Source organism: Neoarius graeffei, chromosome 1 (assembly GCF_027579695.1).
Source record: "Neoarius graeffei isolate fNeoGra1 chromosome 1, fNeoGra1.pri, whole genome shotgun sequence".
In the NCBI taxonomy this organism is placed as follows: Eukaryota; Metazoa; Chordata; class Actinopteri; order Siluriformes; family Ariidae; genus Neoarius; species Neoarius graeffei.
In genome coordinates this window covers 30,485,525-30,773,882 of record NC_083569.1, presented here as the reverse complement: position 1 = coordinate 30,773,882, position 288,358 = coordinate 30,485,525, and the positions used below count along the sequence as shown (strand labels likewise).

Genomic DNA, 288,358 nt, shown 5'->3' with positions numbered 1-288,358 from the left:
CATGGAATTGGTGTGAAGGAAAAGGCCACTGCAAGATTATTTTATAATTTATCTCTTTGTGATAAACTTCCCTGTGTATTTCTGAATCTTGTCATTGCCTTTTTGTCCACTGAAATAGGTGCAACGTTATATTGTATCTAAAAGCATGATTTCTATATAAAATGAATGGACACGCCATCCTGTTATCTCTCTCAACTAACTCATCGGGGTTTTTCTGTATTTATAGACTCTGAATGAGATTCTCTCACAACATGAGCAAAATGTAGGCTGTTCAATTAATACTGTATCTTCAGCTACTATTAACACATCATATCCATCTTCCATCAAATACTGCCTGGAAACACAATAAACTCTCTCAACAACCTCTCTCTTCTCCTTTGGGTATTTCACCCAATTGTGCTATAGCCAAAGCAGCTGGAGCATCTGTGTCTACTGTTGTACAAAAAGCAGCTCCTCCTTCTTCAAATACTGCATCAGGCACAAACAGCCTTTATGCCCTCTCCTTCAACTACAGCATCGGGGTTCTAATAAAAAAATTAATAACAGTAATTGCAGTAACTGATTCTGCAGTGCCAAATACATTACTGTTTCTGAAATGTGATCAGGAAATTTTACTGGATCACAGCAGATATATATTGGGGCACGTGCCCCAGTAAAATGGGTCTGGCAATGCCAATGGACAACTTATAAATTCAAGCAACAGGCTAAACGCAAGCTTAACACTTACTGTGCGGTGAGCTCTTTGGGATGGCACTTCTGACTTTTGTTTCCAGATCGTAGGAACTGCTCCGCATACCAGACATCGCTCAAATCCTTCAATGTGACTCTACCTCACAAATTTATCTTTTACAAAATGTATGGAGCAGACACCAAACCGTCCTGTCAGCTTGAAGTTACCTCTCTTTGTTGGTACAAATCAAACCCATTCATTCTGCAAGTGTCCTGCCGACTTTGGGCTACAATGGATCAAAATTCTTCTTTTTTAATCGGCTACACCTGAACAGCCTTGAAGGACACACCCCTTAGGAGGCATGCTTTGGTTTTAGCTTTGCAGAATTTTAAAAAAAGTTTAAAATGTGCTACACTTTGTAAAGCAGATGAAGCTGGAAATGCCACGAACTTTCAAGCGTTTCGCATATGACATCACTTCTTTGAATGAACAGTAACTTACCAGGAACGCGTTCGTGTAATGGCGGATTCAAAGAGCCAAACTTTACCAACTAAACAGAACATGTTCCCGGTCTTGTATTAAGATACAACTGAGGCAGTAAACTATTTAACATGTCTAGTTTTATAAGGTATAATTTCCAGGTGTAATGTAATTTTCGTAAGACGAACACTTTAACGGAAACAAAGGGTTTGGCAGCTTGTTTGACCAAAAGGGCCCTGTATTTGAGACAATCTGTGTACACTGCAAAAAATGATCTCTTGTTGAGAGAAAATATCTTTAATATGGGTGAATTTATCTATTATTTCTTATTAGAAGTTTATTAGAACTCAAATAGAAGATTATTTAACTTAACTTAAATATAAGATTAAGTGTCGCGGTATCGAATCCCGTCCGGCGCGACAACCTGCAAACTTTCAACTCAAACACATTAATACACTTCCACACAAAAAGCCCACGGTAGAATTTCACCAAATCCCCTTCACTCCGTTGGCGTTTATTTTCGCGATGTTTCCTGCATGCGCCGAGAGCTCAAAGATTGGGCCCCTGCCTTTGCGCAGCAAGCGCTCTACCACTTGAGCTAATTCCCCTGCTGTGTTTGAGCGTTTGACCAACTAACTACCGCAAGCTCCCCAAACTGCCCTTCCTGGCCTGCTCGTTGCTCTCTGGAACCATGCCTGAGTTTCCATTGGTTGGTTGGTTGTTTATTTTCAAGTGAGCAACTGCCCAGAAGCAGACTTTTGTTCTGGGGGAGTGTATTCTGACTCCCATTTGCATGAATACCAGGTGGTAAGCTTCACGGGTTTTGCCCCTAAAACAACCCAATCTCCTCACATGGAGTCCCTGGCATGCTTCTCACACTTTTGGGGCATGCCTCAGGAAGCATTTGTTGCTTCATTGTTCAATGAGAGCAGTTGGCTGGAAGGTAGTGAAAAGTGCCTTTTCACGACAGCAGCTTGCTTTTCACCAGCAGCTTTAAGAATACAAGCAGGTAAGCATCATATTTTCAGTTTGTAAAAGCTGTCTCAGCTGACTTTGCACTCGAGCGAGAGTTAGAATTTCATAGTGGATGGTGGGACTATGACAAGCCTGCTGAAAAATGTGAGTTGGAGATTCTGAGGTCAGTGGGCAATTCAAGAAATAAAGCCAAGCAAACTGAAAGGAATCTGTGATAGCTCACCTTCGGAGCTCATCAGAGGAGCATATCAGCAGAAAAGCAGTGTGCAGTTAGTTGATTTGGTCATTGTTGCAAACAGTGCCAAGGTTGTGGGTTTAATCCAAATAGTGGCTGTTTTCACAGATGTGCTGCTTTGAATGTGGCGAAAGAAATTTGATCTTGACTTGGCTGAAAGTGCAGATGATTCGGCTGGTTTGCAAGATGACAAGAATGTTTTTCTCTGTAAAATGCAAGTAAGATGGAGGCTTTGGAGAATGTGGGCATCGATCCCACTACCTCTTACTTGCGCCTACTGTGTCTCACTGTTACCGCTAAAGTAAGCCCAAAGTAAGCCCACAGTGGCCAATCAGGTCGGACATGGGCTTACTTTTGACCAATGAGGTTGCCTCCCATGGGCTTACTTTGGGCCAGTGGGCTTACTTTTGACCAATGAGGTTGCCTCCCATGGGCTTACTTTAGGCCCTGCCCGCTCTTTCTCTTGTCATTCGTGATCGGAACATCACAGCGATTCAACGGGGTAAGTGGACTTGCATTTCTCCTAGGTAAATGTATATGTAACTTTGAGATTTTTGGTGGATGATACGGAGAAATGTAGTCGCTACTGATTCTTGATTTTACATAAAATGCTGAGCGTAAAATTCGTAAAGTTTCGTGATACACGGTGTTGTTCTTCTGCCTGTGGTAATTGACTACCATTAACGTAGGTGGCTGTAAAGGAAATCTCTTACTTATACGAAAAGATATTAAACCCAAACGGTTTAAAATTTGTTGTTGTGCTTCATTTCTGGTGAAAACGGGTTAAATGGTCAAACAAACAGCCTGCCCACCTGAAATCTGGCTTACTTGTATGAGGAAGGGGGAAATTGTTGCATTTGTTTAATCAGACTAAACCGATTAAATGTAAAAAGCAAACTGCGTACTGAAATGTATTTGTATGTACTCAAAACGGTTTATTTGTTTTAAAACCGACCATGGAGGGAGGCAAACACTTGCCTCCCTCACAGCTGGCCAAAAAACTTGTGTCACCTGTGAAACCCTGTAAGTGGTTTTCAGTATTCACCAACTGTTAATATGCATGCATGCAGTATGTTGCGTTAATCATTTTGCCTTACCTTTCCGGTCTTTTTTTTTTCAGCTCCAGCACCGCAATTGTCTGGCTCCAGCACTGCACATCGGTGCCCAGAACCCATTCCCCAACAGTTGCGCTTCCTCTGTGGTAAGCAAGCACCATCTTCCATACATTCATGTCTGTGTGTTGTCTCTGTGTACATTTGTCTGTGTGTAACTGTAGGCCTACCTAACAATTTTACTATTTGTGCTCCAGGCCCTTCTGAGGCCGACGATGAGGAACTTGTGCGTGCCACACAAGAGTGTGAGACACAGCTGCAAACAGCAGCCACCATTCCTCCTCTAGCAGCCACCATGCCTCCTCCAACAGCCGTCATGCCTCCTCCAACAGCCGCCATGCCTCCTCCAGTAGAAGTTGCTCAGCCACAGCCACCGGTGGATCTCCCCTCTCACTGGAAGGACCATCTTCCTCCCTTCCAACAGGAGTGGATTCGCCACACACTGTTCAAGGCGAACCCAAAGACTGGGTTTATCCCAGGTATTTACTTTCTCTTTTTTTTTTTTTTGGGGGGGGTACTTTATTAATAGTTTGATATGACTTCTTGTGGCGGCCCAAAGGGCGTGTCTTGGTTTTTCCGCCCTCCTGCTTTTTTTTGTGTCTTCTCAGGTGTGCAAGATGTAGCCGATTAGGCTGACGAGGGACGCGTGGGTCCACCTGATGCTCCTTCAAAATGACCTGGCTGTTTTTTCTACGTAGGAGAGAGCAGCGAGGGCAAGACGACGTCCTTCTCAGTGCCTCCCGTTCAATCTTGAGCGGCGTGCCTCTTTGAAGGACTTTAAAGTTCATATTCTGGCTTTTGTTTTGTTTCACTCTTTGGTTGAATTTGTAGCGCTGGCTTTGAAAAGTAAAATAAGTGAACTGGCTCCATGCCTCCTCTACATTATTTCTCACTTGTGATGTGAGCGTAACACTCCTTTTGTAATGTATGTCTGGTTGTAATGGAAATTGTGTTATAACAGGAGGAGCATGGCATATAATTCTGTGACCTGGGGTCCTAACTTTTTTGTGTTCATGTATTTATCCATCAGGAACCAGTGCCAGCGCCTCGCATTTCCAGTTGTATCTTCTGGAAGGACTGATGCGCTGGAACGAGGACAGAATGAAGGACTCTGTTCAAGCACCCACTTCCATGCGCACCTACGGCAGTGTTCTGCAGGAGGCCGTGGATCGGCTCAGCCAAGCCGTTCTGGGAAAACGTTGGGATGAGCAGTACCGCAGTCCTGGAGTCTACACAGGTTAGCACTGATCACTTATTCAAAAAGGACAAAATTACCTCAGGCAGTGTATCATATAGTTACATTTTAATGTATTACTTGAATATGAACAATTTTCTGTTTTTCTGTTTTACTTTTCATAGGTGAATTGTTGGCCATGGAGTACCTGTACAGCCAGACTGGCATATCACTTACTCCAACGCTCCACAACCAAGAGGAGGAGGACCAGCTGGTGGAGGACATTGATGACGAGGACATTGAGGACGAAGGCTTTGAGGAGGAGACAGAGGACATCACAGTTCCTGTGCTGACTGACGATGACCATGACATTGAAAGGAGGCCCTCAACCACAAGGCGTCGGGCACCTTCACCACCACCTCTACCAGAACTGCCGTCCACGTCCATGGGTGGAGGTCAGCGTCCAGTTGCTGCTGCCGCCGTTCCGTCCACGTCGGGTCAAGGACTGCACCCTGCTGCTACTGCTGCTGCCACCACTTCAGGGGCTCAGGTAAGACACTAACAGATATTTCAATTCCAAGTTAATGTTACTACATTTTACATTTACCACTACTAATGAATACTTTTTAATTTTTTTTTTATTTAGGGCGTCGTCGTTGGACCGGATGGCATTCCTGGGTGGGACAAAGTGCAAGAGCTGGCTGCTTACCTGGTGGACCTGCGAGATGCCGCCTACCTCACTCAGCCACAGGTGACCGAGGTCATCCAGCTGTGGGCGGCACTCCCAGACAGCGACAAGGAGAGGATCGACTACCAGCCACGTCACCAGGAGCGGCTGTCGTCTGGTCGATTCAAGGCACCGAAGCAGTCTGGAGTCACACCGGGTGTGGAGAGCGTCAAGCGCAGCTTGATAGGTCACCCTGGGGGGCCGGCTCAGTGGCCTGGTACCAGCCGCTTGGTAGACGCCATGTGCACACGCTTGTGCACTTTGCACAAGTGCACTACCAGGAAGGCCGGTGTTTCCACTCCCAGGTGGACCAGAATTCTGGATGATTACCACCACATCCATGACTTGATCATCGCCAGCCCACGGTTGATGGCAGATACAACAATTCAGTTGTTTCAAATCAACCAGCGGACACTTATTCAGTGGTAGGTCTCCCCCTTTTTTATTGATTTCCCTCAAATTTACACAATAATGGTCTCATAATTGTCCCATGAACACACAAATGACCCTCCCACAAACTCTCTCATTTCAGGTTTCAACAGCGGCTGAAAGGTCAGGAGATGAGTACACTCACTCAGGGACTGACTCCAGGACCCCAAATTCCCGTCGCCCCTGCCCAGCTTCCGCAGCCGCAGGAAAAACTGATCGTCCCTCCTGCATCATCTGGGCAACGACATGAATTTGTGTTCCCCCCGAATCTGGAGGGCCGGGCTCCTCTGCTACGCCCAGGCCGTCGCCCCAAAGACCGCCAAGACCGTCCAATTGCCCCCACCCCACCACCTGTTTTTCCTCTCCCTGCAACATTAGGCACCAGTGCACTGCCAGTGCCAACTCCCTTCACATTGGTACAGCTCCCAGCAATGACTATTCCTGCACCACCTATTCCCTTTCTCCAGCTCCCAGCCACGACTTTGGCTGCCTCAACACCTGGTGCAGCCCCATCTGTACCTGCGCCACCTCCGCCCCCTGGCCCGCCGCCTCCTCCCGCTGGCCCACCACCTCCTGTTTCACGGTACACAGAGAGGAACAGGCGTCGGCAAGCCGCTGAAGAGGCCAGTGGTAGTGCGGAGAAAAGAAAATATGTAAGGGGTGCGACATATAACATGTGTAGCCAATGTGGCAAACCCAAGACTAAAGAGTATGGGCATAGTCGCTTTGGGAGCGCGACTTTCTGTTCCCAGGCCTCAGGTGGCAAGTCTGTTGAAGAGTGGTTGGAAGAACAGAGAGCTCAAAAGTAGTTCTTCTATTGTACAATATGTATATAGTGTGTGTATAAGTTCTGCTGCTATTGCTTGTATATAGTGTGTTTGTGTGTGTGTATATACCACATATATTATGTAGTTTTTACATGTACATAGTTTTCCTGACAACCTTCCCCCTTTACTCATGCACATTTCTCCCTGTAAATTGTACATTGGTTTGTGTGAGTGATTAAATACATGCTTGGTTTTTAAACTTGATGTTTCATCTCTTGTTTTTTACTGTCCAATTTCAGATACATTAAAAGTGATTGATTGCACTCAGATGTATTTGTCTCGGCCTGTGTATCATCATAAAAAAAACCTTTATCATACAAAATACACCACATATTGTGTTACTGTCTTTGTGCACTTAACTTCACCATCAAACAACCTGAACATTAAATGGACTGACTATATGAAGATAATTATTATTGGCAAACTTTTAGTAGTAATTCTACTAATATAAGGAGAAACACCTCTCCCTATAAGGTCTACTATAAAGTTACTGTATCCTGTGTATCATCCTAAGTCAACAGTTGTAGCAGCTAAAAAAAACAGCATATTGTGTCTGTGCCACTTTATTATTACCATCAAACAATTAACATGAACATGGGAAAGCATTACTATTAATATACACAGTTCTTGTCACTGCTAATATAAGGTAAAGACATTTTCTTTTATTACCACCATTTGTCATAGCATTGCATTGCCATAAGTTAGAGTACAGTTAGCCATAGATAAACATTTCAAATAAACGAATGAATGCATCGGTGGAGGAGGCATCGAAGAATCCCGGGCTGCTCTTTTTATGGTGGAGGCATCGATGAATGGCGCGCTGCGCGGTTTTCTTTTTTCTTTTTCTTTTTTCCACGCCGAAAATTGAGACGGAGAAGATCGACAATCCCTCCCCATGCAGGAGTCTGTCGGGAGATGAGATGTGCTGCGCTGTTCTTCGTAGAGGAGGAGTCGACAAATGACGCGCTGCGCTGTTTTTTTATTTTTTTCAGAACGACAGAGAAGATCACCAGACCCCCATGTAGAAGTGTCGCGGTATCGAATCCCGTCCGGCGCGACAACCTGCAAACTTTCAACTCAAACACAACATTAATACACTTCCACACAAAAAGCCCACGGTAGAATTTCACCAAATCCCCTTCACTCCGGTGGCATTTATTTTCGCGATGTTTCCTACATGCGCCGAGAGCTCAAAGATTGGGCCCCTGCCTATGCAAAGCAAGCGCTCTACCACTTGAGCTAAATCCCCAGCAGTGAGTTAGGGTTTGTTCAACTAAATACCGGGAGTTTCCCAAACTGCCCTTCCTGACCTGCTCGTTGCTCTCTGGAACCATGCCTGAGTTTCCATTGGTTGTTTGTTTATTTTCAAGTGAGCGATTGCCCAGAAGTGGATATTATTCTGGGGGAGTGTATTCTGACTCCCATTTGCTTGAATATCAGTTGGTGAGCTTCAAGGGTTTTGCCACTAAAACAACCCAATCTCCTGACATGGAGTCCCTGGCATGCTTCTCACACTTTTGGGGCATGCCTCAGGAAGCATTTGTTGCTTCATTGTTCATTGACAGCAGTTGGGTAGAAGGTGGTGAAAAGTGCCTTTTCAGGACAGATGCAAGCTTTTCATCAGCAGGTTTAAGAATACAAGCAGGTCTCATCTCATTATCTCTAGCCGCTTTATCCTTCTACAGGGTCGCAGGCAAGCTGGAGCCTATCCCAGCTGACTACGGGCGAAAGCCGGGGTACACCCTGGACAAGTCGCCAGGTCATCACAGGGCTGACACATAGACACAGACAACCATTCACACTCACATTCACACCTACGGTCAATTTAGAGTCGCCAGTTAACCTAACCTGCATGTCTTTGGACTGTGGAGCACCCAGAGGAAACCCACGCAGACACGGGGAGAACATGCAAACTCCGCACAGAAAGGCCCTCGCCGGCCACGGGGCTCGAACCCGGACCTTCTTGCTAATACAAGCAGGTAAGCATCATATTTTCACTTTGTAAAAGCTGTCTAAGCTGACTTTGCACACAAGCAAGAGTTAGAATTTCATCGTGGATGGTGGGAATATGACAACCCTGTTGAAAAATGTGAGTTGGAGATACTGAGGTCAGTCAGCAATTCAGGAAATAAAGACAAGCAAGCTGAAAGGAATCTGTGTTAGCTAACATTCAGAGCTCATCAGAGGAGCATATCAGCAGAAAAGTAGTATGCAGCTAGTTGATTTTGGCCATTGTTGCAAACAGTGCCAAGGTTGTGGGTTTAATCCAAATACTGACTGTTTTCACAGATGTGCTGCTTTGAATGTGGCAAAAGAAATTTGATCTTGACTTGGCTGAAAGTGCAGATGAGTCAGATGGTTTGCAAGATGACAAGAAAGTTTTTCTCTGTTAAAAGCAAGCAAGATGGCAGTTACTGTTTTGGAGAATGTGGGCCTCAAGCTCACTACCGCTTACATGCTAAGCAAGCACTCTACCACTTGTGCTAATTCCCCTGCTGTGTTTGAGGGTTTGTCCAACTAACTACGGCAAGCCCCCCCTCCAAACTGCCCTTCCTGGCCTGCTCATTGCTCTCTGGAACCATGCCTGAGTTTCCACTGGTTCGTGCAAAACGTGCACACTTCGAAAACAATATTTTCATCTTTTACAAACAAACTATAACTCTAGAAAACTCTTTAATGGTCTTTCTAGTTTCATAACACAATTTCTTAATATTAGTATGCTGATAATGCCAATGCTGAGTGTTTTAAATATTTCCTCAATTGCACTTTTTTTTAAACAAAACCTCGATCATCTTTTCAAAGTCAAAGCTCGAATCCCTGGAGCGCCATGCGCTGCATTCAGACGAGGAGTCTGTTCCTGGGAGGTTCTAATCCCACTGGGGTTTTATCCCGGGGTTTCGTACCAGGCAGCGGATTCATTGTATTATATTTAGTTTTCAATATCTCATCTCATCTCTCATCTGATTATCTCTAGCCGCTTTATCCTGTTCTACAGGGTCGCAGGCAAGCTGGAGCCTATCCCAGCTGACTACGGGCGAAAGGTGGGTTACACCCTGGACAAGTCACCAGGTCATCACAGGGCTGACACATAGACACAGACAACCATTCACACTCACATTCACACCTACGGTCAATTTAGAGTCACCAGTTAACCTAACCTGCATGTCTTTGGACTGTGGGGGAAACCAGAGCACCCGGAGGAAACCCACGCGGACACGGGGAGAACATGCAAACTCCACACAGAAAGGCCCTCGCCGCCCATGGGGCTCGAACCCGGACCTTCTTGCTGTGAGGCGACAGCGCTAACCGCTACACCACCATGCCGCCCCTAGTTTTCAATATGATATTATTTTTCCAATATGTTATTTTTTTTGTATTCTTGTCTCAGCAATGGTGAAATCGAATTTGTAAATAAAATCAGTGCCCTGACTCTACTCATCAGGCCAGAGCTCTTCTCTTTCTGTGTATGTTTTGTACAACATAAGGAAACAGTATAGTAACTATAACGGTAAAGAAATAAAACAAGAGAGGCTGGCTATGATATAAGAAAATTCTACAACCCAGAAACAGATGAGCTTTTAGGCAGTGCCTCAATCTATATATAACAGATTTCCGGGGAGAGGAATGTTAATGAGTTCAGCTTATTTTTGCAGGCTTTGCTCTGGTAGAGCTGCACATTTTTGGTGGTCAAATGTTAGAAATATTGAACTTTTTGCATGGAAACCACACACACACACACCCAAAGCCCAAAGCGATGTCTCTGTTCAAAAGGATCCAGCTGTTGGGGGTGGAGTCTAGCTGTGTTTACCTTTCTGGATTTTAATATTTGGAAGTGGTATATTTAAAGCCATTGACAGTAGTAAGTTGTTGTTTCTTTGTTGTTTGTTTTAGATGAAGCATAGTGTTTGTTTTTATCACTTTAATGTCTGACATGTTATTTAACTGAAAATGTTATATTAAATAGACTTTTAGACCAAACAGCTGGAGTTGGGGTTTGCTTCTTCTGCTCCACTCATCAACCTGGTTTTATAGTATTTCCAGGAATAGTGCCTTGTCCTAAATACAAAGAAACAGCTTTCTTATTTGATATATTCTTTAAATAAAGATAAATGAGTTTTCTAAAGTAATGAGTGGGAATAGAGCTTTTTCTATTCTATCTGTTCACATGACATTGTAGTAGATCTAGAAATTGTCTTGTTAAAAAAATAAGTAAAGAAATAAGTTCTTTCTTTGCTGGGTTGACCTTTTCCCCATTTCCTGGTTTTCTCCATGTTCAACAAGCTACTGGACCGTTAGTCTGCAGTAATTCTCTCCCCTAGGTCACAACCGGCCATACGATTTTTTGGCATTTCCCAAATCACTGCGTTTTTTTTTTTTTGTTCATGGAGAAAGACATGCGTTGGCCGTAAGTTTGTTTTGCAACCTGAAAAAAACGTAAGCGCCCGTAAAGTTTGTTTGACATGACAAAGAACCTCTGCGGCCGGTCTGTGGCCAGTCTACGGCGCAAAAATCAGCACGTCACATGCGCACCCTCCGTGCGTTTCTTGCGTTTTTTGCACGTAGACCAGCCGTAGGAGCACGTATGGCTGGTTGTGACCGAGGCTACAGATCACACAACACCCCAACTCTTTCTTTCTTTCTTTCCATCAAAAATGCTCGTTGGTCAGACATTTCTCTGCCTGTGTGCAATGGCTAATAAAGCTGTAAAGGTGTAAGAGATTGGCCCAGGCCACCTTACCCTATACCAGCTTTCTGCACCTCCAATACAGTGTCACTAACCTGGTTAAGTATAACCTAGATTTTGAGTGGTGTAAGGTGCTGTGTTTAGGTTGCAGTCTTTTCTGGAGGTGTGGACTTGAATCCCACTTCTGATATTTGCTATTGTGGGTTATGAACGGGCCATGGGTTTTATGCTCATGGTTTGCGTTTAGTGAATGCTTGTCGGGAGTTTTGCCTGCATATGAGTGAAAATGGAAGCTTCAGCTAGCATGCCTTTTCAGATAAATTTGTATTTTTTTTCAGTTTGTTGTGAATATCTGCCACATGTTACAATATCAGTAGGTATTTTATGTTTTTAGATGTAAAAATATTAAGTTTTAGTTCGTGGAACGACATGTGACGTTTGACTTGGATTATCATGTGGTTACAATGTCAACTGAATGTTGACATTGACAAATTACAAAACTAGAAATTAATACAAACAACAAAGAATGATTAACCATGTAGCCAGCAGTCAGGGTTCCGAGAATTTTTTTTCCAACAAGTTGACGATTTCAGGTAAAACCTTCAATCATGTGTTCATGTGCTGCTGGAATTTCATTATATTATTCAAAGGTTTGACAGTGAAAACAACCCTTTGGCTATGTAATGGTTCGCACCCTGGACTTTGACTCTAGTGATCTGAGTTCAAATCTCAGTGGAACCTTTGAAGCCTTTGTTTGTGGCTTCTGAATGCACAGACTGTCTCCTTTTTGGTCAAGCAAGCTGTCACGTGCCAAACCCTTTGTTTCCGTTAAAGTGCCAGTCTTCTGAAAATTATATTACCCCTGGGAATTATACCTGATAAAACTAGACATGTTTAATAGTTTACTGTCTAAAATGTATTTTAATACGAGACCAGGAACATGTTCTGTTTATTTGGTAAAGTTTGGCTCTTTGAGTCCACCATTACAAGAATGCGTTCCTGGTAAGTTACTGTTTGTTCAAAGAAGTGACATCATATGCAAAATGCTTAAAAGTTAGTGGGCATTTCAGGCTTCGTCTGTTTTGCAAATTGGAGCACGTTTTTAATGATTTTTTTGATTTATTCTGCAACAAAACTAAAACCAAAGCATGCCTCCTAAGGGGTGTGTCCTTCAAGGCTGTTCAAGTGACATTTAGTGTCAATGCAAATTTGCAGCGTTCTGATGCCATGTGCAGCCCGGTTGACCTGACCTCACTCTGGAAACGAGCAACCAAGTGGTATTTGAGAACACCACCTCCCCATAACGAATTGCAATGTCCATGCTTCCACAGTCAACAGACATGTACATAATGCCTTGTTTGGAGGGGCCAAGGAGGGGACTGAGGACTGGTCTTTCCACTAGCAACGTAAGTACTTGTTTGCAGGCTTGAATGACATCAGTTTGCCCCTGCGTACGTTCGACCCATGAAGCGGTGAAGAAAGAGCACGGGCTCCTGCGTGTTTTCCTTTCGTTGGCAACAAGCGACAGGTGTATATTTGTCCACAAACAGAGAACTGTAGAGTCACTGTTTAAGATTTGTTCAGCAAATGTGTCCGTACCTTGGCTGGTCAAAAGCAAATACTTGCTTCCGTAGTTGGCACGGACAGAGCAGAGATCACAGCTCAGCAGTCACTCACTGCCGAGTTCAAAAAATAAATAAACCAACCCAGCGCTGTTTCTGCCCGGTTTCGAACCGGGGACCTTTCGTGTGTTAGACGAACATGATAACCACTACACTACAGAAACCTCAGCTCTTGGACCGATCAGCTGTTGCCTGGGCCTCAAATACAGAAGCAATGGCACTTAGGCTTGGGTCGCCAGGGTAGGCCTGCGTCGCCAGGGTAGGCCTGCAGCGTTGGTGGTATAGTGGCTAGCATAGCTGCCTTCCAAGCAGTTGACCCGGGTTCGATTCCTGGCCAACGCACACCCTTTAACGCTTCGTTGCTCTGATGAAAGGCAGAGAGCATGGCGAGGCGCTTGGGAGGAAACAGCAGGAACGGATCAGTTGCTCGTCACTGCCTTGCCAAGGAGGTGACCGAGGGCTGATCCTTCTGCTTTCCGCTCGCGTTGCATGTAGTCGAACAGCGTCGGTTTGCGCAAACCTGGGCGTGTTTGAAGGACGCGGGCACCTGCGTGTTTGTCTTTCGTTGGCGGCAAGCTACTTTGCCTGTTTTCCACAAACGGAGAACTGCAAAGTCACGGTTTGAGAGTTAATAAGCAAACGTGTCTGAATGTTGGCCGGCAAATACTCGTTGAGACAGGATGAAGCATTCCAGAGTCAATGCCAATTTGCAGCGTTCTGATGCCGTGTGCAGCCCTGTTGACCTGACCTCACTCCGTAAACGAGCAACCAAGTGGTATTTGAGAACACCACCTCCCCGTGACGAATTGCAATGTCCGTGCTTCCACAGTCAACAGACAGGCAGATAATGCCCGATTTTGTTTTTAAAGCAGCCGTCACGGACCTTGACGGAAAACCAGAGAGGCAGGGAAACCGTTCAAACGAGGTTTTGTCCCGATGGTCGTCTGCACGTATGAGAACATGACAACCACTAATCCACAGAAAGCAATCCGGTCACGTTAAGGGTCTGTCTTTCTGGCTGTTTCGAGAGTACCTGAGCTTAGCAAGGCGATAACTGGGCGTTAAGGGAAGCAGAGCTCAAAAGGCAAAGCGTGGCTCTGCCAGGTTTCTCAGGAGCGTCTATTCGCTTGTCAGGTGCAAGGGGAAACCATTGCACAGCAGAAAAGACGCAAAGCTTTTTCAGCGTCTCGGTTTGGGACTGTTCCAAAAGGCACGGACGGAGCAGAGATCGCAGCTCGACATTTGTTCGCCACCAAGTTCAAGAAAACCAGCACCGATTCCGCCTGGTTTTGAATCGGGGACCGTTCTCGTGTTAAGCGAACATGGCAGCCGCTACAGCACAGAAACCTCGCGTGTGTTAGCTCTTGCCTGGGCCTCAAGAAGAACACAGATCACGCTTAAGCGACTGTCACGAGGATAGGGGCACGGCCTTGGCGTCGTAGAGATGAGCTGGTGGTCGAGTGTGACGAGGATCAGCACTGAAAAGCGCTGCAACAACATCACGGGAAGAAATCAAATGCCTTGTTTGGACGGGCCAAGGAGATGACTGAAGACTGTTCCTTCCGCTTTCCACGAGCGACGTAAGTAGTTGTTTGCAGGGTTGAATGACATCAGTTTGCCCCTGCGTACGTTCGACCCATGAAGCGGTGAACAACACGGGCTCCTGCGTGTTTTCCTTTCGTTGGCAACAAGCGACAGGTGTATATTTGTCCACAAACAGAGAACTGGAGAGTCACTGTGTAAGATTTGTTCAGTAAATGTGTCCATACCTTGGCTGGTGAAAAGCAAACACTTCCGTAGTTGGGACAGCTCTTTTGGCTCTTCTTACTATAAGGAGCCGGCTCTTTCGGCTCCCAAACGGCTCCTGAGATTTTATTTTTGATTTAATTGCTGCAATTAACTAGTTAATTAATTACATTATTATTTATATTTTATCAATAGGATGTTTTCCATTTTTTTTTTAGTTTTTGTAGCCATTGTAAAGCTTTGTAAAGTATAGCAGTGTAACAATGGTCTAGCTATAGAAATAAAACTTACTTACCAATTAATAAATTATTTTCTCACAAACATAATGCAAAACTGTGTTATATTACCAGTATAAAATACACAGCTGATTTTCCCCTCCTCAGGTGCCTCACAGACTCCTCTCCCCTGCGCTCCACAACTTTAAGCATTACACCAATTTTCGTATTTTCGCAGCTGTGAATGACATCAACCCCCCCAACCAAAAAAAGTAGGCGTACACCATGCTACTTTTTTCCTTTGAATGGTAATAGACAACACAAAGACGCAATCGGACAGCAACTTTTGTGAAAGTCTCTCTCTCTCTGAGGCACCTAAGGACAAAAAACTAATTCGGCTCCCCAACTCGGCTCCCACCGAAGAGCCGGCTCCCGTCGTTCACTTCAAAGAGCCGGCTCTTTGAACCGGATCGTTCGCGACCGACACATCACTACTGGTTTCCTACTGACCCAGACAAGAGGGCCAAATGGATTGCAGCTGCGAAGAGACAGGATTGGGAGCCAACAGAGTACTCCAGACTTTGCAGTGATCATTTCATTTCAGGTTAGTTTATCAGTTAATGCAATTTTGATAAAATATATAGCAAAAAGTAAATGGGTCGGTGTTTGTTAACCCATCTGAGCAGTGAAACAAGGCAGTGTTAATTTGTCTAGGGTTGCATGTAGCAGACATCAGACATAAAACGCAATAACAGAGGCTAGAAAGAAACGGGACACAGAAATAAATAAACAGGGCTCCATACCAAGGCTGGGTACAGTGTTTGTGATAAAAGACAGATCCAATTTAACACGAATCACAGCTTACTTTCTTGTTAAAATGTGCAAAGGTCTCCACCATCTCATACCGGCTTGCACTGAAGGACTTAAGTGTGCCATCCAAAATGGCTGCGTCACGTGACTTGGTCACGTGGGTAAAATACCTCAATTCCCTGCTGTTGAGATGAGTGAAATCATCTGGCTGCCATCTTACCACTCACATCAATAGTGTGTGATCATTTGACTTCTGTGTTAAACTGTCATGTCCGATCAAATTTGCCCCAAGAAAAGTATCTCCTGACTTTTTTCCTTTCATTACCACTTCTAATTTTCTCAACTTTACCCACATTCCTTACATATCTTTATAGCACTCCCCTTCACTGTTGTTTTTTTTTCTTTCTTTTCCAGTTCAGTCTCTGATCATTTTTTTTGAGCAGCTCTTTCACTACTATAATTATTTTTACAGAGATTATTTCAGTTTTTCTTTGTACAGGAAATCATATATTGGACGCCATCCGGGAAATAAGCCATTGACCGGGAAATATGACCAACCCTGATTTAAGAGTACTTATCAATATACTTGGACTCAATTTAAACTAAAATCATGTTAAAACAGACAATCATGCCCATTTTGTCAATTTGTGCAAGTAGGTGTGACGTGTGTAGATGATCGACATTGTCATTTGTGCTTAGCTTGAGGTAAATGAAAATAACTGCTGACCAAACTAGAACAACAACATCTCTTTTTATTTGCATCCCTCATTGCCATTTCTGCCTAAGGCTATGGTCCTTCTTTCATTTAGGCTACTGAGGCTAATTTACTCAGTTCATTCTTCTTTTTGAGTTTGAGCCGTTGAGCTTGAGTTCTCACATTCAATATCAAACATGTCTAGACTTTGGCTTTGATCTAGTCTGGGACATTTCCATCAAAAATCTGACACAGTTACAGTGTTCATCCCAGATATCACTGTCAGATTTTCAACAAAAACAGACAAAACGATAAGACAGATTTTCTGTTATTTTGCTCTTGCAAACCATCATAAAATGCTGTAGGTGGGTCCACGCAAATGGCACTGCACACACACATAAAAATGATCACACACTATCAATACTCACAGGTGAAATGTCTGTCCACAACCAGTTTGTACAGTTCACTGCTGCACATGCAGGCATTTTTCTTGCAATTTTTCTCACCAACTACATCAATAACTTGACCAGTTTTGTGTAGCTTCCAGTAGCCTAAATAACCATTCTGCTCAACGATGTGAGTGGTAAGATGGCTGTCAGATGGTGTCACTCTGATGAGCCTCTGAGCTTTCTCATCACCTGAAAACCACTGGCTGCTACTGAGGATGGCCCCACATGAAGAGCCTGGAGATCAGTGAGGTCACTCATGGTGCTTATGGTTTGTCTCTTGAGGTCTTGGCCTGTCCAGTGTTTTTGTTCACTCAGATGAGAAAGTAGCCAGAATGCACAGCCCACTCTACGACTGACGCACTGCATTATTTAAAATGAGTGTCCATTTTTTGCGAGGCAAATAGTAAACAGAAGCTAACTGCAGCTAGGAACTAAAGCTGTGAGTGACTTTACAGCAGTTTCTGGGGGCTGTTTTGGGGATCAGCGCAGGGTCTTCAAGGTTCTGCTGTTACTCCAATCTTCAGCAACTGTGAAAGAGTTAAGGCTCCATAGCTCAGTGGTGAGAGCACTGGTTTAGTAAACCAGGGGTTGTGAGTTCAATTCTCACTGGAGCCTATAAAGAGTTAGTGAAACTGTCTCTGAGTCTTACTTTTGCTGGACGCTACCAGTTTTAGTATCGGGTGTAAACAAACCACAGCTAATGGATTCTTAATCCTCCCTGCCCTTCTCTTTCAGTAAACAATGTTTTTTTTTTTTTTTTTTAATTATTAAAACAAAGAAAATGCAGTGAGAAGGTACATTCCAACATCCATGCAGGTAAACCTAGGCCAAAAATGGACATCATCATGCCAATAATTTCAAGCAATTTTGCACACATCATAACCATAAATAAGCTAACTTCTGCCTGTATCTATCCTTTGCTTCTCTCTGACTTAGATTATCCAAGCAATCCGGTAGTAAAGCTTTTCTAGTGGTAGCTTCCCTCAAACTGCAGACATCTGACATCTTCAATATTGCTTGCCTTCAGTATGTAAACAAAGTTCGCTTGTCCCCCGGGATAATGGCAGTAACGGTTGCTAATATAAGTGTGAGATCAGTGCAAGGGGTCTGTTGCAAATTTTGACAATGTGGCACAAAGTTATAGAAGGGAACTTCTTTATAATCTCACTATCTGGTGTGACTCAGATGAGGATGGGTTCTCTTTTGAGTCTGCTTGCTCAGCTATCGGCTCCAAATCATCCTCAAACAAAAAAACAAAGATTGAGGATGAATTTGAAGAGCTTTCGTGTCTTTTTCAAAAGAATCGGTATCAAGAATTCACACCACTGAGGAGAATATTATAGAGTCTGTGTGGAAACAAAAGAAGGTCCTGATGCAAATAACGTCAAGCGTACAGCGCCACCAAGCTGTAAATCGCTGCGATCTAATAATGGCGGGCAAGCTTTTCGTGATTTTTGGAACAGGTTTCAGATGCAAAAAAGCATTTTTCGAAACAGTTTTTTATTTATTCGCCAACTTTACAGTGTAATTGAGCACAGCACACACAGAAAACTGGGGGTTTTCTGACGTAACTTTCATTAGATTAGCACTTTAAGAACGATGCAGCCGAGTGAAATCCGCCTACCCGTCAGTCGCTGCGATCTAATAATGGCGGACAGGCTTTTAGTAATTTTTGGAACAGAATTCAGATGCAAAGAAGCATTTTTTTATTTATCTGCCAACTTTACAGTGTATTTGAGCACATCACACACAGAAAACCAGGTATTTTCTGATGCACCTTTCATGAAACAAGCACTTTCAGAACGATGCAGCCAAGAGAAATCCATGTCGCCAGCAGTTCAGGTCGACCATTTAAGGCATCCATTAAATTAAATCAATTTTCTGATATTTACCTAAAAGCTAAAAACACAGAAAACAGCTACAACTTAGTAAATGAAGATAAAATATGACAGAACTACAGACAAAAAAATCTGAACTTTAGCAAATGGATGCGTGAATTTCGACTAGCATCCTGTCTGTCAGTGTTAGCTAACGCTACTTATGTCATCTGCTGCACTAGTATATTTTGCCTGAGAAAGTTTCTCAACTAAAAACAAAATAAACAAAAGAACCATGACTTACCTCTGTCTACTTTGCTAAGGCATCATGTTTAGCAGATAGTTACAACTTTGTACAACACAAATCCTCATAAAATATAAAGTATTTTATAGTAAACGTATGGGCGGCATGGTGGTGTAGTGGTTAGCGCTGTCGCCTCACAGCAAGAAGGTCCGGGTTTGAGCCCCGTGGCCGGCGAGGGCCTTTCTGTGCAGAGTTTGCATGTTTTCCCTGTGTCTGCGTGGGTTTCCTCCGGGTGCTCCGGTTTCCCCCACAGTCCAAAAACATGCAGGTTAGGTTAACTGGTGACTCTAAATTGACCGTAGGTGTGAATGTGAGTGTGAATGGTTGTCTGTGCCTATGTGTCAGCCCTGTGATGACCTGGCGACTTGTCCAGGGTGTACCCCACCTTTCGCCCGTAGTCAGCTGGGATAGGCTCCAGCTTGCCTGCGACCCTGTAGAACAGGATAAAGCGGCTAGAGATAATGAGATGAGATTAAACGTATGATGATGCTGTGTGATGTCACGCATTCTCACAGCGCATTCAATGATAATTCCAATGAAAATGTTTTTTTTTAATTGATGGGTGTAATTCACTTTAGCTTATTTTTTGTTGTCTAAATCATTATTGATGAACTCTCATATTGATGGTGTTTTTAGAATAGATGAAAATGAATTAAAGTATTATATTATAATAAACACTGAAGCAGAGGGAGCTCAGCTCCTGCTGGCTGTACTGCGGAGGCAAGGAGGCGGAAGTGAGCTCCGAGGGCTCCGCCCAATTTAATCTCTGGGTTCGGAACCTGAAAAGTCGGTCCCCTTCCGGATAGAAGTTTTGTTTTTTGTTTTTTTCCTGGTGCGAACCGTGACGACATCAGAGGGCGTGTTTTTAGTTTAGGATAAGTTTCTACATCTTCTTATGATTACTAGTTGGTCTGTCCTCGTATTTTGGAAGAAAGCAAATATCTGCTATGTCTGCAAGTCTTATGAAGACAAGGAGGCTCAGGCACCAAAGCGCAGCGTGTGGAGAAAATGTAGCTGGCTCCGCATGTTGCTGGTGTTTTCGTTCTGCTCGCACGGCTTTCTGACCACCAGGGAAGAAATAAAAGAACAAAGCTTGCGGGCAAGCAATGCGATCCACCATCTCCGGACTACTGTTTACTTCTGCTGTGCACTATGCAATGCCTTCTGTCGATGACGCATTCTTGATAACAAATTTCTGTTGAAAACTCATGGAGACCAAGGGCATCACTAGGCCTTTTTTACTGGGGCACGTGCCCCAGTAAAAATCAGCTGTGCCCCAGTAAGAAAATGTTGAACGATTTTTGTAACAAACTAGTTTCTTTGGCAGATCATTTATCTACTGTAAGCTGTAGGACAGAGTGTGTTTCAAACTTCTATCGCCTCTTCTTTCTAACTAATTTTCTGATTGGTCTGGGAGATTCTCACTGTAAACATAGCGTGCGTGTGGTGTGCCATGAGTCCATTTAGCCTACTGGAGAGATGAGTCTACTCTTTGGATGAGTCAGAGAACGGGCTCTGGATGAGTTAAGGTAGTGCGAAGTTTTTGCAACAAAACTAAGCAAACCATATTCTAACAAACCCATTAAACTACATCGAATTAAACGATATTGAATTACTTTTCCAGATGGATATCAGACAATTCTTCTCACGAAGCAGAGACGGGGCAGGGAAACAGTGACAGATGAGGAGGAGGGTGAGAGAGGTAAGATTAAGGTTGTAGGCTATGTGCTAGTCAGTCATAACTAACCAGCTAAGTTCGTGAATTGTGAGAGTGGAGGTGACATGTTTAGCATCAGCATGCATTAAAAGCCCAAATGCCAACAATAATTTTTTTGGGGACTGGGATGTGTTTTCCGTCTCGTTGACCTATTCCTTGCATAACTTCATCCACAAGAGCATGAGAATTATCCACTTTGCATAGGTTGGGGACAGGAACGTTAAGGTGCATTGTGCGGGGGGGGGCATTTTGTGTGTGTGTGTTGGGGAGGGGGGGGTGCAGTGCCCCAGTAAAGCTTAATTCCTAGTGACGCCCCTGATCAAGACCCTTGCTCGTGCCAAGGTTCCCAGAAGTCTGACCTAAACCCATTCAAGAACACGTTCCCTGGTGGTCGGAAAGCCGTGCAAGCAGAGCGAAAATAACAGCAACATGCAGAGCCAGCTACATTTTCTCCACATGTTGCACTTTGGTCCCTGAGCCCACTTGTCTTCATAAGACTTCAAACACATCGTGCAACTTGCACTCCAGCGCACAACATCAGGGGAGGGGAAAGAAGGAGATAGATAGCTAGATAGCTAGATAGATAGATAGAAAAGCCACCAGCTCTATTTTTGACTCTGTCAGGGTTATGGGAAAGAGGAGAGAGCAGGAACGCATTCCCCCACTTTCAGAAATTATGCAGTCGATATTCCCGCATTTGAGGAATTCGCAAAGGTCTGCATGACCCCGGTGAAATTCTCTCCGTCCACGGTGCATCCTCAACAACCATTTTCTGCTCAAAACTCATGGAAACCCTAGCTGGGTGCTAAGGATAAAAGAAGCCTGAACAAAACCTGTTTCTTAGTGCTCAGAAACGCAGCAATACACAGAAACAGAGATTTTTTCCACATGTTACCCTTAAGAGCATAACCCTTCTAGCTCCTCAAAGATTTAAAGCAGCTAGTAGCTCTTGATATAAAACAACTGAACACAAAGAAAAGAAAAACTTCAGAAAAACAAACAGCTCTATTTTTGACTGCAACAGAATTAGGCAAAAGGGGAGAGCACAAACGCAGTCCCCCACTATCAGAAATTATGCAGTTGAGATTCCTACATTTGAGAAATTCACAAAGGTCAGCACAACCTGAGTGTAATGGTTGGGCCTCACTTTGGACAAACCACCTTCTTGATCATGGTGTTACCCCTGCCAGGTAAGTATGAGCTTCTTTGCCTGGCTGAGATGTAACCCTGCAAGGGTGTAGGCCACTCCGTGAGGGCAGGCAAAGCGTCCGAGCAGGGTTTTGCATAATTTTTAGCCCCTCCTCTTCCAAGTCAGCACAAGACACTGGTGGTGATTTCATGTGCGCTCCCTCTACTGGTCAGACAAGATATGGACCCGACAAGACTTTGCACCGACTGACACGTAGCCCTTTTCCACCAACAGGGAACGGGTTCCATTCTGGTTCGCGCACCAAAGTTTGATCCGTTCAGAGCATTTTGGTCAAAAATCCATTGGTTCGGACAGTGGTTAAATTGGCTTTTGTAAGGAGGGGGAGCGCTTCTTCACTCACAATGGTCAATATCTCTCAAAACATTTTTATTTATCGCACCATCAGTTTAATACATATTTTATCAGCTTATGGCCTACTTATTTATATCTCACATCAATGCACATATTGGTAACTTATTAAGCCTATGTTTCACCATCAATCTACACTGTAATTTGTAAAACTTATTCACAATATACATCACCAATTCACATATTAGCAATAGTTATTTACATCTCATCAATCTGCACTATTATTTGCATTACTTGTTTACATCTCACACCATCAATTCACATATTAACAACAGTTCTTTACATTTCACACCATAAATCTACATCAGTCAAATCAATTGTTTGCTAAACTTACTTACATGTCACAACATCAAACCACATATCAGCAATAGTCAGTCATTACAATTTCATTTACAACTTTCCAAATAAGACTTAGATCAAGTTTCTCCTGCCTTTCCTGTCTCTGTCTACATGCTCCTGGGGAGACTCACAGAGCGTCTGGGAGACTAGGGATGTCTGAATCATTTAATTTTGTTATTTCGTCTAGTCTTAGTACCCCACAGCAACCTCATAACTTTGGCCAACCAAAGCAACATTGGATTGGGGGTCAAGCGCGCAAGCCAATGGAAAAATCCAGGCTGCCAGTTCTCACTATCACGAGGGAGGTTTGCTAACGCTCCATGTGCAAAGATAGGTTAGCGGGCATCCATTAAATTAGCTAACTCAATTTTCTGATATTTACCTAAAAGCTAAAAACACAGAAAACTTTTTTTTTTGTCTGACTTTTACTAGACTTAGAAATAGAATATTATTAGAAGAACATCATCAGAGGGTCTACCATTGGCAATTCATAATAGTCATAATTGACATTAACATTGACTTTAGGCATATTAAAGTATGGTCTATAGTTACTGGATTTATCTAGATCTGTTACTATTAATAAGATTTAATTGACACAAGATGTGGTTATTCATACACACACATTTTATATGCATATGCTCAAGGGCACTTCAGCCCAACACCACCCCATGTTAACCAAACTACATGTCTTTGAACTGTGGGGTTAACCAGAGCTGACACAGGGAGAACACACAAACTCCACACAGAAAGGCCCCCACCAGCCGCTGGGCTCAAACCCAGAACCTTCTTGCTGTGAGGCGACAGTGTGAACCACTCCATCCCCCTGCTGCACAAGTTAAAGGCGTCGTGCGGTAATTTCAGCAATCAGGCTATATCATGTGTCAAAATGTCGGGTTTGGTGGGTTATTCAAGCCCCTCGGTTTCCCGCGATCTCAGTGTCACGATGCGCCCGCTACAAGCATTTAAAGTTGACGCGCACAGCCAAATTTAGGCAGCCAGCCATTAACTAGGTCAACTTATGTGTGACGTCATACCAGTAACCTCCCTTGGGTGATGCTGGCCTGTCCCCATGTTTTCTCTATAGCGTGCGTTTACCAGAGTTGTTTACATTGCGGATTTTGTGGATTTATTCAGTTTGTGGATAGTTTTGAACACTCAAAACACTATGAAATGATGTACTAATATTCTGTGATACAAAATGCCTAATCGGTGTATTGTGTTTGGCTGTAACAACAAACACTGAACACTATTTGTGACTGTTGTTATCAATGGATCTGATTTCAAGGTCATGGCTAGGTATTGATAGAAAAAAATTATTTTTTTAAAAACACATTGTGGCAGCGGGGGCGTGGTCAAGCGCCGGTCTGTGACAGGAGGGCGGAGCCAGGGAAGGTGAGTGGCAGAATCATTACACCTGACGGTAATTAACCTGTGTTTTGTGTGTTTTCCCAGTAACCGCGCCCTATTTAAGGAGGCAGAGCTCATCCCGGGACAAGAACGCAGTGTGTGTGTTTCGCTATCAGATTAAAACTGGCGGTTATACTGAAAAGTCTGGCAATAAAAAGCCTATTTGCATCTGAAGCGTTGTCCTGCCGTCCTCTGTGCTCCACCCACACTTCAGAGAGCTCTACAGTGGTGCCAAAACCCGGGACAAGGTGGAGCACCAACCTCGCAGCCCCATGGAATCCTCCCCGTTCGCGGACCTGGTCCACGCCCTCGCCACGGCTCAGCAAAGCCAGCACCAGGCGCTCGTCACGCTCCGAAAGGAGCAAGAGCAGCGCTTTGAAGCCCTGGTGCTGGCCCAGCAGGAAGATCGCGAGGCGTTCCGGCATCTCCTCGCGTCGGCGGGGTCCACCAGCGCCCCGGGCCCGTCTCCCCTCACCGTGACCAAGATGGGCCCGCAGGACGACCCCGAGGCATTTCTCACATTGTTCGAGCAGGTCGCCGAAGCCTCGGGGTGGCCGATGGAGCGGCGCGCCTCCTCCCCCTCCTGATGGGAGAGGTGCAGCTGGCCGCGCTATAACTCCCCGCCGGCCTACGCGGACCTTCGCCGGGCCGTCCTCCAGCGCGTGGGGCGCACGCCAGAACAACAGCGCCAGCGCTTCCGCGCGCTGGAGGACGGCCCAGCGAAGGTCCGTGTAGGCCGGCGGGGAGTTATAGCGCGGCCAGCTGCACCTCTCCCATCAGGAGGGGGAGGAGGCGCGCCGCTCCATCGGCCACCCCGAGGCTTCGGCGACCTGCTCGAACAATGTGAGAAACACCTCGGGGTCGTCCTGCGGGCCCATCTTGGTCACGGTGAGAGGACGGGCCCGGGGCGCTGGTGGACCCTGCCGACGCGAGGAGATGCCGGAACGCCTCGCGATCTTCCTGCTGGGCCAGCACCAGGGCTTCGAAGCGCTGCTCTTGCTCCTTTCGGAGCGTGACGAGCGCCTGGTGCTGGCTTTGCTGAGCCGTGGCGAGGGCGTGGACCAGGTCCGCGAACGGGGAGGATTCCATGGGGCTGCGAGGTTGGTGCTCCACCTTGTCCCGGGTTTTGGCACCACTGTAGAGCTCTCTGAAGTGTGGGTGGAGCACAGAGGACGGCAGGACAATGCTTCAGATGCAAATAGGCTTTTTATTGCCAGACTTTTCAGTATAACCGCCAGTTTTAATCTGATAGCGAAACACACACACACTGTGTTCTTGTTCCGGGATGAGCTTTTCTCTGCTCTCCCTCTGCCTCCTTAAATAGGGCGCGGTTACTGGGAAAACACAGGTTAATTACCGTCAGGTGTAATGATTCTGCCACTCACCTTCCCTGGCTCCGCCCTCCTGTCACAGACCGGCGCTTGACCACGCCCCCGCTGCCACACACATGTTTTAAGTGTTTATGTATCAATCATTAATTGTACAAAATGATTTTCATACATTTATGTATTTGTCATATCTTTCTTTGTCACATGAAGTGTTGTCTTGATAACACATGTGGCACATAATTTTAGCAAATGGATGACAGAAGATTAATTGAAAGATTTATGCCACAGAGCTGCCTTTAACTAATAATTATCACTTATTACTGACGATTGTACGTTTACTAAACAATACAATACAAAGCTCAATACTCCCAGCCTATAACATACTGAATATCAAGTTAAAATCAACCGCAATAAAAGGAAAATGATGAAAACTGAAATATCAAGGGGTCTACTGTATCAGAAGGCCCACTGCATTTCGCGAGATCGCAAGCTGTCAAGTTGCTAGAATTCAATCTTTCTAGCTATACTTTCACCCCTACAGCTATCAGTATTACACATAATCATAGATTAATCACACAGCATTCTAATTCAAGTGAAAATGGTCTTTAAAAATACACACAAGTAGTGATTTAGTCAGAGAAACCAACCAAAACAAGTCTTCAAGTCGCCGGTCTTCATTCTCGTCTTCGTTTCTGTCGTCGTCAGAACTGTCCTCATTTTCTTCTGAAGATGAGCGCTCAGGTTCAAATCTGTAAGGCTGGATACCACCAGGACATTCAGCTGTCAAAATCTCTACTTGTGGGCCATTTTCTTCTTCTGTATCGGTAAAATCAAAGCTAATTTCCTCAGCATCGCTCCTATTTTCTGGTGTGTCCGTCATTGCAACTGCACCGAGTGGTTACTGGTATGACGTCACGCAGCTGTTCCATTGACCGAGAGGGGGCGCTGCGAACGCGGAAAATTTCAAGTGATGGGCATGATCAAATAAAGACCGATTACAACCGCGGGAAGCTTTTGAAAAATCGACGGTCAATTTATTTCGAATCTCGAAAGCATTGTGGTGCAGAATAATGCGACTTTTATCGCCACTGCATGACGCCTTTAATAAATTTTTAAAGCCTCCCCATCGGGGAATCGAACCCAAGTCTTCCACGTGACAGGCGGAGACACTGTCCACTATACTAACGAGGATGAAACAAGAGTCCTCATTTATCAATAAAAAATGTGGTATGGAAAGCACTTACTGCTGGGGTCAACAACGTTCCTGTCAATAATCAAACTCCAGCTGTTGTTTTCATATTTAATTTATAGGCCTACATCCGTGATATTGGACAGATCACACAGCACTCAACTGTTCCTTTTCAAAATTCAACACCACCCACCCCGCTTGCTTATCTATCTATCTATCTATCTATCGATCGATCTTTCTTTCAAAAAAGCTCGTTGGTCAGACATTTCTCTGCCTGCGTGCAATGGCTAATAAAGCTGTAAAGGCACCTCCAATCCAGTGTCACTAACCTGATCCAGTGTTAAGTGCAGCTCAGGTTTCTCTTCATTGACGCATAAATCTTTCGCCTTTTACTAAAGATTTCTGTGGAGAGAAATGTTAATGAGTTCAGTATATTTTTGCAGGCTTTGCTCTGGCAGAGCTGAACATTTTTAGTCAACAAATGTTAGAACTACTGATCGTTTTGCATTAAAGCATCTCCCACATGCCCCAAAAGATGATGTCTCTCTTCAAAAGGATCCAGCTGTTGGGGGCGGAGTCTAGCTGTGTTTACCTTTCTGGATTTTAATATGTGGAAGTGGTATATTTAAAGCCATTAGCTGCAGTAAATTATCATTTCTCTGCGTTTTGGCTAGGATCAAGTGTAGTATCTATTCTAATCAATTTAATATTTGATTTGTTTTTTAAACGAGAGTGTTATATCTAGCAGGGTTTTTTTTTTTTTTTTAGAGTAAGGAGCTGGGATTGGAGTTTGCTCTTTTCATATACCAATCTAATGTTATAGTATATCTGTCTTTGTTCTCGAGAAAGCTTTTTTTTCCCTTATTTAACACACTTTAAATGAAATTGATAAATGTTTTTTTTAGAGTAGAGAATAAAAAGAATTTGTTCCTTTTATTGTATACGTTCATATGGTACTATAGTAGATTTAGGAATGGTTACCTTATTTTAAAAAGGAAAAAAAAAATATTTTAACTGCCCTAACTTTTTTCCCTATTTTTTGGTTTTCTCCATGCTCAACAACACAGGTGTAGAATTGGGTGTGGGCGGTATGGGAGAGAAATGTTAACGAGTTCAACGTAAGTTATTGCTTTTCGGCCTTTTGGTTAAGGTCAAGTGTGGTATATCTATTCTTATCAATTTAATATCTGATATGTTCTGTAAATGAAAATGTTATATCAAGCAGATTATTTTTTTTTAGAACAGGGAGCTGGAATGGGGGTTTGCTCCTATCAACCTGATCTTGTAGTATTTTCAGGAATAATGCCTTTGCTCAAAAAAAGGATTTTTTAATTCTTATTTGACACTCTTTAAGTGAAGTTAATAAATGTTTTTTTTTTACAGTAGAGAATTAAAATAGGAGTTTGGTTCTTTTATTCTATACGCTCATGTGGTATTATACTAGATTTAGGAATGGTTACTGTATTTTAAAAAAGAAAGAAAAAAAATCTTTATTTTGCCTGCCCTAACTTTTTCCCTATTTTCTGGTTTTCTCCATGCTCAACAACACAGGTGTAGAATTGGGTGTGGGCGGTGTGGGCGTGTCCCTACCAATATTTCTGACTGAAGAAAAATAAATCCCGCCCCGTGCGCGGCACCCAAAGGGTTACTGTAGGTTTCCACTGGGCGAAACACCACGCCCAATTCGCTCATGAATATTCACTCTGGAGGCGTGGCGGCGAAAATAGCCCGCAGTTTTGGCTACCGTGTCAATTAGCAAGTGTGGTTGCAGTGATGATGATAACGATGGTTTATTTCAAACATGTAAACAAACAATGAATAAATAAGCAGATAACAAGGAAAACAAAACAGCATTTGCAACAAGAACACGTAAAAAGCCACTAAATTAGAAAATAAACCTTAAAAAATATAGGTAATAATAATATATCAAAACAAAAGAAAACAAGACAAAAATACAAACATAGCAGGGACGTGCACAGGATTATAGAGGGGCAGGGGCTCAAAGTCAGAAAAAGGGCAGCAAGTGCATTATTTTTTACCCCCGGTCCTTTCCAAAATATGGAAATGTAGAATTAAAATTAATGTACTAAGAGGAAGGTAAGTACTTAGCTATGTGTCCTGTGTTGGTGAAAGTGATATGCAATTGCCATTTCTTTTGTGTCAGCAAAATTGTCACTCACATTATCATAGGCTTGGAAGACATGCAAAGCAATAAAACACGGGTGCATTATTAGGCTTTTTTATTGTTAAAGATTTAACATTGAACAGTGAAACCTGAACTTTGAACAAATAAGTAAATAGCCTAATGGACAAAATGATAAAAATCAGTCCTTCTTCTCATAAGGTAGAAGCCTAACATTCCAGGGGCCTTAAAGCAGTAACCTTCTGGGGGCCATGTCCCTGTAGATATTAATGACCTCATTGTGATTTATCGGTATGTCTTTTTCAATCGAGAGGAGAAGGAGATCAGAGAGCCCCTCTTCTTTGCATAGGCTTCTGAGTACATTTTTCACAAGCTTTTGTTTTTGTTTTTTTCTGAAACATAACCCACATTTGATTTGAGCACATTGTGGAAGAGGTCGACGACTAGTTATATATACAAGAGGAGAATGTAAGCTTCCCGACGGTATATGATACTTGCATGTACACCGAAGCACGCCCGAGGCAATCGATTGTGAACAGTAACAGGTCAGGTCATGTCAGTTAACAAGCAGATTATTAAACTACAGAGACTTAAATTACTCGCACAAATGTCAGTAGCCCTGAAATGACACAGGCTCTCGGAGACTCACAAGAAACGTGTGCAACAGAAAGAAACGTCTAAATCTATGGATGCTTTCCTCCGATCTAAAAACGACTCTCTAGCTGACAAAGTGACTGCGGCAGAGGTGACGAGTGTGTATCACACTGCCCAACACGCAATATCATATCGGGCAGGAGATTGTGGCACAAAGCTAGCTGCAACGATGTATCAGGACTCCGACATTGCGAAGATGATGGCATGTGGTCGGACAAAGGCAGAAGCCATCGTCACGGACGTGCTTGCCCATGCCTCCGTCGAAGATTGCTTGAAAGTCCTCAGAAGACCACTGAATGAGCAATGAGAGACAACAACCAAAGGTAAAGTTAAAAGTTATATTAATATTAATGGATGTAAAAGTGTTGCGTTAGCTATCTAGCTAACGTCAGTGAAAAAAATTAAAAATTAATTTAATTCTGTCTCTTATCTCTCTTCCTTATTTCATTCAGATGCATACATGTCAACCTATACGGAATGTCCGTATTTTATACGGATTTGATTCAATAAACGTAGTATACGGGCGTACAAATAAAGTTATACGGATTCTTTAAAAAAACTTCAATATTTATTTAGAGCTATAATAAATTCCCACGATGATAAAAGAGCGCATAACATTTACAAACGTACTGTACGCCACAGAAAGCACAAACAGCCAGTAAAGAGTCTTATGAAATCGCGCGTTATCTTGTGGTAGCGAGACTTTGTTCCACTTTTGATCATGCGCACACCGCATTGCAAGAATCCCGCCAGCCAGGAAGTATTTTGTTTGAAATGCGTATTTCCATCTGAGCGACTTTCACTAGCGACTGAAAAGATTCTGAATGGGCACTCCGGCAAGATCAACACAGACACTTGCTGTGACATGCAGCCTAGTGAGTATTGGTGCAGAGTGCTAAAAAAGCTGTCATGGAGTACAATTCAGAACATTAGAGTGGCACTTTGTGTTTTTGTCGAACATTGGAGCTTTGTATTCATTCTGAAGGTTTATTGTTATTAATATTGAATAAAAAGTAACTGGGATATATCATTGTTAATTATCATTCAAATTTTAGGTAAATTATTTTAATTTGCATCTTATACGGATTTTATAAGGGAAATACGGATTTTGGAGGTTGGCTATACAGGTTTGATTGACCAAAGGTTGACATGTATGCAGATGCTGGTGAGTCCTAAACGTGTCCCCAAAGGCCTAAAGGTGTCCCCAAACACAGAAGAGTTTTTGCTGTGGTTGTGAGTTAAGAGACTTTTTTTCTACTGTTTCTGTGGTGCTGAGCCACTACAATTCCTGTTAATCCACTGAAAACTAAATGGAGACTTGCCACTATTCCTGCTGTACTGATGCACTGCAAAGCCTCAGACTCAATATTATATTATGATTGATTTAAAGTGAATAAATTGTAATGGAAAATAAATAAAATTGAGTAGCTTCAGTAAATCATGAGTGGAAGTGTGTCTGTCAAGTCATTGAATGGTCAAAATATTATGAATGTTTATTTAAAAAAAAAACACATTTGGTGGCCTGTTCATGACCATACATCACCAATAACAGCAGAATAGGGTATTATTGATATACCATGTAAGGTAGTATGTGCTAGAAATGGGTAAACCACTATCTGTGAGTCTTCCAGCGGCCAGCGCGGCGCCGTCCCACATTGTCCCTCAAAAACATACCCCTTTTCCCCCCTTGGGTTTATGAGCAGGTGGTCACCCTACCCTACAAATGCCCAGATGTCATGTCCATACAGTTTGAAAGGACTAACTGTTAGACCACAGCTCACATGTTCCAGCTGCCTCACTGTCCGCCTCCTCTGTTATCATTGTGGCAGCGCGCGCAGCGGCTTCTTCCCTCTCACTCAGTCCGTGCGCGCCCTCTCTCTGGCCGCACGCGAGCAGAGCAGCAATGGACAGAGAAGCGGCAGCTCAACGCACACAGCCACCCCGGATTACAGCGCACACAACCACCCCGGATTACAGCGCACACAACCACCCCGGATGACAGCGCACACAACCACCCCGGATTACAACGCACACAACCACCCCGGATTACAGCGCACACAACCACCCCGGATTACAGCGCACACAGCCACCCCGGATTACAGCGCACACAACCACCCCGGATTACAGCGCACACAACCACCCCGGATTACAGCGCACACAGCCACCCCGGATTACAGCGCACACAGCCACCCCGGATTACAGCGCACACAGCCACCCCGGATTACAGCGCACACAGCCACCCCGGATTACAGCGCACACAGCCACCCCGGATTACAGCGCACACAACCACCCCGGATTACAGCGCACACAGCCACCCCGGATTACAGCGCACACAACCACCCCGGATTACAGCGCACACAGCCACCCCGGATTACAGCGCACACAGCCACCCCGGATTACAGCGCACACAGCCACCCCGGATTACAGCGCACACAGCCACCCCGGATTACAGCGCACACAGCCACCCCGGATTACAGCGCACACAGCCACCCCAGATTACAGCGCACACAACCACCCCGGATTACAAGAACATTGGTAGATAGCCGTTTATTGTTTTTGTACCGCCGTTGTTTTAAACTTCTAACAGGACTGTATTATTTATTATTAGGATTATTATTATTATTATTATTTTAAAAGGGCAATATTTAATTCGAGGCAAAAAGGGCAGGGGCTCAAGCACCCCTAAAGCCCTATGTGTGCATGTGCCTGCAAACAAGGACGTACTAAGCAGTTTTGAGTTTACATGTCCGAAAAGGAGTGGGCTGAAGTAAAAACTTATTTAATCCCACCCCTCTACTTTAGTCAATATAAATTGATTATCGAGCTTCCTTATATATATATATGCACACACACACACATATATATATATACTGTATATTACTTATTATTTCAACTCTTCAGATATCAATTCTCTATGACTATATCCAGGGGCGGAGCTGGGGGGGGGGGGGGCAGGAGGAGCCGTGGCCACCCCAGGGCACGCCTTGGCCCCGCCCTGGCCACCCCAGGGCTGGACAATAAAATTTATAAAACCGGTATGTCCCACAAAATGTTAGTTCCGCCCGCTGGATTTTTGTTCCGCCTATTTGGTTTCTGCGGGGATGCATATTACTGTAGCACATAAACGTTTCGCGTGTTCAAGCAGCAGGTGGTATCAGATAGTCATGCTCTAGTCCTACAACACAACAACCTACGAACTACGTGAATGTGCGATTAATTTGGGAGGTAAGTTATTCATCTCTTATACTTTCTTCAAGTTCTCACTTTGTAGATATACAGTTACAATTCTGTCCTCAGACAATTCAGAGTTTCCAGAAATCTCCTGAGTTTCCAGAAATCTCCACTTTGCCTGGGGTTTTCGAAAGTATCCGTTTTCAGTGACTGAAACCTTCGTTTACATGTAAATGCAACCGTATAGATAAATATGTGTCTTTATAGATATCCGGCTACAGTGGGATTTGTGCTGTGTGCACACATAGATAGATACTAGATACACAGTAGATATAGAGAAGTTGTGTGATTGTTTATATTAATGTGTGTGAGATGTTGTGTGTTACTGGTGGGAGTACACATTGATTAATAATTGTCACACTCATACATACACAACACTCATGCATTCTCTCAACACACACTGTCCCCCTACCCCTCTCATGCGCCACATTTCTATATTTACATGTAACACACTCACTCATACACAACACTTATGCACTCTCTTAACACACTGTCTATCTCTCTCACACACACACACACAATTTGTGCACTACATTTCTATATTTACATGTAACATTCATACACTCTCAACACAGACACACAACTCATGCACTAAATTTTTATATTTAAATGTAACACTCATGCACTGTCTTAACACTCTCTCTCTCACTCATATATGAACACACACTTCACTCTCTTAACACACACTTTGTCTTTCTGTCACTCACTATAAGATACAACTCATGCACTCTCAACACACACCCTCTCTTACACACACACACTACTCATGCATGATGCACTACATTTCTATATTTACATGTAACACACTCACTGGTATACACAACACTCGTGCACTCTCAACACACACACACCACTCATGCACTACATTTCTATATTCACATATAACACACACAACACTCATGCACTCTGAACATACACTCTCTCTCATACACACACACACAACTTATGCACTTCATTTTTGTATTTACATGTAACATATCTTCACACACACAGAGCTCATCTATATCTACATGCAGTGCACATACTTTCCCCCCTGTCTCTCACACACACACACACCACTCATGCACTACACCTCATCTATGTCATGTGTTACATCAGTGTAACACTTTCACTCACTCACACACCCACACACAAACACATTTTGTAACTTAACACATTTAGTTTGTACAGTACTTACAATGGACAATATCACAACGTGTTGTAAGTGTTTACATATGTTGTATGTATGAGTTAAGTATACAAGTATTTTCCTTTTCCTGAGCAAAGCACTCTTTATTCAAGCCTGACTAATATCCTTACTACTTCCCAGGTGCCTGAGGCAGGTGATCTTTTAGTTTTTACTTCTGCATTTTAGTAGTGATCGTTAAAATCCTGATGCTTAACTAGAGTAAACAAGTTGGATGGTTTCTTTGTTTTGCAGATGCTTTATGTTACATAAATAAATGAAAACATTAATTTCTGACCTCTTGGCTCACATGGGTTTTGTTCATGAGTTAGGCACCAGATATGCCACCAGATACATCAGAATACAGGAAATCAAATCTAGCTAATTCAAAATTTCCCGGGGGAGGACCCCCGGACCCCCTCACCTCACCTTTATTTAGTCACAGCATGGCCACCCCCTGTATATCCTTGGCCCCCCTTTGGCCAGCCCATGTAAAAAATCCTGGCTACGCCACTGAATTCAACACTGGGGATTTTGCTGTTTGTGTTTGGTGATGGTTTATGCTCAAAGCCTGATGAGTCCACTTCTTACTGTGGTTATTTTCTGTGTTCTTACTCTCACTCCTGCTATAATTGACCTTAAAAGATGCTGAAAAATCAGCATTCTATTGCACTTTATACATTCGACACAGACTGTCCATTCCAGTGTGTTGAAGCTGAATGCATGTGCACTACCACAACTGGATCGGCATATTCAAAAAACAAATAAATAAACAAACCCACCGCTATTTCTGCCCAGCTTCAAACCAGGGACCTTTCGTGTGTTAGACAAACGTGACAACCACTACACTACAGAAAATGCAGCTTGTGGACCAATCAGCTGTTGCCTGGGCCTCAAATTAAGAAGCAATGGCACTGAGGCATTTGTCCACAGGCCAGGTATACAGCGTTGGTGGTATAGTGGCTAGCATAGCTGCCTTCCAAGCAGTTGACGTGGGTTTGATTCCCGGCCAACGTGCACCCTTTAACGTTTTGTTTCCCTGAAGAAAGGCAGACAGCATAGCGAGGAAAGGGCAGGAACGGATCGGTTGCTTGTCGCTGCCTTGCCAAGGAGGTGACTGAGGGCCGCTCCTTCTGCTTTCCGCTCGCGTTGCATGCAGCTGAATAGCATCGGTTTGCGCAAACCTGGGCGTGCGTGAAGGACACGGGCGCCTGCGTGCTTGTCTTTTGTTGGTGGCAAGCTGCTTCTTTGCATGCTTTCCACAAACAGAGGACTGCACAGTCACGGTTTGAGAGTCAATTAGTAAATGTGTCTGAATGTTGGTTGGCAAATACTCGTTGAGACATGATGAAGCATTCCAGAGTCAATGCCACTTTGCAGCGTTCTGATGCCGTGTGCAGCCCTGTTGACCTGACCTAACTCCGTAAACGAGCAACGAAGTGGCATTTGAGAACACCACCTCCCCGTGACGAATTGCAATGTCCATGATTCCACAGTCAACAGAAATGTAGATCGTGCCCGATTTTGTTTTTAAAGCAGCCGTCACGGACCTTGATGGAAAACCAGAGAGGCAGGGAAACCGTGCAAATGAGGTTTTGTCCCGACGGTCGTCTGCACTTAGGAGAACATGACAACCACTAAGCTACAGAAAGCAATCCGGTCACGTTAAGGGTCTGTCTTTCTGGCTGTTTCGAGGGTACCTGATTTTAGCAAGGCGATAACTGGACGTTAAGGGAAGCAGAGCTCAAAAGGCAAAGCATGGCTCTGCCAGGTTCCACAGGAGCATCTATTCGCTTGTCAGGTGAAAGGGGAAACCACTGCACAGCAGAAAACACGCGAAGCTTTTTCAGCGTCTCGGTTTGGGACTGTTCCAAAAGGCACGGATGGAGCAGAGATGGCAGCTCGACATTTGTTCGCCGCCAAGTTCAAGAAAACGAGCACCGATTCCGCCCGGTTTCGAATCGGGGACCGTTCTCGTGTTAAGCGAACGTGGCAGCCGCTACAGCACAGAAACCATGCTCTTGCCTGGGCCTCAAGAAGAACACAGATCACGCTTAAGCGACTGTCACGAGGATAGGGGCACGGCCTTGGCGTCGTAGAGATGAGCTGGTGGTCGAGTGTGACGAGGATCAGCACTGAAAAGCGCTGCAACAACATCACGGGAAGAAATCAAATGCCTTGTCTGGACTGGCCAAGGCGGTGACTGAGGACTGTTCCTTCCGCTTTCCACGAGCGATGGAAGTAGTTGTTTGCAGGGTTGAATGACATCAGTTTGCCCGTGCGTACGTTCGACCCATGAAGCGGTGAACAACACGGGCTCCTGCGTGTTTTCGTTTCGTTGGCAACAAGCGACAGGTGTATATTTGTCCACAAACAGAGAACTGGAGAGTCACTGTGTAAGATTTATTCAGCAAATGTGTCCATACCTTGGCTGGTGAAAAGCAAACACTTCCGTAGTTGGCACGGTCAGAGCAGAGATCACAGCTCAGCAGTCACTCAAAAAATAAATAAATAAATAAACCCACCCACCACTGTTTCTGCCCGGTTTCGAACCGGGGACCTTTCGTGTGTGAGACGAACGTGACAACCACTACACTACAGAAACCTCAGCGCTTGCACCGATCAGCTGTTGCCTGGGCCTCAAGTTCAGAAGCAATGGCACTTAGGCATTTGTCCCCAGGCCAGGTACGCAGCGTTGGTGGTATAGTGGCTAGCATAGCTGCCTTCCAAGCAGTTGACCCGGGTTTGATTCCCGGCCAACGCACACCCTTTAACGCTTCGTTTCCCTGATGAAAGGCAGAGAGCGTGGCCAGGCACCCGGGAGGAAACGGATCGGTTGCTCGTCACTGCCTTGCCAAGGAGGTGACTGAGGGCCGCTCCTTCTGCTTTCCGCTCGCGTTGCATGCAGTTGAATGGCATCGGTTTGCGCAAACCTGGGCGTGCTTCAAGGACACGGGCGCCTGCGTGCTTGTCTTTCGTTGGCGGCAAGCTGCTTCTTTGCATGTTTTCCACAAACAGAGGACTGCACAGTCACGGTTTGAGAGTCAATAAGCAAATGTGTCTGAATGTTGGCCGGCAAATACTCGTTGAGACATGATGAAGCATTCCAGAGTCAATGCCACTTTGCAGCGTTCTGATGCCGTGTGCAGCCCTGTTGACCTGACCTCACTCCATAAACGAGCAACGAAGTGGCATTTGAGAACACCACCTCCCCGTGACGAATTGCAATGTCCATGATTCCACAGTCAACAGAAATGTAGATCGTGCCCGATTTTGTTTTTAAAGCAGCCGTCACGGACCTTGATGGAAAACCAGAGAGGCAGGGAAACCGTGCAAACGAGGTTTTGTCCCGACGGTCGTCTGCACCTAGGAGAACATGACAACCACTAAGCTACAGAAAGCAATCCGGTCACGTTAAGGGTCTGTCTTTCTGGCTGTTTCGAGGGTACCTGATTTTAGCAAGGCGATAACTGGACGTTAAGGGAAGCAGAGCTCAAAAGGCAAAGCATGGCTCTGCCAGGTTTCTCAGGAGCGTCTATTCGCTTGTCAGGTGAAAGGGGAAATCACTGCACAGCAGAAAACACGCGAAGCTTTTTCAGCGTCTCGGTTTGGGACTGTTCCAAAAGGTACGGACGGAGCAGAGATGGCAGCTCGACATTTGTTCGCCGCCAAGTTCAAGAAAACGAGCACCGATTGTTCCCGGTTTCGAATCAGGGACCGTTCTCGTGTTAAGCGAACGTGGCAGCCACTACAGAAGAAAGCAAATATCTGCTATGTCTGCAAATCTTATGAAGACAAGGAGGCTTAGGGACCAAAGCGCAGCGTGTGAAGAAAATGTACCTGGCTCCGCATGTTGCTGGTGTTTTCATTCTGCTCGCACGGCTTTCTGACCACCAGGGAAGAAATAACAGAACAAAGCTTGCGGGCAAGCAATGTGATCCACCATCTCTGGACTACTGTTTACTTCTGCTGTGCACTGTGCAATGCCTTCTGTCGATGACGCATTCTTTATGACAAATTTCTGCTGAAAACTCATGGAGACCCTTGCTCATGCCAAGGTTCCCAGAAGCCTGACAGAAACCCATTCAAGAACACGTTCCCTGGTGGTTGGAAATCCGTGTGAGCAGAGTGAAAATAACAGCAACATGCGGAGCCAGCTACATTTTCTCCACACGCTGCGTTTTGGTGCCTGAGCCCACTTGTCTTCATTAGACTTCAAGCACATCGTGCAACCTGCACTCCAGCACACAACATCAGGGGAGGGGAAAGAAGGAAGGAAATAAATAAATAAATATGCAGCACGGTGGTGTAGTGGTTAGCACAGTCGCCTCACGGCAAGAAGTTTCTGGGTTTGAACCCGGCGGCCAGCAGGGGCCTTTCTGTGTGGAGTTTGCATGTTCTCCCTGTGTCTGCGTGGGTTTCCTCTGGGTGCTCCGGTTTCCCCCACAGTCCAAAGACATGCAGTTAGGTTGAAGTGGGGTGGCCTTGGGCTGGGGTGCCCTTGAGCAAGGTACCGAGCCCCTGACTGCTCCCCGGGCGCTCTGGGCTGCCCACTGCTCTGGGTGTGTGTGTGTGTTTGTTCACTGCTTCAGATGGGTTAAATGCAGAGGATGAATTTCACTGTGCTTGAAGTGTGCATGTGACGAATAAAGATTGATAGATAAGCCACCAGCTCTATTTTTGACTCTGTCAGGGTTATGGAAAAGAGGAGAGAGCAGGAACGCATTCCCCCACTTTCAGAAATTATACAGTTGATATTCCTGCATTTGAGAAATTCACAAAGATCTGCACAACCCCAGTGAAATTCCCTCCATCCACGGTGCATCCTCAACAACCATTTCCTGCTCAAAACTCGTGGAAACCCTAGCTGGGTACTGAGGATAAAAAAAAGCCTGAACAAAACCTGTTTCCTAGTGTTCAGAAACCCAGCAATACACAGAACCAGAGAGATTTTTTCCACACATTAACCTTAAGAGCACAGCCCTCCTTGCTTCTCAAAAACTTCAAGCAGCCAGTAGCTCTTGATATAAAACACCTGAACACTAAAAAAAAAGAAAAACTTCAAAAAGACAAACAGCTCTATCTTTGATTCCAACAGATTTATGCAAAAGAGGAGAGCACAAACACAGTCCCCCACTATCAGAAATTATGCAGTTGAGGTTTCTGCATTTGAGAAATTCATAAAGGTTAGCACAGCCTGAGTGCAATGGCTAGGCCTTACTTTGTGCAAACCACATTTTTGATCATGGTATTGTCCCTGCCAGGTAAATATAAGATTCTTTACTTGGCTGAGATGTAACCCTGCAAGGGTGTAGGCTGCTCCATGAGGGCAGGCAAAGCGTCCGAGCAGGGTTTTGCATAATTTTTGGCCCCCCCTCTTCCAAGTCATCACAAGACACTGGTGGTGATTTCATGTGCGCTCCCTCTACTGGTCAGACAAGATATGGACCCGACAAGACTTTGCACCGACCTACACGTAGCCCTTTTCCACCAACAGGGAACGGGTTCCCTTCTGGTTCGCGCACCAAAGTTTGATCCATTCGGAGCATTTTGGTCAAAAACCCATTGGTTCAGACAGTGGTTAAATTGCCTTTTGTAAGGAGGAGGAGCCCTTACACTCACAGTGGTCAATATCTCTCAAAACATTTTTATTTATCACACCATTGGTTTAATACATATTTTATCAACTTATGGCCTACTTATTTATATCTCACATCAGTGAACATATTGGTAACTTATTAAGCCTATGTTTCACCATCAATCTACACTGTAATTTGTAAAACTTATTCACAATATGCACCACCAATTCACATATTAGCAATAGTTATTTACATCTCATCAATCTACACTATTATTTGCATTACTTTTTTACATCTCACACCATCAATTCACATATTAACAATAGTTCTTTACATTTCACACCATAAATCTACATCAATCAAATCAATTGTTTGCTAAGCTTACTTACATGTCACAACATCAAACCACATATCAGCAATAGCCAGTCATTAGTCAAGTCAAGTCAACTTTATTGTCAAATATGCTATACATGCTCGACATACAGCACAGATGAAATATCAGTCCTCTCTGACCCACGGTGAAACTGGCAATGCAATAAATAAAAATAGAATAATTGAAAAAAAAACAATATAAACAGTATAAACACTCTAGATAGGAACTAGACATAGACTAAACACTCAAACAGTATAAACAGTATAAATAAACAGTATAAACACTAGATAAGAACAAGACAGACTAAACACTCAGACAATATAAACAGTATAAACACTCTAGAAATGAACTAGACTAAACACTCACACACACACACACACACACACACACACACATAAATTGGTACAAATAACCAAACAGTCAAGGGCACTTGAGGTATAGCAGGTAAACATGAAACATGAAATAAGCAGTATAAACAAACTAGCAGCTGTTAAGGTGAGGTAGTGCGGAATAGTGCAAATGAGTGAGGTAAAGTGAGATGTGCGGTCCCTGAGTTCAGTGTGTTAATGAACGATGAGATGTATGTGTGTGTGTGTGTGTGTTGGGGGGGGACTGTGAGGATGACATATCAGATGCTGAAGGGGGGTGTGCGAGCAGAATCTGTGGCAGGGGGCAGAGGGGGGAGGAGGGGCAGAACAGGGAGGGAGTTGAGCCTCCTGACTGCCTGGTGAAAGAAACTGTTCTTGAGCATGCTGGTTTTGGCCCGGAGACTCCGCAGTCTCCTCCCCGACGGCAGCAGGCTGAAGAGGCTGTGAGATGGGTGGGGTCACCTGCAATCCTGATGGCTTTGTGGGTGAGGCGGGAGTTATATATATCCATAAGAGAAGGGAGAGAGACACCAATGATCCTCTCAGCTGCTCTCACGATGCGCTGCAGAGTCTTGCAGCAGGACACAGTGCAGGCGCCATACCACACGGTGATGCAGCTGGTCAGGATGTTCTCGATGGTGCCTCTTTAGAATGTGTGCATGATGGGGGCCGGGACTCTTGCTCTCCTCAGTTTGCGGAGGAAGTCCAGATGCTGTTGGGCTTTTTTGGCCAGTGATGCGGTGTTGTTGTTCCAGGACAGGTCTTCAGAGATGTGCACACCCAGAAACTTGGTGCTGCTCACCCTCTCCACTGCAGCACCGTTGATAGATAGTGGAGCATGCTGGGTGTGCTCTCTCCTGAAGTCCATAACAATCTCCTTCGTCTTCTCCACGTTCAGACGGAGATTGTTGTCCTTGCACCACATTACAATTTAATTTACAACTTTCCAAATAAGACTTAGATCAAGTTTCTCCTGCCTTTCGTGTCTCTGTCTACATGCTCCTGGGGAGACTCCCAGAGCGTCCGGGAGACTAGGGATGTCTGAATAATTTAATTTTGTTATTTTGTCGAGTCTTAGTACCCCACAGCAACCTTATAACTTTGGCCGACCAAAGCAACATTGGATTGGGGGTCGAGCGTGCGATCCAATGGAAAAGTCCAGGCTGCCAGTTCTCACTATCACGAGGGAGGTTTGCTAATGCTCCATGCGCAAAGATATGTTAGCGGGCATCCATTAAATTAGCTAACTCAATTTTCTGATATTTACCTAAAAGCTAAAAACACAGAAAACTTTTTTTTTTGTCTGATTTTTACTAGACTTAGAAATAGAATATTATTAGAACATCATCAGAGGGTCTACCATTGGCAATTTATAATAGTCATAATTGACATTAACATTGACTTTAGGCATATTAAAGTATGGTCTATAGTCACTGGATTTATCTTGATCTGTCACTATTAATAAGATTTTATTGACACAAAATGTGATCATTCATATATACACACATGTTCAAGGACATTTCAGCCCAACACCACCCCATGTTAACCGAACTACATATCTTTGAACTGTGGGGTTAAGTAAAGCAAACTCCACCCAGAAAGGCCCCCACCAGCCACTTGGCTCAAACCCAGAACCCTCTTGCTGTGAGGCAAGAGTGCAAACCACTCCATCCCCCTGCTGCACAAGTTATTTTTAAAGTCTCCCCGCCAGGGAATCGAACCCCAGTCTTCCGCGTGACAGGCGGAGATACTGTCCACTATACTAATGAGGATGATGCAATAACCCTCATTTATCAATAAAAAATGTGGTATGGAAAGCACTTACTGCTGTGGTCAACAGCGTTCCTGTCAATAATCAAACTCCAGCTGATGTTTTCATATTTAATTTATAGGCCTACATCCGTGATATTGGACAGATCACACAGCACTCAACTGTTCCTTTTCAAAATTCAACACCCCCCACCCCGCTTGCTTATCTATCTATCGATCGATCGATCTTTCTTTCAAAAAAGCTTGTTGGTCAGACATTTCTCTGCCTGTGTGCAATGGTTAATAAAGTTGTAAAGGTATAGGCACGGTGGTGTAGTGGTTAGCGCTGTCACCTCACAGCAAGAAGGTCCGGGTTCGAGCCCCATGGCCGGCGAGGGCCTTTCTGTGCGGAGTTTGCATGTTCTCCCCGTGGGTTTCCTCCGGGTGCTCCGGTTTCCCCCACAGTCCAAAGACATGCAGGTTAGGTTAATTGGTTACTCTAAATTGACCATAGGTGTGAGTGTGAATGGTTGTCTGTGTCTATGTGTCAGCCCTGTGATGGCCTGGCGACTTGTCCAGGGTGTACCCCGCCTTTCGCCCGCAGTCAGCTGGGATAGGCTCCAGCTTGCCTGCGACCCTGTAGAACAGGATAAAGCGGCTAGAGATAATGAGATGAGGTGTAAGAGATTGGCCCAGGCCACCTTACCCTATCCCAGCTTTCTGCACCTCCAATCCAGTGTCACTAACCTGATCCAGTGTTAAGTGCAGCTCAGGTTTCTCTTCATTGACGCATAAATCTTTCGCCTTTTACTAAAGATTTCCATGGAGAGAAATGTTAATGAGTTCAGTATATTTTTGTAGGCTTTGCTCTGGCGGAGCTGAACGTTTTTAGTCAACAAATGTTAGAACTATTGATCTTTTTGCATTGAAGTATCTCCCACACGCCTCAAAAGCCGATGTCTCTCTTCAAAAGGATCCAGCTGTTGGGGGCGGAGTCTAGCTGTGTTTACTTTAATGGATTTTAATATGCGGAAGTGGTATATTTATAGCCATTCACTGAAGTAGTTTATCATTTCTCCGCATTTTAACCAGTTTCGAGTGTAATATTTATTCTAATCAATTTGATATCTGATTTGTTCTCTTAACGAGAGCGTTATATCAAGCAGATTTTTTTAGAGCAAGGAGCTGGGATAGGGGTTTGCTCTTTTGGCTCCATGTACTAATCTGATGTTGTAGTACCTCTATCTTTGTTCTAGAAAAAGTTAATTTTTTCTTATTTGATAAATGGGTTTTTTAGAGTAGAGAATAAAAATAGTAGTTTGGTCCTTTTATTCTATACTCTCATGTGGTATTATAGTAGATTTAGGAATGATTACCTTATTTTAAAAGAGAAAGAAAAAAATCTTTGTTTTGCCTGCCCTAACTTTTTCCCTATTTTCTGGTTTTCTCCATGCTCAACAACACAGGTGTAGAATTGGGTGTGGGCGGTATGGGAGAGAAATGTTAACGAGTTGAACGTATTTTTGTAGGCTTTGCTCTGGCAGAGCTGAATATTTTTGGTTGTCAAGTGTTAGAACTATTGATCTTTTTGCATGGAAGCATCCCCACATACACTCTACAAGGCGATGTCTCTCTTCAAAAGGATCCAGCTGTTGGAGGTGGAGTCTCGCTGTGTTTACCTTTCTGGATTTTAATATGTAGAAGTGGTATATTTAAAACCATTGACTACAGTAAGTTATTGTTTTTCGGCCTTTGGGTTAAACTCAAGCGTGTTATTTATTATTATAAATTTGATACCTGATATGTTCTGTAAATGAAAACAACTTTTTTTTTTTCTTCCACTGCTTTAAGGAACATTGAAAAATATTTTTTATTTATCAAATTGCTCAGATTTTCAATAGATGTTCCTGGACCCCGGATTTGTTCTACTAACCTTGGTCCTACGTTTACAAAGTAATGGTTGAAACTATTAATTACCACATCCATATTATATTCATCTTTGTCATTATTAAGAAAGTACCTTGGATAATTTAAAGATCTTGACCCATTTTTTATAATACTGTTCAAAGTGCTCCAAATTACTTTGAGATTATCTCTGTTATCGTTTAATAATTTCTTAGAATATTCTTTCTTAGCAGCCCTTATAATATTAGTTAATTTATTTTTATATTTTTTATTTCTATCCTCTGCCTGTTTAGTTTTCTGCTTTATGAACTCTCTATACAATGTATTTTTCTTTTTACAGGCATTTTGTAAACCCCTTGTAATCCATGGACATACTGTATGTTTGACTTTTTACTTTATTGAACAATTGGACAATTTTTATTATATAATGATATAAATATCCTCAAGAATTCCTCATATGCTTTATTTATGTCTTTTAGTCGATATATTTCATCCCAATTTTGTGCCAGCAAGTCATTTCTAAAAGTGTTAATTGATTCCTCTGATGTAAGTTGTCTGAAAAGTTTTGTGTTTTCTGGTTTATTATTCCCAAATTTTGTTTCATAAACTGAGAAAACTGGTAAATGATCACCGATATCATTTATCAATAGTCCACTTACTAAACTGTCATTAAAACTGTGAGTGAATATATTGTCTATGAGGGTGGCTCCGTGTGAGGTGATTCTGCTGGGTCGAGTAATTTTCGGGAATAAGGCCATACTGTACATTGTGTTGATAAAATTGTCTGTCATTTTGTGTTTATTTGGATTGAGCAGGTCAATATTGAAGTCTCCGCATATGAAAACTGTTTTGTGACTCACTTTTGAAAACATTTCCTCTATCCAGTTATTGAAGACCTCAGTACTAGAATCTGGAGCTCTATATATACAACTAACAATTACATTTTTATGTTTCTCTCTGAAAATTTCAACTGTTATGCATTTCAGTGTGTTGTCAATTACTGTTGATATACTTTCCATCACACTGAATTTCAAGCCCCTATCCACAAATATGGCCATGCCCCCTCCACTCTTGTCTTGTCTATTTATGTAGTTGAATTCATAGCCCGCCAGCTCAAAGTCCGTGCCTTTGACGTTATGTATTCAAGTTTCAGATATTGCTACGATGCTGAACAGATGCGAAAACTGATGTAGATATTCCTTGATGAGATTGAAATTTGCATACATGCTTCTGCTATTGAAGTGGATAATTGAGAGTTTGCCATCAGCTTTAATGCTCCGATTGAACTGTTCATCAGTGTAATAACAGCAGTTGTTGTTAATGGCAGAGAAGAAATTATTGTCCCGGTCTATATCATATTCCAAATCCTGTGATTTGTGATCAGTGTACACAAATGATTGTAGTTCCAGTAAATCCTGTTCCGTAAAACTCTGAGATGTGTGGCTTATGGTCCCGCTCATGATGGTCACTGATACTTTTCCAGGTCCTCAATATTTTTAACAACCAATACTTTGGCCTCCTCAGGTGTACCATTTAGCTTAATAAACACCCTGCAGTTTGTCATCCAAGTATTCTGAATTTTCCTCTGTTTCTTTAAGGCATGTGCATTCCTGGCTATATCTGCATTTTGTTTGGTCAGATGCTCGTTTATGTAGACCCTGGATCCCTTTAGCTTGTACGCTTGCTTTAATAGTGCAGTCTTATGTTTCCTGTTGACAAACCTCATGATGATGGTCTGCTTGTCGCTGGTGTTCCTCCTTGGTAGCGGGTGGTAAGCCTCAATGTTATCGCAGTCCAGGTGAATTCCCTCGGACTGCAGGAAAGCAGATACCTGTTGCTCCATGGAGCTCACATCCAGCTCTCTGGGCTCCCCCCACTGATAGCTTTAATCAGCGGGGGGGAGCCTGGGGAGCTGGATGATAGATATTTGGGCTCCGTGGAGCCCGGGGAGCTTTGATAAATATTTGGGTTTAATCCAAACAGTGGCTGTTTTCACAGATGTGCTGCTTTGAATGTGGTGAAAGAAATTTGATCTTGACCTGGCTGAAAGTGCAGATGATTCAGATGGTTTGCAAAATGACAAGAAAGTTTTTCTCTGTAAAATGCAAACAAGGCAGCAGTTGGTGTTTCGGAGAATGCAAGCAGTGGTCCCACTACCGCTTACATGCAAAGCAAGCACTCTACCACTTGAGCTAATTCCCCTGCTGTGTTTCAGGGTTTGTCCAACTAACAACCACAAGCCCCCACAACACTGCCCTTCCTGGCCTGCTCGTTGCTCTCTGGAACCATGCCTGAGTTTCCATTGGTTGTTTGTTTATTTTCACATGGGTGACTGCACAGAAGCGGACTTTTGTTCTGGAGGAGTGTATTCTGACTCCCATTTGCATGAATACCAGGTGGTAAACTTCAAGGGTTTTGACACTAAAACAACCCAATCTCCTCACATGGAGTCCATGGCATGCTTCTCACACTTTTGGGGCATGCCTCAGGAAGCATTTGTTGCTTCATTGTTCAATGAGAGCAGTTGGGTGGAAAGTGGTGAAAAGTGCCTTTTCAGGACAGCAGCTTTAAAAATACAAGCAGGTAAGCATCATATTTTCAGTTTGTAAAGGCTGTCTCAGCTGACTTTGCACTCGAGCGAGAGTGAGAATTTCATAGTGGATGGTGGGAATATGACAAGCCTGTTGAAAAATGTGAGTTGGAGATACTGAGGTCAGTCAGCAATTCAAGAAATAAAGACAAGCAAACTGAAAGGAATCTGTTAGAGCTCACCTTCGGAGCTCATCAGAGGAGCATATCAGCAGAAAAGTAATGTGCAGTTAGTTGAGTTGGTCATTGTTGCAAACAGTGCCAAGGTTGTGGGTTTAATCCAAATAGTGGCTGTTTTCACAGATGTGCTGCTTTGAATGTGATGAAAGAAATTTGATCTTGACTTGGCTGAAAGTGCAGATGATTCGGCTGGTTTGCAAGATGACAAGAAAGTTTTTCTCTGTAATATGCAAGTAAGGTGACAGGTGGTATTTTGCAGAACATGGGCATCAGTCCCACTACCTCTTACATGCTAAGCAAGTGCTCTGCCACTTGAGACAATTCCCCTGCTTTGTTTCAGGGTTTGTCCAACTAACAACTGCAAGCCCCCCCACCCTGCCGTTCCTGGCCTGCTCGTTGCTCTCTGGAACCATGCCTGAGTTTCCATTGGTTGTTTGTTTATTTTCAAGTGAGCGACTGCACAGAAGTGGACTTCTGTTCTGGGGGAGTGTATTCTGACTCCCATTTGCATGAATACCAGGTGGTAAGCGTCAAGTGTTTTGCCACTAAAACAACCCAGTCTCCTCACATGGAGTCCCTGGCATGCTTCTCACACTTTTGGGGCATGCCTCAGGAAGCATTTGTTGCTTCATTGTTCAATGAGAGCAGTTGGCTGGAAGGTGGTGAAAAGTGCCTTTTCACGACAGCAGCTTGCTTTTCACCAGCAGCTTTAAGAATACAAGCAGGTAAGCATCATATTTTCAGTTTGTAAAAGCTGTCTCAGCTGACTTTGCACTCGAGCGAGAGTTAGAATTTCATAGTGGATGGTGGGAATATGACAAGCCTGTTGAAAAATGTGAGTTGGAGATACTGAGGTCAGTGGGCAATTCAAGAAAGAAAGCCAAGCAAACTGAAAGGAATCTGTGATAGCTCACCTTCGGAGCTCATCAGAGGAGCATATCAGCAGAAAAGTAGCGTGCAGTTAGTTGATTTGGCCATTGTTGCAAACAGTGCCAAGGTTGTGGGTTTAATCCAAATAGTGGCTGTTTTCACAGATGTGCTGCTTTGAATGTGGCGAAAGAAATTTGATCTTGACTTGGCTGAAAGTGCAGATGATTCGGTTGGTTTGCAAGATGACAAGAAAGTTTTTCTCTGTAAAATGCAAGCACAGGGGCAGCAGGTGTTTTGGAGAATGTGGGCATTGATCCCACTACCTCTTACATGCAAAGCAAGCGCTCTACCACTTGAGCTAATTCCCCTGCTGTGTCTAAGGGTTTGTCCAACAACTAACAACCGCAAGCTCCCCAACCTGCCCTTCCTGGCCTGCTCATTGCTTTCTGCAACCATGCCTGAGTTTCCATTGGTTGTTTGTTTATTTTCAAGTGGGCGACTGCCCAGAAGCAGACTTTTGTTCTGGGGGAGTGTATTCTGACTCCCATTTGCATGAATACCAGGTGGTAAGCTTCAAGGGTTTTGCCACTAAAACAACCCAATCTCCTCACATGGAGTCCCTGGCATGCTTCTCACACTTTTGGGGCATGCCTCAGGAAGCATTTGTTGCTTCATTGTTCAATGAGAGCAGTTGGGTGGAAGGTGGTGAAAAGTGCCTTTTCAGGACAGCAGCTTGCTTTTCACCAGCAGCTTTAAGAATACAAGCAGGTAAGCATCATATTTTCAGTTTGTAAAAGCTGTCTCAGCTGACTTTGCACTCGAGTGAGAGTTAGAATTTCATAGTGGATGGTGGGAATATGACAAGACTGTTGAAAAATGTGAGTTGGAGATACTGAGGTCAGTGGGCAATTCAAGAAATAAAGCCAAGCAAACTGAAAGGAATCTGTAATACCTCACCTTCGGAGCTCATCAGAGGAGCATATCAGCAGAAAAGTAATGTGCAGTTAGTTGATTTGGTCATTGTTGCAAACATTGCCAAGGTTGTGGGTTTAATCCAAATAGTGGCTGTTTTCACAGATGTGCTGCTTTGAATGTGGCGAAAGAAATTTGATCTTGACTTGGCTGAAAGTGCAGATGATTCGGCTGGTTTGCAAGATGACAAGAAAGTTTTTCTCTGTAAAATGCGAGCATGGGGACAGTGGGTGTTTTGGAGAATGCGGGCATCGATCCCACTAGCTGTCTCAGCTGACTTTGCACTCGAGCGAGAGTTAGAATTTCATAGTGGATGGTGGGAATATGACAACCCTGTTGAAAAATGTGAGTTGGAGATACTGAGGTCAGTCAGCAATTCAAGAAATAAAGACAAACAAAGTGAAAGGAATCTGTGATAGCTAACCTTCGGAGCTCATCCGAGGAGCATATCAGTAAACGCTGTCTATGCTGACTTTGCACACTAGTGAGAATTAGAATTTTAGATTTGATGCTAGTATGATCTTTTATTGCCATGATGGAGTTTGTGGAGGAAATGCAGCTTTTGCTAATTAGACCTGTTGCACTGGAACAGAGTAAATATCCACCATGTTGCACTGTGTGCAGGAGGAGAACCTGAAGACGGTGCTGATGAACCTGACCAGTGCCTCGGTGCAGACTAACAATGTGGGAACCAAGCAGGCAGACACAGTCTACTTCTTGGCCATAACACCCCAATTTGTGACAGAGGTGGTCAAAGCTGAGAGTCTGTATGGCATCCTGCTCTCCATCAGCGGACAAATGGCACTCAACTGTGGTGCGACCTGTTCTGAATTATATCTCTACATGTGTAGATATAGAGTGACAGCTACAATTATCAACAGTACATAATTACCGTAGCAATCCGAGAGCTTTTTGGTAGTCCTCTACATAATCCAATGTACAAGGCCACAATGTCGATCGGAAGAGTTGAAGATATTCGGCGATTCTTGCGGTTTGACGACAAGAGGACCAGAGCCACCCGACTGGAAGCAGACCACTTGGCAGCCTTCCGCTACATATGGGACCTGTTCCTGGTCAACTGCAGGCAGAGATACAATCCCTGTGATTGCGTCACTGTGGATGAGCAGCTTGTGCCTTTCAGAGGGAGGACCAAGTTTCTGCAGTATATGAAGAGCAAGCCTGCAAAGTACGGAATAAAAATTTTCTGGGTGTGTGATGCAGACACACCCTATGCAATTGATGGGATGGCAGTTCAGAGCGTGAACCAATACGAAAGTTTTAAAAAAGAGTTTTAAATTGTTTACTGCTATGGCTGTTCACAGAAGAGAGTTAATGTTTTTGTTCTATTCATCGAAAGTTCATTTTCAGATGAAACACCGTGAAAAAACAATAAGTAAGCATGTAAATAAAGTGCATGAGAACATCATACAACATCATACTGTTGTCATTGTGTCATTACTGTTTCTCTCATCATTCTCTCCACTGGAGAATATGTTATCCTCTGAGATACCGCTATACGGATGAGCACACACACACACACACAAATTCAACTGTACATGTACAGACATACAAAAATAAACAAACAACAAACAAATTCACACAAAACAAACACAAACAAACATACAAAGTGGTGAATGAACATGTCAAATATCAAAATATGGCATTAACAATCAACTCTGAACAACATAAAATCAGTTTCCACTCAAAAATGCCCTAATTCCAATTGGGGTCATTTTTGACCCCACTCATGGAAGAGTGTAGGTCTGGTCGTCCATGCATCTAATGGTTTTCACCCACCACATTTATCAATGCCCAATCATTCTTACGCTGTGATTAGCAAGATACAAACGTTTCATGAATCACACGTGAACCCTGTCATTTCTACACTTTCGATTGATAAATGTGAGCTATTGCATCATCCTCGTTAGTATAGTGGACAGTATCTCCGTCTGTCACGCAGAAGCCCGGGGTTAGATTCCCTGACGGGGAGGCTTTAGCAATTTATTAACAGGGGAATGTAGTGGTTCGCACTGTCGCCTCACAGCAAGAAGGTTCTGGGTTTGAGCCCAGCAGCTGGTGGGGGCCTTTCTGTGTGGAGTTTGCGTGTTCTCCCTGTGTCAGCTCTGGTTAACCCCACAGTTCAAAGACATGTAGTTCAGTTAACATGAGGTGGTGTTGGGCTGAAGTGCCCTTTAGCATATATATATACAGTATGCATATATAAAATGTGTGTATATATATGAATGACTCACCACACTTCGTGTCAATTAAATCTTATTAATAGTAACAGATCTAGATAAATCCAGTGACTAAAGACCAAACTTTAATATGCCTAAAGTCAATGTTAATGTCAATTATGACTATTATAAATTGCCAATGGTAGACCCTCTGATGGTAATGTTCTTCTAATAATATTTTATTTCTAAGTTAGTAAAAGTACTCATCCTGTAAATGGATCATGATTTGCATATTGCAGATACTCCCATATCCTTAGCCATTTTGCACTGTTACCATTTACACTAATACAGTTTGCGCTATTTCTGCTTGTGTGGTATTGTATGTGTGTGCTTTTTTTTAAATTAATGCTTGTTTGGTTTGTGTATTTATGTTTACACCGAGGGTCTTGGAGAAACAATATTTCAATCTGTGAAAAAGCCCGTTTGCATGGCTCCGTCCTCCGTTGCACAGTTGCTCTGTTCACTAGATGAGCTCTAGTGCTCCCTTTTTAGTGAGCTCAGTCAGCAGGCTGGTAAAGTCCAAAAAATTAGGAAAAAACTCCTGTAATAGCCAGCCAGCCCCAGGAACCTTTTTGGTCTTGAGTCTTGGGCAGGCCACAATCACTGCATTCTTATCAATTTAGGGATGCACCTGCCCATGACCCAAGTGAAAGCCCAGATACTGTACTTCCACCCACCAAATTGCACACTTCCTTGGGTTTGCTGTGAGTTGTGCATATTTCAGTGATCTCAGGACTGCCCTGGGGTTTTGGAAATGCCACTGCCAATGTCCCTGTGTGCTCATGACAGGAATTGAACTATGATGCAACAGCTGGAGCACACCTCTGCAGAGCAGGGACCTAATCTGTGAGCAATGTCCACTGAGTAAGCCAGCTGGTTCACGATGTCCAGGGAAATGTGTTTGAAAATGTCAACGATGATATTCTTCACGTTCTCACTTGCTTGCTCTGGAATGCCAGACACTCGTAGATTCCATCTTCTTTAGGCATCCAGGTTGCTGCATTGTTTCTGAGGACACTGTTCTCTTTTTCTAAGATGTGGACTTTACTTTGTAAGGCGACGACTTTATTTTTCACGTCTTCTACCTGTTTCCCCATAGAATCAAGGACGTCGGTGACACTTTTAATGGAATTTGTATTATCTTTAACCATTGCCTCAAGTGACTGCAGCCATTTGAGAGAGTCTTCTTGCATCTTTTCAATTCTTTCCATTATTTTTAGCAAAAGCAAGATGGGCACAGCCTCTTTATGATCCTCGTCACTGGCACGTGTCTTCGACTTTTTGGCTGGTCGTGGTTTCGGAGTTTCTGGTAGTGGCACCAAACACTGTTCCAAGGGGGGGAATCATATACTCGAGGTTTTACTTCAACATGGTCCCAGCGCAAATCCTGGCGAGCTGGCTGTGAGGATGCCTCAGCAGTTTTCTGCTCCCCCTGCTTACTTTTCCACCCTGGAGGTGGCTCCACGGACAACACTGCTTGGATGGTCACTGGAGTTTCGGACTTGCATCATTTGTCGGAGAAAATAAAAAAACATGAGTCATCAAAGATTCACATGGGCAGCTGCGTGAAATGTTCGGCTTTTGGGAGAGTGAACATCGCTACACAACCGGATGAGGGCTGCAGGCTAGCAGTTCACCGCCACAACGATGAGGTGAGCAAGAACAGGCACATATTAAACCAGCTCATCCAATGCGTGAAATTTTGTGGAGTGTTCGAGTTAGCTCTACGAGGCAAAGACGAAACTGAGGACTCCAGTCACCGTGGTGTTTTTCTGGGTTTGGTTGACTTCGTGACTCACACACACACACACAGTCACAGAATCCGTTCACTTTTGATGTTTTCAATGTGCATTTTTATATTTGCCACACTTTGCTCTGAGAGTTAGCACTTTGGTAATATCCTTGGTAAATACCAGTAATTGCAAGATCTAAAGATCCACTCATCTATTTATTCAACTGCTATTGTTATGTTAGCCAACTATTTACAATGTTTTGTTACAGTAAATGCACTTTCCTGTTTGTCCTTAAGTTGCACAGTCTGTAAAATTCTTGCTGGTCATGGAGTTTGAAGTACAAAATCTATTTACAGAACATTCTGTAGAACAGTTGACTTGCTACCTAGGTCAATTTACTTCAGTCCTGTGGACATTTATGGTCCGTGTAGACATAACGGGGGAAAATTGCCCCCCCTGAAAAAAAATTCAGGAGCCGCCACTGTTACCAACTCCTGTCGGTTTAGTTTGTATAGTGTTATGTTCACTTCTCCTTTAGTTAGCAGGTTCACTGAATGGTTAGCTTGAGGCATAGTTGGATAACTGAATAAAATGAAAGAAAACAAGGATTAAAAAATTGTTTCTGAGCGAGGTCCTTGTAGTAGCTATTTAGTTTATCAATTAGGTTCATTCTAATCAGCCCTTAAGCATATTTAGCAATTCAGCACATTAGGTTTTGTTCTTCATGTTGCGGAGCTCCACAAATCACATATTACACTGATGCCATCTTGGCTGCCCCCTGTTGCTCTATGTAGTTTTCATAACAGGCTTATTAAATAAATATACAGCAATAATGTTCCAAAAAATATTTTAATGAGTCTGAGTTTTGACTTTGACAGAGTTACTAACACACCAATGATCATTGCATCATACAAAATAAATGAACACATACAGGTAAGGTGGCCGAGAGGTTAAGGCGATGGACTGCTAATCCATTGTGCTCTGCATGCGTGGGTTCGAATCCCACCCTTGTCGTGTGCCTGCTCTTTTGGATGGCATGGTGGCGTAGTGGTTAGCATGGTCGCCTCACAGCAAGAAGGTTCCGGGTTCGCGAGGGCCTTTCTGTGTGCATGTTCTCCCTGTGTCTGCGTGGGTTTCCTCTGGATGCTCTGGTTTCCCCCACAATCCAAAGAAGGTTGAAAGCTAACCTTCACAGCTCATCAGAGGAGCATATCAGCAGAAAAGTAGTGTGGAGTTAGTTGATTAGGTAATTGTTACAAACAGTGCCAAGGTTGTGGGTTTAATCCAAATAGTGGCTGTTTTCACAGATGCATGGGCGCTGCTGGGGGGGGAAAGGTTAGAACAATTCTAGGGGCCCAGCACTGCCATGGGGCCCTTTAAGGGGCTGATAATATGATTTTAATAAGACTTTTGAAATAACAACAATGCAATATTCCATCTGGTAAAATGAGCTAATTGAACAAGGTTGTCTATTTCTTGAGTTCTTCAACATATTGTCATTTAACCCTCCCCCTTTTGCGAAATGGTATGGTCCAGTTCTGGTAGAAGCGCGATGCGTTAAATCTGTGTGCTGATCAGTGCAACGCTACTTGCTGCTGTGTCGCAGTGCAGCAGCCAGCCAGCCAGCCAGCAGTGGACTGCGTACAGTCTATGATTGCTAAATATGAAGCGTGACTGTCAAAAACGTAAAGAAAGGCAGCTGAAAGCTGAGAGGGACCGGAGAGGCAGGCAACTGGTCACTCAGTTTTTTCCAAAGAAAGGTAGCTATCGCTCACGTGTTCAAAATATCAGTGAATGGTAAATGAACAGTATGAACGTGGTTGGATTAGCCTATCAAGAGAACACTTTTACAGTTTGTACAGTGACATTTTTTCCATTTTAATAACTGAACTGACTTGTGTGATAAACAAGATGAAATATTACGTTATGCTGGTGCTAATAACTAGTGCTAATAACCAGTTTCATAACTAATGGGGTGCCCTAAATAGGCACAGATTCAGCCTCAGGGGGACCTCCGCCCTACCAAACCACTGAACCCCCCTTTGGAGAAGGAGGTAAGAAGCAATACAACCCATAAATGCTTTAGGATTGAAGTTTTTAATGACCGAGCTCCATATACAGTTTGCTAGATTAAAGTGTTGCTAATAACGGACACCAGTCAAGTGTTTGACATGGTTATGTGTGTGGAATGTTCACACGTTCTAAACCATTGGTTTCAAATTGAGGAGCTGGAGAAAGCGCAGCACACATAAAAGAGGGATAGAGGTTACAACATATGAAGAAATACGTACGAAATACTCCGTGTCACTTTGAAATAAATTTATAATAAGATGTTTCCTGTCTTTTATGGGTAACATTTGTAAGGCTACTGAGTATGGTGTTCATCACAAACTCAAGGTCCATGGGCTATCAAAAGTCAAATAATGACAATAGTGCAATTGTGACAAGGGTGGGCAAAGTTGGGGGGCCCACAATTCTAATCTTTCATGGGGCCCAAAATTTCTGGGGCAAAATTTCTGGAGCAGCTTGCCTGCGACCCTGTAGAACAGGATAAAGCAGCTTGAGATGAGATGAGACAAGTCTATTTGAAAAAATTAAATAAAAACTGTTTTGCAAACTTAATTCCACATACAGTACCATTTAAAAAAATAATTCTCATCTCGATGTCAATAATTGTGGAACGGTGTCAATAACTATGGAATGGTGTCACATCATCTGACCCGCTAAGTAATCGGGAATCAACTTATTTTTTTTTCAGTGGAAGTTTGAGTGACTATTAATGCACAATTTACGTATTGAAAGTCTCTTCTACTTTTGCAATGGCCAAAAGATCATTAAGGTGTCAATGATTGTAGCTGCAGCTCTACTTCTGGATACTTAAACTTACAACCTACGATACCCTGTGGTAGGAGTGGTGCTGTTTCAGATTGGCGTGCTGCAGCAGTACGGTGTGAAGGTTTTGGGCACACCTGTAGAGTCCATCATCGCCACAGAGGACAGACAGCTGATTGCTGACAAGCTGAAGGAGACCGATGAGAGGCTCGCCCCCAGTGTGGCTGTGGAGTCGGTGAGCCCTGCTCTTCTCTCGTTACACTCCACACGTGTATATCCAATATCCAGCACACGATATTCCCAGTCACCCGCTTTTAAAGGCCTATATAGATCAAATGGGTGTGCTTTTATACGAATGTTTGCATGTGTAACATTATTTATGATAATATTTACTTGGCATGTAATGATATATTGCAATGATAAATCGTGATACATATTTATGATGATTTGAATAAATGAATTACAAAACAATATCAACTGTGAGCTACTGCTCACTTACGTATCCCCTCGCTCTCGCTTATATCAGAATACAAGCAATTGAAGGAATATGACACTTATTATGAATGTTGACTTCAACAAATAATTAACCCTGACAAGTAAGTAAAGAGCAGTGTTCTCCCCAGGTATTTCAAATAGCATCCTGGTAAACTGTCATTTTGAAATAGCATTTTGCTTCTTGAAATGGCATCTAAATCCACCGTATATATTTCATAAATACATTCAGTCGGTAAACAGATAGTCGATGTGCGACAGACCTGAAAACGGCATACACAGTATAGAACCCCAAGCTGAAGTTCGGTACCAAATATCAAGCACAGCGGTCTCAAAATTAGCCAGTCACCGGCGGCAAATCGCCGTCTGTGGCTTGTTATGCCACTGGCTATTGTCAGTCGAGTCACAAAATTTAATATTAAATATTTCTGACGGCAAAATAAGTTGTGAATATAAATTACATCCACTATGTCATGTATGTCCGTTGCCGCGTCAACTTTGTTTACATCCTCGACATGAGTGCAGCCATTACTGCCTCTTGTGCCATATGTAAGCCATACTCTGATTGGCTTAGTGTTCCATGGACTGTGAATGGTTCATACCATCATGTGACTCACAAATGGCGACGAAGAGAGTTGCAAGCGGCTCCATGCTGGATGCGTGGCTAAAAAGGTCTAGAGGGAAAGGTAAGTACGTTTTGAACGCAAATTTATTCTGTCATTGTGTTGATATAGAAAAATAAATACGTCTTAGTCCACGGTTTCTCAACCTTGCTTAAGACATTATAATCGCAGATCGTAAAGTTGACTCTGCGTTTTACAGCTGCTCGAAAAAACAAACTGCGTGCGTAACAACGCTAATCAAGCTTAAGCTAGACGACCCGCCTCAAATACCTGTCCCGGGTAAATGTTATCCCAATTTTAGATGACCTGTTCCAAACCATCCCGCCCCATGAAAAATTCGTACTTGCATCTCTCTCTCTCTCTCTCTCATATATATATATATATATATATATATATATATATATATTTCTTCATCTGTATTCAAGATTTCACCATATTCTTCAATAGTATTAGAGAATCTGGAGAAACTTGTCACCTTAGCTTAGTCAAAGTGCACATCAGACTTAAAATTATTATATCATCCATATGTGGATTTCAATCGGACTACTTTTTATGTGTTTGTTTGCAAATATTTCTGAAATTTGATAAAATGACTGAGGTATGGTTTCATATTTCAGGTTTCCAAATGGTATTGATTACCCTTTATTTTCACCGTTAAAAGTTACCAGAGGCCACCATTTCTCAGTGCATTTCATAAAATTTTCCGTGCCCAAAGGGGGGCGCACCCCCCTTTGAAACCCCCCTGCACGCTTTGTGTGCATTATGTCTGCCACTGGCAGACATTTTACGATTTTGCACCCTGCTGTAAATTATTTGTACCCTGCTATTCTCCCAAACTTTGAAGCCCCTGCAAGCAGTTGTGATTTGTAGTTGCTGAGAAAAGTGTTTCGAAAATTTTCTGAATCCACCCTATATGTTTCGTAAATACATTCAGTTGGTAAACAGGAAGTCGATGTGGGACAGACCTGAAAACGGTATACACAGTATAGAACCCCAAGCTGAAGTTTGGTACTAAGTGGCTATGATTTGTGGTTGCTGAGAAAAAGGGTGTTTTGGATGGACGGAGAGACAGACGGACGGACAGAGGTAAACCAGTATATCCCCACTTCTTTGGAGTGGGGGTATAAAAAAATGAATTGTAATTATCAGGCTGTGTAATCACTAAGATAGATAGATAGATAGCTCCCAAGCTGGGAATTTGTTTTGTTGCAGCAGCAAGTTATCAAACATATGAAAAGAAAAAGACACACTGTGCAACATAAAATAGAATTAAAAAAAAGAACAAGCTGACTTTACAGATACAGATAAAAATGTAACAATTAAAAAAACCTATATATGCGCTTTGTACATGTGACTGTGCATTAATAGTGCTAAAATCAAGAATTGTGATAAATGAAGATAAAAACTGTGCAAAAGTGTCAGTATTGAATGGAAGACAAATAAATAAAAACAAATCAACTCTAACAGTGCAAATGACTAATGACAGTAAACCCAAAATTATACCTGTTCAGGTAGCTTTTTTTTGCCATGACCCAGATTCAAACGAGGGTTGCTGCAGCCACAACGCAGAGTACTAACCACTATATAATCATGGCAAACTACTCAGGTAATCAGACACTTGCTTGCAAGACCATACCACTCATGATTTTCAAGTTCTGCTCCGGAAACAAAACCTCCCCCTCAGACTAACCTGAGAAACTAAGTCTGAAATTGTTTCCATGGAAACATGAAAAATTAAAATTTCTCAAATTTCTTAGTATGAAAAGGCACATCTACATCACCTTCTTAATATGTATACCAAGTTTCAAATCCGTATCATGAATAGTTTTGGATATATGGTCCGGAAACAAACATTGCTCTTAGAAACTAAGTCAAAATCTATTTATGTAAAAATTTGAAAAATACTTGAGAAAGTAGCCAGAATGTACAGTCCACAGCCCACTCTACGATTGACACACTGCATTATTTAAAATGTGTGTCCTTTTTTTGTGAGGCAAATCGTAAACAGAAGCTAACTGCAGTTAGGAACTAAAGTTGTGAGTGATGTTCCAGTAGGGTCTGTGGGCTGTTTTCTGTTTCCACTGACAAAGAACTGACTCTGGGGCCAGAAAAAACGGTTCCAGGCTAGCACCAACTCTCTGCTGGGCCAGAGGAAAGAACTGCTTACGTCAGCGGGGGGGCAGAGTTGTTAAGATCAACAACAATAACAAGACCGCGAAAGATCGCCATTTTTAAGCGACGAGAAGCAGCAGCTGTACAAACGCAAAGTCATCCATTATTATTATTGTTGTTGTTGCTGCTGCTGCTTCTTCCGTGTTGTTTTTGCTTCGATATTCACGCCAAGGTTTATGCAAACGTAGCAACGTAACTGACGTATACAGTGATGTAACTGACGTATACAGCGACGTAATGATGTGGCTTCCCTTAGCACCGCGAGCTATGGAAAAGCAAACTGGTTCTCAGCTGGCTCGCGAGTTGAACGAGTTGTGAACCAGCACCAGCACTGGCCCCGAACAAGCCCTGGAACTGATTTGGTGGAAAAGGGGTAACAGAAAGGCCCCCACCAGCCTCGAACCCAGAACCTTTTTGCTGTGAGGCGACAGTGCAAACCACTACATCCCCCTGCTGCTTAAGTTAATAAATTTTTAAAGCCTCCCCGTCAGGGAATCGAACCACAGTCTTCCACATGACAGGCAGAGATACTGTCCACTATACTAATGAGGATGACACAATAATCCTCATTTATCAATCTAATGTAGAAACCAGCGCAGATCAAAGTGCAGAATTCACCATATGACAGGTCTCACGTGTGATTCATGAAACGTTTGTATCTTGCCAGTCACAGTGTAAGAATGATTGGGCATTGATAAATGTAGTGGATGAAAACCATTGTCATTTAAATATCACAATCCTAAATATTATCGGTGTAGAGGCCTTGCTCCTTGACTTTACGACATGGAGAAGCGTAATATGGTCAAGAAGAGAAACTTATCTGCCCTCAGAATAGAAGCTTCAACATCACAAATCCAATGGAATAAATTATTTCTATTTGGCAGCCTGAACAGTAGCATCGCAGGAACGCAGGAAAATGTGGTATGGAAAGCACTTAGGTGGAGTAAAAATGTTGTGTGTTATTCCTCACCTCATGCTTATGGAATGGAATGTTCAACAAACTCATCAGACTGGTCAGGTCTCCTATATTACAGTGTCATATATAATCACATACAGACCCAGTCTACCATAGAAACAATATAAGCAGCCGTTCGCCAATGAAAATAAATTTCTAGAGATAACAAATAGTATTAGCTTAAAGTTTAGAGGCATCTATGATCTAATAATGATGCTCTCAATTTTATAAAATTAAACTTTGCCTTAGGATGTAGCACAAGCGAATATTTTTGCCTCGAGCCCCAGGAAAAAGTTGTCAATAATTATTTCGGTTTTCAGTCCGGTGATCAGAATATTTTTAAAGAAATATTGCTGCTGGCTCATCCAAGTGTAATACTTCATTGAAATGTGTTTTGAGTTGTTTATTTGTATGTTGGTCACATTTGGCTTGTGTTTCTAAACTTATACTTTTGTAATGTCAGGGTTCAAAGCTCACATAGCTGCAGTCACGTGACCGCGCCTTTTGATATGACTTAGCGTTCCGACTGATTCACAAATCACAACAAAGGAAGGAGGACAAGGACAGAGACTGAAGATCTTAATTCATTTACTTAAAGAAAATAGAAATATTTACTAAATGAATGTATGGTGTGAGTAAGGCAATTAATCAGTAGTGTTAGACAGTGCAAGCATGTGATGATAGTGTAGTGAAGAGCTGTAACATGAAAGAAAAAACAAATATAAAACAAAGCCACAACAAATAACCAAACCAAGACAGCAGGTGATGAGCTCCAAGCCCCCACCACTTCCCAAAGGCTCCTCCTTTTAAAGGAGATCCCAGGTGTTTCTGTAATGAGCTCCTCAGCCACAACTCCAAGCATCACAGCGGCAGCGCTGAGAGTCTCCCAGCCTCCAATCCAGTGTCACTAACCTGATCCAGTGTTCAGTGCAGCTCAGGTTTCTCTTCACTAACGTGGAAATCTTTCACCTTTTACTAAAGATTTCCGGGGAGAGGGATGTTAATGAGCTCAGCTTATTTTTGCAGGCTTTGCTCTGGTAGAGCTGGACATGTTTCATGGTCAAATGTTAGAAATATCAAGCCTTTTGCATGGAAACCACACACACACACGGTGACGTCTCTCTTCAAAAGGATCCAGCTGTTGGGGGCGGGGTCTAGCTGTGTTTACCTTTCTGTTACCTTTCTTACCTTTCTACCCAATCAGAGTTCAGTGCTATTTGGTTTGAAGAATTCTCTGCGATTCCAGAAAAGGTTAAAATTGTCTATGAAGTTTATACCAAATAAAAAATAAGTTTTTCCAAGCCAGGTGTTAAGACTGAAGAGTCTAGTAAATGCAAAGCTTCCCCTTGCAGGGAGTGGGCCACTGATAAAAGATTGTATTCTAATCTTATAGAGATCAGAAAAAAGTTTTCTGAAATCATTTTGGACAAACAGCTGTTCTCTGAAAACATAATTTGCTCCCACATGCACAACAATACGTTTGATAGTTTTATGCTCGGACATGAGTTTCAAAATGCTGTCTTTGGTGTCAGAGATGGATACATTTGGAAGGCAGCAAATAATCAGTGTTGGGAGTAACGCGTTACAAAAGTAACGAATTACTGTAATGCATTGCTTTTTGCAGTAACGCGGTAATGTAAGGCATTACAGAAAAAATTTGGTAATATTTTACTCAGTACAAATGTCAGTAATGTGTGTTACAATGCATTTTTAACCTGGAATAAAGTGGTGGGTTTTTTTTCCTTCAAACAAATTCGCCAAAATCACGCGAGATCAGCAGAGGTGAAACGTCCGCGCAAAATGTTTCACTTCCTTTTCCTTTAGGTTACTCAGACAGGAGCGAGAGATGAGTGAACCTGCAGCTGATCTAATGTCGGATAGCACATTCTCCAGATGGGCATACGCCCATTACTTTAAGTTTGTGAAAAATAAGGATATGAAGAACATCGTAGTCAGATGCACTTTGTGTGCTAAACCTAAAGAACTGTCCACTTCCCGAAATAGCACCAGTAACTTAACTAAATGGGGGCGGCACGGTGGTGTAGTGGTTAGCGCTGTCGCCTCACAGCAAGAAGGTCCGGGTTCAAGCCCCATGGCTGGCGAGGGCCTTTCTGTGCAGAGTTTGCATGTTGTCCACGTGGGTTTCCTCCGGGTGCTCCAGTTTCCCCCACAGTCCAAAGACATGCAAGTTAGGTTAACTGGTGACTCTAAATTGACGGTAGGTGTGAATGGTTGTCTGTGTCTATGCGTCAGCCCTGTGATGACCTGGCGACTTGTCCAGGGTGTACCCCGCCTTTCGCCCGTAGTCAGCTGGGATAGGCTCCAGCTTGCCTGCGACCCTGTAGAAGGATAAAGCTGCTAGAGATAATGAGATGAGATGAGAATTTAACTAAACATTTACAGAGGTGCCACAGTAACATGAAGGAAGCAAGCGGAGGATGAGAGTGGTGATAAAATCACAAAGCAGCCAAAATTAACGTTCTCCCGCTCTGAGATGCTCCTTCAGACTCAGGAGGTTAGGAGACTTGTGGTGGAGTATTTTGTTGAAGATATGCTGACAGTTTGTTTACATTTTTCCTACGGAAGCCGCGAGAGACCCTTCATATAATCTTTTTTTATTCACCTTGTTATCCCGAGATACTGTATCCGAGTATCCGAGAAACTGACCAGTGTTTTTGGTTCTTAAAAAAAAATGTAATTTTCTCAACCTCATGCTTTTTCCATGCATATCTCATAGTCTTCTTGCCCGAAGTTTCCTAGCACTACATAGTCCAAAATTATAATTGTGTCACCAGGAACTTACGAATATGTGCAGCATGATAAGAATCCTTTAGAGTTTTAGCTGTAGTCTTTTTTTATATCAACTGGCTCACTGATAGAGAATTGAGCAGAACTGTTTTGAAGAAACAGTGAGAACTCACAAGCAATGAATGATACAGGCACCACTTTTCCTCAGTCCCAATATCTCAGCTCACAACTCTCTACCTTCAGAAGGAAGGTCAAAGGCCCCAGTGAGAATTGAAATCATCACCCCTGGTTTACAAGACCAGTGCTCTAAACAGGCACCTATCTATTGTAGAATCAGCCCAAAGCAGAACCTTGAGGACCCTTTGCTGATCCTCGAATACCACTTGTCCACCAAATCACCACTTTTCCACTGAGTGCTGGTTCTGAGCTGGTGCCTAATCTTGAGCCAGTTCTTGAAGTTTCCACAGCCAAAGAAACAGCTCTCAGCCAGGAAAACTGGTCACAGTGTGCCACCAAATCCTTGCTGGTTTAGAACCAAGAACTGCTTATATCAGTGGCTAGGACTTGTTTTGCTGGGAAACAATCTTGAAGGAGTTTTTTTTTTTTTGGAACAACATTTAAGGGTTCATCTCTGAGAAACAACCAAAAACTCCACGAGATGACATGAGGAAGAAACCTTGAGAACAACCAGACTCAAAAGAGAACCCATCCTCATCTGGGTCACACCAGATGGTGAGATTATAAATAAGTTCCCTTCAATAACTTTGTGCCACATTGCCAAAATTTGCAACAGACCCCTTGCACCGATGTCACACTTACATTCGCAACCGTTACTGCCCTTGTCCTGGGGGACAAGCGAGCTTTGTTTACATACTGAAGGCAAGCGATATTGAAGATGTCAAACATCTTCACGGAAGGAATCGGTCTTGCACCGACAGAAGACTTTTGTCTCAGGCACTGCTGGGATACCATGGCTCCTATTTACTGGCAGTCCCTTTTGGGCCAGATTTATCATCTTGGCATGGCTTTTCATCTCACGCTCTTCCACAATTATGGGTGGCATACTGCTTGCCTGTACTTCTTGATTGTAGAGGTGCATTTTTGTCAGCAATTGAAAGAAACCTTCAAGAGAGTCTCAAGAGCAAAGACCTGTGGCAGGACCTGAATCGGCAAGCCTTTAAATGCAACAAGCCTTCTCTGTGAGCAACTGAAATCAACATTCAGTAGAGTCTTGCATCAGGTGCTGCTGGGTTTTCTCCCACATGGAGAACGCAAGTGTGGGCTTTGGAGGTGTAAGCACAAATTATGGCAGGAGTGAATGTCATGAGTCTTGTGAGGAACTGGAATTTCAGGTACAGCTTCCTTTTGGGCAAATTCATAGGAAGAAGTGGAACATGGTGATATTTCTGTTTGACTGGGGTCAGGAAAGAATTGCATCTCAGATGGAAAAGAGGGAATGGCCATATCCAAAGGATTTCGCCTCGGTCGACGATTTCGGTTGGAAAAAGCTTCCCTGCAGAGTGTATGCAAAAGGAAATGACTCTGGTGGGACTTGAACCCACAACCTTTGAATGGCTTCTCTGATGACCCTAGAAGTCCAACACGCTATCCATTGCGCCACAGAGCCCATTTTGCCCTACCTTCATGGTGTTCCCTCTCAGATTCTTTCAAATTCCTGGCTGGCCTCACGTTTCCTGTTCTGTTCCAGGGACAAGTCCTTTTCTCGTCATAACAGATGAAATGAACATGCAGTAAACCTCAAAACCAATGAACTCTGGGAGGATCTCAAGCCACAAGCATCAGCACAAGGCCTGCAATTCAACATCCAGTATGCCACCATGCCGTCTTCGCTCGTTTTTCAGCTCAGAAAGTAAGATGGGCACAGAAGGAATTGGTCTTGCACTGACAGAAGACTTTTGTCTCAGGCACTGCTGGGATACCATGGCTCCTGTTTACTGGCAGTCCCTATTGGGCCAGTTTTATCATCTTGGCATGGCTTTTCATCTCACGCTCTTCCACAATTATGGGTGGCATACTGCTTGCCTGTACTTCTTGATTGTAGAGGTGCATTTTTGTCAGCAATTGAAAGAAACCTTCAAGAGAGTCTCGAGAGCAAAGACCTGTGGCAGGACCTGAATCGGCAAGCCTTTAAATGCAACGAGCCTTCTCTGTGAGCAACTGAAATCAACATTCAGTAGAGTCTTGCATCAGGTGCTGCTGGGTTTTCTCCCACATGGAGAACGCAAGTGTGGGCTTTGGAGGTGTAAGCACAAATTATGGCAGGAGTGAATGTCATGAGTATTGTGAGGAACTGGAATTTCAGGTACAGCTTCCTTTTGGGCAAATTCATAGGAAGAAGTGGAACATGGTGATATTTCTGTTTGACTAGGGTCAGGAAAGAATTGCATCTCAGATGGAAAAGAGGGAATGGCCATATCCAAAGGATTTCGCCTCGGTCGATGATTTCAGTTGGAAAAAGCTTCCCTGCAGAGTGTATGCAAAAGGAAATGACTCTGGTGGGACTTAAACCCACAACCTTTGAATGGCTTCGCCGATGACCTTAGAAGTTCAACACGCTATCCTTTGCGCCACAGAGCCCATTTTGCCCTGCCTTTGTGGTGTTTCCTCTCAGATTCTTTCAAATTCCTGGCTGGCCTCACGTTTCCTGTTCTGTTCCAGGGACAAGTCCTTTTCTCGTCATAACAGATGAAATGAACATGCAGTAAACCTCAAAACCAATGAACTCTGGGAGGATCTCAAGCCACAAGCATCAGCACAAGGCCTGCAATTCAACATCCAGTATGCCACCATGCCGTCTTCGCTCGTTTTTCAGCTCAGAAAGTAAGATGGGCACGGAAGGAATTGGTCTTGCACTGACAGAAGACTTTTGTCTCAGGCACTGCTGGGATACCATGGCTCCTGTTTACTGGCAGTCCCTATTGGGCCAGTTTTATCATCTTGGCATGGCTTTTCATCTCACGCTCTTCCACAATTATGGGTGGCATACTGCTTGCCTGTACTTCTTGATTGTAGAGGTGCATTTTTGTCAGCAATTGAAAGAAACCTTCAAGAGAGTCTCGAGAGCAAAGACCTGTGGCAGGACCTGAATCGGCAAGCCTTTAAATGCAACAAGCCTTCTCTGTGAGCAACTGAAATCAACATTCAGTAGAGTCTTGCATCAGGTGCTGCTGGGTTTTCTCCCACATGGAGAACGCAAGTGTGGGCTTTGGAGGTGTAAGCACAAATTATGGCAGGAGTGAATGTCATGAGTCTTGTGAGGAACTGGAATTTCAGGTACAGCTTCCTTTTGGGCAAATTCATAGGAAGAAGTGGAACATGGTGATATTTCTGTTTGACTGGGGTCAGGAAAGAATTGCATCTCAGATGGAAAAGAGGGAATGGCCATATCCAAAGGATTTCGCCTCAGGTCGACGATTTCGTTTGGAAGAAGCTTCCCTGCAGAGCGTATGCAAAAGGAAACGACTCTGGTGGGACTTAAACCCACAACCTTTGAATGGCTTCACCAATGACCTTAGAAGTTCAACACGCTATCCTTTGCGCCACAGAGCCCATTTTGCCCTGCCTTTGTGGTGTTTCCTCTCAGATTCTTTCAAATTCCTGGCTGGCCTCACATTTCCTGTTCTGTTCCAGTGCAAATCATAAAGGTGAGAGAGGACAGCCCTGACGAGTACCTCTACTCGAGGGGAAGATATCTGATACTGAACCATTTATGAAAACCCTCGCAGCTGGGGACCTATACAGCACCTTGATCCACTCAACAAAACTGGAGTCCAAACCATACCTGTTCAAAACATCAAATAGATACTCCCACCTGATCAAATGCTTTTTCAGCATCCAGTGACACAGCAACAACCTTGCTTTTTTGTCATTTGCGTTAATTGTATAACATTTAGAAGCCATCAGACACTGGAGTGTGAGTTCCTACCCCTGATGAATCCTGTCTGGTCCAGTCTCACTCAAATGGGCAACACTTCTTTCAAACTTCTAGCCAGAAGCGTAGACAAAATTTTACAATCAACCCCAAGCAAGCTTATTGGTCTATAGAATGTACAAAGATCAGGAGATTTATCTTTCTTTAAAATCAGAGAAATATGGGTGAGATTTAAAGTTGGTGGGAGTGTGCCCCTCCTAAATGATTCCATAAACATGTTAGTTAAGTGCCCCACTTCAAACTTTGCCATCTTTTTATAAAATTCAGGTCCAAACCCATCAGGGCCTGGTGCTTTCCCACTCTGTAGGGATTTAATGGCCTCCAAGACTTCCTAGGCTGTGACTGGCCTACACAGACCTTTTCTGCTTTCTTCAGATAGGGTAGGGAGATTAATTCTGTCAAAAAAAAAATCCTTAGAATTGATATGTTTTGACACTCAGATGAGTATAGCTTGAGCTAGATGAGCAAGTAGCCAGATGGATTTATTCCCAGATTCAAACAGTCTGTGCCTGGCATAAAATATTGCTGATTCTGCTTTTTGAGTTAGCAGTTGATCTAAAGCAGATCTGGCTGCTTCTAATTTCTTCAACACAGAACTGGAGAAAGACACTTTAAAATCTCTTTCCAAGATAACAATGTCTCGATCAAGCTCCAACTGTTTTGCTAATATGTTCTTCCTCTTCACAGTTGTGTAAAAAATGATAGACCCTTTGAGGAAGGCCTTGTCTGTTTCCCATAAGGTCAAGGCTGAAACCTCAGGTGAATCATTTGTAGAAATAAAAAGTTCCCATTGATTTCCTAAATATGTCAAAAATGCAGGATTGCTAAGAAGAGATGGATTTAAACGCCAATGTCTAGATAAAGGGTCATAGTAAAGAGGCAGGCGTTCTATAGAGATTGATGAGTGGTCTGAGAGAATGCATGTGTTAATGGAGCAGGCTCTGGTTCTGTCAAGGGCTGATCTAGAGATGAAAATATAATCAATTTTAGAAAAAGAATGATGGGGATGTGAGGAAAAATGTAAAATCTTTCTCTCATGGATTAGTGACTCTCCATGTGTCAAATAACCCGAGGTCTGACCAAAGCTCTATTGTTGCTTTTGCCATTTTTGATGACAAAATATTATTTCCAGATATTATTTGTCAGGATATTATTTGTTTATTGGTGACCTTGTTAAAATAATAAAGAAAAAATATTTCTTTCGTTGCCCGACCTAACTTTTCCCCATTTCCTGGTTTTCTCCATGCTCAACAAGCAGCTGGACCGTTAGTCTGCAGTAATTCTTTCCCCTACTTTTTCATTAGACAGATCACACAACACTCACCTGTTCCTTTTCAAAATTCAACAATCCCCACTTCCTACTTACTGACAGCTGAATCCTTTTGAAAAGAGACATCGTCTTGGGGGCGTGTGTGTGTGTGGGGGTCCATGCAAAAAGCTCAATATTTCTAACATTTGACCACCAAAAATGTTATCTATCTATCTATCTATCTATCTATCTATCTATCTATCTATCTATCAAAAATGCTCGTTGGTCAGACATTTCCCTGCCTGCTTGCAATGGATAATAAAGCTGTAAAGGTGTAAGAGATTGGCCAAGGCCAAATTACCCTATACCAGCTTTCTGGACCTCCAATACAGTTTCATTAACCTGATCCAGTATTAAATATAGCTCAGGTTTCTCTTCATTAACATATAAAGCTTTTGTGGTTTACTAAAGCTTGCTGGAGAGAGGCATATTAGTAAGTTCAACTGTTTTTTTTTTTTTTTGTAGGTTTTGCTCTGGCTGAGTTGTATGCTTTTGGTAATCAAATATTAGAAATATCAAGCTTCTTGCAAAGAATCTCCTCCAACCATTTGGTGCACCCCTGAGCTAATATCTTTCTTCAGAAGGATTCAGCTGTGTTCACCTTTCTGGATTTTAATATTTGGAAGTGGTACATTTAAAGCTCTTAACTGCAGCCAATTATCACTTTTCTGCCTTTTGGCTAAGATCAAATGTAGTATCTGCTCTTATCAGTTTAATATCTGATATGTTCTTTAAATGAATGTTATATTAAAGAGATTTTTAGAACAGGGAGCTGGAATAGGGGCTTGCTCCTTCTGCTTCATGCATCAACCTAGTATTGCAGTACCTCCAGGAATAGTGCCCTTCTTGAAAAAAAAAAAAATCCTATGTCACTTTCGTGTTTGATGTGTTTTCTGAATGATGATGATCAATTAAATTTGGTCTAAAAATGGTCTCGTCGCATAAATCACCCGTCATTGTTAATACAATCACTGTCCACCATGTCTTCACACACTACGCCAGCTTGGGTTCAATGATTTAATTAATGACTTCGCTTTCCAGAAAAGTATGAAAGTGCCCTTGTAAGTTGACCCATGGCTGTCAAACTGAATGCGCAAAGCTGTGTGCCACTGCTGTTTGGGACATTACGTGTGTGAAAGGATGAAATGTTTCACATAGCCTAACATTTTGAGATTTATTTCTGAGAAGCAAGATATAGAGCCCTGCACTCCTGCGGGACAGTGATTTTGAAAGCTCATTATGGGCACGGGTGGGAGAGGTGATAAGCTGCATTCCCGCTAACTAAAAACGTGTTTAAAATAAAATTTATAAATTATTAATTTATGTCTATCATATATAATTTGTGCTGGATATTTTATTTGGCATTAATAAAAACATTTTAAGATGCCTCAATTTGCAGATGTGGTCTAATCTCGTGTACGTTTCCGATTCCTTTCTGCTCTTCCGTGTTTGAGATCTCCAATCATGGCAGAAGAACAGAGCTCCTCTCATGAAGCTCACAGTGCTTCAGAAGTAAGTGTTGCTTTAAAAAGAGGTACATTGCTTGAAACGCACCACTGAACGTGAGCTGTAGATATTTATGCTCAAATCCACTCAAAGTAGGGGGCGGGGCACCATCACGCTGTGTCTTTAAATTATATTAATTTCTTATAGGCCTACTTGTATTTCCTAGAATGTAAATGTGAGGAGTGACATATAAGCAATGTGCAATGTGCAATATTCTTAATATCCACTGTAGATTTTGGTAGGTGTGTTGGGTATCTCTGTAAAGCCTCAGCTGCGCATGCCGCCTGGCAAGGCGCACCCTCGCTACGTGCGCTAGGTGAAGGATCGGTCAGTGGAGAGCTCAGCTAAGCTCAGCATGTTTAATTCCCCAAGCCAATGACAAGAACTTTCGTGAGAAATAACGCGAACGTCTGCATCATGTGAGATTTGCGGGCGGGAGCAGGACAAAATATGGCAGGGGTGGGCGGGAGCGGGACTGAAAATCATAATTCTTTGCGGGAGTGGGAATGCACAATGCGGGAGCGGGCAGGAGCGGGACTGCACAATGCGGGAGCGGGCGGGAGCGGGACTGCACAATGCGGGAGCAGGCGGGAGCGGGACTGAAAATTCTGTCCCGTGCAGACCTCTAGCAAGATATTTTTCTTTGTTTGTTATCGCTCTTTGTTTTCACAAGTTAAAAGTCACCTGGATTCCAAAATGAAAACGAACGGTTATATACCAAATGAATGTTCTTGTTCTGAATACTAAAGAAACTTGTAGGCCTCGGTTATGTTCTTGACATGTTGTTCATTGACTCACTCATTCAAAGGCTTCTTGAGGCTAAACTTTAGTTAACCAGACTTGTTAACCGTGATGTCTGATGGATTTTTTCACCATGCAATTGCCTATTTCACCATTGCTTTTTCTCGATTAAATAGGTGTTGATGGATATAAAGTTTTATCGTTCAATAGTATTTCTAATTGTGCCACTGTCATTATTTAAGTTTCTGTGTCTAGTTAGACAGGCACGTCTGAGGGGGTGAATTTGCTGAGCGCAGTTGACAACAGGCGGGGGTGGGGCCTCGGGGGTGTGTCTGCCCAGGGCCTCAGCAAGGGTTAACGCGGCCCTGAATAAACCCAGTGGTGCTGCAGGAATAACCGCTGTGTCAGAGTCGTTGCTGGGATCCTGATCTCGCCGCTTCTACAAATGAGCGTTTTGTGGGGATTTCCAAACATTTAAACACAAACACCTTTCAATAGACCCCTTCGCAATAAACGTCATTCATACATAAGAGAAAATTGCGCACGCAGCCTGGACCCAAAAAAGACTCAGCAACGGTAGAGACGAGAAGAAATATTTGGAAGAAATGCCTAGTTGTTGTGTTGTCGGGTGTCAGAATCGTAGCAGTGATGGGGTTAAAATGTACAGAATTCCAGCAGGATCTCACCCCTTCCAAAAAAATCGCCGACGTCTATGGCTACAAGCCATCAAACGTGTAGACTGTGATGAAAGCACTATCAAAAATGCGCGGGTTTGCAGCGCCCACTTCATCACAGGTAAGATCAGGCTATTTATTAAATCTTTCTTTTTTATTCTTTCTAGTCTTCATTTATTGATGTAGCAAAATACTTTGGTAACATTTGTCTGATTAGCTGGGTCATAGTTACACAATGTAATGAATATTGTTAGTATGTTAACTTAGCTTTGCATGCAATTTTGTTTGTAGGAGAGGTCTCGCTTGACTCAAGCAGTCCACATTTTGTGCCATCATAACATAATCATATGCGTCTAAAGACTTGTAGGCACGAAGTTTTTCGTGGGTGTACACTGAAGTCTTGTCAATAAGGTACGCACGGCCGGCCCAAGGCATAAGCGAATTAAGCACCTGCTTAGGGCCCCACACACCACCAGGGGGCCCCCAAGAGCAGTTGGAATGCCCACCTGCGAACATATTTTTAATTAAAAAAACGTAATATCAATGACATGATATAGCAGAAACAAAAGACACAAAAATAAGACACAAAATAACGTTTTTTGTATCATTTTCATAGTTGGTACATTAGGTTAACTAATCCTTGCTGCTGGTTGCTGCCACTGCGCTCCTGCACAACCAGATGCACGTGACGTGACAGGAGTTATTCACTTCGGAAGATACAGCAGGTGGACTAGATGGCTAAGCCATGTCTCAAAAAAGAAATTATCCATCTGGGGCAGGGAAGAGGAAGAAAAAAAGCAGCAAGAAAAAGGTAAATTTGAATGTCCAATGTTACTATTTTTGTGTCATTAAATTAAAATAATTTATTAATGATGTACTGGTGTACCATTATTTTGCAGGAGCCCTGCTGAGGTTTTTTGAGACACAATCAACCACATCTGCCCAGGCAGATCCAGGTACCTCCGCCTCCTGCTCCTTTGATGAAAGTGCTCCAAGTGAGTCATAATATGTTACTACCAAATCATGAATTAATCACACTTTTATTTCAAAATAATGTTGTTGTTGTTGAAACACAGTTGAATATTTATTTTGAATGACATGACCAATAAATCCTATAAATAGTTTTAAGTGCAACATAATAGGTTGTTGTTGTGTTATTGTTGATGTTATTATGCTGCAAATTTCTCTGTTCATTTTGTGAATTTATTTAAGATTTATTTTAAGATGTAAGGTTTATTCCAGATTTTAAGATTTATTTATTTGTTTGTTATTTAATAACGGTTACAAGTACAAGTACTAAGTACTGTTTGTAAGAACTGTGTATGTTAGGCTTTGTTTTGCACATTAGTGCAAAATAAACTGGTTAACTTGTTTACATATACAGTGTCTTGTCTACTGATTTGTTGTTTTACTTACAAATATGCCACACATCACTCTGAATATTTTATATTGCAATAGCCACAAGTTGCAGTATAATGTAAACCAACTAAAAACGCAGATTATGGTGGGTGGCTAGACTAACTAGACTAACTGTGTAGCCTAAGAAATAATAAGGCAGCAGTGTAGTTTTGGTGGTGTGGGGGGCCCCCAAATCAAATTCTGCTTAGGGCCCCTTAAAGGCTTGGGCCGGCCCTGAAGGTATGAGTATATATCTGGCCATTGTATACCAGGGAACTTACTAACATCGTCCGTCCACTCTTTAATTTAATACGGATCCGGTAGGCGATGTCCACTTGTTAGAGTTAACTTATTTATGTAGCGTTCTCGATCTTGTAACGATAATTGTTTGGCATAATCTGACAGCTCATAATGCCGGTCTATGGGCAGCGCCATTGTTTCTGGGTCCAGGTTGCGTGCACATCCTGGCAACGGTCGGTTTGTTTACAAACATGCAAAGGGGTCTATTTCCGCGAGGTGGGCGGGGAAATCATGAATATTCATGAGGAAAGTGCCGTCTGATTGGCCGGTGAAGTCTTTCTGTTCCACCACGTTGTTTTATGAGGAAGCGGTTTTGTTTGGTTCCGAACCCATCAGTCCAAGTCCAATAATTATTCTATCATCAGGAAAAGCAGCACAGAATTTACTGCGATTGGTTTCAAATGATTAGAATTTCATTTTCAGTCAGACTTCAGATGAGCATTTTAGACGGATTTATTTTTTTTGAATATGTAGTTTTCACATTTTCATAACAGGCTTATTATATAAATATACAGCAATAATGTTCCAACAAATATTTTAATGAGTCTGAGTTTTGACTTTGACAGAGTTACTAACACACCAAAGATCATTGCATCATACAAAATAAATAAACACACACACAAATGTGGGTGAGGTGGCCGAGAGGTTAAGGTGATGGACTGCTAATCCATTGTGCGGGTTTGAGTCCCACCCTCGTCGCATGTTCTTTTGGTCAGCGTAGTGGTTAGCACAGTTGCCTCACAGCAAGAAGTTTCTGGGTTCAAACCCAGGGAGGGCCTTTCTGTGTGGAGTTTACATGTTCTCCCTGTGTCTGCGTGGGTTTCCTCCAGGTGCTCGGGTTTCCCCCACAATCCAAAGACATGCAGTTAGGTTGACGTGGAGCAGCCTTGAGCAAGGTACCGAACCCCTGAGTGCTCGCTGAGCGTGTGCGCATGTTCACTGCTTCAGAGGCTGTAACTGAATTCATGACACCTTTTCTCGTTATCTGTGCAAAGATCTGTACTATTAATTCAGATTTATTCCTTTTGCAGACTTTTTAATTCAAATCAATGTCTTTAAGTGTCAGATAGAAACACATCCTGGCTGATCGCTTCATCAGGGGGAAATGGGGGAACTATCCTTAAACTGCTCACACACACAAAATACATTATGATTTAATGCTGTGACAAAATACAGACAGACAATAATCAGCAATTATTGGTCGATAGTGATGGCCGTCTGAAGCCGAGGCTCCGAAGCACGTGCCGAGTATAAGGGGGAGTGGCAGATGAAGCCCCGCCTCGAGGCGTGGCTCGTTTGGAAGAAAACCACATGAGGGAACCACGTGAGGCTGGGGAGGGAATTTCTAAGAAAAGGAATCACCTCAATCCACACACAGTGAAAAAAAATCTGCTCCTCAACAAAAATCAATAAAGGTTCCCCTAAAAGTTACTCTGTGCACTGCACGGCTGCAGTAGCACTCACAGTCCCATCACACAAGCACTGAACACAAAGCTTACTCCCTTTATGTTTATGTACACCTTTTTATTGTGCAGACAAAATTATACTGATCATTAATCCATAGAAAGAGACAAAGTGTGTGTGTGTGTGTAAGAGAGAGACAGAGGGTCAACACCAAATTACATACAGGCAAACAAGTAAAACAAACAAGCAAAAAAAATCTGATGAAATAAGTTATTTTAAAATGGAACATTGTGCAAATTACTGTACATGCAAAGAATAATGTAAAGTGGCAGAACATTGACATGAGGTAGAAATTAAACATGCCGTACATTTCTCTTAGCAGTAGGTCGCTAGTGAAGTCTGCTGAATGAGAGTCTGAGTAATGAACCTTTTAGTGAATCACAACCGAGGCCTTGTTTATCATGGGTCATCTGGTTTTCTGCTCAACGATACAAAGCCTCAAAGCGGAGCTTCATCTGCCCCCTTATTCTTGATACGCGCTTCGAAGTCTCATTTGGCCATCACGATCTTTAAACAGTGATATCAATTAAAACTATGGTCAGGCAAGGCAAGACTAAAATGGCCATTATGAGTCTTGAAAGTATTTGTGTGTGTGTGTATGTTTTGAATATATTATGAAGCCATTGACAACAACAACAAAAATCTACAAAATCATTGTGCTTAGGAACCAAAAAGTGTGATCCTGAGTGTGAACATAGATCTGGAGCAGGAGACAGAGCCAAGACACCTCATCTCATCTCATTATCTCTAGCCGCTTTATCCTGTTCTATAGGGTCGCAGGCAAGCTGGAGCCTATCCCAGCTGACTACAGGCGAAAGGCGGGGTACACCCTGGACAAGTTGCCAGGTCATCACAGGGCTGACACATAGACACAGACAACCATTCACACCTACAGTCAATTTAGACCCATACGAAAAAGAAATACATAAAACTTCTAAAAGGATGAATACAAAAGTCTTACACAAAACCTTTACTGCCAGAAACATATATGGCTATACATATCTTATATGACACATATCACAAAAGTGGCCCATTTCTCATTTCCCTCATGTATGAATAAAGCACACATATACATGAATTGACTAATTAAGTTATACTTCCAGTATATGAGACATGTAAAGTTTAGAATATGTCAGATAAAGCTTTTGTCTTATTCATATATGATAAAACACCATTACAGACGGATTTATGCATGCAAAACACATGCAATGTATATAAAAACAATGCAGTCTTTGTATGGTATTGATACGATTTTGATATGTGAAATAAAAAGTATGTATATGTAATATATATGTACACACTCATTTCCATACATGTAGGTCTCACATAGCATACATGTTTCTTATATATGAAGTGTATGTTTTTCATGAGTGTTATTGTGTTATTCCTATAATGATAAACCACCATTACAGGCAGATTTGTGTACCTAACACACATACAATGTATACAAAAACTGTGCAGTCTTTATATGGTTTTGGTAAGATTTTGATATATGTACAGAACATTATATATATATGTAATATATATGTACACACTCATTTTCATATATGTTTGTGTCACATAGCATATATGCTTTTTATATGTACAGTGTATGCTTTGTATAAGTATTATTGTGAGATTTCATAAGAGTAATACACAGGGATTTCAACCACACTTATTTGAAACCTCTACTGACAAAGAGTAGTTCACTTGCACTAGTACTACTGATCCTATCAAAAAAGTGATGGTTAGGCACATAGTTCATGAAAAAGAATTTATTTTCAACATTAATGGCACACATTGCAGCCTTCTGCCATTCCCCACAATTTAGAGATAAAGTGCCATTTTGAAAAACAGTGGAATGACGAACACATCCTTACTGTACATAACTGTACATAATATACAGACATTGCAGCCTTCTGCCATTCCCACAGTTTAGGAGATAAAGTGCCACAAAGTGCCAACAGTGGCATAATGAACACATCCATACTGTACATAACCATATACTATATTTATGAACTGAAATGTGACATTAAGAACAAAATATGAATTTCAATGTTCTCATTGCTGTTGCTTAACTTTATTACGCATCTCTGTGATCTTCGCATTGATGCTGCTCTCTATCAGGGACAGAGGGGTACCTGGCCATCTCTCCAGAGTTGCATCTGCAACAAACAAACCCAAAGAATGGAAAAGTTAGTAGACTACACTTGACATTCACAGTAGCAGAGATGATTGTCATAACAACTATCGATAATACTGAACGTACTCTAGATGGCATCAACTTTGGTCTTCTCAAGGGGGAGACGAGCCTCTCCCTTCCCCTTGTTGGTCCCCCGAAGATTACTGACTAGAAGCACTTCAGTGGGGAATACCGCTGTTAGCAGGTGTCTCACAAATGTGGTAGCTGAATTTGCATTGACTGCATATGCCCAGGCAAGTTTGTCCACCATTACTCCACTGCCACGAAAGATCTCAACCTTAAAAGGACACATGGAAAAAAGGTGTGCCCAGTATCGTGTTGATACTGGGGACAGTACGAAAACACATATAGGTGCGCGTGCATACACAATCACAATTGCCCTACACATTACAACATGCCTGACCATCTATATAAAATGATATTCATTAAGACACGTCACCTTTGATGGCGAAGAGCTAGTTGTATCCCTGTCTCCACTCCCAGCATCAATCGCCATCTGAGAAGGACACAAGGTAAGTGCACATATTAAGACATACTTTGGAGCCATAGAAAAATTTCCAATCTTAGACTGTGTGCCAATGTGTTAATTATTCAATTTCATTTTCTGTAGTTCTTCTGTACCGCACAACAGAAACTTACTGCTATAGTTGGATAAATAAAGTATATCTGCTAAACTCATAAGCAAGCCTGTTAGACAATTCTGTATGATGTATTAATTTCCAAAATCACCTTTGATGACTGGGAGCTGGCTGAAGGTGAACTAGACTGCGTTGAAACAGTAGGTGAGGGGCTGGAGGTGGACTGAGTGAAATAGGGGAGAGATGGTGATGAAGGGTAGCTCTCTGACCCGGGCGTGCTGGGAGAAGCAGGCTGACATATAATCCTTCTTCATGCCAAAAATTAGTTCTGGCACATCTTCACACAATGACAGAAAAAATACAGGTAAGCAGAATTAGCCATCAATACTGGTCCTTAAGTAAAAAGGTTCTACAACTGGTACTCAATAAATAATTTATACCTTGAAGAACCAAGTCTTTCCACTTTTGGCATTCTTTCTCCAAGTCCTTGTTTTTCTGGTTCAATGCAGAGACAGTTTTTTTCAGTTCGTTGAGCTCGTTTGATGAAGTTTCTGGTCCCCCACCATACATCTTCAGAAACTCCTTTGCAGGATCAACCTGAGAGACTTTTAACCTCTGGTGGTCAAAAAAGGAAGCTAGAATTAGTTAAATAGAGGCTGCTGTTATAATTGCAACATGCACAACAGAATCAATAACTTTCTTGTGAATCAAGGATGCACATCCACATCAGCTTTGAAAAACTTCAATGGAGTGATGGGGAGTGTGAAGTGTGCCACTAACACACAACATGTATATGTGCATAGCTTTAAAGTGCAAATGTGTAAATTGACTCATACCCCTGCTGGAGGTGGCCCTGTCCCATAACATTTAGTGCGTTTACATGCACATAGAGAAAATCGAATTTCTGCCGTTGCTCAACTGAAATCGAAGTTCAAAATGCCATGTATACACCTTAATTCAGCTGAAATTGAATCGAACTTGATTTCTCGGAATCGAGCTACACAACCTAGATTATGCGATTTCTGCCGAGCTACTTAGTGCATGTATACCCTATTGAGCTACGTATTCGAGCTACTTACTTCAGCACTGCCCCTTCCGGAAGTGACGAGTGACGAGACCACAAGCAGGAAACACAACAACCTCGGTCGGCATGACAACGGCATGAATCTTTTCTTTTTGTGGCATTGTTTGCACTGTTAAAATTTAGCTCACTTACTGTATCACCAAATACATCTGTACAGCTGTTGCATAGCTGTGAATTGTGTACATAAACAAGTCACTGTATTTGTGTGTGTGTGTGTGTGTGTGTGTATGTATATATAGATGTCCAACATCTGAAGAATGTCAATAAAAACAAAACAATTGAACTTTTTGTGTGTTTATTAAGACATAAGCTAAATTGTAAGCAAAAAATGGACTTTAGAAAAATATTTTTTGTAAGCAAAAAAAAAATTTTGTAAGCAAAAAATGGACTTTAGAAAAATATACAATTGTGCAAAATAAGTTGTCTTACAAAACAGTGGTCTGCGCAGGACAGTTTGTAGCCATACAGTCTGTTAGAGCAAGCCTAACAGCTTGAGCACAGAACTTGTGAACACAGAACTGCCAGTGTTGCCAGATTGGGAGGTTTTAAGTGCATTTTGGCGGATTTGAACATGTTTTGGGCTGGAAAACGTCAACAGTATCTGGCAACACTGCTGATAACTTTGTTTATACTCTTGAATAGCTCTTCTTCATGACGACAACCGGAAGTGTACCAACACGATGGGGCGTGTAGCGCCACCTGTGGCTCGGGTGCACAATGCACCTCACAGCTCGATTTCATTGTGTGCATGTAGGATTGGATTTCTCTGGCACCCTGCTGGGACCTTTAGCTCGATTACCAACAGCAGCTCGATTTGGATGTGCATGTAAACGTAGTCACTGTAATGATATGATCAATATAAGATGATGGCAAATTCACACTACCTTCTCTGGTTGTTGAGGAACTTCAATGTCTTCAATGTCTGTGTCGTCTGATTCTTCCCCATACTTCTGGGGGGGCACAGAGATCCTCTTTGTTAGAGGGGCTGGTTTATTGGTTTTCATTAACTCATTCAATTTTCGTGTAGCCTCATAACGAGAACCTACAGAAGAAAAGACATTGTCACACACCAAATGAAGATACAACATCACTTTATGATGACACTATGACAAACTGTAGCGCAAACCTTGCTTCCATGACTGAATTTTCTCATGGGTGCAATGACAAATGTCTATTATGGTATATTAACGAGAATAATGTGTATTTAAACCGACTGATTAAATACTAGGCTGTATCTTACCAGTCACAAATTTCACATTAGCTGCATAATGGGGATAACCTCCTGGTGGCCTCTTCCCACGCCGCCACTCAATTGAAGCCTGATACGGGCTTAAAGGAAGCCCATCAGGGCCCATTTTTGTGTCATCGTAGCCTATGATGGCATCAGTTTTTACATCACTTAACTTGCCATTGTCGTCTCCTTCCGACCACTGTATCACAGCAAACTTCCGAGCCGGCTTTTCTGACACTAAAAGAATTATGAAAGGATGAAAGGATAAGGAGACTGATACATACTTACATTATCCCGTAACGCCACATTCACACCCATACTTTTCAAATTGATGAAATGGCTTTAAAAACAGTTGTTTTGAATGGGCATGGCTGAAAACGGTAACTGTGCGTAAAATGTTCACTGTTACATCCACATTCAGCATGGGCAGAGCATGAAAACTTTTTTTTTTTCATTGGGAGGTGGGGGGGTGGCACTCTGACCCTATCTAACCAGCAGACTAAAATACTTATTTATCATTACTGCCAAGAGATCTTATTTTCATGGTTGCTTTGTGTGATGGTCTGACTCATAGCAAACACACCTGTATTACTAGATTGCCAGTGCAAATTTTTAGATGTGGAAATGCATTATTTCAACATACTGAGTCGAAAAATTGACTCAGAAGTTAAGTGAACTTTTAAGTGATTTCTAACCTAATTAATGTGTGAACCGCCAGAGCTAGCCTACTGCAGTACTACTCTGGTACTACTACCTATTATTTCTTTGCTATTTTTTAGAAATGGCAACTGAAAGGTCCAGCACGTTACTAGGTGCAGTCAAGGTCCTTCAGTCAGTAGCAGAAGTTGGTGCTTTTGCTCACTTGCTGCTTTAAATTATACAAGACATAATTATCAACTCATATTCTATAAGTAAGCGCAAATGTGGTTATTGTTATTTAGCAACAGAGGTAATTAGCTATCGTCGATGTGATAGAGAAGTCTCGCTACAAGCAAGTTTGCTTCTCTGCTCTTGGCGTGCAGCTTGTGAACTGTGTGTTCTTTTTGGCACTGTCAGTCTGTGTACCCCAAAAATCAACAACTTTCGCTTTTATCAAGCACTAGTAGGTGAATAAAAGGTTCCAGTCTCAGAGTTCTACCTGACTACAATATCATAAGCTAATGATCAAGTCAGTGGCAGAAATGATGAAGCCCTTCATAAACTTTCTTTGCTAGCGGTACTGGCAAATTGGTCAAGTAGCCATCGTGGTCTTGCTTAAAAACCGACCACATGTGAATGAATGCAAAATACGACATGACAAAATATTTATTAAACTCCTTACCTCTTGTTTCTTCCATGATAGCGAGGTCTTCTTCTAGCAGGCTCGCTCGCGCTTTGCTTCCCCTGACTCCACAGCTTCCGTTGTAATTCGAACGTAACAGGTGTCTCACTGGAAGATGGAGATCTCACGATGTTTCCAGAGAGGCGGGGAGCAGGTTTGAGCGCGAGGCTGGCAATCACATGATTCACTGTTTTCCATTATGTTTAAAAGAAAGCACTGCGAAGAAAATGAATGGCTAAAAGAAAATATTCCTCGCCGCACCTTATTACGATGGAAAAAAAGGTTTGTGTAACTGTTGATATACTGGAGTATACTGGGATAATTTATTATAGGCTTCCATTTCTTAATGCAATTTCTTATTAAAAATTACCACTATTATTACAACTCCTTTTTCTTGAATAGTTTCAGAAAATGGTTAGAAATAACACCAAAATGCCTAACTTTTATTCCTGTAATGCAGGCTACAGGATAATTCTATTTATTTTTTCTACTTCTCACTTTATCAGGAAAATCCAAGACACTCTGTCCAACATGTGCAAACACCATGCCCAGCAATATGTAAGTACCCTAACCTGGCGTTTTTGGTTGTCAGATCATGGGTTAGGCCTACTGTCTACAATTTGTAGCATAATACATTACTGCTAGCTCACTTAAATAAACCATATCTGGGACTGCTCTGCTCTTCCCACATTAACCAATGGAGGGCCAGGGTCATTAAATCTATAAAAGACACTGTGCACCCATTAACCATTTTGAGATATGACAAGTGGTGTAATAGTTTCCTGGCTTAAAGAGAAACATTTCCCCACAGCAATTACACTCCTTAACAAGCATGTAAACCACCCGTATGGACTTGAATGTTAAGCCTATGCTGTAACCCCACTGTGTAGGCCTACCTTAGTCGTACTTAAACCATGATCTGCAGCATTATTTATTAATGTATACCATTATGAGCATTCAGTTTTTATAACTTCTAATTTATGTAGCTTACACTTACTATCACTGTTTTAACTTTCCCCTGTAACTACATGCACACTTAAAGGGATCCAGAGTGAATCAACCCTTAATCTGGTGTTTCAGCCAACAGCAGCCAACACTAATTTTGCATGATCCCCAACCTGTTTTGTCACACTTTGTGATCCATGAAATGAAAAATATGGTTCGTTCTTCGGAAGAACAGCAAGTATGTCACCTTCTTAGCAAGTATGCCACCAAAAGGCAGGAGTTAAGAGCAGAGCCTTTCACTTTGTCACCGGTAAGACAAGGCTACAATCTCTCTCTCTCTCTCTCTCTCTCCTTAATTATGACATTTTATTGTTTTTTTTCCTCCTTTAGGATAATACTGAGGATAACTGGGAAAGAGATAATCAGAGAGACAAACATTCCACACTGGCACAGGTAAGACAAATAGCTCAAATAATCACCCCATAACACCCCATCCCCCCGCCACACACACACACACACACACAGTCACACTTTTGCTACCTATTTTGATTGTTTTAGGAAACTGGTGAGCATACCAGCCAAAAGGATTTGAGGATGGAGCCCTTCACATTGGCACAGGTGAGGCATACCTAAGCTGAACAGTATTCTTCCACCTACCATTTGCTCTCTGTATATCTATCTGATTGTTTTATTGTCCTGAGGTTTTTGTTGGTTTGTCCTTCCCAGGGAAACGGTGAAGATGCCTGTGAAAGACAAGAACTCAGAGCACAGCCTTTTGGCCTATCACAAGTAAGAGAAGACAATATTACAAACACCCCCCCCCCCCCCCCAATTTTTGTCATTTTTTTTCCTCCTAGGATAATAGTGAGGATAACTGGGAAAGAGATAATCAGAGAGAGGATCCTTCCACACTGGTACAGGTGAGACAAATAGCTCAAATAATCACCCCATAACAGGTTAACTGCAATGTATGCCCCCCCCCCCCCACACACACACACACACACACACATTCTCACACAACGTTCGCTACCTATTTTAATTGTTTGTCTTTCTTAGGAAACTGGTGAGCATACCAGCCAAACAGAGGATCTGAAGATGGAGCCCTTCACACTGGCACAGGTGAGGCATACCTAAGCTGAACAGTATTCTTCCACCTGCCATTTGCTCTCTGTGTATCTATCTGTTTGTTTTATTGTCCTGAAGTTTTTGTCGGTTTGTCCTTCCCAGGGAAACGGTGAAGATGCCTGTGAAAGACAACTCAGAGAGCAGAGAGGATAGCCTTTCACACTAACACAGGTAAGACAAATAGTGCAAGTAATCACTCCATAACTCTTAATAAGAAATATATAATTGTAATAAGTTAACATTTAATTATTTCCTGTTATTCTAGGATATCTTCTCCCATGGATTGACAGAAGAGCAGAGCTTCATCTCCATTCTGTCCTTTGCCCTCAAACACAACACAACCAGTGTTCTAATGGCTGACCTGCTCAAACTTTTGAAACTCGTTTCTGCTGGAAAAAGTGCAATTCCCTTAAGCAAGTATTTTTAGACAAACCTCTGTCTGGCATCATAGATCAATTTGAGTGTCATCATTATTGCAGTGTTTGCACCAATTATCTTGGCATGCCACAGGCACAGGATGAAACACTCACATGTGTGAAGTGTTATTCATCCATAACTGTCAAACAAAGCCTACATGATTTGAATTACTTTCTAAGTATTCCACTGACATACCAAATCCAAGATATCCTTGAGAACCAGGGAATGCATGACATCTGTTTTCAGGCCAATAATAGCAACAGGATTGGAATAAAGGATATGTATGATGGCACCCTCTATCAGATCTTGAGGTCTGAAAGTGAGGAGGATTTTCTAACCCTAACATTCAACAGTGATGGTGTGCCAGTGTTTCGTTCATCCAAATTTAATGTTTGGCCAATACTGTGCTGTGTGAATGAAATACCACCCGAGAGTAGGGATAAGCATGTACTGTTGTGTGCTCTATGGTTTGGCTCAAAGAAGCCAGAGATGAGCTGCTTTTTTCAACCTTTTGTTAAAGAATGCACAAATCTCTCCAGAGATGGATTTCAGTGGAAGCACCCCAATGACCAGTCATTGAGGCGTGTGAGGGTACATCCTTTGTGTTGTGTGTGTGATGCTGTGGCAAGGCCATTGAAACAAAACTTAAAACAGTTTAATGGTAAATATGGCTGTGGAGCTTGCCTTCACCCTGGTGTCCAAATGAGGAGAGGACAAGGAAACTCAAGGGTTTATACATGTTTACAAGAAAAGCCGTGTGACAGAAACCATCAAACCACAAGGGAAAAAGGGAAGATTGCTGAAAGAGATGGTAAGACAATATTGGGCATTAAGGGCCCATCTGCTCTTGCAGATTTACCAAAGTTTGATGTCATCAGTGGGATGGTTCCTGACTACATGCACTGTGTGCTACTTGGTGTGTGTAGACAATTGGCAACATTGTGGATGGATTCTAAGAACTCCTCTGAGCCATGGTACATTGGCACTAAAATCGCAATCGTGGACAGACACCTCCTTTCAATCAAACCCCCAGGTACTGTTGCCAGAGTTCCAAGATCTCTAATTGACCGCAAATTCTGGAAAGCCCATGAATGGCAACACTGGCTGTTGTATTACAGCTTGGCAGTTCTCAAAGGCGTACTACCACAAAAGTATCATGCTCATTGGGCATTACTTATCAAAGGTATCAGTATTCTGTTGGGTTCTGAATTGACAACCGACTTGATTCATCATGCTCATGAGGCTTTGGTTTACTTTGTGGGAGGAATGCAGTCTCTCTATGGAGAAGAGAACATGACGTTCAACATTCACTCACTTTTGCATTTGAGCCAAAGTGTGGTCTGTTTGGGTCCCTTGTGGGCTCATTCAGCATTTATGTTTGAAAATTTCAATGGATTCCTACTCAAACAAGTAAAAAGTAGTCAAGCTGTCCCACAGCAAATATGCAGACGGGTGATGCAATCCAGAGCCATTCCCCGATTACAAAACCAATACCTGAGAAATGCACCCACAGAAGTCAAAGATTTCTGTAATGAAATGATGGCCAGAAAAAATGTCAAAAAGGGTTTGAAGTTTGGTGAGGTGACTGCCCTTGGTTCACCAAATGTCAGGGTGGTCTCTCCCTCTGATCAAGCTGCGTTGCACACACACACAGAGATTCCCACAAACTCCATTGTCAAAGTTTACAAGAGAATAGCTGTGAATGGTGAAGTTATTCATGGTTACACATACACCAGAACTAAACAAAGAAATAACTCTGTTGTCCTTCTAAAGGATGGCACTATTTTTCGAGTCTCACACTTTATTGACTTGAATGAAGGATGTCTCTAAGCGATTGGGAACTATGGAAACTGCACAGTGCAAAAGTTAGCCAGGGGTTCTATTGTCAGAACCACTCTGAGCTACATGTCGACTGTCCACTTTCCAACTGGTTTTCATAAAGCCATACATGCCACTCACATAGTTAGACCATGCCTGTACATTCAGTGCCCACCATCAAGCTCAATTGTGTGTAAATTACTTAGGACATACTACTGTAAATAATTGCTATTTCTCAGCCTAACAGGACACTTGTCATTTATCTGTTTGCAGCTTATCCTCTTGTTTATTGGGTTTTCATGCAAGAACAGTTTCGCGTAAACCATGATGTTTGTAATCAATGGAGATCACCATATAGGACATCCGTGGAAAAGAGATATGAAAGATGTGATATTTGAGTGGTAGGCCACTAGCACTTATCACCTAGCATAATGTATGTTGGCCTACATAGTATGCCCTGGTCAATGGCACGTCCTGTGTGAGTCCTCATAAAGTGTACAGCATGTGATATTGTATGATCTACACAGCACATTGTTACTGTCAATATAGTGTTTGAAGATGATCCTCTCTTGTTTATAGGATTGTGTGGTGTAATGCTATTTTTCATGCAGTTGGTTTTTTTTTATTACTCTAATTTGCTTTTGTATTGCTTACATGTACATAAATATACACATAAACATGAGATCACATTCTAATTTGTTTGATGTGTACCGTATTTTTCGGACTATAAGTCGCATTTTTTTTCATGGTTCGGCTAGCCATGCGACTTATACTCCGGTGCGACGTATATATGGTTTTTTTTTTTTCACCGCGGAATAACTGGAGCTGATGCTGAGTCTGACGACAGCCACGCAGAAGAAGAGGAAACGGCGCTTCGTCTGCCGCTGGAGTTGGCAGAGTTGTTCAGAAGCGACACCGAGGATGAGGAATTCAATGGATTTGCTGATTTGGAGTGAAATCGCCAGCTTGATAAACTTGATTGACCTGTGTTTTATTATTAATGATAGGGCTATAGTTATTTAAATAAGTTATGTAATGATTTTAGGCAGTGCTTAATTTGTGAAGTGGGAGGTCCCGGAACGCAGGAGGTGGGTGGGTCCGGCGACTCAAAAAAAAAAAAAAGGTGGGGGGTGGTTTACTATAACTTTACGCACACGCGCTTATTGTGTGTGTAAAAAAAAAAAATAATATCAGACATTATGATCTTAGAAAACGCTTTAGTGACGAACAGTTACAGACAGTAATATGTCGTGATATGTTATAAAATATTATTTTTATTAGGCTATATATTAAATTATATATTAAATGTATCTTCTAAAATAACAGACTACTCATATCACAACCGGTTTATTTCACCATTGGAGATCAGATCACACAAGACATGAGTTAAATTACTCTTTTTAAGGATTTAAGTAGGGTATTTAAAAGTGGTTGTTGGGTTTTTTTTCACTAGACGGTTGTCTTTGGAGATGATATACCTATAGCCTACTTGACCTCTGATTTAATGAAATAAAATTCGACAAAAATGAAGAATGACACTCCTCGATGATGACTACAGCTTTAATAACACAGATGAAAGAGCCATGGGGCGATAATAAGCCCTACCGGTAAAAATAATCTAAAAGCAAACTGATTAATGCATCAGTAATAGGCTACTAATATTAGTTATAATAATAATAATATAGGCTATTAGTAATAACGATAGTGATAGTATTAAAGATAGTAGAAGATATTTAAAATAATCAGACTAGGCTACTTACAGGGCAAAGGGCGCGTTATCACTGCTCAGCTGTTCGTTTATTAAATAAACAATGCAGTCGCACAGTAACCACGCGCCGCTTATCAGATACAATCACAGATTCTATGGATAGAATAACCCTTCAAAAAAGTGCGACTTATAGTCCGGTGCGACGTATATATGTTTTTTTCGTCTTCATAATGCATTTTTTGGCTGATGCGACTTAAACTCCGGAGCGACGTATAGTCCGGAAAATACGGTATTCATTCTGATCAGAATTAATGTGTCTGAGCCCCAAGTAATGTGTGATGTGAAATATTTGTAGATACCTTTAAAAGTAATTGAAAAGCATTTAATAATTTTAAAATAATTTTACTGATGTTTACTTCTGAAAGATGATAAAGCCACACATTCAGATGTACAGATAATCACTTGGCTTTAAAAATATAAATCACAAAATGTTTTTGATGTGATTTCGGTGCCCTATCATCATGAAAAAGCAACACTTTCCTTGTTTTTGAATGTATCTGTTATCATATTTTAAGGTTTTATATGTTGCTTCCTTGTCTGCTGACATCTCATACAAGGTTTTAATGCTTGCCCAAGTCTTCTATGTCATGCTGTACACACATTTTGTAAGGATATTGTAATAGGGTTTGGTGTCACCTACAATGTTTATATGTTGCAAAACTTTACAAGTTTCATGTTGTATGCATTTAATATGCATTTTACATGCAGGTTCATTTCCCTATATACTACATATAAGGTTCTAGGAAAGCATATTAAAACACTGCAAAATTTATGTAGATCATTTCCATATGGGTTACCAGCTTCTCTTTTTTCCCTTTCTCCTGAACTAACCATTTCTCTTGAATCTTTAGGCCATGGGGGAAGCTGTGGCTGAATGATTAGAGAAGCAGCTTTGGGATCAAAAGGGTGGTGGTTCAATTTCTTGCACCAACAGGAATGGCTGAAGTGCTCTTGAGTAAGGCACCTAACACCAGGCTGCTCTGGGTATGTTGTATCCAGAGTGGCAGACGAGTGTCTGCTAAATGCCTCGAATGTAAGTTAATGAGACAAAAAAAATGCAATGTGTTGTTCATTAATAAATAAACAAAATTGGAATTGTTTACATCATAATAGTCAAGTTTATTTGTATAGCGCTTTTAACAATAAGCATTGTCGCAAAGCAGCTTTACAGAATTTGAATGACTTAAAACGTGAGCTAATTTTATCCCTAATCTATCCCCAATGAACAAGCCTGTGGCGATGGTGGCAAGGAAAAACTCCCTCAGACGACATGAGGAAGAAACCTCGAGAGGAGCCAGATTCAAAAGGGAACCTATCCTCATTTGGGCAACAACAGACAGCAGAACTATAATATTAACAGTTTTAACATGATGTCAGTTTCGTTGATGTTATAAACTCTTCATTGATGGAAACTTGAGTGCAAAACTGTTCATGACAACTGCAGTACTAAAGTTAGCAAGTCAACTGTAGTCCTCAGCCATAAAAGCATTACTGTAAGAGTCCAGAGCATCCTCCAAGTGTGACTTTCAACTGTCCTCATGGGGCCGTCCTCCACAGGAGCGATGAGATGAGACTCCAACCAGACACAGGGTACCAGGACGGATCAAGCAGGTCAGAGGAGCAGAAGAGGTCAGCATCTCGATCCCAGGACCAATATGTAACACAGAGGGACAGATTTGGGGGGAGGGGGGAGAGAGAGGGAGAGAAAACACAGGTTGTTAGATATGCCCAATGTCACCTGAATAAGTGTAGGCAACAGGTGTCTATGTCTAAAAATAACACAAGAATTAAGTCTGTGTGGTAGGCTTGCAGAGACGAGAGTCCTGACATCAGGCATAATACAACAATGGCATGTTAATATGGTTAAAAAATATCATGACCTGCTCTGGCTGGATGCTTGATTGGGTGATGGGAGCACACTCCTCAGCAATGAGACAGTTTGAATTATAGATCAGAGTGAGTGCAGGCAGATGCAGATGGGGGCCCTTAGGGCTGGCTAAGACAATTCAGTTACATTTCATCGGGTCTGGGACATGCGACAGAATGTCTGATGGCCGATTCCCTGCAGGCTATGAGAGCCAGTCGAGGTCTCCACCCTCTCCACCAAAAAATTTCTGAGGACCCTCCAGATCTACACCTTTACCTCATAAACACCATTAACAAAAGGCTTGACTAAACAGATATGTTTTCAGCTGAGACTTAAACGCTGAGACTGTGTCTGATTCCCGAACATTACTTGGAAGGCTGTTCCATAACTGTGGGGCTTTGTAAGAAAAGGCTCTGCCCCCTGATGTAGCCGTCACTATACGAGGTACCAGCAGATAGCCTGCACCTTTTGATCTAAGTAGGCGTGGCAGGTTATAAAGGAGCAGGAGTTCACTTAGGTACTGTGGTGCGAGACCATTTAGTGCTATAAAGGTCAATAGTAGTATTTTATAATCAATACGGAATTTGATTGGGAGCCAATGCAGTGTGGATTAGACAGGTGTGATGTGGTCATATTTTCTAGTTCTAGTAAGTACTCTTGCAGCTGCATTTTGAACTCACTGGAGCTTGATTATGCACTTATTGGGACATCCAGACAGTAAGGCATTACAATAATCCAACCTGGAGGTAACAAAAGCATGAACTAGTTTTTCCGCATCATGTAGTGACATTAAATTTCTTATCTTAGCAATATTTCTGAGATGAAAGAAAGCTATCCGGGTAATGTTATCAATATGAGTTTCAAATGAAAGACTGGGGTCAATAATCACCCCGAGATCTTTTACTGCTGCACGTGAAGGCAAGGCAAGGCAAGTTTATTTATATAGCACATTTCATACACAGTGGCAGTTCAATGTGCTTTACAGAAGTAAAAGCAAAACAGTAAGCAACAGAAAATAAAATTACATAAAATAAATGGGGAAGAAAAATAATAAGAATTAAACAATAGTAGAAATAAAATAATAAAATGAAATAAAGTTCAATTAAAAAAAAACAGCAGAATGAAATAGAATAAAAGTTAAGTAAAATTTAAAACATGCAGAGACTGTAAAAGTAAAGAGTTTAAAACATGTAGAGATGACAATATTAATAATTTAGCAGAAAGCATCTGAAAACAGCTTGGTCTTTAACCTAGATTTGAAGCTGCCAACAGCAGGAGCATTTTTGATGTCCTCTGGCAGTTGGTTCCATAGCTGTACTGCATAGTAGCTAAAAGCTGCTTCACCACACTTTGTTTTAACAACAGGTTTTAACAGTAAATTTTTCTGCTGCGATCTGGTAGATCTGATTGGGTTAGGCCGCTGCAACATATCAGAGAGGTAATTCGGCCCTGTACCATTTAGTACACCATTTAGTACACCAGCAGCAATGGTTTAAAGTCAATTCTGTAGCTTACTGGAAGCCAGTGAAGGGACCTTAGAATTGGAGTAATGTGCTCTGTTCTTTTTGTTCATGTGAGAACCCTAGCTGCTGCATTTTGAACCAGCTGAAGTCGTTTGATGGTCTTTTTTGGCAGGCCTGTGAAAAGGCCATTGCAGTAATCAACCCTACTAGAGATGAAGGCATGTATACCGTAAAATACCAAATAATAGCCGAGTTCCAATTAACCGCCGAGTTCCCTTTAACGGCCGGGTGTACGCGTGTGTTGTGACAAATAAAGGCCGGTTCCGAATACTCGCCGGGGTCTAAAAAAAAAAAAGCGTCCGAACGTTCTATCTAGAATCTTGAGGCCCAGCACTTTTCTGGTTTTCTGGTGTTTAAACGATTTTGCATTGCATAGTTTTCTACCGAAACAATATGAATGAATGAATGAATGAATGAATGAATGAATGAATGAAATTATTTCTATAATACTGTTTACAACATTTTGTTACGTGATAATAAACATGCCATTTCAATGTTATAATCTTGGTCTACCGTAATATTTCTTGAGGAATGCAACTCCGTAACTTTTGACAGATGTCTTAGCCACCCCTTTGGGGTATTCACCCAACGAAAGCCAGCGTGTGTGGTGACATTGAGGACTGCGGGTTTCCAAGGTTGGACTGCTGCTTCTGTTAAACGACCTAAATTGCCGAATGCATGCGTCAAAGCACACACTGAGTTTTATTAAAGACCTTATACCATTTCACTTGCCCTTACCCATTCGGATCTGAAAGACGCTTTACAAAAAAGGTGAGAGCGTTCTAACATGCACTTCAGTCTGCTCGCGGCCAATCTAATCCAAGGGGCCTTTTCAACAAGTAATCTGTCGTGCAAGTTGGGCAGAAGCACGCGTCAGGCAGGCAACATGTAGGCCTACAAGTCAGTAACCTATTCAACTAACTTTCATCCGAACTTTAAGTTTTCTACGGGGTCGAGCCACCGTACCAACTCACTCGGGGAATAGGCTCATATCGGCCAAATAGGGAGACGTCTTGGAGAGAAACGTGATGCAAGATGACAGTATGTAGCCACTGCAGGTCACTTATTTTTCAGCATAAGAAAAAACCCTTTGGTTTGACACTTCGCACCCTAATTATGTTGCTTCAACGTCGCGCCCTCCATGCAATTTCAGATTGACAGACATCGCGAAGCGCAAAGGGTGGAGGGAGGCTGCATGGGTGAGGGTGATAGCAAGTGACCATAACTTTGCAGAGTAATTAAATCACAGTGCTGCGCACAGACAATGGTGTGGTTTCTTGATTATTTTGTAAAGCATGCGCTTAACTAGTCATTAACAGGCAAAGGTGTGTGATTTATCCTTTATCCACCCCGACTGTGCCATGCGAAGATGCATTCTGCGTCTTCAAAATTCCCCGAAGTCGGCACCGTGCTATCTGTAATCTAACTCTAAACAAACTGTAAGTTATACTGGTTAAAAGTAGGCCTATCTGAGAATGATTTTTCCCCGTTTTGAGGTAGATTTTGGGGAAGGTGTTTATGAAGAAGGAATTAATCGCCTGTTCCAAATAGCCGCCTAGTCTCTAATACGCGCCGGGTCTCTTACGTGATTGAGACAAATAATCGCCCGGGCTATTATTTGGTATTTTACGGTAAGTTTTTCCACATCATTTTTTGACATAAGTCCTCTTAGTTTGGAAATGTTTTTTAGGTGATAAAATGCTGTTTTAGTGATTGCTTTCATGTGACTGTCAAAGTTTAGCTCGTTGTCAATGAAAACACCAAGATTTTTAACCATTTATTTTGTTTTAATCCCCTTTGTGCCAAGAATAGTGGTAATCCTGAGTCTTTCATCTTTTTTTTCCAAATAGAATTACTTCTGTTTTATTTGTGTTCAGCTGAAGAAAATTTTGTGACATCCAGTTGTTGATTTGGTCGATACACTGGTAGAGACATTCAAGGGGGGCATAATCATTAGGTGATAGAGCAAAATAAATTTGGGTGTCATCTGCATAGCAGTGATACAAAATTTAATTGTTCTTGATAATTTGCCCAAGTGGGAGCTTCTATCTTTTAAGTATGATAACCAATTGATAACTTTACCAGTCAACCCAACCCAGTGTTCAAGTCGATATAGCAGTATGTTGTGATCAACAGTATCAAAAGCTGCACTGAGGTCCAGTAATACCAGGACCGATGTTTTGCCTGCATCAGTATTAAGATGTATGTCATTTATAACTTTAATCAGCGCTGTTTCAGTGCTATGATTGGCACGAAATCCTGACTGAAAGTTATCAAAACAGCTGTTTGATATCAAGAAGGTAGTTAATTGATTGAAGACAATTTTTTCAAGGATTTTCCCGATGAATGGTAGATTTGATATTGGCCTGTAGTTATTTAATACTGAAGCATCCAGATTATTCTTTTTAAGTAGGGGCTTTACAACGGCTTTTTTCAGGGACACAGGAACAATGTCAGTCTCTAGGGATGTATTTATGATTTGAAGCACATCTGTAATTATAAGATGAAGAACAGACTTAAAAAAGTTGGTGGGCAGAATGTCCCATTCAGATGTTGAGGAACTGAGATTTTGTACAGTTTTTTTTTTCAAGAGTCTCATAATCAATTAAACAAAATTCTGACATTGTGTTGAAGTTATCTGTCTGTGTCACTGGTGATTGCAGTTTTTCAATTATTTGCAACTGAGATATATTATGAGCAATATTCTGCCGTATTTTATCAATTTTACCTTTGAAGAAGGATGCAAACTCATTGCATTTATTAACTGAGAGAAGTTCAGGTGCTAATTGTGGTGGGGGATTAGTTAACTTCTCTTCTGTTGAAAATAGCACACGGGCATTGTTCATATTCCTGTTGATGATGTTGGAGAAGAAAGACTGTCTTGCTTTACAAATTTCATAATTATATTTACAAAGCATCTCTTTATGGATTTGATAATGGATGTGAAGTTTAGATTTGCGCCATTTTCTTTCAGTCTTTCTACATTCTCTCTTTAGCAGTTTAACAGCTGGGTATTGCTTCCATGGTGCTTTCTGCTTATCATTGACTCTTTTAATTTTGAATGGAGCAATATCATCCATAATTTGGGTCATATTTAAATTAAAAATTTCCAGTAAATCATCTACAGAGTCTGACATTTTGGTTGAGATCCAAGAGAGAGCTTGCTCAAAAAGAACACGTGTTGTCATTTATGACTCTCCTACCCATAGTCATTGAGCTGTTCTGAATGTGAGGAGACATAGAAACATCAGAGAAAACACAAAAATGATCAGATAAGGCCAGGTCAACAACAGTAGTAGAAACAGTAAGACCCTTTGTGATGATGAGGTCAAGGGTATGACCACAAGAGTGGGTTGGCCCCGTACATGTTGTACTAGGTTGAAGTTGTCAATAAGTGCAAGTAGTTCTTTGGCATAAGTGTTTTCAGGATTATCTACATGCAAGTTAAAATCCCCAGATATAATAAGACAGTCAAACTCTAAGCAAATGACTGACAACAGTTCACCAAACTCTTCCAGAAAAACTTTGGCTGAATGTCTTGGAGGCCTGTAAATAGTTAATAATAATATGTTAGGAGAGCATGTAACAAGTGCACATAAGTGTTCAAAGGATGTAAAATCACCAAGTGAGGATTGTTTACATCGAAAAGAGACTTTGAATATATTTGCGATCCCTCCACCTTTCCCCTGTCGGGTAACATTCATAAAATTAAAATTTGGGGGAGTTGCTTCAATAAGGGTGGTAGCACTATTTGCTTGATCCAGCCAAGTTTCAGTTAGAAGCAAAAAATCAAGATTGTGTTTGCAGATAAGATCATTAATTAAAAATGACTTGTTTGAAAGTGATCTAATGTTCAGAAGAGCTAGCTTTACAGAAAGTCTAGAAGTAATATCCACTAGGGCATTCTGATATTGTTTTGAAACAGGAAGGAGACTAGACTGGTTTACTCCCTGGGTTAAATATGCTCTATGTTTTCAATTTCTTATCAACACAGGAATAGAGAATGACATAGGCATACTGGGTCCCAGCTTGTTTTCAAAACTACACCCAATGCAGGGACCCACAGCACATCATACAAGACTTTCTGTATGTTCCATTTGGTTTGACGGTGGAAGAATTGGAGATGTCATGTATCTTTTTAGATGGTGAAAAAGATTGGTAGCCAGCTGAAAGTCTTGGGCGAACACAGTTCAGTCTGTTGGTTAATTTTTGATGAACTGGGTACACTGCTTGTCGCGACAGATTTGTGCTGGAAAAAGAGAGTGTAGCCATTGGCAGCAGTCTCTGCATACTATTAGGGAAATCCATGCAAGGGGGAGACGGAGATGGTACAATAAAATCAGAAGAGCGAGACTTTGGTGAGGTCTTTGTAAGTGTCTCCATGACTGTCTCTGAGGTGACTGTCTCCCTGATAGTCTCTGTGATACTTGCATGGGGTCGAGATGTGGATGATGCAGCCTTGACATGATTATCTTTAGTCAGGTCCTCAATCTGGATGGAATCACATGATAAAATCGCATGCTCACATTCTCCGTGTGATTGTTGATGTCCTTGGCAGTCTGCCCCAGATGGTTCTTGGCAGTCTGCCCCAGATGGTTCTTGGCAGTCTGCCCCAGAGATGGCTGTGTGTCCTTGGTGAAGAAACGTGAAGAAACAGAAAGGCCATTCAGAGTTACTGTGGAATCAGAAAACTTACTTCTAGCTGCATGTGGTCCTAGTACATGTACTTCAGTATTGTCAGAGTTAAGCAGAAGGAAATTAATAAGCATCCAGTGTCTAATGTCCTTTACACATTCCTCAATTCTATTAAGCTGGTGTCTCTCATCAGGTTTTGCAGAAATATACAACTGTGTGTCATCAGCATAACAGTGGAAACTAATACAATGTTTACGAATAATATCACCCAGAGGTAACATATATAAAGAAAAAAAGCAGTGGACCCAAGACAGAACCTTGTGGAACACCGAACTTTACCTCAGTATGTCTAGAAATATCACCATTTATATCAACATACTGATAACGATCAGTTAGATAAGACCTGAGCCAGGAGAGGGCCATTCCCTTAACTCCCACAACATTTTCTAGTCTATCCAGAAGAATGGAATGATCAATGATATCAAATGCTGCACTAAGGTCAAGCAACACAAGTAGCAAGACACAGCCCTGATCAGACACCAACAGTAGGTCATTGTGGCAGCGGGGGCATGGTCAAGCATCGGTCTGTGGCCGGAGGGTGGAGTCAGGGGAAGGTAAGTGGCAGAATCACTACACCTGATGTCAATTAACCTGTGTTTGTGTGTGTCTTCCCAGTGACAGTGCCCTATATAAGGAGAGAGTGAGCAGAGGAAGAGAGCTCTCTCCCCAACCAGATGGCTGATGTGTGTGTGCATGTGTCTGGGAGAGTGAAAATGCTGAAAAGTGTTACAATAAAGAGTTTTTGGAAACTCAGTTCTGACCTGCCATATTTCTGTGCTTCACCCACCCGCTCAAAGTTCTACAGTGGTGCCAAAACCTGGGAGGAGCACAGAGGAGAACAGCCCCATGGAGTTCTCCCCCTTCGCAGACCTGATCCACGCTCTGGCCATGGCCCAACAGAGCCAGCACCAGGCGCTGGTCGCCCTCTGAAAGGAGCAAGAGCAATGATTCGAGGCCCCGGTGCTGGCGCAACAGGAAGATCGTCAGGCGTACCAGCACCTCCTCGCGTTGGCGGGGTCCACCACCTCCACCCCTGCAGGCCCACCCCACCTCACACTAACGAAGATGGGCCTACATGATGACCCCGAGGCCTTCCTTGTGCTATTCAAACAAGCAGCAGGGGCCTGGGGCTGGCCGGTGGAACAATGCGTGGCACGCCTCCTCCCCCTGCTAATGGGCGAGGTGCAGCTGGCCGTGCTACAGGTCCCCGCCGACAGCCGGCTGGCCTACGCAGACCTGCGCTGGGCCGTCCTCCAGCATGTGGGGTGCACCCCCGAACAACAACACCAGTGCTTCCACGCTCTACACCTAGAGGAGGTCGGCCGGCCATTCGCATTTGGCCAGCAACTCCGGGACACCTGCCAGCAGCGGCTGAGGGCTGACAACCGCGACGCCGAGGGAATCGTCAATCTGGTGGCACTGGAGCAATTCATCGTCCGGCTTCCTGAAGGAACAACGGAGTGGGTCCAGTGCCATCACCCGGCGTCGCTGGATCAGGCCATTGAGTTGGCAGAGGATCATTTGGCGGCAGGTCCTACGGCAGGATCGCAGATCTCTGCTTCTCCTCTCTCCTCTCTCTCTCTCTCTCTCTCTTTCTCCCCTTCTGTGTCTCATCCTCACCCCATTCCTCCACCCCAGAGGTGGGGGCTGGCTCCACCCCAGCCGGCCCGCTGCACCCGTGGTGCCCTCCCATTTCCTGCTTCTGTGTCTGTCTCTTTCCCCCCTCAGGTGACTGAACCCCAGAGCGCAGGTGCAGAGAGAAAGCCCGGGCCGGTTTGCTGCCACTGTGGGGAGCCGGGGCACCTCCAGCATCAGTGCTCAGTAATGGAGGTGGGCGCAGTGGTCCAGATCCCTGACACACCAGGAACCGCCCTCGATCGGGCCGGAGTGTATTGCATACCAGTGAGTGTCCAAGGGGATACGTATCAGGCTTTGGTGGACTCTGGCTGTAATCAGACCTCAAGCTACCAAAGCCTGGTGCAAGACGAGGCATTGGGGGGAGCACAATTGGTGAAGGTGTTGTGTGTGCACGGGGATGTTCACAACTAACCTTTAGTGTCTGTCTACATTCTATTTCGAGGGGAGAAATTTAGTGTAAAGGCAGCAGTTAAACCTCGCCTTACCCACTCGATAATTTTGGGGACTGATTGGCCGGGATATCAGGAATTAATGACTCATTTAGTGAAGAGTGGGTCCTGCCATAGTACAGCAGGGGGAGGTCCCGGAGTGGCATTGGCAGGAGCAGCTGTCTCAGAGCCGTCTACGTCATCTCCGCATCAGAGTGAGGAGCAGCAGGCTGCTCCTCCCTCTCTCAGGGAATCCCTTGTGGATTTCCCATTAGAGCAGTCGCTAGACAAGACCCTGTGGCATGCGTTTGACCAAGTGAGAGTAATTGATGGCCAAATGCTCCAGCCAAATGCCACCCCCTCCTTCCCCTATTTCTCCATTCTGAGAGATAAATTATACTGAGTGACGCAGGACACTCAGACTAAGGAGACGGTCTCACAACTTTTGATTCCAAAGAGCCACCGGGAATTGGTATTCCAGGCGGCTCACTTTAATTCCATGGCTGGACACTTGGGGCAGGATAAGACACTAGCCCGAATAATGGCCCGGTTCTATTGGCCAGGGATTCGCGGTGATGTCCATAGGTGGTGTACTGCATTCCGCGAATGCCAGTTAGTAAATCCAGCGGCCATTCCAAAAGCGCCTTTGTGCCCTCTACCATTAATCGAGACCCCGTTTGAAAGAATTGGGATGGATCTTGTCGGGGAGAGTGAAAACGTGTCTGGGAGAGTGAAAACGCTGAAAAGTGTTACAATAAAGAGTTTTTGGAAACTCAGTTCTGGCCTGCCGTACTTCTGTGCTCCACCCACCCGCTCAAAGTTCTACAGCCATTTACTACTTTAACCAAAGCTGTCTCTGTGCTATGATTAGGTCTAAATCCTGACTGATACATTTCATGGATGTTATTCCTATGTAAATATGAGCATAACTGCTGTGCCACAGCTTTTTCAAGGATCTTGGAGATAAAGGGGAGGTTTGATATTGGCCTATAATTGGACAGCTGACAGGGACCAAGGTCAGGTTTTTTAATCAGGGGTTTGCATATCTAACCGTGAGAGAAGAATTTATTATTTTTAGAAGCGGTTCAATTACTTCAGGTATTATCTGTTTGAATAGACATGTAGGTAAGGGATCTAGTATGCAAGTTGAGGCTTTTGATGCCAAGATTAATGAAAGTAATTCATTTTCTTTAAGGGAAGTAAAACATTCTAATTGATGATCTGATACAGTTATATGGTTAACTACAAGGTCAATTACATTGACCTTTAATTAGTAGTTTGAATTTTTTGTCGGATATGCTCAATTTTGTCATTAAAAAAATTCATGAAATCGTTACTATTACATACTGCAGGTGTGCATGTGTCTATAGTGGACTGTGGCAGCGGGGGCGTGGTCAAGCATCGGTCTGTGACAGGAGGGCGGAGTCAGGGAAGGTAAGTGGCAGAATCACTACACCTGTCGTTAATTAATGTGTTTGTGTGTCTTCCCAGTGACAGCGCCCTATTTAAGGAGAGAGAGCGAGAGCAGAGGGAGCTCTCTCCCCAACCAGATGACTGATGTGTGATTGTGTGTCTGGGTGTGTGTGTGAGAGAGTGCGTACAGGCTGAAAAGCTGAATAAAAGCCAGTTTTGTGAACTCAGTTCTTGCCTGCCATCCTTCTGTGCTCCACCCACCTACACAAACTGTCACAGTGGTGCTGAAACCCAGGACCGAACAGAGAAGAGAACAGCCCCATGGAGTCCTCCACCTTCGCCAACCTGATCCATGCCCTCACCATGGCCCAACAGAGCCAGCACCAGGCGCTGCTCGCCCTCCGAAAGGAGCAAGAACAATGGTTCGAGGCCCTGGTGCTGGCACAACAGGAAGATCGTCAGGCGTTCAGGCACCTCCTCGCGTCAGCGGGGTCCACCATCTCCACCGCCGCGGGCCCTTCCCCCCTCACCCTCACGAAGATGGGCCCACAGGACGACCCCGAGGCATTCCTCACGCTCTTTGAGCAGGTAGCAGAGACCTCGGGGTGGCCGGTGGAACAGCGCGCAGCGCGCCTCCTCCCCCTGCTAATGGGAGAGGCGCAGCCGGCCATGCTACAGCTCCCCGCCAACCGCTGGCTGGCCTACGTGGACCTTCGCCGGGCCGTCCTCCAGCGTGTGAGACGCACCCCTGAGCAACAACGTCAGCGCTTCCACGCTTTACGCTTGGAGGAAGTCGGCCGGCCGTTCGCGTTTGGCCAGCAACTCCGGGATGCCTGCTGGCAGTGGTTGAGGGCTGACAACCGCGACGCCGAAGGACTCATCGACCAGGTGGTACTGGAGCAGTTCGTTGCGCGCTTACCAGCAGGAACCGCAGAGTGGGTCCAGTGCCACCGCCCGGCATCGCTGGATCAGGCCATCGAGCTGGCGGAGGACCATTTGACGGCTGTCCCGTCGGCAGGACAGCAGACGACCTCTTCTCTTCTCTCTCTCTCTCTCTCTCTCTCCCCTCCTCCTGTGTCTCCTCCTTGCCCCATTCCCCCACCGTGGAGGCGGGGGCCGGCGCCACCTCAGCCAGCCTGCTGCACCCGCGGTGCCCTCCCGTGTCTCCCCTCTGTGTCTGTCTCTCCCCCCCCTCAGGTGAGTGAGCCCCAGAGCACTAGTGCAGAGAGGAAGCCCGGGCTGGTTTGCTGGCGCTGCGGGGAGCCGGGCCACCTCCAACAGCAGTGCTCGGTAATGGAGGTGGGCGCGGTGGTTCGGATCCCCGACGCACCAGGAGCCACCCTCGATCAGGCCAGAGCATATCGCCTACCAGTGAGTATCCAAGGGGATACATATCAGGTGTTGGTGGATTCTGGCTGTAATCAGACCTCAATCCACCAAAGCCTGGTGCAAGACGAGGCATTGGGGGGTGCACAGGGGGTGAAGGTGTTGTGTGTACATGGGGATGTTCACAACTACCCTTTGGTGTCGGTCCACATTTTTTTCAGAGGGGAAAAATTTAGAGTAAAGGTGGCGGTTAATCCTCACCTCACCCACTCGATAATTTTGGGGACTGATTGGCCGGGATTTCGGGATTTAATGACACATTTAATGAAGAGTGGGTCCTGCCATGAGTTAACAGGGGGAGGTCCCGGTGTCGCGTTGGCAGGAGCAGCTGTCACAGAGCCATCTACGTCAGCTCCGCGTCAGAGTGAGGAGCCGCCGGCTCCTCCTCTCTCTGTTGGAGAATCCCTCGCGGATTTTCCATTAGAGCAGTCGCGAGACGAGACTCTGCGGCATGCGTTTGACCAAGTGAGAGTAATCGATGGTCAAACGCTCCAGCCAAACACCACCCCGTCCTTCCCCTACTTCGCGATTATGAAGGATAGATTATACCGAGTGATGCAGGACACTCAGACTAAAGAGCGAGTCACGCAGCTTTTAATTCCAAAGAGCCGCTGGGAATTGGTATTCCAGGCGGCTCACTTTAATCCCATGGCTGGACACTTAGGGCAGGATAAAACACGAGCCCGAATAATGGCCCGATTCAATTGGCCGGGGATTCGCGGCGATGTCCATAGGTGGTGTGCGGTGTGCTGCGAATGCCAGTTAGTAAATCCAGCGGCCATTCCAAAAGCGCCTTTGCAACCTCTACCATTAATTGAGACTCTCTTCGAAAGAATTGGGATGGATCTCATCGGGCCATTAGATCGGTCAACACGAGGGTACCGCTTTATATAAGTTCTGGTGGACTATGCAACGCGATACCCGTAAGCAGTGCCTCTTTGCAGTATCTCAGCACGCAGTATTGCAGAGGCACTCTTCTGTGTTATCTCCTGAGTTGGAATCCCGAAAGAGATTCTGACTGACCAAGGCACCTCGTTTATGTCACGTACACTGAACGAACTGTATGGGTTGTTGGGTATGAAGCCGATCCGCACCAGCGTGTATCACCCACAAACGGACGGTTTAGTTGAACGGTTCAATCACACCCTCAAGAACATAATTAAAAAATTCGTAAGTGAGGACGCACGTAATTGGGATAAATGGCTCGAACCCTTGCTCTTTGAAGTGCGAGAGGTCCCCCAAGCCTCCACGGGGTTCTCTCCATTTGAATTGTTATACGGGCGTAAGCCGCGCGGCATTCTAGATGTGCTGCGGAAAAATTGGGAGGAGGGACCTTCACCAAGTAAAAACAAAATCCAATACGTTATTGACCTGCGTGCAAAACTCCACACACTCACGCACCTAACTCAGGAGAATTTGCGGCAGGCCCAAGAACAACAGACTTGCCTGTACAACAAGGGTACGCGCCTTAGGGAGTTCACACCGGGAGATAAAGTTCTCATACTGTTGCCCACATCAAATTGTGATGTGGGCAACACATCAAACAAAGTGTCAAGGACCCTTTGAGGTCACACGGCGAGTCAGGGACGTTGACTATGAGGTGAGGCGAATGGATAGGGGTGGATAGGAGACCACCTCTCCCCGACCCAACTCACGGAGGTTGCCCAGTTGCAGACCGAGTTTTTGGACGTGTTCTCGCCCCTGCCCGGCCGCACCAACCTCATAGAGCACCACATTGAGACGCCCCCGGGGGTGGTAGTGTGCAGCCGCCCTTACAGGTTACTCGAGCACAAGAAAAAAGTGGTTCGGGAAGAACTCGAGGCCATGCTCGAAATGGGCATTGTCGAGGAGTCCCACAGTGACTGGAGCAGCCCGGTGGTCTTGGTACCCAAGGCCGACGGGTCGGTCCGGTTCTGTGTGGACTATAGATAAGTCAACACGGTGTCTAAATTTGATGCGTACCCAATGCCTCGTATTGATGAGTTGCTCGATCGGCTAGGCACAGCTCGTTTTTACTCGACACTGGATTTAACAAAGGGTTATTGGCAGATCCCCTTGACTCCATTATCCCGGGAAAAAACGGCCTTTTCCACAATGTTTGGCTTACACCAATTCGTCACACTTCCTTTTGGGCTGTTTGGGGCGCCTGCTACGTTTCAGCGGCTGATGGACAGGGTCCTCCACCCCCACGCCACCTATGCGGCCGCCTACCTTGATGACATTATTATCTATAGTAATGACTGGCCGAGGCACCTCGAACATCTGAGGGCCGTCCTTAGGTCGCTGAGGTGAGCGGGTCTCACAGCCAACCCAAAGAAGTGTGCGATTGGGCGGGTGGAAGTACGGTATCTGGTCTTCCGCTTGGGCAACGGGCAGGTGCGTCCCCAAATTAACAAGACGGCAGCAATTGCGGCCTGCCCAAGGCCCAAGACCAAAAAGGGGGTAAGACAGTTCCTGGGGCTGGCTGGCTATTATCATAGGTTTATACCTAATTATTCGGACGTCACCAGCCCACTGACTGATCTGACTAAAAAGGGGGCACCAGATCCGGTCCAGTGGATGGAGCAATGCCAGAGGGCTTTTTCTAAGGTAAAGGCTGCACTGTGTGGGGGGGGCCACTTTTACACTCCCCTGACTTTTCTCTCCCCTTTATGTTGCAGACAGATGCGTCGGACAGAGGGAAGCAAATCACCAGACATGCGGACTGTACGGTACTGTGCTCTCAGTACTACGACTCCATCATACCCCTGAGACCAAAAGGGGGATTGTAGGTACACAGTCCGTCTAAGAACTACAACAGCCCGTCTCTTTAAGAAACTACATTTCCCGCACAAGCTCAGGCTCTTTCCCCCCCAGCGAAGTGACATTCCATGTCCCAACAGCTAGACGCTGTGTTCAGGGATCAGGTCGTTGAGGCCCCTGCCTTCAACTGCCACCCAATCCACACTGCACCGGCCCCCTACGGCTACCTCTGTGGGTGGTGCACCCACAGGAGGTCGGGCCCATGTCACCGCTTCAGGCTGAGCCCGGCCGGGCCCCGTGGGCAAAGGCCCGGCCACCAAGCGCTCGCATACGAGCCCCAACCCCGGGCCTGACTCCAGGGTGGGGCCCCGGCTGCGCCATACCGGATGATGTCATGGTCCTTGATTGATTATTCTCCATAAGGGTTTTGGTGAACTGCTCTTGGTCTGGCCTGTCACCTAGGACCTGTCTGCCTTGGGAGACCCTAACAGGGGCGTAATGCCCCCGACAACATAGCTCCTAGGATCATTCAAGCACACAAACCCCTCCACCACAATAAGGTGGCAGTTCTAGGAGGGGTGGCTTTGGGCTTTATCAGGAATTGTATGTAGTTTCTTTCTAAAATATGACGTTATTTTTGAGTAAATTTGTAAGATGCAATTTCTATAACAAATGGGGTACAACATTGTTTGATTCTTTATTGTCATTGCACATTACTATACAACAAAACACTGTTTGAGGGCTCAGATCACAGCAGCATATCAATAAATTATATATATATATATATATATATATATATATATATATATATATATATATATATATGTATGTATGTATGTATGTGTACACACACACACACACACACACACACACACACACACACACACACACACAAAAAAAAAAAAAACCTCTTAAAAGCAGCATAATGGCATATAAGCAGTCGTATAAATTGTAGTATGTAATTATTTAATGTGGCCAAACACAGTAAGGTGCAGAGTGTGAGTCCAAGTCCAGATCAAGCCTCCAGCAGAGCTTTTACAGCCCTGGGGAAGAAGCTATTTTGGTGTCTTGCTGTTTGTGACTTTATGACCCTAAGCCTTCCATAGGGAAGGGTGTCAAAAAGACATTGTCCGGGGTGAGTGCAGTCAGTCCTAATCTTTGTGGCTCTTTTTCTCAGCCTGGCAGAGTAGATCTGTTCCAGGGATTGGAGAGGGGTACCAATGATTTTAGATGCAGTCCTGATGATCCACTGCAGATCTTTCCTCTCCTCTGAGGTGGAGCTGGAGAACCACACTAGGGTATTTAAGTATTATTTAGGTGGGGTTTACATTAGACCGTATCAGCGGATCATCAGATTAATGTTTTTAAAATGATTAGTGTGCACACAGCAACGCCAATACACGATTCGCGTGCACACAGCAACGCCAATACACGGATACGCTCGGCTCCGCAGGCATCCTGCGCTCCAAATCACTCCGCCCTGAACAGCGAGTGCCCTCTGGAGGGTGCGCACTCCGGCCCTGCGCAGCTCACAGAGCGCGCGAGTGGAGCGCACGAGCAGTGATTTGGGACTGAGCCGCTGTGTGTGTGATCTCAGTGCATGTCGGGCATGCGCGTCACTTACTACTTGCAAGTGGAAGGATGGCAAGCCTAAAGACAATCATAACTACACAATGGGCAGTATTTGCATCAGTATTTGCAGTATTTTCATACTTTTATACTCTTTAATGAAAGGTGATACAAGGCGGAAGTCCACGCCGTTTTTCAGCAGTCGCGTCACATGACCAACGCCAGCGAATCAGGAAGGTGGATGTCACAGTGACGTTGTCCAATGACGATGCCAGCTAGAGCTCAGCACAGTGTATCCGCGTATTCTCAATGTTTACACAGCACCGGACCAGACACGATCTGGATTGAATACGTGGACCCTGGCGGATTCCCGTTTCCCGGCGTTTCCAGGCGTTTTAGGCCCACTTTACACGGGGACGGTATAAAACAAAAACGCAAAAGTCCGTTTTCGTTCTCACTTTTTTCCGCGTCTACACGACCGTTTTCAAGGAGGAAATCTGTGTCTATACGGTGACGCATAAATGTTTCCGCTATTTCTGCACGCATGCGCAACGTCTTCCGTCTTGTCTGATCTGCACATCTGCGCCGCTGTTCTGTCAAGTTATCCTACCAAGCCTACTACACATGCGCAAAATCCAGGAGGGTAGGAAAATTCAACAGTAGTTTTGTTCCACCGATCAGCTGGGCTGATAGAAAATCAGTGAGAATTTCACGCATTTGCCGATTTTTATGTTTTGTGCGTATTGGTCGAGTCTTTGGCCAAGTCAAATAATTTGTAATGACTTGTTTTGAATAATAAAACGGTCTGTATGAGAACTTGCTAGGATAACTTTACAGAACACCGGTCCGGCTGAGGTACTGTAGTGCTCGAGGGAGGAGCAGGAGCAAACCGAAACTCTTTTAATCTGCCTTTATTAAGTAACACTCACTCTTGTTTCGGTGAAGAAGAGAAAAGGCAGTGTCCATCTCAGCAAAATAAACCTGTTCGGCTGCTAGTTTTGTTTTCACTCTCGGGTTTATGGTTTCACGAGCGGCTTGAATAGGCGGCGCGCGCGTGCGTGTGTGTGTAACTTGGCGACACCAAACTGAGGAGCTCCAGCTGGGCGGGTGAGCAGGAAAACACATCTACTGCATTAAAACACAGAGCAGCTTGAAGGTCCGTTGGATCGATGTAATCAGACATGCTCTTACTTTTTTACTTACTTTCTTACTTCCCGGGCTGGCATGTACAGTATATGACATATGTATGACGTAAACGCGTACCCGACGTGAGCAGATCCAAGCAGAGTTTCGCGTATTGGGTAGTTTAGACGGATATGCAACAGGGGCTGTTTTTAACTTATCCACTCTGGAAGGCGTTTTCAATTTTATCCGTTTTTCAGCCTCGGAAACGCCGTCCCCGTGTAAATGAAAGGCACTTCTGATAAAATATTTAGTCGTTTTTACCCGACAGCGTCCTCGTGTAAACGGGCCCTTAATGTAAACGGACAGTGCATCCGCGAAGAAAACGAGACAGATATGGTCTAATGTAAACTTGGCCTTAGGCTACGTTTACATTAGACCGTATCTGTCTCGTTTTCTTCGCGGATGCACTGTCCGTTTACATTAAACCCCCTGGAAACGCCAGGAAACGGGAATCCGCCAGCGTCCACGTATTCAATCCAGATCGTGTCAGCTCCGGTGCTGTGTAAACATTCAGAATACGCGGATACGCTGTGCTGAGCTCTAGCTGGCGTCTCATTGGACAATGTCACTGTGACATCCACCTTCCTGATTCGCTGGCATTGGTCATGTGACGCGACTGCTGAAAAACGGCGCGGACTTCCGCCTTGTATCACCTTTCATTAAAGAGTATAAAAGTATGAAAATACTGCAAATACTGAAGCAAATACTGCCCATTGTGTAGTTATGATTGTCTTTAGGCTTGCCATCCTTCCACTTGCAAGTAGTAAGTGATATGCGCTGGGATCTCACACACAGCGGCTCAGTCCCGAATCATGGCTTGTTCACTTCACTCGCGCGCTGTGTGAGCTGCGCAGGGCCGGAGTGCGCACCCTCCAGAAGGCACTCGCTGTTCAGGGCGGAGTGATTTGGAGCACAGGATGCCTGCGGAGCCGAGCGTATCCGTGTATTAGGCTTGCCATCCTTCTACTTGCAAGTGGTGAGCCTTGCGCGGCTTGCCATCCTTCTACTTGCAAGTGGTGAGCCTTGCGCATGCCCTAAATGCACTGGGATCATGTTACGCGCCGTCTAAAGTCATGTGATTAGCGTATCCGCGTATTGGCGTTGCTGTGTGCACGGCTAACGGTTTTAGTGTAAACGCGAATCGTTTTAAGAACGTTAATCTGATGATCCGCTGATTCGACGTAATGTAAACGTAGCCTTAGATAGCCAGACTCACACTCCATTTCGGTAGGTGGCAGTAATGCTTCCAAAAGTTGTTTGCCAACCGCCATTAAAAAGGAGGAAGAAGAAGGTTGGGATAAGCGTCCTCCAGTCCAGGTGGTGGCGGTAACGCGTCCAGTAGCTGCTTCTCCAACCGCCAGAAAACACTGGAGAAGAAAAAGCCGCTGCTCGCCTGAGCCCCTCGAGTTATAAAAATAAAAACATGTTGTTGTGACTGGCTCTGAGGATTTAAAACCCTGAGGTAAGTTAAACTGAAGGTGTGTGGTCGAATCCCAAATATATCTCCACTTTACTGTTTTAGGAACTCCGTTCAGTATGAAATAATGCCGTGTGCACCCTAGATAGTGCACTATTTATCCACTCAGGAGAGAGTTGTAGTTTGGCTAACCTGTTTAGTTGTATATTGAAAGTATTTAAATCTTCACTTCAAGTTTATTTCCATCACGGGTTGTTTTTTTTCCTCTTTCTCTAAATTGCGACTTCCTCGCAATTCCAACTTTTTATTTCTCAAAATTTCAACTTGATTTCTCACAGACTTTTTTTTCCTCTGGGTTTTTATTTATTTTTTTAAATTATTATTATTGTTTATTATTATTAAGCTAATCAGTCAGAATCACCCCCTCTGCAGTGTGTTGAGCAGAAAGCTTTACACACTGAAAATGAAAATGGATGAAATCATAGGGGACTGTTTTAGGCATGGTTTCCCGAACCGGGAGGTCTTGTTGTTGGAAGAATCGTATGGTGTTGAGCTCGAAGCCTCTGATCCCTGGAGAGAGAGAACTGTGTCTAACAATTAGCTCTGGCAGCAATGAAACCTCTTACTTTAACTCAGGGCAAGATCAATGTAATTCTCCTATTTTATATTACTCTTTTGTCAAATATGTCACATTTTGCATTTTGTGCCATTTTTTTTTTTTTACCTTGCACAATACCAGAAAAATTCAGTTGAAATCAAACCATTTGAGGCGAATTGGTCCACCTCTGAAAAAACTTGGCATTTGGATTTCCCAGCAAACATTGATTTTCGTGACGTCGCATGCGGAACGCCTCCCTCTGAATCCTACATCAGCGCTGGTTTGTTTATGAGAAAACGACCTGGTGGTTTTCTGCAAATTTCTTCAACGTTATCGCGTAATTATTAAAATGGTTAACATATGTATCGTAGGAGGCTGTAGCAACACCAATCATGATGGGATTAGTACTCATCGTTTCCCAAAAGCCCGGACAATGAGAGAGAAATGGGAACGCTTCGTGCGAGGCACCCGGAAAAAGCCGAGGACCAAAGCAGAGCCGAGAAAAAGACCAAGAAAATCAGCAATTCACAAGTCGACTGTTGCCAGGGTAAGAAATAAGAGAGACTATAAATTAGGTGTTCCTGTGTTTGTGTGGTACACGGATAATGTTATTTATTGACGCACACAAAAGCGCTGGGCGATAATACACTTACCGTAAAATACCAAATAATAGCCCGGGCTATTATTTGTCTCAATCACGTAAGAGACCCGGCGCGTATTAGAGACTAGGCGGCTATTTGGAACAGGCGATTAATTCCTTCTTCACAAACACCTTCCCCAAAATCTACCTCAAAACGGGGAAAAATCATTCTCAGATAGGCCTACTTTTAACCAGTATAACTTACAGTTTGTTTAGAGTTAGATTACAGATAGCACGGTGCCGACTTCAGGGAATTTTGAAGACGCAGAATGCATCTTCGCATGGCACAGTCAGGGTGGATAAAGGATAAATCACACACCTTTTCCTGTTAATGACTAGTTAAGTGCATGCTTTACAAAATAATCAAGAAACCACACCATTGTCTGTGCGCAGCACTGTGATTTAATTACTCTGCAAAGTTATGGTCACTTGCTATCACCCTCACCCATGCAGCCTCCACCCTTTGCGCTTCGCGATGTCTGTCAATCTGAAATTGCATGGAGGGCGCGACGTTGAAGCAACATAATTAGGGTGCAAAGTGTCAAACCAAAGGGTTTTTTCTTATGCTGAAAAATAAGTGACCTGCAGTGGCTACATACTGTCATCTTGCATTCTCACGTTTCTCTCCAAGACGTCTCCCTATTTGGCGGATATGAGCCTATTCCCCGAGTGAGTTGGTACGGTGGCTCGACCCCGTAGAAAACTTAAAGTTCGGATGAAAGTTAGTTGAATAGGTTACTGACTTGTAGGCCTACATGTTGCCTGCCTGACGCGTGCTTCTGCCCAACTTGCACGACAGATTACTTGTTGAAAAGGCCCCTTGGATTAGATTGGCCGCGAGCAGACTGAAATGCATGTTAGAACGCTCTCACCTTTTTTGTAAAGCGTCTTCCAGATCCGAATGGGTAAGGGCAAGTGAAATGGTATAAGGTCTTTAATAAAACTCAGTGTGTGCTTTGACGCATGCATTCGGCAATTAGTCCAACCTTGGAAACCCGCAGTCCTCAATGTCACCACACACGCTGGCTTTCGTTGGGTATACCCAAAGGGGTATTCCTCATTCGATGACGTAAGTGATATCCCACACACCCATGTCAAACGTAATTGGCTAAGACATCTGTCAAAAGTTACGGAGTTGCATTCCTCAAGAAATATTACGGTAGACCAAGATTATAACATTGAAATGGCATGTTTATTATCACGTAACAAAATGTTGTAAACAGTATTATAGAAATAATTTCATTTTGCATTCATTCATTCATTCATTCATTCATTCATATTGTTTCGGTAGAAAACTATGCAATGCAAAATCGTTTAAACACCAGAAAACCAGAAAAGTGCTGGGCCTCAAGATTCTAGATAGAACGTTCGGACGCTTTTTTTTTTTTTTTAGACCTCGGCGAGTATTCGGAACCGGCCTTTATTTGTCACAACACACGCGTACACCCGGCCGTTAAAGGGAACTCGGCGGTTAATTGGAACTCGGCTATTATTTGGTATTTTACGGTACTTAGATTAGATAGAACTTCATTGATCCCTTTGTGAGGGTTCCCTCAGGGAAATTAAAAAGATACAGTCCACAGCCTGGTAAAAAGCAGCCAAAGTAGAGTCCAAAGTAGCACGGTTAAAGTCCCCAGAAATGATGATAAATGCCTGAGGGTGCTGTGTCTGCCGCCTTGCTGTGACAGAGTGAATCCCCTCACATGCTGCGTCTGCCCTCGGAGGGATGTAAACACAGATGGTGATGCTAGCGGCTCCAAGTCTGGGCAACGCAAGCCTGTCTTTATGGAGAAATGTCCCGGGTTACACCAGCGGTTGTTCACGTAAATGATGAGTCCCCCACCTTTGCCTTTCCCGCATGCTTTAATGTCTCTGTCGGCTCTCACAGCAGTGAATCCCCGCAGGTCCACGTTAGCATCCAGTACAAGGTGTGTTAGCCATGTCTCTGTAAAAATAAATAAGCTGCTCTCCTGGTAAATCCGCTGGTTGTTCAGTGCGGATAGCTTGTCGACCTTATTCGGCAGCGAGTTCACATTCCCCATGATGATGGAGGGAATGGATGGTTTATAGCACCACCGGTTGTCCGCTAGCCTAGCCTTTAGCTTAGCCCCAGCTTTGCAGCCCCTGGGTTTCCTCCTCAGCTCCGCCAGGAGGGGGTGTCGTATCCCGGCTCGTCCCATTGTTTTCAGGGCCAGCAGCTCCTCTATCGAATAAGCGAGAAAACTGGCTCCTGGTTGCGTGTTAAAGTTAAAAATATCCATGGGATATGAAGAAAAACACACTGTCTTTGTAAGAAGAGCAGAAAAGTAAAAACATGGAAAAAAAGAGGTTTAAAGAGCTAAAAACTACAGAGCTACTGGAGAGGCAGCCATCTCACACAGCACCCAAGGTCACATTTTCTTTACATTTTACTTCACATGTATCAAGGGATGTACAGCGTGTCAGGGCTTGAGATCTTGGGACCTGTCAAACACATTAAATGTATATCAGGCCTTTAGATTACACTAATTTGGGCATATCAAAGGAGCGAAGCGACTGCGCGAACGAGCATAGCGATAAATACATAAAACAAAAATCTCCTTAGTATGAGTCTCATACAGAACATTGAATATTTGGCACAACAAGATGATTATATCATATCATGGTCACGTTAGGGCTGGGCGATATGAGAAAATTATATCACGATATATTTTTTCAAAATTTTCGATAACGATATATATCACGATATAAATCAAATCACCATTTTTGTATTTTCTTTAATTTTCTGCTCAAAATATGAACATTACAAATTAGTAGTTCCTTCCTAATTAACAAAAATAGCTTAACAAGCCTTCAAGTTTCACAGAACCAAAACAAACTGGATGCACATTCTTTTGTTCTTTTTGTTCAAATGAATAAACTGAAACTGAAAAATAAAAACTATATACCATTTGTTAATCATCTGTGCAAATTCTAGCAACTTTCAAATAAACATAAAAGACATATTGACGTGTAAACCTTATGCTGCAAGGAGAAAAAAAGTGCAATCCTGTACGTCAGTGTGTTTAAGGTTTTTAAGGTTTGACTGTTTACAGGTTACGAGCGAGGAAGACAAGTCTATCCACTGTCTCAGGTTTTAAAGCTGCCCTGTGGCAGGTCACAATGTTACCCCCTGTGCTAAATACCCTCTCAGAGGGTGTGCTGGTTGCAGGGATGCATAAATAGCGCTTTGCAAGGCAGCTAAGTCTTGGGAAGTTTCTTTCATTGATCTTCCACCACTGCAGTGGGTCTGTTTCGCTGTCTGCATCTGCTGCCATCAGGTAGTTTTCAAGTTCCCTCTCAACTAACTCTCTGTCATTGAGTCCTGGGCTGGAGTGCGATTTCTTAAAGAAGCTGCCCAATGACTTTTTTTGTTTCTTCAGGGGGGGAGGCACTGCAGCCTCTCCTGCCTCTGCTTGCTCTGGTGCTGCTTCCTCTGTTCTGACTGAAGTGGACAGGTCCTCCAGCATCTCAGACACAGCTCTCATTTTGATGGCATCAATGTTTTCCGGGTTGATGTATTGCACCTTGAAACGCGGATCAACCAACGTTGCAATATCAAGCAGTTCCTCAGTAATTGGATCAGTATACTTTTCATCCAGGTATGACATGACTGTCATCTTCAATTCTTTGGTGAGCTGTGTTTCATCGTCGGCTGGCTTCAGAATCTGTGTTCTGAAAAGTTGCAGCATCGGCTTGAGGTATGACACACTCACATAATTTTCACTGGAGAGTGAATCAGTGAATTCCAGTAGTGCATTCAGGGCCCCATGCACAGATTCCAGGACCTCTATGTCTTGCCATGCAGGAACCAGTTGTCTTGTCTTTTTGTCTGCACCTAAGACCTGAGCGACGGCTTTCTGCTGCTCCAGCATTCTTTCAACCATCTTCTGACGTGAGCCCCACCTGGTGGGTGACTCAGTCACTAACTTGTGCTGGGGTAGGTGAAGCTCTTCCTGAGCAGCAGCCAGGTCTCTCTTCTTCTTCCAAGAGAAGCTGAAGGCAGCCACTGCTTTCTTACACACACCCACAGCACGCTCCACTTTCTTGTTCTTTCCGGCTCTCTCTGGGGAAAAAAAAAAAAAAGAGAACTAGTATGATTATTTATAATAGGCCTACAGAATATTTTACATGAGGGGCTGCATAATCAAGACAGTCTTTTTAAATTTAATAGACATGGGCTTGAATCCAACATAGTTTGAATAGGTTAGAATCTTCTGAGGTGGCAAATAATCTTTGAGAAATACATAAAGCATAATTTTAAACGGGTGGCCTAATAAACATTATGAAAAGTATTAACTCTCTAACATTGTAAAACTTTCTTGTCTAGTTTCTTTTTAAATAATTGTTTTTTTTAAAGATAATAATGAACATGAATTTTTCATATTTATACGACCTGAAAATATAATTAAGGCAATTCTGCTATTCAACTTACCAACAGCTGAGTGAAGTCGATGCCCAAAACGCTGCAGGCGAGTCCAGTTGTTGAGGGAGGTAGCTTTCACTATATTTGCTCCACTATCTGTGGTAATGCAAACTTGTTTGCTTTCACTTAGCCCCCATGAAGCAAGCGATTCTGTCAGTCCTGATGCAATTGCTTCACCAGTATGGTCCTCGGGAAAGTATGCCGTTTGGAGGCATTTGCTCTTTAAAGTCCAGTCTTGCTCAATGTAGTGAGCAGTGAGGCTCATATATGGTTCTGACGTTCGACTTGACCACATGTCCGATGTGGTGGCAAAGTATGACACGGCTTGCAGGTCCCTCTCAACCATCCCTCTGCACTCCGTGTACATGTTTGGGATCGCTGTCTGCGAAAAGTGCTTGCGTCCTGGGAGCTGATAACGAGGGTCGATCACATTCATTAGCTGTTTGAATTCTGCCGTTTCGACTGTGCGTATTGGCAGCATGCCTTTTGCAATGAAGTGTGTGATTGCATGTGTAATGTCTTTGTGTCGCTTCGATGTTTTCTCATACGGCATGATGCGGGAAAGAGCGGACTGCATGGTCTGTTGTTGAAGCTTCTTTTTACCGGCATTCGAGGGGTCATTGCCGGTCTGACAGCACTCTGCGTGCTCTAGTGGGTGATACTGTTTTAAATGCTGGAAACAATTGGTGGTGTTTCCAGTCTTAGTAGGGACGTGCTTTCGGCATAATTTGCATAGTGTAACACTTTGTTGTATGTCCGATTTTAAATATCCAAAATACCTCCACACAACCGAAGATCTCTGGCCCTTCTTTTCAACAATGTCCTCCAGGGCAGTGCTCTGACTTTCCTGTTCAGAACTCCGGTCAGTCGGCTTCTCGCTCATTTTTATAATCGCTTTGTTGGAGAAATGCCGCGCTCCTGCAAACTTCACCACTGTGCGTTGCTGCTACACGTGTGTGTGTTTGTGTGCACGCAACCTAACTTGACGTGGCTCTCTTCCAACTGATTGGTTACGTGCGGTACTGTTTAGTTATGATTGGCTATTCGCGTGTCTGTCAAAACTTCGGATGAAGTAATTTTATTGAAGGCATAGGCTTATCGTAGGCATATCGTACATGTCTAATTTCTAATCGTAGAGATTTTATATCGTGAATAACATCGTAATCGTAAAATCGCCCAGCCCTAGGTCACGTGATGTTTTGGTTGGCAAGAGGCTATTTATAAATGGCCGATCGGAGTTATCGGGTCATAAATTATGGTAGTGTCGTGTTATCGGCTGTACATACGGATTTGATAAGAATGATCCCAAGAGCTTTTACCGTATTCCAAAAAAACCTGAAGCTCGCCGAAAGCTTTGGATCACTAACAAGTGGGAACCTACTGACAATGACCGTATTTGCTTTCGACACTTTTTATACAGGGATGAGAGTTTTCCGCTTTTTGGCGGAATTCTGCTTTTTTCAGTCAAAATGGACCTTTTTTTATATTGTTGCAAATCCGTTGAGAAAATTTTAGGGGGGTAGGGTCTGCGTTGTGCTGTTTTGTCATTGCCACGGGGCAAGGGAGAATATGACTCTCGTGGTCATATTTTTCCATAGCAACGCAGTTTTCTATTCCTTTTTGTAAAGTGTCCTTGGGTTTCTTGAAAGACGCTATATAAATTTTTTTATTATTATTACAAAAGGCCTATGTCAATGTTTCCTTTACATAGGTGTAGTTGATATTTATCAAATGAAAGTTTAAGTAATGTATGTACTTGAAAGAGAGTTCTACTTTTGTACAAGTGTCAATTTTGTAAGCAAACACAGTATGGTATTTCAACAACATTTGTAAAATTTTGATGATAAAATAAATGGTTTAAGGTAAAAAATCTCTAAAATCCATGAGCTCCCGGGGGCTTCGCCCCTGGACCCCACTGGGGGCCTGCGGCCCCCGGACCCCTGGCTAATTTTTCTGATTTTTTTTTCATCACAAGCCACTCTCATCCCTGTTTATATCTGGTAAGACACATGACTTTTTTATTATTTTGTTTTGCAGTTTAATATTATGATGCAGGCCTAGAAATTCATATATTTTTTTTTCACAAGCCAGCCGGAATAGTTACCTTCCAAAGTAACTAGCCAAACAGAAAATCAACTAGCTAAAATTTGTTCATGTATGAATTTTATTCATAATTACTCATCTCATCTCATTATCTCTAGCCGCTTTATCCTTCTACAGGGTCGCAGGCAAGCTGGAGCCTATCCCAGCTGACTACGGGCGAAAGGCGGGGTACACCCTGGACAAGTCGCCAGGTCATCACAGGGCTGACACATAGACACAGACAACCATTCACACTCACATTCACACCTACGGTCAATTTAGAGTCACCAGTTAACCTAACCTGCATGTCTTTGGACTGTGGGGGAAACCGGAGCACCCGGAGGAAACCCACGCGGACACGGGGAGAACATGCAAACTCTACACAGAAAGGCCCTCGCCGGCCCCGGGGCTCGAACCCAGGACCTTCTTGCTGTGAGGCGCCAGCGCTAACCACTACACCACCGTGCCGCCCATTTCATAATTACTCATTCACTTATTAACTTATTTTTATTGTAATAACCTTTGACTAATATATTCATTATTTTGTTTACCTTTTTCATGGGTGTGTTGTACCCTCGGAAAACACGACAGAGTTTCGTAGATGGTAGCTGTCTGGCCAGCCTCGTTTTTTTTTTTTTTTAAAGTAAGTTGTCTTCATGCCTTCCTTTGACAGGTACCGGACTATGAAGATGTCATGTTTCTCCATAGTCCTATCTCTCGACTCGTCAAGGCCAACTCCTATAAAGGGGCTCTTCTGGAGTTCTTTGATGAGACTAGTAACGAGCATTTGCAATGTAAAAATTAATACAAAAATCTTATGAATTGTATATCTAATATACTTTTTTATAGGATTCTTCTAGTCAGCTGAGTTGTTCATTGTCCACCTATTGTCAAAATAAACCACCTATAAAACCTAAAAAAAACCCCAAAACAATAGGTTAGTAATAAATTGGATATCATCAAACTAACCTTATCCAAGGAAGCAAAGTTGAATACCGTCAGGGATTTTTTCGTGCAGTTTCCACCCCTCCTTAGGTTGATGTCCTGCACTCAATGGTTTTGCTGAAATTTTAGGAAGGATGGATATTTCCTGAAAGAAGAAAATGCATTTTCTTCTAAGCAATGAGCACAAAATAATCAATGAGCACATACCCATACTGAGAGCGGTGGGCAGCGATGCTACAGCACCCAGAGAGCAATTAGGGTTAGGTGCCTTGCTCAAGATGGGTGGGAAAATGGCACCTGTGTGTTTGGCTGGCCATCTCCCTCTGTTGAGTGTGTTGCTGTTTTTCTCAAGTCTGTTGTTTGTTATACGGAGTGTCTCACCGCTGCAGGTGTATGATCACCTGACACTTCTTAATATTCATGAGTCTTTGGAAAAACTGTTGATCTGCGGCTCTGATGGACATTCAAAGATGCCTTCACCTTTTCTGGTGTTCATATCTCCACATCTACGGCATCTTTGCTGCTGGCTACCTCACAGCAGTCGCCGCAGAAGACAGGGAAAGCGAGGAGGAGTTCTCATTAAACTTAAATCTTGCCTGGCTTCTTCTCGTCACGATCCCCGTCATTTATTAGCCGGATCCTCCATGGACTACAGGGGTTACGATCTGCGGATCACATGTACTTCCACGGAGTACAGGTATCTGTGGTTCCAACCAGTTCTCTATGATACCGGGGTGCTGTTCCCATGTTGTCGGCTAGTGTGGACCTGTCAGCGGGGCTGTGTGCTGGGGAATCTTCGCTTGCTCACCTGCTCCTCTCACCAGTCTGGCTGTTGCTCAGCTCCTACTGCGCTGATTAACACCAGATCTCTCACAGATAAGACATTTATTCTGAATGACTTCTTTACAACACGTGATCTGGATTTCCTCCTGCTGACAGAGACCTGGTTGAAACCAGGTGAGAACAGCGCCTTTTCGGAGCTCCTCCCTCCCGGCTGTTCTTTTTTTTCAGCACCCCACGAGCTGCTGGTCGTGGCGGCGGTCTGACTGCTATATTTAAGGAGATTTTCAGATGCCGAATGTTAACCGCTTAAAATTATTCCAGCTTTGAACTGCAGCTGTTTGTGATCGACCTCGCCTGCCCCGTGCTGTGTGCCACAGTCTATCGTCCTCCCAAAGTTAATAAGGACTTTATTCAAGAGTTCTGAGTTGTTGTCTGATTTTATTGTAAAGTTTGATAAACTATTGATTTGTGGAGACTTTAATATTCATGTTTGTTGTGCAGCAAGTCAACTGGCTAATGAGTTTAAAGGCCTTTTGGATTCCTTTGGTCTCACCCAGTCTCTTAATGCACCAACACATGAGCATGGGCGCACTCTTGATCTTATTTCTCACGGGCTTTCAGTTTCCCTCAGAGAAATAGTGGACACTGCCATTTCGGATCACCTCCCCATTGTTTCTGATTTTGCTGCCCCCCCGCCAATAAGCCTGTTTCCCCAGCTCGTAGATGCCGTATCTTTACTTCGCCGACGGCTGGGGAGTTTGCTGTTGCCTTTAGGGACCCTCAGCTGCATGCTGACAGTGGGCTGGTTCCTTCCCTTTGCCCAGAGTCTCTACTCTCCACTTTCCATTCTATTCCATTCTACTTGTTCTGCGATTCTGGATTCTGTTGCCCCTTTTCGGCAAAAAAGCATCAAAACCAAGACAGATCCCTGGTTGAATGACCACACCCGTCTGCTTGGGCAACAATGTAGACAGGCTGAACGGACGTGGAAAAAGGACAAACTGCATGTATCCCTGGGCTGGTTAAGGGACAGTTTCACTGCTTACCAGAGATCGCTGAAGGAGGCCAAGTCCAAATATCTGTCTTCCATTATAGCCAATAGCTCTCATCATCCAAGACTAGTATTTAATACGATTGACTCTGTTATTAATCCACTCCCCACTGTTCTGTCTGATGCCTTCGCTGCAACCTGTGAAGAGTTTGTCTGTTTCTTTACTGACAAAGTGGCATCAGTCAGACAGAATATCAGAAACATTGATGCGTCCCTTGATAACGTGGATGCTCCTCCTACACAGTCTGCTGTTTTTGACTGGTTTGAGACTGTTTCTCTGTCGTTTTTCACAAAGGTGGTTAGTGGCATGAAACCCACTAACTGCCCCTTAGATGTCATTCCGGCCAAGTTTTTGAAGGTTTTTAATTCTGTTGGGTCAAGTCTGCTTGTTTTTATAAACACTTGTCTTAATTCAGGGTCTGTCCCAGCTGCCTTCAAACATGCTGTAGTTAGGCCCCTCCTTTAAAAAAAAAAAAAACACATCTTGACCCCTCTGTTCTGTCCAATTTTAGGCCTGTCTCCCATTTGCCTTTTCTTTCTAAGGTCTTAGAAAAAGTTGTTTTTATTCAATTATGGTCATTTTTAGAGAGAAATTCTAGTCTGGTTTCAGATCCCGACATGGCACTGAGTCAGCACTGTTAAAGGTGCACAATGATATCGCTCTGTCTGTGGATGCCAGGAATCTTGCCATGCTGGTGCTGCTCGACCTCACAGCGGCCTTTGATACAGTTGACCATGCGGTCCTTGTATCTCACTTAGAGCAGCATGTCGGCATCCGTGGCACTGCTCTCCAATGGTTTAGGTCATACTTGGCAAATAGGAGCTTTGCTGTGATGATTGGTGACCTCTGTTCTTCATATACATCCCTCTCTTGTGGGGTGCCACAGGGTTCTATTCTCAGCCCTATTCTGTTTTCATTGTACATGCTACCTCTGGGATCAATTATTTAAAAAAAAAAAACACACAATCTGCCTTTTCACTTTTATGCTGATTTGCAGATATATTTACCCATGAGACCCAATGAAAATACGACGCTTACTAAGTTACTGGATTGTATTACTGATGTAAAGCACTGGCTGGCACGGAACTTTTTGCACTTGAACGACAGCAAAACAGAATGTATTTTATTTGGCACGTCACCCATGTCAAATGTTCTTACAACAAACTCTGGTATTCTGGCCCCCTTTTTTTAAACCATTTGTACAAAATCTTGGTAACGTTTGACAGTGGGCTTAAATTTGATAAACAGATTAGTTCTGTTAGAACAAGCTTTTTTCAGCTCCGTCTCTTGGCCAAAGTGAAGCCGTTTCGCAGTCGGCAGGATCTCGAGAAGGCAATCCATGCATTCATCAGTTAGAGACCGGACTACTGTAATGCCCCTTATGTTGGCCTCAGCCAGTCTTCAATTTTTCGTCTTCAACTTGTACAGAACGCTGCTGCCCGATTTTTAACAAGCACGTCCAGACGTGAACACGTTACTCCTGTGCTGTCATCACTCCACTGGCTTCCAGTCCGTTTTAGAATTGATTTTAAACTTCTGTTTGCTTTTAATGCCATCAATGGCCTGGCTCCCTCTTACTTGTCTGAGATCTTAACTATCCGTGATCATGGTAGGGCCCTGCGTTCTTCGGGTCAGCTTCTGTTAGAAGTCCCAAGGTCGAGATATAAACAGTGGGCTGATCGTTCTTTTGCTGTTGCTGCTCCCCAGACTGTGGAATAATCTGCCCCCCGACATTCGCACCACTTTTGATCTCGGCCTTTTTAAATCGAAGTTGAAGACCCACTTTTTTAGATTGGCATTCAATCCTGACTAGGGGAGTATTGTTTTTGAGGGGTACTTTTTGTCTGTTCTATTTCATGTAGTTCTGAAAGGCTTTTAATAACCTGCAGCACTATGGCACCTTCTGCAGTCAAAACCTGTGTTTTTATGTACTGTTGTGTGTGTTTTTTTTTTTTTTTTTTTTTTTTTTTTTATAAACGTATTTTATACAAAACACTTGTTTTAGTGTTTTATGGCTTTGATGTAGTTTCGTATGGTTTATTTCACACCTCTGTTAGTGCACCATTGTTGGAATATTGGGCCCGCCTCATAAATTGAATTGCAACCTCCAGGTATAGCTGTTTGTGGGCAGTGAAGGACCAGGTGGTCCATGTCTTGTGCTGCCCGTTGGCATTTTGGACATGTTGGAGTGTCACGATACCCCCATTGGTAGAGGTTCACAGCGGTTCAACCACTTCTTTTGATAAAATTCTATTGGATTGGACCCACTCACGTCTTGAGAGGGCCGAAAAGCCTGGGAGTGGGTCTGTTGGGTTTGTAATTATTTCTCCTCCCCGTGGTATGTTCGAATCCCATTCTCGTTTCCAGGATTCATTTATGTTGAAATTGATTACTTGTTTTGAAGAATGGTTTGTGTGATTTTAGTCTGTTGGTGTTAGAGGCAGAGTCAAGTACCCTTCTCACCGGGGTAGATTCGTCCAGCAGTTGTATACGCTCATGTTGGCGCTGGGTTGCTTGTTCCCTGTGGAGGGGCAATTGATGCCATCACAGGGAGCCAGGCTGTAGGTGTGGCTTTGATGGAACCTGTGATTATTCTCATGGCTGAATTCAGCTGAACATCTATTTTGTTGGTATGGGAGCAGCGGCTCCAGACTGGAGCACAGTACTCAGCAACACTGTAGCACAGTGCAAGAGCTGAAGTCCGCAAGACGGACTGTGATGCTCCCCAATTGGTACCAGCTAGTTTTCTTATTATTGCACATCGCTTTTTGAGTTTCTGTGCTGTGGCCTCGCAGTGTTGTCTGAATGTTAGCGCTCGATCTAAAAGTAACCCCCAGGTATTTTGGGGTTAAGTCTGAAGGCAAAATATTTCCTCCAATGTTATCACAGACTTGCAGTGTCTGATTTGCTGAGTGTTTAAGTGAAATACAGAGCTAACAGTCTTTGTGACATTCATTTTCAGGTACCATTTATTAAAAAAAGTGTAATGTTTCCACGTCTCTTGTTAGGGTATTTTCTAATATTTCAAATGAACGTGCCTGTGTGGCAATAGCTAGGTCATCTGCGTATCCAAATTTTAGGGATTCCGTGGGTGGCATGTCACTTATATAAATGTTAAAAAGAGTAGGTGCAAGCACTGAACCCTGGGGGACTCCGTTCTGTATTTGTTTGGGTTTGCTCATCTGGTCAGCAATGCATACAAAGTAGCTATGGTTTCCTGTCATTTTGTAAAGCAGCCTCAGTGTGGCTCTACGTTTTACATATGACAACAGCTTAAACATGAGCCCCTCGTGCCACACTGTATCATAGGCGGCTGACAGGTCTACAAAGATGGCACCAATTTTCTGTTTTTCATATCCTGATTCAATGTAGGAGGCATACCTGTCAACCCTCCCGTTTTTCCCGGGAAACTCCCTTATTTTGACTTATTTCCCGCTGTCTTCCCGTTTTATTTTCCCGAAAATATCCCGTATTTTCACAATATAAAAGTCGGTAGGTCCAGAATTCATGACGCGCCTCTGACAGGAGTTTACAGCAGGAAGTCGGGCCATGAATTCACGTCCCCACCCTCTCAGGCATCAGTAATTACATAACTATGTCCGGAGGTGAGGCTGAACAAGTGATTAGGTCTGAGGTGAAGATGGCGATGCTAATAGCTAAGAAAAACATTAGCCTGTCTTTCTTTGATGATTTCAACAAGTGCGTGGGTGGAATGTTCCCAGACTCTTCCATCGCAAAGAAATTTTCCATGGGGAAAACAAAAGCCTCCCAAATAATCAAAGGTAAGCTACACATGTTTACATTAAGTATGTCCTGGCTAAGACCTCATAAATAGCCTAGTGTAAACTAATTGGTGTATTACAGTAGAAGCCATTCATTTGTTTGCCTGTTTCCATGCCCGCACCATGCTTGGTCCGTGCGAGGGCTGTGCCCGTATCGTAATCCCCCACACATGACGTGTTGATGAAGCCTGGACTGGCAACGCCCCTTAAAAAACACAGCTGCAATACCATTTTTTTCCACGGGGAGGAGCAGTGATTTGTGAAGTTGCATTGACAAGCCAGATCAACGTTTCTGAAGAGGATGGCAATAAACCAGAGTTTAAGTCCTGTTGAAAAGTGCAGTTTTCTCGCTTACCATGTCCAAAACCTGACTTGAGCTGAGGCGATATTACGCCAATACGGCGCATTGCTCTAAACATTGGTGGTATATCTGGGTTGTTATTCGTTTGTTCAATAATGCTGATTTGTTTACACTGAGTCCCGATGATTAACTATGCAATATTAGTTAGCTGTACGGCCTTGTAATGTCTGTCATTCATTTGTTATAACAGACAGTTGACGTGGATTATTCAGGCATCGCGTGGGGAAAACAATACGAACATAAACACTTCTCAAAACATCCACTTCAACATGTTCCAGGTTTCCTACAAAACTGGCATGACTTTCCCTTTGTGTTGGGCAATGTATCAACATCGGGTTATTTGAGCTGTTGCTCATTTTATTGGCGACTGTTTGCCTACATCTGACGCTGCGCATATGTGGAGTACAACGGTAAAATGTGTTCTTACTTCCCTTTTCTGTTTGCGCATTCCCATTATATTCACCAGTTATTTCATTTTATTAAACGCGGATTGATTTTGTCATTGTGTCACACGAAGTTTGCTCCGAGCTAAGCTGGCAATTTAGAAGCACTTCTCCATAAGCAAACGGAGAGAGGGGAGGGGCGCTGCACAGATGCAGCTGTGCGTATTCTGATTAATGCAAGAACAAGATAAGTAACAGTAAATAGCTGCAGCTGGCTCCTGCTGGGGCTCAGCGCTTGCACTGGCTATGTTTCTGTTTTCATCTTTAAAAAATCTTTATCTCAAACAATCTCAACAATCATAGCTTGCTACTGGTAACATCATAATCTACAGCACAATTGGTCTGTTTCTTAGCACAGGGTGCAGCAGGGTGTCCTGGGAAAGTGAAGTGTGTATTGTAGCTGGCTGACGAGACAACAGCAAGACCACTAAAGTCCGCAACGCGACTGCTTTTCACTAACCTGGAATGAGCGAAACATTACGCGCTCACTGGTTGATGTCATTCCAAATCTATATATAATGTGAAGCCATTCCGCATTGAGCGTCAAGAATACCGATTTTAACTTTGTAATATTTTGTGACAAATTATTCATAAGGTGGCCATGAGCACACCAGAATCTGCGGTCTTCACTGGTTACGAAGTTGCATTATTGCTGTCCTGGCCAGAGCGTTGTGGCCACAGCCACTGCTCAAAGTCTTGTGTACAAGCAAATATAATATTCGCTTTTTTTTTTTTTTCAAATGACGGCCGAGAGATCTGGGGCTATTGCCGGGAGATGAAGTTGCAAAACTGTGCAATAGACACGTTTTCATGCCAATAGTTATTTGCATTTACATGCTTAGGCTACAGTTTTTGTCTCCTACAGGAAGTGATTCAACGATGGACATCATATTTTAATGATGGAAAAAATAAACAGAAAGAACATGATCTCGAATCTCCTGTGTTTTTATTGGTGGGTGAGGAAGGAAGACCGATCAGGAAGGCCTAATATAACAGCGTAATCCTACTGCAGCGGTGAAAACCGGACGTCTCCTTTTCTTTGACTTGGAAGAGCTGATTTTTCAGGCATGTTATGCCGCTTTTCCACTACAAACGCGGCTGAGCCGTGCCATGCTGAGTCGGGCGGAGTCGAGCTGAGCGGGGCTGTTGGAGTTGCATTTCGACTACAACCGCACTGAACCGTGCTGGCTGGAAGTGGGTGGACACATTGGGTGGAGTTAGCGAAAGTGGGTGGACGTCAGGTGATGTCGTTAAGCAGCGCAAACTGTGACCTCAGTGAGCTTTTAAGCGGTAGTCTCACGACCCGAATAGTAAACAATAAACATGGAGGACATGGAGTCGTTAGTGTTGCTGGTCTTGGTGCTGTGGCTTGTTGTCACCGACAACGCCAACAGATACTGGCAAGAGCGTATAGATGAGGTGAGGCGCATAAGGCTTCAGAAATTCTCGTAATTCGTAATTATTCTTCTTCCGGGTTTGCGGTGTTTACAGATCCCAGCGTGCTCGCGGGGCATGTGTGGGCATGTGAGGACACTCCTCCTCACCAATCAGTGCACAGGGGAGTGTCTGCTCACGCCCCCAGCCTCACTCGGCTCGCTTCGGCTCGCTTCAGCCCCACTCCAAAACCGTGCGAGTTTTAGGGGCTAAGCAGGGCTGAAGCGAGCCGAGTCGTGCTGTTTTTTGGTAGTCGAAATGCGAGCCGTGTCGGGCTGAAGCGAGCTGAAGTGAGCTGAAAAAGGGTAGTGGAAAAGGGACATTAGTTTCCTGCGATGCAGCCGAAAATCAGCCCTTCCTAGCGAGACACATTGTATTAGACAAGAATGGGACAGCATTCCTATTTCTAAATTTGAGAAACTTGTCTCCTCAGTACCCAGACGGTTGCAGACTGTTGTATCGAGCTAGTGTGCTACACAAAGGAAATATTACAATTGCTGCCATAGCTCCCTAACTGTTTAGATAAAAACAAAGGTAGACCAAGGAGAGGGGGATTAGATTTAGCAACAACTGAATAAAGACGAGTGGACACTTTCACAACTATAGCCTACATGGGGAGAGCCAAAAAAAGACCAAAAAAAAAAAAAGTAGACCAAGGAGAGAGGGATTAGATTTAGCAAAAAATGCTGGTACATTGCCTGCTCCCATGCTATTCGCTACTTGATAAAAAAAAAAAAAAAACAACAACAGGGAAGTCTGTCACGTCCAGAAGTACACGTCTTTGATATGCCGCGGAAAATCGCCGTGGAAAAAAACACTTTGAGGTAAGATTTGTTTCATATTGACTGGGCATTTAAACATAACTACTTTTCCTGATATATATGAAACATATTAAAGGCTACACACCCTTTATTCTGTCATTATTGGGCGTGTTACATTGATTCCGATAGGCGTAAGCAATATACCCCCTCTGTGAAGATTCTCGACTTGCCTACAGATTAACTCATGGTATTGAATCCCATTTTCATGTATCTTTCTAAAAATTGATTTAGCTGTTTACACATTCATTGTTAAAAGACATGTTCTTGAATTCAGCACCTTTTGTAAGGCATAAAGCTCGTCAGGAATCCCATTTTCATGTATCGTTTTAAAATTTGTTTTCTTTGTTGAGGACGTGTTCTTGAATTCAGCTCGCCTTTTGTAATGCATACAGCTCGTTAGGCTGGAATCCCCCACTAAATGTTCACATTCCAGACCATTCTCACCTCAAGCTGGACCTCCCACAAAACCTGTCCATTTGTAATAAATGGCAAGACGTTGCCCATTTGATTTATTTCAGCATTTTGGTATAGGACAACAAATTTCTTTGGTGACAATGGAGACTGCTGAGTTCTACATGGCACGGACTGTCGACAGACCAAAACGTCTTGTATCCAAAGTAAGTTCATGTGCGCAACTTTCTATGCACTGCAAAAAAATTCTAGTTTCTAGTTAAAAAAACCATCCAGTTTAGGACATCCAGGACTCCAGTAGCCTATGCTATTCTAAACTAAATATTGCTTTGCTTCTTCTAGACAGCGCAGCCCTTGCAACACGCTGCCAAAAAACAGGGGTCTGCTAGGCCAGCTGGCACTCCTGCAAAATCCAAAGTGCGCCTTGTAAGGAAGAAATCGGTAAGTTGTCTGAGTTAAGACCATCCAAATAAATGACCCTAATGAAACCATTGTGCATATAATTTATAGGCCTATCTTTTAATGTTTATGAATTGTGACTCACATCTATCATTTTCATGTAGGCTGTGACAGTGGCAACAGCCGGCAGCAGAACAGACTGCTTTGGACTTTACAAGGAAGAAATTAGGATTATGAAAAAGCGGCTAGATGACATGGACAACCGCTTGAAGACAGTGTCAAGAGAATTGGAGGTAGAGAAGCAGTTTAGAAAGGCTGTGGAGGACCGTGCGAAGGCAGAGGAACGCTTTAAGAAGGTGGAGGAACTTCTGCAGCGGCTGGTTAACCCCCCACCTGCGGCGGCGCAGCTCACCAGGCCACGGCAGCGCAGCCCACAGCTCACCAGGCCACACCAGCACAACCACCAGCACCGCACACAACTGCTAGTGCTAGACGGCAATTGTCTTTCAACGCCACTCCACCAACCCTTGGACCCAGGGTCCCGGCTGGAACTCCCCTGCCGGACATTGAGCTCCGGGTCCTCTCTGCTGAGCGAGACGATTACCTGTTCAGGCAGAGCCAACAAAGAGGCCAGCACAGGCCAGACATTTATGCCGCAAATGTGTTCATGGCTCTGACGCCATTCGAAGAGTATCAGCGGTGGGGGAAAATGATTAATTGGGGAGGGTCACAAGGCAAGGCCACCTTGCTGCACAATCTAAAGAAAAAAGTGCATCAGTTAACCACAGAACGTTTTCCTGATTTGTCTCCGGACAACTGGGTCAAAATCCGAAACCGGATCAACGAAAGACTGCGAAGCCCCCGAAAAGTAGACCCTGAGGCGGAACAAATTGGCCACTGACATCTTGTTTTTTTAGGCTACAGTACTTGTCTTGTTAAAACAAAAAGTGCTTTTGCACACATGTCCCCCCCAGTGACATTAACCATTTTTATACCTTTTTCCCATTCCAATTTTGTCAAGTTTGCACTAGCTAATAAAATGCACAAATGAAAACACCTTTCTACTGTCGTTCATAATAAAAGCCTGTAGTCTCAGACATTAGGAACATAGCTGATGAAATAACACCAGTGCAGGTAGTTATGCCAAAGGGCAGTATAACGCCTACATAAATATGGATAACCAGGGTTAGATCTTAACACTAGCCCATGGCTAGTGCAGATAGCCACGGGCTAGTGCAAAATCTCTGCTACTAGCCCGTGTTGGCTAGTGCAATAACTTGACATGGGTGTGGCCATCTTGAATCACGCAAAATCTGATACAAAATATTTTAGCTCATTCTATTTATTGTACATGGTGTAATGCATTGTTGCTGAACATTACTGTCACAGTTCATTGACACAGGTTGTAACTGTGTACCATGATGAGTGCCTAATTTGCTAGACCTACCACAAGGTGGCACCACCATTCAGCACATTTAATATTCTGTAAGAGTAGGTGGCAGGGCAGTGGGGGCTGATGTCAGCCATGTTTGAAAAGTTTTGAGATGTGAGTAAGAGGAGATTTGCACTGAATTTGCAAGACAGCATAGTTTTTAACTGGCCTATCCATATGGCCAGTGATTCTGAGTGAATGAAGCATAACCTTGTGAGTATGAAAATTCAAGATGACTCCAAATCAGTCAGTTTTTAGAATTGAAATACAACCCCGATTCCAAAAAAGTTGGGACAAAGTACAAATTGTAAATAAAAACAGAATGCAATAATTTAAAAATCTCAAAAACTGATATTGTATTCACAACAGAACATAGACAACATATCAAATGTCGAAAGTGAGACATTTTGAAATTTCATGCCAAATATTGGCTCATTTGAAATTTCATGACAGCAACACATCTCAAAAAAGTTGGGACAGGGGCAATAAGAGGCTGGAAAAGTTAAAGGTACAAAAAAGGAACAGCTGGAGGACCAAATTGCAACTCATTAGGTCAATTGGCAATAGGTCATTAACATGACTGGGTATAAAAAGAGCATCTTGGAGTGGCAGCAGCTCTCAGAAGTAAAGATGGGAAGAGGATCACCAATCCCCCTAATTCTGCACCGACAAATAGTGGAGCGATATCAGAAAGGAGTTAGACAGTGTAAAATTGCAAAGAGTTTGAACATATCATCATCTACAGTGCATAATATCATCAAAAGATTCAGAGAATCTGGAAGAATCTCTGTGCGTAAGGGTCAAGGCCGGAAAACCATACTGGGTGCCCGTGATCTTCGGGCCCTTAGACGGCACTGCATCACATACAGGCATGCTTCTGTATTGGAAATCACAAAATGGGCTCAGGAATATTTCCAGAGAACATTATCTGTGAACACAATTCACCGTGCCATCCGCCGTTGCCAGCTAAAACTCTATAGTTCAAAGAAGAAGCCGTATCTAAACATGATCCAGAAGCGCAGACGTCTTCTCTGGGCCAAGGCTCATTTAAAATGGACTGTGGCAAAGTGGAAAACTGTTCTGTGGTCAGACGAATCAAAACTTGAAGTTCTTTATGGAAATCAGGGACGCCGTGTCATTCGGACTAAAGAGGAGAAGGGCGACCCAAGTTGTTATCAGCGCTCAGTTCAGAAGCCTGCATCTCTGAGGGTATGGGGTTGCATTAGTGCGTGTGGCATGGGCAGCTTACACATCTGGAAAGACACCATCAATGCTGAAAGGTATATCCAGGTTCTAGAGCAACATATGCTCCCGTCCAGACGACGTCTCTTTCAGGGAAGACCTTGCATTTTCCAACATGACAATGCCAAACCACATACTGCATCAATTACAGCATCATGGCTGTGTAGAAGAAGGGTTTGGGTACTGAACTGGCCAGCCTGCAGTCCAGATCTTTCATCCATAGAAAACATTTGGCGCATCATAAAACGGAAGGTATGACAAAAAAGACCTAAGACAGTTGAGCAACTAGAATCCTACATTAGACAAGAATGGGTTAACATTCCTATCCCTAAACTTGAGCAACTTGTCTCCTCAGTCCCCAGACGTTTACAGACTGTTGTAAAGAGAAAAGGGGATGTCTCACAGTGGGAAACATGGCCTTGTCCCAACTTTTTTGAGATGTGTTGTTGTCATGAAATTTAAAATCACCTAATTTTTCTCTTTAAATGATACATTTTCTCAGTTTAAACATTTGATATGTCATCTATGTTCTATTCTGAATAAAATATGGAATTTTGAAACTTCCACATCAATGCATTCCGTTTTTATTTACAATTTGTACTTTGTCCCAACTTTTTTGGAATCGGGGTTGTACATGTCACATTGTGCTTGTATGGCAAGGCATTAATGCCATAACATACAATTTAAAGCAATGTATTGTTATCAGTAGTTTATCATTTTGTATTTTGAAGAGTGCATTCACAATGTTTGCTCACTTGTAATTTCATTAGTTTGCAGGAATGGAACAGAATTTTTAAAAATTGTGGCTGTTAAATTTTAGTTATTTTATTTTATTACCTATAAATTGTCAGTATATTATGAGCATAGAGGTAAATATCAAAGTTGATATGCTTGAAATAGAGACATGTTAAGGGCAGCTTTCTTTACCAGATTTTTTGTTGTTAATTTACTGCAGTTTTGGTTCCAGGTCCACCACTAGCCAATGCGCATAGAGCAAATAAAGTCTGAATAAAGCAGAATTGTGTTGTCATCCTCTACACACAACAGTTGCAGCATGTGGCGTTACATAGACAATATGGTTTGAAACACAAAGTCTCACATGAGAACCATAATGGATTGAATAAAGTACTGGTTTTGTTACACTGAATTGGGAGCTTCTGTTGTTTCAACTTGTTCATTGTTTAGTATTTAAAATTCTTTCAATTGTCTCAGGAATTGGGCTTAAAATAGCGGGCTAGTGCAACACTCTGCGGGCTAGTGCAATTTGCAAGCCACTAGCCCGGCTGGCTAGTGCAGAAAAACCTTAAGATCTAACCCTGATGACTATCTTTTTTTCAAGAGTGGATGGGTTCAAAATGTTGTCGTATGGTGGTGGAGGTGAAAAACCGCATCAAGGTGAAAAACCATATGTCTTCATAATCAAAGCAAAGCAGTAAAAAATATATCTGGATATCCTGATCTGCACAGTCTTTGTTACCCCGGAATGCAAGGTAGTAGAGCCAAATATTAATTGCAGTCCATTACTTTATCATGTTTTCAGTGAAAAAGGCATGAGAAATGAGTTAAATGTTTAGAGAAGTGAATATGTGCAGTCGTAATGCAAGCAATGTTGCGTATATTTTCTATATTTCTATAACGTAGGCCTACTTGACGTATTTGATCAATGAATATGTTCGTTTGTTATTGTAATTTTAAATTTTCGAGTAAGCCAGGATTCCCCTGGCTTCCATTACAACATGCCCCTGAATCAGTCAGAAACTAATTTCAGGCACTAATTTCACTCGAATCAACATGAACGTTTCGTTCATGTTTCATTCATCTTCATGTTCGTCGCTCATGCCTCATAATTTTTGAAAAATTCATGTTCGTTCTGTATTTTAGAAATGTGTTGCGTTCAACACAACACAACTGTTGAACGCAACACATTTCTAAAAGACTAGTAAAACTGTTCCCCAGATTTGCATTTGTTTAGCTCAGAGCACTGACATTTACATCTGAAAGCCTCTCCTAATTGGGGGGGGGGGCCAGTTGCCACGTCACTTTGTGTCAGTTTGGAGTCAGATTTATGAAATTATGTAATTAAGTAAGAGACTCAATAACTCTATCGGCATAAGTGGTCTTGTTTTTTCCTAGGGAACCATGGCGGCAGTGAGGCATTAGGTTGAAGATACACAGTGAAATAAACAACGCAGACTGTTCACCGGTCAGCACTATTCCATGACTGCACAACGATGTTACAACATAGGCATACAGTTAAAAACAAGAATAGAGACGTTCGTGCCTTTTTTTTAAATTAAAAAGGTGCACATGTAATCACAAATCTTAAGTCACAAATCACAAATTTCAACTGAGTACGCTATTTGAAGACAGGGTATCATTTCCCGCTATGCCCTCCTTTGTTGCTAATAACCAGATTGATTACATTTGATAAACCTGATGTAAGTCTGTTGCAGAAATCCACGGTCACTTTTGTGTTCCAGAACACTTGCATGACTTTGATGAGCTCCTGCTTTGTACCTGTCTTTGCGGATATAGTCCTTCATGGCGTGCCAAACCAGTTCGATTGTATTCAAGTCCGGTGATTCTGCTGGAGTTTTAACCCAGTTGATGCCCTCTGATGCTAAGTAAGCCGCAGCTGCGGTGTGCTTTGGGTCATTGTCCTGGAAAAAGCGGTGATCAGTCCCAAAATATTCCCTGATGTATGGTGCTGCAAATTCTTTTATGATGGTCTCCTCAAAATATTCTCTGTCCATTATTCCCTCAAAAATGACAAGGGGACCTGCTCCATATCGGGAAATCATTCCCCATGGATTCAGCTTCAGTGGCTGTTTTGGTCGTGGCTTTGAGACGAAGTGTCCCTTTTTATGTAAACTTTGTCTTGCAAAGTGTTCCAATGCGACTGTCGTTTCGTTAGTGAATAGCACATTGTCAAACAACTCCCCCGACTCCTTCCACTCAGAAGCTTGTCGCAACCTTGCCTCTTTGTTGCGTTCTTTCAGCATTGGACAGAAACGGGTCGAGGAAAATTTCCAACCCATTCGTCTGCGAGCGCGGCGTATGCTTGTTAAGCTCAGTTCAATACCAAAATCGGCCTTGATTCTTTGTTGAACAGCCAGGGCATTCATTTCAGTGTGGGCTTTAGTCATCTCGTCGATTGCAGAGAGGACATTGCTGTGAAAATAAAATGAAACACGTTAGGTTGGAAAGTCTAATGGTAGGCTATAAGTGGCCTTCTTAAGCCGTTTCACGGGTTGGATACTTACGTATGCAATTTCCTTGGACCAGAGCGACGGGGTGGCCTCTCTTTGTAGTGATATCTCACAGCTTGCATTGTAACCTTAATTCCACGGCATGCCAAACTTTCTTATTTCTTGTGTGGACTTTCCTTCTCGCCTCATTGCACGAATCTGTTGGGAGCTCTCTCTGCTGATGCGCATCATATTTTTGTTGTACTGGATCTAAGCGCAGTCATATTATATTGACAGGGAGGGGGGTGGGGGTGTGATGGGGTGTGTCAGTGGTCCAGCTTGGATGGCGAACACGTTAACAAGCAGTGCTTTTAGGTGTGAAAAGGGCCGGTCTCAACAGTCTGTTCAATACAGCAGTCTACTGAAGGCACAACAGTGAAATGCACACATTTTGTATTGGGTCAAAGCTGGGTCGGCCAAGATGTGATATACATTGTCTGAGTGATGGGCAGTATTCCATTTATAGTTTGAGAAATTACATACAATTTTACCCATGACAAGTATAGTAGTATGCTGTCAGGTTTGTTTCATAAAAAATAGAGTACAGTGAATGGTTTCTGTTTACAACACGATGTTTCATTCGTCCCGCATACGTGTTTCAATTGTCCTGACAGTGCGGGACGGTTGAAACGAACAACATGTTGCGTTCAAAGTTAAAATCAGCGTGATACCTTAACGGCTGTGTGAAATTACATCTGCAACTAGTAGAATACACATGTGGGTTGTATGATCTATGACAAAGTAATTTTCATCTGCTTCATTATCTTTTGAAAATAACCATTAAGTAAAAAGTGTTTCATTCGTCCAGGCCCCTACTTGGAATTGGACATACCATTTCACCCAAATTACAGAAACCAACAAATTCAGCATCTTTGTAAATTTTACTTCAACCACATGTTGCCAGAATTGGTAAATGACTACATGACCAACAACAAGGAAATGTAGACCATGCAGCAGAAAAAAATGCTCATGTAGGGTACAGCTGACTGTTGTTTAAGTTTCACTGGAAGTATGCCTGGGATCAATCGACCTTAGGGGCTTTGTTATTGTTCCTGTCCTGAATGGGTGTATTGAGATATTTCACTCACGTGACCAAGTCATGTGAGGCTGCCATTTTGGACGGCACGGCTCGAATCAGTTTGAATGTGAGGAAGGCGACAAACGAAAAACAAAAGAAAAAGGAGCGAGATGCAGAAAACACCTTCACTATCCAGTGATGTAGGGCATTTACAGGGCGAGCAGAGGGAGAGGTATTTGCAAAAATTGAGGTTAGCAGGCTTAGAGAACGATGTTTACCTGCTTCCACCAGGATTGTTCACTGACGTACGGAAGTACACGAAGCCCTCGTCTTTACCTGACTTCAGCCCACATGATCTGTATACCTATGTCGTTAAAAACCCATCGCCATACACAGGTATTGATCTGAAAGCGTATAAGAGTTTGGATGCCTACAAATATTTTGTGTCAGGCTGGGTAACATGCCTACATCAGCGGGTCGTCCCTGGAGCCGGTGGTCGCCATCTGATTACAGCTAAGGTTTGTTCACATTTTCATTTACTTTCGGTCCTCAGGATAAACAAAATGTTATTAAATGTCATTGAAATAACTTCTTAGTCTGTTGAGACATGGCCCGTTATAAATTTGCTGTTACCAGGCAATGACCAAGAACTGTATTATTAGGGTCGGTGTCTGTGTTGTAGCAGTGTACTAGCAACTAGCTGTTAGCACTAGCTAATGTCAACAACATAGTAGCTGGTATGTTACTGTAGCAATGTTTTTGTTCAGTCATTTGGATGACTGTTAAAACCTTTCAGTCTCAAGTTTTTCCTTTACTGGATTTACTAGTTTACTGAGCTAGCGCGCTCGGCCAAACCGGGAGCCATCGCGCGCTCTCCGGCCAGGCCGGGAGCCATCGCGCGCTCTCCGGCCAGGCCGGGAGCCATCGCGCGCTCTCCGGCCAGGCCGGGAGCCATCGCGCGCTCTCCGGCCAGGCCAATTTAGGCCAATAAAGATGATCCCCACGCCCCCCCTCTGGATACCCACCCACTGTATGGATTGCCCGTCCTACTAAGCCTACTGCGCATGCGCGAAATCCAGGAGGGTAGGAAAATTCAACAGTAGTTTTGTCCTACCGATCAGCTGGGCTGATAGAAAATCGGTGAGTATTTCACGCATGTGCCGATTTTTATGTTTTGTGCGTATTGGTCGAGTCTTTGGCCGAGTCAAATAATTTGTAATGACTTGTTTTGTATAATAAAACGGTCTGTATGAGAACTTGCTAATTGTAATGACGTCATGTGTTCTGCGCGTGCGCAGTAGGCTTCGTAGGACAAATCGAAGAGGTAGAATAACTTTACACCACCTATGTGAGCGAAACATGGAAATTGCGTTGTACATGGATGTGACAACACAGAAAGGAGTCTGTTTTTACTGCCGACGGGAGAGCCCCTGAAGATGCAATGACTTAATTTTATTTACTCCAATAATATGCTGTCGAGTCTACCTAAGACGATGTATGTTTGTCGGAAGCATTTTCCTGATGAATGTTTCCACAACTTGGGACAGTACAGGGCAGGTTTTGCACATCAACTGTCACTGAAGCCTGGGTCCGTACCAAGCATCCCTGCCGCATCAGCCACAAACACCGAACAAGTAAGTGTATAACCGTTAAGTCGTTTTGCCGTGTTTTAAAATCGGTGCGTTAGCCTAGCAATGGCTACATTAGCTGTGCAGCTAACCGCTTCCTGCAGTTAGCCAGGTAGCATGCCCGCAGCTTGGTCAAGCCCCGCCCCCTCCCCCCATGGCCCACCTCCATGCTTCTCATTAGCAAAACGACGCACTGGGAAAAGGGCTGAAATGGGGCTTTCTCCCAGGAGGCTATATCTACCTGCCGAGGGTTCATTTCGAGAAAGGCTGCGGATATAACATCCAGAAGCCTCCACGAGCCCGTTTAAAGCATCAACAAACCACCATGCCATGGGTCCTTTTAATATCTTATATTACTCTCTATCAATCTATCGAGCGTTCGTTCCGAGGCCATTATTATGGTAAAACCATAATAAATTGCAGTGGAATTGAATTTATTGACTGGTTATATAATGACCTTTCTTATTTTAACATAAGATACGTATTTTAGCCCTTAATTTGGGAAATAGCTGGTACCACTGAAAGCAAATAAAAATAAATGTATAGTTTATTCACAAATGCACTCTATAAACCATAAGCATATTGAGTTTGGGTCTTGGCTATCACCAACATGCACCAGAGTACAGAATCACAAATACTAGATAGAAAATTGCCCCCCATTCAACTACACACCCACTTTTGGTGAAGGGTATGACTTTCTGAAATTTTCCCTTATTTTGAGTTAAAAATTTGGGAAATATCCCTTTTTTTTTTCAAACCTCAAAGTTGACAGGTATGGTAGGAGGTGAGAGCTAGAACTTGTTCTACTGTGTTGCGCTGGGTTCTGAAACCTGCTTGTTCTGGTGGACTATGTACATTTAGGACAGGCTGTAGTCTAGCAAGAAGCACTCTTTCGAATAGGTTGAATCTGCAGCACAAGAGGGCAATAGGCCGGTAGTTACTTGGAATATCAGCCTGTTTTCCTGGCTTTAGGAGGGCTATTATATGGCTTTGATGTAAAGCACTTTGGGTACCTTTCGGTTATTGTAAAGGGCTATATAAATAAAATTTGACTTTAAATAGCAAAATATATTAAATACCAGTATTCATCTCTGTTTAAACAAAAAGGAAATAAAGATATAATGTCATCCCATTTACATGAAAAAGAATCGCTTGACATTTTCTAATAAGCAGATTGTGGTTGACAATTAGGAACAAAGACACACTGGAGCAAAAGAACATTCAAAAGGGATCATAATTATATTGAAGAAAACATTATATATAAAATTCATTCAGTTTCATTTTTTTAAATCGGGCTTGTATTGAACATTCTTAATAAGATAAAAGGGTTAAAATGAAGGTGCTATCCTGAAAAAAGGGTTTATTAAAAATCATTGACAGTTCAAATACCCATTTGGTATCTCCTCCGTCGCAAGCCAGTATACAGATTTCAGGGCAGTGGTGCAAGATGCTTTCTGATCCTCCTCCACCTGCTTGTTGGACTCAATAATGCTTCACTGCTGTGGCCGCACAGTGGGCTTCTGACACCATGTGTGTCTTAAGAGTCTTGGTGCTATAAAATAAAATATTTAAGAAAACACAACTTTAATATTTAGTCATGTAGTAACATTTTATATGGATAAAGCCAGTAAAATTGAGTTCCAGCACACTTTATTTATTAACAGCTGATTTACTTCATATGTAAAGATACTGAAAACAAGGTGCACACATTAATTAAATGAAGCACCTTCATTAAATAATGCCATTTGGCTTGTGTTTGATAATGACAACCTGAAGTTTTTCTTTCCATCAGTCTGCCTTGGTCTCTTGGCAGAACTTTGCTTTTCCAATGGTTTCTTCTATTAAAGCATATATATTTGCTTTGCTATAAAGCAAAGTTGATGGCTTTGCAGAGAGGATCATTTTGGTGGCCAGAATGGGCAAGCGGGTTAAGCGGAAAAGGACACGTCTATCCATCTTAAGTCTAAACAAATTCCAATCTTCTCTTGGCTCTCCCAGCCAGCACTGCCTTCAAGGCCGTCGCTGTAGAAATGCGATTCTCCCCCTGGAGTTCACTGCAGTGAGACTGTGTGTGCGCGTGCTTTTTTTTTTTCTATACTTTCTTTCTGTCTGTACTAAGAAGGCTAAGTCGAACTGGAGTCAAATTCCTCGTGTGTGTAACATACCTGGCAATAAAGTGCTTCTGATTCTGATATATAAAAACATTTCCTAGTAATGCAGGGTTGGACTTGAAGCAGTCCCCATTGGGAAAATGCTCTACAAAATCATAAAGGACTCCATTTTTGAAAGACCATGGAGTCCAGGGACTTGAAAATTTGAACGTCTTAGTCAAACCCTGTACCTACTGCATGGACAAAATCTTGCTGTATTTGAATATTAATCAAAAGCAACACAGTACATCTTTCATAGACAAAATACTCATTGTTAGTTTGAAATTTAGTTAAGTTCCTTTTTGATCAAAGGATCAGTGTTTTTCATGACCCAATATTTCATCTAGATTATAACGTAACAAATATAGGCAGTGTTTTCCACGGGCACTTTTCAAGTGGCGCACCGCCACATTATAATTCTGGCCCGCCACCCTTCCCTTGGCCAAAAAAAAAAGTAACTTCATCAGTATGCACCAAATAAATCGTAAAGTATTTGCTTTATTATAATTTAACTATTTAACATGCAGAAGACCATTAAATGAATGCTTATGGGGCTACGCGAAGTGGCCACGCGATTGCAATAGAAAAACATCCAGCCGGCTGCATACAGATTGTGACACACAGCTCTGCAGATTGAGGTCTATTCCTGCATTACACTACACCGCACCACATTACACCATACCAGGGTTTCCCATACATTAGACTATTGTGTGGCGCAGCGCCACACAATGGATTCCTAGCGCCACACAATCAGACTCGCGATTTTGAAAAAAAAAAATTCCATTGCGTATCGTTCTGTTCATTCATAGTGCTCTTTCTTCTCATTCGCGCGCGCACACAGAGACAGACGGAGAGGCGTGCTCCAGGGATGAGAATTTTCCGCCAATCGGCGGATTTCCGACTTTTTCAGACCAAAATGATCGTTTTTGAGATCGATGTAAATCCATTGAGAAATTCGGGGGGGTGTATGGTTAACGATCTGTGGTCACCTTATAACGCAGACATCCCAAGTCTCCCAGAAGTTCCGGGAGTCTCCCGCATATTGATAGCGGCTCCCTGATGCCCGCACATTGGAGAATATCTCCTGGAATCTAGAGCAAGCACGTGCACGCGAAACATTAATGTCTGCCTCGCGCATATGACGGAGTGCGCGAGACAAAGAGCATCCTGATTGGGTTACTCAGCAAAATAAGCCAATCAGCCTTCGGTGTGGGCGGGCTTCTCTTTTCTCGAGGACCGAAGCTTTCAGTTGAAGGTGGGGTATGAGATTTTTTTCAGGAGTATTTTTTACCATATTGCTTGAAAAGCTCCTCACACCCATGTTGCAAGCAGTACAATAGAAGGTTTGACCCAAAAACGAAATATTTTAATCCAGTCTACAGTGTAAAATAAAGGAAAAACGCCATCCAATCATATCGAGGTACCACCTCAAAATGATTGGATACTGACATGTCAATCAGACTGAAGCTCGCGAGCAGCCCGGCCCTTCTGTGTGTGTGTGTGTGTGTGTGTGTGTGTGTGAGAGAGCGAGCAGCCCCTCCCCCAACCCGCGCGCTGCGAGCAGAGTGTCACACACAGCGCAGGATTCTCTCAGTGCGCTCCCTCCAAACAACGGGGATTTACACAAAAACGGAAGGAGATATTCACAAAATTCTTTCACCGTGAGCGCCACAAGGCTCTCCTGAACACACTGATGTAATTTTTTTGTCTGTAGTGTAAAAAATGAGGTCACTAGAGCGAGTTAAAAACGAGTGACTTTTCTGCCAAGTTTATAATGGCAGTCTATGAGCTGGGTGGCTGTGCTCTCTTCACTTTCAGGCTTCTCATTCAAAAACTGCAAGTCCTATCATGTAGGTAGACACATTGTGTGAATCAGGACAAGTGTGGCTACTACTTTTGAGAAAATTATGTGTGAGGAGTGAAAATTGGGGCTGGAAACACAATTTAAATGAGAAAGTTTGAGCTATTTTTCCAAGCTCTCTAGCTTTATAAGGGGGAGGAGGGGTGGAGACGCGGGGGGTGGGAGCATGGCGAGGGTGGGCATGTTTCTTTTCAAAATATGGCTTGCGGGAACCGTTATTCCAAAATCTCGTTCCCCACCTTTGAGTCAGTGCAGCCTACAGGATCGGCATGACAGAGAGAGAGCGCGCGCCCCAAAAAACGAAAATACAAAACCCACTTCACCTCAGATTACACAAAAGAATCTCCCTGTCTAATAAGGGTCAACAATAATGACAGTTTCGCGCGATGTACTGTTTGCAGCAGTGATTTCAGCATTGCCCATGGTGGCTTAAATGATTGTAAAGGACATGTTGAGGTGAGGAGTGTCAGTTCATGTGCATTATATTTAGGTCTACAACAGGCTGGCATGAAAAGACCAAACTTACTGAAGATTTCCGTAAAGTAACAATGTATGAATATACATCATATATATATCACATATTTATCAAATACACGTCATATACAAGTGTGTATCTTTTATAAATGGGGTTAGCTTATCTAATGTAGCATGTTGGGGAGAATCATAGTATCATATCTATATTTCTAATAAAATTTTAGGTATGATACCGTGTATAACTCTCCTACTTATTGCTCATTTCATAGGGGGACGGAATTGCTGGCATGTGCCGCGTGGGAGCGTCTGCCCAAATTTTTTAGGCCGAGATGAACTTATAGTTTTTTATTTAAAAAAAAAAATTCCAATATGTAATGCCCATTGTACATGCCTGTTCTTTAATTCAAAATCACATCTTGATCTTCAAATTGACCATATGGTATCTGTATTACATTACACAACATCCTGTCTAGATAAAACCTCGTTAGTACACACAGCAGTTGAAAGGGAAGTGATAAGTGATGTTGAATGTTGCCTGCTTAATATGCAAGACCTCCTGCTACCATGATAACATCAGAAGAAAGCTTAAGAGAATTATATGGTCGAACTTTTTTCTGATTTGCACTTCATTTTAAAGGATTAGGGTATTCAAAGACATGATTAGCAAAAATGCAGAAATATAATACTGTAGAGCTCGTTTATATTAAAAGGTGCATTGATTTTTTTGAAATCATCAAATGTGAATTGATTAAAAACAAGTGTCTTGTACCATATTAATCATTTTCACCTGGTAGTCCACCAAGAAGGGGAATTTATTTCCAAATACATCGCAACTTTTTGCTGATAAAATTAATGGTTTTGGGGTTCAAAAAAAAAAATAGTCAAAAATCATTAGGTCCCTGCCCCTGGGCCCCACTGGGTGCCTGCAGCCCCCAAACCCCTGGCTATTTTCAGACTTGAATATTTTTCATTCTCATCCCTGAATAACGCAGCCTTCCCGATTCGCCTTCCGACCCCTTATTTTAAAAGGTAGCCTACGTCGTGCTCGTGATGAGCTTTATCATAGCCTTCTTGGCTTACATGAAACGGACATCCCTGAGTCAGGCTATAAACCAATTTTGATGCATACAGTAGCAGCTTGATGCGAGGAACCGGCCTTATTGCATTATCCCGTTTATCCCGCTTCAGCATTCATGCAAGTTATTTAATAATGGTTTGACATTCACAATAAATAAGGATTTCCCACTAGCCTAAATAAAATGTTATACTCGCGGGGATGCCTAGTTGATGCTATCTGAAGCATAAAATCTGAATATTTTAAGAAACATCTTTATTAGCTTTATTGGCGAAGTAGATAAACCATCACTGCACTGGATTTCTCAGCTATGAATAGGGTAAGCACATAGAAATTCAGTATTCCTTTGTATATATTTTTTTTGATGAAATGGAAATTTTTAGTGCTTTGATGAAGAAAATGTACTTTTTTTATCCATAGATTAAAACAGACCTCCAGGAATAGGCTCCAAGGGGAACACCTGGCAGCCTGCTTACGAATCTCCATAAATGGTCCCGAACCCAATGACTTTCCTTATGATAGGGCACTTGAGGTTTTTTTTTTCAGGAAGCCACGCAGAATTAAATGTTCTGATAGGCCATGCAAGCTTTGCACCAATTAGGGTAATGCTTTTTCATTATTGTTAGTTGCCTTAAGTGGTTTCTTACATCTAATTATGATATTTTATTATTATTTTGTTGTTACATTATACTATTTATTTCATTTTAGTATTGGTTGAGGTAAGTGTTGAGTTCAATATTTAAAATAAAAACCTCCAGCTTGTTTTTTTGCACTTTATTCCTTGAATGTCAACTAAAGAATGATTGCCACCAAAAAGGCAAAAAACTAAGGTAAAAACTAACCTTCAATTTTGGTGAGTAATTTTCATAAATTTAAAAAGACAGGTTTTCCACCACCATCAAGCCCAGCAAACTAATGGCCTGCCCTGTAATGTAAAGTTGGGTCGAGGAATGAAACCAGGCAGGGTCCTGGTAAAAATTGTTTTAGCTGTCTTCTCTTAAAGAACTTAAAAGAATTTAGATTGAACTGAATAATCTCAAATGCTTCTTGTAGCTTTAAAATAGTCCCAGCAGGTGACTCTGAAGAAAAATACTGTGTGTTTGAACACCACCCGCTGTAAACACTTTGCATACACCCCAATGACCCGACTCCACCGCGCACGATTCCGTCATCGGCACAGTGGAGCACCACAAATTGCTACCTGGTCTGTGGGAAACCCTGCCATACTGACACATAGTAACGTTGGAAGCTACAAGCTGCAGCTAGCCAGCAGCTAAGTAACTTTGCAGTGCACACGCAGATTGATTGTAGCATTATTGTGCAACGGTTACGCCCTTTTTTTTCTCTACTTTTTTTTCTCTTTTTTTTTTGTGTGTTTGTGTAGTTTGATGTTTGTTTGAGTGTTTTGTCCGCCGGTTGTGGTGTAGCTCCGGACCCAGTTTGGGCGTCGGTTTCCCTCCAGGCCTTGGTTCGCCATGGGTGAGGCCTGCGCTCGTGGCTATGGACTGCAGTGAGTTCGTTGCTCATTTTACATCGTGGTTGTCCAGCGCTCTGCGCTTTAACGCTTGGCGTGATGTTCCGAGTGATGTTGCTCAGTGGTGTCACGGCGGCTGTGCAGGCGATTTGGGACACACCAGCGCTCTGCGTGGTGGAGCTTCTCTGCTCGCCTTGTGGATCCATGGCATGGTGTTCGAGCGATGTTGCTGGCGGCGGTGCTGGAGATGTGGGACTTGTTTTCGTGCGCCTTTTGGTGGGACTGTGGCTGCTACACCATGGGAATTACATCCTGACCCTTACTAGGTGGACTTTTTATTATTTATTCATTTTATTTATTTATTTTTAGTTAGTTTTTCTTGTCTATAATTGTCTGTTATCTGTGTGTGTATGTTTGAACCTTTGTAAAGCGTCTTTGAGTGTGAAGAAAAGCGCTATATAAAATTATTATTATCTATCGTCTTTTCTGACCATGCACCATTACAGTAATCATATAACGGCACGCACACACAAGTTAAGTTCAGGTCTTTTATTTTACGTATCTGTGATTGTGTAGGTGAGAACTGTGTTTTACTGTTTGTTTACTGCAGGACTTCCAGGTTCCTGGGTCAAAGGACCCAAACTATGAAGGCCGGGGTGGCTTTGTAGTGCCAGTCTTGGGCATGCACAAGCTGGTGCGCATGGACTTTAGTGGTTTCACCCCATTAACATTGTGTATTTAAAAAAAAAAAGCATTTATTGTAACTGGGTATTTTGTTTATGAATTATAGAGATTATTGGCATGCACTTAGACCCGAGATTATGTAAATGTATGGTTTATGCAATGTTGGTAATATAAAGTAATTGGTATCTTCCAGTGGGTGGGGACAGGCCACTATATCTAGCCCTCTGAAGGGAGGTGGATTAGTTGGGTCATGGTGCTGTCTGTTATGCAGTAGTCATGTAATGTGCATGTAATCAGGTGGTGCAAACATAGTGCAATACAGTATTCTGTTTTGTAGACAAAGTCTTTTTTTTGTTGTTGTTGTTGTTGTAATAATTGCTTGAACTTTTATTTTATTATAATTTATTTTGTGTTAAATTTCTGCTGCTACTTTGGGAAACCAGACCCAATAAAACACCTTGTATTAAAAGTTATATCTTTGGCCATTGTCCATCAGATGATATGTACAGTAAGAATGTGTTAATTTTTTATAAAATGATTTTAACAATGATTTAGCAATTCCTATCCATTATTGGCCAGTTTCACTGTCAAAAAAGCCCAAAGTCCGTCAGCTTCGGGGGGGCCCAGCCCCCAAACCCTTACCACCACCTTTTATTTTTGAAAAGTGGTGAACCCTGATAGAGGTCACAAAAACATAAATATTTTGCAGTACATAGGTACTTAGTGGTCACATTAAAAAAAAAAAAAGCCACTAAAGATTTAGACTAACCTGTTGTTGGGTCCAAGTTTGGTTTGGGGTGGAATCTTTTTCTACAGAATCCTTCTTGTTGTTGTTGTGATGAGGGTGGTGGTTGTTGAGCTCTATTTCTGCGCATTCATCATCCAAAGTGAGATCTGTTGATAGTGAACTACTAGAAGTTTCTGTAACTGGAAGATTCTTGTTAGGCAGGTTGTCTGTCTTCTTGAAGAAAGATGATGTGCTTCTTTGTACCATCATGAGAAGAAGAAATCATGCAGTGTGTCTTGTGTGAATTCTTGCATCAGTGTGAAATTGGTGTGTGGGACAGCGTGGCTAAATATTTGGGGCATGTGGTTGGGACCCGTCTGGATAGATTGGAGACCATTTTTGAATCATAAAACAGTCCATAAATGCCTTCATTTTATATATAAATGTTTCTCATTTATATTTTAGATCATTACAGATTAGCATTTTTATCACAACAAGAATTTTCCATGGTCTGTTAACTCTGGAAAAATTTTTCCTGTGTATGCACTACAGCGCGCACACCAACCGATCTGCTCATCAGAAATAGAAGAAATATTTACACTTACCTTTGATCTTTTGGCTGGATCGAGTTGAAGTTTAAAAATAAAGGCACTGTTCATCAGGGTCACAGTTCTCAAAATTGAATTGAATCGCTGTCCTGAATCATCCGACGCGCATAAAATCTGTGTGCCGTCTTGCAACAGGTTTTACCTGCAAACAGCCTGAACTATGTCTGACAGCATGGCAGGCGAGAGATGACGTTCTGTCACACTTTTTTTTTTTTTTGTTTGTTTTTCAGCTTTAACGTACGTTTAGGTACCCAGACATGTGCATACACACAGTTGCGTTTTGGTCTGGGGAAATCTCTGCTCTCCCTCCCTCCTTTTCTGTTCTCCACAGTCACTGCAACAAACACACACATTAATTGACAACAGGTGCGTTGACTTTGCCTGGCCCCGCCCTACATTCACAAACTGACAATAAGCCACGCCCCCACTGTCACAAATGCGTTTGAAGTTCTTCATACTAACTGTCCAGGTTTTTGTGTCATGCCGAGGTAAACATTATAAAGAATCGCGATGCCTCCTCTGCCAGTTAGACGAGGCTGGTGTATATAACTGCAACCAGGAGGACTAGTTTCATTTAATGCTACGGACTCATTTGGTTTAATCCATGTTTGTTTAAACACAGTACATTAAACTGCTGATCAGTAAGAAGTTCATTAACAGTTCATGCTTCAATGTAATGGTACCTGTGTGATGACTCTGTGCAGGTAGCAGACAGACAGTTTAGCCTGTCCGTCTGCTCCCTGGCCTTGGCTCTGGATTGTCACAGATCAACTAGGCCTGTTCTGAAACTATGAGCTATGCTGCGAGAAATGAGAGCAGCATCTTCCTGAGTGGGATGGATACTGTTTCGCCCTAACAGATTTGTTGTTTGATCTTTAGCTGTGTGAGGACATGAAAACAGAGACATCCATGGATGGAGAGACCTCAGAAGCCTGTGTGAAGAAAGAGGAGATGCTGGAGCTGAGCATCTACAACTATGGAGACGGTCTCGACAACCCACCTGAAGGTGTCTCTGTTAAAGTGGAAGATCCCGATGATAAAGACTATCTCTGTAAGACATTAGGCCACTCTGGTGCTCAGTAACAATCACTGTTTATTCTACCCTGCACACTATCTGGTGCACTAAAAGTGCAATACAGTACATTTGGGATGTAGCCTCAGTCTCTCTTATTTTAATCAACAAATTGTGACATTGAAATTTAGAATTTTTTATTGATTAAAGTATGAACTTTGTTTATAGAGCGTGTAACATGGCAGCGAGGAGTGAGAGAAACTTATTTATTTATTTAAAATACTTTAGTTGTTATAAACTGATGTTAACCTGAACAAAAAAGGCATGGAATATCAAACGATGGGTGTGTGTAAAAATCTATGCCGCATGATTTTATTTTCATATAACAGCATGTCCCAAAGTGTATGATTCCCCTCAAACCATAGTGATTTGCTTGCTATTGCAATTTTTAATTTATTAATGAATGACTCATTCAATGTTTAATTTGTTTCTGTTTACATTTAATGTGGCAAAAGGGGTGTTCACACGGTAACTTTTACTCTGGTGTAGCACCGGGGCTGCCCTGGTAGAGCGTTCACATGGTACAAACCGGTGTAGCCCCTGGTTTAAGAAATTTACTCCGGAGTAAATGCTAGTTTGCGGGGCAGCACCGATATAAAATGGGACATCTGATCGCTACAGGGGTAGACTCGCTACGCACGAGGAGAGTTGATTACATCCTGGTTGTTAAGGTTCTCCCAGTCAGAACGGTCAACTTACTTCTCGAGACCAATGCCCTCGTGCCACCCAGACGTCTGGGGGTTAGTCGCAAAGAAAGACAGGAACCCCAATGTAGTTCACATCTTTATTCGCAAGTTCCCCCATTAGACAAGAATACAGAGGGTTATTATATATGAGTGTTATGTGTGTAAATGACAACACTAGTTGATATCTCTCTCTGTGTGTGTGTGTGTGTGTGTGTGTAGGATGTCAGACTATGACATCAGCTATGTTTGTCTCCTCACTTGCATGCAATTGAGGGGACCTTGATCTGGGGCAGGTTAAATAATCCATCTGTGTGTGTGTGTGTGTGTGTGTGTATAAATCTTGAATCAATCATAACATAATGACATATTTCTGATGATATGACATGATAGCAAGGTACAGACAGATTTTAAAGGTCACTGCTTACATACACCCCTTCAGGTCAGATATAACACAGGGCAGTATGTACTTAAGATGGTGATATAATTTTTTAAACACAGATAATATGTCTAGTCAAAGAAGGTCAAATACATCAGAAATTAATGCCAAGTTAAACAGAAATAGTTTAAAGGATCTAAAAGCTAAAGGATGAAAAGCTAAAATATTAAAATCATAAATTCTTAACACTCCTATATTATATTCTGTAATTATAAAACTAACTTAAAACTATAAAACTAACTTAAATCACTAAATGCATCTTATGCCGCTTTTCCACTATAAACGCGGCTGAGTCGGGCTGAGCCGTGCCGTGCTGAGTCGAGCTGAGTGGGGCTGTTGGAGTTGCATTTCGACTACAACCGCGCTGAACCGTGCTGGCCGGAAGTGGGTGGACACATTGGGTGGAGTTAGCGAAAGTGGGTGGACGTCACGTGATGTCGTTAAGCAGCGCAAACAGTGACATCAGTGAGCTTTTAAGCGGTAGTCTCACGACCCGAATAGTAAACAATAAACATGGAGGACATGGAGTCGTTAGTGTTGCTGGTCTTGGTGCTGTGGCTTGTTGTCACCGACAATGCGGACAGATACTGGCAAGAGTGTATAGATGAGGCGAGGCGCATAAGGCTTCAGAAATTCTCGTAATTCGTAATTCTTCTCCTTCCGGGTTTGCGGTGTTTACAGATCCCAGCGCGCTCGCGGGGCGTGTGTGGGCATGTGAGGACACTCCTCCTCACCAATCAGTGCACAGGGGAGTGTCTGCTCACGCCCCCAGCCTCACTCGGCTCGCTTTGGCTCGCTTCAGCCCCACTCCAAAACGGTGCGAGTTTTAGAGGCTAAGCAGGGCTGAAGCGAGCTGAGTTGTGCTGTTTTTTGGTAGTCGAAATGCGAGCCGTGTCGGGCTGAAGTGAGCTGAAGCGAGCTGAAGTGAGCTGAAAAAGGGTAGTGGAAAAGGGCCATTAGATCTAGCAATTAAATCCAACATTCAATCAAATTCAACACTGAAGAGACTGGTTAAATCTAACAATTCTAAATCACAATCCTAGCTATAAAACTAACTTAAATCATGGCTTTAAATCTAACTTTTAATTCCAAATACACGTTGGATATGCAGCTGTGGGTGTGTGTGACATCATTGCAGACCTTGGTGCCGTTCAGACACATCTCTGATCAATAATACACATTTCATATCAAAATAAGCAAAATGTTCTTAAACAATGTCTAGCTGAGACAGAAGGTCATTTTAACTGAACAGAAATTAATCCTTACAATTTTGTCACAAATAAATTACTGCCTTCTTGGTCAAGAATAAATACTTACAATTATTTATTCTTACATGATAATAAACCTAACAATCCCCCCCTTTGATAATAGTATCACTATTATCAAATCCTAGGGTCATATATGATCATTATCACCTCATGATCATATATGTGATTACATCAAGAATTAATCTTGAGTTAATCTTTGCCCTTCTTGACGTATATTGGTGCTCAGAGGGCGGGCATGCCCGATCAGCCCTTGTCCCACCTCACCGGAGCTTAGAGAAACTCAAAACCTCTTAATTCGTCCCAAATGCACGCTACTTCCTTCAGAGTAATTTGTTCTAAAACAGTGAGGGGAAAATGAAATTAGAAGGCATATCGACCTATAGTGAGAACAGAGTCCTGTAAGAATACAGAGTTTCAGAGCATAGAGATGTGTAATAATAGTAGAAAACGGCATCAGATGACAGACATAACACATTCGTGTAGTGTGCGCTTGTCCAGCTAGCGAATTGCCAGAAGATGATGTCTTGAAGTCCAGCTCCAGTGGGTAATCCTGCCCCGAGCAAAGATGGAGCAGTCACGAAGGCTCGGGCGGGTAGCCCTGCCCTGAGCAATGAAGTGGTCCAGAAGGCTCGAGCGGGTAGCCCAGCTCCGAGCAATAATGAAGTCACGAAACCCATGATGAGGACTGTCATGGTTGTAGTGAGGATGATTGGTCCCAAATGGAGCGTGAGATCTCTTCCCCTCTTTGTTCACAACGTCCCGCAGGCAGCAACCCGATTCTCAGTCGAATCTGTGTAGAGCTCAGAAATAGAGAGACAGAAAGAGAGAAAACAGAGACTGGATAAGGACACAGAGAAAACATTAGTAGCAAACTTGTCATTGTAACAACTTTGTTATGGAGCCTTCTTCGATCGCGTGGCATGGATCCACTGTGGAAAAAGATCAGTTAAAACAGCAGTAAAAGTAATGGCGACTATGTCTGCAGGCCCACTATATCTAGGTTTTCCCAATTGTCCAAATCTTGACTTTAAAAAGTCACACCAGCACTTTGTCTCCAACTTGGAAGGGGTGTGTGGTGGAGATAATATTGTACTATTGACCTTGGTACAAATTTTATACAACTTATCTATAAGGGCTGCAGAATACTCATCCATATGTATTTTCAAATCAGAGGTACCCGGAGCCGGAGTTCCCTTCTTCCAGGGGAGAGGGAAAGGTCTTCCAAAAATAATTTCATTTGGTGTCATACAAATTTCAGCCAGAGTGACTTATGGATTACAGAGCCAAACCTGTGTCCTGCATGGCCTTAATTAATTTGTCTTTCAATGTTCGATTAGTACGTTCTACGATACCAGAGGATTGAGGAATGTGAAAACACCAGTTTAGTTTAGAGATACTTACAAAGGTTTTGTGTGACTTTTGAGGTAAAAGGGGTACCCTTGTCTGAGTCTATGGCGTTTGAAACCCGATAACTATAACAATAATTACTATTGATTTCTTATTTTTTTATTGTTTGTTTTTCTTTTTACTGTTCGGTGTCCTTGGGTACCTTGAAAGGCACTTATAAATAAAATGTATTATTATTATTATTTCTTTTGCCAGAGTACAAGTAACTACCTTCGTGTTCTCTGGAGAACAGGGAAAAACTTCTACCCATTTAGAGAATTTGTCCACAATCAAGATGACAAAAATCAAATGAGAAAGTAATTTGTCCACAATCAAGATGACAAAAATCAAATGAGAAAGGAAGAGCGTATGCCTCATGCAGAATATCAGGCAGTGAACACACAGAGTAACCACAGAGGTATGATAAATATTATAAAACAAGAACCGTTTAGAACAAGAACCATCAACAAAGACTACTTCCCCCATCCCTAGAGGGCTGGAGGAGAGATCAGACCTGATACTAGTAGTATGTACGATTTTTTTAGACAGACAATATCAATGTCATCCCAAGTGTCATCCCGAGAGTTAAGGAGGCGTGCGAGAGCGTGACCTACATTATCAGAAGAGGATGTGACACGAATTTCGAGATTGTTTGTTTATTCTCTGTTCTACTAACAATCATATGTTAATTTAATTATCAATTAAATTACTAATAAATTAATTTAATGGGTCTGTAAATTTTGCAACACCTGTTTAACTTGATGTGACGAGTGCAAGATCAGTGGGTGAGACAAAACCAATTTCTTTTCGCATCTAAAACTATCAAAGCACATGCAGAGACGGCCCCTAGACATGCAGGTAAGCCTTGAGCAACAGTGTCTAATGTTTTGGATAAAAACGCACAATGATGCATTCCCCCCCCCCCACGCTCCCGGCCAACAGCTGTTCACAGGCATAGAGGTGGAAGGGCTTGGCTTCAATCAGGTAACCCCAGGGGCGGAACAAAGGGTGCTTTTGAGGGAGTGATAAGCGACCACCATAGCGTCAGTCCAGGTCAAAGGGTGTTGCAGTGGATCGTGATGAGAGATTGCAGAACGGAGAAGCTTGTCATATAAAGAGCAGTCAGGGATCCATTTTCTGACCCAGAAAAGACATCAGTGCATGTTTAGTTGCAGGGCGTTTTGTGTCTAGAATGACAGCCTTGAGAAAGTTCAAAACTTCAAAAGTTCAAATACTTAAGTGTCCATTGGTCCTTGAAACCTTAAAGCCCTTGTGCACCAGATATTGGAGCAGGCGCAAGGAAGTGTCTTGGCAGATTTCTGGTGACTCAGCAGATACCAGAACACACAGACCACAGAGTCCTGAGGGAGGGAGAGGTCACAGAGTGCGTTATGAATTTGAATTACAGCTGAAAAAACAGCAGGAGAGTCAATAAAACCTTGAGTCCAAACCTATCTCCCCATGTGCGTGAAAAAGGCAGAACAGATATCAATAACGGAAAAACAGCAATGATGAGCAGGAATCTGTGATATTACAGAAGAAACAATTCATTAATCTTATGTAAATCCTGCGTAAAACGCCAGGTACCATCAGGTTTAGGTACTGGATTGACAGGTGTATTGTACGAGCTGGTGCACGATCTCACCACGCCTTGCTCGAGAAGAGACTGTAGGATGACATCGATCCAGAGAGAGGGGTACTGCTTAACATAAACAGGATGCACATGAATATTAAATCATATTTTGTGTTTCATTTAAGTTCCAAATCCATTTAAGTTCCAGGCTGCAGTGCAGCAAAATGCAGAAAGGTTCAAGGACAGTGAGTACTTATACAAGCCAATGTATCACAATCATGATAATTTATGACGTTTTTTCTTAATGGTTAAAAAGATAAACCCAAGTCTCCGATTTATAAACACCACTGGAAGGACAAAAAGTTTTTCTCTTTTTTTTTCTCAACATTCTTCAAGTAAACGTTTGTTAACTCTGTTTCTTGCTGGAAAAATTATGGTTAACTAAATACATTAAAAGCCTATCCATTCCATATCCTCTGTGGTTTTTAAAGGCAAAAGTATGGAGGTTTAAAACTCAGCAAACAGTTCATATCAGTAGTTCGAAATTAGGAGGAACATGTTTAAGCTTAGCCTCATAAGGAGCAATAAGTTTAAAGGAAGAAATATAAAACAGGGCAAATTGAAATGACAAACAATTTCACTGAATGTAATTTGAATAAAATTGAATAGCTGATAAGCACTCTTTGTTGGATTCGATATGTGACAGAGACTCAAAATGCATTTTTAATTCAATTAACAGTATTAATGGGAATGAGAATTGGTTATCTTGGACATTTTGACTTTATGTATATGGAATTTACCTAGTAATATAAAGAGATTACTTATTAAATTTATTATTATGTGAGAAAGTGCCAAAAATAATGATTTTCTCTGCCCATTGCAGATATCTGTGGCTGTCCTTGTCTGCTGTTCTTGCATGGGTTGTTTATATTATAGCTATCTGTAACGAGTTCAGTCTTATTTCAATGTTGACTCAGGAAAGAGACAGCATATTGCTACGGAACAGTTATTCAAAATATTATATTATATTAAATATTATGACGACAATTATTCAAAAAATGTCAAAAATGAAGTAAAAAGCGGGTTAGCTCGCTGTTGAACTAATTCCACTAACTAAACTAAACAAGTCCGCGTCTCGCTAAAACGCGTCAGAAACAGGAGTATATAGGATACTTAAAGGTTAGAATTACATATGATTAATAAAAATACCACTACACGATCAGTTTTAAAATGTTTTAGATCAACATTAGGTTAAACATTAAACTTTTCGGCATTTCCATTCACAAGTAGGGTAAATATATTTGATGCCTTTTATTACACTTTTTCCTTATCCGTTCCATTCTAGGTGATGAACAGATGAGGCGTGTTGAATAAACTTGTGTTTTATTACACGTTACACTGGACAGCGGCGTGTCCAGCATACAAAACATTTCCTGCTTCTCTTTTATCTAGTGCGCATGCCTGGCTCACAAGCATTATGGGAACTGGAGTTCTAATGTTATTAACACAACATCACAATTTTGCCGTCACATACTTCTGTCTTAGTTTTAACTACTTCGTATTCATCATTTATAGGATCTAGACATGAAACTGCAGTAATAGCTGCACTATTAATTATTAAAACACATTAATAGTCTTGTAGACTGCTCAGGGACCTGTTCAGAGATCACCTCGTGGACCACTCGTGACTTTACTGGTAACTTTCCAGTTACAAGTTTCGGACTATCGACACACAATGAATATAAAATACAGATGATCTACTCACCAAACGCTCAAACTAATTGATTAAGAAGCAGATTTTACCTCTGATTCCATTCTGTGTTAAGGGAAGAGGATTTCTAACAGTGATGAGATTCACAAACGATTCGGATCTTTTTCGGGACGAAACATAAAAATGACTCGATCAAGCGAATCGATACAGACGCATGGACTGCATTTGTTTGAGTTCATGCACACGTAATGGTTTGAGGAAAGTTCATACTTTAATTTCATGCAGCATGAAAGTGTGATTATTGTTTACAATTTGAAAACAGGAATACAAATAAGGTTTCCGTAGTTTCTGAGTCAAGAATCAAGTAAATTGATTCACACGCATGCGAGTTTGTTCTAAAGAATCGATTCAGTGAAGCTTTCGTTGAGATTATAATGAATATACAGAATGTCCGTATTTTATACGGATTTGATTCAATAAACATAGTATACGGGCGTACAAGTAAAGTTATACGGATTCTTTTTAACAAAAAAAACCTTCAATATTTATTTAGCGCTATAATCAATAAAAATGATAAAAAAAGCGCATAACATTTACATCTTGTGTTCTTTTGTCAAACATTGAAGCTTTGTATTCATTCTTAAAGTTTATTGTTATTAATATTGAATAAAAAGTAACTGGGATATATCATTGTTAATTATCATTCAAATTTTAGGTAAATCATTTTTAATTTGCATCTTATAAGGATTTTATAAGGGAAATAAGGATTTTGGAAGTTGGTTATACAGGTTTGATTGACCAAAGGTTTGACATTTATGCACACCAGGAACACAGTTCTGACTGTTCACGTCCAGAGTACTGATTTGTTGTTTCATTATTTTGTGCATATCCAGTAATGCCATATATAAATGCTGAAACAATTAAAATATATATTACACAGCTCCTAGAGATTGCAAATACCTGAATGAGGATAAATCAAAACTGAGCTGGCCAAATTGTCTAGAATTTGTGTAGAATGCTAAACCACAGCAATTCATCCAATCCCGTGGGGGTTTTTTTCGGGGTCCGGGTACCTTAATACAATACAATTTTCCCCCCATGGTGGCACGAAGGAATCACTCCGGAGATTAATTAATGATTATGGGTTTAACTCATAAAGTGCGCTCTTCCCGTAAACAAATTACGAGGATCACCTTCCCGTAAACAAATTACGAGGATAACCTTCCCGTGCTTTTACACGAGGATAACCAATCTTCCCGTGGCTCTTCCACGAGGATCACCAAAAAACATCCCGTAAACAAATTCTACGAGGATCACCAAAATAAAAACGTCCCGTGCCTCTACACGAGGATTACCAATAAAAACATCGTCCCGTGCCTATACACGAGGATTACCAATTAAAAATGTCCCGTGCCTATACACGAGGATTACCAATAACATAAAAACATCGTCCCGTGCTTCTACACGAGGATAACCAAAATAATAAACAACTGGGTTTTTTTCTGATACTACCAACCAGGCGGAAGTCCAACCAATCAAACTAATCAATTAAAAGAGACGCCTTACCTGATTGGAAGTATCCCGGATGAGCCCCCAAATTGTTAAGGTTCTCCCAGTCAGAACGGTTAACTTACTTCTCGAGACCAATGCCCTCGTGCCACCCAGACGTCTGGGGGTTAGTCGCAAAGAAAGACAGGAACCCCAATGTAGTTCACATCTTTATTCGCAAGTTCCCCCATTAGACAAGAATACAGAGGGTTATTATATATGAGTGTTATGTGTGTAAATGACAACACTAGTTGATATCTCTGTGTGTGTGTGTGTGTGTGTGTGTGTGTGTGTGTGTGTGTAGGATGTCAGACTATGACATCAGCTATGTTTGTCTCCTCACTTGCGTGCAATTGAGGGGACCTTGATCTGGGGCAGGTCAAATAATCTCCATCAGTGTGTGTGTATAAATCTTGAATCAATCATAACATAATGACATATTTCTGATGATATGACATGATAGCAAGGTACAGACAGATTTTAAAGGTCATTGCTTACGTACACCCCTTTAGGTCAGATATAACATAGGGCAGTATGTACTTAAGATGGTGATAGAATTTTTTAAACACAGATAATATGTCTAGTCTACGAAGTCTAGTCAAAGAAGGTCAAATACATCAGAAATTAATGCCAAGTTAAACAGAAATAGTTTAAAGGATCTAAAAGCTAAAGGATGAAAAGCTAAAATATTAAAATCATAAATTCTTAACACTCCTATATTATATTCTGTAATTATGAAACTAACTTAAATCACTAAATGCATCTTAGATCTAACAATTAAATCCAACATTCAATCAAATTCAACACTGAAGAGACTGGTTAAATCTAACAATCCTAAATCACAATCCTAGCTATAAAACTAACTTAAATCATGGCTTTAAATCTAACTTTTAATTCCAAATACACGTTGGATATGCAGCTGTGGGTGTGTGTGACATCATTGCAGACCTTGGTGCCGTTCAGACACATCTCTGATCAATAATACACATTTCATATCAAAATAAGCAAAATGTTCTTAAACAATGTCTAGCTGAGACAGAAGGTCATTTTAACTGAACAGAAATTAATCCTTACAATTTTGTCACAAATAAATTACTGCCTTCTTGGTCAAGAATAAATACTTAAAATTATTTATCCTTACATCATAAACCTAACACTGGTATTTTGCGCTTCCAAAATGGCGAATATCAACAACAACAGAACTGCGTGTCTTCCAGTGTTGCCAGATTGGGCGGTTTTAAGTGCGTTTTGGCGGATTTGAACATATTTTGGGCTGGAAAACGTCAGCAGTATCTGGAAACACTTGGTGTCTTCATCCACGTTGTTTTCCCGGCGCTTGGTGATGCCATGACAACCGGGAAAAGGAAGTACATTTTTCACGCATATCTGTGAAGATACTCAGTCATCCAGGTACATAGTAATCTGTGAAGTTGCTCTCTTCTACCAACCACAGATTTTTCACGTATGCGCATATTTCATTTCCGCATTATTACTATCATATAGCACGGTCGCAAAAACTGCCGTGTGACCGCAAGTGGGGCTGCACCGGTGCTAACACGCTTCTCTCTAGTAAGCAGGGTTGTCACGTGTGAACGCTCCACAAAATTTACCCCGGTGTAAGATATATCGCAACAAAATACATCGGTGCAGTATCGATGCAAATATGTGCCGTGTGAACACCCTTATAATGTCTGTCATTCTCTCCAGCCACTCCTGTGTTTTATTCTGAGACAAAAAAAAAATGTGGGATGTCGTGTGACTGAGACACCAGAAAGCACAAAGTCCTCTGTCCTGAAGACTCTTCCATCTTGGGAAACTTACTGACTGATACCTGGGCCTCCTTCCATAAATGTTAAATAAATGTGTCCTAACGTCTTCACCACATTAGAAGATTATAGGTTTTTTTTTTCTTCTTTCTTCTACTTTTTTTTTTTTTGTCCAGTGTGGTCACCTGCTAGTATCCACCCACTAGCCAGGTCTCTCTAACCATGTGAGTGAAGGCTAACATGTACTTCCTCCAAGACATGTAAAGCCATCAAACTCCTCTTTTTCAACTGAAGCTCATGCTGTGTGTAAATTACTCTTATTGACGGTATATAAGCAAGTTAACTACTTCCTGTAAGTTTTATTTTTGTTAGTGCCTTTTATGTTTTCGGTTCCTTTATTTTGAAGCCCTTCTGGCGTACTCTCATTTGAGAGTCAGCAACTTGCCCATAGGTGTTCACACGTGAACGGCAGCTAATTGAAGAGTGTACGGAAGGAAAAGGTGTTTTGAAGATGTTGCCTTGCAATGTAAAGTTTCATTATGGATAATTAAGCACCTAGCTGGAAATGGGAACAAGGTATTGTGTTTCAACTTGTTTTATGACTGATTGCTGTGACGTGTTATCCTAATTAACTGCTGAAAGGGTGTTTACGTATATCGTTGTTGTATTAGCCATGCTAAGGTTAGCTTATGTGAAAGGGTGCTATATGGATAAGCTGTAATGTCATGTTAATGCTGGTTTTCTAGCTTTTCATGTGCTTTGACCAATTTATATGTGAGTGAATATTTGATAAATGTCCACGTGTGGTTAAAGGTGGGGTAGGAGATTTTGGAATAATGGTTCCTGCAAGCCATATTTTGAAAAGAAACACGCCCGCCCTCGCCATGCTCCCCCCCCCGCGTCTCCACCCCTCCTCCCCCTTAGAGCAGAGTGTAGAGAGCTTGAAAAAATAGCTCAAAGTTTCTCATTTAAACTGTGTTTTCAGCCCCAATTTTCACTCCACACACACAATTTTCTCAAAAGTAGTAGCCACACTTGTCCTGATTCACACAATGTGTCTACCTACACGATAGGACTTGCAGTTTTTGAATGAGAAGCCTGAAAGTGAGGAGAGCACAGCCGCCCAGCTCATAGACTTCCATTATAAAACTTGCCAGAAAAGTCACTCGTTTTTAACTCGCTCTAGTGACCATTTTTTACACTACAGACAAAAAAATTACATCAGTTTGTTCAGGAGAGCCTTGTGGCACTCACTGTGAAATAATTTTGTGAATATCTCCTTCCGTTTTCGTGTAAATCCCCGTTGTCTGGAGGAAGCACACTGAGAGAATCCTGTGCTTTGTGTATTGGATTGGATTGGATTGGATTAACTTTAATACTCCCCAAAGGGGAAACTCAGTGCCACCATCAACATACAAGACACAACACAACATGAAGCAAGACATTAAAACAAGTACAGGACAGAAGATATAGCAGAGAGCAACATAGAGAAGCAGACCATGGCAATGGACCACCAACATGTGCAACATACAGCAGTATAAGCAAGGAAAAAAACAAGCATCAACAGTTAATGGCAATGGACCACCAACATGTGCAACACAAAACAGTATAAAAAGAACCATGCATACACATACATGCACATACACACCTATGCCTAAGTAAAGAAATAAATAATAGTGAGTCAATAAAAACAACACTATATCAAAGGTGCTTATTAAAAAACCTAACTGCAGAAGGTACAAAAGATCTCCTGAATCTCTCAGTTGAGCAGCTGGGGAAGAGGAGTCGCTGACTCCTACCACTTCTTACAAAGAAACTATGAAGAGGATGGTCCTCTTCTGCCACAATCCTTTTCATTTTTCTCATGGTTCTCTGTTCAATTACTTCTTCTAGAGAACTGGGGCTGAGACCAATAATTGAGCCTGCTTTTCTGATCAGCTTGTTGAGCCTGTTCCTGTCCTCCCCTGACAAACAGCTACCCCAGCACACCACCGCATAAAAGAGGACACTGCCCAGAATCCCATTATAAAAAGTGTTTAAGATGGGCCTACTAATACTAAAAGACCTGAGTTTCTTTAGGAAGAACATTCTAGACTGAGATTTTTTGAACGTGTTGCTACTATGTACCTTCCAGTCCAGTTTGCTGTCCACATGTACACCCAAATACCTATAAGAAGAAACTATCTTGACAGGCTGGTCTTTAATTAAAATTGGGCTAACCTCAGTTTTCTTACGTCTAAAATCAATGGTAAGCTCTTTTGTTTTTTCAACATTTAAGATGAGCTGTGCTTCATCACACCATTCCACAAATCTCTTAATCTCATCTTTGTACTCTCTGTAGTCATTATTAGTTATATAGCCCACCAGGGCAGAATCATCTGAAAACTTTTGTAAGTGACAGGAAGCATTAATGTGTCTGCAGTCAGAAGTGTACAGTGTGAATAAAAAAGGAGAGAGAACTGTCCCCTGCGGTGCCCCTATGTTGGTGTTAATAACAATAGACGTGTTGCCATGGAGCTTGACAAACTGAGGTCTAGATGTGAGATAGTCATATATCCATGCTATGGTTGCTGGGTTTAAGTTCATGTTCATAAGTTTTTTTGCAAGGAGGCGTGGTTGTAGTGTGTTGAAAGCACTAGAAAAGTCGAAAAACATTACCCTGAGAGATGCACCAGTACTCTCCAGGTGACAGTATGCTCGGTGAAGCAAGTATAAGAGGGCGTCATCAGTACCCACCCCCTCCCTGTAAGCAAACTGGAGTGGGTCCTGATGCAGTTGCACCTGTTTCCTTAGATGTACAAGGAGGGATCTCTCAAAACATTTCATGACATGAGAAGTAAGGGCAATGGGTCTGAAATCCTTAACTGCCTTGACATTTGGCTTTTTGGGCACTGGAATAATACAGGATGTTTTCCATATGGATGGAATTCTAGAACATGACAGGGATAAATTAAATAAATAATGAAACACAGTACATAGCTGATCAGCACATGTCTTAAGGACACGTGGGATAACTCCATCTGGGCCAGGGGCCTTGTTCACTTTGAGCCTCCTCAGCTGTGAGTGGACCTCATCTAATGTGATATTTATAGGAGAACAGGGAGGTAAACTGCCCCCCTGCTCCCCATGTGAAATACTGGATACCCCTGGCACATCATTTTCCCAGTTCCCCATGGACTCAAACCTGGCATAAAATTGGTTCGCCTCATCAGGAGAAAAGGAGTTCCCCCCTGTACTGTTACATACAGGACCATAGCCTGTAATTGATTTTAAGCCTTTCCAGAGACCCCTTGAATCACAGTCCTGCAATTTCTTTTCAACCTTGTCCTTATAGTTCTTTTTCCCCCAATCTAATGGCTAGTTTAAGGTTTTTCTGTGCTTCCCTCATTTTCTCTCTATCCCTGCTTCTGAATGCAGCCTTCTTCTCATTAATGGCACCCTTGATTTCTTGTTGAGGCTCTGACGCACTTCCTGTTTCCTGAGTTGTTCGCGCCGAATCTTTTTTCCCGCGAGTGCCGGCGTTAATTACTAATCCTTTTTTAACTTTTTTTCTATAAATAAATTTCCAGTATCGTCTTCATTTTTATTATACTGTCGCTTTCATTTTTGTATTTTTCACTTTCGCTTTCCTTTTTCCGGTTTTTTTTTTCCGGTTTTTTCTCTTTCTTTTTTCGGAAGAACCCCGAGACCGGAAGCTTTCTTTTTTTCTCCTCCACAAGCGGAGGCCATCTGATCTGCTTTAATATCAACAGATCTTCATTTAAGGTACGTGAATCTTTTCATCATGGCACACCTTCAGCCTGTTCAGTGTGCTGAGTGCAGGATGTTTAGTCATTCTTCCTCCGTCACTAGCGATAGCTCTATTAGCTTTACTTGTGATAAGTGCAGATTAGTTAGCTCTCTGACGGAGAAGATTTCAGTGCTAGAAGCGCGTGTCCAGGCTTTAGAGCAGGTTAGTGAGCGTGAGAACAGTGTAGTTTCTGTTAGGGAAAGTCTGGACGCCCTAGGTGGAGTTAGCAATCCCCCAACTCCGGCATTAGAGCCCTTACAGCGGGGCGAATGGGTGACGGCTCGGCGGCATAAGCGTAGAGCCAAAGCTACCGCTGAGGCTCGCCCACGGGAGCACCACTCCTCTCCGCGTCACGTGTCGAACAGGTTTGCTCTCCTTAGTGATGCACCCGCTGAGAAACCTGAAAGAGCTCTGGTTATAGGGGACTCTATCATACGGCACGTGAAATTAGCTCAGCCTTTAGGGGCACCAGCAGCTTTAGTCAGGTGTATACCGGGAGCCAGGGCGCCGGACATAGCAGGTAATCTTAGGGTCCTAGGCAAGCACAGGTTCTCAAAGATAGTTATCCATGCAGGAGCTAATGATATACGCCTTCGTCAGTCTGAGGTTACTAAGAGTAACTTTGTAGAGGTGCTTAAATTAGCGAAGGCGATGTCCGATGCTGTAGTATGCTCTGGCCCCATCCCAATGCGGCGTGGCGATGTAGCTTACAGCAGGTTATGGTCGCTGAACTGCTGGCTGTCCAGGTGGTGCTCTGAAAACAGTGTGGGCTTTATAGATAATTGGGCTAATTTTGAGGGCACTGCTGGCCTGTTAGGGCGGGACGGTATCCATCCCACTCGGGAAGGTGCTGCTCTCATTTCCTGCAGCATAGGTCATAGTCTCAGAACAGGCCTAGTTAATTTCTGACAATCCAGAGCCAAGGCCAGGGAGCAGACGAACAGGCTAAACCGACTGTCTGCTAGCTGCACAGAGTCGTCACTCAGGGCCCACTACATCGAGACTGTGTCTGTTCCCCGAGCTCAACAAAAAGGTAGAAATTTTCAGAGAGTTTGTTCCAGTAACCTAATCAATATAAAATTAGATCATACTGACTGTACAGCTGCTGCCAGCACCTTTGATCTAAAGGTGGGGCTATTAAATATTAGATCTCTTACATCTAAAGCGCTAATGGTTAATGAACTCATTACTGATCAGGAGTTTAATGTACTGTGTTTAACAGAAACATGGATTAAGCCAAATGAATATATAGCATTAAATGAAGCGAGTCCTCCTGGATACAGTTATATACACCAGCCTCGTCTAACTGGCAGAGGAGGAGGCGTCGCGGTTATTTATAACGATTATCTAGGTGTAACACACAAACCTGGTTATAAATTTAATACATTTGAAGTTCTTCATACTCATATAATGTATGTAGCCTCAAAAAATAAGTCTACCCAGTTAATTCCATTGCTTATTATTTACAGGCCCCCGGGGCCATATTCTGAGTTTCTTTCTGAATTTGCAGATTTTATCTCAGATTTGGTTATTTCCTTAGACAAAGCTTTAGTTGTCGGAGATTTTAATATTCACTTTGATAACCCAGAAGACCCTTTAAAAACAGCGTTTGTGTCCATCTTAGATTCAGTCGGGATTAAGCAGAATGTCATAGGACCGACCCATAATGGTGGTCACACCCTTGATCTAATACTAACATTCAGATTAAACGTAGACAATATAGTCATACTTCCACAGTCTGAAGTTATCTCAGATCATTGTCTCATCTCATTCAAAATATGTCTGAGTAATAATATATGCACCTCACCACGCTACTGTATTAAACGTACTTTCACGTCAACTACTGCACAGAGCTTTATAAATGATCTCCCAGAGCTGTCAACTTTGATTGGGTCACTGTCAGCCCCTGCAGAACTCGATCAGGCAACTGAATGCTTAGAGTCAACATTCCGCCATACTTTAGATAATGTAGCTCCTCTAAAAAGGAAAATGGTCAGAGACAAAAAATTAGCACCCTGGTATAATGATGACACTCGCACATTAAAACAGACCACTCGAAAATTGGAACGTAAATGGCGTCAAACAAAATTGGTAGTGTTCAAATTGGCGTGGAAGGAGAGCTTCCTGAAGTATAAAAAAGCTCTTAGTGCTGCGAGATCAACATATCTCTCCTCCCTAATAGAAGATAACAAAAATAATCCTAGATTCCTATTTAATACTGTAGCAAAATTAACCAGGAATAAGTCCACTATAGACACATGCACACCTGCAGTATGTAGTAGCAACGACTTCATGAATTTTTTTAATGACAAAATTGAGAATATCCGACAAAAAATTCAAACTACTAATTTAAGGTTAGACAATGAAAGTGACCTTGTAGTTAACAATATAACTGTATCAGATCATCAGTTAGAATGTTTTACTCCCCTAAAAGAAACTGAATTACTCTCATTAATCTCTACATCAAAAGCCTCAACTTGCGTACTAGATCCCTTACCGACACATCTATTCAAACAGATAATGCCTGGAGTAATTGAACCGCTTCTAAAAATAATAAATTCTTCTCTTATGATTGGCTATGTACCCAAATCCTTTAAACTAGCAGTTATCAAACCCCTGATTAAAAAACCTGACCTTGATCCCTGTCAGCTGTCCAATTATCGGCCAATATCAAACCTCCCCTTTATCTCCAAGATCCTTGAAAAAGCTGTGGCACAGCAGTTATGCTCATATTTACATAGGAATAACATCCATGAAATGTATCAGTCAGGATTTAGACCTCATCATAGCACAGAGACAGCACTGGTTAAAGTAGTAAACGACCTACTGTTGGCGTCTGATCAGGGCTGTGTCTCGCTACTTGTGTTGCTTGACCTTAGTGCAGCATTTGATACCATTGATCATTCCATTCTTCTGGATAGACTAGAAAATGTTGTGGGAGTTAAGGGAATGGCCCTCTCCTGGCTCAGGTCTTATCTAACTGATCGTTATCAGTATGTCGATATAAATGGTGATATTTCTAGACGTACCGAGGTAAAGTTTGGTGTTCCACAAGGTTCTGTCTTGGGTCCACTGCTTTTTTCTCTATATATGTTACCTTTGGGCGATATTATTCGTAAACATTGTATTAGTTTCCACTGTTATGCTGATGACACACAGTTGTATGTCTCTGCAAAACCTGATGAGAGACACCAGCTTAATAAAATTGAGGAATGTGTTAAGGACATTAGACACTGGATGCTTATAAATTTCCTTCTGCTTAACTCTGACAAGACTGAAGTACTTGTGCTAGGACCACATAAAGCTAGAAGTAAGTTTTCTGATTACACAGTAACTCTGGATGGCCTTTCTGTTTCTTCACGTGCAGCAGTAAAAGACCTCGGAGTGATTATTGACCCCAGTCTTTCATTCGAAACTCACATTGATAACATCACCCGGATAGCTTTCTTTCATCTCAGAAATATTGCAAAGATAAGAAATTTAATGTCATTGCATGATGCAGAAAAACTAGTCCATGCTTTCGTTACCTCCAGGTTGGATTATTGTAATGCCTTACTGTCTGGATGTTCCAATAAGTGCATAAACAAGCTCCAGTTAGTTCAAAATGCCGCAGCAAGAGTCCTTACTAGAACTAGAAAATATGACCACATCACGCCTGTCTTATCCACACTGCATTGGCTCCCAATCAAATTTCGTATTGATTATAAAATACTACTATTGACCTTTAAAGCACTAAATGGTCTCGCACCACAGTACCTGAGTGAACTTCTGCTCCTCTATGACCCGCCACGCCTACTTAGATCAAAAGGTGCAGGCTATCTGCTGGTACCTCGTATAGTGAAGGCTACATCAGGGGGCAGAGCCTTTTCTTACAAAGCCCCACTGTTATGGAACAGCCTTCCAAGTAATGTTCGGGAATCAGACACAGTCTCAGCATTTAAGTCTAGGCTGAAAACATATCTGTTTAGTCAAGCCTTTTGTTAATGGTGTTTATGAGGTAAAGGAGTAGATCTGGAGGGTCCTCAGACATAGAGTGTTTTGGTAAACTGGGATGTATGGATGCTGTCAGTCCCCACTCGCTTGCTCACTCGAGTTTGTTGACGGTGCAGTGGCTGGCTGCTTTATGTCCCGGGGCTCCCTCATGCCTGTGTTACCTTCTGGCTCTCTCCTTTTAGTTATGCTGTCATAGTTAGTTGCCGGAGTCCCTGCTTGTACTCGGTGCAATATGTATACTGTTCCTACTTATTCAGGTGACATTGGGCATACCTAACCACCTGTGTTTTCTTTCTCTTCCCCCCCCCCACCCCAAATCTGTCCCTCTGAGTTACATGGAGTCAACAGGAAATCTTTTGGTGGAGACGGTGGGGACCTCGACTGGCTATCGTAGCCTGCAGGGAATCGGCCGTCAGACGTTCTGTCGCATGTCCCAGACCCGGTGAAATGTAACTGAATTGTCTTGGCCAGGCCTAAGGGTCCCATCTGCATCTCATCATTGCTGAGGAGTGTGCTCCCATCACCCAATCAAGCATCCAGCCAGAGCAGGTCATGATATATTTTTTACCATATTAACATGCCATTGTGCGTCATGCCTGATGTAAAGACTCTCGTCTCTGCGAGCCTACCACACAGATTTAATACTTGTCATTTTTAGGGCATACCTAACAACGTGTTTTCTTTCTCTCCCCCCCCATCTGTCCCTCTGGGTTGCATGTTGGTCCTGGGATTGAGATGCTGGCCTCTTCTGCCCCTCGGACCTGCTTGATCCATCCTGGTGCCCTGTGTCTGGTCGGAGTTTTATCGCCCCACTCCTGTGAAGGACGACCCCATGAGGACAGTTGAGGGTTATACCTGTTAAAACTGTTAATATTATAGTCAGGCTGTCTGTTGTTGCCCAAATGAGGATGGGTTCCCTTTTGAGTCTGGTTCCTCTCAAGGTTTCTTCCTCATGTCGTCTGAGGGAGTTTTTCCTTGCCACCGTCGCCACAGGCTTGCTCATTGGGGATAGATTAGGGATAAAATTAGCTCATGTTTTAAGTCGTTCAAATTCTGTAAAGCTGCTTTGCGACAATGTTTATTGTTAAAAGCGCTGTACAAATAAACTTGATTTGATTTGATTTGACTTTTGTGACCCAAGGTTTACTATTTGAGAACACTTTAATTGTTTTATATGGAATGATCATGTCCACACAGAAATTAATATATCCAGTCACAGATTCAACACTGCCATCAAGTCCATCTGATTCGCAATCATAGAAAACAGTCCAGTCTGTACACTCCAGACACGCCTGTAGTTCCTCACAGGCCTCCTCCGACCACACGTGGACAGTTCTAGTCACAGGGGGCTGTTTCCGGGCTACCGTTGTGTATTTGTTGGAGAGTAGGACCAGATTATGATCAGAGCGACCCAGGGGTGGGAGGGCAGTAGAATAGTAGCTATTTCTGACATTGGCATAGAATAAGTCTATAGTTCTTTCAGATCGTGTAGGGCAAGAGACAAACTGCTTGAATGACGGCAGGGAGGAGAGGGAACAGTGGTTGAAGTCACCATTAATTATCACCAGGGCATCGGGTGTGTGACTCAGAAGGTCGTGAGTTTCTCTAGCTATTGTGTCCGCCGCCAGTTTAGCATTGGCGGATGGTGCTACATAGGCAACCATAACAATAACATTAGAAAATTCACGAGGGATGTAATAGGGTCTGCAACTCACCACCAGCAGTTCAATGTTCGGATCGCACATTCTCCTTTTCTCCGTTACATGCCCTGGGTGACACCACTGTTTATTGATGTACATGCAAACTCCTCCTCCTCCACACTTGCCAGTTTTCCCCAGATCTCGGTCAAGTCGTATCATTGTGAATCCGTCCATTTCCGTGTAGGCAGCAGGAACGTTGTCATTAAGCCATGATTCCGTAAAACACAGCAGACTACATTGCCGAAACATATGATCATACTTTACGAGAGCTGCAAGTTCATCAACTTTGTTGGCTAGGGAGCGCACGTTCCCCATTATCACCGATGGCAATACCGGCTTGAACTTCCTTTGGCTGTTCCTAACCCTAAATCCACTCCGCCAGTCTCTTTTCCTACACTTTAGCTCTGGAGGCAAATTCATGGTACGAGGTGCTGGATGATTCACCATAGCATCCCGAATGCTGTAAAGTTCTCCAAGGCTGTAGCGCGTAACAGCCACTGGGCCATTTGCCTGCATGGCTTGACAGTGCGATCGCACTACTCCACTCCATATAAAAAGCCACAACAGTACCAGCGCATGCAGCTTAATTCCAGGCTTTTTACATGCCGTTGTCGCACACGAAAGACTCCTGCCACAGAAACAAAGCACGAAGGAAAAAACGAGAGACAAACATACAAACACCAGGTAGCGAGTCGCCGACAGGGCAGGCGCCATCTTGGACTGATCATTTGTCACATTTGTGTGACACTCTGCTCGCGCTCTCTCTCTCTCTCTCACTCGCACACACACACAGAAGGGACGGGCTGCTCGCGGGCTTCAGTCTGATTGACGTGTCAGTATCCAATCATTTTGAGGTGGTACCTCGATATGATTGGATGGCGTTTTTCCTTTATTTTACACTGTAAACTGGATTAAAATATTTCGGTTTTGGGTCAAACCTTCTATTGTACTGCTTGCAACATGGGTGTGAGGAGCTTTTCAAGCAATAGAGGTGACGTCACCGCGCCGTGAGATTTTGTTAGGGGCCATATTGGAAGACCAAGTACATGCACTCACAATATAAAAGTACGAGCGAGAGTAAAGTGACATGATGGATGATAATTCGGGTTATGTGAGTACATTACTAGCTGCAGAAAGGGCACGGTATGTGGAGAAACTCGCTGTGATTGATGGGTTTGACCCATATGATAAGACTCGGGGCAAGGGAGAATGGAAACATGAGGACCGGACACCAATTCTGCCATCTGTTTGCTACCCAGACATTGTAAACTATTTGTTGTTTACACCCAGTGCCTACACTGCTGATGACTTGAAAGCCTACAAAGGGCTACAGGCTTACAATTATGTTGTTAGTGGCTTGGTTCGTGATATTACAGCTGTTATTAAGAATAACCTACACATAGCATGGAATAGACTGTCCATGCTTAGACTGCTGCCTCCGCGACCCAGTCCCGGATAAAGCTGATGAGACAAGACCTACACATAGTTATGGCCAAGGTAATCTTGTTGATATTTATCTTTTAATAATATATCTTTTCAGTTGAAAAATTAATACTTTTTGTTACTATTAAGGTATCTATAATTTAGGTTAATTTATCCAAATTATACATATGTATTTATGATATATGCCTACACAACAACTATGCTTTATTTATATAATAGGAGGGAGAGCAAGCCCCAAACCATCCTAAATTATTATTATTATTATTATTATTATTAAATTGTAGAAGTCTGGGAGGCTTGCTCCTCATACAGTTATCAACTTGGGGCCAGTTTAGCATGTTTTAAATCTGAATTTCTTGCGTTTGCTTACCTCAAAGTGTCCGCAGATCATGCACAGACTTATCCATTATATCCACAGTTTTTTGCCAAGTCTCACACAGGTTTCTTTCAAGTCTACTTTTGGGCCAATAAATCATAAATAAAACAGCTTAGATTTGTTTAAGTCGTTCGCCACTCCACTTTATTCTCGTGGGTTCACATACCGCTGCCGTTATTTCCCCCTAATCACGAGTTTGTTGGTCTTCCAAAATGGCGCAGGGTCTGTTTACTTCTGGTTTCGGGTGACGTTAGTGAAAGGGGTCTATATGGTAAAAAATACTCCTGAAAAAAATCTCCTACCCCACCTTTAACTGGCATTATGGAAATGTTTATGCTTGTGAGAGCTAATTTTATTTATCCATCTGCAGCTCTTACGGTGTTTGTGAAAGGTTGTGAAGGAAAGGAAGTATATTTGTGTGCAAATTAAGGATGACAGCTGAACATAGTAAATGCTTCTTGAAACATCAGTAAGCTTCATCATTGTCTGGCTGGGGTTCGCTATAGTAAGAGCTTGCCCTCATCGATCTGACGACTTGCTGCCATTATGACGGGCCATGATGGAGGGTCTTCATGGCATGCCTGCTGCTGCTACTACTTCGCCATGTGCTGTCTACATGGATTCATCATGAACATGTCCCGACGTGTCGGCACATGATCCACTTCGGCAATCCAGGCAGCGGTTTCATGGATTCGATGCAATGGACAAGTACGGTCACGTTCACTGATATTGAAGCAGAACTGTGAGTACACACCTATATTACACAGTCTACAGACTGCAACAAGGTGAGCTCCACATGAACAGCCCTTTTAGACTGAACCAGTAAACTTTTTCATACTCATCATCTCATCTACAGCAAAGGAGAGAAACTGTTGCTTACACTCACACATGAACACATTCACATAGACTCTTTATTAAAGACATTTCATATTTTTTGCATACCAAGTACTTTGAGAAGTGTGTTCATTACAGTACTTACCTGGACATTTCCAGTTGTTTGAGTGTCTGCACATTAATGCAGCTCTGCTAGTTGTTCATGCTCATATTCTGATTTTTGCATTTCAAGTACTTTAAGGTTTGCCTTTATTGTAATACTTATCTGGATATCTACAGCAACTTTCTGTTTATTGCAAAGGTTCGATCATACTTGTTAAGAGGTTTCTTCTGACTTAATAATTTCAAATTGAGTTGATAATGTCAAAGTCAGGTAGCTTCAAGGAGACAGAGGAGCAGATGCCTGGTTCCCAGCATGAAGTTCAAGACTTCCAGAGTGAGCTCCACTCAGTGGCAGTTGTATCTGAGACACCTGGCCTGAAGGAACCTGAAGGGCCTCGACGCTCTGAACATGCACGGAACCCGACAGAAACTGCACGCACTACAAGATGAAGAGGCCAAGAAAAAGGAGCAACGGCTGCTCTCCATGTACAAAAAATGGAAGCTCGACATATGCAAAGCAAGAGATCAGCTGAAGACATACATGTCAGAGAGTGAGCTCTGGCCTCTCATTGAAGAGCTTAAGAAAGTGAAGGCAGACGTAATGAACTTGTATTTTGGAATTCGAGATCTTGCCACACCTTCCACCGGCATGAGAAGAAGAGTTGACACTTGCGAATCAGTTACCACAGAAATCATCACCATTGCCTACGGCAGAGCAATAGACGAAGAAGGTGAGTTTAACGAGGACATGGAAAGATGCCGCCTTCATGAACTGCTCCACCGTGACTATGCAAAGTCTGTCTATGGATCTGCTGCTTCCTTGACAAGTCACAGCAAGTCTGGCCAACACTCCGCAGCTTCGTCCATGGCAGCCAAGCATGCAGATGCAGCTGCAGAGCTAGCAGTGAAGGAAGCAAATTATGAAATGATGGAGGCAGAAGAAAGACAAAGAGAAATCATCTGAGAGTTAGAGGAACAACAACAGAAGGCTCTGGAGGCACAAAGGCATGAGTTGGAGTGATTGCAGGCAGTGAAGGAAGTGCTGGCAGCTCAAGCTAAACTAAAGGTATACGATAAAGAGACGGAACACGAAGCTGCTGACTGCATTAATGATGAAAGGAACAAGGAAACAGTGTGCCTGTAACTGCAGTCCCTCTATCTCATGTTGCAACACCCCCTCACACAGATGTTTCCCCTCTTGTTCGGGTCTTTCAAGACAGCATAGCCTTAAATAGGCTCCCTGTTCCAGAGCCATTTGTCTTCAATGGTGATGCAATACGGTTCATTGAATGGAAAGCAGCGTTTACCTCACTCATTGACCAAAGAGCAATCACACCAGTTGAAAAACACTATCTGAAGAAACACGGTGGTGGTCCAGCATGCCAGGTGCTAGAAGGCACTTTCTTCTGGAATGATGATGAAGCCTATCAGGAGGTCTGGAACAAGCTGAATCGTCGCTTTGGCCAGCCATTCGCCATTCAGCAAGCATTCAGAGAGAAGCTCACCAATTGGCCATGGATTCAACCTAGGGATGTTCAAGGACTCAGAAACTTCAAAGATTTTCTGAATGCTTGTCAAGATGCCATGCCTCACGTCAAGGGTCTTGACATACTAAATGACTGTGAGGAGAACCAGAAGCTTGCCCACAAACTACCAGACTGGGCAGCTTCACACTGGAACCGACAAGTCACCCAATGCCTGAACGAGAAGCAAGAATTTCCAAGTTTCAAGGACTTTGCAACATTTGTGTCAACTAAAGCTGAGATTGCCTGCAATCCAATTACATCACTTCATGTTCTTCATTTGTCAGACTCGAACACTGAGAAGAGAAATCTCAGAGACACAGAGAAACAAGGCCAGTGTTCTCACCACTCGCATATCTACAGACAACACAAATCAAAGGTCAGACCAGAAAAGGGCTAAAGCTCCATGCATCCTTTGTCAAGATAACAGACACCAACTTCATGCATGTCCCAAGTTCACAGGGATGTTGTTGACAGAACTACGTAAAGGAGAAGAAACTGTTACGGATGCTTAAAATCTGGACACGGTGCAAAAGACTGTCGTCATAGTCACTGCTGTGACAACTGCAAAGGAAGGCATCCTACAGTCCTCCATGATTACAACTATGGAAAGGAAAGGTGTTCATCTGAAACGGGGATGAATCCAAGTGCTGCTGCAACATCACTCAGTGTAACAGGCGAAGGCTCATCCTACACATCGATGGTAATACCAGTGTGGGTGTCAACTAAAAACAGTTCAACAGCTGAGAGGCTTGTCTATGCTCTACTCGACACTCAAAGCAATACAACATTCGTTGACCAAGAAGTGAGCGACAGTCTAATTGCTGACAAGTATGCAGTGAAGTTGACCACCATGAGTGGGGGGAAAAGCACAGTCCTCCTAAGTGAGTGTGTCTCCGGCCTTCATGTAAGGGGATACAGTTCTGCTATTCAGGTTGATCTTCCAGTTGCCTACACGAAGGATTGCATACCCGTTAACCATGCTCACATTCCCACTTGTGAGACGGCTAAACAATGGAGTTGTCTCCAAGAACTAGCAGACGAAATCCAACCACTAAAGGACTGTGAAGTAGGACTTCTTATAGGCTACAACTAGAGCCCTGCACTCCCGCGGGAGTCCCGCGGGACCCAACGCAAAGCAGTGCGGCGCGGGACAAATTTTGAAAGCTCATTGCGGGCGGGAGGGGGAGTGCACAATGCGGGTGCAGGCGGGAGAGATAAGCTGCAGTCCCGCTAACTAAAAAGTGTTTAAAATAAAATTTATAAATTATTAATTTATGTCTATCATATATAATTTGTGCTGGATATTTTATTTGGCATTAATAAAAACATTTTAAGATGCCTAAATTTGCGGATGTGGTTGTGACAGCGGGGGCGTGGCCAAGCAGCAGTCTGTGAATGGAGGGCGGGGTCGGGGAAGGTAGTGTGTTTCAGCACCACTGTAGTAATCCCCGATGTGGGTGGAGCACAGAAGCACGGCAGGCGAGAGTTTGTGTTCACACCCACTCACTTTATTGAGCTTTTCAGCTTTCTTTCTTTCTTTCACTCGTTCACTCTCTCACTCTCTCTCTCTCTCTCACACACACACACACACACACACACACACACACACACACACACACACACACACGTGTTGTGGTCGGGGAGCGAATCCCTCTTCTCTCCTCTCCCCCTCCCTTTATACTCCATCCCTGCAACAAACACACACACAAATTGACATCAGGCATAATGACCTCACTTACCTTCCCCGACCCCGCCCTCCATTCACAGACTGCTGCTTGGCCAAGCCCCCGCTGCCACAGTGGTCTAATCTCGCGTATGTTTCCGATTCCTTTCCGCTCTTCCGTGTTTGAGATCTCCGATCATGGCAGAAGAGCAGAGCTCCTCTAGTGAAGCTCACAATGGGCATCTCTGTAAAGCCTCAGCTGCGCATGCCGCCTGGCAACGCGCACCCTTGCTACGTGCGCTAGGTGAACTTCCCCAAGCCAATGACAAGAACTTTCATGAGAAATAACATGAACAACTGCATCATGAGGGATTTGCGGGCGGGAGCAGGACAAAATATGGCGAGCGGGACTGAAAATCACAATTCTTTGCGGGAGCGGGCGGGAGCGGGACTGCACAATGCGGGAGTGGGACTGAAAATTCTGTCCCGTGCAGACCTCTAGCTACAACTGCTCCAGAGCCATGGCACCAAGGCATGTCATCCTAGGAGGAGATGAGGAACCCTGTGCAATATGGACAGACTTAGGATGGACTATTGTGGGGCGCTCATCCCAAGGCCATGATCCGTTGAGCACAAGTCTCCTGTGTCACAAAATCACGGTTAAAGAGCTGCCTCTGGTAACTTCTGCCAATGCTATTCGCATTCTAGAATCTGACTTGAAGGATGGCAGTGAAGACAGCAAAGCAGTGTCACAAGACGACATTGCCTTCCTCCATAAGCTAGATGAGGGTATACAGAAAAACACACATGGCCACTATGAAATGCCCCTGCCCTCCAAAAACAGACCTAGCTTGCCTGATGATAAAGACTCAGCCATGATGCGCCTCAACCACCTGAAAAGGAAACTGCAACGGGACGAAAGGTATAAGGAGCAGTATGTCGAGTTCATAGAGGAGGTAATCGAGAAGGAAGATGCAGAGCAGGTTGAAAATGGTGGGAGTGAAGATGAGATATGTTACAGTCCCCATCACGGTGTTCGTCATGCAAAGAAGCCGGAAAAGCTTCGCATAGTGTTCAATTGCGCCACCAGATGCAACGGAACCAGCCTAAATGACCACCTCTTCTCTGGTCCTGACATGCTGAACAAGTTGAGTGGTGTTCTCATTTGCTTTTGACAACATCCTGTTGCTCTGATGTGCGACATTGGAAAAAATGTTCCATCAATTTCATGTGTACGAGGCTGATTGCAACTACCTGCGCTTTCTCTGTCGGAAGCAAGGAGACTTGAACTCACCACCCAGCGAGCTCCGGATGAAGGTGCATCTGTTCGGTGCTGCTGCTTCTCCTGGACGTGCAAACTACAGGCTGAAGCATCTAGCTAAAGAGAATAGCAACCTCTACCCTAAAGGCTCCCGGTTCATCATGAGGGATTTTTATGTAGATGACGGGCTTACCAGTGTTGAAAGCACTGAAGATGCTATTCAGCTTGCCAGAGAAGCTCGCAAACTGTGCACCACAGGTGGTCTGCGACTACACAAGTTTGTGTTGAACGACAGAGACGTTCTAGAGAGTATACCACCCTCAGAACGAGCAACTAATGTGAAAAATATGGACCTCACCTTTGACAACCTGCCACTTGAGAGAGTCCTAGGGATTCAATGGGATGTGGAATCCGACCACTTCCGGCTTAACGTCAGCCTAAAGGATCAGCCTGCAACACGCTGTGGTATCCTGTCTGTAGTGGCTTCCTTGTATAACCCTCTTGGGTTTGTGGCGACTGTTCTGCACAAAGCAAAGATCATTCTTCAGGAGATGTGTAGGCAAGGCATAGGCTGGGACGATCCTCTCCCAGACTAACTTCATCCAGAATGGGAACAGTGGAGAAGTGATCTAGCCCAATTAGATAATGTTACCATATCCCGTACCTACTCACCTGCTGGATTTGGAAAGGTCACAAAGACAGAGCTGCATCATTTCTCGGATGCTAGCCTTAAGGGTTATGGCCAGTGAGACTTCAAAATGAAGAGGGAGATGTTCACTGTGCCTTAGTTGTAGGAAAGGCACACGTCTTACCATCCAAGGTCACAACTGTTCCAAGATTGGAACTAACAGCCGCAGTTGTTTCTGTGAAGATAAGCAACATGCTCAAGGACGAATTTGCATCTACTGGGACTGCGGAGTTCTTCTGGACTGATTCTAAGGTGATCTTAGGATATATCAACGATGAAGCATGACGATTCCACACCTTTTGTGGCTAATCGCATTCAGAAGATTCATCTCAGCTCACCCCCTCAGCAATGGAGATGCGTCCCAACCAATGAGAATCCTGCTGACTATGCTTCTAGGGGCTTGACTTCCAGCAAGCTTCGTTCATCCACCTGGCTCACTGGACCCAAGTTCTTATGGAACAAGGAAATGAAGCTGCCTGTTGCTGAGATTCCAGAGTTAATGATTGGAGATCCAGAGGTCAGAAGTGCTGTCGTGCTTAGCACAAGAACCACAGAACGAGTAAGCCTTGTTGATTGCTTATCTAAGCTCTCATCTTGGTCACTGGCTACTCAAGCTGTTGCACGCATACTAAGGTGCATCAGCAAGAACAGATCAAACAGTCTCACCACTGTAACAGAACAAGAACATGCAGAACATTGCATAATCATAGACCTGCAGAAAAATGTGTATCAAGAGGAGTTGAAACTGCTGAGCAAAGGGATCCCCCTACCATCTCAAAATCCATTATACTCGCTTGATGCCTTCCTTGACAAAGATGGCATTCTCAGGGGTGGGAGGTAGGCTGTGCAGCTCTTCTCTTCCCGACTCCATCAAGCACCCTGCAGTTGTCCCCAAGGATCATCACATTGCAAAGATGATCATTGCTCATCACCATGAAAGGATGAAACATCAAGGCAAAGGTCTTACCATTAATGACATCAGGTCCCATGGATTCCTGGCATCAATCGGGCAGTAGCATCCTACATTTGTCAATGCGTTACCTGTAGACTGCTTCGGAAACCAACAGAAGAGCAAAGGATGGCTGATCTACCCCCTGAACGTGTGGAACCATCACCCCCCCCCTTTACCTTCTGTGGAATGGACTACTTTGGTCCATTTTTCACAAAGCAGGGTAGAAAGGAGAACAAGAGGTGTATGGTCTTCTCTTCACTTGCCTTAGCTCCCGCGCCATCCATATTGAGATGCTTGATGACATGTCCACCGACGCCCTCATAAATGACTTACGATGCTTTATTGCCATACGTGGCACTGTTTGTCAAATCAAGTCTGATCAAGGAAGCAACTTTGTTGGAGCCAAAAATGAACTCAAAGAAGCTCTAAAAGGAGTCAGTGTAGATTGGCTGGCTGCATTTCTTGCTGAGAAACAATGCGAGTTCAGCATGAATGCACCCTATTCGAGGCATGTCTGAGGGGTGTGGGAGAAACCGATTAGAACAGTGAAAGGCATCCTAAGGCCACGCTTGCTCTTTCTTCTGGTAGGCTAAATGATGCTTCGCTATGAGCTTTCCTCTATGAAGCTATGGCAATCGTCAACAGCCATCCACTGACTGTTAACAACCTCAGTGACACCCCACCCCACACACACGCAGCCTTGAGCCACTCACCCCAATCATCTCCTAACTATGAAACCTGTCAAGGCCTTGCCTCTTCCAGGTGCGTTCATCAGAGAAGACATGTATAGCAAGAAAAGGTGGCGACATGTTCAATACCTGGCAGAACAGTTTTGGAGTCGATGGCGAAAGGAATACCTGGCCAACATTGCCCTCAGACAGCGCTGGCATACTCCCAGAAGAAATCTGCAAGTTGGAGATATCGTAATGATGAAAGGAGAGGATGTGCACAGGAACGAGTGGAGGTTGGGCAGAGTTTCAGAAACCACTACCGACAAAGACGGACTAGTAAGGAGAGTTAAGGTCTGCCTTGGTGACGGGAAGCTTGGCAAGAAAGTGGAGCATCTCCACAAGATGTCTGAAGTGGAGCGCCCAGTCCAGAAGCTAGTCTTGCTGCTGGGGACTGATTAAGCCTGTTCACTCTATAGTTAATAATACCTTCTAGCTATAGCTTGTAAGCTTATAGTTCATGGTTTAAAAGGGTTTTCCACCTTCTAAACAAGTTATTTGTATAGGGAAGGTCATTTTCAGTTTGAAATCATTCGTGCCTAATGTAAACTGTATACTGTTCCATTATTTACTCATGATTGGTGGGAATGTAAATTACTCTTATTGACGGTATATAAGCAAGTTAACTACTTCTAGGCCGTAAGGTGAACCCCGTTTTCGTTTCATCTCGCTCCGACGTCTCCGAACTACGAAATATTTATTTTAAAACTAAGAATGAGTACTAGAAAGTGTGGCGAAAAAAGTTCTCACCTTATAATCCTGTCAATTCCTCGCACCGAGCGATCGCGTGGCGAACTATTTTCCTCTAAAAATGACATGTCGGGACATCACGTGACCGGTCTGGACCAATCGCGTTGCCGATTTTTGACCACAGATCAGCTGACAGCTTGCGTAATTACAGTCACATTAGTAGAAAAAGTCTCAAACACCCTCCAAAGTGGGTGAAATGTCTTCTAAGTCCTAAATAGTGCTTTAAATACATCACTAAGACAATATTGCATATATGTGGTATATTGAAGTGTTTATATTATTAGAATAAAAATAATTTTTATTATCACCATTATTATAGTACAAAATATGGTGTAATGGTCTATGACTAGGACCATTCATGTATTCATTCTCTTAGGTTATTAACTATAAAGTACTGATCAACCATAAAACAATTTGCTTGAAAAACAGACCTACAATGTTACACAGGCAGTAATGGAATAGAGTATTGACTCGTGATTGTGGGCTATACACACCATGGATTAGCCATAAAATGGCATATATAATATATAGGCAATGCGTGTGATTTCAGATCAAGATTTAAGAAATTGTGCAGGAAGGAGAAGAGTCCATAGGAATAATAATACACAATAATAATAATAATACAACCTATATATAATATTGCAGTTCTATTGCTCAGTTCAGAGGCACAATGGCAGGGATTCAAGTATTCACTACCTATGCAGCGGCACAGTAGAGGTAGGTAAACGCACTAGGCAGCACTATGCACCTGCAGCAGCGGCAACAAGGAAGATGCAAGACTGAGTCATCATACAACAGAACTATGTGGCAAATTGCAAACTTTAATAGAAAATGTAAACAACAAAACAGTGATATATACACATTACAAATGCAAATTTTATATATACACAAAAAAAATTATATATATATATAAAAGTCCTGTGGCACGGTGCAAAAAGGCAGGGGTCAGCATCCAGGCAATGACCTAGGTGTCAGTGACAGAGAAAGAGAGAGGGGGGGAAGACAAACACACAGTGCTGTGACTAATTGTCTTCACATTGAACAGTAGCAAGTAGCATTCTATGGTCATGTATGAGAAGTTAGTACATGGCTTACTTGTCCTTCTCTTGTCTAGCAGGCTCATTCAGAAATCTGGTGTACTGCTGGTAGCAGCTCTTGTGGTACTGCACCTCCAGAGCCACACAGTCTTTGTCCTTAATGTGTACCAGAAAACTGTGGTCATCTTTAGTCTCAGCAGCAGTCTGCAACTTGCCTTGCCAGACAGAAAGACATGCTTATTACCACGCAGGGTTTGCTTACCTGCTGTTAAGGTCTCAGCTTTTGAAAGAGCTTCCCTTTGTCGTTTGCCTCCCTTTAAGACGAATTTGAGGGTTTTTTTTACATATAATGCACAGGGCAGGAAGGACGGGACCTGAGCTGGACATAGGCAGTGCTGACCTGGATCTAAGACTCTTAGTGCTGCCCGATGTTGAGGGGCCAGCTTCGGAGGGGGGGGGGCAGCTTCGGGGGGTCTTGCGGCGTCTTGAGTTTCATCTCCCCCTTCTTTCTCGCGCACCATACGCTTTCCCGCTTGTTCAATAGCAAGTTTGTCCGTAAACCTGCGGTAACATGCAGGGTGGAAGGCAGCATCCTCGGGTATCTTGTCAAACTCTAAATCTACAGTGTTTGTAGTTTTCGGCTACTCTCCTGTTCTCACCGCTCAACTGCAGCCACTGTCGGATACTGTCCCGGTATGTATTCCACCGTTTGAAGGTAAATTCCTGGGTCACTCCGTGCTTCACAGAAGCTAAATCAAATCAAATCAAGTTTATTTGTACAGCGCTTTTAACAATAAACATTGTCGCAAAGCAGCTTTACAGAATTTGAACGACTTAAAACATGAGCTAATTTTATCCCTAATCTATCCCCAATGAGCAAGCCTGTGGCGACGGTGGCAAGGAAAAACTCCCCCAGACGACATGAGGAAGAAACCTCGAGAGGAACCAGACTCAAAAGGGAACCCATCCTCATTTGGGCAACAACAGACAGCCTGACTATAATATTAACAGTTTTAACAGGTATAACCCTCAACTGTCCTCATGGGGCCGTCCTTCACAGGAGTGGGGCGATAAAACTCCGACCAGACACAGGGCACCAGGATGGATCAAGCAGGTCCGAGGGGCAGAAGAGGCCAGCATCTCAATCCCAGGATCAACATGTAACTCAGAGGGACAGATGGGGGGGGGGGGGGGGGGGGGAGAGAAAGAAAACACGTTGTTAGGTATGCCCTAAAAATGACAAGTATTAAATCTGTGTGGTAGGCTCGCAGAGACGAGAGTCTTTACATCAGGCATAACACACAATGGCATGTTAATATGGTAAAAAATATATCATGACCTGCTCTGGCTGGATGCTTGATTGGGTGATGGGAGCACACTCCTCAGCAATGATGAGATGCAGATGGGACCCTTAGGCCTGGCCAAGACAATTCAGTTACATTTCACCGGGTCTGGGACATGTGACAGAATGTCTGACGGCCGATTCCCTGCAGGCTACGATAGCCAGTCGAGGTCTCCACCCTCTCCACCAAAAGATTTCCTGTTGACTCCATGTAACTCAGAGGGACAGATTTGGGGTGGGGGGGAGAGAAAGAAAACACAGGTGGTTAGGTATGCCCAATGTCACCTGAATAAGTAGGAACAGTATACATATTGCACCGAGTACAAGCAGGGACTCCGGCAACTAACTATGACAGCATAACTAAAAGGAGAGAGCCAGAAGGTAACACAGGCATGAGGGAGCCCCGGGACATAAAGCAGCCAGCCACTACACCGTCAACAAACTTGAGTGAGCAAGCGAGTGGGGACTGACAGCATCCATACATCCCAGTTTACCAAAACACTCTATGTCTGAGGACCCTCCAGATCTACTCCTTTACCTCATAAACACCATTAACAAAAGGCTTGACTAAACAGATATGTTTTCAGCCTAGACTTAAATGCTGAGACTGTGTCTGATTCCCGAACATTACTTGGAAGGCTGTTCCATAACAGTGGGGCTTTGTAAGAAAAGGCTCTGCCCCCTGATGTAGCCTTCACTATACGAGGTACCAGCAGATAGCCTGCACCTTTTGATCTAAGTAGGCGTGGCGGGTCATAGAGGAGCAGAAGTTCACTCAGGTACTGTGGTGCAAGACCATTTAGTGCTTTAAAGGTCAACAGTAGTACTTTATAATCAATACGAAACTTGATTGGGAGCCAATGCAGTGTGGACAAGACAGGCGTGATGTGGTCATATTTTCTAGTTCTAGTAAGGACTCTTGCTGCGGCATTTTGAACTAACTGGAGCTTGTTTATGCACTTATTGGAACAACCAGACAGTAAGGCATTACAATAATCCAACCTGGAGGTAACGAAAGCATGGACTAGTTTTTCTGCATCATGCAATGACATTAAATTTCTTATCTTTGCAATATTTCTGAGATGAAAGAAAGCTATCCGGGTGATGTTATCAATGTGAGTTTCGAATGAAAGACTGGGGTCAATAATCACTCCGAGGTCTTTTACTGCTGCACGTGAAGAAACAGAAAGGCCATCCAGAGTTACTGTGTAATCAGAAAACTTACTTCTAGCTGTATGTGGTCCTAGCACAAGTACTTCAGTCTTGTCAGAGTTAAGCAGAAGGAAATTAATAAGCATCCAGTGTCTAATGTCCTTAACACATACCTCAGTTTTATTAAGCTGGTGTCTCTCATCAGGTTTTGCAGAGACATACAACTGTGTGTCATCAGCATAACAGTGGAAACTAATACAATGTTTACGAATAATATCGCCCAGAGGTAACATATATAGAGAAAAAAGCAGTGGACCCAAGACAGAACCTTGTGGAACACCAAACTTTACCTCGGTACGTCTAGAAATATCACCATTTATATCAACATACTGATAACGATCAGTTAGATAAGACCTGAGCCAGGAGAGGGCCATTCCCTTAACTCCCACAACATTTTCTAGTCTATCCAGAAGAATGGAATGATCAATGGTATCAAATGCTGCACTAAGGTCAAGCAACACAAGTAGCGAGACACAGCCCTGATCAGACGCCAACAGTAGGTCGTTTACTACTTTAACCAGTGCTGTCTCTGTGCTATGATGAGGTCTAAATCCTGACTGATACATTTCATGGATGTTATTCCTATGTAAATATGAGCATAACTGCTGTGCCACAGCTTTTTCAAGGATCTTGGAGATAAAGGGGAGGTTTGATATTGGCCGATAATTGGACAGCTGACAGGGATCAAGGTCAGGTTTTTTAATCAGGGGTTTGATAACTGCTAGTTTAAAGGATTTGGGTACATAGCCAATCGTAAGAGAAGAATTTATTATTTTTAGAAGCGGTTCAATTACTCCAGGCATTATCTGTTTGAATAGATGTGTCGGTAAGGGATCTAGTACGCAAGTTGAGGCTTTTGATGTAGAGATTAATGAAAGTAATTCAGTTTCTTTAAGGGGAGTAAAACATTCTAACTGATGATCTGATACAGTTATATTGTTAACTACAAGGTCACTTTCATTGTCTAACCTTAAATTAGTAGTTTGAATTTTTTGTCGGATATTCTCAATTTTGTCATTAAAAAAATTCATGAAGTCGTTGCTACTACATACTGCAGGTGTGCATGTGTTGATAGTGGACTTATTCCTGGTTAATTTTGCTACAGTATTAAATAGGAATCTAGGATTATTTTTGTTATCTTCTATTAGGGAGGAGAGATATGTTGATCTCGCAGCACTAAGAGCTTTTCTATACTTCAGGAAGCTCTCCTTCCAAGCTAATTTGAACACTACCATTTTTGTTTGACGCCATTTACGTTCCAATTTTCGAGTGGTCTGTTTTAATGTGCGAGTGTCATCATTATACCAGGGTGCTAATTTTTTGTCTCTGACCATTTTCCTTTTTAGAGGAGCTACATTATCTAAAGTATGGCGGAATGTTGACTCTAAGCATTCAGTTGCCTGATCGAGTTCTGCAGGGGCTGACAGTGACCCAATCAAAGTTGACAGCTCTGGGAGATCATTTATAAAGCTCTGTGCAGTAGTTGACGTGAAAGTACGTTTAATACAGTAGCGTGGTGAGGTGCATATATTATTACTCAGACATATTTTGAATGAGATGAGACAATGATCTGAGATAACTTCAGACTGTGGAAGTATGACTATATTGTCTACGTTTAATCTGAATGTTAGTATTAGATCAAGGGTGTGACCACCATTATGGGTCGGTCCTATGACATTCTGCTTAATCCCGACTGAATCTAAGATGGACACAAACGCTGTTTTTAAAGGGTCTTCTGGGTTATCGAAGTGAATATTAAAATCTCCGACAACTAAAGCTTTGTCTAAGGAAATAACCAGATCTGAGATAAAATCTGCAAATTCAGAAAGAAACTCGGAATATGGCCCCGGGGGCCTGTAAATAATAAGCAATGGAATTAACTGGGTAGACTTATTTTTCGAGGCTACATACATTATATGAGTATGAAGAACTTCAAATGTATTAAATTTATAACCAGGTTTGTGTGTTACACCTAGATAATCATTATAAATAACCGCGACACCTCCTCCTCTGCCAGTTAGACGAGGCTGGTGTATATAACTGTATCCAGGAGGACTCGCTTCATTTAATGCTATATATTCATTTGGCTTAATCCATGTTTCTGTTAAACACAGTACATTAAACTCCTGATCAGTAATGAGTTCATTAACCATTAGCGCTTTAGATGTAAGAGATCTAATATTTAATAGCCCCACCTTTAGATCAAAGGTGCTGGCAGCAGCTGTACAGTCAGTCTGATCTAATTTTATATTGATTAGGTTACTGGAACAAACTCTCTGAAAATTTCTACCTTTTTGTTGAGCTCGGGGAACAGACACAGTCTCGATGTAGTGGGCCCTGAGTGACGACTCTGTGCAGCTAGCAGACAGTCGGTTTAGCCTGTTCGTCTGCTCCCTGGCCTTGGCTCTGGATTGTCAGAAATTAACTAGGCCTGTTCTGAGACTATGACCTATGCTGCAGGAAATGAGAGCAGCACCTTCCCGAGTGGGATGGATCCCGTCCCGCCCTAACAGGCCAGCAGTGCCCTCAAAATTAGCCCAATTATCTATAAAGCCCACACTGTTTTCAGAGCACCACCTGGACAGCCAGCAGTTCAGCGACCATAACCTGCTGTAAGCTACATCGCCACGCCGCATTGGGATGGGGCCAGAGCATACTACAGCATCGGACATCGCCTTCGCTAATTTAAACACCTCTACAAAGTTACTCTTAGTAACCTCAGACTGACAAAGGCGTATATCATTAGCTCCTGCATGGATAACTATCTTTGAGAACCTGTGCTTGCCTAGGACCCTAAGATTACCTGCTATGTCCGGCGCCCTGGCTCCCGGTATACACCTGACTAAAGCTGCTGGAGCCCCTAAAGGCTGAGCTAATTTCACGTGCCGTATGATAGAGTCCCCTATAACCAGAGCTCTTTCAGGTTTCTCAGTGGGTGCATCACTAAGGAGAGCAAACCTGTTCGACACGTGACGCGGAGAGGAGTGGTGCTCCCGTGGGCGAGCCTCAGCGGTAGCTTTGGCTCTACGCTTATGCCGCCGAGCCGTCACCCATTCGCCCCGCTGTAAGGGCTCTAATGCCGGAGTTGGGGGATTGCTAACTCCACCTAGGACATCCAGACTTTCCCTAACAGAAACTACACTGTTCTCACGCTCATTAACCTGCTCTAAAGCCTGGACACGCGCTTCTAGCACTGAAATCTTCTCCGTCAGAGAGCTAACTAATCTGCACTTATCACAAGTAAAGCTAATAGAGCTATCGCTAGTGACGGAGGAAGAATGACTAAACATCCTGCACTCAGCACACTGAACAGGCTGAAGGTGTGCCATGATGAAAAGATTCACGTACCTTAAATGAAGATCTGTTGATATTAAAGCAGATCAGATGGCCTCCGCTTGTGGACTTTACACAGGAGGAGAGAAAAAGAAAGCTTCCGGTCTCGGCATTCTTCCGAAAAAGAAAGAGAAAAAAACGGGAAAAAAAAACGGAAAAAGGAAAGCGAAAGTGAAAAGTACAAAAATGAAAGCGACAGTATAATAAAAATGAAGAGGATACTGGAAATTTATTTATAGAAAAAAAGTTTAAAAAGGATTAGTAATTAACGCCGGCACTCGCGGGAAAAAGGACTCGGCGCCTATATGCATATAGCACTGCTTACGTGCAAGAAGTTTTCTCCTTTTTGCCGTTATTTCCAAACTTTCCTCTCCTCCACTGCTGCTAGACGAGGCTGTGGCGGCTGCCATGTTGGTCTCTTGTTTACGAAATGGGGCTACGTCAGCAACCGTGGAACTTGTTCTGTAGCGAAATCTTATTCCGCGGTGCCAAAATATCATTCCACGCCGATGACATTAGTTCGCTTTTTCAAGCCTTCGTGCGAAAAATTGACAGCATTACAAGGTGAGAACTTTTTGATGACTTCATAATACGTCCATTTTTAAGAATTGGATATTATGTAGTTCGGAGACGTCAGAGCGGAATCTTGTTTCTGAAAGACTTTTCGGGGTTCACCTTACGGCCTATTCCTGCAAGTTTTATTTTTGTTAGTGCCTTTTACGTTTTCAGTTCTTTTATTTTGAAGCCCTTCTGGCGTACTCTCATCTGAGAGTCAGCGACTTGCCCATAGGTGTTCACACATGAACGGCAGCTAATTGAAGAGTGTACGGAAGGAAAAGGTGTTTTGAAGACGTTGCCTTGCAATGTAAAGTTTCATTATGGATAATTAAGCACCTAGCTGGAAATGGGAACAAGGTATTGTGTGTTTCAACTTGTTTTATGACTAATTGCTGTGACGTGTTATCCTAATTAACTGCCAAAAGGGTGTTTACATATATCGTTGTTTTATTAGCCATGCAAAGGTTAGCTTATGCGAAAGGGTGCTACATGGATTAGCTGTAATGTCGTGTTAATGCTGGTTTTCTAGCTTTTCATGTGCTTTGACCGATTTATATGTGAGTGAATATTTTTGATAAATGTCCACGTGTGGTTAACTGGCATTATGGAAATGTTTATGCTTGTGAGAGCTAATTTTATTTATCCATCTGCAGCTCTTACGGTGTTTGTGAAAGGTTGTGAAGGAAAGGAAGTATATTTGTGTTCAAATTAAGGATGACGGCTGAATATAATAAATGCTTCTTGAAACACCAGTAAGCTGCTTCATTGTCTGGCTGGGGTTCACTATACTGTGTCATATGATAGCAAAACACACCCTGAAGGACAGTGCTATGTGCTCTGTTCCCCACATGCATAAGCTCGCAGAAGATCCCAACCAGCTGTGATTTAATAGGGGACAGAGAGTATGCCCCTCATTATGCCCCGGAATGGGATGTTCAATAAGAGACAGTGGGCGTGAGAGACAGGAGTCCAAATATACGGATTTTGGGGCATCACAGTGGCGCAGCTACAGGGTCCTGGATTCGATTCTAAGCTCGGGTTGCTGTCTGTGTGAAGTTTTGCAAGTTCTCCCCCATCAGTGTAGGTTTCCTCTGGGTCCAATGGTTTCTTCTTCAGCAAATTAGTTATGCTTAAATTGCCATTCGGTGTGGGGGGGGGGCTTTTTTTATTAAATATGAATCCTATATGTATGGTATTGGGAGGAAAAATGTCTAGATTTAGAAATGCCATAATTGTCAGCAAGCTCAAATAGAGATGTGCGTTGGACTATTTTTATTTACTTACTTTCTTTCTTACTGTGTGGATAGTTAATTTTGTTTGTACCTGCATGTGATTTCATAACAAATTTGGGAAATTCTGTTCCCCAGAAGATAAGCAAACAAGTAGCTGAATTTAAAACAACAATTAGGGGGATTGGTGATCCTCTTCCCATCTTTACTTCTGAGAGCTGCTGCCACTCCAAGATGCTCTTTTTATACCCAGTCATGTTAATGACCTATTGCCAATTCACCTAATGAGTTGCAATTTGGTCCTCCAGCTGTTCCTTTTTTGTACCTTTAACTTCTCCAGCCTCTTATTGCCCCTGTCCCAACTTTTTTGAAATGTGTTGCTGTCATGAAATTTCAAATGAGCCAATATTTGGCATGAAATTTCAAAATGTCTCACTTTTGACATTTGATATGTTGTCTATGTTCTATTGTGAATACAATATCAATTTTTGAGATTTGTAAATTATTGCATTCCATTTTTACTTACAATTTGTACTTTGTCCCAACTTTTTTGGAATCGGGGTTGTGCTTTAACCATGAAAACCCTAGCAGTTTTGGCCATCGTTGTGTGATAAACATCATAAAAATATTGGAAATAGTGTCTCTTTTTGTTTAGTTTAGTCCCAAAACCAACCTTAATCACTCCTTGTTGGGCAATCCTACCATGATATGCTAATTATTCCACAGGTGAAAACCATTAACTAAATCATGTGGTCTCTACAAATAATTTATTAAAAAAAGTATTTATTCTCTGACTACAGCCAGGCAACAGGCAGAAATGGCATCAGAGAGAGAAACTACAGAAGAGCAGCGTATTAGGATGAAAGTTTTGTGGGAGGAGGGCCATTCATAATGAGCCATAGCAAAGAAACTGCATGTGACCCACAGTGCTGTCTGGAAATGCCTCAAGCATCACCAGAAGACTGGGAACTTCAAGAACATTTCAGGCAGAGGAAGGAAGAAAAAGTTGACTAAAGCTGATGTCCAGTCTCTCAAGACTACATCCCTACGAGAGAGGAAGAAATCCAGCAAGGAACTGGCACAGGACCTCCAAGATGCTACAGGCAAGGATGTCTCCCCGCACCTGGCTAGGAAGACGCTCTCAGCAGAAGACCTCAAAGGTCATGTGTCAGTGTGCAAAATTTTTGTTGAGGGGTGGAAATAAGCAGAAGAGACTTAACTGGGCAAAAATTCACAGGAGTTGGACTTCTGAGCAGTGGAAAAGGGTCATGTTCTCAGATGAGAAGAAATTTTGAATTATTTGGCAACGCTATGCAACAGTAAGTCAGGTGCAAAAAGGGAGAAAGATACAAGGCAAACTGTATTTCTCCCACAGTAAAACATGGCAGAGGGGTCCTGCAAGTATGGGGAGCCATCACCTACAATGGAGTTGGTCATCTCTACAAAATAGATGGGACCCTCACTGCTGATAAGTACAGACAAATCCTTATCCATCATGCTGTGCCTTCTGGAAGAGCTCTCGTTGGCAACAACTTTATCTTCCAGCAAGATAATGACCCCAAACACACAGCCGGGATGGTTAAACAGTATTTACAAAACAAAGAACAAGATGTCAGCTTGACAATTCTTGATTGGCCAGCCCAAAGTCCTGACATGAATATAATTGAGCAAGTCTGGAACTACATGGAGCGAGAGAAGGTGAAAAGGGCTCCTTCAAACCTGCCACAGCTCTGGGAAGTGTTGCAAGACACATGGAGACAGGGTTCTCCACGGATTGAAAATATAGGGGGGTGGGGGTCAATTGGATGACCTTGAAACAAATTTGCATGAATTTACATATGTCATTTGCATAAAATTTGCATAAATACTCTCAAATAGTAATCATTTAGAATAGAGGAATCAATTGGACTGGTACAAAACACATCATACATCAAACATTACACACTTGCACTTGAATTCATTGTATTAATTAATTTGCACACTTCAGTGCAAATTAATTAATACAATGAATTCCATAAAGCTAATGCAAGAATGAAAACTGAGGTCAACAGATTTCAAATGTAGGCCTGTTTATTAACATTGAGTGCCTGAGGAACAAGTTATAATAACTTAAAATAAAAAGAGAGCCATCTTTCTTAAGTCAACTTTTGCGTCTTTTACTTTTCCCATCTACAACATATCAGACATAAAAAAAGGTTGATCAATGGCTCAGCAGCATCAAAATATTGCACTTTTGTAAAAGAATGTACATAAGAATTATAAATTATAACTAGAGCCAACAATTCCCCTGTGGGAAATTGTGAGAGTGATGCAGTGCGCGCAGCAGTCGCTATTGCCGGAGCTGAGCTGTACTGTGTGAATGTATGATTTGCCATAAGGCTACAAGCCTGTGTGTCTCTGAGAGGGAGCAGCCCGTCCCTTCTGTGTGTGTGTGAGAGAGAGAGCAAGCAGCCCCTCCCTCCTCTGTGTGTGTGTGTGAGAGATAGCAAGCAGCCCCTCCCTCCTGTGTGTGTTTGTGTGTGAGAGCGAGCAGCCCCTCCCTCCTGTGTGTGTCTGTGTGTGTGTGTGTGTGTGAGAGAGTGAGCAGCCCCTCCCTCCTGTGTGTGCGCGCGCGAGAGAGCGAGCAGCCCCTCCCCCACCCGCGTGCTGAGTGTAGAAACAGAGTATCACACAGAAATCACACTTTTTCCTCAGAGTGCTCCTTCCAAACAACGGGGATTTACACGAAAATGGAAGGAGATATTCACAAAATTCTTTCACATTGAGTGCCACAAGGCTCTCCTGAACACAGTGATGTAATTTTTTTGTCTGTAGTGTACTTTGTCGGTACTCCAACAGAGAAAGGCTATCTGTCACAAAGAAAACAAAGGGACGTCTCTTCCTTTTGTAAAGGGGCAGCAGAAATTAAACGGGGGCGGGAATCACAGAAAGGGGGGCGGCCTGCCCCTCTAAAACCCCTCGTGGAGAACCCTGGGAGATCAATTCCACTTGATTTTATTCATAAACTTTGATTGCATGCCTGATCATGTCAGTGCACTTCAGTGTCAAGGGGTTCCATACCAAATATTGATAATATTTTAGAATGATTTACTCTGGTTACTTGTAACATTTGTTTATGATGAAAATGTTTAGTTTATTAAGAGAACTTGAGAACAAAAGGTCAAATTGTGTTGTTTTGTCATTTTGGTAGGTGTTTCCATATTTTTTGCCAATACTGGTACCTTGTTGTGTCCTGTTTGATCCCAGTCCTGATGGACACCTCTAGTCTCAACCAGATGCTCAGTGAATCTTACTGGCAAGCTTTCTTAGGATGATCTTTATACAGTACTAATGTACCGTATATGGTCTTGGATAGACACACACAGATTGCACACGCATTTGGGCCTAATTTCTTCCTGTTGTGTTTTCTCTACTCCCAGACTGTGAAATTTGCAAATCCTTCTTCTTCAACAAATGCGAGGTTCATGGACCACCCCTCTTCATCCCCGATACTCCTGTTCCCATGGGAGTCCCTGACCGAGCCAGACAAACACTTCCTCCTGGGCTAGAAATCCAGAAGTCCAGTATTCCTGATGCAGGCCTGGGAGTGTTTAATAAGGGGGAGACTGTTCCAGTAGGTGCACACTTCGGCCCCTGCCAGGGAGAGCTGGTGAACCGAGAGGAAGCCAAGAACAGTGGAGACTCCTCGGTTGTGAGTTTGTCATAAATTTTATTATAAAGATTGTATATTTTTATGTAACAAAATATGATGACTAGATGAAGGTAGCTCCAATTAATATCAATTTCTTCTCGCAGATATGTGGAGTAGTGGTGTAAATCGTAAGTTTGAGCACAATGCGGTCCGACATCGGTTCTTTTAGCCAGTGTGGTGGAACTTACCGGTTAATAAAAATACTAGTAACACCTCAGTGCTCAAGTAAATAAAGTAATGCTCAAGCAAATATTTCTTTATTGTATAATTATTCATGAAAGTCCCATAAAATCACAAGCCCAGGTAGTCACCAACAGAAGTCTTCCCATAATGATGCCTAAACATGGTCAGCTTCCTGTATTACACAAAATATTAGTCGTCATCAACAACAACATTCCATTATAGTCTGTTTTCCCAAATGCAGTTGAGAAAAACTGTACCAAGTTTTCCTTGACTCTGCTGCATGCACAACATGGTAGCTACTCACTCTCTCTCTCTCACACACACACACACACACACACACACACACACACACACAAGAAACGTATTCATTTACACTTAGTTTGTTTCTTTTCTAAATGTCAAGGATAAACAGAGAAGCATGACACTACAGGATCTGAACAGATACTGTTAACTATAATGAATGCTAAAGTTAATATAAAACTTGTTACCACACCAACGAGCCAATGGTTTTCGATGCCACAAAATTTGCCACCTGTGCGAGTTGGTTTGATGCTGGGGTCTGCAGTTGGTGTGACGACGTTTCATTTCCGTGAATTCACAAATGCAGACAAAATATAATTTGAACATCGGTTCAGTGAGGGTTGAGTTTAGATATGTACAGTATATACCCGGTGTGCTGTGAGACAAAGTGAAGTGTGCTGTGGAATTTTGAACAACCCCATGCATTTTTATGCAGGCTCAAGTCAAGTTTATTTGTATAGCGCTTTTAACAGTAAACATTGTCGCAAAGCAGCTTTACAGAATTTGAATGACCTAAAACATGAACTAATTTTATCCCTAATCTATCCCCAATGAGCAAGCCTGTGGCGACGGTGACAAGGAAAAACTCCCTCAGACGACATGAGGAAGAAACCTCGAGAGGAACCAGACTCAAAAGGGAACCTATCCTCATTTGGGCAACAACAGACAGCATGACTATAACATTAACAGTTTTAACATGAGGACAGTTTCGTTGATGTGTTAACTCTTCATTGATGGAAACTTGAGTGCAAAACTGTTCATGATAACTGCAGTCCTAAAGTTAGCAAGTCAACTGTAGTCCTCAGCCATAAAAGCATTACTGTAGGAGTCCAGAGCATCCTCCAGGTATAACCCTCAACTGTCCTCATGGGGCCACCCTCCACAGGAGCAATGCGATAAAACTCCTACCAGACACAGGGCACCAGGATGGATCAAGCAGGTCCGAGGGGCAGAAGAGGCCAGCATCTCAATCCCAGGACCAACATGTAACTCAGAGGGACAGAATTGGGGTGGGGGGGAGGGAAAGAAAATGCAGGTTGTTAGGTATGCCCAATGTCACCTGAATAAGTAGGAGCAGTATACATATTGCACTGAGTACAAGCAGGGACTCCGGCAACTAACTATGACAGCATAACTAAAAGGAGAGAGCCAGAAGGTAACACAGGCATGAGGGAGCCCCGGGACATAAAGCAGCCAGCCGCTACACAGTCAACAAACTCGAGTGAGCAAGCGAGTGGGGACTGACAGCATCCATACATCCCAGTTTACCAAAACACTATGTCTGAGGACCCTCTAGATCTACACCTTTACCTCATAAACACCATTAACAAAAGGCTTGACTAAACAGATATGTTTTCAGCCTAGACTTAAATGCTGAGACTGTGTCTGATTCCCGAACCTTACTTGGAAGGCTGTTCCATAACTGTGGGGCTTTGTAAGAAAAGGCTCTGCCCCCTGATGTAGCCTTCACTATACGAGGTACCAGCAGATAGCCTGCACCTTTTGATCTAAGTAGGCGTGGCGGGTCATAGAGGAGCAGAAGTTCACTCAGGTACTGTGGTGCGAGACCATTTAGTGCTTTAAAGGTCAATAGTAGTATTTTATAATCAATACGAAATTTGATTGGGAGCCAATTAGGGCTGTAACGATATGCGTATCGAAATCGCGATACGCAGAGCCACGATCCGTATTGCGATACAAGAAGGCAGAATCGCGGTACACCCTTTCAAACTTCTCCTCAGCCCAAAAACAGAGGTGCTTCCAAACTTCAATTTATGAATACTTTACTTTTTATTTAAATTACATTTTAAACTTACTTAAATTACTTTTATTTTTTATATCTATTAGTAAGTCGTTTTTTCGCCGACCTGCGACAATCTTCTACGAGTCACGCAACATCCACACTCGCCACTGGCAAAGCATTCATTTCTTTTAAGCGGTCGCCATTCTGGTTGCGACGCGGGGAGCGAATCTGTAAACAAGCAGCTCATTAGCTGGCTAGGTGTGCCACAAGCCAATCACAATCACTTGACCGGAAAGGCATGCAGTGTTGCCAGATTGGGCAGGTTTAGGTGCTTTTTGGCTGGTTTTGAACATATTTTGGGGTGGAAAACGTTAGCAATATCTGGCAACACTGAAGGCATGTCTGCTTGGGCAGAAGCCTTCTGCGGTAGTTACATTTTGACACGCGAGCAATGTTTCACCATAAAAATTCCGTAATTTCCATCTGTTTTCCGCGATCACAGAAAATCATTGGCCCTATGAGAGTGAGACAGTGAGAGAGCCACCCCCCCCAAAAAAAATCTTAACGGATTTACACGATTTGGAAAAATGATTTTTTCAGAACCGAAAAAAACAGAGCTACCAGCTCAACAGTATTATTTTGAGAAATAAAACAATCTTTGGATATACATTTGTTCATTTTTGCATACATATTACTCATTCTCTGCAGTGGTCTGAATTATTTGTTATTAAATAGTTAATGTAAGTAAGTAAATGTTAATAAGTCAAATTTACTACTTTAAAAAAACATTTTAAAAAAATCATGGGCGTATCGAATCGTGGGTCAAAAATCGCGATACGAATCGAATCGTGAGTTGGGTGTATCGTTACAGCCCTAGAGCCAATGCAGTGTGGATAAGACGGGCGTGATGTGGTCATATTTTCTAGTTCTAGTAAGGACTCTTGCTGCTGCATTTTGAACTAACTGGAGCTTATTTATGCAGTTATAGGAACATCCAGACAGTAAGGCACTACAATAATCCAACCTAGAGGTAACGAAAGCATGGACTAGTTTTTCTGCGTCATGCAATGACATTAAATTTCTTATCTTTGGAATATTTCTGAGATGAAAGAAAGCTATCCGGGTGATGTTATCAATGTGAGTTTCGAATGAAAGACTGGGGTCAATAATCACTCCGAGGTCTTTTACTGCTGCACGTGAAGAAACAGAAAGGCCATCCAGAGTCACTGTGTAATCAGAAAACTTACTTCTAGCTGTATGTGGTCCGAGTACAAGTACTTCAGTCTTGTCAGAGTTAAGCAGAAGGAAATTAATAAGCATCCAGTGTCTAATGTCCTTAACACATTCCTCAGTTCTATTAAGCTGGTGTCTCTCATCAGGTTTTGCAGAGACATACAACTGTGTGTCATCAGCATAACAGTGGAAACTAATATGTTTATGAATATCACCCAGAGGTAACATATATAGAGAAAAAAGCAGTGGACCCAAGACAGAACCTTGTGGAACACCAAACTTTACCTCGGTACATCTAGAAATATCACCATTTATATCAACATACTGATAACGATCAGTTAGATAAGACCTGAGCCAGGAGAGGGCCATTCCCTTAACTCCCACAACATTTTCTAGTCTATCCAGAAGAATGGAATGATCAGTGGTATCAAATGCTGCACTAAGGTCAAGCAACACAAGTAGCAAGACACAGCCCTGATCAGATGCCAACAGTAGGTCGTTTACTACTTTAACCAGTGCTGTCTCTGTGCTATGATGAGGTCTAAATCCTGACTGATACATTTCATGGATGTTATTCCTATGTAAATATGAGCATAACTGTTGTGCCACAGCTTTTTCAAGGATCTTGGAGATAATGGGGAGGTTTGATATTGGCCGATAATTGGACAGCTGACAGGGATCAAGGTCAGTTTTTTTTAATCAGGGGTTTGATCAGTGCTAGTTTAAAGGATTTGGGTACATAGCCAATTGTAAGAGAAGAATTTATTATTTTTAGAAGCGGTTCAATCACTCCAGGTATTATCTGTTTGAATAGACGTGTAGGTAAGGGATCTAGTATGCAAGTTGAGGTTTTTGATGTAGAGATTAATGAAAGTAATTCAGTTTCTTTAAGGGGAGTAAAACATTCTAACTGATGATCTCATAGTTATATAGTTAACTACAAGGTCACTTTCATTGTCTGACCTTAAATTAGTAGTTTGAATTTTTTGTCGGATATTCTCTTTTTTGTCATTAAAAAAATTCATGAAGTCGTTGCTACTACATACTGCAGGTGTGCATGTGTCGATAGTGGACTTATTCCTGGTTAATTTTGCTACAGTATTAAATAGGAATCTAGGATTATTTTTGTTATCTTCCATTAGGGAGGAGAAATATGTTGATCTTGCAGCACTAAGAGCTTTTCTATACTTCAGGAAGCTCTCCTTCCAAGCTAATTTGAACACTACCAATTTTGTTTGACGCCATTTACGTTCCAATTTTCGAGTGGTCTGTTTTAATGTGCGAGTGTCATCATTATACCAGGGTGCTAATTTTTGGTCTCTGACCATTTTCCTTTTTAGAGCAGCTACATTATCTAAGGTATGGCGGAATGTTGACTCTAAGCATTCAGTTGCCTGATCGAGTTCTGCAGGGGCTGACAGTGACCCAATCAAAGTTGACAACTCTGGGAGATCATTTATAAAGCTCTGTGCAGTAGCTGACGTGAAAGTACGTTTAATACAGTAGCGTGCTGAGGTGCATATGTTATTACTCAGACATAGTTTGAATGAGATGAGATAATGATCTGAGAACTTCAGACTGTGGAAGTGTGACTATATTGTCTACGTTTAATCTGAATGTTAGTATTAGATCAAGGGTGTGCCCACCATTATGGGTCAGTCCTATGACATTCTGCTTAATCCCTACTGAATCTAAGATGGACACAAACGCTCATGAAATAACATTTTTTAAAATACAACAATGACTGTACTTTTTCATTAAAATGTTTGTAGGTAGTCACTTAACTTTTTACATTTTTTAAAAAATCTAAATGGCCTTTAATCCCATTTTGAAAATAAATTTGGGGCCAGGGAGGATGATTATTGTTGTAGTGACCAGAAAAGGCAGTCACTTTAGTTGTTGCCAGTTCCACGGAGCCTTGCCAGAGTGCAAAGGCTCATGGGGCTGTTAATGTTAAAGCTTGGAGAACATTAGGGGCTAAATAGCAATGTGCCACCTTGACCAAGACTCCTGCGGTAATTGACCACCTCTGGCCAGTATTTCTAATAGGTATGTATCTTGTAGTAAAATAAAACAACATCTAGAACCATGTTATGCACAGAGCATAGGATGTCACATAAGTCAATCAGTCCCTATCCCAGTCCACCATCCCACCCTGCCTGAAGTCCTCTACCATCTTCCATTGCCAAAAAAAGATCATTAGCAGCCTGAATGACCACTGTCCAGTGGCACTTACTCCCGTCATCATGAAGTGCTTTGAGCAACTGGTTCAGACTTGCATCATCTCAAGTCCCCCACCCATGTTAGAGACCAGTATGCTTATAGAGCTAACGGGTCTACAGAGGACACCATAGCTACAACTCTCCACACTGCCCTCAGGAGAGCTTTGCTAGGCTGTTCTTTGTGGACTTTAGCTCAGCATTCAACACCATTCTCCCTCACCGACTGGTGTCCAACCTGACAGACCTGGGACTGTCTTAATCCATCTGCCTCTGGATTAGGGACTTCCTGTCTGATCGCTCACAGAGGGTGAGAGAAGGCCCCCACATCACCTCAGCAATGGCTCCCCTCTCTTCAACCTCTAGTCAAGTTTATTTTTATAGTGCTTTTAACAATAGACATTGTTGCAAAGCAGCTTTACAGAATTTGAATGACTTAAAACATGAGCTAATTCTATCCCTAATCTATCCCCAATGAGCAAACCTGTGACAAGGAAAAACTCCCTCAGATGACATGAGAAAGAAACCTCGAGAGGAACCAGACTCAAAAGGGAATCCATCCTCATTTTGGTGATAGACAATGTGATTATAACATTTTTAACATGAAGTCTGTTTTGTTGATGTTCTAACTCTTCATTGATGGAAACTTGAGTGCAGAACTGTTCATGACAGCGGCAGTCCTAAAGTTAGCAAGTCAGCTGTAGTCCTCAGCCATAAAAGCATTACTGTAAGAGTCCAGAGCATCTTCCAAGTGTGACTTTCAACTGTCCATATGGGGCCATCCTCCACAGGAGCGATGTGATGAGACTCCAACCAGATGTAGGGCATCAGAATGGACCAGGCAGGTCTGAGGAGCAGAAGAGGTCAGGATTGCCATGCAACTCAGAGGGACAGATGGGGGAGGGGGGAGAGAAAGAGAGAAAACACAGGTTGTTGGGTATGCCCAATGTCACCTGATGAGTAGGATCAGTATACAATTTGCACTGAGTTTTGCCAGAGTCCCAAGCAGGGACTCTGGCAAAACTAACTATGACAGCATAACTAAAAGGGGAGAGCCAGAAGGTAACACAGGCATGAGGGAGCCCCAGGACATAAAGCAGCAGCCACTACAGGATCAACAAACTTGAGTGAGCAAGTGAGTGGGGGACTGACAACATCCATACATGCCAGTTTACCAAAACACCTGTCTGAGGACCCTCCAGATCTACTCCTTTCTCTCATAAACACTCTTATCTGTTTAGCCAAGCCTTTTGTTATGTGTTCAGCCGAGACTTAAACATGGACTGTTTCTGATTCCCAAACGCTACTTGGAAGGCTGTTCCATAACTGTGGGGCTTTGTAAGAAAAGGTTCTGCCCCCTGATGTAGCCTTCACTATGGGAGGTACCAGCAGATAGCCTGCACCTTTTGATCCAAGTAGGCGTGGTGGGTCATAGAGGAGCAGAAGTTCACTCAGGTACTGTGGTGCGAGACCATTCAGTGCTTTCAAGGTCAATAATAGTATTTTACAATCAATGTGACATTTGACTGGGAGCCAATGCAGTGTGGATAAGACAGGGGTGATGGGGTCATATTTTCTAGTTCTAGTAAGGACTCTTGCTGCTGCATTTTGAACTAACTGGAGCTTGTTTATACACTTATTGGAACATCCAGACAGTAAGGCATTACAATAATCCAACCTGGAGGGAACGAAAGCATGAACTAATTTTTCCGCGTCGTTTAGTGACATTGAATTTTTTTCTCTTAGAAATATTTCTGAGATGAAAGAAAGCTAACCGGGTAATGGTATCAATGTGAGTTTCGAATGAAAGTCTGGGGTCAATAATTACCTTGAGGTCTTTTACTGCTGCACGTAAAGAAACAGAAAGGCCATCCAGAGTCACTGTGTAATCAGAAAACTTACTTCTAGCTGTATGTGGTCCTAGTACAAGTACTTCAGTCTTGTCAGAGTGAAGCAGAAGGAAGTTAATAAGCATCCAGTGTCTAATATCCTTTACACATTTCTCAATTCTATTAAGCTGGTGTCTCTCATCAGGTTTTGTAGAAACATACAACTGTGTCATCAGCATAACAGTGGAAACTAATATCATGTTTATGAATAATATCACCCAGAGGTTATCATCAGCTGGATAGTACAGTGGTAATGCTCACTGACTACGACACGGGAGATCGGGGTTTGAATCCCGGTCGGGGCAAAACATCATCTAGTAAGGGTCCTTAGGCAAGACCTCATGATGAGTGAAGACATAACTGATAGAGTCATACTGGCTCAGACGTCGCCCGGGTCAACAAGATCTGCGTCAATTGCTAGGGAACCTGATGAGAAATGGGCTACTGGAACAAGACATCGAGGATGGACGAGGACATTGAGGATGGAACAATCCATCGATGGACGAGGACAGAAAATACGGATTTGCTGGAATGCTACTATACAAGCAATCCCAGAGAGAGGGGATACATGCAGCGAATGTGTGACGAATTGGATACTTCGAAACCCACAATCAAGAACCATCACTGAGATACACAGTACAGCAGGTGGGCTCAGGACATAACAAACAGTATTTGAAGAGATGCACCAAGGAGGGAGAAGCCAGGAGAATAAACAAGCTGTTCTCCACTGAACCAGCCAAGGTGTACTCTCAGTGACAGGGGAACAACAACCGGTCAGACCCACCAAGAGCTGAGGGAAAGAAAGGCATCACACAACACCGATGCCTAAGAGCTGACCACAGCAACCTCCCAGAACAAGAACCAGTAACCATCTCAATGGCAGACGTCCAAGAAAGAGTGTCAAAGATGAAGAGCTGGACAGCACCAGGCCCCGATATGAATGGCTAACCCAAGGCAGGACAGTCCTAATCATGAAGGACCCCCAGAAGGGACCCATCCCATCCAACTACCGGCCAATTACCTGTCTCTGCACAACATGGAAGGCCCTGTCAGGCATCATTGCGGCAAGAATGAGTCAGCATGTGGCTCAATACATGAGCGAGGCACAGAAAGGGATTGGCAGTAACACCAGAGGAGCCAAGCACCAGCTACTGGTCGATAGAACAGTCACCCGAGACTGTAAGAAGAGACAGACCAACCTGTGCACTGCCTGGATTGACTACAAGAAAGCCTACGACTCAATGCCACACACATGGATACTGGAATGTCTGGAACTGTATAAGATCAACAGGAACCTAAGGACCTTCATCCAGAACTCAATGGAAATGTGGAAGACAACCCGAGAGGCCAACTCAAAACCCATTGCCCAAGTCAACATCAAGTGCGGCATATACCAAGGAGATGCGCTATCACCACTGCTGTTCTGCATAGGCCTGAACGCCCTCAGTCGGATCATCACGAAGAGCGGCTACGGATACCGATTCCGTAGTGGGGCCACCTGCTCTACATGGATGACATCAAGCTGTATGCCAGGAACGAGCGAGAAATAGACTCGCTGATCCACACCACCCAGATCTACAGCGATGACATAGGGATGTCATTCGGATTGGACAAGTGTGGCCGGATGGTCTCAAAGAGAGGCAAGATGATCCGGACTGAGGGGATTGACCTACCAGAGGGCAACATAGGGGATATCCAAGACAGCTACAAGTACCTTGGCATCCCACAGGCTAATGGAAACCATGAAGAGGCCACAAGGAAGTCAACCACAGCCAAATACCTCCAGAGAGTAAGGCAGGTCCTGAAAAGTCAGCTGAATGGTAAGAACAAGGTCCGAGCCATCAACATGTACACACTACCAGTCATCAGATACCCCGCTGGTATCATAAACTGGCCAAAGGAGGAGATAGAAGCCACAGATATCAAGACTAGAAAGCTCCTCACCATGCGTGGAGGGTTCCACCCCAAGTCCAGCACCCAGAGACTATACACTAAGCGGAAAGAGGGAGGCCGAGGGCTAGTGAGCGTCAAGACCACGGTCCAGGATGAAACATCGAAAATCCGAGAATACATTAGAAAGATGGCCCCAAAGGATGAACTGCTAAGTGAATGTCTCAGGCAGCAGAACCCTGATGAGAGCGCAGAGGAGGAGGAACAGACAACCTGGAGGGACAAACCCCTACATGGTATGTACCACCGTCAGATAGAGGAAGTGGCTGATATCAAGAAATCCTACCAGTGGCTGGATAATGCAGGACTGACAGACAGCACAGAGGCACTAATCATGGCAGCACAAGAACAGGCCATAAGCACAAGAGCCATAGAGTAGAGCCCTGCACTCCCGTGGGTGTCCCGCGGGACCCGCCACAAAGCAGTGCGGCGCGGGACAAATTTTGAAAGCTCATTGCGGGCGCGAGCAGGACTGTGAGTGCACATATGCGGGCAGGAGCGCACACATGCGGCGCAGGCGGGAGCGGTGATAAGCTGCAGTCCCGCTAACTAAAAACGTGTTTGAAATAAAATTTATAAATTATTATTTTACGTCTATCATATTTAATTTGTGCTGGATATTTTATTTGGCAATAATAAAAACATTTTAAGATGCCTAAATTTGCAGAGAGAGTCAGATTGCCAGATTGAGTGAGGAATGGCATCTTAAATTTGCCATTGATCACCCTAACGGGAAATCCTTTGATCACTCTAATGACTCGCCGTTCACACCCAGCCTCCAGTGACCCACACTAACATGATGCCTCAATGACACCTTAGATGAGCTGGTCATCAGAATTCTGATTCTGATCCAGGAGAGGATAAATAACTCTCATTCGTTTCTCGATTCCTTTCCTCTTCCGTGTTTGAGATCTCCGATCATGGCAGAAGAGCAGAGCTCCTTTACTGAATCTCAGTGCTTCAAAAGTAAGTGCTGCTTTAAAAAGAGGTACATTTACTGTTAAAAAGTCAAGAGTCCTGAAATCTTAGGATGATCAATGCAAATGAAAGACAATATGTGACGGAAGCTGTGAAAGAGATGACCGAGGAGTTGGGGTTTGATGCCCAAACTGATGAAAGCGCGGAGCCACCTCCACCTAAAAAGGTCACTTTTCGTGACTTTGAGGAATGGGAGGATGTCGGTGCTACGGGTGCTGAATCGAAGTGTTTAAACTCCGAGATTGATGATTATCTGAAAGTGAAACTCATTGGATCCGAATCACACCAATCTAAAGATATCCTGCTGTGGTGGAAAAATCACTGCTATGACTTTCCCACACTTGCCAAACTGGCACGGCATGTACTGGCCATTCCAGGTTCCAGCGCACCATCCGAGCGCGCATTCAGCATATGTGATCGCATACTGGAGGAAAGGCGCAGTATGTTGAAGCCCTCAACAGTGAACAATTTGCTGTTTCTCCATAGCTGTTCAAAGAACCCGATAGCCTAAGCAATAGGCTTAGTTGTTTCGTTTACCTGCGTTTGATTTTCTCGTTTTTCTTATTCATATTCAAACAAGGTCAGCTATGTTATATTGAGTTTAACACTTGCACGGAGGCTCAAGCCCAAATAGTTTTAGAAATGTGCAACCATAGCCCTATAATGGCTACAGTAGCCTATACTGTCTTTTTTTTGTTGTTGTTGTAGGCTAGGACTGTGTTTTGTTATAACATTTATATATGCTATGCTTATAGGGTATTCTATAGGATATTCTAGTTAGAAATGCTTAACAAATGTAAACTGGGTTAGCCTAATGTTTTGTATGGCTGAACAATAAATATACCAAATTTCCACTTGGAATTACGTGCTCGCCTGTCTTTTTTTATTATTATTATTATTATTAGTGCTGTAAAAAATGTCGCATTAACTTGACTCAATTTTAATGGCGATAATTTTTTTTTATCGCGAGATTAACACTCTGTGACATGATGTAGGTTTTTCATAAGCTTTTGAAACTAGTAGAGATGGGATTTATGGCTCTTTGATAGGATCTGCATCTTTGTGATCCGTTCTTTGAAAAGAGCCGTTCAAAAGACTGGCTCATTTGGCTCTTTTTAAATATTTATTCAGTTTTAAGAAGACAGAGTCTGTAAACTCAATGCTATCCCAGAAATCCTTCCTGTAATATGCAAATTTGGCCGCCTCTGATTGGACAGCGCGACGCATCAACAGGCAGAAAGTGTAAAAGTACAAAATGTGTTAAGTGAGCTGAAACAGTAAAGATCAGATTCAATGCAATATTTATCAACGAACAACTTAAAGTTAATATAATAGTGTACTTTATATTATAATCAAGCATGTCAAGCCTACCGTCACTGTGTAACCTGTCTCTCTGATTAGAGTTGTAGACTAACTCAAGCAGTAAATCACTGCACTCATGGTTCTCTTGCTAGCTCTGCTTTGCAATAAAAAAAAAAAAACCATTGGTACAAAGCAAGCCCATTCACTTTTTTATGCTGATCAGAGAATTACAATGGTTTCTCATGTGACAAAAATGTGCGATTCGTGATTAAATATTTTAATCGCTTGACAGCACATTATTATTATTCACACACACATCACATTATCTCTAGCCGCTTTATCCTTCTACAGGGTCGCAGGCAAGCTGGAGCCTATCCCAGCTGACTACGGGCGAAAGGCGGGGTACACCCTGGACAAGTCGCCAGGTCATCACAGGGCTGACACATAGACACAGACAACCATTCACACTCACATTCACACCTACGGTCAATTTAGAGTCACCAGTTAACCTAACCTGCATGTCTTTGGACTGTGGGGGAAACCGGAGCACCCGGAGGAAACCCACGCGGACACGGGGAGAACATGCAAACTCCACACAGAAAGGCCCTCGCCGGACCCGGGGTTCGAACCCAGGACCTTCTTGCTGTGAGGCGACAGCGCTAACCACTACACCACCGTGCCGCCCATTATTATTATTATTATTATTATTATTATTATTATTATTAGAGACACTACATGCTGAATTCAGAAACAAGGTAAATAACAAACGTGAACGTGAGCTGTAGATATTTATGCTCAAATCCACTCACAGTAGGGGACGGGGCACCATCACGCTGTGTCAAGACAAGAACTTTCCTGAGAAATAACGCGAACGTCTGCATCATGCGGGATTTGCGGGCGGGAGTGGGACAAAATATGGCAGGCGCGGGCGGGAGCGGGACTGAAAATCATAATTCTTTGCGGGCGGGAGTGGGACTGCACAATGCGGGCGGGAGCGGGACTGAAAAATCTGACCCGCGCAGACCTCTACCATAGAGGCCAGGATCTACCAGAGTAGATCAGACCCAAGATGCAGACTCTGCAAAGAAGCCCCTGAAACAGTCCAGCACATAGTAGCAGGGCGTAAGATGCTAGCTGGATCAGCGTACATGGAGAGGCACAACCAAGTGGCTGGGATAGTATACAGGAACATCTGCAACCAGTATGGAATAGAAGTACCCAAGTCCCAATGGGCCATACCACAGAAGGTGGCTGAGAACAACAGGGCCAAGGTTCTGTGGGACTTCAGCTTCCAGACTGACAAACAGATCCTGGCTAACCAACCTGACATAGTGGTGGTGGACAAAGAGCAGAAGAGGGTGGTGGTGATAGATGTGGCGATCCCAGCTGACGCCAACATCAGGAAGAAGGAACATGAGAAACTTGAGAAGTATCAAGGGTTGAAAGAGCAGCTGGAACAGATGTGGAAGGTCAAGGGTTGCGTGGTCCCCGTGGTAGTGGGGGCACTTGGGGCAGTAACCCCCAAACTGGGAGAGTGGCTCCAGCAAATCCCAGGAACAACATCTGAAGCCTTAGTCCAGAAGAGCGCAGTACTAGGAACATCGAAGATACTGCGCAGAACCCTCAAACTCCCAGGCCTCTGGTAGAGGACCCGAGCTTGAGGATGACATGGATACCACCCCCCCGCCAGGGGTGAGAAGGATTTTTTTTTTTTTATATACATCAGGGCTTTACATTAACTTTTTTGCTCACCGGCCACTGTGGCTAGTGGTTTTCCTGAGTCACTAGCCATTCAGCCTTTTCACTAGTCACAATTTTGTTGCCAGGAAATCGCAGTTTTTTCTTCACCATGATACGTTAAAGTTTGGAAGATCTAGATTTAATTATGAATGGCAGCGTATAATGTATCTGTACAGTAGCACTCAAGTATTCAGTGCTGTTAAGGTCGCTCCCTCTATGAAAACATGGAACCAATTCAGACAAATATAAGCAGAGTATTCTGTTTATTGAACTCAAATTCAAGCCCCTTACAATATGAAATATCGTATATGAAAAATAACATTCAGTACAATTGAACTGATTCTAATATTAAAAGTCCAATTCAAAACATTTATCATTGAAAAACATTTGATGTTTTGATATGTAAGTATTATGTGTATTATGTATTATCTATTAATTGTGTGTGTGTGAGAACGTGTGTAGAGAGAGACATTTAAATGTCCTCATTACATTCATCATCAGATGAGTCTTAATGGTCCATGAAAAATGGTCTTCGTGACCTGAGGCTTCCAGCAGGTCATAAGTTGATAGCTGGGGCGGATCAACTTCTTTACAATCATGTGAACGTTTCTAAATGGCAGCTCCATCCTCTCCAGCTCAGCCGACTTCATGACGGCCAGGGACTGAAGGCAATTCTGTCCTGTCGTGAACCAGCCGGTTTTGATGTTATAGTACCGATGTGTGCATTTGACTTTTCGTGGTCCTTTATAGTTTCGAGTTTAAAATTACTGGTGCCTGTCTTTGCCAGACTTTCTACAGTCTTCGCAGTACATGGTATTTTCGGTTTTGCTATGAACGAGCCAATCTGGGCAGCATGGTGGTGTAGTGGTTAGCGCTGTTGCCTCACAGCAAGAAGGTCTGGGTTCGAGCCCCGTGGCCGGCGAGGGCCTTTCTGTGCGGAGTTTGCATGTTCTCCCCGTGTCCGCGTGGGTTTCCTCCGGGTGTTCCGGTTTCCCCCACAGTCCAAAGACATGCAGGTTAGGTTAACTGGTGACTCTAAATTGACCGTAGGTGTGAATGTGAGTGTGAATGGTTGTCTGTGTCTATGTGTCAGCCCTGTGATGACCTGGCGACTTGTCCAGGGTGTACCCCGCCTTTCGCCCGTAGTCAGCTGGGATAGGCTCCAGCTTGCCTGCGACCCTGTAGAACAGGATAAAGCGGCTAGAGATAATGAGATGAGATCTCTTGTGTGGTGTGTAATTCACCCGTCATTTAAATATAGCGAACATTTTTCAGCGCGCGCTTTGCGCATCACGGACCTCGGTGATTTTAAAATGCTGCTCCAGCCCTGCTCATTTATGCCCCTTTTTTCCTGAGCAGCAGGGTTTGAAACTCCAGCTATATGCTGCCACACAGTGCGCTTGTCAGTCGTCAGCAACTTTGTTGCCTTGTTCATTAACCGCAGGTTACCGTATCATTTGATTTTATCTGAGACGTTAACGAACGTTCTAAACAATTCTAATATATCAATGTTTACGCAGGTGCTCATGGGAGTTGTAGGCGTGTAATATTACATTGCAATGCGTTTATTATATCAGATGCCTTCAGAGAAAACTGCAATTAAAATATATCGTCATACCACAGAATAAACCACCCACCAAAGTGGCTAGTGAGACTAAAGTTATTACCCGCCAAAGCCAAATTTTATCTGCATTTGGCGGGTGCTAATGTAAAGCCCTGAGATATAAAAAATGCAGTATGTCTAGAAAAATCACCATTTACATCAGTATACTGATAGCGATCAGTTAAATAAGAGCTGAGCCGGGAGAGGGCCGTTCCCTTAACTCCCACAACATTTTCTAGTCTGTCCAGAAGAATGGAATGATCAATGGTATCAAATGCTGCACTAAGGTCAAGCAACACAAGCAGCGAGACACAGCCCTGATTAGGGATGTTAACCGATGACCGTTTGATCGATGGTTGACCGAATCAACGTCAACCGGTTAATTTTTTTTTTTTTGGTTGTTGGTTAAAAAAAAAAAAAATCAATCGTTTTGAAGCTGCCGATTTTGGAGCGGAGAACCTGGAATTCTGTGTTGTAAACGCTTGGGGCATGCCATGCGGTGTAAGGATGACAGCTGACAAATCAGAAACACCCATTCAGTCATGTCCTGCCCTCCCGCCCCAGTTGAAGACAGCTGCCACTCGGCGAAAGAAAAGTGTAGACACAGGCTTTTTAGCTTACAAATTACTATTCTGTTTTTTTTAAATTATTATTAGAAGGCACATCAAGTTTAGTCCTGCCTTGGCCAGTGCATTCTGAAAGTATGTTTCGGTCTGTAGCCAACAATGCATGTTATTGCAGATCATATCTCTCCACACAAACTAAAGGTGCAGATGCCAACTTTTTCACGGCTGAATCGCGCAGATCCGGTTTTTTTTGTTTTTTTTTTAGGGGGGGCGTTGGAGTGTCTGAATCATTTCATCAGAGTAAATTCTGTATTAAAATTACTAAATAAGCAAATGCCGTTACAGTCCATGAAACATAGGAAGTATGAGAAGAAAACAGTAAATCAGAAAGCTGCGCCGCACATTTGCGCAGCTTCCGCGAAAACGTGCGCAGCTTTCTGATTTACTGTTTTCTTCTCATACTTCCTATGTTTCATGGACTGTAACGGCATTTGCTTATTTAGTAATTTTAATGCAGAATTTACTCTGATGAAATGATTCAGACACTCCAACGCGCCCCCTCCCCCCCCAAAAAAAATCGGATCTGCATGATTCAGCCGTGAAAAAGGCGGCATCCGCCAAAAGGTGCGCCGTTTGCATCCCTGTTTAAACTCATAGGTTAACCGACTTTAACCGGCTAATGAGGCTCGGTGGTCGGTCTAGATTTTTTTTTTTTTTTAAGTTTTCTCCATCCCTAGCCCTGATCAGACACCAACAGTAGGTCGTTTACTACTTTAACCAGAGCTGTCTATTTGCGATGATGAGGTCTAAATCCTGACTGATACATTTCATGGATGTTATTCCTATGTAAATATGAGCATAACTGCTGTGCCACGGCTTTATCTAGGATTAAACAAGTTGTTCTACACTTACAACTGCACCCTGCTCGCTCCCGTAATGGCATCATATTTGCAGATGATCATACCATAGTGGGGCTCATCTCTGGGGGGGAAGGAGTCTGCTTATCAGCACAAGGTTGAGTAGCTGTCTGGGTGGTGCTGAGTCAACAAACCTGGTCCTCAACCACCAAAACTAAGGAGCTGATCATAGACTTCAGGAAAAAGAAAATGGACTTTCAGCCTATTCTCATCAGTGCGCAATATGTAGAGAGGATCCTGGACTTCTGGTTCCTTGGTGTGCACATAGAGGAGGAGCTGACCTGGAGCTCTAATGCCACACAAGTGATAAAGAACGCACAGCAGAGACTTTACTTCCTGATGATCCTCAGGATGAATGACCTCCCTCAAAAACTGCTTGTGTCCTTCTATTGTTGCTCCATAGAGAACATACTTGCATACATACTGCATCAGTGTGTGGTTTGTCAGCTGCACAGGAGCAGAGAGAGAAGTTCTCCAGAGGGTTGTCACCACCACCCAGATGATCATCGGATGCCCTCTTCCCTGCCTGGAAGAGCTTTACAGTTCCTGCTGCCTCAAAAGAACCCTCAGTACAGTATATTAAAAGATCCGTCCCACCCCAGAAATTCTCTGTTTGAACTGCTGCCCTTGGGCAGGCAGTTCAGGTCAATTAAGAAATGGACAAATAGACCCCTTGCACATGACATTACGCATCACGTGATAATTGACCCCCAGGTGAAAAGACACCAGTTTTCGTGTAAGCAAGGCTTAACCAGTCTTAAATATGGTTCATTTTTGCGCTGTTTTTGGTTGTTCCAATCATTTAAATCGAGGAATAGATAAAAGATATTACCATTTCCCTGCTATGAAGAAAAATGTTAACGAAGAGAAGCAAATGCTTCAAGAACAATGAAGAAATGAGTGGTTAAAGAGAATACAGTGAGAGGAGCTAACCCTGAAAATTGCAGAGAAATTTGCGACTATTTAAAATGTATTTTTTTTTAAATAGACAGGTGCAACAGAGTATGTAAGAGTTTAAGAATCTCCTTTTATTTCTGCTCACATTTGAATTAGCTTCTTCATGAAGGTGTTCAGACAAAATCAAATGATTTTCTTCCAGATGAACCAACTTCCTTATTCGACATGGAAAACCCAGATTGGGCACCAAACAAACAATGCGGACGTAATTCGTTAAAAAATCCCAACAAGGAGCGACATGCTCCTGATGCATCCTGAAAGAACAGAAAAGATTAAGAGCAAAAAGCGCTGAAGCTTTGCTTCTGTTATCAGAGGAACTCAGTCCTGTGCAAAATGTCAACCTGGAGCCAGAGTGTAGTAATGAACCTACAGTTTGAGAGAGTTCTACACAAACGCACTAAACTTTACAACAGCTGCAGGCATGTGAAATGGAAATAAATCGACTAAGGCAGGAAAAACAATTTTGGATAAAATTGTTACTGTCTGTTGCACACTTATCAACCTGTGTGACTCAGTTGTGCCTTTTGAATAGAGAATAAATGAAGAGGGAACTGAACATGAACAGTTTATTGAAATTATTATTACAAGGGTGATTATGGTTAACTATATGATTATAGTTAGCTATATGACTACAGCTACAACTGGAATGTGCCGATTCTGTTTGCATTTGTAATTATTGTACCATCCACTATTAGTTAAAATTAAAATAAAATCTTACAACATTGAAAGTCTAGAGCAAGATAACGTTATTTTACAAATAATAATACTTCAGAGATTTATTTCTTTTTTAACAAATCATAAATATCAATGTATAAATGAGTGCAAATAGCTCTGTAACTTGATGTCCTTGAGGTTGTTGAGACATGGCGGGCCGGGAATACCATCTAGCCCACAGTTCAAGTAGTAGTCCTTTGAGAGTAAATGCTCAGGCTTTTGCAGCATTCTGTTCCCTAAAGCTGATGTCGGTAAAAATTCTTTCCACAAAGGTTTTCTTGTTTATATAGTGGGGTGTGCAGTTTTTTGTTTTTTTTAAACTGTTCCATGTCCGGATTCTTCTGGAAAAGGAAAGTACATTCCAACATGTAGCCAACACTAGGCCACAAATCTGCACCGTCACTCCATTGGTTTTGAGGAATTTTGTACAGATCATAGCCACTAATAAACTCTAATTTCCATGTATCCTTCACTTCTTTATAACTAAGATTATCCAAGTAATCCGTTAGTAGAGCTTTTTTAGCTGTAGTTTTCTTCAGACAACAGCAACAGACGTCTGACATCTTTGCTTGGCTTCAGTATGTGAACAGTATGTAAACAAAGTTTGCTTGTCCCCCAGGTATAGGGTAGGGTAGTGACCGTTGCTAACGTAAATGTGATGTCAGTGTAAGGGGTCTATAGACCGAAAAAGAGCTTCTACCCAAGAGCCATAACTGCACTAAACAGTGCTTGTTTTAAAGGGACTGTGCAATTAAAAAAAAAAAAACAGCAGTGTGTGAATGTTTTGTGCGTGTATGTCTTTTTAGAGTTTTTGAGTTGTTAATATATATTATGTGGACATATTTTATTTCTTTATTTTTAATAAGCAGATGTTGCACTGGTAGGATGGCATCCAATTTCGTTGTACGATATGCAACGACACGTTTTTATATTCAAAAGTGGAGCTCTCCGTCTCATGATTTCTCCTTCCACACACATTAGTTCACTACCTGTCAAGTCAAGTTAAACATGTAAAAACAAAAATGTCCAAGTCTATTGCAATACTTCATAAAACTAAACACATTCTAAGCCAAAAATCATTGCACGCACTTTATAATTCTCTGCTTGTTCCATACATAACTTATTGTGTGGAGGTCTGGGGAAACGCATGTAAAACAATCACAAACCCGATCTTCATATTGCAGAAAAGAGCTATTAGGATCATACACAACGTATGTTATAGTGAACCAACCAATCAGTTGTTTATAAACTTGAATGGCCTTAAATTTCGTGATTTTGAGGATTACAAAATTGCTCAATTTATGTTTAAAATCAAAAACAAAACTATCCCTGACTATTCAGAGGTTCTTTCAAATCAGAGAGAGTCATTATGAATTAAGAGGAACTCGCATATGTTTGTTAAAACAAAGTTCAGAACAAATGTGAAACAGAGGTGTATATCTATAACAGGAGTTAATTTATGGAATGGTCTTGAAAATGAAATGAAACTGTGTAACACGCTTAAAGGCCTTAAAGCATACAAACAAGATTATCAGTAAATACAAAACTGAGATATGAAATATGTTTGGGAAAAAAATGGTTTGATTTAAATTTGATCCAGCTACTTGATATGTAACGCTACAGAATACGAAAATGTCAAAATCCAATATGTATGTTTTGGTGTTCATTTGAAATTGAAAGCTGTAAAATCGTATTGAACAAAATGTAACAGATACTATTGTTACTATTAATTTTAGCTTTTTTTTTCATTTTTGTTTCTTTCCTTAATTCCTTTGGCATAAAAAAAAGATTTATTAATTTATGAAATGTGATGAGGGTAGATGCGATAAACTTTTGCTTCAGTCTAATCCTTTTCAGTCTTTCTTGCTGATATGTATGTAACCAGTGTGTATGTTATTGAAAGTTGAAATGACCGAAATAAATAATTAAATCTAAAATAAGCAGATGTTGCACTGGTAGGATGGCGTCCAATTTCGTTATACGATATGCAATGACACACTTTTTATATTCAAAAGCGGAGCTCTCCGTCTCATGATTTCTCCTTCCACACACACTTGCCACATTAGTTCACTACCCGTCAAGTTTATTTTTGAACATCATCATGCTTCTAGGATATGTTGCATAATCACGGTCACCTACTTGTACATTTGAGTTGAGAGAGATTTCTTTCACAGCTACCCTAACTTGCAAAAGAACGGTAGCTTTTCCTCTGGCAGTAGTTATTAAAAAAAAAAGACAGAATAATAGTGTTTCCCTCAGGATTTTGTGAAACTAGGGTCAGTGGACCTCGCTCTGGGGGCATGCTCCCCTGTGAGATCATTTTATTTATTTTAAAGTTAAATGTATCAAACTGGAGCACTTTGCGAGCAAAATTAAGAGTTTTAGATCTAGGAAGACCTTGCACAAAATTTTGTGCTTTAGTAATTTAAGCATAAACACACTGGTTGTGTCGATATGAATGGTGATGCCACAGCAAAAAGGCCACACCCGCAAAGCATGGTTAAGGAGTTTAACAGTTCATAAACGGTTAAAAAAAATGACTAGAGCATACACTTCAGCCCTCAAAGAAATGAAGCAGAAGTGGTTACCTGTGTTCAACTGGTTTATTTATTTTTTTTAGAAAATTTAAAATATTGAATAGAGAACATGCAGAATAATTTCATTTTAGCCAAAAATAAACCTATTTTGAACTCTGGTTAGAGCATGCACTTGTGTTTTGAATGACAAATACATGCTACCGGATGCGTTAGCAGCTTTTCTGACTCAAATAAGCTAAAACTCTACAAATTTAACCGTGCACTGTTTTAAAGCGAGGAGATGAGAGTCGGACATGCTGATGTTAACGTTCTCTAAGCTCAAGTTTGATGAATGCTAATTATCAATGCCAACTTCTCCATTGATGTTATCTGTTTGCTGTTTTAAATTGATAACCATCGTATTGTGTTTGGACTAGTGGATGACTGGAGTGGACACTTGGTGTTATCAGTCTCAAATCAAATGGTGTTTGTGTTCTGAAAATGCTTCCGTCACTACAGTCTAGGTAACTCATGGAAAACGCTGTAATGAGCGTTGCCTCACATTTTTAAAAAAAATTATACAATTGCCTGTCTGATTTACCTATCTGTTTTAATAATTATTTGGCAATCTGGGTCAAATTTTGCAAATGACCTTCTAGCCCATCATAATGTGTGTGACATTCTTCATAATCGATAGCCAACTTTTAATTTGGTGTGCCTTGACATTCTGATTTGACCTTTTGATGTGCTTCAGCCCCAACAAGCTTGGAAATCTCTGGTACATATGATAGTCAGTTATGGTGGGGCAAGTTACAGCAGTTTTAAATGAACATGCAGCCTAGCCCATCTCTAAAGTCCTTCCCGCTCCATGCAGTCAGGCACATTGGGCGGCGCTGACCTTCGTTTCCATAGCCCTCGGCCTCTCACCTATACAGGTAGGGTTACAGGGGGGCTAGTCCTCTGGTAACCGCAAGAGGCAACAGCCTAGTCTATAGCTATGTTTTAATGTCCATTTTAAGCTCTTCATTCTGGTCCTTGAAAATGGCATTGCAGGCCAATTCAGGGTGCTGATGCCCAAACAGTTTGTAGATTTATTATTATTTTTTTAAACATTTGGAAGCCTATGCCTCTAATGCCTGTTTTTTTTGTTTGTTTGTTTGTTTGTTTGTTTGTTTGTTTGTTTGTTTGTTTGTTTTTTTTTTTTTTGGCCCCTCCTTTAATTTTTGACCTTTCCATGGCTTTTGTTTCACTGCTGCACACTGCTTTTGCATTAGTGTAGAATGTTAATGTGCATTAGCTAACTTGGTTGTGATTGACCGGTGAGAACAGACATGCTGTCATGTGAACCTGAAATGACAGGCCCACAGAGAGGGCCGGTAAAAGCACGGCAAAACAAAATCTCTGTTCATTATGCCCTGACGAATAAACGTGACCCAAGATAGCTGGTTCTGTTCAGACAGTCATCCTAGCTTACTTCTCAAGGGAATTTTTACAGCTAGGGGAAATATCCTGAGCAAGATCCATTCCAGTATGTTGCCTTCCCTCTTTTTAACGTTCCTGACCGTAGTTGGGAAGCGGGAGTGAATCCGGTTTGCTAGACTCGCTCACTTCCCTGCTCACATGGCTTTCATAATGCTCCTGGATTCTAACGGGTATATGAGTCAGGAGACACACACGGCATTGGTCTGAACAAAGTAACGTCTTCATATGAAAATAGTGCTCATCACCATTACAGTCATAGCTAACTCCACCTACAGTGCTCAGCGTAAATGAGTACACCCCCTTGAAAATAACATTTTAAACAATATCTCAATGAACACAATTTCCAAAATGTTGACAAGACAAAGTTTAAAATAACATCTGTAACTTTATAACGTGAAAGTAAGGTTAATAATATAACTTGGATTACACATTTTTCAGTTTTACTCAAATTAGGGTGGTGCAAAAATGAGTACACCCCACAACAAAAACTACTACATCTAGGCCTCCATGATTTTTAATGACAGCACCAAGTCTTCTAGGCATGGAATGAACAAGTTGGAGACATTTTGCAACATCAATCTTTTTTTTCCATTCTTCAACAATGACCTCTTTTAGTGACTGGATGCTGGATGGAGAGTGATGCTCAACTTGTCTCTTCAGAATTCCCCATAGGTGTTCGATTGGGTTCAGATCAGGAGACATACTTGGCCACTGAATCACTTTCACCCTGTTCTTCTTCAGAAATCCAACAGTGGCCTTAGATGTGTGTTTAGGATCATTGTCATGTTGGAAAAGTGCACGACGACCAAGGGCACGGAGTGATGGTAGCATCTTCTCTTTCAGTATAGAGCAATACATCTGTGAATTCATGATGCCATCAATGAAATGCAGCTCCCCGACACCAGCAGCACTCATGCAGCCCCACATAAGGACACTGCCACCACCATGTTTCACTGTAGGCACCATGCATTTTTCTTTGTATTCCTCACCTTTGCGACGCCATACAGTTTTGAAGCCATCAGTTCCAAAAACATTTATCTTGGTCTCATCACTCCTCCAGAGTACAGAGTCCCAGTAGTTTTCATCTTTGTCAGCATGGGCCCTGGCAAACTCTAGGCGGGCTTTTTTGTGCCTGGGCTTTAGGAGAGGCTTCTTTCGTGGACAGCATCCATGCATGCCATTCCTCTGCAGTGTACGCCGTATTGTGTCACCGGAAATAGGTCACCCCAGTTTGGCTTTCTACTTCTTTTAGATAACTGCAGTGAATTTGCATGCCGATTTTCTTCAACCCTTCTCATCAGAAGACGCTCCTGTCGAGGTGTTAACTTCCGTGGACGACCTGGACGTCTCTGTGAGATGGTTGCAGTTCCATCTTTCTTAAATTTTTGTACCACTTTTGCTACAGTATTCTGACTGATAAGTAAAGCTTTGCTGATCATCTTGTAGCCTTCACCTTTGTGATGTAAAGAAATTATTTTCTTTGGGAAATTCTGAACAGACAAGTTGAGCATCACTCTCCATCCAGCATCCAGTCACTTATCAGTCAGAATACTGTAGAAAAAGTGGTACAAAAATTTAAGAAAGATGGAACTGCAACCATCTCACAGAGACATCCAGGTCGTCCATGGAAGTTAACACCTCGACAGGAGCGTCTTCTGATAAGAAGGGTTGAAGAAAATCGGCATGCAAGTTCACTGCAGTTATCTAAAGAAGTAGAAAGCCAAACTGGGGTGACTATTTCCCATGACACAATACGGCGTACACTGCAGAGGAATGGCATGCATGGATGCCGTCCACGAAAGAAGCCTCTCCTAAAGCCCAGGCACAAAAAAGCCCACCTAGAGTTTGCCAGGGCCCATGCTGACAAAGATGAAGACTACTGGGACTCTATACTCTGGAGTGAGAGAACAAGATAGTTTTTGGAACTGATGGCTTCAAAACTGTATGGCATCACAAAGGTGAGGAATACAAAGAAAAATGCATGGTGCCTACAGTGAAACATGGTGGTGGCAGTGTCCTTATGTGGGGCTGCATGAGTGCTGCTGGTGTCGGGGAGCTGTATTTCATTGATGGCATCATGAATTCACAGACGTATTGCTCTATACTGAAAGAGAAGATGCTACCATCACTCCATGCCCTTGGTTGTCATGCACTTTTGCAACATGACTAAACACACGTCTAAGGCCACTGTTGGATTTCTGAAGAACAACAAGGTGAAAATGATTCAGTGGCCAAGCATGTCTCCTGATCTGAACCCAATCAAACACCTATGGAGAATTCTGAAGAGACAAGTTGAGCATCACTCTTCATCCAGCATCCAGTCACTAAAAGAGGTCATTGTTGAAGAATGGAAAAAGATTGATGTTGCAAAATGTCACCAACTTGTTCATTCCATATCTAGAAGACTTGGTGCTGTCATTAAAAATCATGGAGGCCATACAAAGTACTAGATGTAGTAGTTTTTGTTTTGGGGTGTACTCATTTTTGCACCACCCTAATTTGAGTAAAACTGGAAAAAAAAATGTGTAATCTAAGTTATATTATTAACCTTACTTTCACGTTATAAGTTAAACAGATGTTATATTAAACTTTGTCTTGTCAACATTTTGGAAATTGTTTGTGTTCATTGAGATTGTTTAAAATGTTACTTTTCAAAGGGGGTGCACTCATTTACACTGAGTACTGTAACTTCTGTATAGTGACAAAACCAGCCATATGCTGGGGGGAATCCGGCTAAACCCCTGCTGCAACAGGCCCTCTTAAAACTGCAGGGCATATTTTACAAGTACCCTGCAACTATCTGAGGAAATTATGATTAAAACATTGATAGACTAAAATTAAAATTGAGTTCCATTGATGAAATCTTGACAACAACAACAAAAAAGACTAAAATGTAACTACTATTTTCAGGACACAAGACTAAAAGTAAATTTAAAATTATTTAAATTAAAGATGAACACTGCTACACTGAACTAAAACAAGATTGGTGCCCAAATAAATATTACTTGTACAGATCAAAAATATTTTATGTAAAACCCATTTAGAGACAGAACTGACTTTTAAAGTTGTGTATTTTTGTAGCTGTCTGTTTAGAGACCAAAACACAAGGGACAGATGGATATTTATCAGAGAGGTCTGATTCACAGCACAGCTTTGCCATGTCAGAAGTAAAGCCTTTTATGAGAAACTTTTCTTTGCCTAAATTCTGATAAAGCCTTGCCTGCATTTTCCTATAGTTACTAAATTCATCTTGGAACTTGTCAGCTGTTTTGTGAATCTTACGATACAGTCAAAAACCTTTAATTCAGCCTTCATGAGGCTTAATAATATTGGCATGAGACATTTGTTCTTGTTTCTGTAAACCTCATTTAAAGCCATATACAGTGGGGCAAAAAAGTATTTAGTCAGTCACCAATTGTGCAAGTTCTCCCACTTAAAAAGATGAGAGAGGCCTGTAATTTTCATCATAGGTATACCTCAACTATGAGAGACAAAATGAGGGGGGGAAAAATCCAGAAAATCACATCGTCTGATTTTTAAAGAATTTATTTGCAAATTATGGTGGAAAATAAGCATTTGGTCAATAACAAAAGTTCATCTCAATACTTTGTTATATACCCTTTGTTGGCAATGACAGTGGTCAAATGTTTTCTGTAAGTCTTCAAGGTTTTCACACACTGTTGCTGGTATTTTGGCCCATTCCTCCATGCAGATCTCCTCTAGAGCAGTGATGTTTTGGGGCTGTCGCTGGGCAACACAGACTTTCAACTCCCTCAAAAGATTTTCTATGGGGTTGAGATCTGGAGACTGGCTAGGCCACTCCAGGACCTTGAAATGCTTCTTACGAAGCCACTCCTTTGTTGCCCGGGCAGTGTGTTTGGGATCATTGTCATGCTGAAAGACCCAGCCACGTTTCATCTTCAATGCCTTTGCTGATGGAAGGAGGTTTTCACTCAAAATCTCACGATACATGGCCCCATTCATTCTTTCCTTTACACGGATCAGTTGTCCTGGTCTCTTTGCAGAAAAGCAGCCCCAAAGCATGATGTTTCCACCCCCATGCTTCACAGTATGTATAGTGTTCTTTGGATGCAACTCGGCATTCTTTCTCCTCCAAACACGACAAGTTGAGTTTTTACCAAAAAGTTCTAGTTTGGTTTCATCTGACCATATGACATTCTCCCAATCCTCTTCTGGATCATCCAAATGCTCTCTAGCAAACTTCAGACAGGCCTGGACATGTACTGGCTTAAGCAGGGGGACACGTCTGGCACTGCAGGATTTGAGTCCCTGGCGGCGTAGATGGTAGCCTTTGTTACTTTGGTCCCAGCTCTCTGCAGGTCATTCACTAGGTCCCCCCGTGTGGTTCTGGGATTTTTGCTCACCATTCTTGTGATCATTTTGACCCCACAGGGTGAGATCTTGTGTGGAGCCCCAGATCGAGGGAGATTATCAGTGGTCTTGTATGTCTTCCATTTTCTAATAATTGCTCCCACAGTTGATTTCTTCACACCAAGCTGCTTACCTATTGCAGATTCAGTCTTCCCAGCCTGGTGCAGGTCTACAGTTTTGTTTCTGGTGTCCTTTGACAGCTCTTTGGTCTTGGCCATAGTGGAGTTTGGAGTGTGACTGTTTGAGGTTGTGGACAGGTGTCTTTTATACTGATAACGAGTTCAAACAGGTGCCATTAATACAGGTAACGAGTGGAGGACAGAGGAGCTGCTTAAAGGAGTTACAGGTCTGTGAGAGCCAGAAATCTTGCTTGTTTGTAGGTGACCAAATACTTATTTTACCGAGGAATTTACCAATTAATTCATTAAAAATCCTACAATGTGATTTCCTGGATTCTTTCCCCCCATTCTGTCTCTCATATTTGAAGTGTACCTATGATGAAAATTACAGGCCTCTCTTATCTTTTTAAGTGGGAGAACTTGCACAATTGGTGGCTGACTAAATACTTTTTTGCCCCACTGTATTGATTTTGTGTAAAAAAAAAAGTAAATGTGGTATTTTTCTACAGGTATACAGGAGCATGCAGTGTGAAGAATATATCAATGCCAAAAGAGAAACGCATGTGAATTGGATGAGGTGAGCAGTACACTAGCTGTTGGGTTGTTTTAGTGATTTGATTTTACAGCTCCTCATTTGTTGGAAGAACTTTATCTTCATGTCATTGATGTCTCCACCATGCTTTCTCCAAGTCTGTAACTCTGATTTTTTACCTTTTTCTGAAACGTTGCCTCACTCTTTTAGGTATGTGAATTGTGCCCGTTATGAAGAAGAACAGAATCTTGTGGCATTTGAGTATCAAGGGGGAATTCTGTATCGTTGCTGTCGATCCATTAACCCAGGACAGGAGCTCTTGTTGTGGTATGAAGAGGAATACACCAAAGAACTCTGTCCTGCACCTACAGGAACAACCAGACAGCAAGGTGTTACTTTTGTCTAAGAGGTTATAGAGGTTATTTTCTGCATAATTTCGTGACGTTTCTGAGCCTACCAGTGTTTCTGGGATGAAAGCTGTTGTACAATGCAGTCTGCAATAACTAGAGCATTCCCCAGAGAACTCATTTTGGCCTGTTCCACCAACCAGGTAGGTCTTCTTGATCATATGACCGTGACCAACCAGAGAGGGTGAAGTCTATCAGCTTCCTTTGAGATACGTGAAGTCCGCCCACTGCATATCTTGCTATTGCAAAACTGACTACAGTGGTGCTTGAAAGTTTGTGAACCCTTTAGAATTTTCTATATTTCTGCATAAATATGACCTAAAACATCAGATTTTCACCCAAGTCCTAAAAGTAGATAAAGAGAACCCAGTTAAACAAATGAGACAAAAATATTATACTTGGTCATTTATTTATTGAGGAAAATGATCCAATATTACATATCTGTAAGTGGCAAAAAATATGTGAACCTTTGCTTTCAGTATCTGGTGTGACCCCCTTGTGCAGCAATAACTGCAACTAAACATTTCCGGTAACTGTTGATTAGTCCTTCACACTGGCTTGGAGGAATTTTAGCCCATTCCTCCATACAGAACAGCTTCAACTCTGGGATGTTGGTGGGTTTCCTCACATGAACTGCTCGCTTCGGGTCCTTCCACAACATTTTGATTGGATTAAGGTCAGGACTTTGACTTGGCCATTCCAAAACATTAACTTTATTCTTCTTTAACCATTCTTTGATAGAACAACTTGTGTGCTTAGGGTCGTTGTCTTGGTGCATGACCCACCTTCTCTTGAGATTCAGTTCATGGACAGATGTCCTGGCATTTTCCTTTAGAATTCGCTGGTATAATTCAGAATTCATTGTTCCATCAATGATGGCAAGCCGTCCTGGCCCAGATGCATCAAAACAGGCCCAAACCATGATAGTACCACCACCATGTTTCACAGGTGGGATAAGGTTCTTATGCTGGAATGCAGTGTTTTCCTTTCTCTAAACATGACGCTTCTCATTTAAACCAAAAAGTTCTATTTTGGTCTCATCCATCCACAAAACATTTTTCTAATAGCTTTCTGGCTTGTCCACATGATCTTTAGCAAACTGCAGACAAGCAGCAATGTTCTTTTTGGAGAGCAGTGGCTTTCTCCTTGCAGCCCTACAATGCAAACCATTGTTGTTCAGTGTTATCCTGATGGTGGACTCATGAACAGTAACATTAGCCGATGTGAGAGAGGCCTTCAGTTGCTTAGAAGTTACTCTGGGGTCCTTTGTGACTTCGCCGACTATTACACGCCTTGCTCTTGGAGTGATCTCTGTTGGTTGACCACTCCTGAGGAGGGTAACAATGGTCTTGAATTTCCTCTACTTGTACACAGTCTGTCTGACTGTGGATTGGTGGAGTCCAAACTCTTTAGAGACGGTTTTGTAACCTTTTCCAGCCTGATGAGCATCAACAACGCTTTTTCTGAGGTCCTCAGAAATCTCCTTTGTTCATGCCATGATAAACGTCCACAAACGTGTTGTGAAGGCAAGGCAAGTTTATTTATATAGCACATTTCATACACAGTGGCAGTTCAATGTGCTTTACAGAAGTAAAAGCAAAACAGTAAACGATAGAGAATAAAATTACATAAAATAAATGGGAAAAATATAATAAGAATTAAACAATAGAAATAAAATGAAGTAGAAGTTCAAATGGGGGAGAAAAAAACAGCAGAATAAAATAGAATAAAAGTTAAGTAAAATTTGAAACATGCAGAAACTGTAAAAGTACAGATTATAAAAACATGTATAGAAGACAATATTAATTATTTAACAAAAAGCATCTGAAAACAGCTTGGTCTTTAACCTAGATTTGAAGCTGCCAACAGCAGGAGCATTTTTGATGTCCTCTGGGAGTTGGTTCCATAGCTGCACTGCATAGTAGCTAAAAGCTGCTTCACCACACTTTGTTTTAACAACAGGTTTTAATAGTAAATTTTTTCTGCTGCGATCTGGTAGATCTGATTGGGTTAGGCCGCTGCAACATAGAGAGGTAATTGGGCCCTGTACCATTTAGAGATTTGTACACCAGCAGCAATGCTTTAAAGTCAATTCTGTAGCTTACTGGAAGCCAGTGAAGGGACCTTAGAATTGGAGTAATGTGCTCTGTTCTTTTTGTTCGTGTGAGAACCCTAGCCGCTGCATTTTGCACCAGCTGAAGTCGTTTGATGGTCTTTTTTGGCAGGCCTGTGAAAAGGCCATTGCAGTAATCAACCCTACTAGAGATGAAGGCATGTTTCAGTTTTTCCAGATCATTTTTTGACATAAGTTCTCTTAGTTTGGAAATGTTTTTTAGGTGATAGAATGCCGTTTTAGTGATTGCTTTCATGTGCCTGTCAAAGTTTAGCTCGCTGTCAATGAAAACACCAAGATTTTTAACCATTTCTTTAGTTTTAATCCCTTTAGTGTCAAGAATACTGGTAATCCTGAGTCTTTCATCTTTTTTTCCAAATAGAATTGCTTCTGTTTTATCTGAGTTCAGCTGAAGAAAATTTTGTGACATCCAATTGTTGATTTGATCGATACACTGGTAGAGACATTCAAGGGGGGCATAATCATTAGGTGATAGAGCAAGATAAATTTGGGTGTCATCTGCATAGCAGTGATACAGAATTGAATTGTTATTGATAATTTGCCCAAGTGGGAGCATATAAAGGTTGAAAAGTAATGGTCCAAGAATCGACCCCTGGGGGGGACACCACAGGTCAAGGACATTGACGTTGAGGAACAATTTCCCATGGTAACAAAGAAGCTTCTATCTTTTAAGTATGAATTTAACCAATTGATAACTTTACCAGTCAACTCAACCCAGTGTTCAAGTCGATATAGCAGTATGTTGTGATCAACAGTATCAAAAGCTGCACTGAGGTCCAGTAATACCAGGACCGATGTTTTGCCTGCATCAGTATTAAGACATATGTCATTTATAACTTTAATCAGTGCTGTTTCAGTGCTATGATTGGCATGAAATCCTGACTGAAAATTATCAAAACGGCTGTTTGATATCAAGAAGGCAGTTAATTGATTGAAGACAATTTTTTCAAGGATTTTCCCGATGAATGGTAAATTTGATATTGGCCTGTAGTTATTTAATACTGAAGGATCCAGATTATTTTTTTTAAGTAGGGGCTTTACAACGTCTTTTTTCAGGGACACAGGAACAACGCCAGTCTCTAGGGATGTATTTATAATTTGAAGCACATCTGTAATTATAAGATGAAGAACAGACTTAAAGTTGGTGGGCAGAATGTCCAATTCAGATGTTGAGGAACTGAGATTTTGTACAGTTTTTTCAAGAGTCTCATCAATTAAACAAAATTCTGGCATTGTGTTGAAGTTATCTATTTGTGTCATTGGTGACTGCAGTTTTTCAATTTTTGCAGCTGAGATATATTATGAGCAATATTCTGCCGTATTTTATCAATTTTACCTTTGAAAAAGGATGCAAACTCATTGCATTTATTAACTGAGAGAAGTTCAGGTGCTAATTGTGGTGGGGGATTAGTTAGCTTCTCTACTGTTGAAAATAGCACACGGGCATTGTTCATATTCCTGTTTATGATATTGGAGAAGAAAGACTGTCTTGCTTTACGAATTTCATAATTATAATTACAAAGCATCTCTTTATGGATTTGATAATGGATGTGAAGTTTAGATTTGCGCCATTTTCTTTCAGTCTTTCTACATTCTCTCTTTAGCAGTTTAAAGAGAGAATGTAGAAAGACTGAAAGAAAATGGCAAAAATGAAGATCAGACTTTGATAGATCCCTGTTTTTTAAATAAAACAGGGTGCCCACTCGCACCTGATTGTCATCCCATTGATTGAAAACACCTGACTCTAATTTCACCTTCAGATTAACTGCTAATCCTAGAGGTTCACATACTTTTGCCACTCAGATATGTAATATTGTATCACTTTCCTCAATAAATAAATGACCAAGTATAATATTGTTGTCTCATTTGTTTAACTGGGTTCTCTTTATCTACTTTTCGGACTTGTGTGAAAATCTGATGATGTTTTAGGTCATATTTATGCAGAAATATAGAAAATTCTAAAAGGTTCACAAACTTTCAAGCACCACTGTATATAGTAAACCACAAGATATTGTTGTAGTTTTATTCATCATGCCCAGTTTAACCAGAAGTAGCGTAAAATGCATGCCCTGTGGATCCCAAGTGGCACAGCAGAAAAGTGTTGTCCCTGTCATCCTCCCCATCATCCAGATATTGCCATTTTCAAATCCTGATGACGCCACAATCATCTGTGGTTGGGAGCTCAAGAGAGCAAAATTGTCTGGGCTCTCTGAGAGGGAGAGATGGCATGCTCTCTTTTCTCTGCCCTGTCAGTTACACTGGCCAGTCATGGGTGTGTGAGAGCACATTTAATAGGAAGTAAGTGGATTGGGCTTTCGTCCGAGTGTGCTTTGCAGCCCCCTGACATTGTATGAGTAAAACCTGGTCAACTGGTGTTTCTTGTCTTGGAGGAAGCACATGATAGCCCTCCCTGGTTGGTAGCTGTTATGTGATACTGGAGAGGAGTCTGATGGGTGGGAATTGGCCATGGCTAAATTAGGGAGAAAATTGGGGAGAAATGGGGGGCGGGGGGAATGCCCTGTCACAGCAAACACATAATATAGGATAATGTCAGACCTCCCCATATTACAGAAACACTGGGGGGGGGGCGCGGCATTATAATACCTTCAGTGCAATATAACCAGCTGGCTGGAAAGAAGTTAGTTGAAAACACACATGCAGTGTGTCTGAACCAAGCGAAGTTGTTAATTGGATAATGCAGATGTCAGTCAAACCCATCAACCATTATAAAAATCAATTGCAACACATTTGCTTTATTTCAGGAGCATGTGTAATGGTTATATTATCAAGCAATTTAACAAGCAATAACAATTTTAGTATTTTTATGGAATTCAATAATTCCACAAGAGTCATACCATGGAGAACTTATCTTTTTATTTATGTTAAATTTTAGCTCCTTAAAGTGCATATCACGAGTAAATTCAGGAGCAAGATCAATGTAATTCTCCTATTTTATATTAAACTTTGGTCAAATATCTATAACATTCTGCATTCTCTGAATTTTTTTTTTACCTTGCGCAATACCAGAAAAATTCAGTTGAAATCAAGCCATTTGAGGCGAATTGGTCCGCCTCTGGAAAAACTTGGCATTTGAATTTCCCGGCAAACACTGATTTCTGTGACGTCGCGTGCGGGACGCCTCCCTCTGAATCCTACGTCAGCGCTGGTTTGTTTATGAGAAAACGACCTGATGGTTTTCTGCAAATTTCTTCAACGTTATCACGTAATTATTAAAATGGTTAACAGATGTATCGTAGGAGGGTGTAGCAACACCAATCATGATGGGATTAGTACTCATCGTTTCCCAAAAGACCGGACAATGAGAGAGAAATGGGAGCGCTTGGTCTACACAGGCTGTGCACTGAAACCGTGCAAGCTCTCGCAGCCTGCTGACGCTTCCACAGGTGACGTCACGAATCTGGCTCCAGACTCCCTTGGGATTTTTCCAGATGCATTTTATTTTATTTTTTTCTGCTGTCGACAGATGGCCTTGGGCAAAATTACCCTTCTGGATGAGTGTGTAAAGGGACATACTTTTCATATATAAAAAAATAAATAAATTGGTCGAGGATATGCACTTTAAACTCTTGCAGCTGAAAAACTTCAACATGTTAAGGAACAAATTGCGTCTGATGAATTAACGAACAATTAAACACATGGAGGTTTGGTTGTTTTATTACTACAAATCACACCGTGGCATTCTTCAAATACTGCAGTAAGGAAATTACTATTGCTGCAGACCTACTTGAATGCCATCTGAACCGATGCAGTGTGTCCCTTTTTTTTTTATACGCCTACATTTAAATTAAATGACTGTTATGTGTCTTAATTTATGGATGTTGGCTTGCTTTCATCAATTACATTAATATGAATCATGGGGCTTCACAAAATCCCACAAAACTTAATTTCATGAAATTAGTGTTGTAGGTACACAGTCCGTCTAAGAACTACAACAGCCCGTGTCTTTAAGAAACTACATTTCCCATCAGCCCACTTCCGCGTTGACCTGAGTCACGCCAGGGCGGGATCACCGTCACGTCCTTCATGAATGCATAAGTAACGGAACAACGCTTCCGTCTTCCTCTTTTGGTGCCGTGATCTCAACACGGACACAGGGAGAATCACTCGCGCCACCGGGCAAACCAGATAAGACGTCTTTTTCTTTCTTTCTTGCAAGATCCACGAGTTAGCGTGATTTCTTTGTTTACCATTGGCCACGGTAGACTCTAAGATCGCGTGATTTTAAACTCAGTGAGTTACAACTGGTTTCATTCATTAAGTACGTACGACTGCAGCTCAAAGCAGTTAATTTATAATTAGGAGCGACCAGAATTCCTCCTGATTGAAGCGCTGTGCACATTGTTTAATCAGAGACTTTCTTTTCATCACGACCGACCATGAGCCAGACCAGGAAGTTCTCTGCGCTTTCCACAGAAGCAACTTACGTGCTTCACAACGGCGAAACTCCAAAAGTCTCAGAACATCTCTTCATAATCTCGCATAGAAGCGAGATACTAAGTAAGACTTGGCATTTGGGCAAAATCTAGTCTTAGGAATTGGCTTTTATTGAAATAGTGTGAATTTGAACTCAGGAATGTTTTATTTGTCACACTGTAGACATGTAGCGTGTTGAATTGTTTTGTTTAATCTCTCAATTGTTTAATAGATCGTCTGTGCATGCTCCTCTCTATCCCTGACTAACACTTTAATTTCCTTATCACACATTTTGACCTTATCAAGGTTTCAGTGGATTCAGTACTGTTATAAGCTAGTGAAATTAGCCTATGGTTAATTTCTTTTGGCTCATTAGCATCCAAAGCTAATCCTTTTGTTTCATTAGCCTCCAGGGCTAATTGTATTGTCTCAAGGGAACACTAGGCCTTAACACGTGGTGGTCCTCCCCCACACTCGCCAACACACCTTAGCTAGCCACACGGCTAATTCTTTTGTCTACTTAGCAACACAAAGCTAATCTAGGCCTCACCACGTGGTCAACCACACCTCAGTTAGCATCCCATGCTAGCTTCTTTCTTTTGCTAGGCTATAGACCTAACCACGTGGTCAACTCCTCCCCCACAAACACACGTGGAGTTAGCTACCAGAGCTAATCCTTTTTTTTTTGTAGGCCACACACATGGGGCCTTTCACACACACAAGCAGACATTAGTGACACGTGGTCAACTCCCCCACGTGGCCACCACTCTCAAACACATCTTGGCTAGCTTTCCTTTGTCTTACCTTAGCTACATAAGGCCTCACACCTTAGTTAGCAACAGAGCTAATCCTTTGTTCTACTTAGATAACATCCCTTTGTCTTATCTAGCAACCAAGCTAGGCCTACACACACACACACACACACACACACACACCATATCATATTTGTATATAATGATTCCATCTGCTATTATCCATTTTAATCTTTATAATAAATTCCATTATTATTGAAACTGTGTATTTATTTGTGTTCCAATATTTCCGAAGTTGCCCAATCTCCCAAATAATTAAAAAAGGTGCATATAAGTTATGTAATATGGTAAGTGATCATAATAATTTGGAATATACCATAATTTAGCTGTTTGGTAATTTATTATTAGGCACCAAAATTAATGGTATTAATTAATGAGACTGATTCCATGAGTGATTTAATGACTATGAGACTGGTTCAATTTAAACGATTCAAATGAGACTGATTCAATTTAATTATTAACCTTCAAATTTAATGAGACTGATTTGAGATTGATCACTTAATAATTACCAAATGTACCTACAGTGTGTAATTGAAATTAATAAGTGTTTTAAACTTGACAACCTAATCCATATACAACCCCAATTCCAAAAAAGTTAGGACAAAGTACAAATTGTAAATAAAAACGGAATGCAATGATGTGGAAGTTTCAAAATTCCATATTTTATTCAGAATAGAACATAGATGACATATCAAATGTTTAAACTGAGAAAATGTATCATTTAAAGAGAAAAATTAGGTGATTTTAAATTTCATAACATCTCAAAGTTGGGACAAGGCCATGTTTACCACTGTGAGACATCCCCTTTTCTCTTTACAACAGTCTGTAAACGTCTGGGGACTGAGGAGACAAGTTGCTCAAGTTTAGGGATAGGAATGTTAACCCATTCTTGTCTAATGTAGGATTCTAGTTGCTCAACTGTCTTAGGTCTTTTTTGTCGTATCTTCCATTTTATGATCCGCCAAATGTTTTCTATGGGTGAAAGATCTGGACTGCAGGCTGGCCAGTTCAGTACCCGGACCCTTCTTCTACGCAGCCATGATGCTGTAATTGATGCAGTATGTGGTTTGGCATTGTCATGTTGGAAAATGCAAGGTCTTCCCTGAAAGAGACGTCGTCTGGATGGGAGCATATGTTGCTCTGGAACCTGGATATATCTTTCAGCATTGATGGTGTCTTTCCAGATGTGTAAGCTGCCCATGCCACACGCACTAATGCAACCCCATACCATCAGAGATGCAGGCTTCTGAACTGAGCGCTGATGATAACTTGGGTCATCCTTCTCCTCTTTAGTCCGAATGACACGGCGTCCCTGATTTCCATAAAGAACTTCAAGTTTTGATTCGTCTGACCACAGAACAGTGTTCCACTTTGCCACAGTCCATTTTAAATGAGCCTTGGCCCAGAGAAGACGTCTGCGCTTCTGGATCATGTTTAGATACGGCTTCTTCTTTGAACTATAGAGTTTTAGCTGGCAACGGCGGATGGCACGGTGAATTGTGTTCACAGATAATGTTCTCTGGAAATATTCCTGAGCCCATTTTGTGATTTCCAATACAGAAGCATGCCTGTATGTGATGCAGTGCCGTCTAAGGGCCCGAAGATCACGGGCACCCGGTATGGTTTTCCGGCCTTGACCGTTACGCACAGAGATTCTTCCAGAGTCTCTGAATCTTTTGATGATATTATGCACTGTAGATGATATGTTCAAACCCTTTGCAATTTTACACTGTTGAACTCCTTTCTGATATTGCTCCACTATTTGTCGGCGCAGAATTAGGCGGGTTGGTGATCCTCTTCCCATCTTTACTTCTGAGAGCCGCTGCCACTCCAAGATGCTCTTTTTATACCCAGTCATGTTAATGACCTATTGCCAGTTGACCTAATGAGTTGCAATTTGGTTCTCCAGCTGTTCCTTTTTTGTACCTTTAACTTTTCCAGCCTCTTATTGCCCCGTCCCAACTTTTTTGAGATGTGTTGCTGTCATGAAATTTCAAATGAGCCAATATTTGGCATGAAATTTCAAAATGTCTCACTTTCGACATTTGATATGTTGTCTATGTTCTATTGTGAATACAATATCAGTTTTTGAGATTTGTACATTATTGCATTCTGTTTTTATTTACAATTTGTACTTTGTCCCAACTTTTTTGGAATCAGGGTTGTATAAAATTCAGATAGAAACTACAGATTTGCTTGTGTAAATGCTACTAGAAACTATTTGCAAATAAATCTATCCATATCCAGTTTGATAAATAAGGCCCATTTTTGGATCTTTTAGAACCTTGAATGTGAGGGCTGAGTTTCCTTCTCAATCCTGGATGAGATGTAAATAAGGCTAGGCTTGCCATTACTAGACTTGACATGATGTCCAACAGGAACCAACAACTCCCCTTTGGTCGCTCAGACCCACGGGGCTATGGCCAATGCTGTGCATAGCTGCTGTTCCAGGACCTTATTGAATCTCCCAGTATTCCAAGCTAGAGGCTGCTATATCTTAGTCTGCAACCTTTTTTTTTTTGTCTCAGTCTTAATTCATGTAGAATCTTGATTAAGTTTCAGTAAAAGCACTCCTTACATTGGGTTAGTGTTATATTTTATAATCTTGTTGCATTTCATGTTCAATTTATTTTTGTCCTTTCATTTCTCCAGGAGTAAAGAACGCTCTGCTGCAAGTCTTTTCATGCTCCACATGCCCCCGTTCCAATGCATCTCCAGTTTACCTCGACAAGCACATCCAGAGATGCCACTATGAAGAGTACGTGAGACTGCGAGAATCAGGAGAGATTAAATATAAGCTTCAGATCCCCTCCAAATGCTCCAGTCGTCAACCAACATCAACTGATATTATCCATTCTGGTACTTCCCATAATGATATACAGAAGGAAATTCACCACTGCTCAGATTGTGGAAAGAGTTTTAGTTATCAGAATGCATTCAAAAAACACCAGCGCATTCACACAGGGGAAAAGCCGTATCACTGCTCACAGTGTGGGAAGAGTTTTACTTGTCAGAGTGCTCTCCAAACACACCAGCGCATTCACACAGGAGAGAAGCCGTTTCACTGCTCACAGTGTGGGAAGAGTTTTACTCGTCAGAGTCATCTCCAACAACACCAGCGCATTCACACAGGAGAGAAGCCGTTTCACTGCTCACAGTGTGGGAAGAGTTTTACTTATCAGAGTGATCTCCAACGACACCAGCGCATTCACACAGGAGAGAAGCCGTTTCACTGCTCACAGTGTGGGAAGAGTTTTACTCGTCAGAGTGATCTCCCACAACACCAGCGCATTCACACAGGAGAGAAGCCGTTTCACTGCTCACAGTGTGGGAAGAGTTTTACTAGTCAGAGTGCTCTCCAAAAACACCAGCGCATTCACACAGGAGAGAAGCCGTTTCACTGCTCACAGTGTGGGAAGAGTTTTACTAGTCAGAGTGCTCTCCAAAAACACCAGCGCATTCACACAGGAGAGAAGCCGTTTCACTGCTCACAGTGTGGGAAGAGTTTTATTAGTCAGTATGATCTCCAACGACACCAGCGCACTCACACAGGAGAGAAGCCGTTTCACTGCTCACAGTGTGGGAAGAGTTTTGCTAGTCAGAGTCATATCCAAGAACACCAGCGCATTCACACAGGAGAGAAGCCGTATCACTGCTCACAGTGTGGGAAGAGTTTTACTAGTCGGAGTGCTCTCCAAAAACACCAGCGCAATCACACAGGAGAGAAGCCGTATCACTGCCCACAGTGTGGGAAGAGTTTTACTCAGCAGAGTGCTCTCCAAAAACACCAGCGCAATCACACAGGAGAGAAGCCGTATCACTGCTCACAGTGTGGGAAGAGTTTTACTAGTCAGAGTGCTCTACAAACACACCAGCGCATTCACACAGGAGAGAAGCCATTTCACTGCTCACAGTGTGGGAAGAGTTTTACTCAGCAGAGTACTCTCCAAATACACCAGCGCATTCACACAGGAGAGAAGCCGTATCACTGCCCACAGTGTGGGAAGAGTTTTACTCAGCAGAGTGCTCTCCAAAAACACCAGCGCATTCACACAGGAGAGAAGCCGTATCACTGCTCACAGTGTGGGAAGAGTTTTACTAGTCAGAGTGCTCTCCAAACACACCAGCGCATTCACACAGGAGAGAAGCCATTTCACTGCTCACAGTGTGGGAAGAGTTTTACTAGTCAGAGTGCTCTCCAAACACACCAGCGCATTCACACAGGAGAGAAGCCGTTTCACTGCTCACAGTGTGGGAAGAGTTTTACTCAGCAGAGTGCTCTCCAAACACACCAGCGCATTCACACAGGAGAGAAGCTGTATCACTGCTCACAGTGTGGGAAGAGTTTTACTGAACGGAGTGCTCTCCGACGACACCAGCGCATTCACACAGGAGAGAAGCCGTATCACTGCTCACAATGTGGGAAGAGTTTTACTTGGCAGAGTGCTCTCCGACGACACCAGCACATTCACACAGGAGAGAAGCCATTTCACTGCTCACAGTGTGGGAAGAGTTTTGCTAGTCAGAGTGCTCTCCAAAAACACCAGCGCAATCACACAGGAGAGAAGCCGTTTCACTGCTCACAGTGTGGGAAGAGTTTTGCTAGTCAGAGTGCTCTCCAAAAACACCAGCGCAATCACACCAGGAGAGAAGCTGTTTCACTGCCCACAGTGTGGGAAGAGTTTTACTAGTCAGAGTGCTCTCCAAATACACCAGCGCATTCACACAGGAGAGAAGCCGTATCACTGCTCACAGTGTGGGAAGAGTTTTACTCAGCAGAGTGATCTCCAACGACACCAGCGCATTCACACAGGAGAGAAGCTGTATCACTGCTCACAGTGTGGGAAGAGTTTTACTCGTCAGAATAATCTGCAAATACAGCAGCGCATTCACACAGGAGAGAAGCCGTATCACTGCTCACAGTGTGGGAAGAGTTTTCCTCAGCAGAGTGATCTCCAACAACACCAGTGTATTCACACAGGATAGAAGCTGTATCACTGCTCACAGTGTGGGAAGATGTTTGCTTGTTTAGTTACATTTAAGACCTTCAAGTGCACTAACTCAGAGACATTGCATGATTTAAAGTTGTCAAATTAAATATGGTTGTTACAGTTTTGGCTGAAAATGACCTGTACTTTGAACTTTATTGTTCATGTTACACTGGTCATCAATTTTTCAGAAGTTGTCTGCTTCAGAGATGAAGTTGGCTATTATGAAATTTGGTGTGTTGAATTAGAAGTGACAGTTAATCAGCTGATTGGCTATGGCTTCCCAGATATTTAAGATTTTAAATTTTATGTTTGTGTAGGGGAGAGCGGGGTAAGATGAGCCACTTTTTACATTTTTCATCATAACTACATGTTAAAGCCATTTTTGCTTCCAGTCTACACACCATACCAAATTTCAAAGTGTACTGTTACTATCTGAGCAAAAAATAATTGATAAGCTCTTATGGTTAGAGTGATATTACCTCTTGAAAAAAAAATGTCAAGTGGCTCAACTTACCCCATGCACGGGGTAAGATGAGCCACTGTGTGGGGTAAATTGAGCCAACACAAAACATGTTAGGTTAACAAAGTAAACAACTTTTATTATTAGAAATGCAATCAGTGAATCAAGTCAAGTCAATCAAGTGGGGGATAGGGCCGTTGCATAGAGAAGGGGAGATGAAGAGAGAGGTGATAGAACGAGATGGGATAGGGAGGGATAGATAGATGGATAGAGAGAGAGATATGCGTAGATAGATAGAAAGAGGGATGGTTAGAGAGGGAATGAGAGATGTACTATATTATAGAAATTATTAAAACAGTAGAACAGTGCCAAAAAATCTTATTTCTTTCAGTAGGTTAAAACATGCAGCAATCATTCCATCCATAATAATTTCATCATTATTCAATGTTCCAAGCGTTCAAATTGCAAGGGAACACCATTTGCCTCTCCCTCCGTGCTGTCCCCCCAACAGTAAAGGGGCAGGGCAATTTTTTCACAATATCCTGTCTTGACAGGACAGCCTCATCTTTCTCTTTGAAGACAAAGGTTGGCTTTCTTGCAGAGCCATGGCATGACCGGCTTCTTTTGAGAAATCTTGCCTCTATTTCGAAGACATCCAATTTGATTATCTGGCCAATGAAGAAATGCATTTTCTTCTTCCCTGTGAATTTTGCCACAACATAATCCCCCACATCTAACAACTGGTCTTCCTCATCTGATGTCATATATATATATATATATATATATATATATATATATATATATATATATATGTGTGTGTGTCATATATGACCAGTAAATGTGAAAACTTAAGTGTCATCCATATTGGGTAAGCTCAGCCACCAATGGGGTAAGTTGAGCCAGTGGCTCAACTTGCCCCACATCTAATGGCTTATCTTACCCCGTGGCCACCATTTTGTAGAAAAATGCTAATAAAGGGGATTAGGCTAATCAAAATTATTTTTATTAGCATTCATATCATAGCTTAGAAAGCCACTAACTTAACTCTAATGTGTCTAAATATTATTCTACTTTTGTCTTCTCTAAATCATCTTCACTGTGGACAAACATGGAATTGACTTAGAAAGCACAAAAACACATTTTTATAAATATCTCCCTCACCTAGTTTGACATGTGGTGCTCCTCTCCACAAGTGTAAGTAAATGGTCCCGGCCCCTTTTGAATGTGGTCACATGGTCACATTTGTGTACTGTTTCTTAGAAACAGGGGGTGGCTCATCTTACCCCCTGGCTCATCTTACCCCGCTCTCCCCTACATTGTGTCGATCGTAAGGTTTTAAATATAAATTGTAAAACTAGGTCTCTTCATGTGTTTATGGTCCGTTTACATGATATTTCACCTGTTCTCTTTATGTAACACTAGAAAAATCAGCAAAAAGTTTATATAAATAAAATGTATTATGAACCAAATTGCAAAAACCAATCATGTATAAGTGCTGAATAAGAAAACATTGAATAAATGGGTGATTTCAGAAGCATTTGGGCAAGGTTTTCCCCCTTTGGCTGCCTGCTTAGTGACTTAACTAATTTCACTTATTCAATCAAAATCTTCAACTTGTGTACTTGTGGGGATTTTTTTCACCCCTTACCTATGTGATTCTTTAAACAAATAACACCAGAAGCAAACAAACCTCTTTGAAAAAACATTATTCTTTTAGCAATGGCTATGTACCTAAATCCTTTTACCTAGCAGTTGTCAGACTCTTGATTAAAGAACCTACCTCAACCCTTGTCAGCTGTCCCATTATAGGCCAATATCAAACCTCCCTTTTATCTCCAAAATCCTAGAAAAAACTGTGCCATAACAGTTATGCTCATATCTACATGGGAATAACATCCATAAAAGGTATCAATCAGGATTTAGATCTCATTATAGCAGAGCCACAGCACTGGTTAAAGTAGTAAATGACCAACTAATGTCTCCTGATCAGGGGTGTGTCTCCTTGCTTGTGCTGCTTAACCTTAGTGCAGCTTTTGACACCACTGATCATTCCATTCTGCTGGATAGACAAGAAAATGTCATTGGAGGTAAAGGAATGGTCCTCTGCTGGCTCAGGTCTTATTTAACTGATCATTGTCAGTTTGTATACATGAATGGTGACTTTCATATGCATGCTAAAGTAAAGTTTGGTGTTCCAGAAGGTGCTATCTTTGGCCCACTCCCCAAAATAGGCTACCTCTGGTTAGGATTAGGGTAGGGTGAGGGTGAAAGTTTTCCATTGCGCCAGCAAAAACTGGGGCCTGCGTTCTGCACAGGCCTGTCCAAAGTCCATCTACTCTCACCTCCCACAGCCCAGACACCACACTCCTGAGCAAACTATCTTTCTGTACCTTAATCTGGATGTTGGTCGAAAGGGTTGGTGATCAGTCTGATGGTCCTCAACCAGGGTTCGGGAACGGGATGAGGGGAAGGTCTAGATCCAAGATTTGATTTTCGTGGTTGAGATTAGGTTTAAGGGTTGAGAGGGTTAGGGTTAGGTACTGGGATCAGGGTTAAGTTTAGGTGTAGAGGTTGTGGTTAGGTTCGGGGGTTGTGGGGAATAGCCCTTAAAACAAGTCTGATTGACTGGATACCCCCACTAGGCTTAATTGTCTGCTTACACCTAGAGCCTTCCAATTCTTCATACGATATACTTGGCTGAATTGGCTGCTTACACTCTGAGCCTTCTAATTCTGTATACAATACCTTGACCCCTTTACTAGCAATGATTGCTGTTTTAACCTCAAAACCTTCTAATTCTTGACCCATGACCTTAACCACTTAACTAGCCATGATTGCATTCTTAAACTCTAAATGTTCTGCTTCTTAACCCAAAACCTTCACCACTGATCAGCAATGATTGCGATTTTTGACCTCAAAATTCTCTGTTTCCCAAGCCAACCCCTTGACCAATGATGGATACAATTTAGATAGATAGATAGATAGATAGATAGATAGATAGATAGATAGATAGATAGATAGATAGATAGATAGATAGATAGATAGATAGATAGATGCCTGCCCGCCCGCCCCTCTCTCCCTCTCTCTGGTGGGTCCAGAGTTGGAATTTGTACTCAAAAGAATAATCCCTGAATCGGGAAAATTCAGTATCAAAAAATTATGCTCTATAGCAATTTAGTTTCTTGTGACGTTCTTGGGGATTCATACGCCACCCCCTATGTCGTGCATTGACCATTTCTAAGATGAACTAAGCCTTCTGTTGCAACATAGGCTCCAGCTTGCCTGTGACCCTGTAGAACAGGATAAAGCGGCTAGAGATGGTGTGAGATGTTGGCCTTAAGTGGAGCCCGGTACATGAAAGGGTTAATTGGTTCACCTGCGCTAATTAGCGGAGCACGCGTGAGTGCTCAAGGGTGTATGGAAAGTTTAGAAGCTTGGAGACGCCAGCAGGCACACGGTTTTGGAAGATTGGAAGCTGCGTTGTCGCAAGCTTGTGGATTACTTGTCGGGAGTTTGTGGATGTGGATTTATGTGCTTGTAGGATTGACTGACTTTTCTGGTTGGTGAGAATAAGGCTGAACTGCTGAACAGGCCGCCGCGTGCACTTTACAAACTGAACCGGCCTGTGCGCGCGCTGCCTTTCGCCTTTCCTACTGCGCTGTGTTCAACCTTTTTAAGTTAGTAATGAACTTTTGTGTTTAAAGCTTTTGAGTTAAGTTTCAATATAACTGAGGAAGAGACTGAAGACCAGGATTTCTCAAATGAACGAGAACTGTTTAAGTTAATTGCAACATGCAGAGGGAAGCTTGGTGTTCTAACACAAATGTAACGAAATCAACAGCCTTATTGAATCTGGCCAAGATAAAGAAACTGTTGAGAGACAAATTAAGTTATTTGAGGGATTTTTCATTGAGTTTAATAACTTGCAAGCATCAGTACAGAGATTGATCAAAGAGGACTATGAAAGAGAGGCCAATTATACAGACTGGCACGAGCCAAAATTTCAGTTTTACAAAGACTTCTTGGATGGCATTATAAAATGGGTTCAGTGCGAACAAAGTGATGAAAAGGAGGAAGCGGGTGACAAGGAAGAAGAGGGACAGCGTGAACGTGCCTTCAATATTGAACCCCAGGATAGCGCATCTCAAACAGCTCCCAGTGTTCCGCAGAGCTATAAAGCGACATGCGTTCTCATGGTGCATTTACACGTAGCCGGATATCTATGAAGACGCATTTTTATTTATGCAGTTGCACCTCTCATTTACACGTAAACGGAGGTTTCAGTCACTGAAAACGGATATCTTTGAAAACTCCGGGCAAAGTGGAGATTTCTGAAAACTCCGTTTTCATGCCTGCGTGTAAATAGTGGAAAATGGAGTTTTAGGTTTTCCCGACGTCACGATATGCGTCACAGAACAATATTTGCGTCAGGTGCTCAATATTTTGGTTTGATGGTCTCATGGATGCAACACAGGTGGTCGTCCTTTTTACATATTTGCAAACACTTTTGGTTTGTTTGCATTTGCAAATAGGACTACAACTGCTTTATGAGGAGTGGAGGAGAAGAACTGGGAGGAGGGTCGCGGTTTTTCAGGCACTTTTCCTCCCACCAAGACAAAGGCTTGCTGCTTACCGTCGTCACCGCCGCTTTTGGATCTGACCCAGGCGAACTGCTGCCTGGTAGCTAAACCTCACAAATGAAGTTGTTCTCCCGGAGGAATGGCACGAGAACTTCCGAATGTCGCAGTCATCGCTGCTCTCGCTTGCGGCGTTACTGCGTCTCTACATTGAAGGCCAGACGGCTGTCATGCGGAGCCCAGTCAGTATATTGACAAAAGTAGCCTTCACCCTATATTATTTAGCTGATGAGGGTAGAATACGGAAAATGGCAAATACATTCGGGCTCTCTAGGTCGATGGTTTCCATAATAATCAGACAAGTGTGTAAAGCGATTACTGTGCATCTTGGTCATAAGTACATACGACTGCCGACAACAGAAACTGCTGTCCAACAGCTTGTCCACGGATTTCAGCAAGCACATGGCCTCCCCCAGTGTCTAGGTGCTGTAGATGGTGCACACACACACACACAGATAAAACAACCTTCAGCCAATTCTACAGATTACATTAACAGGAAAGGCAGGTATACTTTAAATATTCAAGCTACCTGTGACTACAAATATCCATTCATGGACGTGGTGGTGAAAGGTTCAAGGTATTTTTAATGTCCCCTGAGGGCAATTAACTTTGCAGCCAGCAGAAAAAACACACACCAACAATAAATACAGTCACAATTGAGACATAAACCAACCATAAATAATTAGAGCAATAAAAACATTCATCAAGAAGTGTTTAAAAGGACGGTTACAGCAGGTAAAAATGAGTTTTTGAATCTGTTGGTTCTACAACCTTTTAAAACAAATCTGCGTCTGGATGGTAAAAGGGAGAACTCTGAGAACGGGGTGACTGGGGTCAGCTAAAATTGCCTGTGCTTTTTTGAGTGATCTGATTTATGGAGAGTGGAGATATTGTTCAGGGGAGTATTGGCAATTTTGCTACAGAGACTGATAATGTTAAAAATACGGTTCTTGTTTTTCTGTGTCAGCAACCCAAACCAGCAGATAAAAAGTAAGAACAGATTCAATAAAACAACTGTAAAACATTCTCATAAAACTGCCGTCCATGTTAAAATTCCTCAGTTTATGATAAAAATGCATACATTGGTGAGCTTTCTTGCATACAGTGTCCACATGTTTGTCAAAAGTAAATCTGTAGTCGATTATGGTACCCAAGTATTTATACTCCTCCACAACTTCAACTACCTGATCACTAATATATACAGGGGAGATGACATCTTTGTTTTTTCTAAAATCAATGATCATTTCTTTAGTTTTGCTGATGTTCATGTCTAAAAAGGATGACTTGCACCAGTTAATAAAATCAGACACTACTGAGCCATAATCAGGATCATCTGACTTTGAAAGAGACACAATAACAGAGTTGTCAGCAAACTTTAAAATATGCCATCCTGTGTGCTGGCTTTAACACAAATTTGTGTATAAAACAAATAAAAGGGGGGAGAGAACACAACCCTGTGGTGAACCAGTGGAGGAGAGCAGAGCATCAGATAAAACATCGTTGACCCTGACACGTTGGGATCTGGCGGTTTAAAAATCCATCAACCAAGAAATAAGACCAGGGTCAATGTTATGTGTTCTTTAACCTATTAGCTAAAATATGTGGCTGGATACAGTTAAAAGCAGAGGAAAAATCAATAAAAATAAGACATGCAAAGCTGTTAGCTGCCTCAAGGTGTGAGAGCACCAAGTTCAGTAAAGTGCATATGGCATCGTTCACCCCTCTACCTGGCCTGTAGAGAGCGTGCACATGACGTCACGAGGTCACGTGATATTCGTTATCCGTCATTTTGGATGGCAAGGTCGCGCATAGAACTTAGACGAACCCGTTCTAATTATCAAGTGTGTGGGAGTAGATCTTTCGAGAATTGGTTATATCTTGTTCAGCATTTGGTTGTACCAATAGACAGGGCCAAAAGGAGGGCCTGTCATTTTATAGATTCCCCACAGACGAGGAGAGATGCGCAAAATGGGCGTCCGCTGTGCGAAGAGAAAACTGGTACCCCAGCTCTACCAGCCGAATTTGTAGTGAACACTTCATATCAGATTGGTGTAATCTTCTAATTCAATACTCCTAGTACATCTGTTAAGTTGATTTTCGGATTGAATGATAGCTGCATACTTAGAAACTAGACAGTCTCTAACGTTTAAAATGGCTATGCCTAGCCCTACTACCCTGGCCTAGTCTATGACAATGTTTTATCTTTTTGGCTCATATATGCCTTTGAAAGGCCAATCCATAGTAGGGATGGTGAAAACTAAAAAAAATCTTGACCGACCACCGAGTCTCATTAGCCGGTTAAAGTCGGTTAACCTATGAGTTTAAACAGGGATGCAAACGGCGGATGCGCCTTTTCCATGGCTGAATCACTGCGCAGACCCGATTTTTTTTTTTTTAGGGGGGCCGTTGGAGTGTCCGAATAATTTCATCAGAGTAAATTCTATATTAAAATTACTAAATAAGCAAATGCCGTTACAGTCCATGAAAAATAGGAAGTATGAGAAGAAAACAGTAAATCAGAAAGTTGCCCACGTTTTCGCGGAAGCTGCGCAAATGTGCGCAGCTTTTTGATTTACTGTTTTTCAGACAAAAACATACATATTTACAACCCTGTCATTATCTGGAACCGAGTTTAAATTTCGAACATTCTTACGATAAAACGTCCTACATAATCTCTTTATGATAAACGTCTTAATGCCACTTACCCGTGAGGTTATCAAGTAGACATTCTTCTTCGGAACCTTCCAGAGGCATAGTTGGGATACCCATCCCGCAACAAAATATTTATAAGCTTCCAGGCTCTTGTAAGCTTTGAGGGCTTTGCCAGTGTAACACGATTAACGAGAAAATTGTAAATGTCGTGGTAGGCCAGATCGGGCAAATCGCCGGCACCGCAGCTCCGAATTTCCCTGAGCAAGGATTGCGGCAAGTTGTACAGATCTGCAGTCCCCAACCTGGAACACTTTTCCAAGTAACACTGCCTCACGTCACCTTCAAGATGCTGAACAAACTTAGACAAGTAATCGCGCGATGTAGATGGGGTATTTTCTGAATTTTCTTGGGGATTACTGCCTGGATCCATTACACTCGCGCAAGGTAAACTATCCTGATGTCGTCCAATATGCCGGAGTGGGCGGAGTACACATGTGCGGGTCACATGACTGCACATCCTCTATAGGCGAATTGCAATCGGTCCAAGACGGTTTTCACAGTGGATAATAATGCATTCTTAACTATCTTCTCAAATGACTTCATAACAAGGGATGTAAGGGCAACAGGCCTGTAGTCATTCAGCTGTTTTGGAGCTCTGTTTTTAGGGAGGGGGACAATAAGGGAATCTTTCCATGAGCAAGGGACCTTGTTGAGATGGAGGGAGCATCTAAAAATATAGCAAATATATCAGACAACTGATCTGCACAATTCTTGAGTAAGCGGCCACTGATACCATCAGGGCCTGGACTTTTCCTCTCCTTCACACCCTGGAAAAGTCTCCGGACCATACCCTCCTCAATGTGGATGGGATTTTGGTCCACTGTCACAGCCTTAAAATGGGATTGTTCCACTGCAAAGTTGCGTGTATTAAAACGGTTATAAAAAACATTCAGTTCATGGTCAGACATGTTGCCATGGGAAATAGGACATTTTTTGGTTTTCATACCCATCATGGATTTCACCCCTTCCCATGCAGGGCAGGAGCAACCGGCACAAAGCAGGTTCTCCACTCTATCTTTATAGCTACACTTGGCAAGCTTAAGTTCTTTCTTAACTTGTTTTTGTAGCTCTCTATACTTAGTAGTGTCCCCCTGATAAAAACACATGTTACACTGATTTATTAAGTTTTTAACTGATTTTGAAATCCATGGTTTGTTGTTCAGAAAGAAAGAAACCTGTTTGAGTGGAATAACCAAGTCCTCACAGAAGATTACATATGCTGACACAGTCTCTGTGAGATCATCTAGATCAGTACAGACCTCCTTAAACAAGGCCCAGTCTGTACAGCTATAGCAGTCCTGTAGACTTTGGATTGATTCCTCCGACCAAACTGACAAGTGCACACCATTTTCACAAATATATTATTGTATAGGTTATAGAAGGTGATACATTTGTCACTGTTCTTGCTCTCAAATTAGCTTGTTAGCGCCGCTGATCTGAACTCCTAATCACTGCCAAACAATGGGAAAGGTGTTGATTCCTGCGCAGATGTCCACATGACAGCGCGCAGTGATACAGAGGGAGAGAAAATAGTGCCAAGCGATTTCGAGGTCTGACTTTTTATTTGGCAACGGTTTTGTGATGCAAATATATCACTCTTTTGAACACATACTGTTTTGAGACGAAAAACGTTTTACTTTCGTGACCCCAACAAACTTGCCGGACTACTTTCGTCTGGACCAAAACTGGACAAGAACTGGACTCACAGGATGCTGTCAGGGGTAAGTCAGTGTGTTTGCACGACACTATTGATGGGGATGCCATACAGATTCATGTCAAAAATCCTGAACTATCCCTTTAATACGCTGAGGCGCTGAGGTGCTGTTAGGAGAGGGGATCAGACTTCCAACCTCTTTAGCCTTTTCAGCCAGTTTCAGCACCTGGTAGTCACGTCGGAGAGAGGGAGGTGGAATGCCAGAGATCACCGGCAGCATAACTGTAGGTGTGGGCTTTAGGGCTCCTGAGACCACTCGCATCGCATCGTTGAGTACTGTATCGATTGCTTTGGTGTGTGAACTATGCGACCATGTGGGAGAAGCATATTCGGGTGTAGAGTACACCAGCGCAAGGGTTGACGTGCGCAGGGTGGTGACGATGACGACGAGGAGTAATGACGATAAAGACAAAAAACAAGGAGGTTAGAGCTTAAAAAATGCGCACTGACATTCATACGCTCACAACGCTCACACACCGCTGCTGCTGCCTGTCACCATTACCAGCGCCACCATCATGTTAAAATAAATGGCTGGGGAGCGTCCATGATGCTCGTATGTTTGCAAATTCTAATCTAAACACATACCTGAAAAATGGAAATATTCCACCCTGTCCCAGGCAAATTATTGATGAAGAAGAGGCCATACCAATTTACCTACTGGGCGACCCTGCGTATCCACTGCTCCCATATCTGATCAAAGAATATGCCAATGGGGGGAGCACTGCCCAAGAGCAGTACTTCGGACTGTCTTTGGGCCATGCACGGATGGTAATAGAATGTGTGTTTGGTAGGCTAAAAGACCAGTTTGGAGCCCTGAGAAGGTCAATGGACATCAATCTTGATGACCTCCCTTTTGTCATTTTCCTGGCATTACCTGGCAGGAGAGGTAATCTGCCACCACCATATGTAGCCCCCGGTCTGTAGGCCAAATTGAATTTAAAGTGCTGAAGGGTGATACCGAGAGTGATTCGTGCGGTGGTCCCACTGGTCAGAACAGAGGGTGAACGGGTGTCCGAGCAGGTAGTACCGGAGAGTGAGGACCGCCCACTTGATGGGCAAACACTTTTTGTCCATCGATATTTTCCACTCATCCAGCATTCAAGAGTGACCTGGAAAAAGCAGTGCTGTCACACAGATTCGAACTGGAGCTGTTGTGACCACAGTCCCATAAGAGCGTCTGCTAAATGCCTGTAACATATTCTAATGTAATCTCAAAACAAAATTTCGGCTTGCTGTATGTATTTGACGAGGGACAAATTTTGTATCCAGCTGTTTGGATAGAGCCGTGACGTAATCGCCTCAGGAGTTGCTGAAATAGCTCAGTTGGGAGTGTGTTAGACTGAAAATCTAAGCATCTTTGGCTCAAGCCCAGATTTCAGCATCGAGGACTGTGGCTTGTGTATATCTTGGTCTGTGCTTTTTTTTTTTTTTGCCAGGTTGATGCCAGTAATTTGATGGTTAAAACAATCACACTGTTTGACTTTGGTTCCATGGTGTAATGGTTAGCACTCTGAATCCAGTGATCTGAGTTCAAATCTCAGTGGAACCTGTGAATCCTTCATTTGCAGCTTCCAAACTAACATGCACAGACTGTCTCAACAGAAGGCTCCTTTTGGTCAAGCCAGCTTTTATGTCCCAAACCCTTTGTGTCCGTCACCATGAAACAACTTCTTTTCAAGATGGGTATGGGCCAGTTCTGCAATTTTGAATCTGGGCTTCATTTAAATATCATCGCAGCTTCAATGGTATTGGCCACTATGTGTCTGTATTCTCATCTCATTATCTCTAGCCGCTTTATCCTTCTACAGGGTCGCAGGCAAGCTGGAGCCTATCCCAGCTGACTACGGGCGAAAGGCGGGGTACACCCTGGACAAGTCGCCAGGTCATCACAGGGCTGACACATAGACACAGACAACCATTCACACTCACGGTCAATTTAGAGTCACCAGTTAACCTAACCTGCATGTCTTTGGACTGTGGGGGAAACCGGAGCACCCGGAGGAAACCCACGCGGACACGGGGAGAACATGCAAACTCCACACAGAAAGGCCCTCGCCGGCCCCGGGGCTCGAACCCAGGACCTTCTTGCTGTGAGGCGACAGCGCTAACCACTACACCACCGTGCCGCCCTGTGTCTGTATTGATCTTCCAAAAAGCACAAGTGCTGAATGATTTGGCTCCATGGTGTCATGGTTAGCACTCTGGATGGTGAATCCAGGCATCTGAGTTCAAATGTTGGTGGAACCTGTAAAAGATTGTGCCTGCATTGAATGATGGATAAACAAGACAATTTTGTTTCAGTGAGGAAAATCCCACTTTTTATGCAATGCATGATCAAAATACATAAAACAGAAATGTACCCCCTTTTTATTACAAAGTTATACTGTACTGATCAGTCAGCATTTTCTCCAATTTGGACAGAGAAATCCTGTTTGCTGTAGCAGAAAGAAACCGTTGCTCCAAGTTGTCATCGTTTCTAGCCAGTGGACCACTGATGACCCATCCCAGCAATGTCCTAATGGCATATGGACCATTCCCACAGCTGCTGATGACCTCCCAAGGTTCCATTATCTTGGGAGCATTGCTACCAATTAACAGCACAACATTTGCCTTAATGCTTGGGATGTGCACCTTTGACAAATATGGCCAATTAGTCAGGTCTTCAGGAGTTACCAGATCATCTACAGTGACAGGCATTTCCTTCTGTGTAAAAACCTTGAGAAGGATGTGAAAATCATTGCTGTCCAGACCAGTTATCTCTTAACCAGTCAAAGAATAAGCTGGAACAATCTTTTCTTACCCATAGTCTGCAACAGGAGGCTAGTTCTTCTGCCTGTAACATTCAATTTCTGTATTAGATGTTCTGAGTAAAATGTAGCCAAGCTACCGGCATCCAGGAAGGCATATGTATGTATAATTTGATTCCCTTTTGTTAATTTCACCTTTCCAGGTAAAATGGATAGAGCACCTCGGTCCTTACCGGCCCCTGTTGGGCTACATGTTTTAAGTGGGGCCAACTGATCATTGGATGGTTCCTTTGATTGTTCCAGAGTTGGAAGATGGCCCTTAATATGAAGCACAGTAGGATGAGTTTGACTGCATGCTTTAGACATCAAGCACTGCTGGCAATTATGACTCATAAGCCCAGAACGTAAACATGCAAAGCAAACTCCCCTTTCCTTCAGGAAGATTATCTTTTACTTGTGCCCCTTTCTCTGAAACTTCTTACACTCATCCAAAGTGTGACCACAAGCACAAAAAAGACATTCAACTCCTTTAGATGTCTCTAAATCTGAAGTTGGTTCAAGAACTCCCTCAGACAAATCCATAGATGTTACTGTTGTGGTGACAATATTTCCTTTTATTCGATCCCTGGGCTGCAATTTAAACTTGTTGGGATTCTTTTCCCCAATGGCACCAAATGATGGATCCTGTATGTCACCAAACAAAGGATCGGAGAGAATTTTGACTCGTCGGTCAATGAATGTAACCAGATCACTGAAATGAGCTCTATGGTTAGTTGTTTCCATTATTTCATGTGCTTTAGTCCTCCATTGCTCCCTCATCTTAAAAGGTAACTTTGAGATGATGGTCCTCATATTCACTGGCATGTCCTGCTCTTGCACATATGGCAGCTCCTCTATTACATGACAGCAACCATGCAAGAATAAGGAGTAGGCTTGAAGTGATTTAACATCCTCAGATTTTATTGTTTGCCATGCCAGAGCTCTTTCCATATAGGCAGTTGCAATTTTCTATGGATTCCCAAAGTGTTCCAGTAAAAGATCCCTTGCCACTATATACAGTGCTCAGCGTAAATGAGTACACCCCCTTTGAAAAGTAACAATATCTCAATGAACACAACCAATTTCCAAAATGTTAACGAGACAAAGTTTTATATAACATCTGTTTAACTTATAACGTGAAAGTAAGGTTAATAATATAACTTAGATTACACTTTTTTTCAGTTTTACTCAAATTAGGGTGGGGGCAAAAATGAGTACACCCCACAACAAAAACTACTATATCTAGTACTTTGTATGGCTTCCATGATTTTTAATGACAGCACCAAGTCTTCTAGGCATGGAATGAACAAGTTGGTGACATTTTGCAACATCAATCTTTTTCCATTCTTCAACAATAACCTCTTTTAGTGACTGGATGCTGGATGGAGAGTGATGCTCAACTTGTCTGTTCAGAATTCCCCAAAGAAAATAATTTCTTTACACCACAAAGGTGAAGGCTACAAGAAGATCAGCAAAGCTTTACTTATCAGTCAGAATACTGTAGAAAAAGTGGTACAAAAATTTAAGAAAGATGGAACTGCAACCATCTCACAGAGACGTCCAGGTCGTCCATGGAAGTTAACACCTCGACAGGAGCGTCTTCTGATGAGAAGGGTTGAAGAAAATCGGCATGCAAGTTCACTGCAGTTATCTAAAAGAAGTAGAAAGCCAAACTGGGGTGACTATTTCCCATGACACAATACGGCGTACACTGCAGAAGAATGGCATGCATGGATGCCGTCCACGAAAGAAGCCTCTCCTAAAGCCCAGGCACAAAAAAGCCCACCTAGAGTTTGCCAGGGCCCATGCTGACAAAGATGAAGACTACTGGGACTCTATACTCTGGAGTGAGAGAACAAGATAGTTTTTGGAACTGATGGCTTCAAAACTGTATGGCATCACAAAGGTGAGGAATACAAAGAAAAATGCATGGTGCCTACAGTGAAACATGGTGGTGGCAGTGTCCTTATGTGGGGCTGCATGAGTGCTGCTGGTGTCGGGGAGCTGTATTTCATTGATGGCATCATGAATTCACAGATGTATTGCTCTATACTGAAAGAGAAGATGCTACCATCACTCTGTGCCCTTGGTTGTCATGCACTTTTGCAACATGACTAAACACACGTCTAAGGCCACTGTTGGATTTCTGAAGAAGAACAAGGTGAAAATGATTCAGTGGCCAAGTATGTCTCCTGATCTGAACCCAATCAAACACCTATGGAGAATTCTGAAGAGACAAGTTGAGCATCACTCTCCATCCAGCATCCAGTCACTAAAAGAGGTCATTGTTGAAGAATGGAAAAAGATTGATGTTGCAAAATGTTGCCAACTTGTTCATTCCATGCCTAGAAGACTTGGTGCTGTCATTAAAAATCATGGAGGCCATACAAAGTACTAGATGTAGTAGTTTTTTGTTGTGGGGTGTAATCATTTTTGCACCACCCTAATTTGAGTAAAACTGAAAAATGTATAATCTAAGTTATTTTATTAACCTTACTTTTTCCCATTATAAGTTAAACAGACCCCTCCTAGAAGTGCCACCTTATTGTGGTGGAGGGGTTTGTGTGCTTGAATGATCCTAGGAGCTATGTTGTCGGGGGCATTATGCCCCTGTCAGGGTTTCCCAAGGCAGACAGGTCCTAGGTAACAGGCCAGACCAAGAGCAGTTCACCAAAACCCCGATGGAAAAGCAATCAAGGACTGTGACGTCGCCCGGTATGGCACAGCCGGGGCCTCACCCTGGAGCCACACCCGGGGTTGGGGCTCGTTTGCAAGTGCTTGGTGGCCGGGCCTTTGCCCATGGGGCCCGGCCGGGCTCAGCCCGAAGAGGTGATGTGGGCCCGACCTCCTGTGGGTTCACCACCCACAGAGGTAGCAGTAGGGGACTGGTGCAGTGTGGATTGGGTGGCAGTCGAAGGCAGGGGCCTCGACGACCTGATCCCCGGACACAGCAGCTAGCTGTTGGGACATGGAATGTCACTTCGCTGGGGGGAAAGAGCCTGAGCTTGTGCGGGAGGTTGAGAGGTACCAGCTAGAGATAGTCAGGCTCACCTCCATGCACAGCTTGGGCTCTGGAACCCAGCTCCTCGAGAGGGGCTGGACTCTCCACTTCTCTGGAGTCACCCATGGTGAGCGGCGGTGGGCTGGTGTGGGCTTGCTTATAGCTCCCCAGCTCAGCCGCCATGTGTTGGAGTTTACCCCAGTGAACGAGAGGGTCGCCTCTATGCGCCTTCGGATTGGGGAGAGGGCTCTTGCTGTTATTTGTGCCTATGGGCCGATAAGCAATATAGAGTAATCCAGCCTTCTTGCAGTCCCTGGGGGAGGTACTGAGGGGTGCTCAGACTGGGGACTCCATTGTGCTACTGGGGGACTTCAATGCTCACGTGGGCGATGACAGTGACACCTGGAGGGTCGTGGTTGGGAGGAACGGCCTCCTCGATCTGAACCCGAGTGGTGTTTTGTTATTGGACTTCTGTGCTAGTCACGGTTTGTCCATAATGAACACCATGTTCGAGCATAGGGGTGTCCATAAGTGCACATGGCACCAGGACACCTTAGGTCGGAGGTCAATGATAGACTTTGTTGTCATTTCATCTGATCTCCGGCCCTATGTCTTGGACACTCGGGTGAAGAGAGGGGCTGAGCTGTCAACTGATCACCACCTGGTGGTGAGTTGGATCCATTGGCGGAGGAGGAAGCTGGACAGACCTGGCAGGCCCAAACGTAGGTGAGGGTCTGCTGGGAATGTCTGGCCGAGCACTCTGTTGGGGAGGTCTTTAACTCCCACCTCCAGGAGAGCTTTTCCCAGCTTCTGAGGGAGGCAGGGGACATTGAGTCTGAGTGGACCATGTTCTCTACCTCCATTATGGACGCAGCTGTTTGGAGCTGTGGTCGCAAGGTCTCCGGTGCCTGTCGTGGCGGCAATCCCTGAACCCGGTGGTGGACACCGGAAGTAAGGGATGCTGTCAAGCTGAAGAAGGAGTCCTATCGGGCAATGTTGACCTCCGGGACTCCTGAGGCAGCTGACGGGCATCGGCAGGCCAGGCGTGCTGCAGCTCGGGCAGTTGCGGAGACAAAAACTCGGAACTTTGAGGAGTTCGGGGAGGCCACGGAGAAGGACTATCGGTCAGCCTCGAAGAAATTCTGGCAAACCATCCAGCGTCTCAGGAGGGGGAAGCAGTACTCTGCCAACACTGTTTACAGTGTGGGTGGGGAGCTATTGACCTCGACTGGGGACATTGTCGGGCGGTGGAAGGAATACTTTGAGGATCTCCTCAATCCCACCATCATGTCTTCCATTGAGGAGACTGAGGCTGATGACTCAGAGGTGGACTCGTCCATTACCCAAGCCGAAGTCACTGAGATGGTTTGCAAGCTCCTCGGTGGCAAGGCACCGGGGGTGGATGAGATTCGCCCTGAGTATCTCAAGTCTCTGGATGTTGTGGGGCTGTCTTGGTTGACATGCCTCTGCAACATCGTGTGGCGGTCAGAGACAGTGCCTCTGGAGTGGCAGACTGGGGTGGTGGTCCCTCTTTTTAAGAAAGGGGACCAGAGAGTGTGCTCCAATTATAGGGGAATCACACTTCTCAGCCTCCCAGTGTTAGGACTGGGACTATTTTGGCCTCTAGAGGCCGCTGTTATTTCCTGTTTTTTGTCTATGTTTGTTTTGGCCTCTAGAGGTCGCCACTGTGTCCTGTGTTTTGTGTTGGTGTTGATTGCCTGTTTTCATTAGTGTCACCTGTTTCCAATTAATTTTGTGTATTTATACCCCCTGAGTTCAGTCCTCTTGTCACGGAGTCTTTGTGCTGTTATGTTTAAGCTCCAGTTACCTCTGTTCCGATTTCCTCGTCCATGTCCTTGTGTTCTTTGTATTTTTGCTTTCTTTTGGACTTTGTGGATTTTGTTTTTTGACTTTGTGAATCTTCTGAGTGTTTGGTATTTTTGCCTTTTCTTTTCTAGTTTTTTTGGCTTTTGTATTTACTTTGAACTTTTGGATTTTTTATTTTTTCCCTTAAGATCTTCTGAGCGTTTTGGATTATACTTTTTGGATTTTTTGTAAATATTGTAAATAAACCTTTTTGATACTTTTTCTACTTCCGCCTCACGCCTCTGCATTTGAGTCATCCCCCTGGTGGCCTAGTGGGGGTTTGCTGGATTATCACACCAGCGAACCAGGTTAGAATCCCAGCAAAACCCTAACAGAAAGACTCCGTCATGACCGACTCAGCAGAGGCTGCTTCAACTGTCTACCCGGCCAACCTTCAGGGAATTATGGCAGCTTTGACACGCTTCGGCGCGACCATGGAAGCTCATGGACGAATGCTCACCAGCCAACGTGAGGCCCTTGCTCACCACGAGGAACTGCTTCAGCAAATTGGGAAAACCCTGGCACAGCTGACACCTCTGCCTGCATCTCCTCATCCTGATCCAGCTCCAGTGCCTCCTGCCACACTGTCTCCTTCACCTCGCGAACCCAGCCTTCCTGCACCACAGAGGTATGATGGCAAGCACGGTGAGTGCCGGGAGTTCCTTACCCAGTGCCAACTCACCTTTGAGCTACAGCCTACCACCTACACTACGGATTGCCGCAAGATCGCCTTTGTGATAACCTTGTTAGCTGGTAAGGCACGAGCTTGGGCAACAGCTATCTGGCAGAGACGGGGACCCGAGTGCTCTGATTTTGAGCTATTTACTGAAGAGATGCTTTGGGTCTTCGACCAGGCGGACATCAGTACTGACGCAGCCAGAAAGCTCATGTCCATCCACCAAGGAGGAAGCGTCGCAGATTACGCCATCTCGTTCCGGACGCTCGCAGCAGTAAGTGGATGGAACAAGACTGCCCTGGTGTCAGCCTTCCACCATGGTCTGTCTGACCCCATCAAGGACAGCCTGGCCTCTATTGGATGCCCAAGTGACCTCGAAACTCTCATCTCACATTCTACTCATCTGGACAACAGGATGAGAGAACGCCACCAAGTCCTGAGCCCCCCCAGCCTCCCTACCTCTACCTGGAGCCCGTCTACCTCCTCCAGTGACTGTCCAGAACCCATGCAAGTGGGTCGTACTCGCCTCTCCGCATCTGAGAGGGAGCGCAGAAGGAGGGACAAGTGCTGCATCTACTGTGGCAAGCCTGGTCACTTCCGAGCATCATGTCCTGAACTCTCGGGAAAAGGACCACCCCGTCCAGCCAAGGGAGGGTTGTGACGGGGCCTACCCTCTCTCCCGGACTCCCTGGCCAAGGAATCTACATCCCGGTCTCCATCTCCTGGGGTGAGTCTGTCCACTCTTGTCAAGCTTTGTTAGACTCAGGGGCGGCTGGGAACTTTATGGATATCCACTTCGCCCAAAGCATCAATGTCCCGACTGCACCTCTTGAAGTCCCACTGTCTGTGTCTGCCCTGGATGGCCAAGCCTTAGGTGATGGAAGAGTCACCCAAGTTACTTCTCCAGTCTTCCTCCAGTATCAAGGCCACAAGGAAGAAATATCCCTGCACCTGATTCCTTCACCTGAGTTCCCAATTATTCTAGGCCTTCCTTGGCTGACTCGCCACAACCCTCGCATAGACTGGGTAACAAGCCAGGTTGTGGAATGGGGCCCTGCATGCCACGCCTCTTGTCTGCTCTCTAGCTCTCCTGTGTCTCCTGCCAAGCCCCCTGATCTCACCGAGTTATCTCAAGTTCCCACAGAGTACTGGGATCTCAAGGAGGTCTTCAGCAAGAGCAAGGCCGCCGTTCTTCCTCTGCACCGGGCCTACGACTGTGTCATCGACTTGCTCCCTGGGACTACCCCTCCTCGTGGCAGACTGTTTTCCCTCTCTCAGCCAGAACGCAAGGCCATGGAGGAATACCTCAAAGACGCCCTGGTCTCTGGGTTCATTCGACCCGCCACCTCACCTGCTGGTGCCGGCTTCGTCTTTGTCGGCAAGAAGGATGGGGGGCTCCGACCATGTATTGACTACAGGGGCCTGAACAAGATCACTGTGCACAACCAATATCCCCTTCTGCTGATGTCCACAGCTTTCGACCTGCTCCAAGGCGCCACCGTCTTCACCAAGTTGGACCTACAGAACGCATACCACCTCATCTGTATCCGACAGGGAGACGATTGGAAGACTGCCTTTAACACCCCGTCTGGGCACTACGAATACCAGGTGATGCCCTTCGGACTCACCAACGCACCAGCTGTTTTTCAGGCCCTAATCAACGACGTCTTGAGGGACATGATTAACCTGTACGTTTTTGTCTACCTCGATGACATCCTTATCTTTTCCAAGACCGTGCAGGAGCACCGCCACCATGTCCGCCAGGTTCTCCAGAGGCTGCTACAGAACAATCTGTTCGCCAAGGCCCAGAAATGCGAATTTCATGTTCCTGAGGTCTCCTTTCTGGGTTTTATTGTACGGACAGGCCAACTCCAAATGGACCCAGCCAAGACGCTGGCCGTCCAGGACTGGCCCACTCCCAAGTCCATCAAAGAGGTCCAGCGGTTCTTAGGATTTGCTAACTTCTACCGCAAGTTTATCAGGAACTTTAGTTCTGTAGCAGCACCCATGTCGGACCTCATCAAAGGGACAGGTGGATCTTATGTCTGGTCTCCTCAGGCGGAAAAGGCGTTCAAAGACCTCAAGGATCGCTTCTGCACAGCACCCATTCTGGTCCTCCTGGACACCTCCCAACCATTCATAGTGGAGGTGGATGCCTCGGACAGTGGTGTCGGCGCGGTGCTCTCTCAACATTCGGAAGGAAAGCTGCACCCCTGCGCTTACTTCTCCCACCGCCTGAGTCCTGCGGAGTCCCGGTACGATGTGGGGGATCGAGAACTGCTTGCGGTCAAATTGGCCCTTGAGGAGTGGAGGCACTGGCTGGAGGGAGCGCAACATCCATTCCTGGTTTGGACTGACCACAAGAACCTGGAGTACCTCCAGCAAGCCAAAAGACTGAACCCACGACAGGCTAGGTGGGCCCTGTTTTTCAGTCGGTTTGACTTCACCCTCTCGTACCGCCCCGGCTCCAAGAACACCAAACCTGATGCACTGTCCAGGCTGTTCTCTGCCACCAACAGGGAGAGTGAAGTTGGGCCTATCATCCCTGTGTCCCAGATTGTGGCCCCTGTCCACTGGGGTATTGAGGAAGCCGTCCGACAAGCCCAACGCCAGGACCCCGGTCCTGGGATGGGGCCACCGGGCCTCTTGTACATCCCACATCAAGCCCGGGCCAAGGTTCTCCAGTGGGGTCACTCTTCCCCTCTCACCGCCCACCTGGGAGCTCGGAGGACCCTGGACTTCCTGAAAATACGCTTCTGGTGGCCTAACATGGAGAAGGAAGTGAGGTCATTTGTCCTGTCCTGTGAGGTCTACACCAGAACCAAGAACCCGCGACAGCATCCCCAGGGTCTCCTGCATCCTCTGACCATTCCCCGGCGTCCCTGGTCCCACGTGGCAGTCGACTTCATCATGGGTCTCCCTGAGTCACAAGGTAACACTGTCATTTTGGTTTTATTTGACAGATTCTCGAAGGCCTGCCGCTTCATACCACTGTGCAAACTCCCTTCTGCTCTTGAAACAGCGAAACTTATTTTTAATCATGTCGTCCGAGTCTTTGGTCTCCCACAGGACATCGTCTCAGACCGAGGGCCCCAGTTCTCCTCCCGAGTGTGGCACGGGTTCTGCAAGGTCATCGGAGCCACTGCCAGCCTCTCCTCTGGGTTTCACCCACAGTCCAGTGGTCAGACGGAGAGGCTCAACCAGGACCTGGAAACCACCCTGCGAGGCCTGGCTTTGGATAACCCGACATCGTGGAGCACCTGGCTGCCATGGGCAGAGTACGCCCACAACACCCTGCAGTCATCAACCACCAAGCTGTCACCATTCCAGTGCCAATTTGGGTTCCAGCCACCTCTGTTCCCGGACCAGGAGGAGGACGCGGGGGTGCCCTCGGTCAACCAATATGTGAGACGGTGTCGCAAGACCTGGAGCAAGGTCAGGAAGACCCTCATCCAGACCTCCAGAACCAACCAGACTCAGGCCAAATGCCATAGAAGACCTGCCCACGCTTTCCGCCCTGGGCAGTGGGTTTGGCTGTCCACTAAGGACCTTCCGCTGCGGGTGGAGAACCGCAAGCTGGCTCTTCACTACATTGGTCCCTTCAAGGTGGTGCGCAGGTTGAACCCTGTCTCCTACCGGCTCCAGTTGCCCCGGACTCTGAGGATCAACCCCACATTCCATGTTTCCCTGTCTGACGTCCACATATGCCCCTGCCCCTAGGAACCCCCCACCCCCCCGCATCTTCCAGGGTCAGACTGTGTTCACCGTGCATCACCTGCTTGACTCCCGCCGGGTCCGCGGTGGGCTGCAATATCTTGTGGACTGGGAGGGCCATGGTCCTGAGGAGCGCTGCTGGGTTCCCACTCGGGATGTGTTAGATAAAGAACTGTGTCGGGACTTCCATTCGGCCCATCCGAATAGTACCATCCTGTTAGGACTGGTACTATTTTGGCCTCTAGAGGCCGCTGTTATTTCCTGGTTTTTGTCTATGTTTATTTTGGCCTCTAGAGGTCGCCACTGTGTCCTGTGTTTTGTGTTGGTGTTGATTGCCTGTTTTCATTAGTGTCACCTGTTTCCAATTTATTTTGTGTATTTATACCCCAAGTTCAGTCCTCTTGTCACGGAGTCTTTGTGCTGTTATGTTTAAGCTCCAGTTACCTCTGTTCCGATTTCCTCGTCCATGTCCTTGTGTTCTTTGTATTTTTGCTTTCTTTTGGACTTTGTGGATTTTGTTTTTTGACTTTGTGAATCTTCTGAGCATTTGGTATTTTTGCCTTTTCTTTTCTAGTTTTTTTGGCTTTTGTATTTACTTTGAACTTTTGGATTTTTTATTTTTTCCCTTAAGATCTTCTGAGCATTTTGGATTATACTTTTTGGATTTTTTGTAAATATTGTAAATAAACCTTTTTGATACTTTTTCTACTTCCACCTCACACCTCTGCATTTGAGTCATCCCCTTGGTGGCCTAGTTTCCAATTTATTTTGTGTATTTATACCCCAAGTTCAGTCCTCTTGTCACGGAGTCTTTGTGCTGTTATGTTTAAGCTCCAGTTACCTCTGTTCCGATTTCCTCGTCCATGTCCTTGTGTTCTTTGTATTTTTGCTTTCTTTTGGACTTTGTGGATTTTGTTTTGCTGGATTATCACACCAGCGAACCAGGTTCGAATCCCAGCAAAACCCTAACACCCAGGGAAGGTTTACTCCAGGGTACTGGAGAGGAGAATTCAACCAATAGTTGAACCTAGGATCCAGGAGGAACAATGGGGTTTTCGTCCTGGTCGTGGAACACTAGACCAGCTCTATACCCTTCATAGGGTGCTCGAGGGTTCATGGGAGTTTGCCCAACCAGTCCACATGTGCTTTGTGGATCTGGAGAAGGCATTCGACCGTGTCCCCTGTGGTATTCTGTGGGGGGTGCTTCGGGAGTATGGGGTTCGGGTCCCTGTACGAATGGAGCAAGAGTCTGGTTCGCATTGCCGGCAGTAAGTCAGACCTGTTCCCAGTGCATGTTGGACTCCGGCAGGGCTGCCCTTTGTCACTGGTTCTGTTCATAATTTTTATGGACCGAATTTCTAAGCGCAGCCAGAGGCCAGAAGGAATCCTGTTTGGGAACCACAGGATTTCATCTCTGCTTTTTGCAGATGATGATGTCCTGTTGGCTTCTTCAAACCAGGACCTTCAGCATGCACTGGGGCAGTTTGCAGTCGAGTGTGAAGCGGCTGGGATGAGAATCAGCACCTCCAAGTCTGAGGCCATGGTTCTCGACCGGAAAAGGGTGGCTTGCCCTCTCCAGGTTGGTGAAGCCCTGTCTCAAGTGGAGGAGTTTAAGTATCTCAGGATCTTGTTCACGAGTGAGGGAAGGATGGAGCGTGAGATCGACAGGTGGATCGGTGCAGCCTCTGCAGTGATGCGGTCACTTTACCGGTCCTTTGTGTTGAAGGAGCTGAGCCAAAAGGCGAAGCTCTCAATTTACCGGTCGATCTACGTTCCGACTCTCACCTATGGTCATGAGCTTTGGGTAATGACTGAAAGAACAAGATTGCAGATACAAGCGGCCGAAATGAGTTTCCTTTGCAGGGTGGCTGGGCGCTCCCTTAGAGATAGGGTGAGAAGCACAGTCACTCGGGAGGAGCTCGGAGTAGAGCCGCTGCTCCTCCACATCGAGAGGAATCAGCTGAGGTGGCTCGGGCATCTTTTTCGGATGCCTTCTGGATGCCTCCCTGGGGAGGTGTTCCAGGCATGTCCCCCCAGGAGGAGGCCCCGGGGAAGACCCAGGACGTGCTGGAGGGACTATGTCTCTCGACTGGCCTGGGAACGCCTCGGTGTTCTTCCCGAGGAGCTGGCCGAAATGTCTGGGGAAAGGGAAGTTTGGGCTTCCATGCTTAGACTGCTGCCTCCACGACCCGGTCCCGGATAAAGCGGAAGAAGACGAGACGAGATGAAGTTAAACAGATGCTATGTTAAACTTTGTCTTTTCAACATTTTGGAAATTGTTTGTGTTCTTTGAGATATTATTTAAAATGTTACTTTTCAAAGGGGGTGTACTCATTTTCTCTGAGCACTGTAGCCTCGCTCAGGAGCTATCTGCTGACAGCTGCGCACTAGTTCTTGTGGTCATCCTCTTGTAAACTGCTCCAAATGGTACAAGCAGTCTGCCTTTTGCTCCATTCCTTGTTCAAAGGCTTTCATAAATGCCCTTTACTGGAGTGGATTCCTTTCAAATATGGGAATTTCTTGGGGTGGCAGGGACAATGTACTGTTGTCACACTAAAGATGCAGTTATGTCATTTTGTCTGTGCATGATGGAAAGGAGGTCACTAGATGAATATTGACCACTTTGCTGATATGAGAATTGCCTCTGCTCACCCTCCATTGGTGCCATTGTTGGCTGGTGACAAATTTGTTATCATCTTCCCATAGTATTGGTTTCTTGCTGTTGCTCATTGGGATTGTCCCACTGCTTTGAGGCAGTCTCAGACCACTGTTCCATTTCCTTTCTTTGCACATCTGGTAATTGTGGGTCATTAGATGGAAATGATCCCTTCATTGCACTGATTTGTTTTGTTGGCTTCCAAAATCACAGATTGTATTCCTTCACTATAGGATTTAAGACATTGATGGATTGCCATTTCCATTTTTCCCTTTCGAGATAGGAGTTCATGCCATCTGAGGGTGCTTGAGAAGAACTTTACAGATCTGAGGCCTGCAATACAGCCAATTTAGCAGTTGATGCAGCCAGATCAGTCTCATCTCATTATCTCTAGCCACTTTATCCTGTCCTACAGGGTCGCAGGCAAGCTGGAGCCTATCCCAGCTGACGACGGGCAAAAGGCGGGGTACACCCTGGACAAGTCGCCAGGTCATCACAGGGCCGACACATAGACACAGACAACCATTCACACTCACATTCACACCTACGGTCAATTTAGAGTCACCAGTTAACCTAACCTGCATGTCTTTGGACTGTGGGGGAAACCAGAGCACCCGGAGGAAACCCACGCGGACACGGGGAGAACTTGCAAACTCCGCACAGAAAGGCCCTTGCCGGCCACGGGGCTCAAACCCAGACCTTCTTGCTGTGAGGCGACAGCGCTAACCACTACACCACCATGCCGCCCCCAGTTCAGTCTCATCTCAGCTAATTCTATGATAAATTGGACATAAACATTATCCTTCACAATAAAAGGAAATATTTAAAAAAAAATCAGCATTTGTCCAGAAGACTTTAAGTTTATCAGTCATTCATTTATTTACTTATTTATTTACTTATTTATTAATTTGTTTGTTTGTTTATTTTCCTGAGACATGGTCAAGTCCCCAGATGAGACAAAGAATGCAAAGGAAGCCAGTATTAAGTAGAAGGAACTTGGAATTTTGCATTCGTGATCTGCATTCAAGACCCTCCAATTTCCCTCTTCTGGTACATGGCTGAATAGGATTGCTCTTGGAAGGTGCATTTCCTGAAAGTCAAGTTTATTTGTATAGCACTTTTAACAATAAACATTGTCGCAAAGCAGCTTTACAGAATTTGAATGACTTAAAATATGAGCTAATTTTATCCCTAATCTATCCCCAACAAGCACTCCTGTAGCGACGGTAGCAAGGAAAAACTCCCTTAGACAACATGAGGAAGAATCCTTGAGAGGAAACGGACTCAAAAGGGAACCCATCCTCATTTGGGCAACAACAGACAACATGACTATAACATTAACAGTCCAAACATAAAGTCAGCTTTGTTGATGCTATAAACCCCCCACCCCAAGCGCAAAACCGTTCACAACAACCACAGTCCCAAAGTCAGCAAGTCAACTGCAGTCCCCAGCCACTGCAAGAGTCCAGAGCGTCCTCCAGGCGCGACCCCCAACTGTCCACATGGGGCTGCCCTCCACAGGAGCGATGCGATGAGACTCCAACCAGACACAGGGCACCAGGATGGATCAGGCAGGTCCGAGGAGCAGAAGAGGTTCAGCATCTCGATCCCAGGACCAACATGTAACTCAGAGGGACAGATTTGGGGGGGGAGAACTGAGAGAAAAACACAGGTTGTTGGGTATGCCCAATGTCACCTGAATAAGTAGGAACAGTATACATATTGCACCGAGTACAAGCAGGGACTCCGGCAACTAACTCTGACAGCATAACTAAAAGGGGAGAGCCAGAAGATAACACAGGCATGAGAGAGTCCCAGAACATAAAGCAGCCAGCCACTACACCATCTTCAAACTCGAGTGAGCAAGCGAGTGGGGACTGACAGCATCCATACATCCCAGTTTACCAAAACACTATGTCTGAGGACCCTCTAGATCTACACCTTTACCTCATAAACACCATTAACAAAAGGCTTGACTAAACAGATATATTTTCAGCCTAGACTTAAACACAGAGACTGTGTCTGATTCCTGAACACTATTTGGAAGGCTGTTCCATAACTGTCAGGCTTTGTAAGAAAAGGCTCTGCCCCCTGATGTAGCCTTCACTATGGGAGGTACCAGCAGATAGCCTGCACCTTTTGATCTAAGTAGGCGGGGTGGGTCATACAGGAGCAGAAGTTCACTCAGGTACTGTGATGTGAGATGATTCAGTGCTTTAAAGGTCAATAGTAGTATTTTATAATCAATACGAAATTTGATTTGGAGCCAGTGCAGTGTGGATAAGACAGGGGTGATGTGGTCATATTTTCTAGTTCTAGTAAGGACTCTTGCTGCTGCATTTTGAACTAACTGGAGCTTGTTTATCCACTTATTGGAACATTCAGACAGTAAGGCATTACAACAATCCAACCTGGAGGTAACAAAAGTTTGAACTAGTTTTTTCCGCGTCATGTAGTGACATTAAATTTCTTATCTTAGCAATATTTCTGAGATGAAAGAAAGCTATCCGGGTAATGTTATCAATGTGAGTTTCGAATGAAAGACTGGGGTCAATAACTCCGGGGTCTTTTACTGCTGCACGTGAAGAAACAGAAAGGCCATCCAGAGTTACTGTGGAATCAGAAAACTTACTTCTAGCTGCATGTGGTCCAAGTACAAGTACTTCTGTCTTGTCAGAGTTAAGCAGAAGGAAGTTAATAAGCATCCAGTGTCTAATGTCCTTCACACATTCCTCAATTCTATAAAGCTGGTGTCTCTCATCAGGTTTTGCAAAAACATACAACTCTGTGTCATCAGCATAACAGTGGAAACTAATACAATGTTTCTGAATAATATTACCCAGAGGTAACATATATAAAGAAAAAAGCAGTGGACCCAAGACAGAACCTTGTGGAATACCAAACTTTACCTCAGTACATCTAGAAATATCACCATTTATATCAACATACTGATAGCTATCAATTAAATAAGAGCTGAGCCAGGAGAGGGCCATTCCCTTAACTCCCACAACATTTTCTAGTCTATCCAGAAGAATGGAATGATCAGTGGTATCAAATGCTGCACTGAGGTCAAGCAACACAAGCAGCGAGACACAGCCCTGATCAGACGCCAACAGTACGTCATTTACTACTTTAACCAAAGCTGTCTCTGTGTTATAATGAGGTCTAAATCCTGACTGATACATTTCATGGATGTTATTCCTATGTAAATATGAGCATAACTGCTGTGCCACAGCTTTTTCAAGGATCTTGGAGATAAAGGGGAGGTTTGATATTGGCCGATAATTGGACAGCTGACAGGGATCAAGGTCAGGTTTTTTTAATCAGGGGTTTGATAACTGCTAGTTTAAAGGATTTGGGTACATTTGGGTACATTATATGGGGATAGATTAGGGATAAAATTAGCTCATGTTTTAAGTCGTTCAAATTCTGTAAAGCTGCTTTGCGACAATGTTTATTGTTAAAGGCGCTATACAAATAAACTTGACTTGACTTGACATAGCCAATCATAAGAGAAGAATTTATTATTTTTAGAAGCAGTTCAATTACTTCAGGTATTATCTGTTTGAATAGACATGTAGGTTAAGGGATCTAGTACGCAAGTTGAGCCTTTTGATGCTGAGATTAATGAAAGTAATTCAGTTTCTTTTAGGGGAGTAAAATGTTCTAATTGCTGATCTGATACAGTTATAATGTAGGAAAATGGTGGCACTTAGCTCTGGGGACTCTGGGGCATACAGCAGAGCCAGGGCTGCACTGAGGAAAGGTATCAGTACTGCCAACCAACAACATAGGATGCATATTGAAACCTGTTTCAACAACTCTATAAACCCCAGGCAGGTATGGGAGGGCATCAGGGCCATCACGGACTACAAGAGCAAAACAACAGTAACATCTTCCTCAGCTGATGCCACCTTAGCTGAGGATTTTAAACTATTTTTATGCCCGCTTTGACAGGGAAAACACAGACCCAGTGCTGCCCCCCCTTCCTCTGACCCTGCTCCAGTCTTGAGCTCTCATGAGGTGAGACGTGTCCTCCACAGCATCAACACCAGAAAAGCAGCCGGACCGGACAGTGTGCTGGGCCGCGTGCTGAAAGATTGTGCTGCGGCGCTAACAGATGTCTTCACCTCCATTTACAATACATCGCTGTCCACATCATGGGTCCCCACCTGCTTTAAGGCAGCTACAATAGTTCCCATCCCCAAGCAGTCAAATGTCACATGTCTGAATGACTACAGACCTGTGGCACTCACCTCCATTCCTGCCAAATGCCTTGAGAGACTGGTCATCAAACACATTAAAGGCGCAATACCACCAACACTTGACCCATACCAATTTGCATACAAACAGAACAGGTTGACTGAGGATGCTATTGCCATCGTGCTCCATTCATTATTGGAGCATCTCGAGCAGAAGAACACCTATGTGAGGCTCCTCTTTGTTGATTTCACCTCGGCCTTTAATAGAATCCGGCCTTTCAAGCTCCAAGTCAAACTACACCATCTTGGATTGAACATCTCACTGTGCAATTGGATTGTGGACTTTCTGACAAACTGAACACAGAATGTGAGAGTAGACAAGCACACTTCCTCCACCCTTTCAATCAATACTGGGGCCCCCCAAGGGTGTGTGCTTAGCCCTCTGCTCTACACCCTGTTCACACATGACTGCTCTGCTTCTTCTCTTTCCAATCTCATTGTTAAATTCGCTGACGACACCACAGTGCTCGGACTTCTCAACAACAATAATGAGACGAATTACAGGGCTGAAGTCCAACATCTAGCGTCATGGTGTGTGGGTAATAATCTCAGACTGAACATCAAGAAGACCAAGGAGATGATTGTGGAGCCCCACAAGAAGAGACAAAACAACCACCCTCCACTCTTTATCAGCAATGAGGCGGTGGAAAGGGTGATGTACTTCAAATTCTTGGGAGTGACTATCACTGAGGACCTGTCCTAGGGCATCAACACCACCTCAGCAGTAGGAAAGGCCCATCAACAGCTCTACTACCTGAGACAACTGAAGAATGCTGGGATCCAGAAACAACTGATGGTGAACTTTTACAACTGTGCGATCAGCAGTGTTCTGACGTATGGTTTCCTTGTGTGGTTCTCCAGCTGCACTAAGGCCAAACAGCAGGCACTCCAGCGGGTGGTAAAAACAGCGGGTAAAATCATGGGGACCACTCTACCAGAGATCAGTACCATCTACACCTCCTGCTGTCTGAAGAGAATGTGTAACATCCTCCATGACCAACACCACCCGGCCCATCACCTGTTCCACCTGCTGCCCTCAGGCAGAAGGTACAGGGCCTTACCAGCCAGAACAACCAGAATGGCCCAAAGCCTGTACCCTCAGGCAGTGAGACTGCTGAACAGTGCCCCACTCCCCTCTCTCCCCTCCTCCCATGGACAGTAGACCACACCTCACCCTACAATAACTGTGAAATGGACTCTGCATTGCTGCAACATTACATTAACTCCACATCTGACCATGCTCTCTGTTTTTGGTGCCCCTGTTCTTGATCTGTTTTCTGATATACCTCTTGCTGCTACGACTATGACCATTTACATTTCTTGCCTGCACTGGACTCTATTTATAATGGGTATTATGGGACTTTGCACTACTATGCACTTTTACATTATGCACTTTTACACCTACTATGTATAGCTAGGTTGCTCCAATGGAATTTCGTTGTTATTTATGACAGACAATAAAAAAGTGATTGATTGATAGATAGATAGATAGATAGATAGATAGATAGATAGATAGATAGATAGATAGATAGATAGATATTGTTAACTACAGGGTCAATTACATTGTCTGACCTTAAATTACTAGTTTGAATTATTTGTCATATTTTCCCAATTTTGTCATTAAAAAAAATCATGAAATCATTGCTACTACATACTACAGATGTGCATGTGTCTATAGTGGACGAGTTTTGCAGGGGCTGACAGTGACCCAGTCAAAGTTGATAACTCTGGGAGATCATTTATAAAGCTCTGTGCAGTAGTTGACGTGAATGTACATTTAATACAGTAGTGTGGTGAGGTGCATATATTATTATTCAGACATAGTTTGAATGAGATGAGATAATGATCAGAGATAACTTCAGACTGTGGAAAATGACTATATTTTCTACGTTTAACCCGAATGCTAGTATAAGATCAAGGGCGTGACCACAATTATGGGTTGGTCCTATGACATTCTGATTAATCCCTACTGAATCTAAAATGGACACAAATGCTGTTTTCAAAGGGTCTTCTGGGTTATTGAAGTGAATATTAAAATCTCCGACAACTAAAGCTTTGTCTAAGGAAATATCCAGATCTGAGATAAAATCTGCAAATTCAGAAAGAAACTCAGAATATGGCCCCGGGGGCCTGTAAATAATAAGTAATGGAATTAACCGGGTAGACTTATTTTTCGAGGCTACATACATTATATCGGTATGAAGAACTTCAAATGTATTGAATTTATAACCAGGTTTTTGTATTACACCTAGACATGGGCGTAGCGCATGTCCCCCGCACTTCCCATATTTGTGCCCTCTGTCCCCCGCACTTTTTACAGCCATTACAACCACTCAATTAATTTTTAACATGTGGAAAAGCATTTTTCCAAGCCGCCTCTAAACGCATCATGAGCAGGTGGCGTTAAGGCGGCAAACAAACACCGCTGTCGTGTGTGATCAGAGGCGCTTTAGAAAATATTGTATGAGTATCTTTGGTGTGATTCAGATCTGGGCAGTGCTTCTGTATGTTCAGCAAACCAGCCAAGAGGCTAAAGACTTTAGATAGTTTTTTCCAAACAAACCATGTAAGTTGAGTAATGCTGTTGAATGTAGATAATGTTTAGCTAAAAGATGACAAATAGATGTCAATTTACTTAGTTAAGCTAGCTAGCTAACTTAGAGGCAGTAGTAACTAGTTACATTTACTCTGTTACATTTACTTGAGTAACTTTTTGGATAAATTGTACTCTTAAGAGTTGTTTTATTGCAAAATACGTTTTACTTTTACTTGAGTAATATTATTCTAAAGTAACAATACTCTTACTTGAGTAACATTACTATTTTGGCTACTCTAAGATTACTCACTTCTGGGAAGAAAATAAGAATATAAATGTATTTGTGTTCCTTTGACTGTTATTTTTGTAAAGATTTAATTTATTTTTGTGGTAGTTAAAGTTTAAAGTACATGAATTTGCTGATTATTATTACTGTATTCCAGTGGCGGATGGTAGTCTTTCAAACAGGGGAGGCTGGTCGGTTACGATATTTCCAGATTTTAAAAAGAAAAAACACATAAATTTTGCCCATACACTTGCCTCTGATCTGGCTGATTGTTGGCAGGGTCACAAACTGGAAATAACAGGTTCTTTTGGCCCATTAGCCTACTGTCCAATATACATGATGGTGGTGTTGGGGGGGGTATATTTTAACATTTTATATTTTAAAATTGTGGCATGTTGTTTAAAAATTGACCTCGGCTGTGTTTTTGTTTAAAAATGTTTTCCAAATTGTAGTGGTGTTTAATTCATATCCAGAAAAACATATATTCCAATATAATATACTCAGCATAAACATTTTAAATAGATTCTATATTTTTGGTCCATCCATGACATATTACTAAAGTAGCCTATTTACTGTTGTTGATGTGGGTCACTTGCTGTTAGCCAATTCACTTTCTCGTACCAGGAGAGCTGAAAGGAATGAGTATTATTCCCTACCTTTTTCACCAAGTCAATTTGAGGCGTTGGTCTACCCTGCTCTTTAATTTTAATTTTTTCCTCGAAAGGAAGACTGGCAAATGGCTTCGCCAAAATTAAATCAGCAATGCTTGGCATCCGTGAGCAGCTTTCTTGCTAGCTGACTAGCCCCCTCAAGTTCAAGTTCAGTAATAAACAAATAAACAAAATTTCTGGAACTAAGATAGCAAACTTGACAACACTATATTTACACTTTATTTACAATGAAAATATATACAAACTAAAAAAGCTGGTAGAAACTGTATGTAATGAATGAAATCGAAATGTAAGCCGATCTCTTACAATACACCACAGCACTTGCGAATCCGCATGGGACTGAACTGATGTTGCCAGATACTGCTGACGTTATCCAGCCCAAAATATGTTCAAAACCCGCCAAAATGCACTTAAAACCGCCCAATCTGGCAACACTGTACCGCTGCCTGTCTATAGTTGAAACGAGCTGTCAATCAAAGAAAATATCCGGCCGCTTTCACCAATCACCAGTCTCCTCGCGGAAACTGCCATGTCCCTCCCATGTGAGGCTCGGAGTCCGTGGGCAGGCATTTTCACAGTATTTCTCCAATAACCGTCTTGCATTTTGAGATTGAAAAGCGCATAGCTCCCAAATGCCGTTGAAGTCCATTGAGGCTGGGAGTCCGTGAGACTCCGTGGGTGGGCGTTTTCGCAGTATTTGTCCAATAATCGTCTTGCATTTTGAGATTGACAAGCACATAGCTCCCAATCCACTGAGGCTGGGCTGCATCGCGCTGTCATGAGGGGGAAAAACTCACGCACACATTAGGCCACTGACTTGTAAATCACTGCGGACGAGATTTGAGTGATTCTTGGAACAGAATTCAGATGCAAAAAATCATTTTTCAAACCAATTTTTTTATTTATCCAGCAACTTTACATTGTATTTGAACACATCACATCTTCTGATGTAACTTTCATTAGATGAGCACTTGAAGAACAATTCAGCCAAGTGAAATCCCTGATACCCCAGTCCAGACCGACCATTAAAGGTAAAGCCTGGGCTCATCCGGGAGTTGAACCCAGGACCTCTCGCACCCTAAGGGAGAATCATACCCCTAGACAAATGAGACAAACTTTAAAAAAAAAAAATTAAGAAAAAATAAATCCGTCCACTTCTTTCTCCGTAGCAAAAGGTTCGGTGTCATCCTCATACAAAAAGCCAATGATTGAGGACGAATTTGAAGAACTTTCGTGTCTTTTTCAAATGACTCGGTATCAAGAATGCACGCCACTGCAGAGAATAGGATAGAGTCCGTGTGGAAACAAAAGAACGGACTGGCTCAAATTATGTCACGCGTGCAGCGCCACTGACTTGTAAATCACTGCGAACTAATAATGGCGGACGAGCTTTGAGTGATTCTTGGAACAGAATTCAGAGGCAAAAAATCATTTTTCAAACCAATTTTTTTATTTATCCGGCAACTTTACATTGTATTTGAGCACATCACATCTTCTGATGTAACTTTCATTAGATGAGCACTTGAAGAACAATTCAGCCACGTGAAATCCCTGATACCCCAGTCCAGACCGACCATTTAAGGTAAAGCCTGGGCTCATCCGGGAGTTGAACCCAGGACCTCTCGCACCCTAAGGGAGAATCATACCCCTAGACCAACAAGACAAACTTTAAAAAAAAAAAAATTAAGAAAAAATAAATCTGTCCACTTCTTTCTCCGTAGCAAAAGGTTCGATGTCATCCTCATACAAAAAGCCAATGATTGAGGACAAATTTGAAGAGCTTTCGTGTCTTTTTCAAAAGACTCGGTATCAAGAACATGCTACTGCAGAGAATAGGATAGAGTCCATGTGGAAACAAAAGAACGGACTGGCGCAAATGATGTCACGCGTGCAGCGCCGCCGACCTGTAAACCTGTAAGCAATTTTTTTATTTATCCGGCAACTTTACAGTGTACTTGAGCACATCACACACATTACATCTTCTGATATAACTTTCATTCGATGAGCAGTTGAAGAACAATTCAGGCAAGTGAAATCCCTGATACCCCAGTCCAGATCGACCATTTAAGGTAAAGCCTGGGCTCGTCCAGGAGTTGAACCCAGGCCCTCTCGCACCCAATGCAAGAATTGTATCCCTAGACCAACAAGCCAACCTATTCATTATCATAACCACTGAAAAAAAAACATCCGCTTCTTTCCCAGTGTGAGTTTCGAATGAAAGACTGGGGTCAATAATCACTCCAAGGTCTTTTACCTTGAAATCCCTGATTTCAAGGTAAAACACATGAAGAAACAGAAAGGCCATCCAGAGTTACTGTGGAATCAGAAAACTTACTTCTAGCTGCATGTGGTCCTAGTACAAGTACTTCAGTTTTGTCAGAGTTAAGCAGAAGGAAATTAATAAGCATCCAGTGTCTAATGTCCTTTACACATTCTTCAATTCAGGTGCAAAAAAAAAAAAATTCAAACCAATTTTTCATTTATTCGCCAACTTTACAGTGTATTTGAGCACATCACACACAGCAAGCCAGGGATTTTCTGATGGAACTTTCATTAGACTAGCACTTTAAGAATGATGCAGTCAAGTGAAATCCCTGATACCCCAGTCCAGATCGACCATTTAAGGTAAAACCTGGGCTCGTCCAGGAGTTGAACCCAGGACCTCTCGCACCCTAAGCGAGAATCATACCCCTAGACCAACAAGCCAAAATATTCTCACCCCCCCCAAAAAAAAATTCCATCCGCTTCTTTCTCCATGGCAAAAGGTTCGATATCATAACAGCTGGTCCAACTAATTCACTTCATAAGTCACATAATTAGTTGATTAAGATCCACCTGTGTGCAATCAAAGTGTCCCATGATCTGTCACATGATGTCTGTATAAATCAACCTGTTCTGGGAGGACCCTGACTCTGCAACACTACGAAGAAAGCAACATGAGAACCACGGATCACTCCAAACATGTCAGAGACGAAAATGTGATGAAGTATAGATCAGGGCTGGGTAATTTAAAAAAAAAATTGCAAACTTTGAATATCCCAGGGAGCACCATTAAATCCATTATAGCAAAATGGAAAAAATATGGCACCACTACAAACCTGACAAGAGAAGGCGGCCCACCAAAACTCACAGACCAGGCAAGGAGGGCATTAATCAGAGATACAACAAAGACACCAAAGATAGCACTGAAGGAGCTGTGAAGATCCATGGTGGAGATGGGAGTATCTGTCTATTGGACCACTTGAAGCCGTACACTCCACAGAGTGGTGCTTTATGGAAGACTGGCCAGAAAAAAAGCCATTACTTAAGAAAGCACATTTGGAGTTTGCCTAACAGCATGTGGCAGACTCCCCAAACACATGGAAGAAGATTCTCTGGTCAAATGAGACTAAAATTGATCTTCTTGGCCATCATGGGAAATGCCATGTGTGGCACAAACCCAACACCCTGAAAACACCATTCCTACAGTGAAGCATGGTGGTGCAGCATCATGCTGTGGGGGTATTTTTCATCTGCAGGAAACCTGGTCAGGACTGAAGGAAAGATGGATGGCACTAAATACAGGACAGTTCTGGAGGAAAACATGTTTCAATCAGCCAGAGGTTTGAGACTTGGATGAAGGTTTACATTCCAGCAGGACAATGACCTTAAACATACTGCTAAAGCTACACTGGAGTGGTTTAAAGGGAAACATTTAAATGTCTTGGAATGGCCTAAGCAAAGTCCAGATCTCAATCCAGTTGAGAATCTGTGGCATAACTTGAAGATTGCTGTACACCAACTGTTAGGGTTTTGCTGGGATTCGAACCTGGTTCGTTGGTGTGATGATCCAGCAAACCCCCACTAGGCCACCAGGGGAATGACTCAAATGCAGAGGCGTGAGGCGGAAGTAGAAAAAGTAACAAAAGGTTTATTTATACTATGTACACTATATACAATCCAGGGTAAAACAAAAAAAAACAAAGAGTATAATTCAAAAAGAAAAAGGCAAAAATGCAAAAGCTCAGAAGATCCACAAAACACAGTACAAAGGAAACTGGAGATAAACATAACAGCACAAAGACTCCGTGACAAGAGGACTGAACTCAGGGGTATAAATACACAAACTAATTAAGGACACAGGTGAAGATAATTAGGACTAACAGGCAATTAACAAAAAAAAAACACAAAACACAGGAACAGTGGCGGCCTCTAGAGGCCAAAATAAATATGACACGAAAAGGAAATAACAGCGGCCTCTAGAGGCCAAAACAGTCCAAGTCCTAACAGGACCCCCCCCCCAGGAGCGTCTCCTGACGTTCCCAGGGCGATCCGGATGGGCCGAATGGAAGTCCCGACACAGTTCTTTATCCAGGACATCCCGAGCAGGAACCCAGCAGCGCTCCTCAGGACCATAGCCCTCCCAGTCCACCAGATATTGCAACCCGCCGCGGACCCGGCGGGAGTCAAGCAGGCGATGCACAGTGAACACAGTCTGCCCCTGGAAGATGCGGGGGGGTGGGGGGTTCCTAGGGGCAGGGGCATACGTAGACGTCAGTACAGGCCGCAACAGGGAAACATGGAAAGTGGGGTTGATCCTCAGAGTCCGGGGCAACTGGAGCCTGTAGGAGACAGGGTTCACCCTGCGCACCACCTTGAAGGGGCCAATGTAGCGAGGAGCAAGCTTGCGGTTCTCCACCCGCAGCGGAAGGTCCTTAGTGGACAGCCAAACCCGCTGCCCAGGGCGGAAAGTGTGTGCAGGTCTTCTGTGGCGGTTGGCCTGAGTCTGGTTGGTTCTGGAGGTCTGTATGAGGGTCTTCCTGACCTTGCTCCAGGTCTTGCGACACCGTCTCACATATTGGTTGACCGAGGGCACCCCCGCGTCCTCCTCCTGGTCCGGGAACAGAGGTGGCTGGAACCCGAATTGGCACTGGAATGGCGACAGCTTGGTGGCCGATGACTGCAGGGTGTTGTGGGCATACTCTGCCCATGGCAGCCAGGTGCTCCACGATGTCGGGTTATCCATAGCCAGGCCTCGCAGGGTGGTTTCCAGGTCCTGGTTGAGCCTCTCCGTCTGACCATTGGACTGTGGGTGAAACCCAGAGGAGAGGCTGGCAGTGGCTCCGATGACCTTGCAGAACCCGTGCCACACTCGGGAGGAGAACTGGGGCCCTCGGTCTGAGACGATGTCCTGTGGAAGACCAAAGACTCGGAAGACATGATTAAATATAAGTTTCGCTGTTTCAAGAGCAGAGGGGAGTTTGCACAGAGGTATGAAGCGGCAGGCCTTGGAGAATCTGTCAACAATGACCAAAATGACCATGTTACCTTGTGACTCAGGGAGACCCGTGATGAAGTCGACTGCCACGTGGGACCAGGGACGCCGGGGAATGGTCAGAGGATGCAGGAGACCCTGGGGACGCTGTCGTAGGTTCTTGGTTCTGGTGCAAACCTCACAGGACAGGACAAATGACCTTACTTCCTGCTCCATGTTAGGCCACCAGAAGCGTCTTTTCAGGAAGTCCAGGGTCCTCCGAGCTCCCGGGTGGGCGGTGAGAGGGGAAGAGTGACCCCACTGGAGAACCTTGGCCCGGGCTTGATGTGGGACGTACAAGAGGCCCGGTGGCCCCGTCCCAGGACCGGGGTCCTGGCGTTGGGCTCGTTGAACAGCCTCCTCAATACCCCAGCGGACAGGGGCCACAATCCGGGACACCGGGATAATAGGCCCGACTTCATTCTCCCTGTTAGTGGCAGAGAACAGCCTGGACAGTGCGTCAGGTTTGGTGTTCTTGGAGCCGGGACGGTACGAGAGGGTGAAGTCAAACCGACTGAAAAACAGGGCCCACCTAGCCTGTCGAGGGTTCAGTCTCTTGGCTTGCTGGAGGTACTCCAGGTTCTTGTGGTCAGTCCAAACCAGGAATGGATGTTGCGCTCCCTCCAGCCAGTGCCTCCACTCCTCAAGGGCCAGTTTGACCGCTAGCAGTTCTCAATCCCCCACATCGTACCGGGACTCCGCAGGACTCAGGCGGTGGGAGAAGTAAGCGCAGGGGTGCAGCTTTCCTTCCGAACGTTGAGAGAGTACCGCGCCGACACCACTGTCCGAGGCGTCCACCTCCACGATGAATGGTTGGGAGGTGTCCGGGAGGACCAGAATGGGTGCCGTGCAGAAGCGGGCCTTGAGGTCTTTGAACGCCTTTTCTGCCTGAGGAGACCAGCCATAAGATCCACCTGTCCCTTTGGTGAGGTCTGACATGGGTGCTGCCACAGAACTGAAGTTCCTGATGAACTTGCGGTAGAAGTTAGCGAATCCTAAGAACCGCTGAACCTCCTTAACGGACTTGGGAGTAGGCCAGTCCCGGACGGCCAGGGTCTTGGCAGGGTCCATTTGGAGTTGGCCTGTCCGTACAATAAATCCCAGAAAGGAGACCTCGGGAACATGAAATTCGCATTTCTGGGCCTTGGCGAACAGATTGTTCTGCAGCAGCCTCTGGAGAACCTGGCGGACATGGTGGCGGTGCTCCTGCACGGTCTTGGAAAAGATAAGGATGTCATCGAGGTAGACAAAGACGTACAGGTTAATCATGTCCCTTAAGACGTCGTTGATTAGGGCCTGAAAAACAGCTGGTGCATTGGTGAGTCCGAAGGGCATCACCTGGTATTCGTAGTGCCCAGACAGGGTGTTAAAGACAGTCTTCCACTCGTCTCCCTGTCGGATACGGATGAGGTGGTATGCGTTCCGTAGGTCCAACTTGGTGAAAACAGTGGCGCCTTGGAGCAGGTCGAAAGCAGTGGACATCAGCGGATGGGGATATCGGTTGCGCACAGTGATCTTGTTCAGGCCCCTGTAGTCAATACATGGTCAAAGCCCCCCATCCTTCTTGCCGACAAAGAAGAAGCCGGCACCAGCAGGTGAGGTGGAGGGTCGAATGAACCCAGAGACCAGGGCGTCTTTGAGGTATTCCTCCATAGCCTTGCGTTCTGGCTGAGAGAGGGAAAACAGTCTGCCACGAGGAGGGGTAGTCCCAGGGAGCAAGTCGATGGCACAGTCGTAGGCCCGGTGCGGAGGAAGAACGGCGGCCCTGCTCTTGCTGAATACCTCCTTGAGATCCCAGTACTCTGTGGGAACTTGAGATAACTCGGTGAGATCAGGGGGCTCGGCAGGAGACACAGGAGAGCTAGAGAGCAGACAAGAGGCATGGCATGCAGGGCCCCATTCCACAACCTGGCTTGTTACCCAGTCTATGCGAGGGTTGTGGCGAGTAAGCCAAGGAAGGCCTAGAATAACTGGGAACTCAGGTGAAGGAATCAGGTGCAGGGATATTTCTTCCTTGTGACCTTGAGACTGGAGGAAGACTGGAGAAGTAACTTGAGTGACTCTTCCATCACCTAACGCTTGGCCATCGAGGGCAGACACAGACAGAGGGACTTCAAGAGGTGCAGTAGGTATATTGATGCTTTGGGTGAAGTGGATATCCATAAAGTTCCCAGCCGCCCCTGAGTCTATCAAAGCTTGACAAGAGTGGACAGACTCACCCCAGGAGATGGAGACCGGGATGTAGATTCCTTGGCCAGGGAGTCCGGGAGAGAGGGTAGGCCCCGTCACAACCCTCCCTCGGCTGGACGGGGCGGTCCTTTTCCCAAGAGTTCGGGACATGATGCTCGGAAGTGACCAGGCTTGCCACAGTAGATGCAGCACTTGTCCCTCCTTCTGCGCTCCCTCTCAGATGTGGAGAGGCGAGTACGACCCACTTGCATGGGTTCTGGACAGTCACTGAAGGAGGTAGACGGTCTCCAGGTAGAGGTAGGGAGGCTGGGGGGGCTCAAGGCTTGGTGGCGTTCTCTCATCCTGTTGTCCAGACAAATAGCATGTGAGATGAGGGTTTCGAGGTCACTTGGGCATCCAATAGAGGCCAGACCATCCTTGATGGGGTCAGACAGACCATGGTGGAAGGCTGACACCAGGGCAGTCTCGTTCCATCCACTTACAGCTGCGAGTGTTCGGAACGAGATGGCGTAATCTGCGACGCTTCCTCCTTGCCGGATGGACATGAGCTTTCGGGCTGCATCGGTACTGATGTCTGCCTGATCGAAGACCCGAAGCATCTCTTCCAAAAACAGCTGGAAATCAAAGCACTCAGGTCCCTGTCTTTGCCAGATAGCAGTAGCCCAGGCTCGCGCCTTACCAGCTAATAAGGTGATCACAAAGGCAATCTTGCGGCGATCAGTAGTGTAGGTGGTAGGCTGAAGCTCAAAGGTGAGTTGACACTGGGTAAGGAACTCTCGGCACTCACTGTGCTTGCCGTCATACCTCTGTGGTGCAGGAAGGCTGGGTTCGAGAGGTGAAGAAGGCAGCATGGCAGGAGGCACTGGAGCAGGAGTGGGGGCTGGATCAGGAGCAGGAACTGGATCAGGAGATGCAGGCAGAGATGTCAGCTGTGCCAGGGTTTTCCCAATTTGCTGAAGCAGTTCCTCGTGGCGAGCAAGGGCCTCACGTTGGCTGGTGAGCGTACGTCCATGAGCGTCCATGGTCGCTCCGAAGCGTGTCAAAGCTGCCATAATTCCCTGAAGGTTGGCCAGGTAGACAGTTGAAGCAGCCTCTGCTGAGTCGGTCATGACGGAGTCTTTCTGTTAGGGTTTTGCTGGGGGGGGTATATTTTAACATTTTATATTTTAAAATTGTGGCATGTTGTTTAAAAATTGACCTCGGCTGTGTTTTTGTTTAAAAATGTTTTCCAAATTGTAGTGGTGTTTAATTCATATCCAGAAAAACATATATTCCAATATAATATACTCAGCATAAACATTTTAAATAGATTCTATATTTTTGGTCCATCCATGACATATTACTAAAGTAGCCTATTTACTGTTGTTGATGTGGGTCACTTGCTGTTAGCCAATTCACTTTCTCGTACCAGGAGAGCTGAAAGGAATGAGTATTATTCCCTACCTTTTTCACCAAGTCAATTTGAGGCGTTGGTCTACCCTGCTCTTTAATTTTAATTTTTTCCTCGAAAGGAAGACTGGCAAATGGCTTCGCCAAAATTAAATCAGCAATGCTTGGCATCCGTGAGCAGCTTTCTTGCTAGCTGACTAGCCCCCTCAAGTTCAAGTTCAGTAATAAACAAATAAACAAAATTTCTGGAACTAAGATAGCAAACTTGACAACACTATATTTACACTTTATTTACAATGAAAATATATACAAACTAAAAAAGCTGGTAGAAACTGTATGTAATGAATGAAATCGAAATGTAAGCCGATCTCTTACAATACACCACAGCACTTGCGAATCCGCATGGGACTGAACTGATGTTGCCAGATACTGCTGACGTTATCCAGCCCAAAATATGTTCAAAACCCGCCAAAATGCACTTAAAACCGCCCAATCTGGCAACACTGTACCGCTGCCTGTCTATAGTTGAAACGAGCTGTCAATCAAAGAAAATATCCGGCCGCTTTCACCAATCACCAGTCTCCTCGCGGAAACTGCCATGTCCCTCCCATGTGAGGCTCGGAGTCCGTGGGCAGGCATTTTCACAGTATTTCTCCAATAACCGTCTTGCATTTTGAGATTGAAAAGCGCATAGCTCCCAAATGCCGTTGAAGTCCATTGAGGCTGGGAGTCCGTGAGACTCCGTGGGCGGGCGTTTTCGCAGTATTTGTCCAATAATCGTCTTGCATTTTGAGATTGACAAGCACATAGCTCCCAATCCACTGAGGCTGGGCTGCATCGCGCTGTCATGAGGGGGAAAAACTCACGCACACATTAGGCCACTGACTTGTAAATCACTGCGGACGAGATTTGAGTGATTCTTGGAACAGAATTCAGATGCAAAAAATCATTTTTCAAACCAATTTTTTTATTTATCCAGCAACTTTACATTGTATTTGAACACATCACATCTTCTGATGTAACTTTCATTAGATGAGCACTTGAAGAACAATTCAGCCAAGTGAAATCCCTGATACCCCAGTCCAGACCGACCATTAAAGGTAAAGCCTGGGCTCATCCGGGAGTTGAACCCAGGACCTCTCGCACCCTAAGGGAGAATCATACCCCTAGACAAATGAGACAAACTTTAAAAAAAAAAAATTAAGAAAAAATAAATCCGTCCACTTCTTTCTCCGTAGCAAAAGGTTCGGTGTCATCCTCATACAAAAAGCCAATGATTGAGGACGAATTTGAAGAACTTTCGTGTCTTTTTCAAATGACTCGGTATCAAGAATGCACGCCACTGCAGAGAATAGGATAGAGTCCGTGTGGAAACAAAAGAACGGACTGGCTCAAATTATGTCACGCGTGCAGTGCCACTGACTTGTAAATCACTGCGAACTAATAATGGCGGACGAGCTTTGAGTGATTCTTGGAACAGAATTCAGATGCAAAAAATCATTTTTCAAACCAATTTTTTTATTTATCCGGCAACTTTACATTGTATTTGAGCACATCACACACATTACATCTTCTGATGTAACTTTCATTAGATGAGCACTTGAAGAACAATTCAGCCACGTGAAATCCCTGATACCCCAGTCCAGACCGACCATTTAAGGTAAAGCCTGGGCTCATCCGGGAGTTGAACCCAGGACCTCTCGCACCCTAAGGGAGAATCATACCCCTAGACCAACAAGACAAACTTTAAAAAAAAAAAAATTAAGAAAAAATAAATCTGTCCACTTCTTTCTCCGTAGCAAAAGGTTCGATGTCATCCTCATACAAAAAGCCAATGATTGAGGACAAATTTGAAGAGCTTTCGTGTCTTTTTCAAAAGACTCGGTATCAAGAACATGCTACTGCAGAGAATAGGATAGAGTCCATGTGGAAACAAAAGAACGGACTGGCGCAAATGATGTCACGCGTGCAGCGCCGCCGACCTGTAAACCTGTAAGCAATTTTTTTATTTATCCGGCAACTTTACAGTGTACTTGAGCACATCACACACATTACATCTTCTGATATAACTTTCATTCGATGAGCAGTTGAAGAACAATTCAGGCAAGTGAAATCCCTGATACCCCAGTCCAGATCGACCATTTAAGGTAAAGCCTGGGCTCGTCCAGGAGTTGAACCCAGGCCCTCTCGCACCCAATGCAAGAATTGTATCCCTAGACCAACAAGCCAACCTATTCATTATCATAACCACTGAAAAAAAAACATCCGCTTCTTTCCCAGTGTGAGTTTCGAATGAAAGACTGGGGTCAATAATCACTCCAAGGTCTTTTACCTTGAAATCCCTGATTTCAAGGTAAAACACATGAAGAAACAGAAAGGCCATCCAGAGTTACTGTGGAATCAGAAAACTTACTTCTAGCTGCATGTGGTCCTAGTACAAGTACTTCAGTTTTGTCAGAGTTAAGCAGAAGGAAATTAATAAGCATCCAGTGTCTAATGTCCTTTACACATTCTTCAATTCAGGTGCAAAAAAAAAAAAATTCAAACCAATTTTTCATTTATTCGCCAACTTTACAGTGTATTTGAGCACATCACACACAGCAAGCCAGGGATTTTCTGATGGAACTTTCATTAGACTAGCACTTTAAGAATGATGCAGTCAAGTGAAATCCCTGATACCCCAGTCCAGATCGACCATTTAAGGTAAAACCTGGGCTCGTCCAGGAGTTGAACCCAGGACCTCTCGCACCCTAAGCGAGAATCATACCCCTAGACCAACAAGCCAAAATATTCTCACCCCCCCCAAAAAAAAAATTCCATCCGCTTCTTTCTCCATGGCAAAAGGTTCGATATCATAACAGCTGGTCCAACTAATTCACTTCATAAGTCACATAATTAGTTGATTAAGATCCACCTGTGTGCAATCAAAGTGTCCCATGATCTGTCACATGATGTCTGTATAAATCAACCTGTTCTGGGAGGACCCTGACTCTGCAACACTACGAAGAAAGCAACATGAGAACCACGGATCACTCCAAACATGTCAGAGACGAAAATGTGATGAAGTATAGATCAGGGCTGGGTAATTAAAAAAAAAAATTGCAAACTTTGAATATCCCAGGGAGCACCATTAAATCCATTATAGCAAAATGGAAAAAATATGGCACCACTACAAACCTGACAAGAGAAGGCGGCCCACCAAAACTCACAGACCAGGCAAGGAGGGCATTAATCAGAGATACAACAAAGACACCAAAGATAGCACTGAAGGAGCTGTGAAGATCCATGGTGGAGATGGGAGTATCTGTCTATTGGACCACTTGAAGCCGTACACTCCACAGAGTGGTGCTTTATGGAAGACTGGCCAGAAAAAAAGCCATTACTTAAGAAAGCACATTTGGAGTTTGCCTAACAGCATGTGGCAGACTCCCCAAACACATGGAAGAAGATTCTCTGGTCAAATGAGACTAAAATTGATCTTCTTGGCCATCATGGGAAATGCCATGTGTGGCACAAACCCAACACCCTGAAAACACCATTCCTACAGTGAAGCATGGTGGTGCAGCATCATGCTGTGGGGGTATTTTTCATCTGCAGGAAACCTGGTCAGGACTGAAGGAAAGATGGATGGCACTAAATACAGGACAGTTCTGGAGGAAAACATGTTTCAATCAGCCAGAGGTTTGAGACTTGGATGAAGGTTTACATTCCAGCAGGACAATGACCTTAAACATACTGCTAAAGCTACACTGGAGTGGTTTAAAGGGAAACATTTAAATGTCTTGGAATGGCCTAAGCAAAGTCCAGATCTCAATCCAGTTGAGAATCTGTGGCATAACTTGAAGATTGCTGTACACCAACTGTTAGGGTTTTGCTGGGATTCGAACCTGGCTCATTGGTGTGATGATCCAGCAAACCCCCACTAGGCCACCAGGGGAATGACTCAAATGCAGAGGCGTGAGGCGGAAGTAGAAAAAGTAACAAAAGGTTTATTTATACTATGTACACTATATACAATCCAGGGTAAAACAAAAAAAAACAAAGAGTATAATTCAAAAAGAAAAAGGCAAAAATGCAAAAGCTCAGAAGATCCACAAAACACAGTACAAAGGAAACTGGAGATAAACATAACAGCACAAAGACTCCGTGACAAGAGGACTGAACTCAGGGGTATAAATACACAAACTAATTAAGGACACAGGTGAAGATAATTAGGACTAACAGGCAATTAACAAAAAAAAACACAAAACACAGGAACAGTGGCGGCCTCTAGAGGCCAAAATAAATATGACATGAAAAGGAAATAACAGCGGCCTCTAGAGGCCAAAACAGTCCAAGTCCTAACAGGACCCCCCCCCCCCAGGAGCGTCTCCTGACGTTCCCAGGGCGATCCGGATGGGCCGAATGGAAGTCCCGACACAGTTCTTTATCCAGGACATCCCGAGCAGGAACCCAGCAGCGCTCCTCAGGACCATAGCCCTCCCAGTCCACCAGATATTGCAACCCGCCGCGGACCCGGCGGGAGTCAAGCAGGCGATGCACAGTGAACACAGTCTGCCCCTGGAAGATGCGGGGGGGTGGGGGGTTCCTAGGGGCAGGGGCATACGTAGACGTCAGTACAGGCCGCAACAGGGAAACATGGAAAGTGGGGTTGATCCTCAGAGTCCGGGGCAACTGGAGCCGGTAGGAGACAGGGTTCACCCTGCGCACCACCTTGAAGGGGCCAATGTAGCGAGGAGCAAGCTTGCGGTTCTCCACCCGCAGCGGAAGGTCCTTAGTGGACAGCCAAACCCGCTGCCCAGGGCGGAAAGTGTGTGCAGGTCTTCTGTGGCGGTTGGCCTGAGTCTGGTTGGTTCTGGAGGTCTGTATGAGGGTCTTCCTGACCTTGCTCCAGGTCTTGCGACACCGTCTCACATATTGGTTGACCGAGGGCACCCCCGTGTCCTCCTCCTGGTCCGGGAACAGAGGTGGCTGGAACCCGAATTGGCACTGGAATGGCGACAGCTTGGTGGCCGATGACTGCAGGGTGTTGTGGGCATACTCTGCCCATGGCAGCCAGGTGCTCCACGATGTCGGGTTATCCATAGCCAGGCCTCGCAGGGTGGTTTCCAGGTCCTGGTTGAGCCTCTCCGTCTGACCATTGGACTGTGGGTGAAACCCAGAGGAGAGGCTGGCAGTGGCTCCGATGACCTTGCAGAACCCGTGCCACACTCGGGAGGAGAACTGGGGCCCTCGGTCTGAGACGATGTCCTGTGGAAGACCAAAGACTCGGAAGACATGATTAAATATAAGTTTCGCTGTTTCAAGAGCAGAGGGGAGTTTGCACAGAGGTATGAAGCGGCAGGCCTTGGAGAATCTGTCAACAATGACCAAAATGACCATGTTACCTTGTGACTCAGGGAGACCCGTGATGAAGTCGACTGCCACGTGGGACCAGGGACGCCGGGGAATGGTCAGAGGATGCAGGAGCGAGTTTCAGTAGACGGCGAGACTAGAGGCATGAATAAAGAAAGGAGCGAGGCAAAACCAAAAAAGGTGTATTGTCGCTACTTGCCCAAATGGCAGGACGAATTTAATTTTGTGAAGAAAAGTCAGTTCGATTACCGACTTTCTGAAATTTTCGGAAAGTTCGACTTTCCGAAATTTTCCCTTATTTTGAGTTAAAATCTGGGAAATATCCCTTTTTTTCAAACCTCAAAGTTGACAGGTATGGTAAGAAGTTAACAGTTTGTCTTAGTTTTAACACATCCTTTCTTAGAGTGCATGCACTTATTACTCACTTCAATTTAAAGTACATAATGTTATCTCTCAAATTTAAGAAAAAAAATACATAGCAACCAGGTTATTGTAAGTTTTTCTCCCTAAAATGTTTCTATTTGTTTTTCACATTGATTTTGATGGTTTCTATATCACATTAAAAGGTGGAATAAGATCTGGCATGATTGATCTGGCTTTTATTTTGGATGTATTTATTTTTTTACATCAAATACTAACAGGGGTTAAGCACATTAAACATATCTCATTTCTACTTCCATTTACATATAACAAAGGTGAGGGAACACCTGACACAATGGCTCTGGTAATGTCAGTGAAACATTTTTGAAAAATGTCGATTTGTGAATTTACTGTGATAAATGTGTCCTTGTTTAAAGTTGCACCACATTTAAACCCTTTTTATTTTAATTTGCTTTTACTTTTAGCTGCAGATGTTACCACAACCTTTGTGTGTGTGTGTGTGGTTAACTGATAACAATTTGGTAAAGAGAGTATCATTGATGAGGTTTTAGAAACTTCCTGTGTAACATTTGTATGTTTTTGTAAAGCCTTTCATTGAATCTGTATTACTGTGCTACAGCTCTAAGAGCACAGTGATAGAGCGCAGAATCTGAGAGACTTAGACCTCTGATAGTAAGTTCAGTGGAGTCTCTGGTTGTTTTTGACTCTAATCGATGATCAGTAGGAGTGCTCTGGAAGGAGCTATATGACCTTGCGCCTTTATACAGTAAATACTGTGGTGCGCCGTTAGGATATTGTTTGTACCAGTAAAGCCAAAGGTCATTGCTGTTTGACTCAAATGAACATTTCAGTGTAACAGTGTCTGTTTCTTTCCTGACAATGGCACCTTCATCTGATGGCCAAATTTTATCAGCGAAACTGCCTGTTATAAAGAGGAACATAAAGAAATAAATCTGTAAAGTATTTTTCTAAACAAACCCAAAACAATCATTGAAATAATTTGTACTTAAAACATGGGTATTAAGGAATACAGTTAATTATCTGATGAAAGTTAATTACCTGTAGTGACAGTGAGAATCAGTGGGATGTATCTCACTATGTACAGGAAGTTGTATAGTTGAGCCATTTCTGAACACAGCTCTGTAAGGATCCTGTATAATAGTGCTTGCTGTATGTGCTGAACTTTATACATGAGGGAAAACATTTCTAGAAGGCCACACCCAGGAAGTTCTGCTGTTGGAGCATAACTTTGTACAGATCATCACTTCACAGTATCAGTCACGGTGAACTCAGACACTAATACAACACAGAACGATTCTACTGTTGCTGATCAACTCATTGCATCCCACTATACCTCTTAAATAGATATTTTGGAGTGAGAGGACTGTGATGTGTCTCAAGATTGAACGGTTAGACATAAATATAACCCTCCTTCCAGTTTTGTTTTACTTTATTGGTCCATGAACAAATAATTATAATTATTGTACTGTTTAAGTGGCAGTTGGAGTATTTTTTACTCCTGAAAATAGCTCTTAATATCTTAAGAAAGAAAGAAAGAAAGAAATAAAGAAATAAAGAAAGAAAGAAAGAAAGAAAGAAAGAAAGAAAGAAAGAAAGAAAGAAAGAACAACTTTATTCATGACACACTTGTGAAATTCCTCTCTGCATTTAACCCATCTGAAGCAGTGAACACACACACATACCCAGAGCAGTGGGTAAAAAGTGTTAACACAACTACTGTGACAAATACGTTCAGTGACGACTCCAGCTGAGGTTTTGTATGAACAATGAATATCCAACTGCCATTATGGTCATTTGCTAACAGCTGAACCAGATTTGAAAAAAGTTACTGTCATCTTGGCATCATCTTGAAGGCAGCATATGTTGCTCCAAAAATCTCATTGTACTTTTCTGATTTAATGCTACCATCACAGAAGTGTGTTACCAAGGACACTGATACAACCCCATACCATGACAAACCCTGGCTTTCAGATTTGTTGCTGGTAACTGTCTGAATGGTCCTTTTCAGTTTTGGTCCAAAGCACACAGTGTCAATTTCTTACAAAAAAGACCTGGAATACTGATTCACCTGACTACAAGACACTTTTCTACTGTGAGATGGTCCATCCCAGATACCTCCAAGCCGAGAGAAGTCAACAGCACATCTGGACATAGTCAACATAAGTTTTTTTTTTTTTGCACAGTAAAGTTTTAACAGGCATTTGTGGGTGTAACTCCGTATTGTGGAGCTTGACAAAGATTTGCCAAAGTAATCCCGATCCCATGTGGTTATATCAGCTATAAATCAATGATGGTGTGGCAGCGGGGTTGTGGTCAAGCATCGGTCTGTGAATGGAGGGTGGAGTCAGGGAAGGTAAGTGGCAGAATCACTGCACCTGACGGGTGCAGTGATTCACACCTAACCTGTGTTTGTGTGTCTTCCCCAGTGACCGCACCCTATAAGAAGAGAGGGAGAGTAGAGGAAGGGAGCTCTCCCCGAATGAGAACACTTGTGTGTGTATGTGGGAGAATAAGTAAAAGCTGACAAGCTAAAATAAAAAGGGTTTTTGCAAACTCAGTTCTGGCCTGCCGTGCTTCTGTGCTCCACCCACCTTAACTATCTCTACAGTGGTGCTGAAACCCGGGACGGAGTACAGAAGAGAACAGCCTCATGGAGTCCTCCCTCTTCAAGGACCTGGTCCATGCCCTCGCCTCGGCCCAACAGAGCCAGCACCAGGCACTGGTCGCCCTCCGGAAGGAGCAGGAACAACGGTTCGAAGCCCTGGTGCTGGCCCAGCAGGAAGATCACCAGGCGTTCTGGCACCTGCTCGCGTTGGCTGGGCCCACCATCACCACCGCCATGGACCCTCCCCACCTCTCCCTAATGAAGATGAGTCCACATGATGACCCTGAAGCCTTCCTCACTCTTTTTGAGCAGGCGGCAGAGGCATGGGGTTGGCCGGTGGAACAGCGCGTGGCACGCCTCCTCCCCCTGCTAACGGGTGAGGCGCAGCTGGCCGCACTACAGCTCCCCGCCGACAGCTGGCTGGTCTAAGCGGACCTCCGCAGGGCTGTCCTTCAGCAAGTGGGTCACACCCTGGAGCAGCAGCGACAGCGCTTCCATGCGCTACGCCTGGAGGAGGTCAGCCGGCCGTTCGCGTTTGGCCAGCAACTCCAGGATGCCTGCCGGCAGTGGCTGAGGGCCGATAACCACGACACCGAGGGAATCATCGACCTGATGGCGCTGGAACAATTCATTGCCCAACTTCTGGAAGGAACCCCGGAGTGGGTCCAGTGCCATCGCCCGGCATCGCTGGATCAGGCCATCAAGCTGGCGGAGAACCATATGGCGGCTGTTCCGACGGCAGGACAGCATGTCTCCTCTTCTCCCCTCTCTCTCCCTCTCTCTCTCCCCCCTTCTGTTTCTCGTCCTCACCCCATTCCTCCACCCCAGCTGGCCCGCCGCACCCACGGTGCCCTAAAGTTTTCTACTTCTGTGTCTGTGTCTTACCCCCCTCAGGTGAGTGAGCTCCGGAACACCAGTGCAGAGGGAAAGCCTGGGCCGGTATGCTGGCACTGCAGGGAGCCGGGGCACCTCCACCATCAGTGCTCGGCGATGGAGGTGGGCGCGGTGGTCTGGATCCCCAATGTGCCAGGGACCGCCCTCAATCGGGCCGGAGCATATCGCATACCGGTGAGTATCCATGGAGATACATATCAGGATTTGGTGGACTCCGGCTGTAATCAGACCTCAATCCACCAAAGCCTGGTGCAAGACGAGGCATTGGGGACAGCACAATTGGTGAAGGTGTTGTGTGTGCACGGGAATGTTCACAGCTACCCTTTAGTGTCGGTCCACATTCTATTTCAAGGGGAGAAATTTAGAGTACAGGCGGCGGTTAATCCTCGCCTTACCCACTCGGTAATTTTGGGGACTGATTGGCCGGGATTTGGGGAATTAATGACACATTTAGTGAAGAGTGGGGCCTGCCATAGTTTAGCGGGGGGAGGTCCCGGTGTGGCTTTGGTGGGAGCAGCTGTCACAGAACCGTCTACATCATCACTGCATCAGAGCAAAGAGCAGCAGTCTCCTCCTCCCTCTCTCGGGGAATCCCTTGCAGATTTCTCGTTAGAGCAGTCGCGAGACGAGACTCTGTGGCATGCGTTTGACCAAGTGAGAGTAATCGATGGTCAAACGCTCCAGCCAAACGCACCGTCCTTCCCCTATTTCTCCATTATTAAGGATAGATTATACCAAGTGACACAGGACACTCAGACTAAAGAACCAATAACACAGCTTTTGATCCCAAAGAGCCGCTGGGAATTTATATTCCAGGCAGCTCACTTTAATCCCATGGCTGGACATTTAGGGCAGGATAAGACACTAGCCCGAATAATGGCCCAGTTCTATTGGCCAGGGATTCGCGGCGATGTCCGTAGGTGGTGTATGGCGTGCCGTGAATGCCAGTTAGTAAATCCAGTGGCCATTCCAAAAGTGCCTTTGTGCCCTCTGCCATTAATCAAGACCCTGTTCGAAAGAATTGGGATGGATCTCATCAGGCCATTAGATCGGTCAACACGAGGATATTGCTTTATTTTAGTTCTGGTGGACTATGCAACGCGATATCCGGAAGCAGTGCCTCTTCGCAATATCTCAGCACACAGTATTGCGGAAGCACTCTTCCGCGTCATCTCCTGAGTCGGAATCCCCAAAGAGATTCTGACTGATCAAGGCACTACGTTTATGTCATGCACACTGCGCGAACTGTATGGGTTACTGGGAATTAAGCTTATCTGCACCAGCGTTTATCACCCACAAACGGATGGCTTAGTCGAACGGTTCAACCGCACCCTCAAGAACATAATTCGAAAATTTGTAAGCGAGGACGCACGAAGCTGGGATAAATGGTTCGAGCCCCTGTTATTCACAGTGCAAGAGGTCCCACAAGCCTCCACGGGGTTCTCCCCGTTCTAATTATTATACAGGCGTAACCATGCAGCATTTTAGATGTGCTGCGTGAAAATTGGGAGGAGGGACCTTCAACAAGCAAAAATGAAATTCAATACGTTATCGACCTGCGCGCCAAACTCCACACCCTCATGCACCTAACCCAGGAGAATTTGCGGCAGGCCCAAGAACGTCAAGTCCGTCTGTACAACAGGGGCACGTGCCTTAGAGAATTCACACTGGGAGATAAAGTACTCGTGTTGTTGCCCACGTCGAGCTCCAAATTGATCGCCAGGTGGCAAGGACCCTTTGAGGTCACACGGCGAGTCGGGGACGTCGACTATGAGGTGAGGTGAATGGACAGGGGTGGGGCGTTACAGATTTACCACCTCAATCTGTTATAACTTTGGAACGAGGAGGTCCCCATGTCATTGGTGTCAGTGGTCCCAGAGAAGGCGGAGCTGGGGCCGGAGGTTCAAAAGGGAAAATTGACATCGCCCTCTGCTCTGGTCCCCTGTGGAGACCATCTCTCCCCGACCCAGCTCACAGAGGTAGCCCAGCTGCAAACAGAATTTTCTGACATGTTCTCACCCCTGCCTGGCCGCACCCACCTCATAGAACACCACATTGAGATGCCCCTGGGGGTAGTAGTGCGCAGCCACCCTTACAGACTGCCCGAACAAAAGAAAAAGGTGGTTCGGGAAGAACTCGAGGCCATGCTTGAAATGGGCATCGTCAAGGAGTCCCACAGTGGCTGGAGCAGCCCGGCGGTCTTGGTTCCCAAGGCCAACGGGTTGGTCCGGTTTTGTGTGGACTATAGAAAAGTCAACGCGGTGTCTAAATTTGATGTGTATCCAATGCCTCATATTGACAAGTTGCTCAATCGACTAGGCACGGCTCGTTTTTATTCGACACTGGATTTAACAAAGGGATGTTGGCAGATCCCCTTGACTCCGCTATCCCGAGAGAAAATGGCCACACCGTTTGGCTTACACCAGTTTGTCACACTTCCTTTTGGGCTGTTTGGGGCGCCCGCTACGTTCCAGCGGCGTATGGATAGGGTCCTCCACCCCCACGCCACCTATGCGGCCGCATACCTGGACGACATTATTATTTATAGTAATGACTGGCCACGGCACCTAGAACACCTAAGGGACGTCCTTAGGTCGCTGACGCAAGTGGGTTTCACAGCCAACCCGAAGAAGTGTGCGATTGGGCGGGTGGAAGTATGGTATCTGGGCTTCCACTTGGGCAATGGACAGGTGCGTCCCCAAATCAATAAGACAGCAGCAATTGCGGCCTGCCCGAGGCCCAAGACCAAAAAGGGGGTGAGACAGTTCCTGGGGCTGGCTGGCTACTATCATAGGTTTATACCTAATTATTCGGACGTCACCAGCCCACTGACTGATCTCACTAAAAAGGGGGCACCAGATCCGGTCCAGTGGATGGAGCAATGCCAGCGGGCTTTCTCTAAGGTAAAGGCTGCACTGTGTGGGGGGCTACTGTTACACTCCCCTGACTTTTCTCTCCCCTTTGTTTTGCAGATGGATGCATCGGACAGAGGGCTGGGGGCTGTTCTGTCCCAGGAGGTGGAGGGGGAGGACAATCCAGTGCTGTACATCAGCCGCAAGCTGTCCGTGCGCAAGGGGTGCTACAGCACCATTGAGAAGGAATGCCTTGCCATCAAGTGGGTGGTCCTCGCCCTCCGCTACTACCTGCTGGGGTACCCTTTCACCCTCTGGTCGGACCACATGCCCCTGCAGTGGCTCCACCGCATGAAGGATGCCAATGCGCGGATCACCTGTTGGTATCTGGCACTCCAGCCATTTAAGTTCGAGGTGGTCCACAGGCCGGGGGTGCAGATGGTCATGGCGGATTTCCTCTCCCATCAAGGGGGGGAGTCAGCTGCAGGCCGGACGGCTCCCCGGCCTGAGTTGGGCGGTGGGGATATGTGGCAGCAGGGGCGTGGTCAAGCATCCGTCTGTGAATGGAGGGCGGAGACAGGGAAGCTAAGTGGCAGAATCACTACACCTGATGTCAATTAACCTGTGTTTGTATGTCTTCCCCAGTGACCACGCCCTATAAGAGGAGAGGGAGAGCAGAGGAAGGGAGCTCTCCCCGAATGAGAACACTTGTGTATGTGGGAGAATAAGTAAAAGCTGAAAAGCTAAAATAAAAAGGATTTTTGCAAACTCAGTTCTGGCCTGCTGTGCTTCTGTGCTCCACCCACCTTAACTATTTCTACAGATGTTTCCTGATGCAGTGCCATCTGAGAGATCAGAGATCACAGGTCTTCAGCTTAGGCTTGTGCACTGAAACGCCTCCATATTCCTTGAATCATTTAGATATTATGCAATGTAGAAGGTGAAATATTCAAATACCTTCCCTTCTTTCTTTGAGGATCATTTGCTTTTCAACATTTCAATAATTTTCTCATGCATTTGTTCACAAAGTGGAGATCCTCGGCCCATCTTTGCTCCTCAAGGACTAGGTCTTTCCTGGATATCAATTTTGTACCAAATCATGAACTTTCAACTGTTGACATCATCTGTTTCAAATTACATCACTGTTCAATTGTTTTACCTCTTCACTCGCCCTAAATTTCCCCATCCCAACTTTTCTAGGAATGTGATGCAGATGTGAAATGCAGAAATTGATGTATATTACTGTAGCAAATAAAATGAAGTTGACCAGGCACATGCTCTCTCTTACAGCTTGTGGTTGCTTGGCTCTGTGGGTGGCTCCAGACCAGTTTGTCTAGCTGAAGGTTGAACACCACTGCTGCCTGAAACATCATGAAAATGAGGAAATAAGAAACTCCACAACTGTATCATTTTTGTGGCATGTTTGAGATCTGACAATTGTTTCTTCATCCCCATCTAAATATTTGTGATATAAGCTATTATATCCTTATTATTATGGACAGAATATAGGCTATACATCTCATGGGTATATAAATTGAATAATCAAACAGCTGGATTTCAATTGTCGATGGCAATGCTGTTGACTGCAGTAATGATTTCAATACTGCATTTTTCTGACTTTCTATGATGCTACTTTTCTGGCTGCCAAATAGAAATTATTTCTTCAACTGGACATTTGCGCTTCTATTTGGAGATTGTAGAAATGTTTCTTCTTGAACGTATCACGCCTCTCCATGTTGGCAGGTCTTGGGCACAGACTCTAAACCAAGAATATTTTGAGGTGTGATCTTTAAATGATGATGGTTTTCAGATGGTACATTTATCAATCCCTGATCATTCTTATGCCGTGATTGGCAAGATAGGAATGTTTCACAAATCACACATGAACACTGTCGTATTCTGATTTCGACACTTGGATCTGGTTTCTATACTAGATTGGTAAATGGGGGCCACTGTGTTTGTTTATACTTGTGACCAATTAGTGGAATTCCACAGGTTTCACATATTTTTCTAACCACTGTGTTTCTGTGTAAGCTGCATTTTTTTCTTCACGACTATTTATGATATTCTTGACTAAAATTTCTACATTGTAGGACTGTTGTGAAAAGTAAAAACTAAATCAGGAAAAAAATTCAATGCTCATGTTTTCTGGTCTTGTCTCTGTATTCAAACTTTCTGGAAGGAAATGGCAACAACCATTAACAAAATATTGGGGTTTTAATATCAGTACAACTTTCATATCCCTCTGTCTTGGACAAACTGCTGATGGACTTTCCTCAGAAAGATTGTGTTGGCCGCAAGTTAAAAAAAAAAGCCATTACATAATACTAGCTGGAGAAAAATTGCCCTACTGTTGGCTTCTTTGTCAATATTGTTCAACAACTACACCATCTTCAGCAGATGACTTACTTCATATGGTAGAGTGGCCAGACGTCCCCATTTTCTGGGGACAGTCCCCGTTTTTGGTGGCCTGTCCCCAGCTGGAGCTGTCCCTGGAAATGTCCCCATTTTTAACCATGACCAACAACCCCCCCCCCCCAAAAAAAAAAGACCGATTAAAAAACCAGACTGAAACGTCTACCAGATTTCAGCATACGCCTCGCGTATTGTTTTGTGGATCTTTTTAAGATGGGCTCAGGCTGATAGCAGAGATATTTTAGAACACCTCTGGCAATAGCCTTTCCAGTATTTTGATTGGTTGACCTGAGGAACAACTTCTTTATCGGAGTGCTATAATCTTTGCCTAAAATCAAGTCATTTATTCAGCTTAGACAGATCACTTAATCTGGTCCTGGACAGGTGAACTATCGTCTTTTCTTGTAGGCCTAAGTGACATTGTTTGTTATCTTTTATTTAGCCTTTAAATGTGTGTGGCAGTGGGGGTGTGGCCAAGCATCAGTCTGTGAATGGAGGGTGGAGTCAGGGAAGGTGAGTGGTCGTATTGCTACACCTGTTGTCAATTAATGTGTGTTTATGTGTCTCCTCCAGTGACCACACCCTATAAAAGGAGAGTGAGAAGGGGAGGTCGGTGCTGAGGACTTGATAGTAGCCTGTGTGTGTGAGCGTGAGAGAGAGAGTTTGAGTTGTGTGCTGAAAAGCAACAATAAAGATAATAATTAAGACGGAAACAACCGCCTGCCATGCTTCTGTGCTCCACCCACATCAGGGTCTCCCTACAGTGGTGCCAAAACCCGGGAGAGTGCAGAAGAGAACAGCCCCATGGAGTCCTCTCTGTTCAAGGACCTGATCCATGCCCTTGCCACAGCCCAGCAGAACCAGCACCAAGTGTTGGTTGACCTCCGAAAGGAGCAAGAACAACGGTTCGAACCCTTGGTGCTGGCCCAACAGGAAGACTGCCAGGTGTTCCGGCACCTGCTTGCGTTGGCAGGGTCCATGACCACCAACGGAGCGGACCCTCCCCATCTCACCCTAACAAAGATGGGTCCGCATGACGATCCGGAAGCCTTCCGCATGCTCTTGGAGCAAGCAGCAGAGGCGTGGGGTTGGCCGGTCAACCAGCGCGCAGCGCATCTCCTCCCCCTGCTGATGGGTGAGGCACAGCTGGCCACGCTGCAGCTCCCCGCTGACAGCCGTCTTGTGTAAAAGGAGCTGGCTCTTTTGGCTCTTCTTACTATAAGGAGCCAGCTCTTTCGGCTCCCAAACGGCTCCTGAGATTTTATTTTTGATTTAATTGCTGCAATTAACTAGTTAATTAATTACATTATTATTTATATTTTATCAATAGGATGTTTTCCATTTTATTTTTTAGTTTTTGTAGCCATTGTAAAGCTTTGTAAAGTATAGCAGTGTAATAATGTTCTAGCTATAGAAATAAAACTTACCAATTAATAAATTATTTTCTCACAAACATAATGCAAAACTGTGCTATATTACCAATATAAAATACACAGCTGATTTTCCCCTCCTCAGGTGCCTCACAGACTCCTCTCCCCTGCGCTCCACAGCTTTAAGCATTACACCAATTTTTGTATTTTCGCAGCTGTGAATGACATCAACCCCCCCAACCAAAAAAAGTAGGCATACACCATGCTACTTTTTTTCCTTTGAATGGTAATAGACAACACAAAGACGCAATCGGACAGCAACTTTTTTTGTGAAAGTCTCTCTCTCTGAGGCACTTAAGGACAAAAAACTAATTCGGCTCCCCAACTCGGCTCCCGTCGTTCACTTCAAAGAGCCGGCTCTTTGAACCAGATCGTTCGCGACCGACACATCACTACCGGTTTCCTACTGACCCAGACAAGAGGGCCAAATGGATTGCAGCTGCGAAGAGACAGGATTGGGAGCCAACAGAGTACTCCAGACTTTGCAGTGATCATTTCATTTCAGGTTAGTTTATCAGTTAATGCAATTTTGATAAAATATATAGCAAAAAGTAAATGGGTCAGTGTTTGTTAACCCATCTGAGCAGTGAAACAAGGCAGTGTTAATTTGTCTAGGGTTGCATGTAGCAGACATCAGACATAAAACGCAATAACAGAGGCTAGAAAGAAACGGGACACAGAAATAAATAAACAGGGCTCCATACCAAGGCTGGGTACAGTGTTTGTGATAAAAGACAGATCCAATTTAACACGAATCACAGCTTACTTTCTTGTTAAAATGTGCAAAGGTCTCCACCATCTCATACCGCCTTGCACTGAAGGACTTAAGCGTGCCGTCCAAAATGGCTGCGTCACGTGACTTGGTCACGTGGGTGAAATACCTCAATAGTGATATTATCTACATCCAGCCTCACATGGGGAACCTGTCCTGCACATTTAAGCAAACACATACTGAAAGGAGGGAATTAATGTTTTTACATAATTACAATCATTTAATGTATAAACTACACTCAGGTGGCACAGAGGTGCAGTGTCACTGTTGTCTCACAGCAAGCAGGTTCCTGGTTTGAACCTACCAGTCAATCGGGGGTCTTTCTGTGTGGAGTTTGCATGTTCTCCTTGTGCCTGCATGGGTTTCCTCTGCATGCTCTAGTTTCCTCCCACAGCCCAAAGGATGAGGTCAACTGGCTTCTCTATATTGCTCGTATGTGTGAGTGTGAATGTCTGTCTGTCTCTCTGTGTTAAGCCTGCGATAGACTGGTGACTTGTCCAGGGTGTACCTGGTTTCTCCATCATAGTCAGCTAGTATTGGCTCCAGCTCACTGACAACCCACAATGGAAATGCAGTATAGAAAATGGGTGAAGGGAGAGAAAAATATACTCTAATAATTACAGAATTGAATATTTTAATTATGTGTTTTAGTGGTGCCTCTACATTAGGGTCCTTGGCCCCAACAGAGAATATATTAGAAAGAAAAGAAGCACAGAGACTCTTTTTTAGTTGATTTTGCATAACAAATATTTTCCGAGGGCTTTCACTGCTGGTCTTTCAAAGATGTCAACAAGCCATTAGGCTTTGGAAGGGAGTGGTAAGTGTGTGTGTGTGATATTTTTGTATTCAATGAACTGATATTCACTTTGAATGCCAATTTGTTTGGTGTCTTACTTTCTCCATGTGTCATATGTGCAGCAGCAGGCAGCTTAATGTTAGAGCTGCTAAGTGGAAGAGAATAGTTAAGGTTTATTTCACAGTTTCGTCATCCGTGGACAGTTACGGTATGTTGTTTTATCAGAATGGTGTCTCTGAACTAAACTGAGCTACTAAGAGTAACCAGAGCAGGGGTTCGGATAATATATATGCAGTGTGTATGATAGAAGACCAGGTGTACTCTGTCACAGAGGTTTTATTGTGAAAAGTCGTGTTCTTCATCAAAGAACTGAACATCTCTGGAAGATGTGAGCAGGGTTGTGTGGTTCTCAGTACTTTGCCAACAATAAGATAACTGACTGCTCCATCTAGTGTTCACCAAGGAGAAAAACCTTTATACATTCATAAATGTTTACTACACATACAGTGCAGACATTACAGAAAGACAAAATAGTTATGAGCTGTCAAAGATTATTTTAATTTAGCAAATTAATATCTGTGCAAAAAATACAGTGCAAGTCAAAAAATTTGGACAAGCCTTCTAATTCAATGTTTTTTCTTTGTTTTAATAAATTAAAGCACACTTTGTCTTCAAGTAATGATGGACTGTCATTTCTCTTTACTTAGTTGAGGGATTCCTGACATGATATGGATTATTACCAGTGTTTAATTGAGCTAGTTACTGTATTTTTATCATTTACAATTTACTGTTTGATCTCAAACACATTAAGAAGGCAAGAAATTCCACTAATTAACATTTGATGAGGCACACATGTTAACTGAAAAGCATTCCAAGTGACTGCCTCATGAAGCTGGTTAAGATAATGCCAACAGTATGTAAAGCATCATCAAGGTAAACAGTGGCTACTTTGAAGAATCAAAAATATGAAACATATTTTTGTTTTTTAAGACTATTTTATTCACCACATAATTCCATATGTGTCATGTGTTATTTCATAGTTTTGATGCATTCAGTATTGTTCTACAATGTAGAAAAAAGTCAAAATACAGAAAAACCTATGAATGAGTCGGTGTGTCCAAACTGTTGACTAATACTGTATATAAAAATCTATAAAGAAAGAGTTGTTGAATACAATTGTAGACACATCAACAACTAAAATGAAATATTTACATGACATACTTTCTGATCTATCTGGGGATTAAAAATGCAAAATTCTCTTTCCAAAAATTTACTTACTGTAAATGCTTGATCATTCATACTTTTAAAAATTATTCTTAGTCTTTGCTTTATGCTTCATACTGAAGACTGTGTGAAACAAACAATGCATTAATAAATAGGCCAGTTCTATTCATTTGGTGAAAATACAAGTAATTGGTTTGTAGTGTTTATATTAGCTGATACACGAATAACAAGATGTGGAGTGCAGACCAGTCATTGGTTTCCTCTGTAAAGCTTTAATATTTAAAACAAACAAATTAAAGTACACATCATATAAATTAATGTAACAAAACTTTAAATCACACACACTGCAGTGGTAAATTACACTGATAAACTCCATCCCAACAGAAGTGCCAAAATGTGTGAGATTTATCCATCCAGTGGCAGTTCTTGCTTGTATGGTGCCCTGAGCCAAATAGTAGAGCAGGAATCATAATCCAGAAACGAGCGAGGGTCAGTCAATCAGCAAACAATGCAACAGAGAGCAAGCAAAAGACAAGGTCGAGGATAAATGTAAACATGGGTCGTACACTGGAAATCAGGTGGAAAACAAACAGCTCGGTAAAGTTAGACATGGGGGTACTAGACAATACTTTGCAAAGTGGGGAAGTGAGAGCTGAGTATATGTAGGAGAGAGGAGGGTGTACCCCATCTCTCACTCATAGTCAGCTGGGATAGGCTCCAGCTTGCCTACGACCCTGTACAGGATAAGTGGTGACAGATGATGGATGGATTAATGGATGACAACAGTGGCCCAGTGGGCAGCATTGCTGCATCACAGCTTCAGAGTTCTCAGTTGGATGCTGAGGTCAGGTTGCTGTCAATTTGTGTGCAGTTTTAATCAAATCAAATCAAGTTTATTTGTACAGCGCTTTTAACAATAAACATTGTCGCAAAGCAGCTTTACAGAATTTGAACGACTTAAAACATGAGCTAATTTTATCCCTAATCTATCCCCAATGAGCAAGCCTGTGGCGACGGTGGCAAGGAAAAACTCCCTCAGACGACATGAGGAAGAAACCTCGAGAGGAACCAGACTCAAAAGGGAACCCATCCTCATTTGGGCAACAACAGACAGCCTGACTATAATATTAACAGTTTTAACAGGTATAACCCTCAACTGTCCTCATGGGGTTGTCCTTCACAGGAGTGGGGCGATAAAACTCCGACCAGACACAGGGCACCAGGATGGATCAAGCAGGTCCGAGGGGCAGAAGAGGCCAGCATCTCAATCCCAGGATCAACATGTAACTCAGAGGGACAGATGGGGGGGGGGGGGGGGGGGGGGGGGGGAGAGAGAAAGAAAACACGTTGTTAGGTATGCCCTAAAAATGACAAGTATTAAATCTGAAATTTTTAAATTTCATTAAATTTTACATGTTTACTCCATGTCGCTGTTAGTTATATATAACTAATAAATAAATACATAAATAAAAACCCATTGCAGTAGGAAGTTTGCTTGGAGAAACTGCCTGAAGGTGTGAATGAGTGTGTGAAAGGGTTTGTGCATGGTGCTCTATGAAGACCTGACAGTCCATCCAGGGTGAATTCCCACCTCACAGCTGGGAGCCCCAGGACAGGCTTTGTGTTCACGATAACACTGACCAGCATACAGTGGTAACCAAAAAAAATAAAACTGTTTACTAATAATGGAATATGTGCCAATAATATAACTCTTCATAAATTTTGAAAGAGAGAGATTCCCCCAAAAGTGCATGTCAATTTCTTAAAATCATCAGCAGAACAACCAACAATACAACAAAACTGTGTGAAAGTTTTTGTACAGTGCAGTTGGATTTCCTGTCACTGTGGGCCGCAGAGCACAGTAGTATAGTGCAGAGTCTGATACAGCAGCAGAGGAGATGAACAGATCCACTTGTTTCTTCTTTTCATCAATTTCAGCAGACATTCTTGGGGGACGGTTGGGACTTAGAGTTCCACTTTGGTCAATATAAAGAAGGAACTCAGGTTGAGATTTTGGATATTGTCTGTACCAGTGCAAGTAGTTTGTTGTAGTGCTTGAGTCATAGCTGCAGGACAGAGTAACATCACTGCCTTCATCTCTCACTGTCTGAGTGAAAAGTGGCTTTATTGACGCTGCCATGGAGTCACCTGTCATAGAGAAGAGAACATAATGTGTTTAACCTTTACACCATCAAACCAGAACGACATGTCAGACCCACATTCTGATTTTTCTAACCACCACACAGACTAATTAATCACTCATTCTACAATTAATATTTCTGAAATAACAAAAAAAATAGAATAAATGTATAACTCACCTAGTGAAAGCCACAGACCCATGAATATAACAGTGAACATGATGAACGGTCTCAGCTGAATGAAACTATTATTTGTGTCTCCAATATTGTTCACGACTCTAAATTGACCGTAGGTGTGAATGTGAGTGTGAATGGTTGTCTGTGTCTATGTGTCAGCCCTGTGATGACCTGGCGACTTGTCCAGGGTGTACCCCGCCTTTTGCCCGTAGTCAGCTGGGATAGGCTCCAGCTTGCCTGCGACCCTGTAGAAGGATAAAGCGGCTAGAGATAATGAGATGAGATGAGATATTGTTCACATCATGCAGGTTGATGAAGCTCCGCCTCACAGCATCACATGACAGTGACACCTACAGAATGTAACAGGCTGATTTTGGGGGTGTGCCTTTCACTTTAAATATGTAAATATGTCCACTGTGATTGGCTAACAGAAACCATATGTGTAGATAGCAGAGTTGGATATTAGCCAATCAGAGTGAAGCTATTTACATATTTTGAGAGTTCAAGCTGCAGCTGCATAATCAGCCTGGAGTGTTTACATCCCATGATAAAACAGCATGAGGCAAAAGAACCAAGGTGCTTTTTCAATAAAAACAATATCACAAACTTTACAAAAGCATCTCAGAGAATAATATAAATTAATTGAAAAGAGTATGGCATGTCCCTTTGAACACTCTCAATCAATTTATAATAATAATAATAATAATAATAATAATAATAAGCATGGTCTTGGAACATATGAGACACTGGTTTTGAACTTCCCATGTGAAGAATAAACATGTCAGGGTCTGTCCATTCTTCATCAAAAGCTCTGCTTTTTTTTAATCCATATTTCTCTTTTTAGAGCACCATGTGAAATTACTTTCCTCTGACTGTCTCTTGTCTTTCCCCTGTGTGTGTGTGTGTGTGTTTCACTGACTCGAGTCCTTGACTTGAGGACTACACAGATTTCATTGGCCAAAGAAACACACAGCATAATTATTTTTATCTCCTTATCAGAAATTGCTGTGAATAAGTCATGATAAATCATTTAGTAGAACAAGTTATTATTACTATTATGATAATGTGATTGATTTATTGACTTTGTAATCACAAAGCCTGTTATTTCACT

The 288,358-nt window shown here is 43.3% G+C and overlaps 4 protein-coding genes, 18 non-coding genes and 2 pseudogenes across 24 annotated transcripts; 17 read left to right on the top strand and 7 right to left on the bottom strand.

The window, feature by feature from the left end:
- The first annotated feature begins 3,316 nt into the window (after window positions 1-3,316).
- Window positions 3,317-6,611, top strand: LOC132884711 (uncharacterized). Its single transcript, XM_060918586.1, has 7 exons — window positions 3,317-3,383; window positions 3,481-3,561; window positions 3,670-3,951; window positions 4,503-4,709; window positions 4,832-5,196; window positions 5,293-5,798; window positions 5,906-6,611. The coding sequence occupies exons 1-7, from the start codon at window positions 3,317-3,319 to the stop codon at window positions 6,609-6,611; spliced, it is 2,214 nt and encodes a 737-aa protein (XP_060774569.1).
- A 3,884-nt stretch (window positions 6,612-10,495) lies between these two features.
- Window positions 10,496-10,686, top strand: LOC132898479 (U2 spliceosomal RNA). The gene has a single exon (XR_009656531.1). It is a non-coding gene; the product is annotated as a U2 spliceosomal RNA (small nuclear RNA).
- Window positions 10,687-13,026: 2,340 nt separating this feature from the next.
- On the bottom strand, window positions 13,027-13,099 carry trnav-aac (transfer RNA valine (anticodon AAC)). The gene has a single exon. It is a non-coding gene; the product is annotated as a tRNA-Val (tRNA).
- A 106-nt stretch (window positions 13,100-13,205) lies between these two features.
- Window positions 13,206-13,277, top strand: trnag-ucc (transfer RNA glycine (anticodon UCC)). Its single transcript has one exon. It is a non-coding gene; the product is annotated as a tRNA-Gly (tRNA).
- A 4,114-nt stretch (window positions 13,278-17,391) lies between these two features.
- On the top strand, window positions 17,392-17,464 carry trnat-agu (transfer RNA threonine (anticodon AGU)). The gene has a single exon. It is a non-coding gene; the product is annotated as a tRNA-Thr (tRNA).
- A 4,257-nt stretch (window positions 17,465-21,721) lies between these two features.
- Window positions 21,722-21,885, bottom strand: LOC132895652 (U1 spliceosomal RNA). Its single transcript, XR_009655801.1, has one exon. It is a non-coding gene; the product is annotated as a U1 spliceosomal RNA (small nuclear RNA).
- A 4,970-nt stretch (window positions 21,886-26,855) lies between these two features.
- Window positions 26,856-26,970, top strand: LOC132895581 (U5 spliceosomal RNA). Its single transcript, XR_009655780.1, has one exon. It is a non-coding gene; the product is annotated as a U5 spliceosomal RNA (small nuclear RNA).
- A 188-nt stretch (window positions 26,971-27,158) lies between these two features.
- Window positions 27,159-27,261, top strand: LOC132898316 (U2 spliceosomal RNA; annotated as a pseudogene).
- A 372-nt stretch (window positions 27,262-27,633) lies between these two features.
- Window positions 27,634-27,816, top strand: LOC132898449 (U2 spliceosomal RNA). The gene has a single exon (XR_009656518.1). It is a non-coding gene; the product is annotated as a U2 spliceosomal RNA (small nuclear RNA).
- Window positions 27,817-30,067: 2,251 nt separating this feature from the next.
- LOC132884703 (carbamoyl-phosphate synthase [ammonia], mitochondrial-like) lies at window positions 30,068-61,184 on the top strand. The gene is made up of 4 exons (XM_060918577.1): window positions 30,068-30,180; window positions 48,911-49,100; window positions 55,166-55,323; window positions 61,155-61,184. The coding sequence occupies exons 1-4, from the start codon at window positions 30,130-30,132 to the stop codon at window positions 61,182-61,184; spliced, it is 429 nt and encodes a 142-aa protein (XP_060774560.1). The 5' UTR covers window positions 30,068-30,129.
- Window positions 36,234-36,306, bottom strand: trnav-cac (transfer RNA valine (anticodon CAC)). Its single transcript has one exon. It is a non-coding gene; the product is annotated as a tRNA-Val (tRNA).
- trnag-ucc (transfer RNA glycine (anticodon UCC)) lies at window positions 36,394-36,465 on the top strand. The gene has a single exon. It is a non-coding gene; the product is annotated as a tRNA-Gly (tRNA).
- Window positions 38,810-38,973, bottom strand: LOC132896878 (U1 spliceosomal RNA). The gene has a single exon (XR_009656193.1). It is a non-coding gene; the product is annotated as a U1 spliceosomal RNA (small nuclear RNA).
- On the top strand, window positions 42,536-42,650 carry LOC132895600 (U5 spliceosomal RNA). The gene has a single exon (XR_009655786.1). It is a non-coding gene; the product is annotated as a U5 spliceosomal RNA (small nuclear RNA).
- LOC132898470 (U2 spliceosomal RNA) lies at window positions 42,842-43,030 on the top strand. The gene has a single exon (XR_009656527.1). It is a non-coding gene; the product is annotated as a U2 spliceosomal RNA (small nuclear RNA).
- Window positions 53,189-53,270, top strand: trnas-gcu (transfer RNA serine (anticodon GCU)). Its single transcript has one exon. It is a non-coding gene; the product is annotated as a tRNA-Ser (tRNA).
- Window positions 60,261-60,375, top strand: LOC132895940 (U5 spliceosomal RNA). Its single transcript, XR_009655883.1, has one exon. It is a non-coding gene; the product is annotated as a U5 spliceosomal RNA (small nuclear RNA).
- Window positions 61,185-63,615: 2,431 nt separating the features above from the next.
- trnar-ucu (transfer RNA arginine (anticodon UCU)) lies at window positions 63,616-63,705 on the bottom strand. The gene is given in 2 exon segments: window positions 63,616-63,651; window positions 63,669-63,705. It is a non-coding gene; the product is annotated as a tRNA-Arg (tRNA).
- An 881-nt stretch (window positions 63,706-64,586) lies between these two features.
- Window positions 64,587-64,676, bottom strand: trnar-ucu (transfer RNA arginine (anticodon UCU)). The gene is given in 2 exon segments: window positions 64,587-64,622; window positions 64,640-64,676. It is a non-coding gene; the product is annotated as a tRNA-Arg (tRNA).
- Window positions 64,677-67,998: 3,322 nt separating this feature from the next.
- On the top strand, window positions 67,999-68,187 carry LOC132897299 (U2 spliceosomal RNA). Its single transcript, XR_009656300.1, has one exon. It is a non-coding gene; the product is annotated as a U2 spliceosomal RNA (small nuclear RNA).
- A 4,399-nt stretch (window positions 68,188-72,586) lies between these two features.
- Window positions 72,587-72,657, top strand: trnas-gcu (transfer RNA serine (anticodon GCU)). Its single transcript has one exon. It is a non-coding gene; the product is annotated as a tRNA-Ser (tRNA).
- Window positions 72,658-105,702: 33,045 nt separating this feature from the next.
- On the top strand, window positions 105,703-225,769 carry LOC132892425 (zinc finger protein 271-like; annotated as a pseudogene).
- Window positions 105,718-125,003, top strand: LOC132892432 (uncharacterized). 3 transcript variants are annotated; one of them, XM_060930726.1, is made up of 4 exons: window positions 105,718-105,815; window positions 123,671-123,756; window positions 123,893-123,991; window positions 124,114-125,003. In XM_060930726.1, exons 2-4 carry the CDS (start codon window positions 123,694-123,696, stop codon window positions 124,624-124,626), a joined length of 675 nt encoding a protein of 224 aa, XP_060786709.1. In that variant the 5' UTR covers window positions 105,718-105,815; window positions 123,671-123,693; the 3' UTR covers window positions 124,627-125,003. The 3 variants fall into 3 exon arrangements, with proteins under 3 accessions (XP_060786709.1, XP_060786700.1, XP_060786691.1); XM_060930717.1 differs by lacking the exon at window positions 105,718-105,815 and adding an exon at window positions 122,398-123,142 and having other exon boundaries at window positions 123,658-123,756; XM_060930708.1 differs by lacking the exon at window positions 105,718-105,815 and having other exon boundaries at window positions 122,398-123,756.
- LOC132884696 (E3 SUMO-protein ligase ZBED1-like) lies at window positions 110,061-111,989 on the bottom strand. Its single transcript, XM_060918565.1, has 2 exons — window positions 111,446-111,989; window positions 110,061-111,076 (listed from the first exon to the last, which is right to left on the bottom strand). The coding sequence occupies exons 1-2, from the start codon at window positions 111,987-111,989 to the stop codon at window positions 110,061-110,063; spliced, it is 1,560 nt and encodes a 519-aa protein (XP_060774548.1).
- Window positions 225,770-288,358: the final 62,589 nt, after the last annotated feature.

What these genes read in the sequence shown, in the direction of transcription:
- LOC132884711 (XM_060918586.1), top strand. Translation starts at nt 3,317, where the DNA reads ATGGAGGGAGGCAAACACTTGCCTCCCTCACAGCTGGCCAAAAAACTT. An exon ending in CAGTCCTGGAGTCTACACAG is followed by an intron (nt 4,710 to 4,831) that starts GTTAGCACTGAT and finishes TACTTTTCATAG; the next exon opens with GTGAATTGTTGGCCATGGAG. An exon ending in CAGCGGACACTTATTCAGTG is followed by an intron (nt 5,799 to 5,905) that starts GTAGGTCTCCCC and finishes CTCTCATTTCAG; the next exon opens with GTTTCAACAGCGGCTGAAAG.
- LOC132884703 (XM_060918577.1), top strand. Translation starts at nt 30,130, where the DNA reads ATGGGCACTCCGGCAAGATCAACACAGACACTTGCTGTGACATGCAGC. An exon ending in ACAAATGGCACTCAACTGTG is followed by an intron (nt 49,101 to 55,165) that starts GTGCGACCTGTT and finishes ACCCTGTGGTAG; the next exon opens with GAGTGGTGCTGTTTCAGATT. An exon ending in CCAGTGTGGCTGTGGAGTCG is followed by an intron (nt 55,324 to 61,154) that starts GTGAGCCCTGCT and finishes CTTTTCCTTTAG; the next exon opens with GTTACTCAGACAGGAGCGAG.
- LOC132884696 (XM_060918565.1), bottom strand. Translation starts at nt 111,989, where the DNA reads ATGCCGTATGAGAAAACATCGAAGCGACACAAAGACATTACACATGCA. An exon ending in TCGACTTCACTCAGCTGTTG is followed by an intron (nt 111,077 to 111,445) that starts GTAAGTTGAATA and finishes TTTTTTCCCCAG; the next exon opens with AGAGAGCCGGAAAGAACAAG.
- LOC132892432 (XM_060930708.1), top strand. Translation starts at nt 123,625, where the DNA reads ATGGCAAGACGTTGCCCATTTGATTTATTTCAGCATTTTGGTATAGGA. An exon ending in CAAAACGTCTTGTATCCAAA is followed by an intron (nt 123,757 to 123,892) that starts GTAAGTTCATGT and finishes TGCTTCTTCTAG; the next exon opens with ACAGCGCAGCCCTTGCAACA. An exon ending in GCCTTGTAAGGAAGAAATCG is followed by an intron (nt 123,992 to 124,113) that starts GTAAGTTGTCTG and finishes ATTTTCATGTAG; the next exon opens with GCTGTGACAGTGGCAACAGC.